General features: G+C 36.1%; 5 protein-coding genes and 2 pseudogenes across 23 annotated transcripts; 4 read left to right on the top strand and 3 right to left on the bottom strand.

Moving 5' to 3' along the window:
* The first annotated feature begins 76,008 nt into the window (after positions 1 to 76,008).
* On the top strand, positions 76,009 to 88,392 carry LOC147409880 (CELLULOSE SYNTHASE INTERACTIVE 3). Its single transcript, XM_086431980.1, has 7 exons — positions 76,009 to 76,489; positions 76,840 to 76,940; positions 77,204 to 80,279; positions 81,177 to 83,721; positions 86,037 to 86,491; positions 86,887 to 87,003; positions 87,673 to 88,392. The coding sequence occupies exons 2-7, from the start codon at positions 76,873 to 76,875 to the stop codon at positions 87,832 to 87,834; spliced, it is 6,423 nt and encodes a 2,140-aa protein (XP_086288106.1). The 5' UTR covers positions 76,009 to 76,489; positions 76,840 to 76,872; the 3' UTR covers positions 87,835 to 88,392.
* Positions 88,393 to 111,366: 22,974 nt separating this feature from the next.
* Positions 111,367 to 191,910, top strand: LOC147409879 (kinesin-like protein KIN-7C, mitochondrial). The gene is given in 27 exon segments (XM_086432025.1): positions 111,367 to 111,830; positions 111,905 to 112,002; positions 114,579 to 114,668; positions 116,200 to 116,252; positions 128,824 to 128,889; positions 128,975 to 129,028; positions 129,727 to 129,786; positions 138,447 to 138,525; positions 138,917 to 138,984; positions 140,043 to 140,105; positions 140,272 to 140,376; positions 146,752 to 146,856; positions 146,960 to 147,067; positions 147,150 to 147,314; positions 148,066 to 148,161; positions 148,975 to 149,145; positions 164,339 to 164,504; positions 164,507 to 164,571; positions 170,892 to 171,032; positions 171,121 to 171,151; positions 171,154 to 171,245; positions 171,779 to 171,829; positions 171,934 to 171,981; positions 172,067 to 172,357; positions 172,758 to 173,396; positions 174,703 to 174,792; positions 191,575 to 191,910. Coding segments are annotated over 27 exon segments (3,303 nt in total). The 5' UTR covers positions 111,367 to 111,567; the 3' UTR covers positions 191,620 to 191,910.
* Positions 191,748 to 196,472, bottom strand: LOC147409878 (aspartic proteinase Asp1-like). The gene is made up of 9 exons (XM_086431979.1): positions 195,986 to 196,472; positions 194,741 to 194,858; positions 194,434 to 194,663; positions 193,719 to 193,949; positions 193,493 to 193,631; positions 192,787 to 192,984; positions 192,630 to 192,702; positions 192,117 to 192,204; positions 191,748 to 192,017 (listed from the first exon to the last, which is right to left on the bottom strand). Exons 1-9 carry the CDS (start codon positions 196,174 to 196,176, stop codon positions 191,948 to 191,950), a joined length of 1,338 nt encoding a protein of 445 aa, XP_086288105.1. The 5' UTR covers positions 196,177 to 196,472; the 3' UTR covers positions 191,748 to 191,947.
* Positions 196,473 to 210,910: 14,438 nt separating this feature from the next.
* On the bottom strand, positions 210,911 to 264,732 carry LOC147409876 (putative methionine--tRNA ligase). 13 transcript variants are annotated; one of them, XM_086431973.1, is made up of 9 exons: positions 264,158 to 264,732; positions 221,460 to 221,582; positions 219,624 to 219,801; positions 215,910 to 216,000; positions 215,362 to 215,700; positions 214,159 to 214,243; positions 213,308 to 213,351; positions 212,168 to 212,274; positions 210,913 to 211,836 (listed from the first exon to the last, which is right to left on the bottom strand). In XM_086431973.1, exons 1-4 carry the CDS (start codon positions 264,422 to 264,424, stop codon positions 215,915 to 215,917), a joined length of 654 nt encoding a protein of 217 aa, XP_086288099.1. In that variant the 5' UTR covers positions 264,425 to 264,732; the 3' UTR covers positions 210,913 to 211,836; positions 212,168 to 212,274; positions 213,308 to 213,351; positions 214,159 to 214,243; positions 215,362 to 215,700; positions 215,910 to 215,914. The 13 variants fall into 13 exon arrangements, 11 of the variants coding, with proteins under 11 accessions (XP_086288097.1, XP_086288099.1, XP_086288095.1 ...); XM_086431970.1 differs by having other exon boundaries at positions 210,915 to 211,836; positions 214,374 to 215,700; XM_086431971.1 differs by having other exon boundaries at positions 210,911 to 211,836; positions 213,308 to 214,243.
* LOC147409877 (DNA (cytosine-5)-methyltransferase CMT2-like) lies at positions 249,418 to 256,820 on the bottom strand. Of its 6 annotated transcripts, XM_086431964.1 has the most exons (8): positions 256,454 to 256,820; positions 255,899 to 256,064; positions 255,726 to 255,766; positions 254,117 to 254,315; positions 253,037 to 253,181; positions 251,626 to 251,669; positions 249,795 to 249,866; positions 249,418 to 249,680 (listed from the first exon to the last, which is right to left on the bottom strand). In XM_086431964.1, exons 4-8 carry the CDS (start codon positions 254,182 to 254,184, stop codon positions 249,587 to 249,589), a joined length of 423 nt encoding a protein of 140 aa, XP_086288090.1. In that variant the 5' UTR covers positions 254,185 to 254,315; positions 255,726 to 255,766; positions 255,899 to 256,064; positions 256,454 to 256,820; the 3' UTR covers positions 249,418 to 249,586. The 6 variants fall into 6 exon arrangements, 5 of the variants coding, with proteins under 5 accessions (XP_086288090.1, XP_086288089.1, XP_086288087.1 ...); XR_015175442.1 differs by lacking the exons at positions 255,726 to 255,766; positions 255,899 to 256,064 and adding an exon at positions 251,209 to 251,294; XM_086431963.1 differs by lacking the exon at positions 255,899 to 256,064.
* A 3,914-nt stretch (positions 264,733 to 268,646) lies between the features above and the next one.
* LOC147409874 (tyrosine--tRNA ligase, chloroplastic/mitochondrial-like) lies at positions 268,647 to 273,661 on the top strand (annotated as a pseudogene). The gene is made up of 2 exons (XR_015175441.1): positions 268,647 to 271,691; positions 273,072 to 273,661. The product of XR_015175441.1 is annotated as a tyrosine--tRNA ligase, chloroplastic/mitochondrial-like (transcript).
* Positions 271,296 to 273,281, top strand: LOC147409875 (putative polyamine oxidase 4 pseudogene; annotated as a pseudogene).
* Positions 273,662 to 288,358: the final 14,697 nt, after the last annotated feature.

The following is a 288,358-nucleotide window of genomic DNA, read 5'->3' as shown; positions in this document are numbered from 1 at the left end:
GAATGCATTGTATTATCCTAGTCAAACTTTGGTGGGAGCAGAGTTAAACTACTTGCCTATTGAAAATGCCTCGACACATTTTTACTAAAATGGTAAAAAAAATGTCTGATAAATGGATAATTGGGGGATTTTCTGAGAGTTGAGAGTCGCCATCTATTTTAGGTCTAGGACCACAGATAACTCCAAAAAAAGATCGGGTCAGCCCACGAGCAAGAGACTAGAGTAAGAGGTCAGATTATGGGTTTCAGGAGGTGTTAAGCACCGAATCCGCCCGATCGAGAGGGCCAGTCGATACTACGATCCAAGAAAACTCTTAGGTCAAATAAGGAAAACTAGGCTCCAATCATTATCATTATTTTATATAATTGGCTAAATAATCCCTAAGGCAAGGATCCCTTCAAATACCACATAATTCCTTGAATTCCGCACTCAAGGAGAAAATAAAATTTTTGAAAAGGCCTAAATTATGTCTAATGCTCTAAGGTTTACATGGAGATTTTAAAAAAATGAAATTCAACTTAAAATGCCACATACATTAATATTTTTCAAATAGGTCAAAATTCCCATATGCAATAAACATTTACCAAAAAGGTCAAACATTACCATATGCACAAACAATTACTCAAAAGGTCAAACATTACTATGATTGGTGAAATTCCAATTGGTACGAATCCATAACATGCATAGATAAATTTTAAGTTGGTAAAAATCCCACATGCATAAATAAGTTTCAAATTGGGAAAAAATTCTTACATGGATGAATAGTTTCCTAATTAGTCAAACTTCATTACCTACACAAATTATTTTCAAATCGCCAAAAAATCACACATGCATAAATAATTTTCAACTTAGCAAGTACCATAACACGTGGTAAATAGTTTTCAATTCAATAGAATTCTTCACATGCATAAATACTTTCCTAATTAATCAAAATTCATCACGAGAATGAGTTTCCAAGATAATAACATCACTAATTTAAGCAAAGAAGTTTACCACGTAAAATAAACCAATCTTGATCGGAAAATTACATAATCTATTATGAAAACAAATAATTAAAAAAAAAAAAGAAAGTAAAATAGGAGAATGAAAACAACAATTATCGAACCTAGTCGATTTTCAAAAGACTACACATGCATGGATATTGGTTAAAAGTAACTAGCCCCACAAATTATGATATGATCACGATTCAAAAAAATAAGTCCAAGAATGAAAAAAAAAATTAGAAATCGTATGGAAAAAATGAAAAAAGGAAAAATGAATGAAATAATCCCAACGTATATAAAAAGTAAAGAAAAAAAATAAAACCTTTCCTTGCTTGGTGAAGGTGTTGTTGTGGAATATTTTCTTCAAAAGTCCTTTCAACATGAATTCTTTGAAGGCTCGAAGTAGGTGGAAACGTGACTTTATTACACCCTTTCAATGAAAGCCTTATTAATATCAAATGAGAAGAAGAACTTTGCATTTTTATGGGCCCTTTCAAAATTGTCGTTGTGTTTTAAGAAATGAGGATGATTATGAATCCGAGAATGGTTGAAAAGGGAGAGTCCGAGATGAGTGGTGAAAGAAAGTGGGCTGAGGTTTGTACACAATGTTGAGAATAATAAGTAGTGAGTGTTGTGTTGAGTCATGAATGAGAGAGTATTCAATTATGTTAAGGAGTCGTGGGGTAGAGGGAGTACTGGGTGTGAATAGTTTAATGGAGAAAAAAATGATCGTTATAGGACAAGTGTTAATGGTGACAGATGGGTAGTTCGGCTAAGAGCTAGGGGTGAGGGCAGAAAGGACGTGAATAGCGAAGAGAAGAGATAGAGTAGGGAAGAAACAAAAAAATGACTGAGAAGTGGAAGGCTCAGCTTGAAAAAGATGAAGAAAAAGGCATTAATGGGACTGAGATGAATGGGGGATGTTGAGAAAAGAGAGGAGAGTGAAGAATGGTTACTGCTTGTTTGAGACATTGAGATGAAAAGGAGAGTGAAAACGGGCTGTTGTTGCGTGCCAATCATTATGAGAGATCCCCCCTTGTTGTCGTGTATGAGTTATGGGAGTGAGTTATGGACTGTTGTAAGGAAAAGGGAGAAAATAAAAGATGGCTCTTTTTTTCCTTTTTTTCAGACGTGAGATGGGGTTGTAAGCTTATACAAGTTTATAGTTGCTTCTCTTTCCAATTTCTCTCATTATTTTCTTGATTTTCTTTCTCTTTTTAATTTTCTTAACAGAACTATTGAGGACGAAAGAAGTAATTTGTATGTATAGGGAATGATCCCACGCTTCTCGACCCATGGCACATTGGTGGGTGATTCGTCGATTAATTCAAACTCTTTTTATTATTAATCAATTTTAAATTTAAGTTGGATTGATGATTAATTTATAATTTTTTATTTTGATTGGTCGATTATTTTAAGATTTCAAATGGATTGGGTAAATTAATATTTAATTTTTTTATTTTGATTGGTCGATTAAGTTAAGATTTCAAATGGATTGGTAAATTAATTAATTTTCAATTTTGATTGACCGATGAATTGAGTAAATTAATTTTTTATTTTTTATTTTGTTTGGTCGATTAAGTTAGGATTTTAATTTGATTAGTTAACTAAGTTTAATTTTTGATTTTTTATTTAATGTAAATTTTAAATTTTCCTAACCGTGCGGTTTCTAAATTTTTTTGATGTGCATAAATTTATTTTCGATCGCGTTTTCCTAAGAATTAAGGTCTCTAGGTAAAAGTCGAACACCAAAGGGTATTTTGGTCATTTTGTAATTTTTTTGTAAAATTCTCTATTTTTATCAATTTTAGTCTTCTTAGACTTGAAATCACATTATGATACTAATGAAGATATTTTTGAGACTTTTCAGAGAGTGGGACCCACGAGGGGTATTTTTATTATTTTATTAATTTATGTGAATTTTGGCATGAAATCTTTTTTTGTCCTAATATAATTATTTTTAAGTCTCAAGGTCGCATTTTCCTAATGTTGTGAGGTCTCTAGATTATTAAAATGTATGGCAAACCTAAGCGTGCATAATTTCAACGTTGAGCATGCTAAGGAAAGATGAGAGGAAAAACTAGAAGGATTGAGAGGGAAACAAAAAGAGTTGGAAAAAGTCTTTTCATAAATTTTTGCTATTTTTCGTATTTTGCACTCATCATTAGGAATCTATAGTAATCGGGTGTCGAATTATTGAATGGGCAGATGCAAAAATGGGCTATCTACAGATTCCCTTCTTTGGCAGAGGGTGGATGAAAGCTAGTTGGCAAATCTACCTTTTTAGATAATACGATATCCAAATGCTAAAGCTAATGACATTTCATTTTGTAACTTAATTCGGCAATTCGTCGGAACATCCAGATTTCTGAGGGTAAAACTCTCCCCAAGCTCAAAGGTGTCAAATCCTTGAGCGTAAGCTCTCCCTGACAAACGCAATGAATGTGCACGTGTGTGCGATAGTGTGATGTTTTTGAGCATTTATTATCAAATCCTCGAGTATAAACTCTTCTTCATTAAACAAGTATCAGGTCTTAGAGATCTTCTCTCACTGAAGATAATGAATCAAATTGAAGTGCAATGAAAGCAAGTACATGATATTGAATTTAGATTTTTCTAAAATTATGGTAAGGTTGAACTACAAGATAATTGGAGTCATAGTATTATTAGACTCAATTTCTAGCATTTGAAAAGTTGGAGACTAGTTTCTCGGACTCGAGTTTATAGGAGCTACATTTCTTAGGTAGGAATTTGCAAGAACTTATTAAATCCTACTTGAACTCCCATTTTAAGGTTCAAAAACTTGGAGTCTCGTTTCTCGGATTCAAACTTACTAGAGGGCCATGCTTCTTGGGTTGAGATTTGTAGAAACTTATTAAATTCCTACTTCAACTCATATTCTACGGTTCAAAAAATCAGTCTCATTTCTCAGACTCGAACTTGCAAGAACTTACTGGAGCCACACTTCTCGAACTTGGGTTTGCAAAAACATATTAAAATCCTACTTGAACTCAAATTCTAATGTTAAAAAAGTTGGAATCTTGTTTTTCGGACTCCAACTTATTGGATCCACGCTTTTCAAGATTGAGTTTGTAGAAACTATAGATACACAGGCTTCGAAACCTTTGGGGAGGTTTTGAGCTCATCTATACAGGTTTAAGAGTCGCCACCATTCATTTAAAATGTAAATGGACATTATAAAGTTTTTATAAAATTCTGTTTTGTTGACTTGTAGTGACTCACATATCCAAAAAATAAAAGGAAACGGTCTCCCTAAAAATATAAGGTAGGGAGGTTCGGTTGAGGGACAATAAAGGTGTTAGGCACCTTGTCCCTCCCATCCTAGGATGGTTACCAATATATGATCAAATGTTGTGATTAGGAAACTTCTTTTTGGGTTTTGAAAATAAAGAAAATTATAGAGAAAAGTTAAGAAAAATTAACTATAGTTTAACTCTAGAAAATGAACAAATAAAAATATTGAGCAAGCCAAAAATAAAAGAAAATGCTTGTTGAAAATTTTTTATGAGCCTAAGATTTTGATCAGAATCTACATGGATTTCACTTTCTCATATTCAAAAGTTCTTTTAAAGAGATATGTGCTCATTTGGGAGCATTTTTTTGTTGGTTTAGCCTTTAGGTATCCATGAATTGGACACCACCATGGGAAGACTAGGGACCTTATGCATGAGATTTTGTCCATTTTGAATTATATTTGTTAGTTCTAAGGGTTAAATATAGGTTCATAGGGACCTACACTCTTACTTGTATCCATTTTAAGAGTGAGTGTATGTAAAGTGTATGTATGTGATGGACTTATCAAGAGAAGATTACCTCCAAAGAAAGTTTACTCTCTAGCTATATTTCTATCAAAGGAAGCAAGATAAATCTCTATTTTATGCATTGAAATTTATAAGTAAAGTAAAGAATACCTAATCTAAGAATTTAAAACTTGCTAAAATGTAAATAAACAATTATTCTAATGATATTGAGAGCTTATTGAGGGCTTATAGGAAAATATTACCTCTAGGAGGCTTAGAAAGGTGATCACACAAAAAATAAAAAATTAGAACTTGGCCCCACCTTGGTCTCTTATTCTTCTTAGTTTGTTTCTATAGGGGTTTTAAGAGAATAAGAAGGCTTAAAGAGGTTTGGGAAATTCTAGACAAAATTTTAGACCAATTGAACTTCTCTTTCCCTTTTGCCTTGGATGGGATTTCTTGGGAATAAACTTGTCCTAAATCATAAGATTCTTAATATTTTCAATAAAATCTCTAAAAAAATCCCAAATTACTTTTCCTCTCCGTAGAGTTGATGGTCTTTTACTTACCTATAGGTCTTACCAATCATGATAATCAAGAGGATAGGATTGTAAAATGTCATTTTTTTAGAGAATTCTTTGAATAAGGTAAACTAGTCATTGGTCATTGGTTTTGGGTCAAATCTAAGAAAATTAAGCTAGATGGTATGTAAATATGTTTTTGGATTTTCAACATTAAGGTCATCTAGCCTAACTATTCCTATAACAATCTAAGGTTAAGAATGTCTTTTTTCACAAATTCTAGAGAATTATTTGAGTTTGACAAAATTGTAAAAATCCATTGAACTTGGTCTAATTACATTGACCCTTTTTAGATTGAGGATGAACTTGGAGGACATAAGTGTAATCTACCTTGTTTTAATTCTAAGAATATAAGGTTAAAGTAGTAATTACATTTATGTGGAAACCAATTTGATCAAGGGGTCTTTGTTGAAAGAGTATGAAAATTACAAGACTGTGATGATGGGTTTATTGAAGAATTAAAATATGGGTAAAAAAGTAAAATAGAGGGACTTTCTTGGGGGAAAATTCATTAAGAAGTAACATAAAGGTAATTATCTCTAACCAAATTCGAACACACATGATTTTGTAACAGAATTGACATTGGGTGACCTAAGGCCTGAGCAAAAATGATGCCTAGTGTAGACACCTCATTTTTGTACTCGATTGATTAATCAATTCGTCAACCCGATTAAGACAGTTCTCAATGATAGATGAATATTCTAAAGTTTTTAGTTATTACTAGATGAGTTTCCAAAATTCGGATAAGATATTTCAAGTAAGTAAACTTTAGAAACCACCCTACGCTAGGAAAATATGACCAAAACATACAAATTATCATTTTGAGACAAAAAAAGTTTTATGAGACAAATCATCAAAAAACGAATAAATTATCAAAATACCCCTAACACCAAAATATCCTCACATAAAGTAATAAACTATTCGTCAATTTTCACAAAATTTAATAAAATTATCAAAATACCCCCCACAGGATCCACGATCAATTCATAACAATAACCCATAAATGACACAAACCATTATTTTCATTCAGTTCCATTCAAAAAATTGATTTCGAAGCATTCCAAAACGTTAAAAAAAATGACATCACAACTCAAAAGTCCTCTTTGAGGGTAAAATGATAATTTTTCACTCTTAAAATTTGAAAATCTGAAATTAATAATTAAAATATTAATTAATGTAAAGTGCAATCTTAATAAATCAAATTAAAATTTTGAGCAAATAAATTCAATTAATTAAGCCAATGGACCAAATTTTAAGTGGTGACCTATTTATTCAAGTAGGGGTCGACCTAATATTTAATAAAGAACCCTCCACTAGGGATTTCAAAGAATTTAGAATAATTTAATAAAGAATCCTCTATTGGGGGTTTTCCAAATTTTAAAAATTCTTATTCTACATAAGTCAAAAAATAAAACCTAATTAAAAATTAATTAAAATCTTATCTAAACAATTTAATAGATTAGTTAGAGATAGACCTTATCTCTAAGAAACCTAATCAAACCCTAATCTTATCAGCAAAACTTTTTAAAAAGTAGCCCCCACCACCTAATTTTGTAGGTCAAGAAAAAACCTAGAAAAGGAAGGTAAAAAACTCTTTTAATACATCCCAAAACCTTAAATCTGAAGCCCAATGTTCCCCCTCGCCTTAGTTTTAAATATAAATGTGGTGTCCCGTCAAACGCTAACACAAATCCCAAGGTCACCTCGAAATTCAGACATGGCTCCCCCCTATTTATATTAGCGTACCACGGAACTCGAAAGCATCGCAATCTAATGTACCACAAATTCTGACTATATATAAAGATAACACGAAAATAACAGCGGAAGATTGAAAATATCTAACACATGAGTATATCAGAGCGCGAAAGTTTACAATATACAGGATTACAAAAAGAAACTTTTACTTAAACGTGAATCTAATTACTCAACCCCAAAACTATATACATCTCTTGGGACGAACAGACTCCTAGTGGATGTCGTCTCAATTGCTCACCGAATAACGGATCCTGGTTATCGGTATGACCCACCAAATCACCTTCACTCTACGGCTCTACGAATATTCTCCAGCTACAAGCTCTGAAACTAAAAAAACTGGAAGTAAAGGATGAGTAACGATGGTTACCCAGTAAGTCCACAACCAATTCCTACTAATAACCTCCCCTAAATATGATCGAGTAAGCATGTTGAATAGTTTAACATATGCAGAGTTTTACAAGAGAAAATACAATTAACTAGTACATATAGCCAGGAATGAGCAGTTAAACAGTTTAAAAGTTTACATCACATCAATCATCAGTTCTCATTATATATTTTCATTTTTATACAAATCTAAGTAACAACATTGGAACAATAGACATACTTTTCAGTTTATAACTCAAAATAAAGCAATAGGTACATAATACATAATGAAGGAGCAGTAGAAATAGAGAGTTGGGATTCATGACTGGATCGCTCCCAGTCGGGACATGATATTCCTCAATAAAATCGTAGTTCTTGATTTTGTGGCTGGTCGCTGTTTACCACGCTTGCAAGACCATTTATCCGGTTCAGACTGGTCGTTTGATGTGACCGTAAGTAATGGGTCTCTTTTCGATGTGTCAGAACGTTTGACTACTACTAAATTGTTAGTGATCACTGACTAATCATCTTCGTCTATGCCTATCAGGCGTGCATGTGATCTTAAAGTAAATACTCCATTCATATACGACCACCTTTACAATACAAGTTCACTGGTAAAGATAGAAGGGAATGGACCCAGATTCTGGTTGTGACTCCACTCTCATACGCGTCCCATACCACGTATGAGCTTGGTGGTCCCTACTGTATATCCCAAGATAGTACACCACTCTGGATGACATGATGCACTATCTCTTCAAGCATTCACAGACTCTTTAACAGCTCACAAAATAGCTACATATATATATATATATATATATATATATATATATATATATATATCATTTTTATTTAAAAACAAATGAGAAATTAACATAACAGGGTTGGGAGTGGATATCCAATTTCCTACCATTCAATTTTGGCCACTCGGCCTAAAATAAACAACAGTACTCGGAACCTCTGCGCCAACATAAATTTAAATAAATATGCAACCCTGTCATTTATCCCTAGATATCCCTTCACCAATCTACATACAACATACAACGTAAAATGCCGACATCACCCCTCGGTGTGATTCTGACATTTTACCGATTCATCCATTTTTCATTCTACTGTGTTTTTACTTCTCGACTTTTCAAACCAAGTATTTATTTTTCAAGCTTGCAAATACATTTGGATCATTCGATCGAAAGACTATCCAATTTTCATTAAAACGAGGTCCCAATAGGTATGCGAAGGCAAACTGTCAAAACTGAAAAAGTTGATGAAAATTTGGCTAAGTGTCGAAAACTTGATTTTTCATAGTTGTCAAAATTGAAAATGGGTTTTTGTAAATGAAGGCCCTCGAAAAAATGAGAAGGGCCATGTAATTTTGTAACCTAATTGAAAGCAATGCAAAAGATATCACACGAATACTTGAAATATTTCCGTCATGACGAAAATTTATTTATTTTTTTCGCGTCTCATTTAAAAGAGTTACAGGGTCCATAAGTAGTCGTTTTGGCATGTTAAAAGCATGAGGAATCCAAAAACAATATCAGAAAAAAATTTGGGTAACTTTTAGTTTCACGGTGGCTCACGGTTGCACCGTGACTGTTCACTGTGGAACCGTTAGAACGCTGAAAACTTCGAATTTTTTCATTTTTTTCTTTATTTCTTTGTGTTTTTCACTCATTTTCGATTCTAATAATCCACCCACAGATCCAATAATTAAATCATGATAAAAGACATCAAAGACATTAGTTCTAACATGAATTTGAAGCAATTACAACAATATTTTACCATTTTTAAAATACAAAATAAGTTTCGAAACATCCCTAAATGCAATTTTTCTGAAATCTATGGTTATTAATAAGAATCGAGAGTCCCTTACTCTTATGGTTGTTGAACATGATAAGATAATTTGGAAATCAAGGGTTGGCGGTCCAAAACTTTGAATTTGGTTGAACTTGAGTGTCGAACGAATCAGGTTGGTTGCGAAACCCTCGATAGAAGTGTTCTTCCTCCACTTACAACGGTAGACGACCCTCCTTCTAAATGAGTGAGTTTCTAAGTGGATAGAATCAAAATCCCTTTACTGATTTTTAGTGAGAACCCAAGAAAAGGAAAAGGAAATGGAGGTTGGATGGGGTGAGCACGTGGAGCTCGACACTATCGACGACTTTGCCTTCTTCGTTGAGGTTCAACTTGGACTTGCTTGCGATAGATCTTGATGGAAAGGGTTGAAACCCTAGGTTTGGAAGATTGGCTGATTTGAAATCTTTAGATAAAAGAGGAAGAAATGAAATAAAAGAAAGTTATTTTTCTTTTAAATAAGGACTGGGGGCATTTTTGACATTTTCTACTTATTTCTATTTTCGATGAAATCCTGACCATTCAAACTCAGAAAATAACATGTGAGTATTCCATTTCAAAAAAAAATTCGTTATGGACCTAACGGTGAAGTCAAATTTTCCTGATTCTCGTTCTAACAAAATTTCACTGTTTTAGGTCCCACTTAACTCGAAATTCGAGGATTTTATACTTTTTCATCCAAACTCGAATTCGAACTTTCTTACAGGCTAAAGTATATATTTCAACTTCTTTAAATCCAATGGTGGAGTCGATTTTCGTTAAAAATGATCGAAATAATATCCGAGTGTTGTACTCTAATTTCCTTCTTCGGTATTTTTCTCAAAATATCACCATTTGACTTCTTCGAGATACGAGTTAAAAATCTGGGGTATTACATTCTCCCCCCCTTAGTAAAAATTTTGTCCTCGAAATTAAAATTGTACCTTATCAACGTTGTTATCATTGTACTAATACGACATGTATAACAAACGATACTTATCTTCAATTATCGTCTGCCCTTGGTTCTAAGCTAATCTCATTTTCAATTCCGAAAACTGAGGTCACCTATTTTCCATCAACCCAATATATCCATCAATTAATCACTCCAATTCAAGCTCATACTCCAATTAATCCATCATTTGTATAATCATAAGGCAACAATTAATTCACATTATACCAATTCCTCACCAACCTCTATCAATAATCCTTTCACATCTTTTCTATCATTTATCTTTGTTTTTCCCACCAACGACGTCATCTATTATACGTACTTGTACTTACAATGAAAATTACTCCTCAATACGCAATCTTACTACAAACACACCACTACCATAATGCAAGTATTTACCAACAATAACTTCGCAATTCGTATCAAAACCTTTATTCATAGTAAACCAATATATCTACATTCGACTCAATATTCCATTCTCTGCTTACCGTGATATCTTCTCAAAGCCTTTGTCATGATCTTCATGATTTAAAACCTTAATCAAGAGGGTAAATCCTACATCAAATAAATTATTTCGCAAACTGACCACGTGTGAAAGATTTGGCAAATACTTCTTCAACATGGACACGTGGAACACGTGATGAACCTGCTCAAGATCTACTCACCTACTTCAAACAGTCCAATAAACTGCAAGTCATACGCTTTCTTTCTCTACTCCCAAATTCACAGTATCGACTAGTTACTGTTTAAATATCATTGTAATGTCAAATAATCCTTATTCATAAAATTTTATTTTGCCTAAATCATACATAATTTCACTTATCATCCAATATTGCTATTACAATAATTAGCCTTTACAAATCTCACAACTATCTCTCATGATTTTCAATTCACAACCAATATTGTTATTTTACCTTCTTCATCTATTTCCTCACAATTCCATTAAGTCACCATAAATGTAACTTTGTCACAAAAACATTCTTTTTCGCATCTTACATTGACCCACGTCCTAACTTATACTCTATTAAGTCTCTTTTTTTTTTTTTGCATACTACATGCCCTTTCGAAATCGTATGCTACCTTTTCCAAATTTCATCAATTCTTCCACTTAAATCATATATCAATTGTTACACATACACAATCACATTACTTGTTTTGCAAATAGTCTTCATCTTCTCACACTCTTCAACCCTCCTAACATCTAAAACATACTTATTAATTAACAAAACACACGTTACGATCCACCCCTTATTATATCCGTCTTGTTCTGAAAGCTGCCTTCTCTATCTAACTCTTACCTATTGGAATTCTATATCTTTAGCAATATTTTTTTTGAACTTATACTATCTTCAAATCCAACACACTTCCCCATTCATAAATTTATTTTTTACATCTCCTAATGAAACGCATCTTTCACACATCAAGTTTACCTCCAAATACTCGTTCATTTGTGTCACATACAAAATTTTAATTTTTTATTGAATACCTTTATTCTATAGGTTCCTACTTAATCTCTCAAAAACCTCATTCTTTCTTCACAAGGTATCATTTTAAACATCACTTACTCACACATACTTTTAGCCTTTATTCACACAACCTCAACCATATTATTTTCATGTTATAATTACATTTATCCCCACAACGCACATTTTCACTCATGATACTCCTTTCCTACCCTACTCTACTATGCCTATCTCATCAACATTTTTTGTCCCAAAGTACTCAACAACTTTTTGACAATCATAATCTTCTAATGGCGTAGTATTTTTATCACTCGGTCTGTCTCAGTAATTTCTAACTCTAGTAAGGGTGTAAAATCTTAGCAAAAGTATATAATCTAAAGGAATCAGTATTGAATAGAAATTCAATTTCTAACATTATAATTAGAAATTATACCTTCCAGAATTTCGTTAGAGACAGGTACTTCCTTTTGGGTCACAACCTTTGCTTGCGACTGTGATAGATGGCACTCTCTCCTGATATATCCCCCTTGACCACACGCAAAATATGTTAACGATTTTGTATTCACAAATTTCTGTGGAGTGGGCTGTTGGTAAACTGGAGTCTGTAATCTCTGGACTTGCCTCGTTGGTTCTCTTGGCCCTACTAACCTCGCTGGAATTCCAACCGCTCTATGACTCAGTGATGAGGGAACCCCACAACTCGGTGGTAGAGTAGCTTTATACTGTGGGTAAACTGATCCTAGGGTGATTGGCCTCAAATACATCGGCCTAAGTAAAACTTACATAAGGTAAAACCCTGGGGAAGCAATTGAGTGTGAAAAAGTAAGCTCAAACATGCGAATAAAGCATAATGATAAATTTTATGCTAAATTAGATAACGGGTCAGTAGTTGAATGTGCAATGCAAACAGTACAAAAAGTAAAATTCATATTGAAAACAAATTACCAGTTGGCTTAAAACAAAGTATTCATTAATATCAAGGAGAGTAAAAGAGAAGTCCCAAAGATGGGATAGTACAAAAAATAGCAACTAAAATAGAATATAGTTGAAACCAATGAGCAGATCTTCATTCGATAGCAAATGACTAGTTGGCAAAAGATGAAATCTTAGCAGTAGGATTTGGAAGGTCGACTGCCTTGTCTTGATCTACATTGATAATGGGGACAAAAGGCAAGTCACTGGCCTGAGCAGGTGAACCGGTCACTCAGGCATGGTCCAATTCTATGGTATGCCCAACCTCTATGAGCTCACTAGGGACTTGGTCCAGGACAGCAACCGGGTTCCCTTTCTCATCTAGTTAGAAGAGTACGGCTCACCCATAGTCACCAGACCAGCTAAACATCTCTTTAATAGAAAGACCAGTAAGACCGTCATCCTCTTAGTCTTCTTCATCCTCTTCCTTCTCATATTGAAGTCGGGCAACCTCAAAGCTTTCATGATAAGTCTTAGAAGAAGCTTCATCTGCCAACCAAGAATATTAGGTCTGTAGTTGTCCTAGTAGTCTCTTGGTCTTAGCCTAATTTTTCTTGGCTTGAGCTGCCCTAGCCATCTCAGTACTTACCCTCAGGGAGCCTAGCTCAAGCTCTTTCTATTGTACCTTTTCTTGGAGATCTGCCAACTCTGTGTCTTTCCTCTGTACTCTCTCATTTTACTTGGCCAATTCAAGTTGAAGAACACCCTGGAGATCTGTCAGTTTCTTATTGGCAGCCTCCAAGTCTAAGTTTCCTTGGAAAATTGGGCCAAATTAGCCTCCATCTCCTCTCTAGCCTCTTGAAAAAATTGGTTGTAGGAGGCCAACTCAGCTTAAGCAAAGAAATTTTCTTTTCATGCTCCCTAGTCAAAGTAGCCGCCTAGTCCTCAGCCTCACGCCATTTCAGAAAAGCCAAGGTTAATAAAGCAATGGCCTGCAAAAAGAATAAAACAATTAAGTAAGCAAGACATAAAGATTAAATAGCAAAGTGGGAAGAGTAGAGAACTACCTGATAAAGGTTATGGAAAAACTGATAAAAGCCTAGATTAGCATTGGCCCGATTTGCAACATCCCAATCCTTGGGAGAAATGGAGTAGAGAGAGTAGAGAAGCAGCAATGATTGTGTTTCTCATCCCATAGCTCTTATTGTAATGTGGAAATGGGGCCGAAAGTCATTATTATCATTTCCATCCTGAAAGAAGGCCCCGCGACCCCTCCAAGAGAATGCAGTTTCTTCTAGAGGAGTATTGAGGTGATTAAGACCCTCTTTCTCAAACTCTTCACGAGGGGAAAGACTCATCAAACTTTTTTTGATCAGCCTATGCCTTTTGCGCAATTAAAATTCAGAGACAGGGCTATGTTCCCTGATGGTGTCCAAGCTCTACACCACCTGAGTCTGAATCTCCTCAAAAAGATCAGTAGGAACAGTAGCTGCCACAGCAACAGTAGAGGTAGAAGCTGGGTCATCTTACTTCCCACATACCAGTGTCAGCTGATCTGTTTCTCTAGTGGGGGTGGAGCCACAAGGGGCCAGATTTTTTTTCTTCTTCTTCTTTTTATCCTAGTCAAAGGGAGGAGTAGCCCTGACGGCAGTAGAGAATGAGAAAAGAAACTTCTAGAGGTCAATGTTCATGGCATCGGAGGACCTTGAGGGGAGGAAAAGGGAGATCTTCTAAGATCGACTCAGCCTGATCAAAGGAAGCCCGTCGTCCAGGAAACCAACCAAGAACGGAATGGGAAAGATAGATCTGATCTCCATCCACTACCTCCTCAACAGCTCTGATTTTGAGGCCTACTACCACTAGTCTTCTATCTTTGGATGCTCTGTGCTGCTCTTTCCTAGCCTCAATAGTAGAAAGGGTAGAAAAATTTATGGAGAGAAAAAAAAGCAAAGCTAAAATCAAATTGAGCTGCAGACAGAATCGAAGATTGAGACATAGCCAAATATCGAAAAAATAGTCTTACCCTAGAAGGTCTAAGGAACTCTAGATCCCTCACGAGGAGTGTCAAAGGTGAACTCCCAGTTCCTGGAGAAAATCAGGAGGTCCTTGTACTACCCTTTGTCAGTATTGTGGAGAGATAAAGCTAGTGCAACTGCTGTACTCTTTGAGGACAATGAGTAATACCCAGGGCGTTGGGAAATAGCTTTCAAATTGTACTTGGAGATGAAGTCAATAGGGGTTATACCCATCTTCTCCACTATCTCCACCAGACGGTAAAAGTTACCTGATGTTTGGCCTAGGGTGCAGTTTACCTTACTCAACACCTCCCTGAGGAAGGGAGAGAGAGGAAAACTAAGGCCAGCTTTAATATGGCAGGCATAGACCATAATCTCCTCCTGACGACATTTGCTAGAGTCCTTGGGGTCCTTGCAGAACCAAATAGACACAAAAATAGGGATATAAAGCCCCCTTCGAAATTGGGTCATGTTAGTAGTCATTGAGAAATCAATTTTGCAGAAAAGAAAAAAAGATTACCTCGACCTGAAAGAGGTAAAAAGGGCGACAAAGTAAAAAGAAAAAGAGAGAAATAGCTTTTTGTAAAATACAGGGAGATAAGATCAGAGAGAGCAATAGCGCAGTAAGAAGGAAAATAAGCACTAAGTCTCCTACTTATAAGAGAACATAAAGGAGTACATATGCTTGGGAGGATAGCTTAATCCAACATAAACGTCACAGTTTGGGAGGTAGTGCTGATAATAGTGGGACATGTGAACGGACACAGATAAAAGACGATTCATCTTAGCCATCAGAAATGATTTAAATCGACATTACATTAAATTCTTCGACTCATTAAGAGTAAAGGTAATTATAGATAATCAAGCCAGCCAATGAGAAAGAGGTTACATGTCTCGAGAAGACGGCAAGACTTCGTGTCTTCTCGAGAGGGGATAATTATAGAGGGAAATAACCGATCAATTATCATGACCGTACACATGTCCAAGCCGGTTGAGTGGTACCAAGAGTAGATCAGCATGCGGGCGCTACCCATCAGTAAGGCCGGTCAACGTAGAGAGCACCTAAGCTTGTTAGAAAGATGGCACATCACTGAATAAAACCTGGCTTGCTAAGCAGGGCAGGGCAGGCCTGGTCCAAGAATACATGTAATCCTAATATGTGCACGTCTAGCCAAGAAATCTCAGAAGAAATCTTCCCAGTATAATATATCCAATCTAGAAGATCCCCATTTCATTTTGGGATCCAAATAATCAGGTGATTTCCTAGGATCACCCTTCGTGAGAAGGGGAAACCTTGATTCGCAAGAAAGATCCAAAAATAGCACATTAGCACAGAGAAAATAATTTTTTGGTAGATTGAAGGTCTAACCAATTTTATTAGATTGTTTCTCTGCTTCTTTAATTTGAGCGTCAGAGAGTTTTTGGTAGGTACCATACCGGCATAAAAATGGAGGAGACAAGACTGACTTCGAACCTGTGAGGCAAAGTCCATCAGCACTATTCATCGGATTTGACCACACACATATGTATTCTATAGTTTGCTTGAATCCTCTTGGGATTAAGGGGATTAAAGATAAAAGACATTAAACTTCAAGGGGTGTTATGGAGATGGAAGACAATATATATAGTTGAAGGGGTATACTTTGAAAGGAAGATGATAAAGTTGAAGTTGTCCTCGAAATACATTTTTTATGCAGGAATAAAGATTGAGACAAAGATGAACAACCATCTTGTTTTATTATATACTAGAGGATGACCATATGGCAGGTCATCATCTTTGGGTTTAGAGGGTAAAAGAAAAAAGACAACAAAGTTGTAGTTGTGTCATTGGAAAATGGTAGAAGAGTAAAGGCAAGAAAATTGAAGTGACATTATTGAAAACGGGGTAAAAGAGAAAAGGAAATAAAGTTGAAGAGGTATTCTTGGAAGGAGAGGGGAGAAAAAGCGAATAAAATTAGGATTATTATTTAAGATGCATACGAAATTGAATCTGAACTACTCTTTATGGGGCATAAATATCAAGGGAAGGCAACTATTGTGTTTTATTATCTATATATGAGCCGAGTTCAAGAACCAAAGTTGTAGATAAAGTGTTTTGTCTTATGTGGACTAAGAGTTTCGGAATAGGCTAATTTTTATGAGGATGGTCTCTATAGTGAGGGGATCATCCTCATAAACAATCAGCCCAATTTGAAATTTCTAACCCCAATTTACAAGGTGAAGAATCATGGATAGTCAATTTTTTTACTATTAGTTTGTAAGCCATTTTTCACGGAGTTAGAAGTTTTGGAATGGGCTGGTTTTTTGTGAGGATGATTTCCTCACCATCGAGATCAAATCTTCATAAAAAATCATCCCATTTCGAAACTTTTTAGTCAAATAGGACAAAATTTTGTCGACAAGTTTGGCTACTAAACAGTTTCCTATATATATATGTGTGTGTGTGTGTGTGTGTGTGTGTGTGTGTGTGTGTGTGTACTAGAGTTCACTCGTGGCTACGGCACAAGCATCATCTTTGGGGGTTAAGAGGATAAAAATGAAAACTAATAAAATTAAAGGGGTGAAGAAAGAAGACAATAAAGTAGGGCCCACACAAAAGGATGGATAGGAGATTTGTCCCCATAATGTACCAAACAGTGGACTATACAGTAGTTTTATTACTGTTATTATTATTATTATTATATATTGGTGTAGTTCATGGGACATAAGTAAAAACATATGTAAAAACAAGCATTTTTCACAATATAGGTTAGAAGATTTTGATTGAACTGATTTTTTGTGAGGATGATCTCACAAAAAAATCAGCCCAATATGAAACTTCTAAATCCATCAAAAGTGGTTTACAAATTATTGGTTAAAAATCGACAATCCACATTCTAAATCACTTTTGATGGGGTTAGAATGTCCGGAATGGACTGAATTTTTGTGACAATGATCTTCTCATCATAAGATCATCCTCAAGTTCGTAAACAAACTTCTAAACAAAGTGTTTTATCTTATATGGGCTAAAAGTTTCAGAATAGCCTGATTATTCTTTTTTTTTTTTTTAGGATGATCCCTATGGTGAGGAAATCATCCTCACAAAAAATTAGCTCATTTTGAAATTTCAAACCCTAGTTTATAACTTGAAGAAGCATGGACTGTCAATGTTAGTTTGTAACCACTTTTCATGGGGTTAAAAATTTCGGTCATATAAGACAAAACTTTGTCTAGGATGTTGTCTACAACTTTGTCTATCGAACGTTGTCCATATATATATATATATGGGTCAGGATCAAGGGACATATGAAAAAACATATGTAAAACAATGTAACATTAATAAATTTTCAAAATATGGGTTAGAAGTTTCGGATTGAGCTGATTTTTTGTGAGGATGATCTATATGATGGGAAGATCATCCGAAAAAGAAAAAAAAATCAGTCCAATCTAAAACTTCAAACCCCATTAAAAGTGATTTAGAATGTGGACCGTTGATTTTTGTCAATTTTTGTCAATAATTTGTAAATCACTTTTGATGGATTTAGAAGTTTTAGATTGAGCTAATTTTTTGTGAGGATGATCTTCTCATCATAGTGACCATCCTCACAAAGAATCAGCTCAATCCAAAACCTCTAACCCATATTTTGAAAAACTATTGTTTTTACATATGCCCCTTGAACCGCCCCCTATATATATATATATATATATATATATATATATATATATATATATATAGGGGTCGGGTTCCACAAATAACATTGTAGACAACGTGTTTTGACCCATATGGGCTTTAAGTTTCAGAATGGACTAATTTTTTGTGATGATGATCTCTATAGTGAGGGGATCATCCTAAAAGTAATCAACCCATTCCGAAATCTCTAACCATTGAAGAATCGTAGATCGTTCATTTTTTACCATTAATTTGTAGCCACCTTTCATAGGGTTAGAAGTCTAGAATCAACTAATTTTTTGTGATGATGATCTCCTCACTATAGAGATCATCCTCACAAAAAATCAGCTCATTCCAAAACCTTTTTTCAATATAGGACAAAACATTGTCTTGAACGTTGCCTATAGAACATTATCCTCTCTCTCTCTCTCTCTCTCTCTCTCTCTTCATTTGGTCCATGTGGATTACCACATTGGCCCAACTGACACCTCAACTCTTTAGGTTTTATGGTTTAGGTTAGATTTTAAATATATATACTAGAGGACATGTGTGACACATGCACGTGGTCCTTACATGTTGAATATTTATCACGCATTGAAAATTTAATATAAATATTTGCTGGTCCAATTGGACTTGCGCGTGTTCCTTTTACAATTTTCCACTGGTGGACCTACATACCAAAAGAAAATACTCAATGGCCCCACAACAATGCTTCTAGTACTAAATTGTGAAAACTTCATGTATCAAGCCTCCACAAAAAAAATTAACCAATTTAAAACAGAAAAAATATTAGACCATCATATTTTCCATTATAGATAATTCAAGGGAACGCTAATTGGACAATTCTGATTTCACTTTACATATAAAGTATTGATCACATGATGAAGTGTCCTAAAAGAATGGCCCATAGGAGGACATGTAGATCTAGAGTGTGAGGATTAGAATCCATTTGAACTTACATCTTTTCAATTCGGATTACCAACTATCTCAAACATATTAAAAAAAGGATCAAAGAAGCTCATGAAATAGCAGAAAATATATATATCATGCAAGAAATTCAATTAAGGGTAGTTGAAATCCAAAATCATAAAGAAACTAGTTAAAAGTTCGCCTAATTGATCAAGTTTTTCTTCGAATATGGTTCAATCACTAAATCAAGTTGTCTCAATGAGTTGATATGGTCTACTGTGGACAGAATACCATTGGAAAGGCCAACCGCCCCAATTTATCTATAGTATTTATAGTTAGTTTTCCCACATCTCTCTCTCTCTGCCTCGCAATGGGTTTATACAATTAAGTAGTTTGGTCTATTTATTATTCGAAGAAAAAAAAAATAGGCTTATCGAGTTACTGAACTCATTAACAACAGGCTTACCAAATATATATGGGGGCGACAAAATTCATGACAATGATTTTTTTTAAACCACTTGTGATGGATTAGAAGTTTTGGAATGGGCTGCTTTTTGGTGAGGATGATCTCTGTGGTCAAGAGATCGTCCTGACCAAAAATCAGCCCATTCCAAAATTTCTAACCCCAATTTAAAAGTTAAAAGAATCATAGACTGTCCATTTTTGTGTAAATCACTTTTGATGGGGTTAGAAGTTTCAGAGTGAGCCGAGTTTTGATGAGGATGATCTATATGGTTTGGAGATCACCCTTACAAAAACTCAGCCCATTCCGAAACTTCTAACCCATATAAGACAAAAACCATTGAAATAGATTTTGTCACAATTATTATCCCATGATATATAGAAATCTTAAGAATGCAATCTACCACATCCAAAATACTATCTGCCCAGGTCCTTCTCTTGTCAAGTCTGCTTAGTCTCCGAGATAATTTCATTCCTCCAACACCATAACCCTCTAGATTGCATGGCCATGGCATAGATAAGATTTGAAAATTGACATGATCAAAGCATTTAAAAGTGGACGGCTATTGAATTCCCATTGTCAAAGATGATTAATGGCAAATTTTTCTTTAATTCTTAAAATTTTCTAATCTACATCCCACAGCATCCGATTTTCTTAAAAACAAGAGAAATAACAAATAGGGAAGGTAGAAGAAAAAAATGAGCATAAGGGGTCAAACCCACGTTTTACCACCACTACATTATACAAGGAGGGTAAGGCAACTAATAGAACTGCTATAGAAAATGTCACCAAGTCACATTCTCTCCATGAGCAAAACCCAAACCCAGACACCGTTCCTATAACCAACCCATGTGATAATCCAAGTGGTTGAGGACATTCCCCACTAATAACCAATCCAACCATCCAAATTCCCTAAAACCACCCTCCACATATTCTAAAATTTTGAACCAACTCCACAATAAAGATATTACTATAGAGGTGATTTTTTTTATTACCTCGAAATCTCAATCCCTGTGGTGTAATGTACTGCAACTTCTAGAAATCATCCCTTCTCCTTGTTCCACAGAGTCTTCGATGCCTAAGTTAGATTCTATGAAATTCTTAGAAAAGATTAGTATATAGAATTTTTGTACCTTTGATGTGGGGATCCATCCCTATTTATAGAATTACCAACCTTATCTCTTTTTTAGGGATAAGAATCGTGTAGGATCCTATCTCCAAGAGTCCCCTTTAGTTCTATCACTCAAATCCTAAAATCCTAGGGATTAGAGTCCTTTTTATTCTCAGAATTACATTCTCACAAGCCATATATTCCCGCTGAATAACCAAGCGACTGCTTAGGTATGGTCAGAAGAAAGACAACAATGAATTTTAAATGACACGTGGCGTTACTTCATAAGTCAAAGAATTTATCCCTCCACAATGCCCTCTCTTGGAAGGTCAGGAGTACTTGGAAGATCAGGAGTATCCTAGCCTTCTGAGAACTCATAATGTATTACCAATAAGCAGTTAATTCTCGATTTTCATTCTTTGAAACAACATGAGTTAATTTGATTTCATGTACCCAATGCACGCATTAAATAACCAACCAACATGTCTTGCCCTAGTGGTATGCAGCCTTAAGCCGTTGTTACTTTATGAGGATGCATTTATTGCCTTCGTTTGACTTCTCCAATGGTAAGTTTCTTCCATGTGGCGCTTCCTTATTGGTTGGCTTTGGGGCCTATGGCATTCGGTCACCTCGTTCTTTGGGTGCAATGACGGAAGAGACAACCCATCATGTGCTCTTTATCTAAGGTAACCCTGACCGTAGGATGGTTTACACATCTCGATGATGTCTTCTCCATAAATGCCCTTTCCTTTTTTTCTCATTTTCACTTTTCTTAATTTACTTATCGAACCATTACTGGTTCGCTTTCTCAGGCCTTCCTTCGTTCAATTTCTCTGTCAACTTTTCGGACAAAGCTTCGTTCATCTCTCCTTTTCTTTTCCCTTATTTTAGGTACCCTTCTCGGCTTTTTTCCTTTCCTCATTGGTTTAGCCATTTTAGTTACATTTTCTCTTGTAAAAAATCGTAAAAAATTATGAGTAAAAAACCCTATGTCCTTACGAGGCCTTCTATGGAAGACTTCCAAGCTACGTTCTCTGTTCTAGAGTTTGTAGCTATGGAATGGTGCGACTCTCCAATTTTTTATGAAACCTGGGAAAAATATACAACCATCGCTTTCTGGGGTCAGTTCAAGGCTTGCCTCAGGGTTCCCCTATCCCACCTGACCCAAGAGGTCCTAAACTTCTACCAAAATGCTCCTTGGCAGATGACGGGGAACTTCTACCGTCTTATCTTCATGATCGAGCTGATGAACCCCCGTCTCCTTGGGGGTCAAAAGCTCAGTCTTATTGACATTCGGACCCAATATAAGCTCTCAAATGCCCCCAAGCAGCTTAAGTTCTTTTATTTGTTGAAGAGGCAAAAAGTACTGCTCCAACTACCCAAGACTGACAAGGAGTGGTTATTTTACCCAGTCAGGCTCATAGGCTCGCGGGAATATGCAGAGGGACAGTCTGTACCTACCCTTAAAACCCATTACTTCCATTGGACGGGTAGGATATATGTATATTTTTATTTTGCTTTATTTTGATATTCTCTTTTAGTTGTTTGGCTAACCGTTTGTCTTTCTTGGCTTCTGTGGATGTGAAAGATGAGAATCCTCCACTCGCTCCCGCCATTGAGTCTATTCTCAAGGACAAGATATTCAGGAAGAACCTTACTTCTCTTTCTCCTACTCTACCCCTTACCACTAGCCTTCATCCAGGAGAGGGCCCTTCCCGTCCTTCACAGACCACCGCTCTTTCCTCCACCGTCTTTTCTTCTATATACCTCGGACCTTCTAACTCTGAGTCCAAAGAAGAAATTCTTCTCAGTTCATCACCCAAAACCCTCAGCACGTAAGCGCGCTCAACCTTACTAAAAGTACCCCTACCTCCCATCTCTATCCTGCCCCCTTTCAATTCTTCTTCCAACGTCCCTTCGTCCTGAATGAGCTCCCAATCGGAGAACGGCGACCTGGCTGACCAGGTTACTTGAGTCAGCTCTAATTAGCAAAGCAAATGGCTAAAGAGGGCTTCCTTCTCCAGGGATCAGGACGTTTCCTTGACCCCTTTTAAAAAGGCCTGTGAAGCCGAGGGATTTCTTCCTCAAGAGGTCCTTCTTAAGAGAAGATTCTCACCGTGAGGATTCTCTTGGGAGTTTCGACTCTAGCCAACCCCAAAGTTGCCTAGGGGCTGATAAAGGGAAGCCTCTTCCCCACAATCACGGAGGCGACCATTGACCTTCTCGAGAAAGACCTTGTATCCTTCATCGATGAGCTTTATGGCCATCTAGATGAGGTATTCTCTTCTCCCGTTCCTTTTTTTTAAGGATTCTTTATTTTATCTTTTTTATCTACTAACTTGATGTTGTTCTTCCAAGCTCAACATAGGATGTTTGCTCTCGCTAGGGGGAGATCGGATACATTTTGAAGTTCTCACTCCACTCATTCTTGCTTAGAAGCAAAGGATAAGGAGGTCTCTAACCTCAAGGTTCGGGTGAGGGATTATAGGAGATGTTCAAGACCTTACAAGACCAACTAACTTAGAAATCCTTGGTTTTCAAAACCGATTAGACCGATTGAAGAAGGAATTAGAGGAGAATGATGAGTTGAAGAATAAGGCTCTTGAAAAGTAGAAAGTTGACCTCCAACGTTAGTTGAACGAGAACATGAAAGAATAGGAGGAGGCCCTGGAAAAGGAAATGAGGCTCATAGCCCAACTCGAGGGCCACTATCCTCGAGCTTCAAAAAGCTCCTCCCCAGGTTGTATCCCCGATCCGTTTCGATCCTCCTCTCCTAGTGCCCTCTGATGCCATTCCAATTATCCCGCCATTTGATCCTTCCAATCTTAAAGTTTGTGCTAGTTGACCCTATAGAGGTATAAGGTTTCTTGTAGAAAAAAATTTCTTATATAACTTTTTCTTAATATATCAATGAATATTTCCTTTTGCCATCTTCCTGTTGTCTTTATATTTACCTAACCTTAAGTCATTTTATTTAACTTTATAAAATTTGGGGAACCGACCTTACTATCTTATGTAATTCTCACCCCACTCTCTTCACAAAGTGAAGTTCGATTCATGTAGAACCGACCTTTTTGCCTTAGATAATTTTCACTTCACTCTCCTCACAAAGTAAAGTTCAGTTCATATAGAACCGACATTTTTGCCTTAGATAATTTTCACTTCACTCTCCTGATAGAGTGAAGCTCAGTTCATATAGAATCGACCTTTTTACCTTAAATAATTTTCACTTCATTCACCTCATGAAACAGAACCCAGTTCATAAAAAACCAACCCTTTTGCCTTAACTAATTTTCACTTTGTTCACCTCATTGAACATAGCTCGATTCATTAAGAATCGACCCTCTAAATTTATAAATATTCACCCTACAGAGTAAACCTCAACTCTTGAGGAATTGGACTTATACAAAAATTTGGAAATCACGTTAAGAAAGAATAAAAGACTTTATAAACTAGCTTGAATCGGGGCCTTCCCTTCAAAAACCCTTGCAAAATCTTAATAAATTGTACTTGACTAAAAGAAAGAAAATGAAATAAAACTACTGCTCTTTATTGATATAAATTCTACTTGACCAAAAGCAAATAAAAAGAATACCTGAACTATTATTCTCTACTGATAATACCTCTTCAAATTAAAAGCATTCCATGGCGATTCAATTGAATTCCCAACCATTATCTTTAAATGATATGCCCCAACTTTCTCGAGGTTGTCGATAATGTAGGGCCCTTCCCAATTTTCTCCAAATTTTCTATTGCTTAGAGCTCATGTTATCTGGAAAACCTTCCTTAGCACGAAGTCTCTTGGTTTGAATATTCTTTTGTGCATCTTCATATCATGATACCTTTTTAACTCATAATGGTATCGTTTGAGTCGTTCCACCACCTTCTTCTTCGTCTCATCCATCTAATCAAGGTTTCGAGCTATGAGTTTTTTGTTGGTAATGTTTCTAGCCAGCCTTGTTCTGTTTGTTGAAACTTGTACCTCCATTGGGATTACTATGTCCGTTCCATGCATTAGAACAAACGAAGATATACTCGTACCCCTCCGTGCCGTAGTTCAATAGACCCATAATACGTTATGTAGCTCATCCACCCACCTTCTTTTTTTTCTAGTCCAACTTCTTCTTCAAGTTATCCAGAATAATTTTGTTTGATGCTTTGGCTTGCTCGTTTCCATATGGGTAACCTTGGTATGAAATTCAGCCTTTGAATTCCATATTCCTGATAGTATGCCATAATATGGCTTCTTTTGAACTACTTCCCGTTGTCAGTCACCATGACATAGGGTATTCTGAACCTATTTATGATCTACTCCCACAAGAAATTGACCATGTCTTCTTCTTTGACTTGGGCCAGTAACACGGCCTCTATCCATTTGGTGAAATAATTAGTTCCAACGAGGAGGAATTCCCTCTTTCTACTAGCTCGAGGAAATGGTCCCAAAATGTCCAGCCCCCAGATAACGAAAGGCCATGAATTATTGAATGGGTGCAGCTTCTCTGACAATTGATAATAATTCCAACATGTTTCTAAAACTTGTCACATCTCTAAACGTATCTCTTTCCATCCTCTTGCATGTATGACTAGTATTACCCTTGGGTTATTATTTTGTGGGCCAATGACCTTCCTCCCGCATGGTTTTTGTACACCCCTTCGTTTATCTCTCCCATAATTAGCCTTGTTTCTTCTATGTCTAAGCATTTTAAGTACGGGCCCCCGTAAGACATCCAAGAGAGTTCTCCATTTATCATTAGGTACTAACCCACTTTCCTTCTTAACTTCCAAGCTTCCTTATTTCTTAAAAGAACTCATGACTTAAGGTAATATCCTATCTCATCCTTCCAGCTTGGTCTCCCGCCTACTTGCATGCAATATTTCACTTTTCGATCTCCATACTTGGTATGTTCTGAAATTTGACTGGTATGGACTGAACTTTTGTCTCCTCGAGCATTAATGCAACAAATGCTAGCAAATCGACATGACCATTGTCATCTCTGGATATCCTTGTCATTTTTACCTTTTTTAACTACACCATCTACTTCCGGACGGGATCCACATATTTAACCATTCTCTTATCTTTTGCTTGGTATTCTCCCCTGATTATTCCACCACCAACTAGGAATTGATATAAATTTGAAGTTCTTGGATCTTTAAATCTCGAACTATCTTTGACCCTTCAAGCACTGCTTCGTATTCTACTTCGTTGTTGGAAGCTCGGAACCCCAACTGTACCACTTTTTCTAATCTGTCATTGCTCAGAGTTACCAACACCATTCTGATTCTCGATCCTACAAAGTTAGCTGATCCGTCAATAAATAGCTTCTATCCAAGTTTCGGGCTCATGGGGTCAAGTCAATCTTTCTCCGGTGGCTCGACATCTTCTTCATCTTTCCAATACAGGTCTTCTAGTGGAAAATCAACTAGGAAATCTATTAGTACCTATTCCTTCTAAGTATTCCTTGGTTCAAAAGTCAAATCGAACTCTCCTAGGATAACCGCCCACTTAACGATTCGTCTAGACTTCTCCAGCCTGTAAAAGATTTCCCTGAGTGGGTAATATATGATGACCTAGACTTTGTGGGCTTGGAAATACGGCCTTAACTTATGTTAGCTTCTGCACTTGCTTTACGCTATTTAAGAAGAAATTTTTGACAGTGCCCTTATCTTATCTAGGTTTGCCTCTATTCCTCTCTTCGTCACCATGTAATTGAGAAACTTTCCTAACGAGATGCCAAACGTACATTTTCTTAGATTGAGGCTCATTCTGTACTCTGTCAGCTAACTAAACGTTTTCCCCATGTGATCAAGATGATCCTCAGAATGTCTCCCCCAGCATATTGTCTATGTATACTTCCATTATATCATCGAACTTATATTTGAATATCCTGGTCACCAGTTTCTAGTATGTAGCTCATGCGTTTTTCAGGCCAAAAGACATTATTTTATAGTAAAAGATGCCTTATTTCGTAATAAATACCATTTTTCCTTATCTTCAGGAGCGAACTGAATCTGGTTGTACCCTAAGTATTCCTCCATGAATGAGAACATCTTATAAATAGATGTATCATCTATCAATTGGCCTATCCTCGAGAAAGGAAGTCCGTCCTTTGGGCAAGTCTTATTGAGATTGGTGAAGTCAATGCATATCCTTACTAGACTATCTTTTTTGGGTACTGCAACTATGTTTGGATCCAAGTCAGGAACTGCACCTCTTGAATGAATCCAGCTTCCAATAACATGGTTACCTCTTCATTGATAGCTTGCCTTAGCCTTGGGCCTAACCTTCAAAGTCTCTATTGTACAGGCTGGATCATCTTCTTCTTTTCCTCCTCACCCAATCCTAACCCTTCAAAGTTCTTATATGCACCCTTCTCCCCTAAATCAATTTCCTCCACCTCTTCTATCACTGACACCCTCTATGTCAATGGTTTTTTCTGGAATTGTTATTGTTCCTAACCTTTGAATGGGTCGGGCTTCATTTCTTTGATTTGGTCTTCGTGCTCTTTTTTTCTTTTTACTTTTTATTACATTGGGAAAATTGTTATGAGTCGCTACTTAATCTCATCTTATCTCCATAGGTCCCTCTCTGGTCAAGAAACGTATACTTGATGGTAAATTGAAGGTACAACCTTCATTGTGTGTATCTACCTTCTCCCCAGTATGGCGTTGTATGACAAATTAACCTCAATTACCAAAAATATGGTCATTATCACCTTATGCTATGCCGCCACGAGTAGAGTAACCTCCCTAGTAGGTGACACCAAGCTTCTTTTAAACCCGTACCTCATCTCTACCTATTTTAACACCCCAAGAACTCATATCCTCATAGTTGTTGATAAGAAGATAATATCCACCACACTTCCAACATCGATAAGATTTCTTTCTAGATACACCATTCCCACCACCAGTGTAACTACTAGGACGTCATTGTGCAGACTTTTCACCCTTCTATGTCCTTCTACGTAAACACCGTCATTTTATTCACCAAGACTGATTCATGTACTCGTGCCACAACTGCCTTCTCTATGATTTGGTAGACCTCCTTCTTAGGTCGTAACTTCCTGACCTTGGTTTAATGCAAGACTCCAATGACCCTATCAAACCCAAACTCCCCAATTATGGTATTAATAACCCTTTGACCTCTTTACTTCTGTACTGGTAATTTCTTTGGAAACGGAGGTGGGGGATCTTATTGAAAATGCACTCGACCTGCGTGTGTGGATTTGATTTTTTTTTTCTTTTTGGGAATCGCTACCTAGTTTTATGGTCTAGGAACCAAAAATTGACTTTAAATAGATAAGGAACACAAAACTACGACTAGATTATGGGTACGAGGATCAGGTTACAAAATAAAAATGGCCTAAATCTAAAATAAAAATAAAAAATTACCTTTTTCTTTTACTTGAGTGATTACGACGATAGTTTCCTCAGAAACTAATTGTAAGCATTCCTTATGTAAATCTTCTCGTTTTATCTTTATTTTTATATCTATTTCCGATCTTCAATATGAGACCTTCTTTTTCTATATCTAGATGTTTTTATGGCTTTTGTGATATTTTTGAGGGTTTCTAAAAGTTTTTAGGTTGAAAATTAGGGCTTAAGAGTTAGGTGTTGACTTGGGACTCCAGATTTAAGATTTTTGGAAGGTTTTGGAGAGTTTTTAACCTTGATTTTCTAGGGCTTCTCAAGACTTACTAAATTAGATGGTGAAAGCTCATTTTTAAAGAGTTTTGTGATAAGATTAAGGTTTGATTAGGTATCTTAGTTATAAGGTATATCTCTAACTAATCTGTTAAATGGTTTAGATTAGTTTTCAATTAGGTTTTATTTGAATTTTAAATTTTAAATTTTTTGACTTATGTACAATGAGTCTTTTTTTAATTTTAGAGGACCCCCTAATGGAAGGTTCTTTATTAAATTATTCTAAACTTTTTGGGATCTTCAGTGGAGGGTTTTTTATTAAATATCAGGTAGGCCCAACTTAAATAAATGGGACACCAATTGAAATTTGGCCCAGGGTTTTATTAATTGAATTTATTTGTTCAAAAATTTTAATTTGATTTATTAAGTTTTCTTTTTTACGTTAATTAATATTTTAATTATTAGTTTCAGATATTTTATTTTTAGGGGTGAAAATTTATAGTTTTGCCCTCATATAGGATTTTTAGTTGGGATGTCATTTTTGACATTTTGGAATGTTTCAAAATCAATTTTTCGTAAAAAATTCAATGAAAATATTGGTTTGTGTCACGTGTGTCACATATGGGTTTTTGGTGTAAAATGATCATGGATCCTATGAGGGATATTGTAGACATTCCATTTTCGCATTAGCCTGATTAATTAACTCGTCAACCCGATTGCGACGGTTTCCAATGATGGATGAATATTCCAATGTTTTTTATTTGTTACTAGGTATCTCAAGCAAACAAAACTTTAGAAATCACGCTATGCTAGGAAAATATGACTCACAACGTAGAAATCATCATTTTTCATATAAAAAGAAGCTTTATGATAAAAATCACTAAAAAATGATCAAATTACCAAAATACCCCTAACATCAAAACATCCTTAGAGCCCACAGTATGCTTAGAAAAACCCTTTCAAACACATAAAATAATAAACTGAAACCAAATAAATCATTTGGCCAATTTTCATTAAATTTGACAAAATTACGAAAATGCCCCTCATAAAGGTTGACAATCATTTCACGTCAAAAAATTCATAAGTGATACAAACTGATAATCTCATCAAATTTCTTACGAAAAATTAATTCCACAACATTTCAAAACATCAAAAAATGACTTTTCAATGCAAAAGTCCTCTTTATGGGCAAAATGGTAATTTTTCGATTTTAACAATTTTAAATTTTGAAATTAATAAATAAAACATTAATTAATGTAAATTAAAACCTTAAAATTAATTTAAAAATCTAAACCAAGAAAATTAATCAATCAAGCCCTCAGGCAAAATTATTGATGGTTGCCTACTTATTTAAGTGGAGCCCCCTTGATATTTATTAAAAGACCCTTCCATCTGGGAGTCCAAATAATTAAAGATATAATTAGGGGGTTCTCCACAAAACTTAAAAATATATTCTTTCATTGTACGCAAGATTAAAAAATCGAATTTAAAAGACCAAGTCAATCTCATAAGACTTAAGTCAAAACCCTAATTAAGACCCTAATCTAAAGAAATCTAATCAGTCAAAAAAGACATAAGTCAAAACCCGAATTCACCTTATCTAAAAGGAGACCTAGTCAAACTCTAATTCTTCCAAAAACTCTATAAATATAGAGCCTTCACAACATAATTTCGTAGGTCAAAATAAACCCTAGAAAAAGTAGGTTAAAAGATCTCCTATCCTTCCCCAAACCCTAATTTTGAAGCCCTAACCCCCTACCTATCATGCAAACCCTAGTTTTTTGCTTTAAAAACACCCAAAAACCATTCAAAAACACTCAGAAACCCTCTCAAAAAATACTCAGATGTAAGAAGAAGACACTTCAACTTGGAGATCTAAAGCAGATCCAGTGACAAAGGAAAAACAAAGAAACTCGTACAAGGACACTCCCCGCTAGTACTGAGGGGACAAATCGTTGCGATCATCTAAGTATATTTTTTTTACTTTTTTATTTATTTTATTTATTTTAGATCTTTTAGCAATGTAATTTTTTTTTTTAAATAGTAGAAATCGACATTTACCGAGTGGGATTGGTGCCTAACACCTTCCAATCCCGTAACGTGATCCCCGGACATGTTCTATTTGTAGATTAGTATTTTATCTATTAGAGTCAATATTTAGTTCCTAAACCATAATAACTAGGTGGCAACTCCCAAACCTCAAAAATCAAAACCGGATCCGCACACCCCACGGATCGAAGGCACTTTCAGCTATTTTTGTAATTTTTTAAAATTTTATGAAAATTGGCTAAATAGCTTATTTGATTTTTAATTTGTTATTTTATGTGTTCGAAAGGATTTTTCTAAGAGTAATGTAACCTCTAGAGATGTTCTGGTGTCAGAGGTATTTTTGTAATTTAATCATTTTTTGTGATTTTTCACCAAAATTATATTTGGAAGGTGACACCCTAAGCTGATACCAAGAGACTGCTGGGGCAACTGCAGGCCCAATACTCTTGGTTGGCAGTGGAAACTTCTTCTAAGGTTTATCATGAAGGCTTTGAGACTGCTCGACTTCAATATGAAGAGGAGGATGAAGAAGATAAAGAGGATGAAGGCCCCATTAATCCTCCTATCAAGGAGGTTTTCAGCTAGTCTAGTGACTATGGACGAGCCCCACCCTTTCAACTAGATGAAGAAGGAAACCCATGTTAGTACCTCATTTTGTCAATCCCAAGTTAGTCGAATGTTGTCGAGTTATAACCATTGAAAAATATTGCTCAAGACGCATGAAGACACAGTGTCACGCAGTACGCTAAGGACCAATCTTTCATGTGCCAAAACCAATCAAAGACATTAGACATCATTGGAATCACTTTCATACCCGTGGAGCTTTAGAACAAGTCATTATTGGAACATCTCTTGAGTGTTCAAAACTCAACCCAAATCTAGCTCAATTTCCAAAGAAATTGAGACTATCAGCAGGAATGGAAGTTCTACCGTCAGGACAGACTGAAACTTAGTCTATCGATGGTAGAAACACAAGTTTGTCGGTCTTACTAACAGAATGGTCATCGGTTCTTCTAATGACAAATTATCAGTGCCACTGATATCCACCAATAAAACAAACTGGAATTCAGCTTGTCAGTGGCAAAAGCATGGTTCTACCGGTTCTACCGACAAAATACTCATCAGTCCCACCAATGACAATTAGAGGTCCCACCAACAGTGTTGCCGACAATACTCAATGATAATATTTTTAACTGTTGAGTTTGGTCGGTGCTACCGATAGGAAGCCGTTGAAATGCAATTACTATAAATTAAAAGCTCTTGACTTCGTTGCTCTGGATCAACAATTGCTTAACTAAGCTCAAGCTCATAAGTAAACATCAAGAGGCTTAATAAAGGAAGGAGATTTTTCGGGTAAAGTCAAAATCATGTTGAAATCGCCTCGACCCACGTGACCCGCTAAATAGCGGATAGGGGTCCGATTATGTATCTCGGGGATTTTTAAAGAATAGGGGAAGTCACCTAGTTTAGGTCTAGGAACTATAGATAAATCCAAATTGGATCGGGTTGGTCTACGAGTAATAGGTAAGGGGTTAGATTACAGGTTTCGGAAGGTGTTAAGCACCGAATCCGCCTAATCAAGATGATCAGTCTTTACTACGATCTAAAAATATCATATGGTCAACATTCAAATACTAAAGGTCAAATTAGGGTTCAATCATTATCAAATTACATCGGATTTACTAAACGAATCTTATAACTAAAATAACTACATGGATTCTCGAATTTTGCATGATGGAACCCCACGATTTAGAAAGGCTTACGTGGCACCAAAAATTAATAAATCAATTTGATTACATTTTGAAGAGTATGAAATCAATTTTCAATGTCATGTACACAAAATTAGTTAATTGGCTCATTAACAATATTTTATCAAAGAAATTCGATTTCGAATCGTTACATGTATTAAATTAGTGAGTTAACCCACATATTTCTAATCAAAGAATTTTGATTTTTTTTTTAATTGTCACGTGTATTACAATCAGTGAGTCGACTCGTTGATTTTTATTGAGAAAATCTATTTAAAATTTTTCGTGTACACAAAATTAGTGAGTTGACTCACGTGCCTATTTTATAGAAAATTTCGATTTTAAATTTATGATGTACCAAAAATTAGTGAGTCAACTCACAAATTTGATCAAGGAAATTTTGACTTTCCAAAATCGTCACATGCGCCAAAATCATTGATTTAACTCACATATTCATTTTATAGAAAACAAATCGATTCAAATTTCTAATGTACCTAAAATCAGTAAGTAGACTCAATAATTTTGATTTTCCAAAATCGTCACGTGCGCCAAAATCATTGATTTAACTCACATATCCATTTTATAGAAAATAAAAATCGATTCAAATTTCTAATGTACCCAAAATTAGTGAGTAAACTCAATAATTTTAATCAAGAAAATTTTGATTTTTCGAAATTGTCATGTGCGTCAAAATCATTGAATTAACTCACATATCCATTTTATAGAAAACAAATCGATTCAAATTTCTAATGTACCCAAAATCAGTGAGTAGACTCAATAATTTTAATCAAGAAAATTTTGATTTTTCAAAATCGCCACGTGCGTCAAAATCATTGAATTAACTCACATATCCATTTTATAGAAAAAAATCGATTCAAATTTCTAATGTATCAAAATCAGTAAGTCAACTTACAATTTTGATCAAAGAAATTTTGATTTTTCAAAATCGTACATGCGTCAAAATCATTGATTTAACTCACATATCCATTTTATAGAGAAAAAAATTAATTCAAATTTTTAATGTACCCAAAATCAGTGAGTAGACTCAATAATTTAGATCAAGAAATTTTGATTTTCTAAAATCGTCACGTGCGCTAAAATCATTGATTTAACTCACATATCCATTTTATAGAAAATAAAAATCGATTCAAATTTCTAATATACCCAAAATCAGTGAGTAGACTCAATAATTTTGATCAAGAAAATTTTAATTTTTTAAAATCGTCACGTGCACCAAAATCATTGAATTAACTCACATTTTCATTTTATAGAAAACAAATCGATTCAAATTTCTAATGTACCCAAAATCAATAATCAACTCAATAATTTTGATCAAGGAAATTTTGATTTTTAAAATCATCACGTATAGCAAAATCATTGAGTTAGCCAATACATTTCGCAAAATTAACGAATTGATTCATTAATATTACAAAATGAGGAAATCGATCCGATAATATTAATAATCAATTGGTTAATCTATCAATATTTCAGAAACTTTAAAAAATTATCATTAGTGCCACGTACACCTCAAAAATCAACGAATACATTCAGGTTCATAAAAAATTATGAAATCAAGAATAAATAAATAAATAAATTACCTTTGTCGAATGATTTTGGATACTTGGATTCCTTCAATAAAAATTCAAAATAACTTATAAGTTGTGTCATGATCTTGTGAGTTTGATGTGTGAATCTTTCTCCAAAATCGATTTTTTTTTATTTGAATAGTTGAAAAAAAGGATGTAGTGAAGAAAAAGAAAAATAGAGAGAGTGAAAGAAAGAAGATGATTGGGGGGGTATCTTCTATTTTTGAATTATTTTTTTTAAAAGGACGAAAAAATGTTAATAGAAGAAGATGATTGTTGCAGTTTTTTTTCTTTTTAAAATGGAGAAGAAAAAGGAGTGGGATTGTCATCTAATGTGGGAGAGAGGAGTTAAGGACGTTAATGGAGAAGAAGGTGTGACTTTTTTTTTTTAAGAAGAAAGAAAAATGTTGTATGTTTAATGGTGAAAAAAATGTTGCTACTTTTTTTAAAGAATAGCCTCAAAAATATTTTTTTTCCTCTTCAATGGTTCATTTGATCCTCATTTATGGTGGTTCTACCATCAAACATGAGAGAGGAAGAGATGGTGGAGGACATGGGTACTTATGAGAAGTTGGAGAGAGGGAGATGGAGGACATGGGGAAGAGAGAGTTGGAGAAGAAAATGTGTGTACACGTTTTTTTCTCTCTCTTTTATTCTTTTTTATTTTTGGAGAATGAGGGATGGTGATCCCACGCTACTCGCCTTAATGATCTCATAGACCATTAAATTGATTGGTCGATTGGAACTCGATTTTAATTCAATCGGATTTTGTGGACACCCCATTTTTGCATCCGCCTGACTTGGCGATCCGTCACCCGGTTGCTGTGGATTCCTAATGATGAGCGCGAAGAACTTGAAAATTCATGAGAAGTCTCCTTCTAATTCCTTCTGCCTTCTAATTTTATTCTATTCTTTCTCCTTGCCACACGACATAGAATTACGCACGCTTAGGATCGCTACACCATACGCTCAACTTAGCAAGTACGTACACTTAGGCTCGCTACACATTTGGACAACTTAGAGACCTCGCTACGCTAGGAAAACATGACCTCGAAACTTAGAAATAATCACGTTGCGATTGAAAGAAACTTCACGCCAAAATTCACCCAAATGGATAAAAATTGAAGAAAATGACGAAAATGCCCCTCATGAATTTCGGACCTCCAAAAAGTCTCGAAAGTACCTTTATTAGAATAGGATTTTGAGTCTGACGGTACCCAAATCGATGAAATTGGAGAAATTTATGAAAAAATTGAAAAATAGCCAAAATGCCCCTCGACCTCCAAACCCAACTTAGAGATCTCGATCCTTAGGAAAATGTAATAAAAATTAAAATCAAATTAAAATTAAACAATTGAAACTTAAAATTTAATTTAAAATTAAATAATTAAAATCTAATCCAAAATTAAAAAAATTAAAACTTAAAATTAAACAATTAAAATATAATTCAAAATTAAAAAAAATTAAAATTTAAAATTAAACAATTAAGATCTAAAAAAATTGAAACTTAAAATTTAATTCAAAATTAAATAATTAAAATCGGATTCCAAATTTAAACAATTAATTTGAAAACTTTAAACCAAAATTTAATCAACCCATCAACATAAATAAAAATCCAAGCAATCGATAATATTTAAATCAAGCTCCAATTAACCAATCCGAATTAAAATCTTAATTTAATCAACCAATCAAGATCGAAAAGTGAAACACAATTAATCTATTAAATTAAAATCAAACCAAAATTAAAACTTATGACTCAATCCATCAACCAAAATTACAAATCAAAATTCAATCAACAATGATCCACCAATGTGCCACGTATTGCGAAGCGTGAGATCATGGTCCCATTCTTTCTAAACTTTAAAAGAGAGATATTCTCTCTATTGGTTCGGTCAAAGAAGAAGCAAATAAAATAAAAAAAAAGAAAAGAAATTAAATGTAAACATAAAAAAGGAAAGAGAGAGAAAGAATTGAAAAATAAAGAATAGAAATTTATCTTAATATAAAGGCCATGTTCTCTAAAAGAAAAAGGAGGAGGAGAAGCTGATATTTTGAAAGGAAGAAGAGGGCTGACGTTTTTTTGGACAGCAATTAAGGAAATAATAGAGAGAAAAAATAAGGAAAAAGGAGAAATAAAAAAGAGAGAAAAGGGATTCCACTGACTTCATCTTCTCCAATCACCATAGCCCATTGCTACCCTTTCTTCTTCCCAAAAAAAATCAGCAAACCACTGTTCAGAACAGCCCCTATCATCACCTCACACAACCATTGAAATCAGCCCCCGACCTTCACATTCTATTCTTCATTTTATCCCTTCTTCAACCCCAAACGGCCTCCACCTACAACCTTCATTACAACACCCAAGTCCCCTCTTGAATGCCTCTATTTCAGCCCCATTAACAGCCCCAAACACGCTCTCTCCCAGCCCTCTTCTTCTTCGTCATAACGGCCTCCATTAACAGCCACCACACTCTCTTCAACCATATACAGCAGCCCTTATTCTCACTTCTCTCTCAGCCGAACTCTCACGGTCCATTCCTTCTCATCTTCAACCTGCAGCAACACGACCAACCATTGATTACAGCACCCTTGCTGCCCTCTCTTCTCCTCCATTAGCAACCCCTCTGTCCCATTCAACCATGCACGACACCCCCATCACATGCCCCTCTCCTACTGTTAATCGTTGCTGTCCCATTCACCATTAAAACACTCATCTCATATAGCCATTGAAACCAATCTTCAGACCTTCCTGTTACCCACGTTAAAGCCAACCTCTTATCATATTTCCCATTCGGCCATGCAGTTTTCTTAAACTCACCTTCGATTTCTATTCTCTCCTCTTGAAGCACCTACAGCAGTCACCTCTATCCGTTCCCTGCACTCCCCACATCAGCCCAGAATTATCGTTGTTGAAGCTCTCATCCGTGGATTTTGAAGCAATATTCACACAACCGAGTCGTTGTTCAAATACTCTGAAGGAATCCCACGGAACTCGACCCTTGCAAGTGGTAAGTTCGATTTTTCTTTGTCTCTTCTTACGGCTATATAATCGTTATTCTATGTGTGGGTTCCATTCTGAGTCTTAATTTGTGAATTCCCACGAGTCAACTTGTTGTTTCTTCTTATGCACTTAGAAGTTTCAAAATTATTTTTTTATCAAAGGGATACGGGTCGACTCGCTATTTTTCTGTGTGCCTACAAGTTTCAAAATTGAATTTTTTTTATCAAAGTAATATGGGGGGCTAACTCACTGATTTTTGTATGCATGAGAGTGTCAAAATCGGATTTTGATAACATTGGTATATGAGTTAACTCGCTGATCTGTGTGCACTAGAAGTTTAGGATTGATATTTTTATTAACTTGCCATGCTAGTTAACTCACTGATTTGTGTGCTCATATGGGTTTAATATCGATGTTCTTTTTGATAATGGATACTGAGTTGACTCGCTGACTTGTGTGCATTAGAAGTTTAGGATTGACATTTTTATTAACTTGCCATGCTAGTTAATTCACTGATTTGCACGTGGGCATAGAGGTTCAAAATCACTCTTTTTAATAATATTGCCGCGTGAGTTAACTCACTGATTTGCACGTGGGCATAGAGGTTCAAAATCAATCTTTTTAATAATATTGACACGTGAGCCAATTCACTGATTTTTAGTGTACATAGGAATTTCAAAATCGGATTTTTTTGACGGAATGGACGTATGAGTTGACTCACTGATTTTGGTGGACATTGGGGTGTGAAAACTTATTTTACTTTTCAAAATGTCGTTAATGGGTCGATTCGCCGATTTATGTTCACGTGAAAAAAATGGATTCTTGAAAATTCACAACTTGCTAATTTTGGGATTTGTGGATTTTTCCTTGATTTGGTGATTTTCCTAAGATCAGGATTTTCTATTTTTGGAAAGTTGATGTTTGTAAATTGCTAATTTGGGAAACCCAATTTTTAATAATTCTCTAATTTGGAAAACTCCTTTTTCAAATTTCTAATTTTGAACTCTCAATTTAGGAAGTTTCTAATTTCTAATTTGGAAATTTCGTAAGTTCCCAAATTAGAAGTTTCACATTCTCAGTTTTCTACTTTAAAGAGTTTTCACAAATTCCTAGTTTGGTCGATTTGGAAAATCTTCACATATTTGGATTTGTAATTGGAATATCTTGCCACGTGAGAGTTGAAACATGATCTGAAATTTAGGCTTTTTCAAATATTTTCACTTTGATGCGGAATTCAAGAATCATATGATAATTGGGGGATATTGACCTTGAGATTCGTTTAGCACACTCAATATAATTTGATGATGATGGTGATGATGATTGGACCATAATCTTGACTTTAGTCTCTACCCGTTGACCGTAGGATAGTTTGGATCGTAGTAGAGACCGATCATCTTGATCGGACGGGTTCGGTGCCTAACACCTTCCGAAACCCGTAATCTGACCCCTTACCCATTTATCTGATCTGTGGACCGACCCGATCCGTTTTGGAGTTATTTTTGGTTCCTAGACCTAAACTAGGTGGCGACTCCTTACCTTTCAAAATCCCCAATTTACCAATTGGACCCCTACCCACAAATTTGGTGGAAAACGGGTCGAGGCGATTTCAGATTTGGATTTCAATTTGATTGAGTAGATTTTATTTTTTAGTTGATTGATTTAATTTTGAATTCGATTGGTCAATTTTAGTATTGAATTTAGTTGATCAATTTTAATTGTCGATTGGATTTTAATTTCAATGTTAATCGATGGATTGGATTTTGATTTAAAAGTTTGATGGATTTTAATTTTCACTTTGCTTAATCGATTGGATTTTAATTTGACTTTTGTTTGATTATGATCTGATTTTGAATTTTTTTTAATTTGATTTTGAATTTCAATTTGATTTTAAAATTTGATTTGGTTGATTCAATTTTAATTTTATTTTGATTGGTTGATCAATTTGATGATTCTAATGATTTTCAATTTGATTTTTAATTTAATTTTGAATTGAATTTAGATTGGTTTTGTCAATATTTTAATTGGATATTTAAGTTTGATGTTTAAATTTTAATTTTGATTTTGTATTTTAATTAGTTTCTTGATTAAATTTTAGTTTAATTTTTATTTTGTATTTTAATTGAAATTTAATTTGATTTTTGATTTTAAATTGTTGTTAAATTTTGAATTTTAATTTAATCTTGGTTAAATTTTAGTTTAATTTTCAATTTGAATTTTATTTTGATTTTTGGTTAAAATTTGATTTGAATTTTAAATTGGTTCCTATGGTTGAATTTTAGTTTGATTTTCGATTTGAATTTTATTTTCCTAGAAATAAAAGTCTTTATGTTAGAGTTAGATATTCATGGGCATTTTGGTCATTTTTATGATTTTTTCATTATTTTTCTTGAATTTTTTTATTTTCATAAATTTGGGTCATGTTAGACTCGCAATCACATTTTGAGTGCAATGGAGGTACTTTCGAGATTTTTCGGAAGTTCGAAATTTATGAAAGGTATTTTCTTCATTTTGGTGATTTTTACAGATTTTCCTTGACTTTTTATGTTTTCATCAATTTGGGTTCCGTTAGACTCGAAATCACATTCTGAGTGCAATGGAGGTACTTCCGAGACTTTTCGGAGGTCTAAAATTTATGAGGGGCATTTTCCTCATTTTGATGATTTTTAAGAATTTCTCTATTTTCATTGATTTTGGTCCCGTTAGATTCGAAATCACATTCTGAGTGCATTGAAGGTACTTCCGAGATTTTTTGGGGGTCCAAAATTTATAAGGGACATTTTGATGATTTTTTACAGATTTTTACGAATTTCAACATGAGGTTTCTATCAGTCCCTGTGTGGTTATTTCTAAGTCTCAAGATTGTAATTTCTTAGTGTAGCGTGGTCTCTAATTTATCGCATTGTGTAGTGAACCTATGCGTACGTGTTTGTAAGTCGAACGTAAGATGTAGCGATCCTAAGCGTGCGTAACTTTCTATGTTGAATCGTGACGAGTAGGGGGAATGAAAAGACTAGAAACGAAAGGAATCAAACAGTACTCATGAGCCTTCGAGTTATTTTATACTCATCATTAGGAATCCATAATAACCAGGTGACGAATTGTCGAATTAGGCAGATGTAAAAATAGGGTGTCTACACATGTACATCATGTGGATTCATCCAAGTTGATCAAGCTTCACTACCTTTATCTTCCTTACAACCACACATGAACATTTAGTTAAACAAGGAGCGATAGAAGAAGAAAGAAGTGAATAACCAAGGACCAACAAACTCACCACATCCACCATCATTGTGAGTTCATCATTGTTTGTTTTTAATTTCAAAAACACTGTAACAATTTTCTTGATTTTTGTCTTCAAAATCAAGCACTTGGCTGAGTCGCGGACTCAAGTTAAGTGAAAAAGGTTGCTAAGTTCCTGAAGCATAAAACTCAAACGTTTTGAGTGGATGTGGTTCACTCGATCTTAAGGTTGTAAAATTAGCCTAGAGAAAATTCTATGTATGATTTAAGGTGAACCATAAACCTCTGTTTTACTAAACACCAAAGAACCAACGATTGGGTTCTCTTGGGAGTGGACGTAGGCACAATTGCTGAACCATTATAAATTGCTTGTCTTGTGCACCTACCTAATTTCCTCAACTCTATGCGAATTTGAATGTATGTCATGATTAAACACTGAATGCTTAATCCCTTATTCCATGAATGACTTGGTGAATGCTCTGATCAGATTTTGCATAATTACCTATATTGCAAATTGAAGACTTAGTTCACAAATTGGGTAATAGTGAATTGACATATCAAATGAACTCATTGAAAATTCAGCTACATCTAAGTACTCTCATTTAAAAGAATTTGTAAATTGTCCTATTCACCCCCCTCTAGGACTAGACATGGTCAAAGCTGGTAATTTCAACCCCGTTGCTATCTTGGACCGAGTCCTTGGTGAACTTATGAAGGCTAGGCGCACCATAGATTTGGACCAAGCCAGAGCGACTGGTTCTTCTACTCAGGCCAGTAATCTACCTCTTGACCTGCCTCTTGCCCTTATTATTGATGTTGATCAAGTGAGGTAGTCGACCTTCCAAATCCTATTGCTGAAACTTCACCTTCTGCCAGCAACTATCTGCCATCGAATGAAGATATGCTCCTTAGTTTCAACTTTATCTTGTTTTTGCTGCTATTTTTTATACTATCCAATCTTTGGAACTTTTCTTGTATTCTTCTTGCTAGTAATGAATAATTTGCTTTTAAGCCAATTGCTACTTTGCTTTTAACATGAACCTTACTTTTTCACATTGTTTGCACTGCACACCTAACAGTTGAATTGCTTTTTAACTTAGCATAAATTTCAACATCATGTTTTACTTAAAGACTTTGACAGATATGTTCATTTACATTGTTTTCATTGCACATTAAGCAATCTACTATTCTACCTTCAATGTGAATTTTACTTTTCCATATTGCATGCGCTGCACACTTAATCTACTGAACTACTTATATTTGACTTCAATATGAACTTTACTTTTTTGCACTGCATACTCAATCTGTTGAACTGCTTATATTTGTCTTCAATGTGAACTTTACTTTTCCGCACTACTTACATTTCACACTCAATCTACTGAACTGCTTATATTTACTACTTGTTGCTTAAACTACTTATATTTACTACCTCTTGCTTGAACTGCTTATATTTGCTACCTCTTCCCCCTAGGTTCTACCTTACATAAATTTTACTTAGGTGGAACCTTTTCTTAAATAACCACATAAAATTTTGGGAAAGTACCTTTGAGTTACTGTCCTTCAAGAAAGCTTTAACTCAATTTTACTCATTTGCTCTTGAAACAACTATTCTACAATACTTTTATTTTTCTAGGGCACACTGCAATCATTCAACAATCTTTGCTCTAATTGTTGCCAAGGTCGTCCTTTCAGATTTTCAACCTTGCGAGCTTACCTTAATTTTTGCCTAAGCCGCCCTTTTTGGGTTTTCAACTTAGCAAATTTTTTTTTCTTCTTCCCTTCTGAACTTCTGGAGTTGCTATCTGATCATGCTTTGCTATCTTCCTTAACTTCTCGCACGGTACTTAGGAGGACTTTCATGGGTAAGCTTAGGACTGGGTATAAAAAGAAAGGAATCTTGAGGCTCAAAAACCCAAATGCCCCTTGTGTGGCATTTCATTTAAACTTTTTTCTTGAATTTTCTTCCCCATTTTGGATGATATTTCTTTCTCTTTTGAATTTTTATTTTTTGATTTTTTTTTATTTTTTGTGTGGGGAAATAGATTTTTTTATTTTGATGTGGTCGGGCCTGAAATAACTTCTCAGGTTGCCTAGGTACCCCAGAATTTTGGGATCAGACCAAGACGTAGTTCAAATTTCCCTCCCCTAGGTTAGGTGATCGGGCTGAGAAAGAAAAAGGCATAATTTTTTTTGAAAAGGCTGCGAAGAGGTTGAGAAAAGATATGTTGAACAGGGTAACTGGGTAATATGATGATTGATTCGGTCAAAGATGGCCTCCTTAAATGTAGTACCGTTTGATTTGGTCAAGGTTGGTTGGTTCTGGTAATTCAATTCCATCATGATCTTGAAGTCTGACGACTTTTCTAGACAGTATTTCCTTAATGAATGAATTTCTCCAATTGGGTTCAAACTTTTTCCTATAATCGAGAAGAAGTGTTCAATTTTCTTTGAAGTCTGATAGTTAAATCCTTGACTTGTAAATGATGAGCTTTGACCTTTTTATCAAATGCTTGACTTGTAAATGATGAGCTTTGACCTTTTTGCACGGGTAACTCTTCTTAGATAAGCTTGCACATGGTACAGGGCTTTAACTCGTTTTCTTCGATCAAGTTTAATTCTTCATACTGCTGACGAACCCAATCTGTTTCTAACAAATGATTTTCTAACAAGACCCTGAGAGACGAAATTTCCATTTCAACTGGCAAGACTGCTTCCATACTATATACTAAGGAGTAGGGAGTAGTATCAGTAGAGGATCGAATTGAAGTTCGATATGTCCATAGCGTGAATGATAATTTTTCTGACCAATCTCGATGTGATTGACACATTTTCCTGATGATAGTTTTGAGACTCTTACTAATTGCTTCAACCGTTCCATTGATCTGAAGACGGTAGGGGGATGATTTGTGTTTCTGGATCTTCAACTTTGAACACAGAGTAATGATTTACGACCCATTATCAGAAATCAGTTCAAAAGGTATCCCAATATCGATGGATAATGTGTGATTTGCAACTCAAGATGTAGTGAGGATAGCACTGATACATTTTATAATATCTTCTTTGATTCCATTGATATAGACGAGTATTTATTTCATGTTGAACAACACCCAAGCTTGTACCTAACATACCCTCATATGATCACACGAACAAGTCTTTTGAAATTTCTGAGAGAATTCATTATCCCCTTGTGTTCCTCTAGAGATAAGATGGCTTCTATTTGAATCTCTTTAGAAATTTATTTCCGTTCCGAGGTCAATGACCTTTGCTTTCTTGAGCCCGACTCTTATCTTCTTGTCTTTGAAGCTAGATTATTAGTTAATTCGTTAATGCGCTCGAGATATTCAAAATTTTCTTTTGTACGATCAATTCAGAAGGGGCGACAGACACCTCTATAAACTCGACGAACTAACTTGACTCAATAAGAAAGAGTAGACTCAATTTAAGGAAGACATGACCTTGTTGAAAAAAAGGACTCGAGCTAACCCAAATGACTCACGAAAACTCAAGACAAGTACCCACACGAGTTTGATTAGGACTGAGGACTGAGATATTGCTTACAACCGGTAGGATTGAAGCACTATAATCTTCAAAGAACAACTGGATGATGTTGAGAAATTTTGAGGTCATTTCTGACTGTTGACTTGATATTGACGTTTACTCTAACTGACCGGATTTACAACCCTAGCTAGACAATGGACGATTGAGCTTAGATACAATGATAACCCTTAAACCTCTTTGAAGGTGAATTTAACCAATTTCAATGTCACCCCCGTGATAACATTTTAAATGAACCCTAAGATTTTATTGAATTTTGTGCACCAATTCATTAAAAAATTCGTCCATTCAATGATTATTCAGAAGAAAAATAATTATGTTGCACTCTTGAAAAATATTGGAAAATAATATTTTTATTTCACAAATCTGATTATTTTTTGCAATATTTTTTGGTAGTTTTCCAAGGTCCATAAAAACTTTTCATGCAAAAATAGATCTTTTGCAAATTATTTTTCATTCTTTTTCTTTTCTTTTGGAAAACATTTTCTTCTGGAAAATATTTTTTCTCTGAAAAATAGTTTTTTCTTTGGAAAGTATCTTCTCTTGGAAAATCTTATTTTTATGGAAAATATTTTTTGGAAAACGTTTTTTCTTAGAAAATATTTTTTTTAGAGAATAACACTTTTTTGGAAAACACTTCTTTTGGAAAATATTTTCTTTTGGAAAATATTTTCTTGTAAACTATTTTTCTTCTTTGAAAATTTGATTTCTATTTCGATTTAAATGGCCCGGTCCATCAGGATTGTTGGATCGAGTTGGGCTGGGTCATTTGCAAGAGATGGATTTTTTATTGGGTCGGTGGACCCATTTTTATTTTCAAAAACAACATTTTTTTATCCTTGAGAACAATCATATACTCTGATCTCATCATTCACATACATCCATTTCATCATTCACACGCATTCTGATCTCATCATTCACAACAATCACAAGGTCTCATAATATTCCATTCACTGAACAACCCGGGAACACTCACGATAAGTTCGAGTCGTGACCTACTAAGAAGGTTTCTAAACTCTAAGCTTACTACGTGCAATGCATTTTTATCTGGCCACCCTTGCCCAAGCACACCTATATACCTTTCGATACGTGGTGACTTGGTTTGATATACCGTGTAGGTGATAATCTAAAACCTCAATTCACTTCTCTGAAGTCAAAAATAGCCAGTTTGATCTCCATTTGAGAGGTGGCGCACAATGCTGAGCAAGGGCCCACTTAAATACCTCTCGTCTAGAATAGACGTAGTCTATCCCCCTCGTTCAATAGGGTACAGCGGGGCAAGATCTTGCTTAGGCACCGGTTTTGACCAAGAAGTGCAATTGATATACTTAGACTATCTTTTATACCTACGGGTACGAGTCAAGAGTTGTAGCTTTCATAAATGGTTTGGCATCCCACGAGGGGACCGACCACGTACTAGTACTACGTTGGCAATCGGGACATGTGACTGTGTGACTTACAATAGGTCAAAGGCTCATGTCGATCCAGCCTGGGTGCATCAGCATACTTCTCAGAATCACCTGATCAGATGGTATTGATGCCCCCAGTTTGATATACCCTAAGGTACGTGACTGGATTTGTGGGTTTCATGAATGACATCGCATCTCCGAAGAGATCGGGCCACGCACTAGTGCCACGTTGGCTAAATGGGACGTGTAAGTGAGTAAAACAGTAAACGTGCATGTGGTGTGTGCAAAACAGGGTGGGGTGTGCCCGGGACCTTTTTCAAACAAATGGGCCCATGGATCCAATCAAACCAATCATACATTTAATCAAAATCAAAATCATTCAAATCATATGAATATTCAATTAAGATCACATTATTCCCAGCACATAAGCACATTAACATTACGATCAACATCAATCATGTATTTCAAGCAAGATCATGGTAAATTAATCATTAAAAATGGCATATGATAATGATCAAACAAACATTGCAATAAGCATAATTTTTATAATTTTTAAGGTCCAATCAATGATCACTTTTGGGTGATCCAAAATAAATTGAGATTCCAATAGGTGTTACATTGATGATAGAATGACAATGGTTGAGATGAGCTCACTCTCAAGAACATTAATTGTGCCAATATTAGATAAATTCAGATTTTCTGTGAATTAGGAAAATACAATCTGAACTTGCATCGATGATATCTAAGGCTCCCGATAACGAAATCGAGTGAACTCAAGTTTTAAATTAATCTAATCGATGAGATCTACATTTTATTAATAGGTGTCCAGACTTAGTTCTCACCAAAATATTCTGTAAAAACGTTTTAACGTTGCTGTCCCAACTTTCATTCAGAAATAATTCCAGATTTACAGATTAAACTTGCATCGATGATATCTAAGGCTTCCGATAACGAAATTGAGTGAACTCAAATTCTAAATTAATCTACTCGATGAGATCTACGTTTTATTAAGAGGTTCCCAGACTTAATTCTCACTAGAATGTTCTGTAAAAAAGTTTTAACGTTGCTGTCCCAACTTTCATTCAGAAATAATTCCAGATTTACAGATTGAACTTGCATCGATGATATCTAAGGCTTCCGATAACGAAATTGAGTGAACTCAAATTCTAAATTAATCTACTCGACGAGATATATGTTTTATTAAGAGGTTTCCAGACTTAATTCTCACTAAAATGTTCTGTAAAAAAGTTTTAACGTTGCTGTCACAACTTTCATTCAGAAATAATTCCAGATTTACAGATTGAACTTGCATCGATGATATCTAAGGCTTCCGATAACGAAATTGAGTGAACTCAAATTCTAAATTAATCTAATCGACGAGATCTATGTTTTATTAAAGGTTCCCAGACTTAATTCTCACTAAAATGTTCTGTAAAAAAGTTTTAACGTTGCTGTCCCAACTTTCATTCAGAAATAATTCCAGATTTACAGATTGAACTTGCATCGATGATATCTAAGGCTTCCGATAACGAAATTGAGTGAACTCAGATTTTAAATTAATCTACTTGATGAGATCTATGTTTTATTAATAGGCTCCCAGACTTAATTCTCACTAAAATATTCTCTAAAAGTATTTTAATATTTCTGTCCAACCTTCATCATTCCATCATTTTCATAGGTCAATTTGAATCTTTCATTATTTAGGGGTCATCAAAAAGTGATCCTTAATTGGAGAAAAAAATATGCAATACCCAAAATCATCTACAATCAAGATAAAAAATAAATAAATAAATAAAATAAATCCAAGTAAATAAAAAAAAAAACTAGGTCATCTTGGCAATGCTCCCATACTTGGGGTTTTTCAAGTTTGATCCTCAATAGTCCCCAGTGGAGTCGCCACTGAAAGCGCCCTCAATCCGTGGGGTGCGCGGATCCGCTTTTAACCTTTGAGGTTTGGGAGTCGCCACCTAGTTATTACGGTCTAGGAACCAAATTGACCCTACAATGGATAAAAGAACTAATCTACTATAGAAATCTGAATCCGGGGATCATGTGACGGGGTTGGAAGGTATTAGGCACCAACCCCGCCCGGCCAATGCCGGTCTCTACTTATCCCAATACATCTACATTGCTAATGACAAACCTAGATTAAAAATAAATAAAAAAAATTTACCTTTTGATCTGCAAAATTGTTATTCCCTCAAATCTGGTAAGAATGGCTCCTTGTACCGTATTCCTTACTTCGTTCTATATCCGGATCTGATTCTTGATCTCCGAGGTAAGGTATCCCCTTCTTGGATCTGGGTACTTCGAATTTGTTGTAGATTTTTGAGATGTTTTCGAGAGGTTTTTGGGTGTTTTTTGGGCTAAAATCGGAGTAGAGGTGATAGGGAAGGAGTTGGGACTCCAAAATTAGGGTTTTGGGGAGGCTATGGAGGCTTCTTTACCTACTTTTTCTAGGGTTTTTTCTTTGATACGAAAATAGGGTGTGAGCACCTCTATTTATAGATGTTTTTAGGGGTTGATTTGGATAGAGTTAGTGTTTAATTAGAGATCTTATAATTAGAGTTGTGTTTTAGTTAAAATTATTTTAGGTAGAATTGTGTTTTAATTAGAATTGTTTTAGGTAGAATTGTGTTTTAATTCAAATTGTTTTAGGTAGAATTATTTTTTAGTTAGAACTCTATTAGATAGAGTTATTATTTAATTAGATCTCTATTATGACTTTTGGTCTTATTTGATTGACTTTTAATGTTTTGACTTTAGTCTTAATTGATTGACTTTTAATATCTTGACTTCAGTCTTGCTTAATTGACTTTAATTTTGACTTCAGTCTTACTTGATCGACTTTAATACCTTGACCTTAGTCTTTCTTGATTTACTTTGATTTTTGGAGAACCCTTTTCCATTATTTCTTTAATTCTTTGGACCCCCAAATGGAGGGGTCCTTAAAGAAATATCCCACGAACCCTCAACAATTTTGCCTGAGAGCCCGATTGATCGATTTTTTAGGTTCAAATTTTTAAATTAATTTCATTAATGTTTAAATTTAATTATTTAATGTTTTATTTATTAATTTCGAATTTTTTAATTATGAAAATTATGAAATTACCGTTTTGCCCCCTGAGAGGACTTTTCACGTTTTAAGTTGGTTTTTAATGTTCTAGGATGTTTTAGAATCGATTTTTCGTAAGGAATTTAATGAAAATATTGGTTTGTGTCATTTATGAAAATTTTTATGTGAAATGATTGTGAACTTTATGAGGGGCATTTTCGTAATTTTGTCAAATTCTGTTAAAATTGGTGAAATGATCTATTTGATTTTAATTTGTTATTTTATGTGTTCGAGAGAGTTTTCCTAAGCGTAACGTAGGCTCTAGGGTTGTTTTGATGTCAGGGGTATTTTGGTAATTTGATCAATTTTTAGTGATTTTTATCGTAAAGCTTCTTTTTGGTCTGCAAGATGATGATTTCTATGTTTCTGGGGTTGTGTTTTCCTAGCGTAGCGTGGTTTCTAAGGTTTTGTCAGTTCGAGATACCTCATCCGGATTTCTGAAACACATCTGGTAACAAAATAAAGCAACGGAATACACATCCATCATTGGGAATCCTTGCGATCGGGTTGACAAGTTGATTAATCAGGCGGATGCAAAAATGGGGTGTCTACACTCTTCACTCTGTTTGTTAAGACAGAAGAGAGTTATGAGGATCAGAATTTTGGAAAAGCCTACATAGTAGGGTCTCGATCAATTTCTTACTCTGCCAATTAAGGTAGAGAAGACCCATGTAGGCCCAGACCCAGGTGGGCTCCATCTTTAGTGTTATTGTACTTGTGGTAGAGTAGGACCTCGACCAACTTCTTACTCTGCCAATTAAGGTAGAAAAGACCCACGTAGGCCCTGATCCAGGTGGGATCCATCTTCAGTGCTCTTGAACTAGTGACAGAATAGGATCCCGACCAACTTCTTACCCTACCAATTAAAGCAAAGAAGACCCACGTAAGTTCATACCTAGGTGGGGTCCACTTTTAATATTATGTTATTCCGGTCAAAGTTGGACGTCGACCAGCTTTTTACCCTGCCAATTAAGGCAGAGAAGACCCATGTAGGCCCAGACCCAAGTTGGGTCTATCTTTAAGTGTTATTTTACTCTCGTCAAAGTAGGGGCCCAACCAGTTTCTTACCCTACCAATTAAGGTAGAGAGGACCCACGTAAGATTGGATCCAGGTGAGATCTATATTTAAGTATTAAATCCGCTCGTAAGCTACTAGCAATTAAAAAGGATTTATTTATTGATAGTAACTTTTCAAGTTACATGTATTCCATGATCTAGATAGCTCTTGACCAATCATTGTAATCAAGTAATAGACTCATTTCAGGCCTACTCTTGCTACTATGTATGGCCCTTCCTAGTTAGGACCTAGCTTTCTACTGTTCTACTCTTTTGTATTCTAGAATACTCTATGCAGCACTAGGTCTCCTTCTCTGAACTGCCTGTGGAGGACTTTCTTATTGAAGTAGTTTTACAACTTCTTATGCTAGCTCTCTATTCTTATCAGTGTTGCTTCTCATTTATCTTCCAAGAAATCTAGTTTTGCAATTATCTACTGGTTGTTATGTTCAGCCTGCACCACTCTTGATCTTATTATGGGAAAGTTATTTTCTGTTAAAATTACTGCCTCCATACCATAGGCCATAGTGAATGGAGACATCCCTATGGAGGTTCTGGTAGTTGTCCTATAGGCCCATAGTATACCATGAAAGATCGTTGTCCACTTTCCATTTGCTTCTCCCGGATTCTTCTTTAGTGTGTTTATTAGAATTTTGTTGGTAGCTTCAGCCTATCCGTTGTCCTACGAATACTGTGGCATGGAAAATAACTACGTTATCCCATGCTCTCTACAAAAATATTTGATATGATCTCCTACAAATTTTCTCCCATCGTTTGAGACTATAGTATGTAATAGACCAAATCTACAGATTATGTTCTCCCATAGGAATTTTTAGACTTCCTACTTACGCATTCTGGTTAGAGGGAGTGTTTATGTCCACTTGGTGAAGTAATCTATTACCACCAACAAGAAAGTTAGGTTACTTGGTGCCCTGGGTAATGAGCCTACTAGATCAATTCCCCATTGTACAAACGGCCAAAGGCTTATGAGAGAATTGAATTGTACAGCTGGCTGTAGGATTATTCTCCCATGTCTTTGGCATTTTTCGCAATACTTGACATGTAGAGTTACATCCTTCTATAAATATAGCCAGAAATACCCTTAAAAGAATATTTTGAGGGCCAAAGGCCTTGCCCTTGAATGATTCCCGCAATCTCCTTCGTGGATCTCGTTCAATACGTCATTTACCTCATCTAGCATTAGGCGACGTAGGAGTATCCCTCATACTGATTTTCTATACAGAATCCCATCCAGGATGGTGTATCTCTCTGCCCTGCACTTTACTCATCTGGCCTCCTTTGGATCGTCGAGCAACACTCCTATCTGTAGGAAGGTGAGAATCGGGATCATCCATCCTTGATCTCCTACTATAGCTAACACACTGATCAATTCTGACATGTCTATCGTAGGACTTTCCTGGTAGCCCAATGGAAATTATCTCTTGTCTAGTCCTGTCAGCATTGAGACTATGAAGGCTAGGGCATCTGCATTCCTATTATCTGTCCACAATATGTGTTTTACTCTAATTTTTTCAGCTCGTAGTATGGCAGATCTGATTTTCTCCAAATAGAGTTGCATCCTGGGATCTCGTGCTTCAAACATCCCATTGACGTGGTTAACTACTAACTATGAATCACTATAAACTATAGCCTCAGTTACCCCTAGCCCTATTAACGAATTGAGGCCAAATAGCATTGTCTCGTTTTCTACTTCATTGTTTGATGCTTTGAATCCTAGTTTGACCGTCTTCTCTATCCTAGAATCATCAAGAGTGATTAGCACCACTCATATCCCTAATCTTTCCAAATTTGAAGATCCATCCACATAAACTTTTCACCTTGGATGGTTGTTCACTTTTTGCCCTTCTTCAACATGTTCCAGCTCTTTTACCAGTAGATCTGCTCTTTATTCCACTGGGAAGTCTGCTAAGAAATCTACAACTATTTACCCTTTTAGCGAAGCTTTGGACTTGTATTCATGTCCAAACTTTACTAGTTGTACAGTCCATTTTGCCATTTTGCCCGATCCTTCCGTCTTTCTTAACACATATTTCAAAATGTACTTTATTATAACCTGTACTCGGTGCGCCTAGAAGTACAGTCTTAGGCACAAAATTGTATAGATTAAAGCTAATCCCATCTTTTCTAATCTGGAATAGCATCTTTCTGCATCGGTGAAGGTTTTACTCAAGAAGTAGATAGGCAGTTTTGCCACTGTCCCAACCTTGACCAAGATTGAACTGAATGCGCATTTTGAAATAGCTAGGTATAATCCTAGCTCATCTCCTACCTCTAGTTTGGAGAGTATAGGTGGTCTATCCAGATATTTTTTTTAGCTCTGTGAAGGCTTGCTCACACTCTTCTATCCACTCAAACCTGGTATTCTTTTGCAATAGTTGGTACAATGGCTTGTATTTATCTGAAGACTTGAAAATGAATCAATTAAGGGTTATTACTCTTCCTACTAACTTCTGGACTTGTTTTTACTTTTTTGGGGAGGGAATCTCTAGTAGTGCTCTGATATGGTCTGAGTTATCTTCTATACCTCTTTTCGTGACCAGGTAGCCCAAGAACTTTCTCGAAATTAACACAAAAGTATACTTCTTTAGATTGAATTTCATCCCAACCTTTCTCACTCGAAAAAAGACCTTTTCTAAATCAGTAACATGATCTTCCTTCTTACTCTTCACCAGCAGGTCATCAATATAGACTTTTGTAGTCTTCCCTAACAGATCCCTGAAGAGTTCTGTTACCAGCCTTTGATAAGTTGCCCCTGCATTTTTCAACTCGAAGAGCATAACTTTGTAGTAGTAGAACCCTTGCTCAGTGATGAAGGTTGTCTTCTCTTGATCTACGGGATTAAGATGAATCTGATTGTAATCAGAATAGCCATCCATGAAGGACAAAATTTTATGGCTCAAAGTCGCATACACCAACTGATTTATCCTTGGCATAGGAAAGTTATCCTTAGGACAAGCCTTATTCAGATTTGTAAAGTCAATACAGACTCTAACTTTTCCATTATTCTTCGGTACTACTACAATACTTGCTATCCACTCAGGGAACTACACCTCCCTGATAAAGCCTACTTTAATTAGCTTGCTCACCTCTTAGTTTACCGCTTCTATGAACAACGACGCTAATCTCCTTGGCTTTTACTTTACTGGCTTGATAGCCGATTCCACATTCAAGTGATGACAAATCACTTCTGGGTTGATCCCTAGCATCTCTTCTATGGACCAGACAAAAATATCTCAGTTCCTCTTCAGGTAGTCTGTAAGCTCTCTCAGCTCTTCTAATGCCAATTCTACTCCTACCCCGATCTACCTACCTTCCCCGACATCCACCATCTGGATGTTCTCTAGGCATGGGGATTTTTCAGGCTTGGTTTTCCCCCATTGTAACTACTATTGCTGGACATTATCTTTGGGGAGTTCTTCCTTATCAAGCGATACACCTGGGTAGTCATCTAATCCCCTCATATATCCCATATCCCTCATAATATTGGGAACCTTATATGTAGAGGGAATGGCCCTCATCTAATGTGGTTACCATCTGCCCAGGATGTCATTGTATGGGGAACTTGCTTCGACGGCCATAAACCTAGTCACCAAGGTCGCCGGTCTTGCCTACATGAGTAAGACCATCTCTTCCCATGGTTGGCTTGTTCTCCCATCAAACCCAATCAAAAGTGCTCCTATTGGGGTAAGTACATTTATGCTAAAACCCATCTTCAAAAAGGTCGAAGCATACAAAATGTTGACAAAGCTGCCATTGTCAATCAACACCTTCTTTAAAGTAAATGTGTTTACTTGGAGGGTTACCACCAATGAATTATAATGGAACCTTACTACCCCTCCAGATCCCTATCCATGAAAGCCATGGTCTGCTCTCCATGGGACTCTATTTTTCTGTAGGCCAGCTTCTAGTTGTATAGACGTAAGCAAAATGCTCTGCTCGTCGCTTTTTGGATTTTTCGTCAGTTCTGCTCAGGCCTGACCTTATGCTCTTCTATTTTAGGACAACATGTATCACTGCTGCTCTTCCATCCTACCCTTCAATAGGTAGATGATCAAGCCTCTGATTCCTGTCTCAGGGTGGATTCTCCCTCTATTTTCTAGGCAGGTCTCTCAGTCTTCCTTGCTCTGTCAACTTCTGTAGAAACCTTCTCAAGGCCTCGCACTTGTTGGTGGTATGCGCCTGTACCTTGTGATATTCATAGTATCTCTCATATCGATTTATCTGATCTTGAGAAAGTAGTGTTGGCCACTAAAAATAAGACTTATTCATGATGAGTGGTAAAATTTCCCTAGGAGGCATAGAAAAATATGTCCCCTCTCTCCTCCATTCTTTGTCATGCTCAAACGGTCTCTTTTTGCTTTCCTATTGTAGTTGATGCTGCTTGTTGGGCTACACCACAATGTGTATTACTTTGTTCTTTTCGATCGAATTTTGGGGATCATCTTTCAAGTGAATATATTTTTTTTGCTCTTTGAAATAGCTCATTTAATATTTCTAGCCTCTTCTTCATAAGAGACCTATTCAATCCTGAGCTATATGGCAAAGGGTTTCTGAATGCCACTACTGTCGTTCTCTCATTGCAACTGTCTAGGGACATCGCTTCTTCCATAAATCTTCTTGTAAACTCTCCAAGTCTTTCCAAAGACAGCATTCTCATGCTGAGCAGAGTGTCTACGTCTCCACCACTCTTTCTATTGCCAATGTAACGTGTTACAAAGGCAATACAAAGCTTCTTGAAAGAAGCTACTGATCCACATGGCAACTTGTGGAACTATGTTAACGTATTTCACTATAGAATAGAAGGGAACATCCTGCACATCAATCCTTCATTTTCTTTCAAAAAAGTGAGCATTTATCAAAAGTGGAATGGATGCTCCACTCGATCTTTCGTCCCAGAATAAGGGGTGAAACGTGGTGGCATAAACTTCTTCAGAATTTCTCCAACCAAGATCTCCCTTGTAAAAGAAGACTTCTAAATTTTTTTGACAACTTGCGTTGTCGATGTGCCAATATCAACACTCGTCATTGTCTCATTCTCTTTCTTGATCAACTCTCTAATCTCCTTTCAAGTCAGACCCATTGTAAGCTCTGCTCGAGTAATTGCAATAACAACTTTTGTCTTCCATTCTCCCGTTGGGATCAATGGTTGAGTACTTCTTTCTGCGTTCAAAGCATGATCATCTTCAGTATGAGGCTGAGGATCTCTCGGTGGAAGATCTTGTCTCGTTGACTACTGATGTAGAAACATGATTTTCGATTTCTAAAGATCACTTCTACGAAGGTTTGGAATTGCCACCATTCATTTTTTTGGAAAAGGGTGTGATGATTCCCGATGTACATTTTTAGAGAAAACGTCATTTTTGGCGTTTAGTGACTTTCATATGGATAAGATAGTAATTCACCTAAGATCGAGATAAACGATTCAATTAGAAAAAGGGAAAGGTGTTAAGCACCCCTTTCTCTCTACCAAGTGGTGGTAACCACAAAATAATTCGATCATTTTCAGATAAAATGAAATAAATAAATAAAAAGAAAAGTGTCGTGTATTTGATGACTTGTACCCTAAGAAGGGATTTATTATCGACTTGGATTAGAGGGATCATCTCATTAAAAGAGATGATCCTTACAGAATTTAGCCTCGGGAACAATACATATTTTTTTTGGAAAAGTGTTGGCTAATGATTACGGGTCCATTCTCATGGGTTGAGAAGGTCCCAAATACTGATTGCCTTAAAATAATTTGAAGGATTAAAATGATTTTATTTTGAAAATGGTTACAACCCCTATACTTTCAACCGAATCAGAGTCCAATCTACCAGAGATAAAAGAGAGGGAACATCACATCTTAAAAGTTTTCTAAAAGAAAAATAAAAAAGTGAAGAGGAAAATTAATAAGGGAAAGAAAGGGGATACAATACTTCTTTTGACCCACCTTGAGGCCTTAGCTTGATCCTTATTTCCTTCCTTCCTTCCTTCTTCTTCTTCTATGTTTTCTTCTTCTTTGAGTCCTTAGTAAATTGTGATATTATATTTTTGTTAGAGTATGTAAAGTGAAAGGAGTAAAGAAGAGATGAGTAGAACGTTGAGAAAATTAATTTTTTTTTTACTTAGACTTGGTATCCATTTTGGAATGTGAGGGGGGTATTTATAGGTGTTGAGGATTACTTTTGAGGGTATAATGGGATAAAAAAAATAAAAGAGTAGAGAATGACATGGGATTTGAAGGTGAGGGGTATGAAATTTAGAGTTGGGATGAGGGTATTTCTGTAATGAGGGTAAATGGATAGTTTTTTATCTAAATGATTTGAATCCTCCCCAACCCATTTAGGAGGAGTGTTTGGTGAAGTGAAATGATGGGGGATTTGGTTGAAAGAATGGGATTGAGTGTTAGTTAGGATAAGAAGGTATGATGTTTAATTAAAAAGATGGGTAGTGTAAGGAGTTAGGTGTTTAAGTTTTTAGGAAGGTGAAGGAGATTGTGACAAGTGTAAAAAGAGTATGGAGATAGAGTATTTATGTGAGTTGACTGGAAGGAGGGTGAATGATGAAGGGAGGTGTGAGTTGGGATGTGGGTTGGTGGTTGTATTAGAGAAAATTGATAAATTAGGTTTATGACATGGAGTGGAGGGTACGGGTTGTGATGTGGGTTGGTGATTGTGTTAGAGAAAAATGATGGATTAGGTTTATGACATAGAGTTTGGGGTATGTGTTGTGATGTGGGTTAGTATTTGTGTTAGATAAAGGTGAAGGGTTAAGTTTGGTAAAATGATTTTTTAGGAGGTGAATTGTGGTGTAAATAAGTGTCAATTTGATGATCAAAAATTAATTGGTTGATGTGGATAATGGTTTGTGGGTAATAGTTTGTGGATTATGGATGTGGATTTAAATTGGTTTGGGCTTTGGTGTGTTAGACTTGGGTTTTTGGAAAGATTTTAGATTATTGAAATTGGTTAGGATTTATTTTAGGATAGAATTTTGAGGGTTGGTGAGTTTTAGAATTTGGGTAATATGGAATTAAGTTTAGACTAAGTTGGGTGAGGTGAGGAATAATTTTTGAGGAATTGATAGTATGTGGGCCTTAAGCGGGCTTGGAGTATTTTATATCCCAAGAATGGAACGATGAAAGATAGGGAAGGTAGGGGTACACCAAGTTTTTTTTGTGGATCTATTAGACCTTTAGGGGGTCTTAAGGACCCTTAAATCAATAAAAATGCCATGTTTTTATGATTTGGGCTTTTTAGGCCCGTTGGCAAATCTTATTGAAAAAGTATATATTTTTTGGTCCTTTCGAATGGGGGATAATTCAAATTGAGGTGTCTACAGTTGATTCTCAAGACACTGACTCAGGTTTCGATTCCGTTCAACTAAGTCATCCATCTTCTTTTACATCTCTTCCTATTGGATACTTATGGCCTCTAGTATTGTCAAAAATTGTGCATCAGTGGCTGCTGCTACAGTTAGGGTGCATTGACTTCAATGGTTCATGTGGATCTCACCATTGTTTCAATTGAAATCTATATACTATTGGTTTTCCCACAGACGACACATATTTTGTGTGGTCAAAATCCAGTTAAACATTATTGATGAACTCAGCCTCACGGATCCGAAGTCACTCATGTCACCTTCCTCCTCGTGTTGGCGTAGTATCTGTCAAAAACTCTCCAACGCTCAAGTTAGAGAAACAGAGAAATAGTCTAAAGAATCGGTTAGACCTCCAATCCGCCAAAAGATCATTTCTTATGTGTTAATCATGTTATTTATGGATCATTGCTGCTAATCAGGCTTTTCCCCTTTCACGAGTGGTGATCCTGGAGAATTCCCTGATTTCGTAGATCCACCAACGGAACAGGGATCTTCTAGATTGGATATACTATACTATGGAGATATCCTCTGAGATCTCTAGGCTTGATGTGTGCATATCAAAATTACGGGTATTTTATGACCAGGTCTGCCATGTTTGGTAGACCAGGTTCCATTTAGTATGGTGCTGCCCTTCTAGTCGGACTAGGGAGATCTTTGCTTTGACCTACCCTGCATGCTAATCTGCACATAGTACCACTCAATCGACCTAGACACATGTACGGCTTAGATAATTGCGCGGTTATTTCCCTCTATAATAAGCATAAATAATTACCAAATTAGTCAATATTTATTCCATTATAAGTATAAACAACTATCAAACTGGTCATTATTTAACCCTAAGAAAGAATAATTACTAAGTGAATTCCATTTCACTATGAGTATGAATAATCCCAAAATTAGTTCAAATTTTACTAGGTGCACAAAGGAAATCTTCGGATAATTCAGGCTTCGTCATATTAGAAGGAATTAACAAAATGGTGTCCTAAGCATAAACTACCAAGAGAATGTATTCATTTGATTTGGACATAAAAATTTCACTATGCCAATCAAAAAATTATTCATGCATGATTAAGTAAACATCAATAAAAAATAATCAATCCCATAAAATTATGATATGATCACAAGCCCAAACAAGCAATCCCAAAGTCCAAAACATGATGAACAAAATTTTATATGAAATCGCGAAAATATATGATGAATGAAAATTTTAACAAGACATAAAAACATAAGAAAAGCGAAGCTTACCTTGATTCGTGATGGTGTGTTATGGTTTTATTCATTCAAAATTTGGGAGTTCTTAAGAGATTGATGAGAGAGTAGGATCGAGTAAGTGATGGAATGAATCGAATGGACTATGAGAGATGATCGAAAAAGTGCCAAAATCATGAATGAACAGGGTGTTTGGGCTACTGCAATCGCAAGGTTTTGAGGGAGTTCGGGGTTGTTTGTAGAGGATAAAGAAGGGTGGTTTGGGGTTGTTAATAGAGGATGAAAAATAGTGGTTTGGGACTACTGTTAGCGGAAGAAAAAGGTGGTTTGGGGCTATTTATAAAAGTCAATAAAGGAAGGTGTGGGAGTTGTTTGTAGAGATTGAATGAGATGTTTGGGACTGCTGTTAAAGGTCGAAAAAAATGGTTTCATGAGCTATTTGTAAAGGGTGAGGGCATGTGGTTTGGAGCTACTATTAGTATAAATCGAATGAGAGGTTTGGGGCAATTGTTAAAAGTTGAAAAAAATAGTTTTGTGGGTTTTTTATAAAGGTCGAAGGAGTATGGTTTGTGACTATTATTATAGGACAAAGAATGATGGTTTGAGGCTGTTGTTAGTGGTCGAAAGTGTGTGGTTTGATGAGGGTGATGGGGTCTTGTTCGAAGAAAAAGGAATAGAGGGAGAAGGTGATTGTGGGGGCTGTAATGGCTAGGGAGAAAGAAGGTGAGTTCCTTCCACTCCCTTCTTTTTTCTCTTTTTTCTTCTCTTCTTTTGTTACTTTTCTACTCTCCCTACTATTGTATATCCCCTCTGTTCTATCATCTACACTCTTGAGTATCAGAAGAGAAAAGTCTACCTAAAGGGAGAAGATGTTAGCCCTTTTATAAGGTTTTTATTTTCTTTTTTCGTATTTTCTTTTTTCCTTTTCTTGTTCTTCTCTTTTTTTAAGTTACCTATTTAGGTATTTTTCTTAGCCGGACCATTGGGAAGGATTCACCACATTTTGGTGTAAATTAGAAGGGGGGTAATGATCCCACGCTCCTCATTGGTTATGATTTGTTTTATATTTGATCAATTTTTAATTGGTTAAAACTAAGTCGATTCCATAGGTTAAAATTAAGTTCTTGATTGGTTAATTATTTGAAACTTATCATGATTGATTATTTGGTGATTAATAATCGACAATTTGATTAATGGACAATTTGAGATCGATCGAAAATTAGATTTTATTCATTGATTGGATAGCTTATTTTCTCTATTTGCGAATAATTTATTTTTCTTTGGTTTAAAGAAATATTATTTACACCCTACTTCATTTAATCTTAGCCATTCACTGCACATTTTAAATTGGGGTGCAATAAGTAAAATTTTAAATTTTTATCGGCAAAGGTCCAATGCTCGATTCCTTGATTAATATTATAATTATAATTTTATTTTCTCATCATGATCGATTGATGTCATTCCATGTAATGAAAATCATCATTTTTATATAGTGATTTGTGCCATTTAATATCAAAAAAAAATTTGTCATGTGAGAAAATTCGTCTTACTAAGCACAAACTCTAGATTTTTTCAATGTGCGTGAATATTATCAGAAGTTTATTTTTAGTCATGTTTTCCTAGGAATCAATATTTCTAAACACAAGAGAGGAATGTCAAGAGGTATTTTGGTCATTTTTGTAATTTTTCATAAATTTCTCTCTTTTCACAGATTTTATTCTCGTCAAACTTGAAATCACATTCTGAGCACAACAATTGTACTTTCAAGACATTTCAGAAGTGTGGGACTCTCGAGGGGTATTTTCATAATTTTATTAATTTTTTGAATTTGGGCAAGCAATTTCGTTCAGTCGCAATGTGATTCTTTCTAAGTTTAAATCTCACATTCTCCTAAGGTTTCTAGGTTATCGAAATGCATGACAAACCTAAGTGTATGTACTTGCTAAACCAAATGTAGGATTTGAGGATCTTAAGCATGCGTAATTCTATGTCACGCATTTCGAGAAAAGAGAAAATGGAATCCTTAGGATTGGGAAAAGATAAAAGTGGTAGATGATCTCTCACAAGCATTCGACTTTTTTGTATATTCTACGCTCATCATTAGAAATCCACAACAATCGGATAACGAATTGTCGGATCAGGTAGATACATAATGGGGTGCTATAGTAACATAAATGAAGATAAGAAATGTATTGGAATGCTACACAAAATGCTTCTAATTAGAATCATCTTTTCCCCTTTAGACAAGTATCTAGCTTTCCACAGACTAAGCCTCTTTCTCACCTTCTTAATTAGGACCTCCTGTAGACACCCCATTTTTGCACTCATCTTATTAATCAATTCGTCAACCCGATCACAACGGTTCCCAATGATGGATGATTATTCCAACGCTTTATTTTGTTACCAGATATGTTTCAGAAATTTGGATAAGGTATCTCGAACTGACAAAATTGTAGAAACCACGTTACGTTAAGAAAATATAACCCCAGAAACATAGAAATCATCATCTTCCAGACAAAAAGAAGCTTTACGATAAAAATCATTAAAAAATGATCAAATTACCAAAATACCCATAACCTTAAAATATCTCTAGAGCCTACATTACACTTAGGAAAACCCCTTTCGAACACATAAAACAACAAATCGAAACTAAATAAATTATTTTGTAAATTTTCATAGAATTTGACAAAATTACGAAAATGCCCCTCATAAAGTTCACGCCATTTCGCACAAAAATTTTCATAAATGACACAAACCAATGTTTCCATTGAATTCCTTATGAAAAATCAATTTTAAAACATCTTGGAACATAAAAAATCGACTTAAAATGCAAAAAGTCCTATTTGGGGGTAAAACGGTAATTTCATAATTTTCATAATTAAAATTTTCGAAATTTATAAATAAAATATTAAATAATTAAAGTGAAACATTAGAAAATTTAATTTAAAAATTTAAACTAAAAAAATCGATCAGTCAAACTCTCAGGCAAAATTGTTGAGGGTTGCCAAGATATTTCTTCAAAAACCCCTCCATTTAGGGGTCCAAAGAATTAAAGATATAATAGAGGGGGGTTCTCCAAAAATTAAAGTCAATCAAGTAAGACTAAAGTCAATCAAGTAAGATCAAAGTCAAGATATTAAAGTCAATCAAGTAAAGCTAAAGTCAAAATCTTAAAGTCAATCAAATAAGACCAAAAGTCAAAATCCTAATAGAGTTCTAATTAAATAATAACTCTATTTAATAGAATTCTAACTAAAATATAACTCTACCTACAACATTTCTAATTAAAATACAACTCTATCTAAAATAATTCTAATTAAAATATAACTTTAACTAAAAGAATTATAATTAAACACTAATTCTATTTTAACCAACCCTTAAAAAAATCTATAAATAGGGGTCCTCACACCCTATTTTCGTATCAAATCATAAACCTTAAGAGAAGTAGGTCAAAAGCGGATCCGCGTCCCCCGCGGATCAAGGGTGGTTTCAGTGGCGACTCCACTGGGGACCATTGAGGATCAGACTTAAAAAGCCCCAAGTGTGGGATGCATTGCCAGTAGGACCTTTTTTTTTATTTGATTTATTTATTTGTTTATTTTATTTTTTTATCCTTCTTTTTGGCTTAATTATGGATCATTTGTTTGGATTCCGAATACTTTATTTTTGGCACATTTTCATGGTTCAACATTCGGAATGACCCTAAATAATGCAGGATGCCAACAGGATATTAGTGTGGAAAAAATAGTTGTTGAACCATTCTCATTATTTGGTTTATTTTATATTTTTGGGTCGTATTATCCTTTCTTGGCATTATTTGGATTGATTTTAGGTATGTCATTTTGGAGTATCTCTTTTTATGATTCAATGTCATTTTGGGATGACCCTAAATAATGAAATATTTAAATTGACTTATAAATTGAGGATGAAATCATGGTGATTGGGATGAAAGTCATGGATTTTACCTATTTTTTTTATATATAAAAAAATTTTGGATGAAATTTTTTAGCACGTAGTATGCATGGGTGGCAAGTTGAGAAGATAAATTATTTGTAAAGTGATGTGCTAAGAAATAAAGAAAATTGTTTTTTTAAAGTTGTTGGTGATGAAGAGGGGATTCAAAGAAAAAAATTGCAAAAAAAAAAAAAACATAAAAAAAAAAACAGCACATCGAACTGGTGTGCCATTAGCAAAAACGGGATTTATTATTTTTCTATCTTCTTCTCCATGGAGAAAAGAAGAAAACAGGAAAATAAAATGAGATAAAGATCTCTCTCTCTCTCTCTCTCTAAGAGAATAAGAACAAGTCCACGTTGAGGAATTGGGGGGAACAATCGAATCTTGTGATGAGGGAACCGTTGTTGCCTCTGCAAAACAAGATACCATTGCTGAGGATTCAGGAATACAAAACCAATGGAGACGGAAAGATCTTTTCAAATCTAACTCTCCAACGTTCTTAGCTTTCTCTGATCTGAAACATCTCCAGAGGAGCCGAAGAAGATGTTGGAAGAGATCGATACAGAAGGAGATTGATTCATAGATCTGAAAGAATTCGCAGATTTCCATATTGAAGGATCTAAACGGTGGAGAAAAGCCTAACCCAAGAAAGTATATTTGCTGATATACGGTATCTCTTCTCTTTTCTCTTTAATCTGATATGGTTTCATTTTGTCAAACTTGGAAGATTTGATAGCATGAACGTCATGCCACTTTACTTGGAACAAGAATGGACAGCAATGATCTTTAATAGTTGTTACAGACATTTTAAAAAGGGAGGGTCCACTGATCATTTAAATCTGGTCCATCACTTAGTGGAATCACATGGATCCGAGTCTGATTTGAAAGACAATTTGACGCCTAGAAAAATCTGCATTAGTTTCCAAAAGATCACAGTTGATCTTTAATAATTTCCTCAACGCATTAGTGGCTTCAAGCGCTTCCACGAGCATTGGTTGCTGGGTTTGTGAAGCCTGACATAGAATTTTAGAAAAAAGGGAGATGTTGCTGGCAGCAACATAAATAAAAAAAAAATTGATGAGTGTGTGTTTTGCTGGTAGCATATTGGTTGGGTTGACAGCAACCAAAGTGGCGTTGTGTTAACACAAAAAAAAAAAAAACAAAAAAAAAAAGAGAGAGTGAGCAACAGTGAAAAAAAAAACTTTGGTTGGAACTAATTTTAGGAGCCATGCTATCATGACTCATTTAGTAAGATAGTAAATCTTACTAGGTGTCATTAGGTCCACTTGGAATATCAAATTAGAAATCTGACGCGGTAACCTTTTAGATTTCTTGAAAAAACTTAGATTTTAAAAACAAAATTGATCTTAATCTTCGATGTTGAAAGTGGATGGCTATGATCTCCCAATTTGAAAATCGAAATCCAACGGTGAAAGTTGATCATTTTTCAAAATTCTTAGAATTTTATCCTTTATAATTGTATATTTCATAGAATTTTGATTCTAAACTGTGGATTTTGATAAAATTTCTTAGCCACCCATTTTCAAAACTTGGATCCAAGTATTATTTTTTAAAATTGAATTTTATTCTCATAACCAAATTTTTTCCATCAAATTTAAAAAGGCTATGGCAATAAATTACTGATGGGATGACCATGTAGGCTTAGTAACCCTTAATTAATTTTGAAATATCTTTGGGTTGGTCAAATTATTATTAAAAAAAAAAAAAAAAATTCGATTTTTTGTACTTATCTCAATGATTGATATTGTTTTTGTACTATCCTGATTGATTGATTATCATTCTCTTTTACATTTCCTTAATTGATTGCCTATTTGATGTGCCATTATCCTGATTGATATATACCTTGATGTGCATGTCTTGATGTGGATCTCGATGCTATGGATTTTATGTAATGCCCATGTTATGATCGGTTTGATTAGACCCATGGGCCCATTTGTTTGAAAAAGGCCCGGGCACACCCCACCCTGTTTTGCACACACTACATGCACGTTTACTGTTTTGCACGCTTGCACGTCCCATATAGCCAACGTGGCATTAGTGCGTAGCCCAGTCTCTTCAGAGATGCGATGTCATTCATGAAAATCACAACTCCAGTTACGTACCTTAGGGTATATCAAACTGGGGCATCAGTACCATCTGACAGGTGACTCTGATACGTATCTCGGGGATTTTTAAAAGAATAGGGAGTCGCCACCTAGTTTAGGTCTAGGAACCAAAATTAACTCCAAATGGATATGAGTCGGTCCGTGGATCAGAGAGATGGGTAAGGGGTCAGGTTACGGATTTTGGAAGGTGTTAGGCACCAAACTCGCCTGATCAAGATGATCAGTCTCTACTGCGATCCAAAAATATCCTACGGTCAACATTCAAAGACTAAAAGTCAAACTAGGGTCCAATCATCATCAAATTGCATCGGATTTACTAAACAAATCCTACGGTTAAAATAATTACATGATTTAATGAGGCATACATGACACCAAAAATTAATGGATCAATTCGATCATACTTTGAATAATAGAAAATTGATTTTCAATGCCACGTACATGAAATTAATGAATTGACTCATTGATGATATTTATCAAAGAAATTTGATTTCTAAGTCGTCACGTGCATTAAATTCAGTGGGTTAACTCGCAAATTTTGAGTTGCCACATGTATTAAATTGGTGAGTTAACCACGTGCTTAATTTTAAAATAAAATCGATTCAAATTTTCAATGTCCCAAAAATCAACGAGTCGACTCGCAATTTGTTAATCAAAAGAAACCTAATTTTTTGAAAAGAAATTCGATTCGCATTCTCAATGTCTCCAAAATCAGCGAGTCGACTCGCAATTTTTATATCATAATAATTTTTTTTTTCGAATCGCCACGTGTATTAAATTGGTGATTTAACCCACGTGCCTAATTTTTAAAAATTCGATCAAAATTCTCAATGTCCCCAAAATCAGCGAGTCGACTCGTAATTTGTTAACTAAAAGAATCCTAATTTTTTTGGAATCGCCACATGTATTAAATCGGTGATTTAACCCGCATGCACAATTTCTAAAAAAAATCGAACCAAATTTCCAATGTACCAAAAATCAGCGAGTTGACTTGCAATTTGTTAATCAAAATAATCTTTGATTATTTTTTAAAATCGCCACATGTGTTAAATATGTGATTTAACCCACGTGCACAATTTCTAAAAAAAATCGAACCAAATTTCCAATGTACCAAAAAGCAGCGAGTCGACTCGCAATTTGTTAATCAAAATAATCTTTGATTATTTTTTAAAATCGCCACATGTATTAAATATGTGATTTAACCCACGTGCCTAATTTGAAAATAAAACCAATTCAAATTTTCGATGTCCTCCAAAATCAGCGAGTTGACTCGTAATTTTTATTTTGAAAATCGATTTTTTATTTTTATGTTTAGTGTACACCATTAATTTTTATTGAGTCGATTAAAATCAACATTTATGAGTTGACCTAACAACATCAAAAAGTGACGAATCAACCCGATAAATATTAACATCCAATGAGTCGGTCCATCAACTTGGTATACGTGAATTGATTCAATCGATCTATTAATCAAAAAATATGGGTGAATTGATACGCTAATAATTCAGAAACTCGAAAATTGTCATTAGTGCCACGTGTACCCCAAAAATCAATGAATTAGTTTATATTCATACGAAATCAAGGACTAATAAAAATAAATAAACAAATAAATAAAAGTAAAATAAAATAAAATGAAATAAAAATAAATAAAAAATTTACCTTTGCCGAATAATTTCGGATGCGTGGATTCTTTCAAAAGAACTTGAAATGGCAAGTGAATAATGCCGTACGGGTCGCTGTGGTTGCGAGTTATACAAAAATAAAAAATGAGGCGATGTGGCTACAGCTATGACCGCTATTATGGTTGTTGGGACTTGGTGAAGAGTGAGGAGAGTAAAGAGAGTGAGAGAGGGGCATCCAAAATTAGAGAGAGTGAGAGAGACGTGGGAGAAGAGGGCGTGTGATGGTGCGTATGCTGTAATGGAGATGATTTAATGGTAGAGAACTTGGCTGATTTTTGATGGAGAAGGAGGTAATGGCAAGGAAGTGGGCTGGCTCTTTTTATGGAGAAGAAGAGGGTGTAATCAAGAGAGAAATGGGCTGTTTTTTATGGTGAAGAGAGAAGGAAATAATGGATATTAATGGCTGCTATCAAAGTGGAAAGTTGCTGTTTTTTTTTATGAAGAGTGTTGGCTGAGCTTTTATGGAGAAGAGGATGAATGGTTGTTGTCCAACGTGAACATGGGAGAGAGAGAGAGAGAGTAACGTGGGTTAGAAGGCATAGTTAGAGAGAGGGAGATGTGGCTGGATAGACGAAGAAGAAGATGTTGCAGATTTTAATGGAGAAGATGTTGGTTGTTGGGGAAGGTGTTTAATGGCAAAGACATAGGCTATTGGAGATGGAGAGTGGCTGGAAAACGTTGGGGCAGCATAGAAGAAAATGGATTAGTTTATCGTTGCTGTAAAAAATCCGAAAAATGAGTATGTATGTTGCAGGTTTAATGGAAGCCAAAAAACGTTTTTTTTGTTTTTTATCAATGGCAGCAAACCAGAAAACTCCCCCTCCTTTTGTTCTCCTTCCCCTCTTTTATAATGGTTTCTCTATGAAACATGGGTGTGTGTGTGTGAGAGAAAGAAAGAGAGAGTTGGAGAAAGAGTGGGGAAGAAAGTGGGTGTTGTGTGGGTGGTCCAAAACGTGGTTGGAGAAGATGGAGAAGGAGGAGTTGAAGACATGGGGGAGAAGAAGGCGTTGGGGAAGAAGAGGAAAAACGTGTTTTTTTTATTTATTTATTTTTTCCTTTTGTTATTTATTTATTTATTTATTTTTTAAAAGAATGAGAGAGGGGGTTCCTACGCTACTCGTACTACGGTAATTCTCCACCAATGAGTCGTGATTGGTTAATGAATTGATTTTGTTTCCAATTAATTGATTTCGAAATTTTTTTTATTTTAGTCGATGTTTTGATTTGAAATTTAATTTGATGTTTTAAATTACATTTGAATTTGTACTTGATTTTAAATTTTGAATTTCGATTAGAATTTAATTTGAATAATTTGGTCGTTGGTTGATTTGATTTTGATTTTTGATTGATTGATCGTTCGATTTTATTTTTACATTTTAATTAGTTGGGTGATTCGATTTTTAATTTGAGTTTTAATTGTTTAATTTGAATTTAATTTTTTTTAATTTAAATTTTGAACGGATTGATTAATTTGCGTTTTCATTTGAAATTTAAATTGATTTCAATTTTTAATTGGTCGGTTTGATTGGATTTCGATTTAAATGTGATCGAAAGGATTTTAATTTGTTAATTACATTTTTGGTTGGTTGATTTGGTTGATTGATTTAAAATTTTCATTCAATTTTGCATTTTAATTGGTTGAGTGATTTTTAACTTGATTTTCAATTTGATTTTGATTTTGATTTTGTATTTTAATCGGTTTCTTAAAAATGTAATTTTTATTTTGGTATTGAATTTTAATTTGATTTTACGATTTTAAATTAATTTTATATTTTGAATTTTATTTTAATTTTATTTCGGTTTAATTTTTTTATTTGAATTTTATTTTCCTAGGGATCAAGGTCTCTATGTTAGAGTTAGATGTTAAGGGGCGTTTTGGTCATTTTTATGATTTTTGACTATTTTTCTTGAATTTCTCTATTTTCATCGATTTGGGTTCCGTTAGACTCGAAATCACGTTCTGAGTGCAATGGAGGTACTTTCGAGACTTTTCGGACATCTGAAATTTATGAGGGGTATTTTCGTCATTTTGATGATTTTTTACAAATTTTTACCAATTTCTCTGTTTTCATCGATTTGAGTCCCGTTAGACTCGAAATCACGTTCTGAGTGCAATGGGGGTACTTTTGAGACTTTTCGGACATCAAAAATTTATGCAGGGTATTTTCGTCATTTTGGTGATTTTTACAGATTTTTAGGAATTTCTGCGTGAGATTTCTTTCAGGCCCTGTGTGTTTATTTCTAAATCTCAAATCCATATTTTTCTAGCGTAGTGAGGTCTCTAAGTTATCGAACTGTGTAGCGAACTTATGCGTACGTACTTGCTAAGTCGGGTGTAAGATGTAGCGATCCTAAGCGTACATAAATTTCTAGGTTAAGTCGTGACGAGTAGGGAGGATGAAAAGAAACTAGAAACAGAAGGAATTAAGCAGTACTCACAAGCCTTCAAGTTCTTTTAAATTCATCATTAGGAATCCACCAAAATTGGGTGACGAATTGTCGAATTAGACAGATGCAATAATAGGGTGTCTACAGTACCCTACTGTATAAGGGGGATAGACTATGTTTATTCTAGACGAGAGGCATTTAAGTGGGCCCTTGCTCAGTATCGTGCGCCACCTCTCAACCGGGGATCAAACTGACTATTTTTGACTTCAGAGAAGTGAGTTGAAGTTTTAGATAATCACCTATACGGTATATCAAACCAAGTCACCACGTACCGTCTGATTGAGTACGCTCGAGAGGTATATAAGTGTACTTGGGCAAGAGTGGCCAGATAAAAATGCATTGCACGTAGTAAGCTTAGAGTCTAGAAACCTTCCTTATAGGTCACGACTCGAACTTATCATGGGTGTTCCCGGGTGGTTCATTGAATGAGACCTTGTGAGTGATGAATATATGTGAATGATGAGATCAGAATGTATGGTTGTCTTCAAGGATTAAAATTTTTGTTTTACCTGATTAAAATGGGTGCACCGACCCAATAAAAATCCATTTTAAACTTGGCAATAATTCATAATGACCCAGTTCATCTTGATCCAACGATCATTATGGGCCGATCCATTTGAATCAAAATGGAATCCAAAGTAAAATATTTTCCAAAAGAGAAATGCTTTCCAAAAGTAAAATATTTTCCAGAAGAATAAGATTTTCCAAAAGAAAATGTTTTTCCAAAAAAAAGAAAAGGAAGAAAAATATTTTTCAAAAAAAAAATGATTGCATGAAAAATTATTGAAATGTGTTTGTGAAAATTATTATTCAATAAAAACATTATTTTTCAATAATAAAATTATTTTCGTTCTGAATAATCATTGAATGGATGAATTGTTTAATAGATTGGTGCACAGAATTCAATAAAATCTCAGGATTCATTAAAATGTTATCAAGGGGGTAACACTGAAATTGGTTAAATTCACCTTCAATGAGGTTTAAGGGTTATCATTGTACCAAAGCTCAATCGTCCATCGTCTAGCTAGGGTTACTAGTCCGGTCAGTTGGAACGAACGTCAACACCAAATCAATCCTTTAGAATATCTCAACATTTTCCAGTTGTTCCCTGAAGATCACAGTGTCTCAACCCTGTCGGTTGCAAGCAATGTCTCAGTCCTCAGTCCTAATCAAGTCTGGTGTGGGTAGTTGTCTTGAGTTTTCATGAGTCATTTGGGTTAGTTCGAGTCCTTTTTTTCAACAAGATCATGTCTTCTTTAAATTGAGTCTACTCTTTTCCTATTGAGTCGAGTTAGTTTATCAAATTTATAGAGGTGTCTGTCGCGCCATCTGAATTTTATTGGATAAAGGAAATTTCTGAATACCTCGATCGCATTAACAAATTAACTACTAATCTGGCTTCAAAGATAGATTTCTTTCCTGAGCAAGAAAGATAAGGGTCGAGCTCAACAACTTTCAATCAGAAAGTAAATGTTATTTACCTCAAAACAGAAAATAATTCCTAAAGAGATTCAAATAGAAACCATCCTCTCCCTAGAGGAACACAAGGGGATAATGAGTTTTCTCAAAAATTTCAAAAGACTTGTTCACGTGGGCTTATGAGGATATGTTAGGTGCAAGCTTGGGTGTTGTTCAACATGGAATAGATACTCGCCCGATGAGATGAAAATATTGATAGAGATGTTATAAAATGTATCAGTACTACCCTCACTACATCTTGAGTTGCAAATCACATATTATCAGTCAATATGGGGGTACCTTTTGAACTAATCTCTGATGATGGGTCATACTTCAAAGTCAAGGATTACTCTATGTTCAAAGTTTAAAGATCCGACATCACAAATCATCCCCCTATCGTCCTCAAATTAATGGAGCGGTTGAGGCAGCTAGTAAGAGTCTCAAGATAATCATCGTGAAAATGTGTCAATCGCACCAAGATTGGTTAGAGAAGCTATCATTCACATTTTGGATGTATCGTACTTCAATACAGTTTTTCATATGGAAGTAATCTTACCAGTGAAAATGGAAATCCCATATCTCAAGGTCTTGATGGAAAGTCAATTGTTAAAAACAGACTAGGTATGTCATGGGTACGAAGAACTAAACTTAATTGAAGAAAAACAGCTTAGAGTTATGTACCACGTGCAAACTTATCAAAGAAAAGTCAACGCAGATAAGGAAGTCAAAGTTGTTACCTACAAGCTAGGGATTTAACCATCAGACTTCACACAAAAAATTGAGCACCCCTCATCGATCATAGGAGGAAGTCTAAACTTAAATGGAGAGATTCATTCATTAGTAAGGGAAACACTGCCTTGGAAAGCCATCAAACTTCAAAATTGAGCACCCCTCCTCGCCTAGAGGGAAGTTCAAACCAAATTGGGGAGGTCCATTCATCATCAAGGAAATATTACCAGGAAAAGCTGTCAGGCTTCAAGATAATGATGGAATCGAATTACCAGAACCGACCAACCTTGACCAAATCAAACGGTACTACATTTAAGGAGGCTATCTTTGGTCGAATCAATCCTCATATTACCCAGTTACCCAGTTCAACATATCCTTTCTCAACCCCTTTGCAGTCTTTTCAAAAAGAAAAATTATGTCTTTTTCTTTCTCAGCCCGATCACCTAACCTAGGGGAGGGAAGATTTGAAATATGTCTTGGTCTGATCCCAAAATTCTGGGGTACGTAGGCAACCTGAGAAGTTACTTCAAGCCCGACCACATCAAAATAAAAAAATAGATTCCCCGACAAAGAAAAAATTTAAAAAGAAAAAAAATTCAAAAGAAAGAGAAATATCATCAAAAATGGGGAAGAAAATTCAAGGAAAATGAAAACAATTTAAAAGAAATGCCACATAAAGGGCATTTGGATTTTTGAGCCTCAAAATTCTTTTCTTTTTATACCTAGTCTTAAGCATACCCATAAAAGTCCTCCTAAGTATTGTGCGAAAAAGTCAAGGAAGATAGCAAAACATGATCAGACAGTAACTCCAGAAGTGAAGTCTCATAAGATGAAAACCCGGAAAAGGCTGAAAAGGACGACTTAGACAAAAATTAAGGGAAACTCGCAAGGTTGAAAATCTAAAAGGACGACCTTGGCAACAATCAGAGCAAAGAAAAGAGAAAAAATTGTAAGCTCGCTAGATCGAAAACCTAAAAAGGTGATCTAGGCAAAAATTAGAGCATGCTCGCTAAATTGAAAACTTGAAAAGGCAATCTAGGCAAAACTTAGAGCAATCAAAAAATAAAAGAAAATCTCAGTTGAGTTGAGAAGCTGAAAAGACAGTCTGAGTAGAAATATTAGAAGTCCGAATGATCAAGTTTCAATACCCAGTTTGAACTAAATATAAACGCAGTGGATACAAGTATCTCGTCTATGATTGATCTGAAGAGTTTCATGTCCCTTAGTGAACCGATAGGGAGAAAAAACAAATTCTATGATTAATTTCAGAAAGAAATATTTTGTTCCAATTTCTTTGAGCCTGACTTAAAATCTTCAATATAAAAAGGCAAAATTAAAAGTTAAACCTTTATTGCGCTTGCGGTAATCAAGGATTTCAAACTTTAATAACAAGGGCACTTCCTTTTTTAAAGAGAACAGTTTCCCCCCTTGCACTAGGGGCATTTGTTTTCAAATTATGTTCAATTATCCCCAGTGTAATATTCCCTGTCAAACTAGGGGCATTTTGGTTCTGAAGCCAAGTCAATTTCAACCCCAAAGGATAAGGTTAACTTTGAATTAAAGGTTACCCTTTTGATAGGAATTTTGAAAACTCTTCAGATTCAAAGAGAGTTAAAATGTTTACTGGACCTTCATAAAATTTAATTTTCATTTAAAAATAAAAAAATCAAATGCGAGGTTAATCCCCTGTTTGTTCCCTCAAAGCTTAGTTTATTACTTTTTCACTCAGAGTAGGTAGAGTAGAACTTTCCAAAAAAAAAATAAAAAAATTAGTTCATTACTCTTTCATTCCGAGTAGGTAGAGTAAAACTTCCGAAAAAAAAATTAGTTCATTACTCTTTCAGCCTGAGCAGGTAGAGTAGAACTTCCCAGAAAAATTAGTTCATTACTCTTTCACTCCAAGTAGGTAGAGTAGGACTCCCAAAAAAATTAGTTCATTACTCTTTCACCCTAGGCAGGTAGAGTAGAACTTCCCAAAAAAATTAGTTCATTACTCTTTCGCTCCGAGTAGGTAGAGTAGAACTTCCCAAAAAAATTAGTTCATTGCTCTTTCGCTCCGAGTAGGTAGAGTAGGACTCCCAAAAAAATTAGTTCATTACTCTTTCACCCTAGGCAGGTAGAGTAGGACTCCCAAAAAAATTAGTTCATTACTCTTTCACTCCGAGTAGGTAGAGTAGAACTTTCCAAAAAAATTAGTTCATTACTCTTTCACCCTGGGCAGGTAGAGTAGGACTCCCAAAAAAATTATTTCATTACTCTTTCACTCCGAGTAGGTAAAGTAGAACTTCCCAAAAAAAATAGTTAATTACTCTTTCACCCTGGGCAGGTAGAGTAGAACTTCCCAAAAAAATTAGTTTATTACTCTTTCACTCCGAGTAGGTAAAGTACTCTTTCACTCCGAGTAGGTAAAGTACTCTTTCACCTGGGCAGGTAGAGTAGGACTTTCAAAAAATTAGTTTATTACTCTTTTACCTAGGGTAGGTAGAGTAAGACAATCAAATTTTGCTCAGATTATGCTAAGTTTTTTTTTCCTCAATTTTACTCAGTTTCACATAGTATACACACCTACACTTGCACTTTTTAGTCAGGGAGAATTCTCTAAAATTCAAGGATCTGACACTATCAGTGAGAGTTCTCGCTCGATGACCTGACAACCTTTTAGTTTGGGGAGAGTTTTACGCTCAAGGATCTGAACGCCTCGACGAATTGCTAAATCAGGCTACAAAATGAACTGTTACTAGCTTTGACATTCGGATATCGCACTATCTACCAAAATAGATTTTCTATCTAGTTTGCTTCAACCCTCTGTCAAATAGGGGCATCTGTAGACATCCCATTTTTGCACTCACCTGATTAATCAACTCGTCAACCCGATCGCAACGGTTCCCAATGATGGATGATTATTCCAACATTTTATTTTGTTACCAGATATGTTTCAGAAATCCGGATGAGGTATCTCGAACTGACAAAATTGTAGAAACCATGCTACGTTAAGAAAATATGACCCTAGAAACATAGAAATTATCATCTTGCAGACAAAAAGAAGCTTTACGATAAAAATCATTAAAAAATGATCAAAATACCCCTAACCTTAAAATATCCTTAGAGCCTACATTACGCTTAAGAAAATCCTTTCGAACACATAAAACAACAAATCAGAACTAAATAAATTATTTCGTCAATTTTCACAGAATTTGACAAAATTATGAAAATGCCCCCTCATAAAGTTCACAACTATTTCGCACAAAAAATTTCATAAATGACACAAATCAATGTTTCCATTGAATTCCTTATGAAAAATCGATTCTAAAACATTCTGGAACATAAAAAATTGACTTAAAACGAGAAAAGTCCTCTCCGGGGGCAAAACGATAATTTCACAATTTTCATAATTAAAATTTTTAAAATTAATAAATAAAATATTAAATAATTAAAGTGAAACATTAGAAAATTTAATTTAAAATTTTAAACTAAAAAAATCGATCAATCAGACTCTCAGGCAAAATTGTTGAGGGTTGTCAAGATATCTCTTCAAAGATCCCTCCATTTGGGGATCCAAAGAATTAAAGATATAATAGAGGGGGGTTCTCCAAAAATTAAAGTCAATCAAGTAAGACTAAAGTCAAAATTAAAGTCAATCAAGTAAGACCAGAGTTAAGATATTAAAGTCAATCAAGTAAAACTAAAGTCAAAATCTTAAAGTCAATCAAATAAGACCAAAAGTCAAAATCCTAATAGAGTTCTAATTAAATAATAACTCTATTTAATAGAATTCTAACTAAAATATAAGTCTACCTAAAACATTTCTAATTAAAATACAACTCTACCTAAAATAATTCTAATTAAAATATAACTCTAACTAAAAGAATTATAATTAAACACTAATTCTATTTAAACCAACCCTTAAAAAAAATCTATAAATAGGGGTCCTCACACCCTATTTTCGTATCAAATCATAAACCTTAAGAGAAGTAGGTCAAAAGCGGATCCGCGTCCCCCGCAGATCAAGGGCGCTTTCACCTCCCAGATTGACAAAGATTTGTGTGTTGCTCTTAAAGGAAGTCCCAAGTAGGAATAAGGCAAGGATCTAACTTGACAACTCAAAAAATCTGCCCACATCTCAATATCAAGAAAATCGCCTACAACACAAAAGTCTTTCTCAAATTAATGAGAAAACCAAACCTCACCTCAAATCAATAAAGGAAACAAACCTGACTTGTATTGGCATCTAAAAATAATAATAACATGTCGTCTACAAATTGAAGGTGCAAGATTTGCGATCCATTATTAGCCACACCAAAATTAGACAACACTTCCAAAGAGGTGACTTGATGGAACATTCTACCCAAAGCCTTGACCAACATATTAAAAAGAAAAGGGGATAGCATATCACCTTGTTTAAGTCCTTTAGAGTTATAAAGTAGTTAATTGGACTCCCATTAACCAAAATAGAGAAAAAAGCTGAAGAAATACATTTTCTCATCCAATTAATCCATTTTTCTCCAAAATCCATACGATACAAAAGATACCAAAGGAATGTTCAATTAACATGATCATTGGCCTTTTGATGTCAATTTTACAAATAACCCCTCCCTGTCCGTCACTTTCCTAGAGTCTATGCACTCATTGGCCAACAAAATACCATCCAAAATTGTTTGCCTTTTATGAAAGTCCCTTGCTCCATGCCAATGATTAGAATCACTACTTTTAATCTCAAGGTAGGAATTTTCAATAAAATCTTATAGGCAAACGTAATTAGATTAATAGGTCTGAAATTTCTTAACTCCTCCGCCCTTTCTTTCTTAGGAATCAAAGTAATGATAGTTGAATTAGAACCATGATCCAAAAAACCTTCTCGTAGAAATCACTTATAACCTTGCACAAATCTTCCTTCACCACGTCCCAATAAGTTTTGTAGAAATCCATTGTAAAACCATTGGGACTTGGAACCTTATCATTGAACATGTTGTTGATTGCTTGAAGAACCCCATCCTCTCCAATCACTCTTTCAAGCCAATCCCTACTACTCTCGGAAATATTATCAAAATCAAAATTATCCAACAAAGGCCTCTCTTCGCACTCCTTCGAACAAAGATTATGATAGTAATCCACAATGGAGTTTCTAATATTCCCTTCATCCTCAAGCAATCAATCCTCCACCAAAATTTTCTCAATGAAATTCCTTCTTTAGTTAGAATAAGCAATATGATGGAATTTTTTTTTTTCATTGTTGTCACCTTCCTTCGACCACCTCACCTTAGTTTTATAGTTCATAGGCAAAAAATATACCAAGTGACAACATTAGTGTGGCCTAATATTGCTGGCAGGTATTTGTGAAGAACATATAGCATTTCCTTATATGATAAGGATACTTAGGTGTGCAGACATACATGCCACCCCATTTGTTTTTACTAATCTTTAAAGTAAATTATTATTATAATACTAAATGTGGTAGTAAATGATGGTAGATGGAAAGGAGGAGAGAAAAGGAGAAAAAGTGATAAGATTCTCTACTCCAGGGTGTTAAGTTAAATTCTTACTCCCAGTCTCTTTTGCACAACACATAGTGGTACTTTCTTTAGATCCATTAGTACTCGCACACCAAAATTTATCTTCTACACTGATTTATAGCTATTAGATACCCTGATGGATGAATTTTGCTGTGTTGGTGGGGAAAAAAATTATTGTGTCGGTGAGGTAGAATAAAAAAACAATTTGAATGCCACGTGGTACGTAATGGAAAGTGAGGAAAGTTTAAATCCAACTTTGGGGAGTACGAGATCATCAGCATCACTGAAAGAAAAGGAAGAAAAAATTGTGGGCCCGCCAACCCCGAGAAATCGGGTTGGGTTGTTTGGCTGTACAGACCAATTGGCTTATTTCCTTTTCTAAGTTTTCTTCCACACTCGCACCGAACCTGACGCCCGTTTTCTCCGACACACACACACACACACAGAGAAAGAGACCAATTGTGGGTTGCGTTCGGTTAGAGAATCTGAATTCTCTTCTCCATCTGATATGATATAATATGATCTGATCTGATTTGATCTCCACCGTACTTGTTAATGTCAGAAGAAGAATTCAGTTAATAATTATGAAGAGATCTGGATCTCCACCATTAACGTTGTTTTGCTCTGTTACTGCTGTTGTTCTTCTTGTTGTTTGATTTGAATCAGGGAGGGAGACGAGTCTAGGCTTACTGTTCTTTTTCGATTTCCCCTACTATTGTTCTTAGATGCAGAAGAGGAATTAAGACCTTTTGATTCTCTCGAGCAGAGAAGGAGGAGAAGGAGGAGGAATTGAGGGTTAATTCAAAGTAGGGATTTCTTTGGCATTTGCATTCTCTGCCAGCCCAAGTATGTCTTCTTTCTTCTTAATTTTAATTTTAATGTTTTTTTTTTTTTTTTTTTTTGTGTGATCTAATTCTGATCTCGTCGTAGTATGTTTTTTCATCTTTGTGGGAAATGGTTAGACTGGATTATGCGTGTCGGCGATGGGATGGATCTCAAATCCTGCTGTGATTATGTTTTAGGAAATTGTGATTTTTCTTTTTTTTTTTTTTGGATTTTTGGTTTTATGATTATTGGAATTTGGAAGCAATTGAGGAACTATAGTCGATCGAATTCGAAGAAATGGGGATTTTAGGATTATTTGCATTTTTTTATATTTATGATTAATTGCTTATTATTGTGTTTGATCTCCTCAGGTGGGGGCTGCGGAGAGTAGGTAATTGGTGCAAATGTCTAAATCTCCCTCACCTGAACCTCGACAATCCATCTTATCCTCATCTTCTTCTTCTCTGCTTAGGTATTTTTTTTTTTTTTCTTTCTTTTTTTGGTTCTAAATTTATGTGTTTTATCGATTGAAGGCCTAATGCTGATGCCCCATTTGGTTTTGTTTTGAGGATTAAAATATGTTTATTTGAAACATCTTCCATGCATCCTGAAATTTCCAAAGATTTTCCAACTGGGTTATCATAATGAAAATTTTTTTTTTTTTTTTTTCTTGCTTTTATGGTGTCAAATATTAAAATTTTCTGATTATTATGAGTCTCTATGTTTACTTGACAGGGAATCAAATGAAGCAGCAGGAATGGATGATCCAGAAACTACGATGGCTACAGTCGCTCATTTTGTTGAGCAGTTACATGCCAACATGTCCTCACCACATGAGAAGGAGCTTATTACAGCACGTTTGCTTGGAATTGCAAGAGCAAGAAAGGATGCAAGGACACTTATTGGCTCCCACACCCAAGCAATGCCACTCTTTATATCTGTCCTCAGAGCTGGAACACCCATTGCAAAAGTCAATGTTGCAGCAACTCTCAGCGTTCTCTGCAAAGAAGAAGATTTACGGTTAAAGGTACTTTTGGGTGGCTGCATACCCCCATTACTCTCACTTCTCAAGTCTGAATCGTCGTCAGAGGCAAGAAAAGCTGCCGCAGAAGCAATATTTGAAGTTTCATCTGGTGGGCTATCAGAAGATCACGTGGGTATGAAAATATTCGTTACTGAAGGTGTGGTCCCCACTCTGTGGGATCAATTGAATCCAAAGATCAAGCAAGATAAAGTGGTGGAGGGTTTCGTGACGGGGGCTTTGAGGAACCTTTGTGGTGACAAAAATGGATATTGGAGGGCCACACTCGAGGCGGGAGGAGTAGATATTATTGTTGGGCTTCTTTCTTCAGATAATGTTGCAGCTCAATCTAACGCAGCATCTCTCTTGGCACGGTTGATGTTGGCTTTTAGTGATAGCATTCCCAAAGTTATAGATTCCGGAGCTGTCAAAGCTTTGCTTCGTTTAGTTGGTCGGGAAAACGATACTTCGGTTCGTGCCAGTGCTGCCGATGCTTTGGAAGCTCTTTCATCAAAGTCAGCAAGTGCTAAGAAAGCAATAGTGGATGTAGATGGCATACCCATACTCATTGGGGCAGTTGTAGCTCCTTCAAAAGAGTGTATGCAGGGCGGTGAATGTGGTCAGGCCCTACAAGGTCATGCTATACGTGCTCTAGCAAACATTTGCAGTGGAATGTCGGCTCTAATTCTTTATCTCGGAGAATTATCCCAATCACCCCGTTTGGCTGCCCCCGTTGCCGATATAATCGGAGCCCTTGCTTACTCATTGATGGTTTTTGAAGAAGAACCATTTGATGCGACAACACAAATAGAAGATATTCTATTAATGCTTTTAAAGCCTCGAGATAATAAGCTAGTTCAGGAACGTGTTCTCGAGGCTCTGGCAAGCCTATATGGCAATAACTACCTCTCGAGATGGCTAAGTCATGCAGATGCAAAGAGGGTTCTCATTGGGCTGATAACTATGGCTTCTGCTGATGTGCAGGAATATCTGATAATCTCATTAACAAGCTTATGTTGTGATGATGGTGTTGGTATTTGGGAGGCACTTGGGAGAAGAGAGGGTATTCAGTTGTTGATATCTTTGTTGGGTTTAGCTAGTGAGCAACATCAGGAGTATGCTGTTGAGTTGTTGGCAATTTTGACTGACCAAGTTGATGACAGTAAGTGGGCTATTACTGCTGCGGGCGGTATTCCTCCTCTAGTGCAGTTATTAGAGATGGGGTCTCAAAAAGCAAGGGAAGACGCAGCACACGTGCTTTGGAATTTATGTTGTCATAGTGAAGATATCCGTGCATGTGTTGAAAGCGCCGGAGCAGTTCCAGCTTTCCTTTGGCTTCTAAAAAGTGGTGGGCCGAAAGGACAAGAAGCTTCTGCAATGGCACTTACGAAGCTTGTTCAGTCAGCTGACTCTTCCACTATTAATCAATTGTTGGCTTTGCTCTTGGGAGATGTTCCGAGCTCAAAGGCCCATATCATTAGAGTGCTGGGTCATGTACTTACTATAGCATCCCAAAAAGACCTTGTACAGAAGGGAACTCCCGCCAATAAAGGCCTCAAATCACTTGTACAGGTTCTCAACTCCTCGAATGAGGAAACTCAAGAATATGCCGCTTCTGTCCTAGCTGATATATTCAGTACTAGACAAGATATTTGTGATAGCCTTGCAACAGATGAAATTGTTCTTCCTTGTATGAAGCTTCTGACTAGCAAAACTCAAGTTATTGCTACACAGTCGGCTCGGGCCTTGGGTGCACTGTCTCGTCCAACTAACTCCAAGGCTAATAACATGGCTATAAACAAGAAGTCTTACATTGCTGAAGGGGATGTCAAGCCACTAATTAAGTTAGCAAAAACATCTTCCATTGATGCTGCAGAGACTGCAGTGGCTGCATTAGCAAATCTTCTTTGCGATCCTCAAATAGCTGCAGAAGCTCTAGCGGAAGACATTGTCTCGGCTTTGACAAGAGTATTGGGTGAAGGGACGATGGAAGGTAAGAAAAATGCCTCACGTGCTCTTCACCATTTATTGAACAATTTTTCAGTTGGGGACGTGCTTACCGGAAATGCTCAGTGTCGTTTCACGGTTCTTGCACTCGCTGATTCCTTATCTTCAATGGACATGGATGGGACTGATTCTACTGAAGCCCTAGAAGTTATTGCACTGTTGGCTAGGACAAAACAGAGTGTTAACTTCACATATCCTCCATGGTCCGCCCTTGCTGAAGTTCCCTCAAGTTTAGAACCATTAATCCGATGCTTAGCTGAAGGAATTCCTCCAGCACAAGACAAGGCAATTGAAATACTGTCTAGGTTATGTAGCGATCAACCTGTTGTACTAGGTGATTTGTTGGTTGGAAAACCAAGGTGCATTGCTTCGTTAGCTAATAGAATAATGAGTGCACCTAGTTTGGAAGTGAGAGTTGGTGGGGCTGCACTACTCATTTGTGCTTCAAAAGAGCACAAACAGCAGTCCATGGATGCACTTGACGCATCGGGATTTTTAAAGCCCCTCATTTATGCTCTGGTAGATATGATGAAACGGAATTCTAGCTGTTCATCGGTCGAAATTGAAGTAAGAACCCCTAGAGGGTACTCAGAAAGGACAATATTCCAAGAAGGTGATGACTTTGAGGTTCCTGATCCAGCCACTGTTTTGGGGGGGACAGTTGCCTTGTGGTTGTTGTCAATAATTTCTTCGTTTCATGCAAAGAACAGACTCACTGTCATGGAAGCTGGTGGAGTAGAGGCTCTTTCTGATAAGCTTGCCAGTTACACCACCAATCCACAGGTATGACTTTGATCTGGTTTCCTCCTTGGCCTTGCTTATCATTAGAGCACATCTTTTATACATTACCTTTTATGTTGTGCATGCCAGTAAAAACTTGTTCTTGGTCTGAAGTTTCACAATATTCTATTTTCATTTATAAGTGATAAGTTTATTATAATAACAAAAAAGTTAGTATGCTAAATGTGTAGTTCCACTTAACTGAGTGAAATTTCCTATTTCCATACTTGTAATTCCATAAAAAATCCCAGACCATACCATATTTCAATACTTTTTAGCATAGCAAACAAGGAGAGGAAGTAGATTGGGATACCAGATGGGGTGCTTTTGATCAAAATCACTTTTCCTCTCTTCTATATATATCTTGGTTTCCATATTCCAAATTTTTTCCCTACATGCTTAATTACTAGATCCCAAATGGACTTCTAGGCATGGACAATTCATTGTACAGTTGGATTATCTAAAATGCTATCCACGTGATCCCTACAGGCTGATTAGACCATGAAAATACCATTCTGGCAATTACCTTTGGCATTTCTGCAACACTAGGTTATAACATTTTTTGTTCATTTTATTGAGTAAGTTGGTCTTAATCATGAGAATTCAAAGATTTAATGCAATCAGAGCAAGTCACTGAGATTTTAATGTTCAAATATATACATGCACACATTTATATACGAAGTCAAGGCTAGATTCATACTTCTTCAAACATTTAACTATATGCATGAACATTAGTAAACATTTTGATGCACTCCTAGTCCTGCAATTATTTTCAACTTCGTTCAACAATGGTGTCGAACTGTATCATACCTTTGCATACTTTTGTCAGTCACAAATGAAGATCAATAGCAATTTGTGATTTTGTTTTCTAATAGTTATTTGTCGGATTTATGTTGACAGGCGGAATTTGAGGATACAGAGGGTATATGGATTAGTTCCCTGCTTTTAGCTATTCTATTCCAAGATGCTAATGTTGTTCTATCACCTGCCACGATGCGTATCATACCTTCACTTGCTCTTTTGCTCAGATCTGATGAAGTTATTGACCGCTACAATGCTGCACAAGCAATGGCTAGTCTTGTTTGTCGTGGAAATAAGGGAATACATCTTGCAATTGCGAATTCTGGTGCAGTTGCAGGGCTAATTACTCTAATCGGTTATATAGAATCCGATATGCCAAATCTTGTTGCCTTATCTGAAGAATTTTCGTTGGTACGAAACCCCGATCAAGTTGTTCTGGAGCAGTTATTTGAAATTGAAGATATAAAAGTCGGCTCTACTGCACGCAAGTCTATACCTCTTTTAGTGGACCTTTTGAGACCAATTCCAGATAGGCCAGGTGCCCCTCCAATTGCCGTTCGCCTTTTGACCCACATTGCAGATGGAAATGATGTGAACAAACTTGCTATGGCAGAAGCTGGAGCTCTGGATGCTTTAACCAAATACCTATCTTTGAGTCCTCAAGACTCAACTGAGACCACTATAGCTGAATTATTGAGAATCTTATTTAGCAATCCTGATTTGCTTCGCCATGAAGCAACACTTAGTTCCTTGAATCAACTCATAGCTGTCTTGCGTTTGGGATCAAGAAATGCTAGGTTCAATGCTGCTAGGGCTCTCCACGAACTTTTTGATGCTGAAAACATCAGAGATTCTGAGTTAGCAAGGCAAGCCATTCAGCCATTAGTCGACATGCTTAGTGCAGGATCAGAAAGAGAGCAACAAGCAGCTCTCATTGCCCTTATCAAGTTAATCTCTGGAAATGCTTCGAATGCATCATCATTAACTGATGTGGAAGGCAATCCACTTGAAAGCCTTTATAAAATATTGTCATCCACTTTGTCATTGGAACTGAAGAGAAATGCTGCTCAACTTTGTTTCTTTCTCTTTGGTAACTCAAAGGTGCGAGCAATGGAAATGGCCTCCGAATGTATACAACCCCTAATATCTCTAATGCAGTCAGATACAATTTTGGCAGTAGAATCCGGTGCATGTGCTTTTGACAGGCTGTTGGATGATGAACAACAAGTGGAACTCGCAGCAGCATACGATATTGTTGATCTTCTTGTTGGATTGGTTTCTGGGTCGAACCATCAACTTACGGAGGCTAGCATTAGCACTCTAATAAAGTTGGGGAAAGATCGTACTCAATTGAAGCTCGATATGGTCAAAGCTGGGATTATCGATATTTGTCTTGAGTTACTCCCCGATGCACCGGGCTCCTTATGCTCCTCGATTGCTGAGTTGTTTCGAATCTTAACGAATAGTAGCGGGATTGCAAGAAGCTCTGCTGCTGCAAGAATGGTAGAACCTCTTTTCTTGGCTTTACTCCATCCAGATTTTAGTTTATGGGGACAACACAGTGCCTTGCAAGCACTTGTAAATATTCTCGAGAAGCCACAGAGCCTTGCAACGCTGAAACTCACTCCTAGCCAAGTCATCGAACCTCTGATTTCGTTTTTAGAGTCCCCTTCTCAAGCTATTCAGCAACTTGGTACCGAATTGTTGTCACATCTTCTAGCACAAGAGCATTTCCAGCAAGATATTACGACACAAAATGCAGTCGTACCTCTTGTACAGCTCGCTGGAATTGGAATCCTCAACTTACAACAGACAGCGATAAAGGCGTTGGAGAGTATATCTACGAGTTGGCCAAAGGCAGTTGCTGATGCTGGGGGTATTTTTGAGCTCTCTAAGGTTATTATTCAGGACGATCCTCAACCGCATCATGCATTGTGGGAATCAGCTTCATTGGTTCTCTCAAATGTATTGCGTTTCAATGCAGAGTACTATTTCAAAGTTCCATTAGTGGTCCTTGTGCGAATGCTACACTCAACATCGGAGAGTACTATTACGGTAGCTCTAAATGCGTTGATTGTTCAAGAGAGGAGCGATGCTTCCAGTGCTGAACTCATGGCTGAGGCTGGTGCAATAGATGCACTGTTAGACCTTCTAAGATCCCATCAATGTGAAGAAGCATCTGGAAGACTACTTGAGGCTTTATTTAACCATGTGAGGGTACGAGAAATGAAGGTTTCCAAGTATGCTATAGCTCCGCTATCACAATATTTATTGGATCCTCAAACAAGATCACAGCCTGGAAGGCTTCTTGCAGCTCTTGCACTTGGTGACCTCTTCCAACATGAGGGACTTGCTAGGGCCAGGGATTCTGTATCTGCGTGCCGTGCACTTGTAAGCTTGCTTGAGGACCAGCCAACTGAAGACATGAAAATGGTTGCAATATGTGCTTTGCAGAACTTGGTTATGCACAGTAGGACTAATAGGAGAGCTGTAGCAGAAGCAGGTGGCATACTCGTAATTCAGGAACTACTACTGTCTATAAATTCTGAAGTTGCTGGGCAGGCAGCATTGCTTATTAAATTCTTGTTCTCCAATCACACGCTTCAAGAGTACGTATCAAATGAGCTCATCAGGTCTCTCACAGGTAACTCATTGTTCTTTTTTTTAGGTAAATGCAATTAATATTAAGCTTGGTCGAGATGACCGAAAAGAAGTACAAGATGATCAAAGAAACAAAACCCAAAACACCTATTACAATCTACAAACCCAGTCCCACCTCCATGAAGTCATCAAAGAATACACCTTTGAACTCCACAAAATCTTTACACCAAGAAAATAAAAAACCTTTTATTGATACTAAAAGTTCCACCCATTGTTCTATTGTAGATTTAGTTCCTGCCTTTTGCTTTACAACCACGCATTGAAACCAGCCACTTGTAAGTTGTAACTTCAGTGAACCTTTAGATGGTTTGTTTTGGCAATCAGGGAAAATATTTCAAGTTTGGATAATTCCATTAGTTTTGTTGAATCCTTCTGTCACTAACCGAGTTCTTCAACTGATCAACTCTTACATGATACATTTTCCTTCAATTTTACAATGTGCAGTAACTTGTATCCAATAATGTGCCTTCTTTTAGAAAAGAAATATGCACACTTTTTAGGGTGCCCATCTCATTTTAATATCAATAGAAGCATTTTTGTCAGAAGAGGCCAAAGCCAAGAACTTTGCTGTAGATATTTAAAGACGAGAATATTAGAGTAAACCAAATACCAATTCCTCCCATCTTAATACGAAGTTCTCATATTGAATCCCTTAGTTCTCATGATAATGAAACTCCAAAAGAATTGAGTCCTTTATACATAACACTATCAAGTTTTCATTGCTTGCAACAATATGATTATTCCTTTCCTTCCAAAACACCCAACACATTGAAAAAAAGGGAGCATTTCCCAACACACTTCCCCTTGATGAAAATTCCTCAATATGCTACCTTATGCATATCTCAATCATAGATTTGGGGTAATCCAACGTTTTCTAAACGTCCTTCCGACCCTCTTCTTTAGATATTGCAATGGAGAAGCAAGGGATTTATTAATTCCCCATTGGACTTAAATAAAAGACACTTGTTGGTCATAGAACATCTTCCACTAATGATATGGCCCACTGTTAGGATTTTGTTGAATCTTGTCATCCTGTTACGATCTCTCTTCTCTGCCTTCAAAGCAAAAATAGTCTCCAAGTTTTGGACTTTCCAATGTGATTAGCTACACTTTCCAATTCCTAGTCATTTAGATTTCTCCTTAAGATCCAAATTCCAAGAACTTCTGTCAAAATTAAAGCCTTAAACAATCTTTCACTAGAGCTCTGTTTTTGTTTTTTTGTTTTTTTATCGTTTTTTTATCGTTTTTCTGTAGAAGAGCTATATTGTTTTTACACATAGCATCAATTGAAGGGTACTTCATGCGAAATAGAAAATTACCATACCTATGATCTTCCCAAAAAACACACCAAATCACATGAGCCCACTTTAGAATGACAACTTGCATTATATAATCGCTAGTTCCTTGAGATCCCTTTCTACACTTGTACTCCATAAGAAGGAGCAATACTCCCATTCCGTCCATCATTCAGGCTTCCAAATCATCCACCAATCACCCCATCTCCTTAAGCTGTCCCTTTCCTTGCCAAACCTCTATCATTTATCCAAGAGAACCATATTCATGTCCTTAAAATGTCTACTACCAAGACAACCCTCATATTATAATAATTCTTAAACCACCATTATGAGGTTGAGTCCTACTAAGTTCTTTTTCAGTGGTGAAAACTGTAGAGGCAAATTCGAGTCTCACCTCAAGTTACTCTGCTCTGCTGCTCCGAAATAGTGCTCCTCACTCCTCCATAATGGCACCAGTGTGATACCTGCCAATAATCCTCTGACGAACAAGTTAGAGTTGCAGAAAGGATTAACAGACATTATCTCAAATCGATAGGGGGCCAAAAAGATCCCTTAGCTTTTGGTCCTCCCTCGAATATATAGGATCACTTCGGAATTAGGGTTCCCCTTCATTCAGTATTTGATCATGGTAAATCCTAGGATCAAAGGGATCCTAAACCAAATTGGAATCTTCCTTCATGTGTCCCTGGATCCTTGGGATTTCTCCCAGGATCTCGAAGCTTGAAGCGTGAGGCATGGGATTGCTTGAATATACTGGTCTGCTCTGCGGGCAGACTTCTATCATTGTCCTGCCCTTCATACGGGCAGGACTGAATCATTGAACTGTTCCGAGTACCTCTTACTTTTCACAGTCGCTTCTCTACCTTCCAGCTCATGCTTTCATCAGAACACATGTAGGATCCTGATGAAATACCAATTTTACCCTCTACAACAACTATACATTTTGTCCATCTTTTGTGCATAAGTGTATTAATTAAGTTTCTGGCATTGTCTTGTCATGCAGCTGCACTGGAGAAAGGGTTGTGGTCCGCAGCAAAAATGAATGAAGAGGTCTTGAGAACCATAAATGTGATATTCTCCAATTTCTCTAAGCTTCATATTTCTGAAGCAGCTACATTGTGCATTCCACCTTTGATTGGAGCACTCAAATCTGGAACTGATGCTGCTCAGGAATCGGTATTGGATACCTTATGCTTACTAAAACATTCATGGTCAACCATGCCCATAGATATTGCTAAAGCTCAAGCCATGATTGCTGCCGAAGCCATTCCTCAGCTTCAAATGCTAATGAAAACCTGTCCACCTAGTTTTCATGATAGAGCAGACAGCCTGTTACATTGCTTACCAGGGTGTTTGACTGTCACTATTAAACGTGGTAACAACTTGAAGCAAACAATGGGGAGCACGAATGCCTTCTGTCGGTTGACAATAGGAAATGGTCCTTCACGGCAGACCAAGGTACTTTTCTTTAGGGTATTTTAGAAACACCCCGCTGTTAAATTGGTGATATTACATTTACCCCCTTGACTAATGTTTTTTCTTGATGATTTAACAGTGAAATTTTAATTTTTTTTCCAAATTTTGATTTAGTAATTTAAGTATTTGAAGAGCATTCTGGAAAAAATTAAAAATTCACTATTAAATCATCAACCTAATCTTGCATTTTGCAAGACAGTGAACCTAATATCACCAATTTAACAGGGGGGTATTTCTAAAATACCATTTTCTTTGTTTCTTTTCTATTCTATAAGAAAAGCTTAAGTTATAGTTATGAGGGGCTCCACTATTCTAGTTAATCTAAATCTTCTAAGCATTTTGGTTAGGTTTGATATTTTTTTTTTTATCTTTATTAGGTAGTGAGCCACAACACATGTCCGGAATGGAAAGAAGGGTTCACATGGGCATTTGATGTACCTCCAAAGGGGCAAAAACTTCACATCCTCTGCAAAAGCAAAAATACATTTGGAAAGGTATGTAGATCTCCTTGTAGATGTTTTTAGTGGATAATTTAGACTTACCCTCCAGGTTTTGGTGAATATTTGAGATACCCCTATGCATTTTCCCATTGATGACATTCCCCCTCCTCTTTTGGCTGTAGTCGAAGTGATTAAACGTATGGCCAAAACACACTCATTTTCAACTTCTTTCCCAAAAATCCTTCATCGAAAACTTGGGTTTTGGTGATATGATCCTCACTTGTTCTCTGCACAATTTGGTTAATTACTCAATTTTATCTAATGCTTCATCTTCTAAATCAATGAGAAAAACAAATATGAAGTTTTTAACATAGATAGATAACCATGTTGAAAAAAATGGAGAGTTTTATGAAGATGATGGATTTTTTTGGTGAAAACTTCGAGTTTTTGGGAGAAAAATCAAGGATTTCAAATAGATGGAAGACAATGGAATTCTATTTTGGGGGAAATCCAGGCTTTTTGGTAAGAGGTTGAAGAGGGTGGTATCTACCATTCAAAATGGGTTATGTCAACAGTTTGGAAATGCCCAGTGTGGTATCTCAAATATTCACCAAATCTAGTTGGATGTGTGTCTGAATTACCTTCTGTAGTTTCTTGCTCCAACCCCCAACGTGGAGGGAGGGTTCTGTTCTTACAATGTTAAATGTGATGTGGGTGTTGCAGTCAACTCTTGGGAGAGTAACCATCCAAATAGATAAAGTTGTAACCGAAGGAGCATACAGTGGGCTTTTCAGCCTCAACCACGACAACAACAAAGATGGTTCTTCTCGAACACTTGAAATCGAGATCAGCTGGACCAACAGAATCTCGAACGAGAGCATGTGAATGAGTGAGTAGTCAATATATTTCCACGTACATAATTTGTACACAAATTGACCAGTCCATCCCAATGTGTTGGTCGATTGGTTCTCTTGCTTGTAAGTAGTATTTTCTTTTGAGGTTCAGTTTTGTAGCTGTGAAAGATTATGCTTCAGAGATGAAATGTAAAAATGTTCATTAAGTTTGCAGAGGTGGTCGGTCGCCTTCAGATTTCAACAATGTAGAAGATTAGAGATGGATGATGGTGGAGGAAATGTCAGGGCTGTAAAAGTTTGTTGTACAGGTGAGGCTATAGGTGCTAGTGAATCAACATCTTTAGAAGAAAAAAATGAAAATGAGTCCTGAGGAATTGTAGAACTGAGCTTTTCTAAGTTACATGGCAATGCAATATGTATTGCCATCTCTACAATTATAACGAGATTCAGTTGTTTGTTATGGATCCTCGGTTTTTTCCTTCTTTCCTTTCTTTTTTTCTTGGAAAGAACTTCTCCCTATATTAAGAGATATGACCATGTTTTTATTTTTATTTTTTGAAGTGTAAAGTCGTCCACCTTTTCTTTTGTATATTCTAAAAATTGTCTGAGCTTCATTCCAAGAAGTAATGATTTTTTTTTCGAAGATTTTTCAGGAGTTGTGAACACATTGAATTATATTCTTGGTAAGAGGGTTTTATGGGAATGATGATGAATTGGCAAATTGGTTTGCAGTAAGGATGACTTGAGAATTAGCCGGCAGACCTAACTGTTGCATTTTTATTACAAAAAATCACCATTGGAGTTCTGACGACTCACCCAACCTTATACTTCATGAAGTTTGTTACTTGGGCAAACCTTTTTGAGTGGGATCACGACATTTTAAAAAGATTAAATACCGATTATATTCTTTATTCTTAAAGTAAGCTGTTCTTTGCACCCCAATTTCTTAAATTATTTATCACAACTCAAATAAAAATTAGAACATTTTTCAAACCTTACAAATTTTTTACTCAAATTATAATTGGTTTTAAGAATTAAGTTGTAAGGGTATTGGTAATTTAGTAAAGCCCCATTTGAAATAGGTGATATTAGTATTCCTCCTAAAATGCAAGATGAGGTTTACCCTTTGATTTTTGTTGACCTGGTCAAATTATTAACAAAAAATACCCTTATATTTTGAAATTACGAAAATGAGCAACTTGACTCTGTTCAAATTGTTGGAATTTAGAGGGTTGAATTAGAAAACCCTTTAATATTCATGTAATTGCAACCATATGGTAAATCAATTAACCATAGGGTATTTACATCCCATGTTTGCTTTTTGCTTTTTGCTTTTTACTTTATGCTTTATGCTTTTTACTTTATTGCTTTATGTTTAGTTGAATGTTTGATTTTGCCTTGAGAAATATTAGTCCCACATCGACTAGGAGAAGAATTGATTTGCAATTCTTAAGTAGTTGTGCTTCTAATAGCTTTAAAGTTGATAGAAGTAGTGGGCGGGCTCACGCGTGCACACGGGGGTCCAAGAGGAAAACCCATGGTTCTAATTGGAATTTGGATCCACCGGTCCGAAAACCTTAATGCGTGCACGCAGGGGGGGTGCAAATTCTCGGATTTACACCTCACGTGGGTGCGTGCATAGGCCCGTTTTTGCTTTAATTTTCAAGGTCCGTTTTTATTTAAATTTAAATTGAACCAGTGTGTCTATTCTGAACCAGCACAATGTGCCTGTTCGGAACCAGTTTGACTGTTCTAAACAGTCACTTTCTCTTTTATTTATATCAATTGTTTAGTCGATTTAAACTACTTGATTTTCTCTGTTATTATGTATTTTCGAATTATCAGTAAATTATTATTTCGTTGTGAGAGCACACAACATCGTCGAGTTCGAAGTTACGTTCCAATTTAGAGTACCCTTTTGGATACGTGGGTTGTTGAATCCTGCAGAACGAACGCCTACAGACTGTGGTACCGTAGCAGGGGCGAATTTCGTTTTAGGACAGTGCTTTGTGCACGCCTCAACCATTTCTTTTTAGGTAATATTTTCTTTTACATTCAATTTCGAAATATAAGGTTTGTTCTAACTTCTTCTCACTTTGCCATAAAAGAAATCAGTATTCAGAAATAACACAAATGAGAATAATCTTGAAATTCCTAATCATGTCCAACTAATTTCTTATCGATTTAAATTTAAATTTTGTTAGTTTGAAGCTAAATCTCGACTCAATTTCATACTTTTCAATCTAATATCAACGATGTTCTTCCGATTTCATCATTTTCATCTCATCCCAAAGCATGTTTTGACCCAAAGCTTAGAATATAAAAAAATCGAGAGAAAATATGAAATAATAAAGAAAATGAAATTAGTAATATCCTCTCCTATAAATATATATATTAGTTTTACCCCCCGCGCAGTAAAGAACACAAACAAGATTTTTTCTTGGAAACTCAAGACTTAAGGAAAAAATGATAAAAAGAGGTTTAAGAAATAGAACCCTAATACTCTTGAAAACATTCCAACAATAACAAATACAAATTCTAGCTAGTAAGATATGATAAAATTCTATCTTCATCTTCATCTTTTTTAAGAAAATAAAGTTGGGATTTTTTTAAATCCAATAGTGTGAAATATTTCAATCCAACGCTTAAGATTTGATTATATTTTTTTTTCAAGTAAAGCAATGGCATTTTGATAATTTAAATGCTATAAGAATATTTTGGGTATTCATACCGTAGATGTCAATTGAACAAACGTTGGTAATTGTTTGATCAGGTTAACAAAAGTCCAGAGGGTAGACCTCATCTTGCATTTCATAATGGTAACCCTAATTTTGCCTATTTCGTAAGGGGGTGTTACTAAAATATCTTATAAAATATTTTTCAAATGTTTGAGTAATTAACGATTAAAACACACCATTCAAGCATTTCAAAGCTTTGGTACGAATTATTATCTCAACATTACAAAATATTATAACACATGTTCAAACAAATTATTTAGTTGTTTACAATTATGGTTAGGCTCATATGTAGTCTTAAACCCAAAAAATGGATTTAACAAAATGAGAAAGCTTCTATTGGCACTCCAACTTTTACTTATTTTCAATCGTTTAGTTATTTTCTTTATTTTTAATTTTGGTGAAATGATTAAAAGTTGAGGTGCCAAAACAACTAGCTTTTACTTTTTTATTTTTAAATATGCGAGGTTTACCGGGCATGGTTGGTACTTCCCTCCTAATAGTGACACATGGCATCAAAAAAATAAGATGAGATTTTTGTTTTTTATTTCAGTCGTACCATAAGTTAAGGGTATTATGAAAATTTTATATTTTAAATATGAGTGATTTTCCAGGCTGACCTATTTGTTACAATTTTATCACTAAAACTCCCTTGCTTTATCAAGTTTGTTACCACAAACCTTACTTTATGAATTAGACTAGCAAGACTAATTTTGTAAGATTTCAAATTTTACTAAGGGTTGTTGGGCTGACATGGATTATCAAATGGGCAATCCAACACACAACCTTCTGTATTTCATGGAAAAACTCATATTCAAAAAACCAAATTAAAAAAATATTTTTTTTTTGAGCTTGATCGAAGATGTTGAAAATGGAGGGCTAGTGAAGTCTCAAATTTAAAACTAAAATTCAAAGGTGAAAGTAAATTTTTTTAGAATATTTATTTTCAAAATTCTTGGACTTTTTTCCTTTATCACTTTGTCACATCAAATCATGTTTTTGGATGTCAAAAATTGATCTGGTTCAATGCTCTCTGAGGTTTGCGGAGTAACACATTAACAGTCTCAATTTGAATTTTATGACGTGGATCACACTCCAAGGTTTGCTCAGTAACAAACATGATAAAGTAATACAGCTTCAACTTGGGTGGGCTAACCGAACTCAACTCGTGCTCAACCCGATTGATGGGCGAACCTAGGTTGGATTATATGGAAAATGAGTTGAGCCTAGGCTAGGAAATCTGAACCCAAATTGAATTCGGATTGAGGCTCTAAGCAATCCAACTCAAATATTTTTATTTATTTAAAATAAGATGTTAGTTTTCTCTTCCTAAATATATTTGTAAAACTAATGAAAAAAAAAATTTATTAAGTTTTCTTCCTACATTTAAATCTATTGTTATATATGTTATCACTTAAAAGGAAATATTTCCATTGAGGTAATCTTTTAATAAAATTTTATAAGTCTTGTGTTATAAGTACTATCCCATAGATAATTGATATGTACTTATCAACTTATTTGTCTTTTTTTTTTTTTTTTAGGAATGATATTGACATTAAGAACTAAGGAGTGTAGGAAGCATCATGGAGATTTTTATTTTTTTTTATTTTAAGTTTTTTATTTTATCTTAGTAGTGTGGCTTGTCGACAATTATTAGTTATCAATGTGAGATTCGATTTAATATGATTTGCTAAATATTATTTAAATGATGGATTTGGAGGTTGTGTGTAGTGTGTCAATGGGTCGATTCTGGTTCTTATGAAAATTAGAACCATAACCACTATAATTTTTTGGTTCTAATTTCGATTTTAAAGTGAGTGGAATCGAAACTAGATGCCCAAAAATCACGAGAAATTAGACTTGCTCAATAAGTCCAACCAGTCCAAAATTACCTAACTTGGGCTAACTCAATGTAATACCCCAAATTTTTAATTCATATCTCGAGAAAAATCAAATAGTAAAATTTTGAGAAAATTTTGAAAGTGGGACTTAGGGTAAAACATTTGGATTTTGTTATGTTCACTTTTAGTGAAATCTAACTTCACCGTTGGATTCAAAATAGTCGGCAAACATACTTTAGCTTGTAAGCACGCTCAAATTCGAGCTCGAACGGAAGAGTTATAAATCCTCGATTTTTGTATTAGACAGGGCAAAAAATATAAATTTTTATTAGAACAAGAATTAAAAGAATTCGATAGCACCATTAGGTCCGCAATGAAAAATTATGAAAAATAGAGTATTCACTCGTCAGTTTTCGATCTCGAAAAGTTGAATTATCATAAAAATGAAAACACCTTTAAAAAAATATCAGTTTTGTCCCGCAATTACTTTATATAAATGATTTATATTTTTCTTCTATTGTTTATTGTCTTTTCCAAGCGTAAAAATCTAGCAAACAAAGACGACTCAAAAACCTTGATTTTTCAACCACTTTGAATCGGATTTTCGTTGTGTTCGAAACCCCGTTAACCGTCGACGAAGAAAGGAAAGTTGTCCGCATCATCGAACACTACAAATCCACCTAATAAATTTCTCTCTCTCTTTCTCTTCTCATTCTCTACTTTTTATATATAAAAAATAGTCGAACCATAAAGTGAGTTTCAACCCCTTCAACCCAAGATTTTGTCGACTTAAAGTCCAAATCGTTCTCCGACGAAGAAAGAAAAAAAGACGTCATCGTCGAAATCGTCAAAACCATCAGATTCTTTTCAAAATCAATCGTATCCAAGTCTGGTTTGCCTGGATTCCTGTGCCATTTGCCTCGAATTTTTGCTGCGTTACTTGCTTCTAATGACAAAAAATAGGTAGGGGGTGTATAATTTTTACTAGTAATCGTAGATTTCAAAGATGCATTTAGGATTTTTATAAAATTTGTGATTTTATTTTAAAACTTAGAATTTTCTTATTTTATTTCAATTTCATAAGAAATATATGTGTTTGATGTATTTTAAACATATTTTATAACAACTTATATGTGAGTGGGACATTTTATCAAAGAACAGACGAAAATTTTTAAAAAAAATCAATTTTTGTGCAATCTACCGAAAGCTATCAGCAGTACTGGAGGTGCCACAGCCAAATGCCGCAAAAACCCTATGGTTTCGCCAGTTCGATTATGTACCACTACCATGACCCTGTTTTAATCCAAATTTTGTAGTTTTTTTATTTAAATGATAAGAGAAATTTTAAAAGTTGAAAAATGATTTGATATTAAATGAATTACATTGATTTGATAAATATCAGAAAAAAGAATTGCGTTTTCGAAAAAGTTCGAAAAAAAGGGGAAGAAGGGATGAAACGATTCAATGTCAAAATCACACTAGAGGAGTGATATCTACATTTTCATTATTGTGATATGTGTGGATTGATAAACGGATATCCAAGGATAATTTACTTTCTATTGTCAAAAGGTAATTTGCAAGTTTATTTACTTTCTATTAATGCGAGGTGCAGTTTAAAATTTGTGCAAAAGTGCACCGTACTATACAGTTATTTCATATAGTCCTGGTGGGCCCAATTGCATGTTAGAAAACTAGATATCCATTCTCAACACTGTGATGTTGATTTCTTATATATATTGTAAAAGGAAATAATTATGTATCAATCTTAGCCATACACGTGTCCAAGCCAGTCAGGGGGTACCTAACACAGACCAGTTGATAAGGCACTGCCCAGCAAGCAGGGTAGGTCAGAACAGAGATCTCCTTAGTCTAGTTTGCTTGTTAATTTTAGTTGTTCCTTTCTTTACGCATGTTTATACTTCTCTTTTGTATATTTTCTTGACATATCTTCACTCTTCAGTCTTTTATTTTCTTTTATAGTTTTGTGGCTTCAATTCAATGGATGGATTGTGGGTTGAATAATACCCCACATTTTTCTTCAAAAAAAAAAATATTACCACACAAGTGATATCAGTTTTACATCTCCTTTCCCCTATTGGGAGGATTAGAAACTTAGTTTGATGTTACCTTGTGTGATAACATCTCATCCATCATAAGGTATAGTGCTGCCCAATTTTTCCCTGTTAGTTCCTTTATCAATATTCTATTTTAGACCTATTAATACAAACTTATTGCTTAGAAATCATATATGACTTATTATTAGGATACTAGTATTGTCTTTTAATCATTACCATGGTCTTCATTTTATCTCTTAATCATTATCATGGCTTACTCAATAACTTTGGAATGTTTGGATTATTGATTTAGGCCATCTTTGCACAATATATATGTTACTATTTTGTTTAACAACCAATTATTTTCAAAATATCAATGTTGTTATTTTATAGAACAACTCATATTCAAAATAAATAATAAGTAAATAAATGAGTAACAACCATTTCGATTTTGATCCAATGCGTTGAAAATGGAAGATCACTATTTACCATGTCTAAAATTAAAATTCAATAATATTATTTTCAAAGTTCTTAAAAAATTTTCTTTTACATCCAAGTAGCATCAAAACAAGTTTTTTATGCCACAAGGTGATACAATCAGAAAACATTACTTAATAACTTAGCAAGGAAAGTGTTTTTTCTCATGATTTACAACTGTAAATTAACTGATCCAAGTTCAACACAAGACTTTCTAAAATATGGGTATTTTAAATTACACAAAATCAAAAAAATAAAAACCAAAAAATAAAAAAAGCATACTCATAGAAAGAAATCAATTGGTCTCATTCTCAATGAATTTAAAGAGTTCCCAAGAAAATCCACTTCATGAACCCAAAACGAGGAGATTTGATGAAACAAAGAGAGACCAGTTGAATTCTTTTTGTAACCATCACTCTTTTTTATTTCATCTGGGGATATTTTCAATAATCATCACTCTCTTTTATTTTATATGGGAGATGGTTAGATTGTAAATATATATAAGGTGGTGTTTGGAGGCCCTAAAAAAAGCCAAACATTTTTTCAATGTATGGGTTAGAAGTTTTGAAACAAGCTGATCTTTTGTGAAGATGATTTCTATGATGAAGAGAACATCCTCACCAAAAATCAGCCCATTCCGAAACTTCTAACCCCATTAAAAATGGTTTACAAAAAACAGACAGTCCACAATTCTTTAACTTGTAAACTAGGGTTAGAAGTCTTGGAATGAGCTAATTTTTGGTGAGGGTGATCTCTTCACCATAAAAATCTTCCTTACAAAAAATCAGCCCATTTCGAAACTTGTAACCCTTATTATGAAAAGTGTTTGGCAAAATGTTGGTTCTCATGATGACATTTGTGGGTCGTATTAATCAGGCAAGTGACATGTGGCAATCTCGAGGAATTGTAATCAATTCATCGAATCGTGTGATAAGCCAACTGACCAATCTTAGGATCGAGCTTTTGAGATTACGTTAGGGCGCAGGTCGAGGGGAAGCTTCTGCAATTGATAGATTAGGTGTAACTACTCCTACAATTGAGAGATTAGATGTAACTACCTCCACGAAAATCAAGGCAGATCACGAAGCAGGTGCAACCACTCCAATGAGAATCACGGAGTAGAGCCAGGGAGATCTATGAGCGAAAAATTCTATAAATATAAGGTGGCAACACACCCAAAAGGTTAGAAAAAATTCTCCCAAAGAGTATTCTATTAGATCGATACTAAAATTCTAATATGGGCATCGGAGTGGTTTTGTTGGAGGCCCTCCCTCGAGCTTAGGAATCATCTATGAAGATCAGGAGGTAGAGTGAAAATCTGCATCTACAATTTGACGTTGTTTGTGGGAACGTTTTAAGGAGAAAAACAACCAACATGGTGAGAACAAGAGGTGAAGGAGGTGGAAAGCCATCAACCCCCTTACCAATGAACCCACCTCTAGCACCGTAAAATCCCATGCTTGTGCTGCATCATTTGCTAATGAAGATGAGAGAAGAAATGCGTAGGGAATTAAAAAGCAAAACGACGAGATCACAGTAATAAGAAGAGAAAATGAGGAACTCAAGCAAAGACTAGGTAAGGGAACTAAGACAATAGGAGGTCTAGAAGGGGGAGGCAGTCAAAGATACCCACCTTGTGTGGTGGAACAAATCGAAAGTGGTTGCATAATGAACTTGATGCTAATAAGAACACAATAGGGAAGCTTTGATGCTCGAAACCCAATGACAAAGGGAGAAGTGGAAGAAATGCTGAGAAAGAAAAATGAGAAACTCGTTCGAGAAAAGGATCCGGGACAAAGAGCTTTGAATGCAATTCAGGAACTTAGAAGGACACCATTTTCACTAGCAGTAATGGGATCTGACCCCCCGAAGGCATTCCATCCACCAAAATTCGAAGCGTATGACTAAAAGAGGGATCCAATGGACCATATCATCCATTATAGGAGTCAAATGGTCTTGTATCAAAATGACAATTCATTACTCTACAAACTTTTCTTGTCAACTCTGAGGCAAAGAGTTTTGTCATGGTTCCAAGGGTTGCCTGCTGGATCAATAACAAATTTTTTTGAGATGGAAGAGACGTTTGTCTGATAGTTCATCCACTTACGTAAAAAGAAAGTCAAATTAAACACGTTTTTTAACCTATGGCAAGAGGTTAGCGAGATTATATGGTCTTTCGAGACTCATTTTTGGACAAAAACACAAGTTGTAGCGACAATCATCCCTACAACTCGGTTGCATGAGTCACTGATCAAGTTTGACCCCTCGTGACTTGAAAATCTCTATGCGAAAGTTGAAAAATACATCCTAGTAGAGGAATCGTTGAAAGAAATGGGGCAAATAACACAGACAGTCGTTGTCAGTACAACAAATCCTAAGGCCCCAAAAATCGTAGTCGAGCCAGGCGATGGGTGTAACAAGAAGAGACGTCGAGACTAGAGAGAGAAATCGAGGTAGAAGAGGAGATGAGTGTACATATCGCTCAATGAGAAACTATCAATGATATTGAGACACATCTACAACAACCCTAACTTCATGCAACCACCTCGTGATTACCAAGGAAAGCTAAAAAAAACCATACTGCAAGTACCACAAAGCAGAAAACCACTCGACCCAAGATTGTATAGATTGTAACATATCATACAAGATATGATCGAGGATGGAAAACGTAGTAGATATGTGGCAACCACTACCAAGGAAAGATGAGTAGATCAAAGGGAAGAGAATCATAAACCACGACCTTAACTACCTAAGAAAGAGAGAGACAACATGAACCTGAGAAGCGCAGGGTAGTGCACACAATCTCAGGGATATATGAATCAGAAAGGTAGTCAGAGCGAACGACCAGAGCGATGATAAGGAAGATATGCCATGAGTTCAACGTCAACCAAGTGTCATCGAGGGTCGACGAAGCATGGAGGTTGTGTGAAATCTCAAAGGAAACATACAATACTGTTCACTGAAGATGACCTCCGAGGTTAGCTACACCTCATCAAGACGCACTCGTAATAGCATTACCAATTGGAAGTGTAGACCTTAGGAGAATTTTGGTGGATGCCAGTAGCGTAGTGGACATCCTCTTCTAATGAGCAGTGAAAAAGATGGGGATTTCAAAAAGCCTTGAGCCAACTCAGTCCACTGTGTTCGGATTCAACAGAGTCCTGACTGCCTCAATCAGAGAAATCACCCTTCCAGTAGCAACATGATATAGGGTTGTTATGACGAGATTCATAGTGATCGACGCAGATTCAACATAAACGTCATTCTCAGAAGGATATGGATACATGAGATGAAGGTCGTACCATCGACCTACCATTAGGTAATATGATTTCGGAGCAAGAAATGGATGATGAAAATTAGAGGAAACCAATAAATGTCTTAGAGGAATTTCACAATGGCACTCAAATCTGAGAAACATGATGGGACCACGCCTCAGAAGAAGAAGAAAGAATCATTAGTCAAAGTCGAGCAGTTATAACAATTATAGAAAGAATCGTAAAAAGAATAGGTAGCATCGATCAAGGAAATAAAACAAATTGATCTCAGCACCGACGGAGAGCAGTTGATTAACATCCAGACGTCACTATCAAAGGAAGAACGGAACATGTTGGTGCAATTTCTGAAGGCTAACAAAGATGTTTTTGCATGGTCTTTCAAAGATATGTCGGGGATAGATCCCCTCATCATGTGCCATCAATTAAAAGTTGATGAAACATTTTGGCCAATTCGATAGAAATCGAGGAGGTTGTCCCCACGCCTAAGGTAGGGGATAAATGAGGAGCTCAGCAAACTCTTGAAAGCAGGGTTCATCAGAGAAGTTGAGTATCCCGAGTGGATAGCGAATATAATGGTAATGCCAAAAAAGGACGGAAAGGTTAGGATATGCATCGGCTTCACCAATCTTAACAAAGCCTGCCTAAAAGATAGCTTCCCCTTGTCGAGAATCGATAGGCTGGTCAATTCTACCACGGGACACAAAAGGATGTCGTTCATGGATGCATACTTAGGAGATAACTAGATCCCCCTGTCAGTGGAAGACCAGGAAAAGACGTCTTTCATAACTGAGCAAGGGTTGTTCTACTACAAAGTCTTGCCTTTCGGATTAAAAAATGCAGGGGCAACCTATTAGAGACTGGTAACTAGAATGTTCAAGGATATGATCAGGAAGATGGTAGATGTGCACATCGATGATCTGCTAGTAAAAAGTAAACAAGTAGGAAACCACCTAAGAAACATCGGGGAGACGTTTGAGCGCTTGATAAGATATCCAATAAGATTGAACCCGAAAAAGTGTGCATTTCGAGGCGACTTCTAGAAAATTCCTCGGACATATCGTTATAAAGAAATTGATTGAGGCAAACCCAGACTAGATACGGTCTTTAATCGAGATGCCGAGTCTAAAGAACCTAAAGAAGGTACAGACTTTAGTCGGAAAGATAGCAGCCCTGAACAGGTTCATCTCTCGAGTCTTGGATAGATGTCGTCCATTGTTTAGCCTATTAAAGAAAGGAAAAGGGTTCGAGTGAAATTAAGAATGCGAGACTGCCTTCCACAGCCTGAAGAAGTACCTAGGACAACCACTCATACTCAACACTCCAGAAGAATAGGAGGAGTTAGGGATTTATTTGGCAGCCACAACATTATCCATAAGCTCGGTATTATTCAAGGTGGACCTTGGACGAGAGTATCCTATCTATTATATCAGTAAAACACTCGACCCATCAGAGGTCAAATACACAAAAATAGATAAGGTCGACCTATCCTTAGTATACTCAACCTAGAAACTCCGACCATACTTTTTGTCTCTTCGAATCTGAGTAGTAGCCGACCACTCTTTAAAAGACATGATAGATAGGTCGAATAAATCCAAAATAATTCTAAGATGGGTAATAACTCTCGAAGAACATGACTTGCAGTTCAAAAGACGAACAACGCTATAAGGACAAGTGTTAGTAGATTTTCCAATCAAGGATCCCGATTAGGAAGAGGAAGAGGATGAAATAGTAGAAGAAATTGATGCATGGAGCAGTCAATCAGGGTGAAGAATGTAGTGTATTGGTAACCCCCAGCAATGACAAGCTCGAGAAAGTATTGAAGCTCGGGTACAGGGCTTCAAATAATGATGTGGATAAGAAAGCATCACAAATAAGCTCAAAATAGCAAAAGACTTCAAGAGCACAGACTTCTGGTGTTTATGGACTCACAACTAGTTGCAAAACAATGCAGTGGAGAGTACGAGGCTAAGGATGAGCAGATGGCAAGATATTTGGCGACAATAAAAAGAGAGCTTAACGGGTTTACTGAAGTAAAAATAAAAAAGAATTTTAAGGAATGAAAATAAACATGTTGACTCGCTGGCATTTATTGCTTCAATGCTCGAAGATTTGGAATCTCGAGCAATATCCGTGGAATATCAGTAAAAGGCAAACATCGACTGTTAATTAAAGAAATGTATGCAGATTGACCAAACACTGGGTTGGATGCACGACTACGTAGAATACCTCCAATCAAGAATCTTCCCTAGGGATAAGAAAAAAGTTAGGAACCTCCTCTATAAAATCAAAAGGTATACGCTAGTCGACGAAAAATTGTATAGAATGTCGTTTGGGGGACCACTCTTGAAATGCTTGAATAAAGAAGAGTCTGAGCAAGTAATGACAAAGATACAAAGAGTACTGACGAATAAGGCAGTAACCCAGGAATATTTCTAGCCAATGATGCAAAAAGATTGTAAAAGGTACGTCAAAACGTGTGACAAATGCCAATAATATGCTCATCTGAACCTCCGACTCTAATGAGTTTCATCCGATGTCAGCTTATCTAGGGAATGGATATCGTTAGAACCTTACTTTGGGGGAAAGGGGGTAACACGTTCATACTGGCGACAACGGACTACTTTATCGAGTGTGTAGACATGGGATTTCGTCATTACGATGACCACATCTACAATGGTTTGGAGTCGCTACCATTCATTTTTGGTAAGTGGGTGTGAATGGTCACCCGATGTGCATTTTTTTTAGAAAATGTGACATTTTTGATATTTGGTGACTCTCGATGGATAAAGATAAATCAACCCTTGAGATTCAGGTAAGCGACTCGGTTGGAGAAAAAGGAAGGTGTTAGGCACCCTTTTCTCCCCACTAAATAGTGGTAACCTCAACTCAACTCGGTCGTTTTGATTAAAAAAATTAGAAAAACGATGTGCCACGTGTTGTGCATTTGTACCCTAGATAGGGGTTCATTTTCGACTTGATCATAGGGTCATTCCATTGATGGAAATGACCCTTATAGACCTTTAGCCTTGGGGTCCATTCATCCTAAAAAATAAAATGAAGGGGAGAGGGTGTAGAAGAGAGAGGGGGGGGATTGCCTTGAACCCACCATGTATCTTCTTTCTTCTTTTCTTCTTCTTGAGTCCTTAGTATTTTATGAAAAAACGATTCTTGTATGGTTGAAGGAGTAGAGAAAAGATGATGAGAGAGATGAGTGGAGTATAATATTTTTTTTTGTATATGAGACTTGAAAATGATTGGTGATGGTTGTTAGTAGTGAGAGTTGGAGATAATTTGGTAGTGAAAGTTGGGGGGGATAATTTTTGTGGTGAAAGTTGGGAGCCATTTTTGGGAAGAGGCGGAGGGTATTTATAGATGTTGAGGAGTTATTTTAGGGATATAATGGGGTGAAGTGAAGAAAAAGGGTAGAATGGTTATGAGTTTGAGAGAGAAATGGGTGTAATTTAGAGGAGATTGGAGGGTATTTAAGGAAGGGGGTTAAATGGGTGAGTTTTGACCCAAATGGTTTGGATCCTACCCAACCCATTTGGGTGGAGTGTTTGGTGAGGTGAGTTTAAGATGGTGGTTGAGATTAAATGGTATTTGGTTTAAGAGAATGGAGGATTTAAAGAGGGTGGTTGATGATATTTTGGGAGGGTGAGGGAGATGATGCCATGTGTCAAAGTGGTTGGAAATGAAGGGTTGAGATAAGTTGATGGGAGAGGTTGAGTGTTTGACTTGAGAGGATGGTGTAGGTTTAGGTTGTAGATGTGGGTTTTGTAGGGAATGATGAGGGTAGATTAGGGGAGGTATATGTTAGGGGTGTGGGTAGATGTGTTTGATTTGAGAGAAAAGGTGATGGGTTGATGTGTGGGTAGATGAGATTTAAAACAAATTAATGGGGTAGGTAGTTGGGTGAGGGAGGTGAGATGGGGTGATGACATGTGTCATCTTTTGATGATAAAAGAGTGATTGGTTGATGTGGATTGTGGTTTATGGGTTCGGGTTGTGGGTTGGATAATGAATTGGATATGGTTAATGATTTGTGGGCTTTGTAGTGTTGGGCTTGGGTTTTAGAAATGGTGTTGGGTTTTAGGGATTGGTTGAGGCGGAGCGGTGGTAGTAGAGGAGGGGTAGGCATCCCAAGTCTCACATTTTTAATTTTTTTAGATTTTTGCAATCATTAGTTTGATCAAAAATGCCACGTGTTGGCGAATCGGGCTTTTTAGGGCCGTTGGTGAAATTTATCGAAAATTTGGCGTTTTTGATTTTGGAAGCGGAGCGGTGAATATTGGGAAAGCGTAAGGTAGGCCGAGTCCTTTTGGTGGGCCTCCTAAACCATTGAGAGGTCTTAGGGGCCTCGGTTTGGTAAAAATGTCACTTTTCAATGACTTGGGCCTTTAAGGCCCGTTGGCCCATTTATTTGGAAAATCGATATTTTTGGGCCCTTTCGAGAAGTGGCCCGTTCAAATTGAGGTGTCTACAGCTGCCCTTCTTTGCAGGAATTGCGTGCAAAGAACTGCAAAGAATAGACTAAACCCCTATTTGTACGGGCCAGAAAAATTCTGTAAAAAACACGATATCGAATTATCGATTGTATTGAAGATTTTTGTGGAAAATGGCTACTCAAGCACGGGGTCTGACAGAGTTTTGCCTTATTCATTGATCTCGATGGCGCGGAGCTCGTGTGAGATTTTTGATTTGATGAAAATTTAATGAGTTTTTGAAATCCGACTATTTCTTCGATCGTGTTTTGACAAATCGGAGTTGAGTGCAACTCGAAAGGTTTTTGAAATTCTTTTGATTTATTTATTTATTTATTTATTCATTTCCTCTTTATTGCCTTCCTTTGTTGATCTTGCTATGTTTCTATCATAAGCTAACCCTCTCAATTCGCATTGTCCCTTGATACCTTTGATCCTTTCAATGGTGCAAGCACTGAGGTTGTTAGCAGTCGCCACAAATCCAAGAGAAAGTTTTGCAGTTGGAGCACAGTTGACCAAGATCTGGAATGCGACAGTCCATAGGGATCCAACTTTAGTAATTCTACCTCTATTTACTGTTAGCTCATCGGGGAGTATAGCAAAACCAGGGGGAATGAGTGCTACACAGTCTGGGTCTCCCCCATTTAGAACCACGTTCATTGCAACAATATCCACAGGAGCATAGATTAAAAAAGCCCGTTGCATTGGTGCTACTCTCTTGTAATATCAACATGTTATTCTGACTGGAATTTGGAGTATTAACTCGCGATAGAGAAACACAGTTACCAGGGTCTTTACCATTAGCAATATGCGTCATTTCTTGAACAACACCGCCATTAGAAAGAATGTCCCACTCACTTCTAAAGTTCTCATCGCGAAGGAAATTGAAAACTCCCTTTGGTGGGACTGGAAGCCGGAAAGAAGTAGCTGCACTTAGCACAATACCAGGAGGCCTGCCGGGATCATCTATGTTTTTTCCAATCATGGCCCTTACATCTTCAGCGCCACTTCCCGATAATGTTGTCCCTGTGTGAGCAGTAGAAGCACTTACACCAGAACAAAAACTCATCACCATTTTCTCAGCTAACTTCAACATACTCTTTCGCCCTTCTTGACTTGTGATCACACCAACATCTCCAGCGGGCATGTTACTAGCCATAACACTTGCAAGGCGTTCACATTGTCGATCTAGGGTAGCAACCCAACGCTTTGCGCCAAACCCAAGGCTGGAGTTAACCAGTGTTTTATATATACTATGAACTGCTTTATCATCCACTTCTACGTGTTCGACCCATATAACCTTGCAGTAACCATTTGAAATTTCTTGGATTTAAACAACCTGATGGCCTTCTTCGACATCTCGATATCGACTAGGACGCAAATGATCCAAGGAAACATCGACCACCACCCAACTTCCCTCAGCATGTTGTTTACAATACCTTACAAAGAAACTCTCTCGAGTCAGAACAAGAGGTGAAGGGACTTGAAATTCTATTGTCATCACTTGAAGAGCTCCATTATAGTTTTCTGCTAGCCTGTTGATACGACCTCAAGAGTTGTTGCTTTTGAAATAATGTTAGAAAACACAGTGGACCACTGATTCACATCCATAAGGATCTCAACAAGGTTAATGTGATTCATGATAACAACGGCCGTTTCTCGAGAAGCTTCTGATTTCAATCCAAATGGTTTTGGCCCAACTCCCCTCGGGAATGTTTGTATGTACTCATCTTCACTTAGAATCTCATAAGCATCGTTAAGGCCACGCATCCATAAGGGTTTTTCCTAGTTAGGTCATTCTTATAAACTCTTCCATTGCTGCAACTGTAAGTTCGATGATCAATGGTTTATCTACCTCAGTAGGCCCGGAGAGTGATCTTAGGAGGGGCTTGCTTGCGGTCCCTTCTTCGATGCCTTCGCGTCTTGTCTAGTGAGCCGTGATGATGAGTCAGGCTGAAAAATTGATGATGAGTCGGGCTGTCCGGATCCGTGCTTTGTAGGAACGCCTTGACTCATTTTTTCATGATGCTTGATTGATTTCTTTTTATTACAAAATGTTGAAAGATTAATGCAAAGAAAATAGGTTTTGTACTTACTTGGCCTCAGGTGTATCTAATGCTTTGAAAACTTGAAGTTTGAATAAGTCCTAGAATCTTCATCATCGGCCAAAATAGTAGTTTTTTCTTTTTTGAAAATTTATGAAATATCTTTATCAAATGAGTACGATAAATTCAAAGTTTGTAAAACCTTTGGTTGCGACGATCTTGGTATTTTTGCCAATCACAGAGGATATAAACGTCAATTACTCTTTTGATTCCTTTAGAGTCATTCCCAGTGCCATGGTATTGGAAGACTATTTTGGGTCTCGGGATTTTGGAAAGATTTTGCCGTTCACAGTTTATACTCTTGCGGGCCAAGAGTTTTTTTTTTTTTGTTAACCTTTATTGCCCCTGATGCCAATTACGGTTTTCATCAGACCCGGTTTCCACATTTTTACGCATCGACGTCCTTTTTGGGATTTTCATCGTGCTGGTGGCTCTGATTCTTTTACTCATAGCGCCCTTTCAGGTTTTCACTATGCCCTTTCAGACCATGCTTGTATTTTTCTAGATTTTTCATTACAATTCTTCTCGGAGTCTCTGTGTCTTAGTGGCTTGGTGACTTAAGTTGAGCTGCAAGATCGACGACTCTACTCTTGTAGTGGCACTTTTTCTTGAGTAATAGATCTAGATTCCCCTCTCGAGCTTGCTGACGACTATTCGTGGTTCGACAACTCAAGTTGAGCCGCGAGATCGACTACTCTACACTTCGAGTACTCTTTTTTTTCGAACATCCGATCTGGATTCCCCTCTCAAGTCTTCCAACGACTAATAAGACTTTGAGGTCCGGACCAAGTTGCAAGATCATTGGTGCCATCACTGTCATTATGTTGCCTTAGAACATTTCCTGATTAAAAAGGACTTTAAGTAGGACAAAACGTTGGCTTAGGCTTATGGTAGTGGAAGGTTACAAAAAGGTTAAGGTCTGGGTCTTAGTGGAATAAACATGGGGTGCGTCTATTTTTATTTCGGAAAAGTGATCTATGTCTCCTCCCAGCGTCTCTCGAACTTGTTTAGGCTGGAGATTTGGGTCGAGCCAAGATCAAGTGTTCGAGTTTTTGACTTTCTTGATTTTTTTGTATTTTTAGCCGTTCACAGTTTATCCTCATGCGGGCCAGGAGTACTTTTGATGCTTTTGATTTTTCTATTTTTTTTATCTTTTTTTTTTTTTTGTAGTTGTTGACTTGCCCCAGTCTCAGGTTAAGAAATGAACGTGATGACTCAAAAGGGTTGACTAGGGTGTGATGGTTTGTTTGGGATAACAAAAATGGCCTTTCGTCATCTCAGGGTCAGGTCTTAGGCGTAATATTTCTTAACAGTGTCAGCATTAATCGATTGCGGGAAGACTTGTCCGTCCATTTCTGTGCTAGGGTTTGTACTTTAGTCTTATGAGATTGACTTGATTAGTTTAGATTAGGGTTTTGATTTAGGGTTTTGACCTTAGTCTTATGAGATTGACTTGATTAGTTTAGATTAGGGTTTTGATTTAGGATTTTGACCTTAGTCTTATAAGATTGACTTTAATACATGACTCTAGTCTTACTTAATTGACTTTAATTTTGACTTTAGCCTTATTTGATTGACTTTAATATCTTGACTTTAGTCTTGTTTGATTGACTTTAAATTTTTGGATAACCCCCCGCTATTATATCTTTGATTCTTTGGACCCCCAAATGGAGGGGTCCTTAAAGAAATATCTTGCGAACCATCAACAATTTTTCTTGAAAGCCTGATTGATCAATTTTTTGATTTAAATTTTATAATTAATTTTATTAATGTTTCACTTTACATTATTTAATGATTTATTTATTAATTTCAAAATTTTTAATTATTAAAATTATGAAATTACCATTTTGCCCTCGGAGAGGATGTTTTACGTTTTAAGTCGTTTTTCAATGTTCCAGGATGTTTTGAAATCAATTTTTCGTAAGGAATTCAATGGGAATGTTGGTTTTTGTCATTTATGAAATTTTTTGTGTGAAATGGTCGTGAATTTTATGAGGGGTATTTTTGTAATTTTGTCAAATTTTGTGAAAATTGGCGAAATAATTTATTTGGTTTCGATTTGTCGTTTTATGTATTTGAACGGATTTTCCTAAGCGTAATGTAGGCTCTAAGGTTGTTTTGATGTTAGGGGTATTTTGATCATTTGGTCATTTTTAGTGATTTTTATCGTGAAGTTTCTTTTTGGTTTGCAGGATGATGATTTCTATGTTTCTGGGGTAGTATTTTCCTAGCGTAGCGTAGTTTCTAAGTTTTGTCAGTTCGAGTTACCTCATCCGGATTTCTGAAACATATGTGGTAACAAAATAAAGCATTGGAATAGACATCCATCATTGGGAACCTTTGCGATCGGGTTGACGACTTGATTAATCAGGCGGATGCAAAAATGGGGTGTCTACAGGTACCATCAACAACTGAAGAGATCTTACGATTGGAGAGTATGGAAGAAGGAGTTCAAGGTCGGGGATATGGTACTACAGAAGGTATTTTCCAACATGAGAGAGCTTAACAGTGGAAAGCTCAGAATAAATTAGGAATAGCCGTACATCGTCCACAAAGTAAGAGAAGTGGGGGTATATTATTTAAAAATGGTACCAGGAGATGTAATCACAGCACCGTGGAATGCCTTCAATCTCAAGAAATACTATGAATAAATTATCTTTTATCCTAACTCTATTAAATTCTGTTATCCTTTAAAAACCTTGGCTTTTCACTGATGTCGAGCCCAACTAAGGAGTTGGTATAGCAAAAAGCCTTGGCCCTTCATTGGTGTCGAGCCCAATTGAGGAGTTGGTATAACGAAAAGCCTTGGCCCTTCACTGGTGTTGAGCCCAACTAAGGAGTTGGTATAGTGAAAAGCCTTGACCCTTCGCTAGTGCTGAGCTCAACTAAGGAGTTGGTATAGCTAAAAGATTTGGCCCTTCATAGGTGTTGAGACCGATCTAGGACTTCATTTGGTGATTTTGTTATATATCTGGGTATTAGGTCATTTCGTGAACCAAGCCCGATCCGAGACGTCAAATAGCATTTCTAAAATTTGGCTTACCACGGAAATAGGACCTGACCATTTAGGGTTACACATCTACCTATTTTTCTAAGTCTCGGATCATTCTGGGATCTGAGCCTAATTTGGAATTTAATCGGATCAAATTTAACTATTAACGTAACTCCAAAACTTCTTAGTATGGGGATCTTAACGCTCAGTTATTAAAGAGAAGTTAAAAATGTTATCCACAGAAATAAAAGCCAAAATTTATTTCATTACAAAAAGATCTATTACATCCAATCGATTACATGATCTTCTCTTTACACATCATTAAGGGGGAAATCGACATCATCGAGAGTGTTTTGGGTGTTTTTAGGGACTTCAGGAAGGATAGGGTCATCCTTCAGAGGCAGTTCAGTTTTCTTCAGTTTTGCCTTTAACTTGTTATAAGCCTTATCCCACGTCGACTCTGATGCGTCGAGCTGGGCTTGAAGGGCAGCGAGTTGATCCTCAAGTGCTTTTTCCTTCTTCGCCTCCTTAACCTCGAGTTTCTCCTTGACTAAAGTAATTTCTCCTTCAGTCAAAGAAAGAGCCTCCCTCGTCCATTCAAGCTTAGACCTCGTAGCGTCCAGGTCCCCTTGGATCTTAAAAGTGTGTAACGTGGCTGCATCCCTCACTTTGTAACTTTTTAACGGTCGCCTCGACAGTATCTCGATCCGTAAGCATTGCGTTTTTAGAGTGTCCGAGTTTAGCTACGCCATGTTGAACCTGGAATGAGATTAAAGGTTGTAAGTCAGCAAATGGTATAGGAAAAATGGGTAAGGAAAACAAAAATGCTTACCCTGGCCAAAGTTCAGAACAACTCGTAGAATAATAGACTAGGAACCTCTGTAAAATGTTTGTTTGTCATTGCCATGTCCCTTGGAAGACATGCTGATTCAAACATTGCCCGTGCAATCCTAGAGTTGGATAATGCGGAGTCTTCATCTGTGACTGGGTGGTCGACCACAGTTGGTGAGGTAATCCAAGGGGTACCTGCAAGGTCTTTTCTCCTCTACCCCGACCTAGTGGTAGAGGTCAAAGCTTGTGATGGATCAATAGGGACCAAAGGTGGAGCTGTGGGGGTCAGAGTTGGAGCTCGAGTAGGTTCTACAACTTGAGATTTGGTAGGCAGGGGGTCGGTACCCCTCATCAACCTCTTCAAAAGAGGTTGCATGTCCTTTTCGTCCTCCTCCACGAGATGGGAGGAGGATGGCACCTCCATTACCTCGTTGTCCAAGATGTCAAAGTCGAAAGTAAGCATCAGTTGGTTCGACTTGAGGAACATATCTTTGTCATCCGTAGGTCGACGAGCAGAGATGAACCTCCTCACTTGTTCACCTTCCACTTGAGAGTCGATCGGTATAAGAAACTTGGTGACTCGATGATATAACTCCAGGTTGGAGAGGATAGGGGTTATGACTACCGAGTCACCAATGCCTTTGTCCTTACCTAGACCTACAGTCATGAGAAGCGAAAAGTTAGTCATCGACAACAGAAAGAAGAATGATAAAGTTCGGAGTTAGGAAACTTACCAAGTTCGTTGAATGAGTTGAACACTAGAGAAGGAAGCTCGTCCCCAACTGCACTCTCCCACTGTCCGGTCCATTTGATCGAGAACAAGAACCATTCCTTGTCCGAGTCGGGAAGCTCGAACAAGGATTGCTTACCTTTTATCTTGGTTAAGTAAAAGTCACCCTATTTTTTAGGGCACCTCTTCAGGGCAAATTGGGCCTTTATATCGAGGAGTCCGAGCTAGAGACCATTTTCCAGCCAAGCATTCATTTGCTTTATGGAATAGATTAAGCGATAAAAGTTATCGCTCATTTGGCTTGGGGCTTTCTGGTAAAAGTTTAAAACCTCCCTAGTTAACCTACTAAGAGGAACTCGGAGAAAAACCTTAAGTTGTCCTTAGTAAACCATTATGGCGCCTTGGGGATAGCTTTGAGATGACGAGGGCTTGTCCATGAAAGACATGCCCACGTCATTAGGGATAGCGTATGTATCCCTAATCTCATTCTCAGCTAAGAGAGCGCATGTAGGGGAATAAGTCTTCCCCTTACCCATGGAAAAGAGAGGAAAGTGAAAAAGAAACAAATTTTTGAGGAGAGAGTTGGGGTCTTGTTCTCTAACCTTGGAAAAGAGCACTGGAGAGGGGAGCCTAGTTGAAGAACTTGCAGGTGCCAAACCAAAGAGAGCGCATAAGCAAAAGGCAAAAACGTTAGGAAAAGGGCAGAAAGTGAGAAGTAAATATTGAAAAATGAGAAGAAAGAGGTATTTATAGGCATGTGGAACCTCGAGATATGTAGTAGGGTGGAAAGCCAAGATGCCCTTGAGAAATGAGACAAGAATGAATAGGACGACACATTGATTGGTGTAAGGAACGAGGTAAAAGGTACGAACGCGTGTGTGAGGCCGACTAATACTAATGCGCCGTGTAATAAAGTTGTCGAGAGCATGAGTTAAGAAAGAAACAATGGCAAATGCCATCGTAGAAGTTCGAACGGTCGGAACTCAATATGAATGACATTAATAAAAAACCTACCCATCTAACGCCCAACAAGAGTCAACATGTGTCAAACATTAGTTATTTAGTCTCGGGGTCTCGGGTAAAAACCCAAAACCTAGAGAACGGGTATTGTGGGTGGTATTTCTCGGGAAAGTGACATGTGGCAATATTAAGGAATCGTAATCGATTCACTGAATCGTATGATAAGCCAACCGACAAACGTTAGGATCGACCTTTCGAGGTTACATTAGTGCACAGGTTGGGGGGAAACTCCTGCAACTGAGAGATTAGGTATAATTGCTCCTGCAAATGAGAGATTAGGTGTAATTGTTCCTACAACTGAGAGATTAGGTGTAATTGCCTTCGTGGAAATTGAGGCAGATCACGGAGCAGGTGTAACCACTTTGGCAAGAATCATAGAGAAGAGCCAGGGAGATGCATGAGCGAAAAACTCTATAAATACAAGGTGGCAACACACCCAAAAGGTTAGAAAAAATTCCCCCCAGAGAGCACCCTATTAGATAAGCACTAAAATTCGAACTTGGGCGTTGAAGTGGTTTTGTTGCAGGCCCTCCCTCGAGCTTAGGAAGTATTTGTGAAGATCGCGAGGTAGAGCGAAAATCTGCATCTACAACATTGTTGGGGCTAAAAAATTTGCAAATTATTTATGATCTTTGAATTCAATGAAAGTTTTAATCTTGAAGAGCCGTATAATTCATGTATTAAACACATATTTACTAATTATGATCCGACCCAATATGAGGATTCAATCTTGATGATTGCACCCAAAAGTCACTTTTTTTATTTTTTGAAGATTAAGGCAGGGCTTGGCATACCTGTGACAAAAAAAAAAAAATAAAGGAATCACAATCTATCATAACTATGCCCAGACGCACCCTTACAAACAATGTCCATAAGATGACTTGGGAGATCCTTGTGCTCGAAGTGAATTCTACCCACAGAAAGGAGGAATGAAACTAAGAAATCCATTGCTTAGTTGCATTATGTGAACAAAAACTAAAGTCAATTCTTTGGAAGAGAACAACCTTTGACTTGATGGCTTTAATCAACCTATCTTCTCTCTAAAGGGTGGAAGAAGAAGGATACATAAGTAATTTCACATTCATTAACAAATAACAACAGAAGCACAGTGTGGAGACACATTTGAAAGAACCAATACGGGAAAAAAGCCTGTTTTGGAGGGACCAAAAAGCACAAGACGGCTCTGCCCGGCATGTGATCGCCACCTCTTTCTCTTCTTCACAATGTCGGGGACCACTGCAAGGTCTCAGAGACCGTCCACTAGTATCTCTCCATTCCGGCATAGAAAACCTCCGGCGGTGGCGATGCCGGTTTCGAAAACGGGAGGTCGGCCAACAACTCCGTCAACCGGGTCTAGGGTTCCGTCGAAGCTCTCAGCATCTCAAATGAACTCGACAAGTACTTCGAACCCGACTACTTCGGATCAGGCTGATTCCAACAAAGCCAAGGAGAATGTCACCGTTACAGTTAGATTTCGCCCTCTCAGGTTCTTATTCTCTCTCTCTCTCTCGTTCAAAAATTTGTTTGTTGGGTTTTAAAAATGGTTGTTTGATTGATCAGTCCACGAGAGATTAACAAAGGTGACGAGATAGCATGGTATGCGGACGGAGATTACACGGTTCGAAATGAATACAATTCTTCCATCGGTTATGGCTTTGGTTAGTCGCAAGTTTCCATCCCATTTTCTTTTTTTCCTTTTTGTAGTAATTAATGGTATCTAGTTGTTAGTACATTGCAATTGTTTTAGATTCTCTTTTAATTCGTTTTATGCAATTTAGTGTTCTTACTATTTCTTGACGTTTCTTTGGTTAATTTCTGTTGATTCTGATTTCTGAATTGTGCTTATGTAAAATTCATTTTACCTGCCATGTGAACAAATGGTAATTCTAAAGTTTAGAATTTACAGGCCCTATTTGTAATATAGAATGTTATTTAATCTTGAATAACTTATTATTATTAGAAAGATTCTATTGCCACGCCAACTTTTTCTATGCCACTCCAATTCATATGTAAAACGCCAAGAATTAGCACGCATCTTGGGGTGGAATTAGCAAAAGTTGGTGTGGCAATAGAAGTTCTCTATTATTAGTATATTATTTTATTGTTGTTGTTTTTAAGAATGAAACAAAAAAAAAGTAAAGAAAAAAAAGTTTATCTATTTATTTATTATTATTTTTTTGATAGATAAGATAGAAAGATACATAAACCGACCTGTTGAGATGATCCACCCCGAACAAAAAAAAAAAATGAAAAAAATAAAAAAAACAACAAAGTACGCTACAAACAATATCCCAACGGATCAAAAAATCCTCATAGAAAAGCCTTTTGAACTCTTTGAATCTTTTGCACCAAAAGAATATCAACCCAAGGACTGATAGAATCAACTCTTGAGTCGTTTGCATCTTCCCTTGAAAGGTTCTAACATTTCTTTTTTTCCATATGCTCCAAAAGATTGCAAAAGGGGTTAAGCTCCAAATCAACTTCTTCGAATGTCGAAAACTTAAATCCAATTGAAGCCATTCCTTGAGGACGCCTCTAATTGAATACGGGACACCAAACCACTCCAAACAAGGATAAAAAAATGAGCCACACCTCCTTTGTGACCTCACAATGAACAAGCAAATGGTTAGTAGATTTCTCGTTTGCCAAACACATACAATACCTATTCCGCCCACAAAAACCTCTTCTTCTTAGAATATCATGGGTTTGTATCCTTTCCCACATAGCTGCCCAAGAAAAAAGAAAAACTATCTTTGAATGCACCCTTGGGCCCTAGATTGCTATATGTGGAAAAGAGGGGTCCCCCCTACTATTGAGGTCTTTATAGAAATCTCTAATTGAGAACTGTCCTTTGCTATTAGGGGCCCACAATCTCGCATCTTCATCATGAATACCTCCAGACACAAAATCAAGATGACCCATCAACTCTGAGACCTCCGTCACCTCCCAATCATTCAATCATCCAACTATCTCCTTAAACCCAAGTCCCACGCTATTGTCCCAAGATGCATCACACAAAAGCTTGCCACATGAAGGTTCTTCTTCAAATATAAGGCGTATAACACAGGAAACCTCTCCCTCAAAGAGACTCCCCCACCTCAAATGACCTCCCAAAACTTTACTTTATCCCCTTTCCCTACCTTGAAAGTGACCATTTTCTTGAATTGTGGCAAGACTTAAAATACCTTTCCACACCGTGCAATTATACGGATTTTTAACTTCACCACTTGCCCAACCCATCGGGTCCTTCCCAAACTTAGCCATAATCACCTTCTGCCACAGCCCTTCCGGTTCCACTCCGAATCTCCAAAGCCACTTTCTGAAAACCTAAACAATGAAACATAACGATATTTAAATTTGGGAGGGTGGAGAACATACGCTGTTGAGCAATTCACTTTTGAATTTTTCTTGAGGTTGGCTCATCAATCTTGAAGTATCTGTTTATAAAATTTCTAACAAATGTTCTTAGCGTCTTCTCTAGTCTAGCTACAACTAGGTTTCCAGAAATAGTGGTTAAAGCCTTTTGAAAGGATTATTAATCTTTTGGGCCCTTTTGTGTGAAAGAATGATTCTTCTAAACATGACTTGAAGTCCTTGTCTTGGGGTTCACTTTTATACAGTGAAAAAGAACTAAGATTTCAGCTAGGCAATGCAAGACAAATTGAGATTATGGCGTGAAAACCAAGACAAAACCCCTTTATCTAGTTCCTGTCACCTCTAATATGAAAATGTCTCGAGAGACTCATTTCAGGATGAATGGAAACTTTGAGCCATGCTTTTATAGATTCCCATGCTGTCTTGGTTGTATGGATGTGCATGAAGATTGTGGAATTCTCTGAAATTAATCAGGCTTGAGAGTTGGATAGAAGTCTTTCTACCATTCTTTCCCCATTTTTGAGATAGTAATAAATGAACTTTTTGTCTAGTAATTGGTAAAATTAGCACCTTCTGCGTGTCGAGAACCTTTTTCTTTCTGAAGCATTCTTCTTGTCACTTTTTCTTCTTAAATGAATTCAATTACTTGGGAAAGAAAAATAATGTTTGCTTTATTCCTTGGCCCTATGGAAATCTCTCCATATCAGATTAGTATAATTATACAAAACTCTCTCCTTATACTTTTAAGAGTGAGAACTCTTTAGATTTTGATTCTTAACTTTTCTTTCTTCCCCCCAGGGAGTAACTATATTAGTTGTTCAAAAGTGAAAAAATGCCGCATTTCTTTTTTTCTTTGCAGATAGAGTATTTGGGCCAGCAACAACTACTCGCCATGTTTATGATGTTGCCGCTCAACAAGTTGTAAGTGGTGCCATGGAAGGAATTAACGGTAACTTTTTTTTTCTTTATTGAAAGTCTCTAATGATTTTTCAAGTTCAATGAACAGGATTCAAACGACTGTGAAACCTTGGGTAGATTTTATGATTTGCAGCTAGATTTATGAAGAATGACCTAAACAATACTTTTAAGTTTTAATAGAGATGCACAAGTTGTGCACCCAGTTTTTTCTGGGTTATTCTACTCTTCATCACCAGGCCCAAGTTTCTCATGGGCCAACCCATTTTCATCATTTTAGAACCTGTTGCAGTTTTTCAACACGCCCAAAGTTTTGCTCATGAAGAATTTTGGAATATTCAAAAAAGGATTACAAAATTTATGAAATTTATTCTGTTTCTGTATTTTTCAGTATTTCTCAACCTTACCTTTTATCGATAAAAAACTAACATTTGTAGTCAATTACGTAATATCTATAACAAATTCTCGTTTACTGTTTTTAATAAATTTTACTGTTAGGGTTTAGTAGTTGGAGTCTTGAAGGATTTTATTGTGTAGTTGACAAGTTTTGTTTGTGATTTTAATAGTTGCTGGATTAATAAGTGCTAGTGGATGAAGAGCTTATTTGTTTTACTTGCTGTTTTGTTTAAGGACATGCCTTTATAAATAGCTGTGATTTCCTTATTTTCTAGGAATGAAAGTAATTTTTATTGGCTCGTCTGTTAGTTTCTGTGTGGTGAGGCTCCATAAGAGTAAGTAAGTTAAATGGTATTACCCATTTTATTTCTCTACATTGATAACCCCAATCCCCAAATTGGTATTACCCATTTTGGGTCCCAATAAAGCCTTACAAAATCAGTCTTATAGTCTTCCAACCTGGTTAAAAATCATCCCACCATAAACCATAATTCTATTCTTATTTTTCTGCCCATTAAACCCTAAATTGAAGCATCTTTCAACCCTTGTTTGAATCCAATGGAAACCTATTGTGTCCTGTGTCAATATTGTATTAGGGCTGTTGTGCATCAACCATTCCACTGCCACAAATTCACATTCTCTATGAATTGTACTACATGCTTCCCAAAAATAGTCAGTATTCCATCTGGTATTTGAGATGGTAACGAAAAGATCATATTACTTATAGAAGAAAGTGAGTATGTTAGCAAAGTAGCTTTCTAGAAAGAAACTTTTCCGCATTCTCAATTTGGATAATAGATGTGGATGACTATGAATTAAGGAACATACTAGAAGACCTTATTTTTTTTTTTTTTTTCCAGAATTGCATGTTAATCTGTTTCCTTTTTCTGCTTGTTTTCCCCATAATCAGACCTTAAAGATTTTATTTTGTTGTTCAAGGTAATAAGCTTCTACAAGTCTTCCGTTTAACACTTAAAAGCTTGGAAAATTGAATCTTATCCTCCTATGCTACTTTTTCAACCCCATCCAATTGTAGTCTTGACCTTTAAATTTGTTGTTGCCCTGTATAATGCTTGCTAAAACAATACTAATTGTGGTAGTAATTTGTTACTTTACATATGACTTGGTCCTTCGTTAATGATGACATTTTTTTTTAAAACTTTTTGCAGGCACAGTATTTGCATACGGTGTTACTAGTAGTGGAAAGACTCATACAATGCATGTTAGTTGCACCCTTCATTATTTGTTCAATTATCTCAATTTGAATGGACTTATGCAACATAAGTGTAAAAAGAACTAGAAACTATTGTAGAAGAATATGCTTGTCCACTCCAGAGGTGAAATAATGAGGAAAAACATAATTTTGCAACGGGCAAGGAATCCCTATCTAGTATTGCAAGCCAAGGCAGAAAATGAATAAAGTTGATTCTGAAAAACCTAGTAAATTAACATATAGATCCTTTTGACTTGGTGAAATTGAAACTCCAAAGGATCAAAATGAGGAAAAGGAGCTTCAATGTTGAAACTGTAGACGTAGCACCTACTGTTCACTTATACGTCTCTCATGCAACACTAAAGCTTCTGTCTTCCTTTATAGTTTTGAGGATATGTTAATATTTCATTGTTGTGTGGTTTCAAATTCTAATCTAAACTCATTTTCTTTTACCAGTTTCTATTGATCAGATGTTTGCAAGGATAATGCCCTCATAGACTTTTGGATACTTTTTAAAATGTCCTATGATGTGTTTCACATAGATATTTCATGTTTGACATGTTATCTTTTTTAGTTTTTTGTACATCAATGCTGTTCCTGCATTCTTTTCTGCCTAATGCCATATCTTCCACCAATTCAAGAGTCTTTGAATATTCTCTAGTTCCACTACATGTCCTTTTGGGATTTCCTCTTGCTCTCTTATAACCTGAAACTTGCATTTTCCTTCTAACTGGTGCTTTTTGCGGTCTTTTTTGTACATGATCAAACCATCTTAGTTGACTTTCTCCTTATTTATCACCTGTTGGGCTACGATATTTTCTGGACCGTGCTCATTTCTAATTGTATCATTTATAGTTGTTCAAACTGTAGACATAGCACCCACCGTTCACTTATGCGTCTCTCATGCAACACTAAAGCTTCTATCTTCCTTTACAGTTTTGAGGATATGTTAATATTTCATTGTTGTGTGGTTTCAAATTCTAATCTAAACTCATTTTCTTTTACCAGTTTCTATTGATCAGATGTTCATTTTGCAAGGATAATGCCCTCATAGACTTTTGGATACTTTTTAAAATGTTCTATGTTGTTTCACATAGATATTTCTTGTTTGACATGTTATCTTTTTTAGTTTTTTGTACATCAATACTGTTCCTGGATTCTTTTCTGTCTAATGCCATATCTTCCACCAATTCAAGAGTCTTTGAATATTCTCTAGTTCCACTACATGTCTTTTTGGGATTTCCTCTCGCTCTCCTATAACCTGAAACTTGCATTTTCCTTCTAACTGGTGCCTTTTTCGGTCTTTTTCGTACATGACCAAACCATCTTAATTGACTTTCTCCTTATTTATCACCTGTTGGGTTACGATATTTTTTGGATCGTGCTCATTTCTAGTTGTATCGTTTATAGTTGTTCCACTAATTCATTTCAACATCTTCATCTCTACTGTGTTTAATATATAAATGTGTTATTCTTGATTGCTTAACGTTCATCGTATCAAGGAATTAGAAGAATTGTAGATGTGAATCTGTCAAGTTCTCAATGAGAACTTGCCAAGGTATTTATATTAATCAAGGTGAATGGACATAAATATTTTTAAATAGAAGAATAGAATATTAGAAAACTAAACTAAAGTAAAGACATAAGGAAATTGCATATTTCCCAGTACTCCCCCTTAAGTTGGAGCAAATATATCAACTAAGCTCAGCTTGACAATATGAGTATTAGTGACAAAAGGACTAACAAACTTTGTAAGCATATCGGCAAGCTGATCTAAAGAAGATACAAATACTGTCTGAAGAGCACCAGATCGAACTTTCTCCTTGAGAAAGTGAACATCAACCTCTATACTTTGTTCTTTCGTTAAGGATATAGTCAGAATCAAGCATAATAGTGGACTTGTTGTCGCAAAGCAGTGTGGAGGAATCAAAAACAAAAAATCTCAGCTCTGTCCTCAAAGATCGAAGCTAAATAAGCTCACATATACCAAGGGCCATAGCTTGATACTCAGCTTTAGTAGAAGAACGAGAAACTACACTCTGTTTCTTACTTTTCCATTAGATCAGGTTATCATCATGGAAAGTATAGAAATCAGAGGTAGACCTTCTATCTGTAATAGAACCAACATAATTAACATTAGTGAAACGAGACAAATGTGTTGAGTAGTTGATGAGTAAAAGAGTTCAAGTAGCGAAGAATACGATGAACGACTTCAAAATGAAAAGTGCGCAGAGCACACTAATCGTAAAAGTCAAATCTGGTCTGGTGTTAGTAAGATAAATCAGACGGCCTACGGGCTACGGGTTTCTGATTAGAAGGATCAGATAATAAATTACTAGATTCAACATGAAGACGATGATTCTAATCCATAAGAGAGGAAGTAGGACAACAACCAAACATATCAGTATCCTGAAGAAGATCTAGTGTGTATTTGTTTTGAGATAGTGAAATACTACGGCAAGAGCGGGCCACTTTTAACCCTAAGAAGTACTTAAAAAGAGTCCTTAATTTCAAAAACATGACCCAATATCATTTTTACCCTATCAATCCACTGGGTTTCATCCCCAATAAGGATAATATCATTCACATAAACCAGAGCAATATTACAATCAACAATGACCATTCAATCTCGATGAAGAAAGCATGTAGGTTCTGAGTGGCATCTAGAGAATCTCATAGACAATGACTTTAGAAAAACACTAAAATCAGGCTCGCGGCCCATACAAAGATTTGAGAAGGCGACATACCTTCCCAAAATACTCAACTTGAACACGAAATCCAAGAGGGGGGTCCATATAGATAACCTCAGATAGATCATCATTCAGAAAGACATTCTTCACATCTCGTTGGTGAAGAGGTCATGAGTGACATGCAACCAAAGAAATAAAGAGGCGAACAGTAGAAAGTTTAGCTACAGGGGCAAATGTAACACCAAAATCCTTCCTTGGAATCTGTGTAAATCCCTTAGCAACTAGATGGGTTTTGTATCGATTAATGGTGCCATCTGCGAGATACTTAACAATGAAGACCTACTTACAATCAACAATCCGCTCCCCAGAGGGAATGAAAACAAGTCCCAAGTATGATTTTTTGCAAAACATCCATCTTAGTAGTCATGGCTGCACTCCAATGAGGGTCTCGAATAGAAATAGTGGCAGTAAGGAAGGCTTGATAGAGGGAGAGAGTCCCTGATAAGAAGCAAATTGGGAAATAGGGTGACCAGTAACACATCTTCGCCTACTTTTGTGAAAGGCAATAGGTAAGTCAGTCAAAAATAAAAAGGGATGAGAGATATTATACCTGAATCCAAGGAGGTTGGCAAGGTTAGAGAGAGGCGAGGGCCACGAGGGTAAACATGGAGCGTTGACGAAGATGGAAAGAAGATCGGAGAAGGCTACTCACTATAGGAGAAGGGTCTTGCTAAGGAAAAGAGTCCTGAAAAAAAAAAGTGAATATTAAAAAAAAAAAAAAAAAAAAAAAAAGAGTCCTACAAAGAAGATATGTCACGAAAGTAGGGAATATTTAAAAAAAAAGTGATATCAAGAGAATGCATGACATGATGAGAAGTGGGATCATAACAGTGATACCCTTTTGACATAGAGGAGTAACCCAATAAAACACATTGAATGACTTTTTTCACTCCCCAAAATGCCAACACAAATTTCGATGACTCCTCAGTTAGAATCTTGAGGTGTGAGGTAAACAAACGCACAACCTGATAGAACAACCATAAGCAATAATACTTATGGAAAAGGAAAAACACGTAGCGGAACAACAATTGACTAACATCTATATAAGATTCTAGAGTAAGCGGAAGTAATCGTCAAACACTGATATGTAATACCCCGAATTCTAATTAGTATCTCGAGAAAATAAAATAGTGAAATTTAGAGAAATTCTAATGAGAGACTTACGGTAAAATACTCAAATTTTGTTTTGTCCATCTTTAACGAAATTTGACTTTGTCATTGGATTTAAAATGATCGAAAAATATACTTTACCCTGTAAGCACGTTCGAATTTGAGTTCGGACGGAAAAGTTACAAAATCCTCGAGTTTCGCTTTATATATTTATCAAATAGGTAAATGACACTTTAGAGAAATAATTTGAGGAATCCGATCATACCATTAGATTTGTATCGAAAAATAACCCGAAATAGAGTATAAGATTATCCAAATCGGCATTCGGGAAAAACAACTCCCGAAATGACGCTTACGTCCCATTTAAGTTACAAATATCTGAATTCTATTAGAAAAATCTGGTTTCTTCTTATTCTCCTCTCCAAACAAAACTCATCCTTTTTCCTTAAAATTTGCAATTCAGATCTATATCGAACTAGAACGATTCAAGCTTTGCAGTAAGAAGGAAAGTCGTGCACGTAGTCAAGGACTACGCATGGACGCAAAGAAATTCAATTTTTGCCAGAGGAAAAATTTGGAGATTGGCCGGAAGCGATCTTAAACTCCGTTCAACCGTCGAATATAGCTCAAAGTAGGTTGCCTTCCCCTCTACTTTCTAGTTATGCAATAATTTCATAGAAAATCCATGTGATCTTCGATAGATCGATTATTTCATCACATTTATACATATTTGAACGTATTGGATCATGTTTGTATGGTTATTTTTGATTTATTTTAATTCATTTGATTTATTTGATGTATTTTATGGGTAGTATAAGGTTTGTATCGATTTTTGTCAAGTTTCGACAAAAAAATCAACAATTCGGAAAAAAAAAAAAAAAAAAATCTAAATGTTGAGCTTAGTTCTAATTTTTATTTGTTTTGCTTCCATATAGTATGTATACCCATTTCCTACTTTTATTTCATTAAAAACATTGAAGTAATTTCTAATTACTTTAAGTTTTTTTTTTATGAAGTTAAGGTTTTACCCTCCATTTCAAAATGTTGGGAATGGTTTTAAGATCCAAATCTCATCGCATCAAAATGTGATTTTTGATTTAAAAAACAAAACGTAAAATTCGACGTTTTCTCCCGATTTTCAAAACACGATATCTTAAGCATTCTTTTGAATTAAGTAATAAAATTTTTATGATGTTTCTCATGTTGTCGAGGGCTTTTCAATTTCGACAACTTTGAAAAGTCATTTTTTTAACACTAGCCAAATTTTCATAGATTTCTAGCTTTTACGTTTTATGGTTTCAATACGTTTTTCGAGCCTTTTTACTCAATCAAAACCATCAAATGGAATTGGTTGATGCTCTATGGATTTCAAACAAGTTTAAAGGCGAAGATACTTTGATAGATATGCAGGAAGTTAGATGATTGATTGATGGATGGGTAAAGAGAGCATATGTTCTCGACTGATTGTTGGGACAGTGCTTTCAGTTCTACGTAGTGGTCATGCAACGTAAAATGTGATAGATAGATAGATGGATGGGATGATTGATAGATGGAAAAGACATATGGTTGTCACTGGAGAGCACTACCAAGATCTTGTTTGTATTTTCGATACAAAGAAATTAGTATATAGTATACAAAAATAAACTATTTTGTTTACCAGAAAAGGTTCGTAAAAAATCCATAAAGAGTGATGCGTTGCTGTGCATCTGGAAGCAGTGAGTTAATCTAGGATAGCGCTAGATGTCATATGCTCTTCGGTAGTATGGGATACCTTAGAGCATATTACAGCTTATGAGATCCGGGAATTTCTCCTACTTATTTCCTGGGGAACGTTGTGTGTAAAGGCGGTCTCTGTATAGTGTAGAGGTAGACGGGATTCACATGCATTGTCTCTTGATAGGCTTCGACGCGAGGGGTCCCTGAGCTAGTTAGTGATCACTTTTAGTCTGTAGTCATCAAACGGTTGATCTCACTGTTAGTTGAACTCAGTATTGGGTTCTTAGTCAACGGCCAGTCTGAACCGGATAAATAGTCATCCAACTGTGGTATGGTAGACCGGCTACAAAATCAGATTATAACGATGGGATTCCACGTCGGATTGGAAGTCTGGAATAACGAATTACCATAGCCAAGGCGGTTATATCGGCGTGTTCCTCTGCTCTCTTATCGACTACACCACCGTGTTATTATGTATTTTTTCCTTATTTTGTGATGTTTGATAGATATTTTTATTTGAAAGATGCATAGGTTACTTTAAATGATAGAAATGATACATTGAAATTATTATAATTGTTTATTGAGTATGCTTAGACATTTCTCGTATGTTACAATATGAAAAACTTGCATTATTTAATTGTTCAAATGATTACTCATACATGTATGATTCGCTATTAGACGATGTTCATCCTGCTGAGTAACATTCCCCCGTTACTCACTCTATCATTCTCTTTCAGATTATTCAGCTATTGAGGAGCCGTTCTTTGAGGAGTCTTTTGAGGAAGTCCTTGAGGAGGGTCAGATTGATGTCTTGCCACCACTGTGTCTTTGAGGATTAGTAGAGGATCCTAGCGGTTTTTGTTTGTAGATAAGAAACATGTTAGTTTAAAATTTTTTGTAACCTGATATATTATGAGATTGAAGATCTTGACTTATATCAATGTTTGTCGATTTCTTCCGCTTACTTTCTCGTATAGATGTAAGTCAAATGTTTATTCCGCTGCGTATATTTTCTTTTCCATAAGTATTATTACTTGTGAATGTTCTAATAGGTTGTGTGTTTGGTTACCTCACACCTCGAGATTCTGACTGATGAATCATAGGGATTCGTGTTGGGATTTTGGGGCGTGACAGATATGAGTCAAAATCCTCAATCTCATAATACATCATACTACAAAAATTCCTAAACTAACATGTTTCTTATCTATAAGCAAAAACCGTTAAGATCCCCTACTAATCCTTAAAGAGATGACGGCGGCAAGACTTCAATCTGATCTTCCTCAGGGATCTCAATGAACGGCTCCTCAAAAGTTGAAAAATCTGTAAGGGGAAGGATATGGTGAGTAACAAGAGAATGTTACTCAGTAAAATGAACGTTGTTCTAACAACAAGTCATACATGCACGAGTAATCATCTGAACAGTTAAATAATATATGTTTTTCATAATGTAACATGCGATAAATGTCTAAGCATACTCAGTAAACAGTTATAATAATTTCAATCTATCATTTAAAGTAACCTATGCATCTTTCAAATAAAAACATCTATCAAACATTACAAAATAAAGAAAAGATACATAATAAGAATACGACGATGTAGTCGATAAGAGAGTAAATGAACACGCTGATATAACCGCATCGGCTATGGTAATTCGTTATTCTAGACTTCCAATCCGACGTGGAATCCCATAGTTATAATATGCTTTTGTGGTCGATTTAGCATACCACAGTTGGATGACCATTTATCCAACTCAGACTCGCTGTTGATCAAGAACCCAATACTGAGTTCAACTAACGGTGAGGTCCACCGTTTGACGACTACAGATTAACAGTAATCACTAACTAGCCCAGGATACCCTTCGCGTCGAAACCTATCAAGAGGCAATGCATGTGAACCCCACCTACCTCTACACTATACAGAGGCCGCCTTTATACACAACGTTTCCTAAGAAATAAGTAGGAGAAATTCTCGGATCTCATAAGCTGTAATATGCTCTAAGGTATCCCATACTACTGAAGAGTATATGACATCTAACGTTATCCTAGATTGACTCGCCGGTTCTGGATACACAGCAACGCGTTACTCTTTATGGGTTTTTTACAAACATTTTCTGGTAAACAAAATAATTTGTTTTGTATATAGTATATCGTTTCTTTTAATAAAAAATACAAACAAGGTCTAGTTGTGCTCTCTAGTGACAACCATTTGTCATTTTCATCCATCAACCATTTCATCCATCTATCTTTCTATCACGTTTTACGTGGTATGGCCACTACGTAGAATTGGAGGCACTGTCCCATCAATCAGTCGAGAACATACGTTCTCTCTATTCATCCATTAATCAAATCGATCAATCTATCATCTAACTTCCTACATATCTAACAAAGTATTTTCACTTTTAAATTGATTCGAGATCCATCGAGCATCAATCAATTCCATTCTATGGTTTTGGTTGAGTAGAAAGACTTGAAAAAAATACGATAAAATCATAAGACGTAAAAATTGAAAAATTGTGAAAATTTGGCTTAGTGTTAGAAAAAGTGATTTTTTTCAAAGTTGTCGAAACTCGACCCAAACATTATACTATTAATAAAACGCTTAAAATACATCGAATGAGTTAAAATCAATAAAAAATAACCATGCAAACATGATCCAATACGTTCAAATATGTATAAATGTAATGAAACAATCGATCTATCAAATATCGCATAGATTTTTTATGAAATTATCACATAACTAGAAGGTAGAAGGAAAGACAACTTACTTCAGGCTATTCTCTACGGTTCAATGGAGTCTAAGGATTACCTCCGACTGATCTCAAAGATTTTCCTTTGACGAAAATCAACGTTTCTAGCGTCCACGCGTAACCCTTGACGAGAGGAACAACTTTCCTTCTTACGGCAAAGCTTGGATTGTTCTCGTTTGACGTAGATCAAATTTTGCAAATCTCGAGGGAAAAGGGTTGAGTTTTGTTTGGAGAGGAGAATAAGAAAAATCAGATTTTTTTAATTAGGGACTGATATTTATAACTTAAGTTGGGACATACGTGTCATTTCGGGAATTGTTTTTCCTGAATGTCGATTTGGACATTCTTATGCTCTATTTCGGGTGATTTTTCGACACGTATCTAATGGTATGATCGGATTCCTCAAATTATATCTATAAAGTGTCGTTTACCAATTTGGTAATCACTTAATGCGAAACTCGAGGATTTAGTAATTTTTTCGATCGATTTCTGATTAAGTCTTGCTTACAGGCTAAAGTATGTTTTTTGACTCTTTTGAATCTATTGGTGAAGTTAATTTTTCCCAAATATTGGAAATTAAGGATCAATACTTTGAATCAACATAAACTTAAAATTCTTTCCTCGAGATACATATTAAGATTTTCAGGTCACATTACAACTTTATCATCTAATTTCGTGCGATAAAGGGTCTTATCCTGAACAAAACAAGTGCACCCAAAGACTCTAGGTGTAATAGGAAAGAGAGTACTATCAGGGCAAAGAATATGAAGAGGCACTTATTCCCCTAAGGTGTGACTTAGAACACGGTTAAGAAGGAAAGCCACAGTGAGGACCGCCATGGTCCAATATAACTTATGAACATGCATTCTTCGAAAAAGGCAGCGGACAATATTCATAAGATGGAGGTTCTTGCGTTCTGCCACCCCGTTCTACTCAAGAATGTAGGGACAAGTCAATTGATGAAGCATACCATGCTCATGAAGGTGAAAGTGAACCCCATCAGAAATATATTCACCTCCATTATCAGATCGAAGGGCTTTTACAGTGATGTTGTATTGGTTTGTATCATTTTAAGAAAGTTAATAAAAATAGGAAGGACTTCAAATCGAGATCGCATAAAATAGACCCAAGTACAATGAAAATAGTCATTTATAAATGTAACATAATACCGATGACCAGTAAAAACAGTAACAGGGGAAGGCCCCTATACATCAGAATGAACTAAATCAAACATAATATTAACTTGATGCATGCGAGGAATATATGAACAATGATTGGAAAGCTCACACACAGTGTATTGAAATTTATGTCTACTACAAGAATTTTTTAAAGCTGGAAATAAATAAGTGCTGAAAATTAACATGTTCTAAGCGAGCAACCCATAAATCTAAAGTTTGAGAAGAAAAATTACGACTCCCAGAGGTAGGTAGCACAGATACCGAAGTTGTAGTATGTGAAGATCCAAACAGGTACAACCCATTCCTCTCATACCCCTTATAAAAAATCTTCCTCGAAGTCATGTCTTGAAAAGTACAGTGAGTAGGAAAAAAGGTTACTGAGTAATTTAGAGATTTGGTAATACTACTCACAGACAAGATTAAGAGATATGTGAGGAACAGGAAGCACATAGTCAAGAGAAATACTAGATGATAAAGGGATGATACTCTTGTTGTGTATAGGTGTATGGGACCCCCATCAGCAAGGCAAACTCCCTATGATTAGCAGGAAAAATAGATGAAGTAAAATGGTCAGACTTACCGGTCATGTGATCAGAGGCACCATAATCAATAATCTATGTCAGGGGAACTGGACTAGACTGGGTGACGTGAAATATAGAAGATATAGCTGGAGGCATAGTAATTGAGGCCACAATCAAAGATGAGAAAGTATGAGCACAGATCTGATCATGAACAATAGTGGCAATTTAGGTTTGAACCTACTATAAATCAACAGTGCCAAGAGTGACAGTGGTGGGAACAAGTGAGGAATTCACAGTGGCAGCACGGTGTGCAGAATGCCCCAACGAAGGAGTGACAGTAGAGTTCAACAAATCAGAATAGAGCGGAAAGCATCGGGCCTTCTCATGGTCCGTCTTCCTACAATGATCGCAAATAAAATAATTCTTTCTACCATGACTACGGCCCCTTCGGCCACGACGAGTATTAACAATGCCTAAAAACCATCCAGATTTGCCTCTATTTCCCAAATAAAGTCTCACAAGCTGAGACCAAGACTAATGCGATGTCATATCTCTCAACAACAAATGTATAAAAAAATAGGTGACCAATAATCAAATGTAGGAAGACTACAATGTGAGGAAAAAATTGTGAAGGATCAAATTGACATACACTTAAGGTGCGAGAACCAAGAGATTATTAGAACTTTGCAGAAAAGAAAGAAATTGATGCAAAAAACTTGAACTCACAACATCTTCAAATCAAAATGAATACTGGAAGTCTTCCTCAAAGTCGAAGAGCAAATCATATGGCTGAAGATTTGGCTTGAAGGGAGGTCTCTCTTGCTGACCAACCAACTACTCCAAAAGACCAATCTATTGGAGAAGGGGTGAACTATGAATATAAGAGGGTCATGGGGCTTAATTGGGGTCTGACACACCCGATAGTGGAGGAAAATATACACTTAACACTTCCCCTCACCCATAAGGGTGGAAGGATTCAAAACCATGATCTATACGAACCTAGCTCTCTAATACCATGTTAGCCAACCAACTACTCCAAAAGACCGATCTATTGGTGAGGGGGTGAACTTTGAATATAAGAAGGTCACGGGGCTTAACTGGGGTATGACACACTCGAGAGTGGAGGAAAATATACACTCAATATTGGGAAATATGCCTTTTCCTTAAGTCTTTACTTCAGTTTTCTAGTTTTCTATTCTTCTATGTAAGGACATCTATGTCCATTTACCTTGATTAATATAAATACCTTGGCAAGTTCTTATTGAGAACTTGACAGATTCACATTCAACAATTCTTCTTGGTATCAGAGCTGGTTGAGGACCCATCGACAGCTCCTCTTTCTTGTTCTCTTCGATTTTTCTATCCTTGGAGTTAACCGCCGTCGCCACTCCTCACTTCTCTTCTCTCTTCTCCTCAACTCTTTAGATTATTGAGACCTAAACCCTAGTAGCAGTTTCGTTGGGAGCTCTCCCATTAGGGATTATTTGGGTCGATATCTCCTAATCGCATGTTGCGATAGGGATTTTTTTTTTCTGGTTTGATAGGGTCATTGATCCCCTGCAATTCTTTTTCTGCCTGCCCCATCTTTCTTTGCTGGGTTGCAACAAGGTCCACAAGGATTGCCATGATAGGGCTGCTGGCTGTGCGACAGAACTGCTGTGGTTCTGCCTTGCGATAGGGTTACTGGCTGTGTGACATGTTCGAAGCAGTGCTGCTGCTGTATTTCTGCCTTGCGATAGGGCTGCTGGTTGCCCCTGCTCTATGTGACAAAATTCCTGACTGGGCTATGTGATAGGGCTGCCCCTTTTTTGTGCGATTGGACTTCTGTTTGGACTGTGAAATAATTGAACTAAGTGTGGGTTTTTATGTTCATTGTGGTCAGCCTAGAAATGGAAATATTTGGTAGAAATGTTTTGATTTGTGTGGAAATTAATATAATGAGGGAATTTGTAAAAATGTAGCAGAAAAAACAGAAATTTTGATAGACATGAAAACACATAAGTTATCAAACTGCAATAACAGTCATATGGAGCGGAAATGAATATCAATAGCAATCCACTACATGTTAGTGTATGTATTTGAGAACTTTATGACAAAAAACAATCATATATTATACATGAAATGAGAATTATCATGTCATGTTAATTGATACACCTTTTTATGTGTGTGACATACTTAAATGATCGAACAATTCAGAAATACATTCATGCATGTTCATATACTTTATTAAAATATATAAATAAATTACTAATGTATCAACTAATTAGAACATGGACGATTGTATATGCATATTAATATGCTTACAATACATCAAAACAAGATGATGTATGTATACCTAAATAATCATATCATTTCTACATATGAATAGATATTTTATGTAATTACAAGTCTTTTTATAATTCTTATTGTTTTTATAAATTTATAAATATTAAAAAAAATTCTTCATTTGAATTTTGTTGTTTGTCCAAATATGTTGACCAAATATTGCTATTTTGATCAGATAATATTGTTTCTATTCATGCTAGTTGCTAGAATTTTTTTTGTTCTATTTTATCGTAGGGAGAGCAGAAGTCACCTGGAATTATTCCATTGGCAGTAAAGGACGTGTTCGGCATTATACAAGAGGTTGTGGAAATAGTTTGATCATCAATTGATAATTTTTCATGAATGTCCTTGTTATGTTACTAACATTGGTCATTATATGCCTCAGACACCTGGGCGGGAATTCCTTCTTCGAGTTTCATATCTAGAAATATACAATGAGGTGAGCATCCATCCTAGTTTTGCTTTTTTTTTTTTGGTGCTATTAAACAAGGTTCAAAGTTTCATTCCATTTACCAAATCAGATAGACACTTATTTTTTTTTATTCGTTTGCTATTCTACCTTTAACTTTTTAGAAAAAAGGATACCATGTGATTATCCAGGTACATAAATCACACAGGTCGAAAGAAAGAACAGATAGATAAAAAAAATAAAAATCCAATTGTCTATTTAGGTAGGGTGGAGATCACATTTTCTCCCATTTGAGAGAGGTGGAATAGATCTAGTGGGTATTTTTCATTTCTGGAAGATGGAAGTTTGTAACATTTTCCTCTTATATTGCTTGGCATAGAAATGATTGAAACCTTCCTGGAATTTTACAGATTAACCATGCTGAAGCAAAAATATCTAAATTGTGGGAGTCCTAATGTATCCTTTTGTTCCTATATAGAAGAATAAGGGAAAATGTTAAATTGCTCACCCACTTAAAAACAAACTCCCTTGTCTGGGTTCACTCTTTTTATCCTACTGATTGAAGAACCTACACTGAGACAAGTATGAAGCAGTAGTTTGCAATTTTTCCTTCTTGTTTTTTTTCTGTCAAAATCTATGTACTTGCTAGACTTAACTTTTTTCTCTGCACCTTTAGAATCATTCGCTAATGTGCTATTTTTTAATCTTGAATGTTTCTGTCTTTCCAGGTTATAAATGACTTACTTGATCCAATAGGGCAGAACCTACGGATACGAGAAGATGCTCAGGTATTTCTGTTAATGTTAGGGAGTTTGGCATGATAAATGTAATACTAGGTCTCCTAGAGCTTCATCCCTTTGATCAAAGGTGAACCATTATATGTATTGGCGTAAATCCTTGTTGTGCTTCTGTTGTCTGTGTTGAATTCTTATATTATAACCAGTAGAATATTATTTAGAGAAGATAAGAAGAAAATGAACATGGGGAGAAGCTGATAGAAAATGAGATGAACCTAGTTGGTTCAGTCTCCTCCGTGGGCCAAAAGGACCAAAAAGAATGATATATTTAACAAACAATTAGAGATATCGACCGGGTACCAAAAACAATGAAATAAAATAAAAGATATGACTTCTTCAATTAATCGGATTCTAAACTCGATCGATTGACTATGATTTCCAACACTCCCCTTCAAGCTGGTGTGAAGATATCTATCATTCCCAGCTTAGCTATCAACATGTGCAGGAACCCTTTATTAACTCTCTAAGTACATTTGCAACCTGCTCTGGGGAATTAAGAAAAGGAGGACAAATCAGTCCCTGTTGAAGCTTTTCTTTGATGAAGTGTCGATCCACCGTAATGTGCTAGGTCTTATTATATTGAACTAGATTATGGACATGCTAATGGTGGTTTTATTGGGACAATAAAGACTAATTAATATCTGAACCATAACACCTAACTCTAAGTATAATCTTCAACCAGAGAAGTTCACATATACTCGATGTACCGTAGCTCGAAGTCAACCCCAACACTAGATCTTGGTTTGTTTCTTTCTTTGCCAAGAAACTAGATTACCTCCTACAAACATACAATATCAAGAGGTTTTGTCAATCAGTGATTGATCCTACCCAATCTACGTCATTGTGGACCTCAACTCTGAGGTGACCATATATGCAATGTTGCATAAGGTGAACAAGGGATCCTGTAAGGAACATCAATACCCTCTATTTAACCTCGAGAAGAGTTGAGGGTGTCTCGCTTAGATAGGTTCCTTATCTCCGGGGATTAGGAGGACAAATTTGAACCCGCTTCTTAGTCTTTTTACCCGAATCCAGCGTCGGACCATACTCCTATTCTTCTTGAAGCGGGAAGTTAAATTCAACGGTTGAGACCCTTTATATTCGAAAACATGTGGTTGTTGCATGAGGATTTCAAGCAAAAGGTTGATGAATGGTGGAATGAGCTGGCTTTAATAGGTGATCCAGGGCCGGTCTTTAGGAGGAAACTTTTTTTTTTTTTTTTGATCGATAATCTTTAGGAGGAAACTCAAAGCTATCAAGGAAAAAGTTGGAATGTGGAGGTTTTTGGGAAAGTTGACTTAAAGAAGAAAGCCATCTTAGAGGAAATCAACGTTCTAGATAAGAAAGAAAAGGGTCTAAGTTTGTCGTTAGAGGAGAAAATAAAAAAGGACAAATCTTCAAGCAGAATTCCAAAAGGTTTCCTTGTGGGAGGAAGTGAGTTGGAAACAAAAATCAAAGGTGAAATGGCTTAAAAACAAGAACACCAAGTTTTTCCATAAAATAGCCAATGTTCGTAGGAAGATCAATGACATTAGGAGAGTGGCCATAGATGCGGTTGAAGGGGAGGAGAGGATTAGGGAAGGCATTGTAGAATTTTATAGAAAGCTTTACAAAGAAGATCATTTGGTTCACTTGTTCCCGGAGCTATTGGATTTTGATGTTATCTCTAGGGATCAACAAGAATGGCTTTGAGAGGCCGATAGAGGGAGACGAGGTATGGAGAGTGGTGTCGGATTTAAGTGGGGATAAAGCACCATGGCCGGATGATTTTTCAATTGCCTTTTATAAAGGTTGTTGGGAAACGATTGGTGTTAATCTGTTAAAAGTGGTGAGGGACCTTCAAGAAAGAAATTTCTTGGATTTTGGGTTAAACAATACTTTTGTGGTCTTGATTCTAAAAAAGGAAGGTGTACTGGACATGGGAGATTTCTAGCCTATTAGTCTAGTCAGCTCTACATTCAAAATCATCTCAAAGGTTTTGGCGTCCAGGAGAGGTGATAGGTGAGATCATAGGGTTGGAACATGAGGCGTTTGTGAAAGGAAGACAAATTTTGGATGGGTTAGTGGTTGCTAATGAGTGTATTGATTCAAGGCTGAGAGATGGTAACCCAGGCTTGGTTTGAAAAATTGACTTCCATAAGGCTTACGATCACGTGAATTGGAACTTTTTGCAGTATTTGTTAATCAGAATAGGATTTGGGGAAAGATGGACAGGTTTGATTATGACATGTTTCGTCTGCGTCCTTCTCCATCCTAGTGAATCTTGCAGGTCACTTTAGAAACTCGAGAGGGTTAAGACAAGGAACCCGTGGTCTCCATTTCTATTTGTGATTGTGGCAGAAGCCTTGGGTAGGTTAGTCAAGAGGGCGACATGTCTTGGGAAGTTGATAGGTTTTAGGGTTAAAGTAGGAGTCCCTCCGGTAACTCACCTTCAGTTGCAAATGATACCCTGGTCTTTTTAGGGGCTTCTATCTATCAATTCAAATTTTGTAGAGGTCTCCTGTGTTGTTTTGAGGCGATTTCAAGGTTTAGAATTAACTTTAGAAAAAGCAAACTCTTAGGTGTTGCCTCTTAAAATCAATTTACGGGATTAAGCAATCTCCCCATGCTTGGTTTCAGCGATTTAACACTGTTGTTTTGGCTATAAGCTTTTCTAGGTGTCACCCAGATCATACGTGTTTTACCCACACTGGTTTGGATGGTCGTCGAACTATCCTACTTGTATATGTGGATGACATTATCAATACTGGTGACGATTCTTGATGCAGGATCGTGAGGGAAGAAAGGGAAAATATGGGGTTTAGGGAAATTTGGTTGGGGCTTGGGTTAAGAATTGGGGATTTCGTTAAGGATTTGGACGACAATAGGAAAATGGTTTCCAAAACACAAAGTTTTCCAATTACACATTTTGAAACTATGATTAGGGGGTATTGGATTTTCTACATTTTGAAATTACTATTAAGTGAAGGTGTAGGATATTTGGATTAGGTTTGGAAAAGAGATTAATGAAGTAAGGGTTAAAGAAAGTGACGAAGGATTAAGGGTAGAATAAGATCGGGTTTGTGAAAGTGCCCTCGATCCGCGGGGTGCGCGGATCCGCTTTTGACCCTTGAGGTTTGGGAGTCGCCACTTAGTTATTAAGGTCTAGGAACCAAACTGACTCTAAAAAAAGGCAAACTAATCTACGAAAGAAAAAAAAAAAAGAGTCCGGGGATCAAGTTACGGGGTTGGAAGGTGTTAGGCACCAACCCCGCCCGGCCAAAGCCGGTCTCTACTAACTTCCAAAATAAGTTACATTGCTAAAACAAAACCTAGATAATAAAAAAAATAAAAATAAAAGAGTTATACCTTTCCGATAGCAAAGACTTTGTTCCCTCAGATCTGACAAAAGTTGCTCCTTGTACCGTACTCCCTTGTTTCGTTCTGTCTCCGGATTTGATTTCGGATCTCCGAGGTAAGGTATCTCATTTTTTTGATCCGGACTCTTCGAGTTTATGATGGATTTTGAAGTGTTTTTGGAGGGCTTTTGGGTGTTCTTTAGGCTAAAATCGAAGGAGGGATGTTAGGTATGGAGTTGGGGCTCCAAAACTAGGGTTTATGGGAGGCTAAGGGGGCTTTTAGATCTACTTCTCTTAGGGTTTATGATTTGATACAAAAATAGGGTGTGAGCACCTCTATTTATAAATTTTTTTAGGGGTTGATTTTGATAGAGTTAGTGTTTAATTAGAGTTCTTTTAGTTAGAGTTGTATTTTAGTTAAAATTGTTTTAGGTAGAATTGTATTTTAATTAGAATTGTTTTAGGTAGAGTTGTATTTTAGTTAGAACTCTATTAAATAGAGTTATTATTTAATTAGAACTCTATTAGGGTTTTTGACTTTTGGTCTTATTTGATTGACTTTTAATATTTTGACTTTAGTCTTAATTGATTGACTTTTAATATCTTGACTTTAGTCTTGCTTAATTGACTTTAATTTTGACTTTAGTCTTACTTGATTGAATTTAATACCTTGACTTTAGTCTTGCTTGATTGGCTTTAAATTTTTGGAGAACCCTCCTCTATTATATTTTTAATTCTTTGGATCCCCAAATGGAGGGGTCCTTAAAGAAATATCTCACGAACCCTCAACAATTTTTCATGAGAGTCCGATTGTTCGATTTTTTTAGTTCAAAATTTTAAATTAATTTCATTAATGTTTCACTTTAATTATTTAATGTTTTATTTATTAATTTAGAAAATTTTAATTATGAAAATTGTGAAATTACCGTTTTTCCCCCGGAGAGGACTTTTCACGTTTTAAGTCGGTTTTTAATGTTATAGGATGCTTTAGAATCGATTTTTCGTAGGGAACTCAATGGAAATATTAGTTTGTGTCATTTATGAAATTTTTTGTGTGAAATGGTCATGAATTTTATGAGGGGCATTTTCGTAATTTTGTTAAATTCTGTTAAAATTGGAGAAATGATTTATTTGGTTTCGATTTGTTGTTTTATGTGTTTGAATGAGTTTTTCTAATCATAACGTAGGCTTTAGGGTTGTTTTGATGTTAGGGGTATTTTGGTTATTTTTAGTGATTTTTATCGTGAAGCTTCTTTTTGGTCTGCAAGATGATGATTTCTATGTTTTTGGGGTCGTATTTTCCTAGCGTAGCGTGGTTTTTAAGGTTTTGTTAGTTCGAGATACCTCATCCGGATTTCTGAAATACATCTAGTAACAAAACAAAACAATGGAAATAACATCCATCATTGAGAATCATTGCAATCGGGTTGACGAGTTGATTAATCAGGCGGATGCAAAAATGGGGTGTCTACAGTTTGTAGGTTTTAGGAATCAAGAATCAAGAATCAAGAACCAAGATCAAGAATAAAGAATAAAGAATAAAGAATCGAGAATCAATAATCAAGAAATCAAGAAAACATAGTTTATGGATTGGTTTCTTGAAAGGATTAAATGTTTTTTGATCTCTCACAAATAATAATAAATAAAAAAGTAGAAAAGATGGATTGAAGAAGAGATAGAGGATAAGAAGAAAATTAAAGAAAGAAAAATGATATTTACTTTGGAATCACCCAATGATTTCCATGATATCAACCATGTTGAGTGCACCAACATTCAAAAGAAAACATAAACTTTTTGTTTATTCCATTCATTCTCTGTTAATAAACCCTAATACATTCTAGAAAAAGGGAAATCGACCAAGAGTCCTAATAAAATTAAAATACCTAATTTTCGTAACTTTTTCTCCTAAAGTTTCAACCCTAATAAATTTAAATAAAACACATCCTAAAGTTACTAAACTACCCCACAATATTATACTAAGATCATGGGCCAATAAAACATGAAAATAAATCCAAAAATATAAAAATAAAGCTTTAAAACTACTCAAAACTAAAAAAACAACTAATTTAAAATAATCTTGAATGATAAAATGATAAATCTAGACCGAATTTAGTGAAAACCTAAACAATTACAAATTTTGCATCAGAAGCCTTAACCAGTGACGTGATTTGTGTTTCGCATTATTCTTCTCTGGTTGGAGAAAACTTGTTCTCGAGTTTTAAAACGCTTCAGAATGATCATGAAAATTTGTGGTTTATCCCTTTTGGCTAAGATTTGTCCTCGTGTCTTGATGTTTTGTTAAACCAATAATTTCGAATTACGATCTTCTATCTTGATAAAATCTTCATTGTACCCATTTGAGATGATTAAGTCGGTTTGAGATAGTGATGAAACAACTGCATCATGAACAAAAAGTGTAGATGCTATCTCCAAAAGATCTTCCTTAGGCTCTTTTGACATATTTTCCACTTCATGATCTTGTTCCTATGTTGATTCCAGAGTTGTAGGCATACCATCTTCTAAAGCTAATGTCTAATCTGTCTTTTTTTCAACCTGCTCTTGGACTGATGGTATCATAGCAGTTGATTTCCACAGTGATATCTTGAGTAGATATCGTTTGTATGAAGCAACAAGTAGAATACTCAATCCGCATCAAAAGTAATCCGTTCACGTGAGATCCAACCATGTCCTAGCACGATATGACATTCCTCTAAATGAATTAATTTACACTCAACACTATTGATGAACTTTCCTTGACAAAATTGAATATTGAAATCTCCATCATAATACCTACAAAATTTCTTATATAAACATTTTGTAAGATCTTCTCAACTAAACTTGTTGAAATCAGGTTCTCTTCATAATCATTACTATGCAATACCTTGAATGACTTATTAGAAGGTAAGACAAATCTAGTTTTGACTTCCAATATCATCTTTATCTATTCCATCTTTAGTTCTGATACCAATTTGATAAAGGACGATGGGGAAGAAAGAGAAAATAAGGGGGTTTAGGCAAATCTGATTGGGGATTGGGTTAAGGATTAAGGGTAGAATAAAATGGGGTTTGTAGGTTTTAAGAATCAAGAATCAATAAAACGTAGTTTATGGATTGGTTTCTTAAAAGGATTAAAAGTTTCTTGATCTCTCACAAATAATAATAAATAAAAATGTAAAAAAGATGGATTGAAGAAGAGATAGAGGATAAGAAGAAGATTAAAGAAAGAAAAATGATATTTACCTTGCAATCACCCTGATGATTTCCATGGCATCAACCATGTTGAATGCACCAACATTCAAAAGAAAGCAGAAACTTCTTATTTATTCCATTTATTCTCCGTCAATAAACCCTCATACAATCTATAAATAAGGAAAATCAACCAAGAGTCCTAATAAAATTAAAATACCTAATTTTCATAACTTTCTCTCTTAAATTTTCAACCCTAATAAATTTAAATAAAACACATCCTTAAGTTACCAAACTGCCTTTAAATATTATACTAAGATCATGGGCCAATAAAACATGAAAATAAGCCCAAAAAATAAAAATAAAGCCCTAAAATTACTCAAAACTAAAAAAATAACTAATTTGAAATAATCTTGAATGATAAAACGATAAATCTAGACTCAATTAAGTGAAAACCTGAACAATTATAAATTTAGCATCGGACCATTAACTTGATTTGTGTTTCTCATTAATTCTACTTGCATTACCTATGTAAAAACGGAATTGGGTCGTGCCTTCGATGCAAAGGATTTGGATTATCTTCGATTCTTCTTAGGCATTGAGGTTGCTCGCTTAAATTGAGGTCTATCCCTCTTTCAACGAAAATATGTTCTCGACTTGCTTCAAGATATTGGTATGCTTAGATGCAGGTCTGGTCATTCTCCTATGGACCCAAACCACACTCTTAACTCCAGCGAAGATGACCATCTTCCAGATCCTTCAATGTATCAAGTGGTGGGTTGTTTCATATACTTGACGAATACGAAACCAGATCTTACCTTTGCTGTCAGTGTCATCAACCAATTTATGCAGTATCCACGGGTTCCCCATTTGGATGTTGTACATCGAATTCTACGGTATATCAAGTCTTCTCCTAGACGAGGGCTTTTATACTCAGATGTTGGTCATTCTCACATTAGTTATTATATTGATGCTGACTGGGCTGGTTCCCCTATTGATCGGCGTTCCATATCTGGTTATTATACCTTGTCTTGGAGGTAATCTTGTAGTATGGAAAAGCAAGAAGCAACTTGTTGTATCTCACTCTAGTGCTGAGTAGGAGTATCAAGCTATGCTTCATGGTATGTGTGAGCTCTTATGGTTGAAAACCTTTCTTACTAAGCTTTGATTTCCTCCTTCATACCCAATGCCTCTTGATTGTGACAATCAAGTGGCTATTCACCTTGCATTTGTCTCTGTTCTCCATGAACGGACAAAACACATTGAGGTCGATATTCACTTCATTCACGAGAAACTTCAATCTGGGATTATCTCCATGCCTCATGTTTCTTCTTCTGAACAATTAGCGGATATCTTCACTAAGGCACTGGGTCCTTCCCTTCTTCAGGCAACCTTGGTTAAGCTGGGCTTGATTGACGCTCCAGCTTGAGGGGGAGTATTGGGTTGTATGTGTGGTGTGTATGTAGTTTAGTTGGTGTGTATGATATAAAGGGTATTTATGTAACTTCCTTATTCTTTTAACATAAAGGCTAGTGGGTCTCTTTCTCTCACAACTAAGCCATTTACAATCTGAGAATACAATTCAAGACAATTTTGATAGAAGCTATCTATAGTGTGGAAATGGGTCTCAACTTGTGGGAATGTAGTTTACTTTTCAGAGTACTTATGCATTCCTGAGAAAGCTCATGGTTGCAAGGTATGAGTTCCACTGTGTAGTCCGATGGAAGAAGGATAGAATTCTAGTATGTGTTATGTACTGTAACTGTTTTGTTTCTACTCTGAAAACTGGTTCAATTTGTCCAAAGAAATTAAAGGACGGAACATGGTGAGAAGATCTATGTTTTTTATTAAATACTCAGTTGATTTCCTTGTGTAGTTTTTAAAACTTTTATAGCTATAAGTCTGTTACTTTTGCATTGTTTATTTTTACCTAATAATCATTTACAAGGCTTAGTTTTCAGGATGATTCTTGACTTGGACAAGGATAAATTTCTATTGTATTTCACTCACTCTATATATCTCCTCTTTTTTGCATTGCATGTCAAGTTCAACCCAAACCCTTTGCTAAGATTTCTCAGATACTTCATTTCTTTCATGTTATTTGAATTTGGTGTTTATGTTGGGCAGGGAACTTATGTTGAGGGAATTAAGGAAGAAGTTGTTCTCTCCCCTGCTCATGCCCTTTCCTTGATAGCATCTGGTGAAGGTACTTAAACTGCGATGTGATTTGCTTATCAAAAGAAATTAATATAATATATATATATGTGCTCGTATTTTAATGGTGGAATGATAATTTTTCTATGTGAAAGTGTTCTTTCATTTATCTTGATAAATGTATTTCATATTGTTTAGCTCAGTAGCCTTTTATATATTTGTTTGCTTCATTTGTTTGGTATGCTTATTTTATTTGTATGTCAACCATGTCATACACTTTTGTTTTGAAAATGCTGTTTGCCTTAATAGTTATTCTCCCATTAAATATCATTATTTCAATAGCATTGATGTTTTCTTTTATTTCATTCTCGCACTGTCAAGTTCTGTCTTGCTTGAGCAGCTGAAATCTTATTAACCTACTTGTGCTTTTGATGTTGTTGCAGAGCACAGACATGTGGGTTCTAATAATTTCAATTTACTTAGCAGTCGGAGCCACACTATTTTCACTTTGGTAATTATTCTTGTGTCCATTTAATTTAATATAAGTTTAAAAAATGTCTCACCTCATGTATGCTTGATGAGTCTCACCTCATGTATGCTTGATGATGAGAAGATTCTGATTACTCATTTCCCATATGCCACTATCATTTCATAATTTTATTCTAGGATGGAACTTAGCAAAAGCAATTCTCAATTTACTGTTACAGCCTGTAAAATAAACTACATCTGGGATCAGAAAATATTTTAATTCTCAAATTTGTACTCGCATTACTTTCTCAAGCATAAATGATGTGATGGATCAATAGAATCGGCAAAATTAATGGTGAAAGTTCATTAACACGTCAGTGATTTTCGGTGGACACAACAATTCCTCTCTGTCTGTCTGTCTGTCTCTCTCTCTCTCCTGAACTCACACCAGGCCTTTGCACTTTTTAAAATCAAAATGTAAATGGTGGGGTCTTAAGCTGACTCAATTTGATTCTTTATGTAGAACTTTCTTACAACCCCTACTTATCACTAAAACTCCCTTGTAGTCCCCTACTAAATTAATCTAAGTTAAGGCTGTATTTTGAAATAAATTTTTATTTAAATCCTTCAATTTTTAAATTTTTTTTTCTTCATTAGTCAGACTGATCATTTCTGTGCATTGTGAAATTTCAAATTTCTTTCCCCAAATCCCAATATTTTAACCTCAACTTCTCTAATATTCTAAATTATGAATTTTCTCTATTACAAGATTTTAAATTTTAAATTTAAACTTTCAGATTATTCATGATTAATTATTTTAAGTTCTAATTTACACATTTAAACGTAGTTAAACATATTAACAAAAACATTAATACTCCATGTCTACAGATTAATTTTCTTAAAAGGGTGAAAATCTGTCTTTATCAAAATTTTCTCTTGTTAAACTCTTATATCCCAAGTCTTAGTAACCAAAAAATTTGTAAATTATGATATTTTCCCTGATTGGGTGTTCTTGGAAATCTTTTATGCTTATTTTTATTTCACTGTTATACTTCTCATGTTTATAGACCAGAAATAAGAACTGATGACTATTTATGTCAGACCATTGAAAGCAGCCCACGTGGCGAAAATCAAGGGGAGGAAGATGTGACCTTGTCCCAACTGGTAATGTTGCTTATGCAAACTATTTTATTTTATTTATTTATTTATATGTGCAGCATTTCCGTAAAGTAGGCACTTCAGTTGTATGATGGCTTTTAACATACTGTTAGGTTGCTTTTATGGCAATGATGTAGATGGCCCTTTTCGTTAACTCAACTTTCCTTCCCAGAACTTAATTGATCTTGCAGGGTCTGAAAGTTCTAAAACTGAAACGACTGGATTGCGACGAAAAGAAGGTTCATACATAAATAAAAGCTTACTAACTCTTGGAACTGTAAGATATTACTATTTTTATTCTGTCTTTATGTTTCTTCCATAGGCAATTTGTGACTGCTAGATTTATATCTAAACAAGTTAATCATCATTACAAAAGGGGTGCAATCATCTTCTTCATTTTAAAAAATATTTATTGATTTTTAATTTTCCAAGCACACATTTTTGCTAAATAATATTTTTTTTAAAATTTTTTTAATTGTAAATTAGATCTCACGGGCTTTGGGAAGCAAATTCCTAATGTACATTGTATTCGTATGTACATCACTTCTTACAAGGGTATTTGCTATGCTTTAATATCTCACGCCCAGGATCTATCATGAAGTCATGGGGATCAGTGATAGGTTTTGGGGCATGACAAGTCCTCATCTAATTGTGAACAAGAAAAGAGTTTCGATTAATGAGTTAAAAATTGTTTGGATCTCCCCATCATCGAAATTCTTTCTAAATCGAAAATCCCAAGACACCTCCTCCCTAGTCTGAACCTTGAAATGTTTTATTGGACGCCTCTTTTTAGATGACACGGAATATAGTTCTGGGAATTGGACTAGCAAGGAGCCTGCATCAGATCAAAGATTCTCCCAAAATTGAACCTAATCCTTTCCAGCTACCTTACATGTTAGTCTTTTCTAGATTGCTTGGAGGATCTTAACAATTCCTTTCCACACATGGCATAAAAAAAGGGGAGTCTAACTTCCCCACTGTCCCAACCGTTGAAATTCACCTTGTACTTGTCCGACCACCAATCTCCAAGGACTTCCTAGCTGATGACCATATCTCCAAAGCCATTGCCCAACAGAGTCTAACCCATCTACCCAAATTTATGAAGTCCAAGGTCATCTTCCTTAGACACTAGTTTAAAATCCTCAATTACCCCCCTTAGAGTGCATCTTGCTTTTTTAGGATCCTAACCTTCTTCCTACTCTCAAATCTCAATGGCTGAATCCCAAATGGAAAAACTTCTATATGATGCACCTAGAGTAATACTCTATCACGCCCCAAATTCAACTATATGTTGACTTGGCAACATGACTAGGGGATACTCGACCCGTCCCAAACTCGAAACTTGAGCATAAACCTCAAAACTATGCAAGGGAGAGATCTACTAACACCTAAAGCTTATTGGTCTAGATACCACGCCTTGGGACTCCTGTGATTCCCGAGGTATGGGTCGAGAGTTGAGGTAACTCAAAGACCTTTCTACCTAAAGAAATTTCAATTTACATAGCAATAGAAATAATTAATTATTCTACAAGCTAATAATTTGTAACACCAGAATTTTATCTAAAGCATAGGTGATACTAGCATATATATATGTTTAGTGACAGAAGATATCATAGCTATAACAAAAGAGTAGTTCATAAGGTATAACAAAATTAAGAAATCAAGTACGTCCCGAAGGACAATATACATAAATAAACAAAAGACATCCCAACATCTAATAAAAGACCTATTGTCGGGGAAAATAGATCGTAGCAACAGCAAACCGATGGCTCTTCATCGCATGACCTTTGAATCAGGGTCTGGCTTGTAGTACGGTTCTGTTCTAGCTCCTAGTATGGCTCCTCCTCAACGTACTCTCCCACCAGGAAGGTGTCTTCTATAGGGAAACCTGAAAGATGGAAAAAATGGTATGAACAACAAACTCACCCACCACGTACCGACTAACCCTAAGCTAGTCACCCAGGGGTGAGAAAACAATCTAGTTTCTAAGTTGTGTCCTTAAAAATATGGTGTGTGAAATGAATTTTATTTATGATAACCATGATGCATAAATCGAGAATTATATCTAACTATGTTTAAATACATCTACTATATGTTATTTACTAATAGAAGAAAGCAAGTAAATCTCATGATAGTCGCATATCTAAAGCATTGCAATGATAATCAATTAATTTTAGTTTAGTTATAGTTATATAATAACATAATAAATATGCATACAACATCATATTACAATATAGTGAGGGTATTTCTAGTGGGTCTAAGCTTGCGACTAATCTTCCCATCAAAGTCGGCCTGCCCAATTGTGTAGGACTCTACTATGTACCGGCGTAGAACGGAACCGAGGTCCCATTAATTTACCGAAGAGGGATCCTAACATCGTTGGCTTTTTAACATGGGTTGGGCGTCTTCACCTAACTTGATTTTCCGGTCTGGTGTGGTAACCATTGGCTCCCATGGAGAGTATGAGGTTGTTCGCAATATGCCATCTTTTGCGGCCCAGGTTGCCGTTTGACAATAGGGTCAATGCCCAACTAAACCTAATGGCAGTCAACCATTCGACGACTACAGTAGGATGGATCCTTGTCTAAACCAGGTGTGAATCTCGCGTTTAATGCCTATCAGGGGTACGTGCAATCTTAAATCCCTCTAGCTACTGACCTCAACCTTTTTACAATCAAAATCAAGGTTTATCAGAAAAAGATATAACCAGTACTTCCTAGACTTCGTTGGTAGCAACTGTCTCCAAGGTGTCCCATATCACCAGGGAGCAAGTCAAATCCATCGATATCTTAGGTAATTCCTCATTTCTAGAAGAGCGAAGGGATTACTCGCAAGGTAGTTTCACGGTCATTTTCCAGCTCACCAATTATACTTAAATAATATAAGTATGTGTTTTATTTGCAATAAATCCTGAAGAAATTGGTGAGATGTTAAATCATTGGTATAATAACCAATTATACTTAAATAATATAAGTATGTTTTTTATTTGCAATAAATCCTTAAGAAATTGGTGAGATGTTAAATCATCGGTATAATAATTGTTTTAATTTTGATTTGTTAAAAAGAAAATCAAAACACGAAAATAAAACATTACAACTCGTCCCATGGATACCCAGAAATTGCCCGTCAATTCCAATGTCGTGTTTCATCTCGATGTACTCACTAAATAAGTCATCCATAATCATAAACAATGTATTATCCATATCCCAAATTGATTGTCTACCATATCACTCTTAAACTACACCACCGGATATCCATGTGACGAGTACACATCACAATAGTCATCTATACATACTTAGTAAATGCACATATTTATATTATAGATAATTTTGAAAATAGAAGAGGTTTCTTCATTTCCAAAACAAAAACATTTGCTAAGAAAATGAGATATTTTTAAGTTACTAAACATGATATCTCATAGTAAACATAAGAGGTTTTTCAGTTATAAATTATAAATTTCTTATGGTAAATAAGAAACATTACTACGATTTACAAAACAAAATCTTTTATGAGTGAGATGAGATGGTTCTAGATTATAAATCAATGTTACAAAACATAAATTTTCTTGATAAAAATGAGGTATATGTATGATGTAAAACAGAAATATTTGAGAGTTTTTTAGGTAATAAAACATAAGCATTTCATGGTAAAATGATGTATATTTATACAGCAAAGCAGAAATATTGAGAACTTTGTAGATAATAAAACATACGCACTTCATATTAACATTTCATGATAACAATGATATACTTCCATATTATAAAATAGAAACATTACATGAACAACATAAGAGTTTTCTATGTTATAAAACAGAAATATTACATAACAATTATGAGAGGTAGGTTGTAAGATTTCTAGTGATGTTCTTTCTTCGAATAATTATGTTCGTAGGGTCTAACAAGATGGTGAAAACAGTCCATAATTTAGTAATTTAGAAGTATATAAACATTTAAAGATGAAATTTTCTTCTCTAATCATTCATATCAAATAACCAAGTCATGTATAATTAAGCCAAAAAAATCATTTTATATATGATAAGTGAAATATAAAACACACTATCTTTTCCTCCTATGTCAAATAAGTTGAATGAAGCTGATTTTGAAAATTATTAGTTTTAAAATCAGCAATACAAGTATTTTAAAAAACATGTCGGGTGGCTACCTAGGGTGAGAAGGAACATAGCTTCTCAAACCGCAAGCACAACTCGCAAAAACCCTATTCCTCGGTTTCGGTTCTGTGCTTCGGCTCCGCCACCTTGAGTTATTTTGAGGTTGAAATACAAAAAGACTTCATTAAGTATGAATGTCTATAGTTCATATTCTAGCTAAAGTTTCCTTTACTAATATATCTTACCTAAGATTGTATGTGTTCCTCTTCAAGAATGCTTGAAGGTGGACTCTCCTAGAAGAGTTGAGGTTATAATTTCTTAGTGAAAGGAGAACCTAATAAGCAAGAATGATGGCTAAAGGAAAATGAAAAAGATAGAAGAATCTGTAGTAGTGAGAAACCACTTACCTTAGTAAGTATTAAATGAAGACTTCTTCTCAAATGCCAAGTTAGGTGACATAAGAAGGTTGCTGATTTTTCTTTTCAAGAATCCTTTATAACTTCTTAACAGTGTTGAGAGAAGAGCTTTAGAAGAGGAATATACACTAGACTTGAGTTATGGAGATTTGTGGAGGTAATTGAGGGGGATGGGAGGTCTCTAGAGATGCTTAGGCAATTGAGAATGCATGAAAGAGTAGAGACATAGAGATTTACCTAATTTTTAGAACTATGAATTGAGGTGGCAATATGAAGCCATATGGACAAGTTGAAAAAAAGTGCTTGCATAGGATCATATAGATTGGGCTGAGATTTAGTCATGGGTGGAGATAAACTAACTAGGATCAAGTTAGTTAACTAAGATTAGTTAGAATTTCACCTTAGTTAAGGGGTGGTTGGAGTTGGTTAAAGTTTAAAACAACCATGGTCAAGTTAAGTTCTAACTAGGAGTAATGCATGGGGGTTAACTAGACACTTGTCTCTTAGTTAAAGATATGGTGTCTTTGAGTGAAAATCTGATGTGGCAACTATGATGAGGTGGGTAGAAATGAGAGGGTTCAATTTTTAAGTGATAAGTGTGATTGGATGCATGGTAGGTGGGTTGGACACATGGCAACCAAGTCTTACATGTAAAACCATATGCAATAAATTGCAACAATGATGTTGCTGATGTAAGCCATCAGTTTGAGGTGACTAGGAACATATTTTTTTTATTGTATGTTACATCTAGTAATATACAAAGTTACCCCCGATGGACGAGATTTCAGATCATTCTTTCGGACTCGTTTTGAGTCTGATTTTGGCGATCCAATAGTCAATTCTTATCTATTCAATGAGATTTACGCAATGGTGTAGTTCGATCTCATCGATGGTACTCTGATCAAGTATCATCTTACAAGCAATTATGCGAATCTCGAGGCAATGCCTCAAGGTTCGATTTACATGATTTAATAGTCTATCTTGCTTGATTTATCTATATCTTTCTATTTGTCATACCCGATTAGATCTGATTTTTTTTTCATGTATCTCGAGGTAATTTCTTGAGATTCGTTTCAACTTCGATCTAGGTGATCTTATAATCCATCCTATGTAGTTTTATTTATTTTTCTTTATTTTTGAGGGGTAATCCTTGGTGATGTTTGTTGGCTTGGTTAATACCTTGGTTAACCTTTAATCCTTATCTAATCCTAGTGCGTATCTCAAGGAATTATTGAAAGAGATAGTTATGATTGTATAATCATTCCTTTTGAGATTAATAGTTGTATAACCAATAAAGTAACATTAAACAGTTAAATTACAAGTTCTTTTTTTTGCTTGTCACTAGACGGGTCTCGACATGTGCTTCAAGAAAATTCTTGATAACTAAAATAAAAAATCTGAAAATGACCCGCCCTATCTAGATGAGTGTCGTTTGGGGTTATCACATGCTCATATACTCACTTGACACCACAAAATCTAGCAATAATCTGAATAGTCTCTTGATCAGTCTTGAAGACAATACTCTTTTGCATATTGTTTTTTGGTCGGGGTTGTTTGGTGTCGTTTGTGGATCAAATCTTTCCTTACCCTGTTTATGTAAACCACCTGTGTTTCCTCCCACACTTGACATTCTCCCCCTTCTTTATTGAAATTTAGGAAAATCATCTTGTAGTTGGAAGTAATCTTTTACACATTTGTTGTTGATCTGTTCTAGTTGAGAGTTTGTGCTTGTGTTTTGGTGGCTTTGGTGCTAGTGCTAGCTGGAAATTCAGTTGTTTACCCTTATTTCTGTCTTGTGTGGCTTACAATTTTTTATTTTTTTTGGGTGTGTGTCTGTGTTGGGGGGGGGGGGGGGGGATTGTTGTTATCAATCCCCAATGATCATCCAGATCCATTTTGATCCCCAGGAATGATCCACATTAGTTGAATATTTTAAAAGGGACAATGCTGAATTACTACAATACAGAATTCCTATCCTGGTATTACTATTACATAAAAGTGTTTGACCAGAGATATCAGATTCTAGTATTTGTATGTGTATGCAGACTGGTGCCTCTGGTGGCTAATTGAGTTATCTGTATCCTAGTTCTACCTCAAGTAGGGATTTAGAAACTGTTCCTCCCTGCAGGTGATTTCTAAACTGACAGATGGAAAAGCTACACATATTCCCTATCGAGATTCCAAACTCACACGTTTGTTGCAGTCCTCGCTTAGTGGTCATGGAAGGGTTTCCGTAAGTTAATTTCATTGAATTTAATTCTTTAACAAATCATTTTAAGTCTATGTTGTTTCGTTTTCTTTAAACCCAGTCTTTCTTCTTTCAACCCCTTCTGTAGCTTATTTGCACCGTGACCCCTGCTTCTAGCAATAGTGAAGAGACACACAATACACTCAAGTTTGCACATCGAAGTAAACATGTGGAAATTAAAGCTTCTCAAAATAAGGTGAATTTTGTAAATATTTATGTATATTTGCATTTTGACCAAGGCCCATTGCATTAGCTATATAACCTTTTTCCATTTTTAGATTATGGACGAGAAGTCTCTTATAAAAAAATATCAGAGGGAAATTTCTAGCTTAAAGCAGGAGCTTCAACAGTTAAAGGAAGGGATAATAGAGAAGCCATATCTTATTGCATCTAACCAAGAAGATCTTTTTAATCTTAAGCTTCAGGTTCGTGCTTTCAAATATGCTATATAAAAATAATTATTAAAACATTCACTTGTTTGATTGTTTTGAATCCTAGTGATAATTTTTTTTTATACTTCATAAAAACCCTAATGATAAATTTTAAGTCTTTACTCTTTACAGTAGTGTTACATCTTTGTATTTGCTAGTATTGAACCGTGGTCATTCCTTGTGTTACCTACACTAGTTGTGTAATATCTTGTCTACGAAAGTGTCATCCAGTTTTTTGGGAGGCCACTCCCTTCTAGATCCAGTGACACTGTTTTGGAGGCCACTCCCTTCTAGAGCCAAAGCCCCATCAGGCCAAATTTTGAGTACAGCATGTCCCAATCCTTCTGTTCACCGTGGGCCAAACAAAATAAGATGAGTTCGGATATGTTATTCTCCATTTGGGCATCAAAACCTTGTGTCCAATCACCACCTATGATTATTTAATGTCTTGATTATAAGGCATAGGAGTGGGACAAAGACCAATTACAAGGTCCATTTAGAAGGATCATGGAAGTTGAAGGTTCTTATGAAGACCCAAAGGAATTGAAGTTTTGAGAGTGAATTTATACACTCTTGAATTAACAGAAGATGTGGCTTTAGATGGATAGGAATGGATAATCCCCAAAATTTTGGGATGAGGCTTGATGATGATATGTTTTTAATTATTTCCAACTAACAAATATTCATCAGCGCTTTATTGTCTTCACTCCCCCTCCCCACCTTTTTTGATCAATAATATGACATGCCATCATCAAATTGACTGACAAAGTTAATCTTGGTTTCTTCTAAAAGTACAATATCATCAAGTATCCCTGAAAAGCCAGGTCATAGAAGAAGGCACTCCTTTGGGGAAGACGAGGTGCTTTAATTATATCTATTTATAAAGTAACTTGATATTTTGTATCTATGTTGCATTAAATCTTCTAAAACATGTCACATTTTGGCTTTGTACAAAATCTTGTGTGGCACTTCTATGTTTTCCTCTTTCCTTATTGAAAGACTAGAGTTTGCTCATGCTTACGGCACAATCATCCTCTTCGGGGTTAAGGGGGTAAAAGAGGAAAAAAAATAAAGTGGGAGGGGTATTATTAGAATATTTTGAGGTTAAGGGGGTAAAAGATGAAAAATAATAAGGTGGGTTCAAAGGGTAAAAGAGAAAATATAGTAAACTTAGAGGGGTAAAGAGGAAAAGTAATGAAGTTGGCCCCACAAAAGTTGTAGTTGGATGTGACATTTGTTCCCCAAAAAATTGTAGCTGAGGGACATTTATTCCCCCCAAAACTGAAGCAAAGGTGTGTCCTACAGTTGTGTTTTATTGTATAGATGTTAATTATCATTTAACATATTCTAATCATGAATTCACCTTTTCTGATCGACATTTTCTTTGTATCAGATATGTATTGTATGTGATACATAACATAAGATATCCCATCGCATGATTCATTGTTTTATCTTGTGCACATATTTACTTAGTTCTAAATGTTGTAAAATATAGTCAATGCCAAATCAGACGATTATGTCGTGTGTCACACCTGCAGAAGTATCTATGGAACATAGTTACTGAATATTTTTGAATGCCAACGTATATGATATATAGTTTTTTTTTTTCTTGAGATTGGTTGCCTATCTTTCCTTATATTTTGTAGTGACCAAACTAACATTGTTGATGCAGCTAGCATATTTGCCAGATAGAAAACGAGATTACATTCTTGATGATGATGCTGGTAGCCTTGATTCAGAGTTTTCTGCAGAAGGAAGGTGTGATATCACTAATCTAGATGAATTTGTTAAAGATGACCGGAAGAACAGGAGACGTGGAATGCTTAACTGGTTTAAACTGCGAGTGAGTTTCTTTACTTCTTTCCCCCGTTTTTTTTTGAGAAATTTTAGTTGACACCCACACTCATCTATCCATGTTAGTCCAACATACAAATGTTAACTTTGACTGCTCCCAAAGTAATAACAAAAGGGATGGACTGCCCCTGCTGGTTGACTTGGAAGGAGAAGAATCAACAGTGGTCGAGAATAAAGGAAAGGATGTGCAAGATGTGGTTTTGGAGGCCATGGCTTTGTTATTTTTTGTTTGGTGTAAAAGGTTTAAAGAGTTTAGGGGCATTTTCTTCGAAGACTTTTTAGTGGATGGGAGAGGGTTTGTATATATATGGGGTAATCTTTTTCCTCCTTTTTCGGTGGGTTGCTTGCCTTTTGGTAGGTTTGTATTTCTTTCTTTCGGCTGGTCCACTCGACCTCCGTTTTTGATTAATGAAATTATCTTTACTTATAAAATAAAAATAAAAATATCAAAGTTCATTCTGGAAAGGAAGAACTTTATAAGGTTCTTAATGCAAATGATGAACTATTGTATTAAAGGCTTGGCAAAGGGACTGTATACGTTCTCAAGAAAATGGATTTGGAGAGATAAGGAGGTCATGGGTTGAATCTTATGTCAATAGGTAGAAATTTTCTGTTCATATTGATAGGGCCCCCAATTGAAAATTTCAGCAAGTCAGTCATATAATGGAACACACTTTCACTTTTCCGTTTCATAGGAGGAACTCACCATCATACACCTTCCACTTCAATTGGTATAATTGTTTTCCTTTAATGTGTAGATGCCTAAGGAAGGTCTTGTATGTGAGTTTCTTACGATACCTTTGGATAGGTAAGGTATGTCCATTCAGTTCCACCTTAACCGGTGGGTTGCTTGCCTTTTGGTAGGTTTGTATTTTTCTTTCGGCTGGTCCACTCGACCTCCGTTTTTGATTAATGAAATTATCTTTACTTATAAATGCAAATGATGAAGTATCATTATAAGGCTGGCAAAGGGAAGAACTGTATAAGGTTCGTTCAAAGTAAAATGGATTTGGAGAGATGTTAAGGAGGTCATGGGTTTGATCAATAGGAGAAATAGTCAAGAAAATTTTCTGTTCATATTGATAGGGCCCCCAATTGAAAATTTCAGCAAGTCAGTCATATAATGGAACACACTTTCACTTTTCCGTTCATAGGAGGAACTCACCATCATACACCTTCCACTTCAATTGGTATAATTGTTTTCCTTTAATGTGTAGATGCCTAAGGAAGGTCTTGTATGTGAGTTTCTTACGATACCTTTGGATAGGTAAGGTATGTCCATTCAGTTCCACCTTAACCGAACTGAATTTTGGGTTTGGTTTTGGTTTTGTTAAAACCAAGAACAAATGGCACCTTCATCTTACAACATCCTTACCCTATAGAGAAGGGGAGATAGAGGATATGTTGGATGAACATGTGACCAGACATGGAGGACCTCAGAAGTATCTTATCAAGTGAAAAAACTGACTAGAGTCAGATTGCACATGGACTGTACAAAAGATCAATTATAGAGAGCAGCTGCAAGACTACAAGGCATGATCTTGATTCGTTGGAGCAGACATTGATTTTGCCAGAGGCAAAATTTTTTTAGTCAGGGAGAATTGATGAGACATCTAAGTAGCGGATTAGAGTGTTGGTGCATGGAAGAACTTTTTTAGTGGGCTAGCTAGTGTTTATTTAGTCTTGAGTTTTCTTTTATGTTTTATCAGTTATTGGACCCTACCTTTTTGGTATTTTAGTTATTAGTGTGTGGGCTAGTTATATGTGGGGGAAAGGTGTGTTTATTTTGTTATTTATAGTGTTATTGGGCCGTATGGGGAAGCAGTACATCGCATTATAGGTGTTGTAGGAAAACCTAGATTTTTTTCAATTCTAGGTTTGTTCTACTTTAGGAAGGGCGGTGGAAAGGCTAATTAGGCGGTGAAGGAGAAAGAAAAATCATAGAAAAACGGTTTCGAGCCCAAAAACTTTTATGACTATTTTAAAAGGTTTCACAAGGCCAATTTGATATGTGAAATATGGAATTTTGCAATTATGATGTTTTGCAATAGGGTGTCCTAATTAGGTTTAGGGGTATGAAATAGGATTGGGTTTGCTAGAGGGAATGTTTGAAGATTGTAGATTGGGTTGTAGTTTTCAAATATGAGGTTTGAAAGAGTTTGGATAGTTTTTTTTTTTTTTTCCAATTATTATATATTTGGGTGGTTGATATCTCACAAATAAACAAAAAAAAAAGGTGTAAAAAAGGGATTGAAGAAGAATTTTAAAGAGAAAAACATCATATAGATTTACCTTTGAATCACAACAAGAGTTCTTGGCATCACGCCAAGATGGTCTCACACTATATCCAATCGAGAAACCTCAATATGGAAGTTGTAAAATTTCTTTTTATTCCATAGACTGTTTAAAGTCAATTACAATTGCCATATGTATAGGTTCTCACATATTAGATTCAAAACCTTAATCCTAATATGATTTAACATTGATGCTTTTGACCTTGAGATGCAAAATCGTGTAAACTTGATACGCTATCAATATTTTGGCCATAACTTTTTCAAAACACATTGGATTCGCAAAATCTTGGGCTCTTTTAATAGGTAATCTAATAGCTTTTCAAATGACTCGAAAATCAATCAAATACGACAAGTTTTGACCTTAAAATAATACCTAAAGAAAAATGACGTGAATAATACTTAGACTTGAATCAAATTTCTAAAATAACCTAAAAGAATTGAAAAAACTCTTATATCCCTAAAATCCGTCCACATTTTTATGGGCTATAAAATCTATTAAATGACGACCAATGATATCTGATGTCCCCATCAATGTTGGACCATGACTACAAATTGCAATTTTCCATCTTGGCAAAGCCTCCAGTGTACCCGTTTGAGATGATTAGGTTGATGTGTGAGTTAGTGAACAACTACTTAATGGACAAAAGTTGTTGATGTTGCCTCCAAAAGATCTTCCCTGGATTCCTTTGACGTATGTTATCCATTTCATGATCTTGTACCTATACTGGTTCTAGAACTATAGGCACACTATCTTTGGAAATTGATATCTCATCTGCCTTTTTGTCAACTTGCTCTTGGATTGATGGTACAATAGTTCACTCCCATGAAGATACCTTGAGTAGATATCGTCTACCTTAAGTGATGCATAGAAGATTCTGCTCCACATCAAGATAGCCTATACATGTGACGTGGGACCCAAGCTCATCCCAATACAGTATGACATTCCTTTAAAGGGACTACTTTGCACTCAACACCATCTGTAAACTTTCACTGATGGAATTGAATGATGAAACCATCACGATATCCTCAATAACTCTTATCTTCAATATTTTGCAAGATCTTCTAAGTAAGATTTGTGGAGATCAAGTTTTCCTCAGACTCATCACTATACAATTCCCTTGAATGAATTCCTTGAAGGTAAGAAAAATCTGGTCTTAACTACCAATACCATATGTAGCCTTTACTCTATTCCAATTTCCAAGTTTAGCTCTAATACCAAAATTAATCTTGGACAACCTATTTTTATTGATTCTAGGTTTGTTCTACTTTAAGAAGGATGGTGGAAATACTAATTAGATGGTGAAGTAGAAAAACATTATAAAAAGCATTTTTAAGAAGAGGTTTCAAGCCCAAATGTTTTATTAACTATTGTGAAAGATTTCACAAGGCCAATTGGATATAAGAAATACAAAGTTTTGCAATTAGGATATTTTGCAACAAGGCATCGTAATTAGGTTTAGGGGTATGATATAGGGTTAGCTTTGTTAGAAGAAATGTTTGAAGGTTGTAGATTTTAGATATGAGTTTTGAATGGGTTTGTATAGGATAGATTTGGGTGGTTCCTTGTGAATCAAGAAGGTTTTGGATAGGTTGATCTGTCACACAAAAAAACAAAAAAAAAAAAACTGTAGAGAATAGTTGGCTATAATGGATTGAAGAAGAAGATTCAAGAAAAAAGATGATAGATTTACCTTGGAATCATACTAAGGGTCCTTGGCATCACACCAACATGACCTCACACCATATCCAATCACTGGAGAAACCTCAAAAAAAAAAAAAAAAAAAAATAGTGGTGTAAATTTTATTTATTTATTCCATAAATTGTTTAAAATTAATTACAATAACCATATATACATAGGGTCTTACAAATTAGACTCAAAATCTTCTTTTTTGATAAGTGAATTTATTAATAAGAGGACAAGAAGTCCTCAAGGAAACAACAAGAAAAACAGGGCAAAGCAAAGCAAAAACAACTACTCCCTAATTACATTCTTCCATCTAAACACGAAGTCTTCAAAGGACAATCCTTTAAAATCAAAGAATTGCTTGCACCAATGAAATAACCACCCAAGAATACTAAAAATTATCTCTTGAAGAGTGCTTTCCTTCCCATTGAACGAGTGCATGTTCCTTTCTTTCCACAAACCCCAACAGATGGTAAAAGGTAGAAAATTCAAAATGATTCTAGACCTGCCAAAAATGGAAAGGTGCCTCCAACCAATCAATAAAGAAGAAACGGAAGAAGGATGACATCACCAAACATTAAACAAAGAGAGAAAATAAGACTAAACACTAAAAACGACATTGCAATGGATGGGGCAATGATCCATAGACTCCCCGTTCTCTTTACACAGATGACAATAATTAACCAACACGAAACCTTTGCGTTTAAGGTCAATTGTGAGAAGTTTATTTAAGATCACTGACCACATGAAAAAAGACACTTTTGAGGGCACCTTAGACCTCCAAATGATTGAGGAAGGAAAATAAATCTCTTGATTACCTTCAAGCAAGTCATTAAACGACTTGACAGAGAAATGACCATCACTACTACCTTTCCAAATCTGGCTATCCTCCCTATCCAACGAAGGACCCGTGGAAGCTAACATCTCCATGATAGAGATCGCATTCTTGATTTTCTAATCATTCAAGCTCTTTCTGAGACCAAGATCCCAAGGCTTTTCCCTCTCGTTATGAACCTAAAAAGTAGAGACAAACATTCTTTACCTCGTGAATAAATCATACAAACTTGGGAATAAAATTTATAAAGGAGTCTCTGTACACTGGCTGTCCTCCCAAAAATGAATGTGATTACCTCTGCCCACTTTACACTTAATATGCTCGCCCGACACCCCTCTTGATTTTGCAATGCCTTTCCACACACCACATCCAAAAGGAAGCTTAGTCAGCGTACTAGACCAACCTAAATGCTCATCCCCAAACTTGGCCGCAATAATTTTCCTCTATAAAGCTTCTCTTTCAATGTTGAAATGTCAACACCATTTCCCCAATAAAGCTCTATTCATGGATTTGAACCTTTTAATATTGAGATCACCCAATCTCCTAGGCTTACAAATAAGTTTCCAATTAGCAAGATGAACTTTTCTATTACCCACATTGTCGTTCCACAAAAAATCTCTCGAGATGCAATTCGATTTTCCTAGGCATAGAGAGCAAAGATAAAAAATGGTTTCAAATGCTTGATAAAGTGCTCCTAATCAAAGTTAACTTCCCCCCCTTCGACAAATACTTAGCTTTCCACGATCCTAGCCTTTTCCTCACTCTCTTTATCAAATCGTTCCAAGCATACGTAGAACCATACGCCGCACCTAAATAGGAACTAGGAAGCTTACTTAGTTGACACCTCACGAATTTTGCCCAAGCCTCAATATTAGGAACTTCACCCATTGCATACATCTTCGTCTTCCTCAAATTAATAGGCAGATCTGACGCAACCTCAAACCAACATAAGTGGCCCTTAAGGAAACACACCTAGCTAATCGTAGCGTCAAGAAAGACTAGAGTGTCATCGGCAATTTGAAGGTGAGAGACTTTCAAGCCCAACTCAGAAATGCCAAAACCTAACAACGTATCCAACGAAGTGACACGAACAAACATCCCCCCCAAAGCTTCAACCATTAGATTAAACATGAAATAAGAAAGAAGATCACCCTATCTTAAACCTCTAGAGCATTTGAAATAACCAGTTGGGTTACCGTTCACTAAAATAGAGAAAGAAGCTGTGGACATGCACTTCCTCATCTAACTAATCCACTTTGCACCGAATCCCATGTGGTTCAAAAGGTACCAAAGAAAGTTCCAATTTACATGATCAGAAGCCTTTTCAATGTCCACTTTACAAGCCAGACCTGCTTTGTCCGAACTTTTCCTGGAATCAATACACTCTAGGGATAACCATTTCCAGTCTCAAAGCAAGGACTTTGGCTAAAATCTTGTAAGTTGACATTAGTAGACTAATGGGCCTAAAGTTCCTCAACCTTTCCGCTTCCTCTTTCTTGGGAAAGACTTATAAATGCTGTATTAGACCCATGATCCAAAAAAGCTTAATCGAAAAAGTCACTTATGGCTAAGAACAAATCTCCCTTCACAACGTCCCAACACCTTGCGGTGCAAATCCCATATAAAACTCATACCCTATAGTATTTTTGACATAACTTTCTGAAAACATATTGAATTCCTAAAATCTTTGACTCCTTGGATAGGCAACTAAATGGCTTTTAAAATGACATGAAAATCAACCCAATGCGACAAGTTTTCATCCCTCAACATAAGACCTCAAGAGAAACGACGTGAATAGTACTTGGACACAAATCAAATTTCTAAAATATCCTAAAACAAATAAAAAGACAACTCTTATATGCCTAAAATCCGTTTAACCCATTAGTGGACTACAAAATATTCTAAAGAATGACCCATGATATCTGATGTCCACATCAATAGGGCTGGATTGCTACCCAACAATTTGGTTTATTTCGTTTTGAGTCATTATGGTAGGAGCTTTCATAAAAACATGATGTTATATTTTATTTTTGGGAGATTGAATAAAAAATTTACTTGTTTTCATAGTTTCCAGTTATTTGATATTTGTTTGATGACAACATTTGGTGTGATTCCAAGCAGCTGGTGTGATTACAAGGTACTATCCTCATTTGTATTCTTCTTCATCCTTCCCTCTTTATTTTCTATCTTCCCTTCAACCCTAGGTCTCACTGAATCACCACAATAGTTCTACAACTTGTTCAAACTAGGTTTAACCCTAGGTATAGCCCAACCAATCCCCATTTTCCACCTTATACACCAATCGAGCCCCTTCTACAAATCCTATACCCTAGCCAAACACCTTTTACAAATTCATACCCCAACCAAAATCCTTTTATAACCTTTTACACCCAGCCAAACTTCATCTGACCCTAAAACAACCTAATTCATTGAACCCTAATCCCTTTAATCACCCCAAACCTTAACCCAACTCTAAAACCTATCGTTGATCTGTCGCTAGGTCTCCTAATCCCAATCTAAACCACCTATCAACCCAAACCAATCACTTATCCGTTAACCAACATTTATTGCCTTAGTTTATGTAAATAATATAGTTTATCAAACAAAAGGCTAGAAATTGTTGATATATATATATATTACTTGTAAGCTTATTTGTGATAACGATTAAATTCTTTCCATTGAACAAACTTGAGCCCAAGCTAGTTATCAAATTTTTTTTTTGATCAATAAAGATAATTTTAAAAAAGAGAAAACTAGGGGGTCGAGGTGACCAACCCAGAACAAGGGAATCAAGTGGAAAAGAAAACAACACACAAAAGGTGTAAAGAAGACAACAAAATCTGAGCAACAAGTTACTCTCTCGGCATCGAACAAATCCTATCCAACCGCACAACGAAATCTTCAAAGAAAATCCCCTTGAACTCTTTATAGAGCTTGCTCCAAGAATACATGAACTCCCAAATAGAAATGATAAGACCTTCCAACGTAGCAACTGTCCCTTCAAAGATACATCTGTTGCGTCCTTTCCAAATGCCCCAACAAATTGCAAATGGAGCCAAGAACCACAGAATCCGTTTAGAAGCGAAAAAAGAACCTCCCCACACTAACCAAGTTTCCAAAATCGACTTAACTGAACGAGGAAAACAACTTACCAAGCCGAACAACGACAAGAAATGCGACCATATGTGATGTGCCACCCTGCAATGAATGAATAAATGATCCACTGTTTCATTCTGGGATCGACACATGCAACATTGATTTGGAGAAATGAAGCCTCTTCTAATAAGCTGATCCAAAGTAGCTAGTCTCCCTAAAGACGCCAACCAAAGGAAAACTGATATCTGCGGAGGAATCTTACCACCCCAGACTAGAGAATGTGGAAATGACACAATACTCCTTGGGGCAATGTCAACATACAGAGATTTAATTGCGAACGTCCCGTCCCGAGTTCCTCCCCACAACCTATTATCTTCCGAAGGGTTCTACTCGTAGCTATTATCCACCAAAGAAATAAGCCTCCCTAGCATATCCACCTCCCAATCATTAAAGGTTCTTCTAAACCCAAAGTCCTAATTAAGCACATCATTAACAGTGCTCTTGAAAGTCTAGATCAATTGATTCTTTTTTAAGGATACTTTGTAAAGATTAGGAAATGAGTCCTTAAGGGGTGCACTTCCGCACCACCAATCCTCCCAAAATCTAACCTTAATCTCAGTCCCAACCTCAACCTAATAATGCACTTTTCTCTTAATTAAAGGAAGTCTTTTGAGGATGCCCTTCCACACACCGCAACCCGAGGCACCTCTCACCGGGCCACTCTCCCAATCAATCCCATTGGTCCCATATTTATCCACAATCACTTTCCTCCAAAGACTTTCTCCCTCCTCCCCGAACCTCCAAAGCTACTTCCCCAACAGAGCCGAATTCATAAGACCAAATTTGCAAATACCCAAACCCCCATTCTTCTTAGGCAAACAAAACTTGTTCCAACTCACCCAATGATATTTTCTCAAGCTGCCTTTGCCATGCCACAAAAAATCACGACAAATTCTTTCTATTTTCACTTCCACATGCCTAGGCATGGAAAACAAAGAGAGTGTAGATGGGAATACTAGCCAAAGCACTTTTAATAAGGGTAACCTTGCCACCTTTCGATAACAGCTTCGCTTTCCAGGTGCTAAGTCTCTTTCTCATTCTTTCGATCACTGGCTCCCAAATGTCTTTGCTAGTGTATCCCATCCCCATCGGGAGCCCCAACTATGTAGATGGAAGGACCCTTTTCTAGAACCCGATTGATGCCGTTGCTACCTCCAAACCTTCTACCTCACTTACCGCATATACTTTGCACTTGCGAAGATTAACCGGAATACCTGAGATTGCCTCGAAACACCCAAGAATACCACTTAAGAAGTTTAACTGTCTCGGTTGGTAATCCAAAAAAATCAAGGTATGGTCTGCAAACTGTACGTGGGACACCACATGTCCTCCCACCTTGGTAGAATAACCAGATATCTCCCCCTCAGCCACCACCTTGGATAGCATCCTACCCAAGGCCTCCATGACTATCAAAAACAAAAAAGGTGACAGCGGATCTCCTTGACGAAGATCCCTTGAACTTCTAAAGTACCCATTTGAAGATCCATTCACCAAGATCGAAAACGTAGAAGTTGAAATGCACTTCATGACCCATCTAACCCACTTTTCGTCGAACCCCATCCTCAACAGATACTTCACCAGATTCCATTTGACATGATCATAGGCTTTCTCTAGATCAACTTTACAAACTAACCTTGGAATTTTCGCTTTTTCCTCGAGTCAATGCATTCATTCGTTATAAGGACCCCATCCAAGATTTATCTCCCTGATACAAAAGCTCCTTGAGCCGGACCAATGATATTACTTAGCACTGTCTTGAGCCTAGTAGCCAAAACCTTCGAAATGATTTTATAAATTGAGCTTACCAGGCTTATCGGTTTAAGGTCCGTGATATCTTCCGTACCCAACACCTTGGGTATAAGAGTGATAAAAGTACAATTAGAACCCAAATCTAAATAGCTTTCCCTATAGAAATCCTTTGTAGTCGCCATCATGTCATCTCTCACTATCTCTCAACATGCTTTGAAGAAACCTAAAGAAAACCCATCCGGCCTCGGTGCCTTATCACTAGCCAAACCACACACCACTCCCCAGACCTCATCTACATCAAATGGTCTTTCGAGCCACCTCTGTTGGTTTAGGGAAATGCTATCAAACTGTAAAGAATTTAAAGTCGGCCTATCCACAAACTCTTCTGAGTACAGATTCTTGTAGAATTGCACCACCCCCTCGGACACCTCCTCTTCACCTACCTTCCAAGAATCATTCACTTTCAGCTTTGAGATAAAGTTAACCTGAGTATTAAAATTCGCCATGCGATGGAAAAAAGATGTATTTCTGTCGCCTTCCTTAAGCCACCGCACTCTCGACTTTTGTTTCTAACATATTTCCTCCATGGCAGCTGTTCTTTGAGATTTAACTTAAGATCTACTCGTCTTAGTCGTTCCTTGTCGCCCAAACCTCCTCTCTCCTCTTTGGCTTCAATCTCTTGCAACTCTAGCAACGCAACACTTTTCCTATCATGCACAGACCCAAATGTTTCTTTATTCCAGATTTTCAACTTTTCTTTGATAGCCTTCAGCTTTAACCTCAAATTTTTTCCTGGTCTACCATCAAACGAGAGTTCACTCCACCAGATACTAATCATCTCCCCAAATCCTTGATGCTCCAACTACATGTTCTCAAAACGAAAAGGCGTAGGCCGATTCCTAGACACCCTTGCCAATAGCGAAATAGGACAATGATTTGACACAGATTTGGCCATTTGTCTTGAGTATGTCTGCCGAAATGTTCTACCCACTCCTACGAAACAAGAAAACGGTCTAATCTGCTAAGCGTAAGATTTTTCTGATTATTAGACCATGTGAACCTTCCCCCACACAGCGACAAATCAATTAACGCATTCCGGTCAATAAACTCTGAGAATTTGCACATCTTCGACGTGACTCTTGACCCCCCACTTTTTTCGAACGAAAATCAAATGACATTAAAGTCTCCCCCCAACACCCACAGTTTATCCCAACGGCCCTGATGTCATCTAATTCTTTCCAAAAGTGACTTCTCTCTCTCTCTCTCTAAAGTTGGACCATACACCCCTGAAAACACCCATGTAAAATCCTCTCCAATCAACCTGCATAAAACTGACACCGAAAACTCCCCGATGAGGTTATCCTCCACCACCACCACCTTCCTATTCCACAAAACAATGATGACACCCGATGCCCCCCAAGAAGGGAGAGCACACCACCCAACTGCTCGAATCCCCCAAATCTCCCTGACCACCCTGTCATCCACTATATCTAGCTTAGATTCTTGCAGGACCACTAAATTTGACTTATGATGATGAAGGAAAGCTTTGATTGCTGCTCTTTTCAAGGCTGCGTTCAGCCCCCTGACGTTCCAATACAAGATCCTAATCGACATTTAAATCGACTAAGCGCCTCCCGGCTCTCCTCCCGTTTTTTCCTGTAAGTGGAAAATCTTGCACCGATCTCTTCAGTTGGATAATTTCCCTCATCAGTCTTTTATTTCTTTCCTTTACCATAGTATCGCAGCACGATAAGTGTCTCGTGATCTTCAACCTGGAAAATTCATACTAAAATCGATCTCTTGGCATCATCCCCCCTTCCCCACTGTACGAGGGCCCAGCCCCCGAAAGAGGCCAATGTCCCACCACCTTCTGCATACAACACTCCACCCCCTTGCTAGTTTTCAGTGCTACATTAACAAGCAATTGAGACACACCACCTTCATTCCTGATGGACATACCTACTTTCAATCCGGTTTCCAACAGATTCGCCAAAATCTGTTCTGTTAAGTTCCTTAATCTCGTTTGATACTCTTTGCTGTCAAACCCCGACTTTGACGTTAGTAACTTTGTATGAGTATCCCTATGTCCTTGCATTAATCCAGAAACTGTCATCTCCTTATCAGACCCGTCGAAAAGCCCTTTATCCCCTCCCAACTGTTTATTGCACCACTGCTTTTTTGACCAATTATAAATTTACCCCTTCTACAAGATGGGATCTTACTACCCATGCATCTTGCCCCACTGAAATCTCTCAGATAGGACGAGGAAATACTAATCCAAGGGGTCCATGCTTTTCCTAAGTTTTCCGCCACAACAATAAAAAAGTTCCCCTTGACCCAATACCCACGCCCCACCTCCCAGCCGAAAGATGAACCTTGAGTTGCTCCTTTGCTGCTTCTACTCTAGAGCTTGTTGTAACCTCCAAGGAAAAGGGGTAAGGCGAAACACACTGATCCCAAACCTTTCCTTGTCGGCCACCCAGATTGCAACCTTTGAATAGCCCGTCTCCTACCATTGAAGCCAAATCACCGCATCTCTGATTATTCCTACCCATAACTCCTTCGTCTAGACAATCCTGCCCAACCTCTCTTATCTCACTCCCAAGAAATCCCTGTATCTTGCTCTCCGAACTTGGAATTATTACAGTATTAGAAGTCCTCCCATTCTTAGGCCCCGTTACGCTGTCCCGAGAAATTTCGCTATTCTAATCCATCACGATCTCCGTCGAATATGACCCAAATGAAAAAGGCGATAGACCTGCTGTCACTGTTCGCCTATAGCTGAACCTCCTCTTGTAAGCTCTGTTTCGATGGAAAAGAAGATGGACCTTAACTCTCAGCCCAACCGACCTCGACTTCCCTTTGGGCTTGCACTTTCCATTCTTATTTAGGTCCGCCCGACTAGATACTGAGCTTTTAACCCACGACTCATTGTTGTCCAGCCCTAAATTGTCACAATGGGCTCGGTGTTTAGCCCAATTAATTGCCCTATTGTTCCACCATGGATATCGTCACCTAGCCCAACCTAATTGGATTCTGCAGCATCACCTAAGGCCACACTACCCACCCCAACAACACCCTCACAATGGGCTACACTAAACAACAACCCATCCTCTTACTGGACGCCTGAGTCCATAGACCCCAAGTCCTGAAAATTTGGGCTCACAACACTCCACTGCCCCAACCTTACGTAACCATTTCCTATATTTCAAATTTGCTGCTACTTTAGCCAGTAGCTAAACCATACGAAGCTGGTCCTTCTCCCATCGACGTGGTTTCTATCGATTACCACACTTGCCACGTGTTACATTGCATGGACTCAGCCTGTCTGTCAAGACCTGAGATAGCTTCTTCCTCACGCAACCTTCCCTTGGAGTCGTTAGATCCAGGCCTGAAATAATATCTCCAGGGCCTTTCTTCTGTCCCGCCTCTTCCTCCGCCTAGTTACCTTTCTCGTTGGAAAATCCAGCTCCGTTTACTGCACCACACTCGCACACCACTGAGGAATTTGACACCCCTGCCTTTTTCCTCTCGTCTTCTTCGCCTTCTTCCTCGACCCCCAACGAGTATTTGAATCCTTCGAACCAAAGGTCAAGACTACGTGGCATTCTCCATGGAGAAAACCCTAACCTTCAATCTCACACAATCCAACCTCGCACGTCGGAGCGTAGTCGACTCCACATCCAAGAGACCTCCCAGATGGGCTCCGATCTTTCTGTAAACATGATTATTCCATAAATGAAAAGGTAAACCCCTAACTTGAATCCAAGACCCCCCATTTTCCAATCCAGCATTAGGATGTTGCAGCCCGCGAACCAGGGTCTTATGTGGAAAGAAGTATCACCCACGACAATCATTCTTCTAGAGTTCACCCTCATAAACTCTGACTTGCTTCCCAGCATCAAAATAGATGTGGAGGCTTCCCAGGTTAACAACTTTACCGCCGTTGGCTGCTTTAGATCTCGCTTGATGTTTGAAAGAAGACCTTCCCAGTCTACCTTCACAGAGTCGGTTTTACAGATATAGGCCCATCTCCACTTTTCGAAAGCTCTGCCAATTTGGGGTTTGCTCTTACCCCTAAAACAGGAACCCGCCTCCACTTCTGAACATGGAGCCTTAAGTTTATCTACCTGGGATTATGTGCAACCTCAGCCCATGATTTACCTGACCCCTTACTTTCCACCGGAGCTTTCATTCCCTCCTCTGGATCTACCAACATTCTTAGAGAGAGCCCTACTTCACCCCAGCCCTTTCCTCCTATGCCTTCCGGGTACATGAGTGCCGTCGAATGAATCTTATCTGAAAATTGTTGAAGCTTCATGAACCTTCCATATGCATTCTGGTCCCCCTGAATATAAAAAATTCTACCTTCCTTGGCGAACTTAGCCCATAGATTCTTCGAAGAACCTCTCACACCGTCTAGATGGGAAGCTACCCCTAATGCTTCATCTTCTTTAAGCTGAATAACTGACTCGAATCTTCTCCCTTCTCCTTTATCTCAACACCTCTACCGTTCTGAATCCGTACCTCTTTGATCTCGAACATCTTACGTTCCACCTTGAGCTGTCTCATTGCCACCCACCGAATCATGACCTAAGCTTGGAATCTGTCATGGACAGAATTTTGTTCAAATAGTTGTAATGCCTTGATAACAGACTCGGCACAACTATTGCTTAAAGTCAACTGCTTCTTCCATGCATGTAGCTCTCTTTGCATCTCACTGGGGCTAGTTATCAAAATCCATGAATGGGATCAATTCCTAATTTCAATTGGTAACCTACAAATCATTATTTGAGGTTTGGTATTGCATAATTGTAATTGGCCTAGAATTTTAATCAATTGCTAGACTTTCTATCTTGATTTATGGTGGATTAGTGTTGGTTTATAATTTATGCTGCCTTTGATAATTTACTGTTGGTATATTCATCATATTAGGTTAATTTTCCCAATTTTGCATCAACTTAGTTTGTGTGATGGACTTTGGAAAAGGGGAGGTCAAACTCTATTTCAATATCTTAACTTTCCAGGATCACACTAAAATGGAGTGTTGAAGTTTGAAGGAGATACATTGAATGCAAATGAGTGGAAGTTCCTTAGAGAGCTACACGTGCAATTGACAAGGTTAGGAGTCAGAGATTTGTTTGTCAACTGAAAAATGTGAATGAGCTTAATGACTTTGTGTAAATAGATCATTCCCATGAATAGCAAATTCTACTCCCTAATTTTGTGTATCATTATAGTATTGTATACAACTCTACACCTTTGTATTGATGATAAAGAATCAAATTATTTTACGTTCTTTAGCTTGAAATGGGTAATTTGTTTACATAATATTCTTGTAATGAAGCTTGATTTTTTTTTTCCTTCCATGCTGGCGTTGCGCTCTTTTTGGACAATTTAATTGATATCTTTTCTCCGCTCGAAATATGTTGATCTTTAATATTCAATGTTATTTTTGCACAGAAGCCAGAGCTCCTTGCGGTATCAACTTCTGCTGATAGTGAGAGCTCTGTGAGCGGGTCACCCGTATCTAGTTCACAGTCATCACGGCATAAAATTTTATTATCAGACATGAAGGAGGGGCGAAGAAAATCAGTAAGTATAAGGGCTGATGATCTTGCAATTGAATCATTCCAGAAAGAACCCAAGCAGGTGACTTGTTTAGTGCAACTACCAGAGGACGTCGTTTACCGCCGGTGAGAGAGAACTTTTAGATACTAATAATTTTTTCCTTTATACTGATATAAATTAACATTTATTTTTTTTTCTCTCCAAATTAATATCATGAAATTAGGCTGCATTCTCTTTCATTTCATTTGCTACCTTATTCAGTTATATATTTTGCGTGAAGTGCATTTGGTCTTTGAGATTTATCCATAGTGTAGTTGGTCATGAAAACTAATGTTATTCAGTTAAAATTGTCAATGTTGTACTCAAGGTTTGAAGTCTTGTTTGTTCCATTGTTTCGTTTAAAAAAAAAAAACCAAAATGAAACACAATAGAACCAATATTCTAAAAGATTTATTTTAAATCATTAGATTTCAGTTTTTATTTATAAATTTATTTATTTATAAATAAATATAGAATTTTGCACTTTCGTTATTGGAAACTGAAACAGAGTTAGAATTTCTAACATACTGACTCTCTGCAATGAACACTTCGAGATTGTTTCCCAAGTTTTTATCACTCTTTTGGAGGTAGAGCCCTTCATTTTCCTTAGCATTGCCAATCGTCCTCATTGAATCCAAGTCCTGAAATTTACAATGAGTGGGAAAGAATTTAGCAACACAATTCATATCTCTAGTAATTTTGCTAATGGATAAAAGGTTACAAGTCAGATTAGGAACCAACAACTCCGAATTTAAAACTAGAGTCTTTGAGATGCTAATTGACCCAATACTAGTCATAGTAGCTAGGGAACCATCTGCTATTCTCACTTTGTATTTTTCAGAATACGGGTTGCATTTTTGGAATAAAAAAGCATCCCCAGTCATGTGATCAGATGCTCTAGAGTCAATAATCCATGAAGTTAGATTCTCGGTTTTGGCTCCTAGAGCACTTAGGAATGTACCTTTTTGTGCTACTGAACCTGTGCTGATGATTAGTGCTGTCGGGCTTGACTAAAGTTGGTTGAAAATCTTCTGCAACATCTCAATCTGTTCTTTGCTGAATGGTGCAATTTCGGTTGTTGGTTGGTCATCTGTAATGGTTGCAAAACCATGGTCTTTTTTGTCCTGAGATGGTTTATTTGGTTTCCAGTAGGCGGGCTTCCCATGAATTTTCCAGCAAGTCTCTTTGGTATGTCCAGCCTTGTGACAGCGATCACACCGATGCCTGCCTTTTGCAAGTTTGATTGTCACTAGTTGGATTTATTCCATGAGTTGCAAAAGCCTAACTTTCTGGAATATTTGCAGCGTTTGGAGTGCTTTGATTTCCCCTCATGATCTTCCTGTTTTCTTCTCAACGCACCTCTGAAAAGCTTCTCGGATTGAGGGCGAAGGCCTCATCCCAAACACTCTCCTCCTGATTTCATCAAGGTTTTTGTTTAGACCAAGTAAGAATTTTGAGATTCTTCTTCTCGACTATTTTCCTGTAATTGGCCGCATATCCCGTGCAATCATAGTCAAGTTCTTCGAAGACATCCAATTGTTGCCAAAAACGGGTAAGAGTATTATAGTATTGGGTGACGGAGAGATCACCTTGCCGCAAATCATGGAAGCTACTTTTAATCTCCAGTAGTTTTGTCGTATTGTCGTTGTCGAAGTACGTTTCCTTCGCTGCATCCTAGACTTCTTTTGCGGTTCCATAGAACATGAAATTCTGCCCAATTTCATTGTCCATGGTATTAATCAATCACGACATTACCATGTTATTTTCAGATCTCCAGGTTCAGAATTTTGGGTCTTCCTTTCGTGGGGGTACAACAGCGCCTGTGAGGTAGTTATCTTTTCCTTTCTCTAATACGAACATCATCACCAATTGATCCCATTGAAGGTAATGTCCATTCAGTTTGTGTCCAGTTATTGGAAACGTGAGACTTTTAGATCCGCCATGACCGATGTGAGAAATCTGTTGAGGGCCGAAAGAGGTGTCGGAGGTGCTACTCTTATTAGTGGCCATCCTGTATTTGACCGTCATCGGAATTCTTGGAGATTCAGAGGTTGCTCTAATACCATATAGAAAATATGAGAGAAAATTCTTCTCACATTGTTGTTTTTAGATAGGCAAGGTTACAAAAATAAATATGAGAGGATACCAACACAATTAGGTAACTCAACTCCTTGATTCTAGGGAGTAGAAATAGAAACCAATTAAGCCATAAATATTGGAGATTTGGATATTAATTATCGTCCTTCTTTATTTGGAAACTAACAAAATCTGCTAAATATGGAAATGCAATACGAGATTTCCTCTGATTGCACATTCTAAATCCCACAACTAATCACCTTCATTTTTTTTTTTAGTCTGCAATTTTTCCAAACATTGTTAACTTGCTGCCACCATAAATTAACACCACTTATTTGGCTATTTTGCATTAAAATTGAGCTTAGAAATTTGTTTTGAACATCTAACTGAAACCTTAGGCTAGAGGAGGACTTGTCTTCCATTGGAACCTATTATTAGTACTTGAATAGCTATTGTGGGATTGTGACGAACCTTATGACTATTTTGATTATCGCTTGGATTCTCTTGCATATTCATGAATGTATGAGCTAATGATTTATATTTGCATTGTTTATCTTAATTCAGTCTGATCTCAGATTTATCATCATAGGGTAAGATTTATTGTCTTGCGTTAGATCCCCTTGAATTTACAAAAAATCATAGTGTTTGCGATTGGAAGAGTAGATATATTGATTTACTCGGGGCTTCGTTGGGGTGCCAAGCGGGTTGTTTTCCTTCATCATATTTAGGTCTTCATTTGGGCGCGACTTCTTCTAGTAAGGCTATTTGGGATACTGTATTGGAAAGAATGGGATGAAGGTTCTCTACTTGGAAATCACAATACTTGTCGGGGGGGGGGGGGGGGAGTTAACTCTTTTGAAGAGCACCTTGGTTGGCATCCCAATTTACTATTTATCTCTCCTTACAATGCCAATTGTAGTGGACAAATGGTTGAGTAAGTTGTTTAGGAACTTTCTTTGGCATGATAAAGAGGGAAGTAAGAAGTTTCATTTGATTAACTGGAAGTGTGTGCGCCTCCCAAAGAAGGTTGGGGGGTATGGGTGAGGAACTTAAAGAAAATGAATCAAGCTCTCCTAGGCAAGTGGTTGTGGAGATTTGGAACCAATCGGGATAGCCTTGGAGGTCAGTCATTGCAGAGAAGTTTGATAAAGGGCCTTCGAGTTGGGTTAGTGGGTGTTCGCGACAGTCTTTTAGTTGTGGAGTTTGGAAAGGCATCCTACACATTCTTCATCTGTTCAAGGTTCTCGTCAGTTTTAAGCTTGGAAATTGGTTGAGAGTGAGGTTTTGGGAGGATCGTTGGTGTGGGTTGGCGCCTTTAAGGATCAATTCCCAAGTCTTTTTGAGCTATCTATGGAAAAGGGAGCAGTTTTCTTTTTTCGTGTCTAGGCTGGGCTCAAGTGTGATGTGGGATTTTGGGTTTAGAAGAAATTTTTATGATTGGGAATTGGATTTGTTGGCTATTTTTATCTTTGCTGTAGATTTTGTGGCTATCTCTTTCTTGGAGGAGGATTCGTGCATATGGGATCCGAGAAAGAGGGGAATGTGTTCTATCAAGTCCTTTTATTGCAAGTTGGTAGGTTTGCAAGTTCAATGCTTCCCTATGGTGGAGGTGCGGGCTTGAAAGTCCCTTCAAAAGTGGTTTTCTTTGTGTGGGTTTCCTCTTTGGGGATTTTTTTTTTTTTAAACTTTGGACAATGTTATGAAGAGAGGAGTTATCTCGGTTAATTTCTGGTCCTTTGTAAGGAGGATGGCGAGTCTATGGATCATATCCTTCTCCATTGCAAGGTGGCTTTAGAGATTTGGTCACGCTTCTTGGGTTTCTTTGGCATTTCTTGGTGTGCCCCGAAGTCCTTTCGGGATTTAGTAGTTGAATGGTTAGTCATTGGAGTGGGTTTTTTGGCCTTCAAGAGTAAACTTTGGAGTTTGACGCCTTGCACGATTTGTTAGGAGATATGGAAAGAGAGAGAACTTTGGACTTTTGAGGGAAAGGAATCCTCCCTGCAAGGAGTTTTATTCTCAACTTTGGGGTCTATTTTTCTTTGGAATAGGGTGTTCAAGAGTCAAATAGGGTCTTCTTTGAAGATTTTGTAATGAAGTGGGGCTGCGTGTGCAGCATTGGGATGTAATTTGGGTGTATCTGTCGTTTTTCTTTTTCAGTTTTTGTATAGTTTTATGGTCATCTGAACTGTGTTTATTTCAATAAAGATCTTTGGCTTATAAAAAAAAAAAATATTTTTTTATTTTTTATGTTTCTAATTTACAAGTCCTGTTTTTGAGGGATTTATAACATTTGGGAAATTCAAATAACTTTGTAAAAATAAATTTGAATGTAAAAATGATTTGTTTATTGAAGCCAGAAAGCATTGGCTAAGATATAGGTCATCTAATATATCAAACACAGTATTCATTTATACACAATCATGGACATTTAGAGCAAGACTTAGATGAATAAAAAACTGGGCACACAACATCCACTATAAATACATCGTTGTTCTAATGCATTTACAGCTCCAAAATTTTATTGCTTTCAACTATAAAATAAATAGTAAAAACAGTTTTGATTGAGGCCTTCAATCAGTATCTTGAAATTGGAAGTAAACCTTAAATTTGGTTTCAATCTACTCTACCAATAAAAAAGAACAGCTTTTTGCAAGTTTAAGCATGTCAATATATCCATTTGTGATCCAGTTCTTTCCCTATGCCTGCCAACTTAACTCTTTAGGTAATTTTTTTTATATAGGTAAAGTGAACACTTTAGGTGCGTAGTCATATGTTTTTTCTATGTTAATTGAAACATATGCATATCATCCCTCCCTTTTTTGTGCTTTTCCATCATTTCTGTTAGCAGACAAATTGCCTCGGTGGTTCATATCCATGGTATAAAACTAAATTGGTTCTTATATTTATTTTTTTGTCTGAATCTTAGGCCCATCATTGTTTCCCATAATTTTTCATTATGTGTCCTATAAGTTTGATTCCTAAATATATATATATTTTTTTGCATGCCTCCTTTAATCTTATATAGGAGTACTATGATATTTTTTTTCTCCTTTTATTCAACTGTCTTTTAGTCATCAAAATATTGTGAGATAACTTTGTTAGCCTGGACAATCCAATACTTCTCATGCATTTCATATTTCTATAGGAATACCACCTGGTCCTAAATGCCAGTGAGTAATTTTTTATAATTGAAACAATGTCCCGGTTAATTCATTCCCTTAAAATATTTTAAACTTTACCTAATTCTAATGCATCATGCATGCTGATGCCTCTAACCAGTAAAAGAATATTTTAATTGTTATGGGGTTTCTTTTGACGAAATGATGTGCCATAGGAATCCAAGAATAGGATGTCCTGCGTAGTGATCAAGAAAAGACAAATACCATTCCGTGCTATTATTTACTAAAGAAAAATAGCCTTAAAAACTGTATAGTTAGTACTTTTCTCATCTACTTTTGGTTGTTGTTAAGGAGGATTTTATCAGCTTTATTTTCCTCATTATGATTTTGTCACCCCCTTTTCTGGTGATAATTGAATTTCCTCACAACTGATCAATTGCCTGATCGAACCATTAGACTAGAACTTCATGATTGGGGCATATTTCCTCTGCATTTACTGTTTGGCTTAGGGTTACCCAATTCGTTGTTGAGGTACCAAACCGCGAAACAGTTCGAATCGAACCAGTTCACGGTACAATTCGTTATAGGTTCATGAAATGCAGCGAATCAACCGAATTTCTGAATTTTGCTTTAATTTTTTTACACCCTCTCTACATGTTGATAATATTTAGATATCCCCCTAAATTTTCAAATTGATAGCATACTCCTTTGACCTTGGTCTTTATTAATAAATTGATGAAAAATGACTAAATCCCCTCATCTTCAACCTGTAAATATAAAAAACTTGATTTATTCTTTCAAAAATCTGCCATCTTCATTCTCTTTTTCATTTCAAATACCCTCATCTCTGTCTACCCCTACAAACTGGGTTCATTCTCAAGTAGAGAACCATGAGCCGCGTGTTGAGTTTAGTCCCACACCGAACACAAATTGCCTTGTCTCTCTCCTTATAAACTCCTGGGCCTCTCCACTCATTGCCAATTGGTTTTGAATTGGACCCCAAAATTTATCACCGCAAACCCAAATTCGAACTAAGTGAACCAACGAATCAGGTAACATAGGTTTGGCCAATCATTTCCTTGAATATGACAACATACGTGGGCTGGATGACTTGAACCTGGCAATAAATTTCAGTAAATTTGACGGTATCCAACATACAAATACAAAAGATGTATACGTGACGATTAATCAGTGAGTGACTTATTTGGCAGACTGGAACCACTATTACAGATCAAGTGGATTTGCTCCGTGAGCAGATGAAAATGCTAGCCGGGGAAGTAGCATTGTGCACTAGTTCTTTGAAAAGAGTGTCGGAACAAGCAATCAGCAACCCTCAAGATTCACATATTCAGGCATATGAGCTACCACTTAAATTTCTTCACAAGTAAAGCTATGTCTGAATGATAGGATATTTGTTGATGACTATGTTTGTTATGATAGGAACAAATGCTGAAGCTCAAGGATGAAATCAGTGAAAAAAGCTTCAAATGCGTGTACTTGAACAACGGATGATTGGTTCAATTGATACTAATCGACATACATCAAATAACAATGAAATGTCTCAGGTAAGGAGTTCAATGTCTGGTGGAACTGGTAGTTCTCAACCTTTTATAAGGAACACATTTTTTTTAGAAAATAAAATTTTCAGATAACAGAAAGTTTCAGTGATTGTGTAGATGGTGTTATTTATATTTGCCCTTTTATACTACTTAAGAGTCATTTTTTTAGAGATTCTATTGCCACACCAACTCTTGCTAATGCCACCCCAATTCATATTTAAATCACCAAAGAAGTAGCATACATCTTGGGGTGGCATTAGTAAAAGTTGGTGAGACAATAGAAACTCTTTTTTTTTAATATTTGCCTTTAGTACTTCATGCTTGGACGTTCTTTTCAATGTTCAAGACGTTAGTATCGATTGCAAAATGAAGTCTTGAGTAAACGAAAAACTTTTCTCATGTCGGAGTCTGCTTGGGGCAGTCACCATGTGAGTTTTGAACAATTATATTATTACTGTGAGCCGTGGCTAATAATTTACTCTCTTTATGTTATCACTCTCTTGAATCCAGTCTCTAATAAATAAATTATGCTCCTGCAGGCTTTGTCAAAGCTTGCTACTCAATTAAATGAAAAAACTTTTGAACTTGAGGTTTGTTAATCATATTTACTTGGTTGTTTCGCATTATTTGATCAAAGATTAAAAGTTAATAATATTTTATTTTTGTTCACTTTTTTATGGTATGTGTTCTAAAGATTAGGTCAGCGGATAATAGAATCCTTCAAGAGCAGCTGCAGATGAAGGTGAAGTTCTACCAAGGTTGTTTGTTTCTCTTTCCTGCAGACTCATAGATAGAATATACTGACAATATTTTTCGATTTGTGTTAGATATCTGAGAATGCTGAGATGCAGGAAACTATTCTTTTGCTTCGGCAACAAATGGATTCTTTAGTAGATAAAAGCTCTATCCTTGCAGACAATGCTACTGAACCCAGGAACCGTTCTGTTGAGCCATCTGAAGAAAATGATAGATGGAAGGATGGTATTGGTTTGTGCGAAAAACCTTATGTTGATGGAAATACACCCACAAGTGTTATGAGCTTGAATGGAATATTCTCACAAGAAGACTCCAAAGGATGTAATTGTGACCTGCCTTTGAATTCTCAAGTTCTTATGCAAGTTAGTTGCTTAACTTTCCTTGTTGACCTTGTTTGCAGTAGTAACTCATCAAGTTATTAATTTTTTTTTTTTGATAAGTTAAATTTCATTGAAAAGAAAACGGGGTCGAGGTGAAAAAGAAAAAAACCCTTAGTTCGACTCCAAATTACAAATAAAGTCCCAACGAACAATAAAATCCTCAAAAAAAGTCCCCTTAAACTCCTTGAACGCCTTCCCCCAGAAAAACAGCAAGCCCAAGAGGATAAGATTAAATGTTGTAATTGAAGCTCCCTCCCTTCGAAAGTGCATCTATTAATTTTCTTTTTGATATCTAATAATCAGTGTAGATAGATTGGCGGGTTACATGGTTTTTTATTGAATGTTGGCAACATGTGTATTTATTGTATTGGTCCTGATTTAGGCTGCTGAGATAGAGAAACTGAAGCAAGAGAAGGTGAGACTTACTGACGAAAAGGGTGGACTTGAAATTCACAGGCAACAGTTGGCAGAAGAAGCCTCTTATGCCAAGGAGTTGGCTGCAGCTGCAGCAGTTGAGCTTAGAAATTTGGCTGAAGAAGTAACCAAACTTTCATATGAAAATGCAAAGTTGGTTTCAGAGAAAGAATCATCAGCTCATTGCATAGCTAATTGTTGCCAAAGGCACCCCTCATTTCATGGGAAGAAGGACCAGAGGGAAGCTTCTTTGGAGGCGGAGTTATCTAAGAGAGATCAAAGAGAAGGTGAGCTTCAAAAAAGACTGGAAGAAGCAAAACGGCGTGAAGAAGAATTAGAAAATGAGCTGGCTAACATGTGGATGGTTGTTGCAAAGATGAGGAAGACTGGTTGTTCTGAGGAATCTTCACTTGTTGAGAGGGTGCATTCTTCCGATATAGTAAGAGATGGCTTTCCTTTGCATGATCTTCACTTAAGTAAAATGTTTAAAGCTGATGAAATTTGTGAGAACATGGATGAATTGACTACATTGGAAGAAGCAAGAGTTTGCTACGAACAAGAAAAGAGAAAGTGCAAAGAACTGGAGAGAATTATTTCCAGATTGAAGGTACACACTTTTGAGTCATGCCTGTAACTGTCTGCTGCTTTCACTATCTTCATATGTTTGTGTTATTTCTTCTTTCTTATTTATTTATTTATTTATTTTATGGAAAACAAGATTCTTTTGGAGCATCACATCATCTACAAAAAAAGATTCTCGATTAATGTTGTTTTACTCCAAAGAAAGAAAACACACAATATATATAGAGTTAGTATATACTTCTTGTTCTTACTCCTTGTGGGCATCACATGGATTTCATGTCGAGTGCATACATTAGTTCTCCATATTCTGGTGATCTTCCTCGCAAAAAATCAATTTGTTTTGACATTCCTAACCTCATAAATTTTTTTTACTAGAAATTGAAAAATCTGGTTTGAAATCAGCAATGATGATAGTCTTGATGAGGATGACTTACGATATGGTTGGATCATCCAACACGAGTTTCATGTGGCCCCTAGAAACCAGAGTACAAATATTGGAATCGACTCACATACATAATACATGAATTTTGTGCAGATCTGTGGGAGCTACATGGAGATGAGTCAAGGGATGGTTTTTGGTAAAGATGATCTCATGATCATGGAGGTCATCCTTGCCAAGAAACAGCCTTCAACTCATCTCTATGTAGGGCATGCAGATCTGGGTAAAAAGCCTTGTATAATATATACATTATACAAGGCTTTTTACAAAGCTTTGCATGCCCTACATAGAGATGAGTTGAAGGCTGTTTTGTTGGTAAAGATGATCTCATGATCATGGAGATCATCCTTGCCAATAAAGAAACAGCCTTCAACTCATCTCTATGTAGGGCATGTAGAGCTGGGTAAAAAGCCTTGATATTTTAAATATAGGATCAGGATTAAAAGCCAACTAAGTGGCCAACGTGTTTCGTCCTATATGGGTTAGAAGTCTCGGAATGGGCTGATTTTTTTGTGAGGATGATCTCTATGGTGAGGAGCTCATCCTCACAAAAAATGAGCCCATTCCAAAATTTCTAACCCCAGTTTACAAGTTGAAGAATCGTGGACCGTCAATTTTTTTGTAAATCACTTTTGATGGGGTTAGAAGTTTTGGAATCAGCTGATTTTTTTGTGGGGATGATCTCCTCACCATAGAGATCATCCTCACAAAAACTATCCCATTTTGAGACTTCTAACGCATATAGGACAAAACACGTTGGCCAAACCAAACAATTGAAAAAAAAACAGACATATTGCATCACAGCCATGAGGTTGTTGGTTTGATCTTAGCTTACCTTAAGTAAAACGATTAAAGAACAAATTAAAACACATGTTCTTCCTGTTTGTGTCAGGGTGAAGATCTTTTTGGCGTAGAAACCAATGTTCTTGATGAACTGCAGGACCTTCATGTTGAGGCAATAACCAAGATCTGCCATGCAAAGGTGATATTTTTTTGTTCATCGCTTTCTTATGTGCGTATTGTTAACATCTTTTTATTTTTCTTCCCTTGCTTGTTTGCATTGGTTATTCTTTTTGATGGTATATAGTTGGTTATGCCTCTAGAAGGGTGATTAAAGTCCCTCTAATCATGTTATATTGTCTATAATCTATATGTATTTACATGGTTTTCTTTACACGAAATACATGAAATCTTTTGTTTGACAAAAATTTAGTGGGCATGGTTGCACCAAATCATTAAAAGCACTCCGCTTGAGCAAAGACAATTTCAAAGTAAGCCAAAGTAGTTTTCCCTTCTATTAATTGCCAGCTGAATCAATTCATCCCTTCTATAAAAAAGACTAACTCAAAGAAGTGGAGGGATTAAACAGAGCTGGCTAAAAGCAGTTTCTGTTTTGTGCGTGAAAGTTTGATTTTCAAAATACATAAAATAATGCAGAATGTTAGATATATCGGGCATGTGTAATTTGATTTGTTTTCTAGTTTTATGTATATACCACGGTTCATAGTGAGAGAGTCAAGTTTGACTCCCCCCACTTTTTCCATTTTTCTCTTCTTTAAACCCTAATCCGATCTTCTACATGGTATCAAAGCTTCTCTAGTGATCAAATTTTGGTTCTCTCTTTGCTTCTGCATTTTTTTCTTCTTTTTCTCTTTTAGTATAAATCAAAATTTTTTTATCTAGTTTTTACCTATTATCCTTGTAGTGGTTAAAATCCTCTGTTAGGAGGATTTTGTCTTTGTGGGTGGAAAATATCCCTAATTTGATCATATATCAAGGGATTTTCGTAAGTTATTAGTGGTTGGTTGTGGTGCGGTGTGGTGGTTATGTTTCAGATTGTGTTTCTGACCTTCAAGGTACCCTGCGATTTCATCTTGAGAGGTATTAGAGATTTGCAATTTTATCTGGAAAAGGATTTTGGTGCTTTGCTATTTTATCTGGAGAAGTTTTAGGACATGCGACTTCATTGGGATAGATTTCTCTCTATTTTTTAGAGGTTTGTCGCAAATCTTGGCTATAAGGAATTTGTGTCATGGAGATTTTCCACTAATAGAAATTCGTTCATGAAACTATCCGAAAACAAATTAATTTTGTGCAGGAAGTAGTGAAAATTGTAAAGCAATTTTATTGATTCTTGGGCAGTCAGTTGTTTCATCATGGATCAAAAGACTATCTTGGGTAAATCTACTAATTTGGTTAAACTCAAATGATTTCTATAGGCTTAAATGGAAGTAACTGCGTACAGTGGTTGAAGGCCGTGGATATATTTTTGAATGCCAAGGGTAAGACATCTCATCTAACAAAAGCGAAGTCTAATTCTCTTAATGAAGAAGCCATTGAGGAATGGGAACAAGAAGATTCTTAGATTGTTATTTGGTAGTTGAATAGTATGGAGCCGCACATCAGTGTTAATTTTATGTTTTTGAATACTGTGAAGGAGATTTGGGAACTAGTGAGGCAAATGTATTCGGGATCTAACAATATAACACAAATTTATGAGATCACTCAACAATATTTTTCCTTACAACAGGATGATAAAACTCTAGATCAGATCTTCGCTTCATTAATGCGTATGCGTGAAGAACTAAATCAATATCAATCTATTTCCAATGTATACTTCAAATACAGTAGTAAAGAGAGGATATGAATGTTATTCGTCTTCTTTCATTCCTCCAATCAGAGTATGTTGCTGTAAAGTCTTAGATTTTAGGAAGTCTTGATCTTTCTTCCTTGACAAATGTTTTCTCTAGGGTAAAGAAAACCATTCTATCAGATAGTGTCTAATCTATGAGTGATCGCTTTGCTTTAGTTACTCTTAGCAATTGTGGTAGTCGTAGGGGACATGGTGGTGATCATAGAGGTAGAGGTGGCAGTAGAGATTTAGGGAAGATGTGGAGGTCGTGGAACCCGAAAATGTACCCATTGTGGTAAGGATGGCCACACTATTGACTTTTATTGGGATCTTCATGACCACGACATTAGATTAGTTGATTGGTCATTCTAAAAAGTTGGTGGGTTAGGAACTTCATAACCCAAACCTAGTCTTTCTTTGTCCTTAGTATTTTGTGTTCCTAAATTTCTGTTTAGTCTTCTTTCTGTTAGTCAACTTACAAAGAAATTGGATTGTTCAGTGATGTTTTTCCCTCTTAATTTGTGTTTCAGGATCTAAAGACGAATACGATGATGGTGGCGGGCGTGAAGTAAATGGTTTGTATTTTCTTGACAATGCTTCAGTCCTAGTTTCTCTTCATTCATCTTCTAGCACCTTTCAATGGCATTGTCAACTTGGTCATCCTTCTCCTTGCGTTCTACGGAGTCTAGTTCTTACTTTAAATAAAGACTTCACACTTAATTGTGAAGCGTGTCAATTTAGCAAACACCACCTAGTGTCTTTTCAACTTAATGAGTCATAAAGAGTCCAATCATTTTCGTTTAATGTTGTATGGGGTCCTTCCCCCACTACTTATTTAGGCTTTAAATATTTAGTTATTTTTGTGGATGACTATTCAAGGTTGACTTGGTTATTTTTAACAAAGGATCGTTCCAAGTTGTTTAATATATTTTAGTGGTTTCATGTGGAAATTCAAACCCAATTTGATATTTTTTTATGCATTTTACGTTATGATAATGCAAAAGAATTTTTTCTTGGTTATACCCTCAACCAAATGCGGTAGTTGATTGTAAAAACCACTACTTTCTTGAGGTTGCTCGTGCCTTAATGTTTCAGATGAAGGTTCCCAAAGATTATTGGAACAAGGCTATGCTTATTGGCTATTGCTGTCCTTAATGGTTATTTTCCATATCAAATCTTATTTCCTGATCGTCCTATTTTTCATCTTCTTCGTGTTATTAACTGTTTGTTTTGTTCATCATTTTAGTCCTGGTCGTGACAAGTTAGATCTCAAGAGTTTTAAATGTGTGTTTCTTGGGTACTCTCGTACCCAAAAGGGTAATTGGCCTTATACTCCCAAATTACCAATCCTTTTGTTTGTGTTAATGTTGCATTTTTCGAGTATACTCCATATTTCTCTACTGGGTCATCTGTTGATGCTACATTAGAGAGTATTCCTTTACATATTCTTGTTCCTATTTCTGAACTCAGTCCTCCACAACTTCGAGTTTATCATAGGAGGATTACTAATATACCACCAGCACCAACTTTTTTGTCGTTTGAAGATCCATCTCTACCTCATGTACCGGTACCTCATTCCGTTTAAGTAATGTATGTTTCTTTATCTTCTAGTGAATTACCAATCCATATTCGCAACTGTACTCGTTCTTGTGTTATTAGACACCCTATCTCTAATTTTGTTTCTTATACTTCATTGTTTTCTTTTATCTCCATTGTCTCTTCTGTGTTTATTCTTGGTCTGGTTGATGAGATGGTGCTCTACATCATAATGATACTTGGTCTCTTGTTTATCTTCCTCCTAGGAAGCATGTTGTTTGTTGGAGGTGGGTTTATGTTATTAAATTTCATTCTGATGGCACAATTGATAGATTGAAAGTTCGGTTAGTTGCTAAGGGATACACACAAACTTATGGGGTTGACTATGTTGAGACTCTCTCCAATTGCGAAAATTACTGCAGTTCGAGTGTTGATTGCATTAGCTGCTATGTCTGGTTGACCCTTGTATCAGTTAGATGTTAAATGTTTCTTACTACATGGTGATTTACATGGAGCAACCACTTGGGTTTGTTACTTAGGCGAAGACTGGGAAAGTGTTTAAGCTTTAGAAATCACTATATGGTTTGAAGCAATCTCCACGAGCATGGTCTGGTAAGTTCAGTGATGCAGTTCTTGCATTTTGGATGATGTGGTGTCAGACAGATCATTCAGTTTTCCATCAGAAAATTGAAAAGGGGTATGTGTTGCTGATAGTCTATGATGATGACATTGTTTTGACTGGTAATGATGCCGATGGGATACATAGGTTGAAGTCTTATCTTCAACAATAATTCATACCAAAGACTTGGGAAAATTGAGGTATTTTCTAGGTATTGAGGTAGCTCGTTCAAGTCATGGTATTAGTCTTTCTCAAAGGAAGTATGTGCTAGATTTGTTAAAAGAGGCAGGGTTACTTGGGTCCAAACCCGTGAGTACCCTCATGGACCAGAAGTTGAAACTTACAGCTGAACAAGGACATGTGTTTGATGATCCCAGCAGATATAGGAGGTTAGTTGGAAAGTTTAATTACCTAACCATCATAAGATCAGACATCTCACATACTTTTAGCATTGTGAGTCAGTTTATGGAAATACCTAGGATGCCTCACTGGGTAGCTGTTCAGCGCATTATGAGGTACCTAAAGGGATCTCCAGGACGCGGTTTGTTGTACAAGCCTAATGGTTACTCAGATTGAGAGATATACAGATGCCTATTGGGCTAGTTCTCCCTTAGACAGGAGGTCTTCCATAGGTTATTGTACCTTTATAGGATATAATCTTGTATCATGGAAAAGCAAGAAGCAAACAGTGGTGGTCAGAACAAGTACAAAAGTTGAATATAGAGCCATGTCTTATATTTTTTGTGAACTTATTTGGTTGAGACATTTTTTCCAGAAGATTGGTTTCACAGTCCTCTGAGTCTTCTATGCGATAACTAGGCAGTCATGCATATAGCTTCTGATCCTATGTTTCACGAACAAATGAAGCGTATCGAGATGGACTATCATTTTGTTTGTAAGAATCTTTTGATCCTGTAATTGCTAGAACGTATGTCAAGCCTGAAGATCAACTTTGTTGATTTGTTTACTAAGTCGTTTGGAAGTGATAGAGTTACTTTTATGTGTAAAAAACTGGGATTATATGATATATATTCTCTATCTTGAGGGGGAGTGTTAGATATATCGGTATTTCATATATGTGTCATGAGGGCATGTGTAATTTCTTTTGTTTTCTAGTTTTATATATATATATATGCCATGGTTCATAGTAAGAGAGTCAAGTTCGATTGCTCTCACTTTCTCCATTCTTTTCTTTTCTTTTCTAAACCCTAATATGATCTTCTACACAGAAAAATAATATTTAGTTCCTCCAAATCACCACCTGGTAATAAGGATTTATCAAGAACAAAAGCAATATAGTTTTACCTCTTTCTGTATGGATTGCATTGAGCACAAGATAGAATCAGGTTTAGCCTCATTAATGTCATTATTTTTTATTGAAAATCTACTAATGCTAGATATGCAAAGTAAATTATTTGCATCTATGCTCCAATAGTTCAAAATATCACAAAGAGCTACATTCCATGCAGTCTTTTCAATTAAGTCCTCCACTATAGGATATCCCTCAAAAGCCTGGAATAAATTTATTTGGGAAATACTTTGTAATAATTTTCTACTAATTCTATTGGACATAGAAAGTATTTTCTATTGGTTTTTTTTTTTTTTTTTGGAAAATACACTCATATCTTTGAAAATTTTGCTACAAATCTTTTATCCAATGTTGCTAACCATATTTTTGTGTGTTACTGAAACAAGAAATTTATGAACTGTATATTTAATCAACATATGGTCCAAATTACAATTAATTGCACTCCCCCTAGGGAGTTGAAGCATGGATGTCAAACATTTCCCAACTTGGACATACTAGCAAAATGAACGGTTTGGACAAGGCTTTGATCAAACATCCCAACTTGGAGGGAGATTTCTATTTTTGGTCTAATCCTATGTCTACGGTTTTGTGTTGTGGATGTTTTGGGACACTTGCAAACAACCCTACATCATTCTACATCAATGGGTTGTGGTTCTTTATCATTATAAAGGACCAAATATTTTATTTTTCTACATCTGAATTTTGAATATCCATCATCCAAGCCTTGCCCCAACACGAATTCTTTCTGCCTTTCATTATATCCAAGACCATATCCTCTATTATTGCTCAAAAGCTAATTGTATTTATTAGCTTGATCGGTGCCTTTTTCAATCCTCCCCTCGTTTCTTAACCATGACAGTCTCTTGAATGGCCTTTTTTGTGCATGACTGAATGTCTTCAAATGAGTACGTCAAGCTCTTGTGGTATCATGTCATGGATGATGACAATGACATCCTCCCAGTTCATGAATATCATACAAATGCAACATTGTAATAGTGTTATGGTGCATACCTTGAACACAAATTTGGAAGCAATGACATTGTTACTAGATAACTATAGTAATTAGTAAACAACATGTTGCATGCATAGTCAATGGCAATCGATAAGAGTGTTGAGGAACGCACCAATACAACGGCCTCGACTATGACACATCGATATTCCAAACTACTCTCAGTGTTGAATCCCACTGTTCTTATCTAATTTTGTGGCTGGTCGTTGTTACTACATTTGGGTGACCATTTATCCGGCTCAAATTGGTTGTTGACCAAGGTTCAAATACTTGAATCATTTTTTTTGTAAATATAAATTTATAAAGAAGAAAGGAAAAAAACAAATACAACTGGCGGTCAGGATGACCAATGGAAAGAAGGCAAAAAGCTAATTGTTACAAAGTGACTCCCATCTAAAAACGAAGTCCTCAAAAAATACACCCATACTCCGGACATAGCTTGCACAAAAGATATAGCAGCACCAGAACATGTAAAACCAAATAATGAAAATAAGTAGCCACCTCTTTAAAGATTCTCCTGCTCCTTTCCAACCAGTCCCCAAGTAGTAGTGAATGGAAGAAACCCCCAAAGAATTTTCCCTCACCATGAACATAGAACAGTCCAAACTTTGGAATATAGATAACAATGAGTAAGGAAGTACATTGAAAACTTTGAATATCCCCAAAAAATGTAACCGATGGAGTGCGGAACATGACAATGCATCCAAATATGATCCACACTCTCGCCATTCGAATTACAGAGATAACAAAAGTTTGGAGTCACAAAACCGTGATTAATTAAATGATCAAGGGTGGGTAATTTGTCAAGAGTTGCTAGCCAAGTGAAAAAAAATGCACTTTTGAGGGGGCCTTCAAACCCAAAATGAATTTGAAAAGGAAATGCAAAGAAGAATTGTAAGAGTTGACATACCTGTGGCGAACAAACTAACAAAGAAGTTTAAACCTTTAGTACGAGTCCACTTCCTCTCATCATCTTTTGTCGTCACCCAATGAATATGCTCAAGCTGAGTCTTTAAATCTTGTAGGTCTTGCAATTCCCAATCATTAAAATCCCTCCATATACTTGAACCAATTACATTGGTCATTCGTTTGATGACTACAGACTTTAAGTTATCACTTAGAAACCTAGCAGAGATTCATCACGTCTAAGCCTATCAGACAATATACATTGTGAGTTTTGACTATCTCTACACTATACAAAGACCGCCTTTACACAGATGTTAGCCAGGAAAGAATGGGAGACATTCTTGGATCTCATGTTATACTACTCTCTAAGGTAATCTCATACTACCAAAGAGAATAAAACATCAAGTGTTATCCTAGATTGACCCACTACTGGAAATATAACAATGATTACTCTTTCTAGGTTTTCTATGACTCTTTACTGGTAAAAAAAAGTAAGTTTCTTAGGTGCTCTAAACCTAATGGAGTAGTCCAAATGTCTCTAAAGTTCTATCAAAATCTTGCTATGTGATTGGTCCAATAGTGTGTGACTAAATTCCTTGAGATGCACATAATCATTTAAACATTCACCTCAAGATACGTAATGGATTATGAAAGAATTATGGACCATGATGAAATGAGGAAATTGTAATGCCAATTATAAATAATCTTATAATCTATTAAATGATAAAATAGGATATAAAATTTAGATTGAAATATTTAAAAATATAAAAACTATGCATAAATCTTGATTTTTGTAATGCATATGTGTTTGCACATGCCACCTTGTACTTTGGTTGTAGACTTTGCTACTACAATTGGGTTAAGTTGGATACATGACTATGACCGATGGAATATGACGTAGTGGAAGTGTGTGAATCAATAGATTTGATAGGTTGTGTTCAATGAAACACTTAAATCAATTTGAATCAATAGATTTAATTGATAAATAAGCAATAACTTGAATGAAAATAAAGATAAAGTTAAAAAGTAATTAAGAGACATGATAATTGAATTGATTGATTATTTAATCTTCATTTTCAGCTTTGGAGCTCTTTATATAAATAACTTCATCAAAACAACTTAGAAACATTCTAAAATATTAAAAAGTAGCTTTTGTAACTTATCTATAATATGATAGAAACCTTTTATACCTATTATAACTCAATTTGGACACTTCTAAGCACTTTTAATAATAGCCTAAAAAATAAAAATATAAATTAGAAACTAAACAAAGTTGAAATAGAAACTAGCCTAACAACTTCTAATTAATTTAAAAATAAAGACGTGTGGCAAAAATCAAAATTAGATTGAGTATGGACCAATCGGGTCAACCCGAACCAGACTGGTCAAACTCGAGTTGACTAGGTTTAATCGAGTCAACTCAGTCAGAAAATTTCAATCTTCCTCATGTAGATGTCCTACATCAGGCCCCCTATCTTTGAAAAATACACTTCCTCGAGTTTTTATTGAAGCCTTTTTTTTCATGTTTTCCCTTCATCTCTCACTCTATTCCATTTCCAGTGATATTCGTTCTTCAGACTTTTTTAGAGAATTTAATTGACCATAGCATATCATTAGGTAAATCCATCACATAAGCATTATTGCTTTTCTTCTTCAACATACGAAGGGGTCCAATTTTCTTCAATTTGGTTTTATTGTAAGTTTTGGCAGGAAAGGGATGTTTACTAAGATAAACCATGATCAAGTCTCATTTTTCATAGCTCTTGAATCTTGCTTATTGACATCGGCTTTGTAGTTGTCGGTAGAAGTTTCAAGGTTCTTCACTTGTTCCTTTAATATGTCATGCTCTTTTGGATAGATTGACGTAGCGGAAGCGTGTGTATCAATAGATTCAATAGATTGTGTTCAATGGAGCATTCAAAATCAATTTGAATCAATAGATTCAATTGATAAACAAGCAATAGCTTGAAATAAAATGAAGCATAAAGCTAAAAAATAATTAAAATAGAAAAGATAATTGAATTGATTATTGATTAATTATTAATTTTCGGATTTGGAACTCCTTATATAGATAACTCCATCATAACAACTTGTATCCTACTAAAATGCTAAAAATTAATATTCCTAATCTATCTATAACATAATACTAACTTTCTAATCCTATTAGAACTCAAATTGGAGACTTCTAAGTACTTCTAATTATAGTCTAAATAATAAAAACGAATTTAAAACAAATTAAAAACTAACAAGGAATTGTACTCCTAACATAACTATGAAATAAAAATTCTACAAGGAGTAGAAATAAAAATCCTACTAGAAATAGAAATCTAATAAAATTAGAAAACTACAGAGTTATAGATGTCCTACATCAGGGATCCTATAATGGAGTAGATTTGGGAGACTTGCATCAGGCATCAAATTGATGTGGTGTTGTATATTCTTTATCGGATGCAATGAATCCGACATTTTCGAAGGAAGAACATGAGAAAATTTCTCAATGAGGGGTTGCACTTGATGAGGAACTTGAGTAGGAAGGTCTCGATTAGAAGGTTGCACTGCCACTAGGAACACTTGGCTTGTTTCCTTTAAATCATCATTAATGTTAGCCGAAATAAAACATGTTCTCTCCTCCTTGACTGGTTGGGCAACCCTGGGCTTTGCATGGGAAGGGTGTAAGTTCACTTTAACACCATTATACGTGAAAGAATAGGTGTTGGCTTTGCCTTGGTAGGCGACATCATTATCATGAAGGTAAGGCCTTCCCAAGAGTATGTGACCTGCTCTCATTGGGATGATGTCACAAATAACCTTATCCTTATATTACTCAATGCTAAAAGAAAGAGAGCATTGGCTTGTCACATTCTTCTTTCACTAATCGTCCATCCAACCTATAGAATAAGGTTTAGGGTGTTGCATAATAGGTAGCTTGAGTGCATCAACCATGTGGCTTAAAATTATATTTTTCGAACTTCCACTATCTATAATCAATTGGCACACTTGCCTTGTACCTTACATGTAATTAGGAAAAGACTATGTCAAGTTGAAGGATCAACATGTTGTATTAACAATAAGTTGTGAATAATACAACTGCGATGTTCAAATTCATCCTCATCATAAGCCTCAAAGATGTCGGCCTCAACCTTATCATCTTCGAATTCCTTGAACCATCTAATTGATCATTGGTTCCACAAGATTGGTGTTCTTCAACCATGTTAAAATAGGTAGGCTCTCAAACGAGGCTCTGATACCACTTGACGTAGCGAGAGCGTGTGAATCAATAGAGTCGATTGGTTGTGTTCAATGGAACACTCAAAATCAATTTGAATCAATACTTTCAATTGAGAAACAAGCAATAACTTGAAAGAAAATAAAGCATATAGCTAAAAAGTAATTAAGAGAAAAAAGATAATTGAATTGATTGATTATTTCTTCTTAATTTTCGGATTTGGAGCTCCTTATATAGATAACTTCATAATTACAGCTTAGAAACATTCTAAAATATTATAAAATAGTTTTCCTAACCTATTTATAATATGATAGAAACTTTTTAAACCTATTATAACTCAATTTGGACACTTTTAAGCACTTATAATAGTAGCCTAAAGAATAAAAACGAAATTAGAACAAAAATAGAAACAAGAAAACAAATTGAAACCTAAACAAATTAGAAACTAAACAAAATAGAAACTTCCTAAAGTTGAAAAAAAAACTAACCTAACAACTTCTAAATAACTTAAAACTAAACCAAACTAAACTAAAGACATGTGACAAAATCAAAATTAGATTATGGACCCAATCAGGTCAACCCAAACCAGACTGGTAAAACCGGGGTTGACCAGGTTTGACTGAGTCAACTCGTCAGAAAATTTCGATCCTCATGTAGATGTCCTACATCAGAATACTATTTCACTGTATGACATTTTATTTTGGGACCTTTTCTAGTTACCTGTGTAACAACTAATTTGTGGTTGGTTTTCAATATGTAGTGTGCAAATCACATCTTATAGGTGGATCAAGCTTTCCTCGCAACCAACATTTCAACAGATGAAAGAAATTAGTTTATGCTCCTTCTGGTTAGTCATAATTCTTTTCAGCTTCTTTTAGATAATTGACATTTATCATGATGCTCTTCATAGTATTGAACATTATTGTGAGTTCTACAAAAACATACTACAATACATCATTATAGAGTAGCATTATTAGGTGGTACCATTTTCTAGTCAGTTCCACTGAACATGCTACGATATGTTGTGATAGAGTAGCATTACCAGGTGGTAACATTTTCTAGCATACTCCATTGATATCGTTGGGAGCCAATTGGAACATTGAAAGCCAATTGGAAAGTTGCTATTTCAAGAAAGTTACTTTTCAAAAAAATTATTATTTTAATTTTTTTTTTTTTTTTTCATTTATTTTACTTATTAAGTTGTAAACACAAGAGTTAAAGAACATTAGTTTGTTTTAATTAGGATACAAGATGGATAAGTTTAGGTAGTTTAAGTTCAGGTTTAAAGTTCTTTAGTGATTGGAAATTATGTGGTGTGATATCATTGAAATCCTTGGTGTGATTCCAAGGTAAATCTATTATTCTTTTTCTCCTCCCAATACATAACATTTAAACCCTCCCTCTAGCGAACCTAACCCTATTTCATGCCCCTAAACCCTATAACGATGCCCTATTGCAAACTTTGTGTTTACCATTTTCCAATTAATCACTTAAACCTAAATATTTCACTGTTTTAACCATTCAATCTTCTTATTCATCAAATTTCCATTTTCCCCACTCTTCCTAAATTAGAAGAAACCTAAAATCGATGAAACCTAGGTTGTCTTGCATCAAAGCTGCAATATAGTTTGTTAAAAAATGTTGCAACTTGATAATAAAGATAAATTACATAGTGTTATTCATGTATATTTTTTTTGTTCACCTAATTTTTTTTTTAAAGTATAAATTTATTTAGAAAGGAAAAAATACAAAAGGTGGTCGAGATGACCCACCAAAAGAAAACAACTAATAGTCACATAAGGAGTCTCATATGTTGAGTTTAGTCCCACATTGGACACTCATTGCCTTATCTCTCTCCTTATAAAATCTTGGGCCTTTCTACTCATTGCCAATGGGTTTTGAGTTGGACCCCCAAGCTTATCATGGTATCAGAGCAAGCTTTTTTCACCTCCACGTCATCTAGTTCATATCTCCATGTGCTTTGGCCCAGTTCAGCCCACATGTGCGGGGGTGTATTGAGTTTAGTCCCACATCGGACACTCATTGCCATGTCTCTCTCCTTATAAGCTCCTAGGACTCTCCACTCATTGCCAATTGGTTGAGTTGTACCCTCAAACTTATCACCATCTGAAAACAAACTCCTCGAAGAAAACACCTTTGAATTTTGGGCATAGTTTACAGGAAAAAAAAAAACAATAAACCAAGAATTTTGAGTACCACGTCTTGAAAAGAAGAGGTCACTCCTTTGAAAATTCTTCCATTCCTCTCCAACCAAAGCCCCCAAGTAATGGCAAAAGGAAGGAATATCCACAGTGTTTTCTTTCTCCCTGAGAAATGAAAGGTCCCAACTTTGAAAAAAAGGCAACAGGGAACTCGGGACCACCCAATTGAACTTGAATAAGTTAAGGAAATGAGACCCAACTGAGATAGAAAATTTACAATGATTTAGAATGTGATCCACCGACTCATTGCTCGAGTTACAAAGGAAGCAATAGTTTGGGGTCACAAAGCCCCTATTGATAAGGAGATCGAAGGTGGGTAATTTGCCTAAAATGGCTAGCCAAGTGAAAAAACGCACCTCAGAGGGAGCCTTCGATCCCCAAATGAACATAACAGGAAAATTATCGATCGGATTTGAGATAGCTAACAACCCTGACGCAAAGGAACGAATTAGTGCGGGTCCACTCCCTCACGTCTTCTTCTATGCAATCCCATCTTGAGTGATCAAGGAGAGTCGTAAGGTCTAACAAGTCCTGAAGTTCCCAATCATTAAAATCCTTCGTGAAGCCCAAGTCCCAAACATGCTTATTTCCTTCGAGGTTCAAGAAAGTAACCACTCTTAACTCTTTCTTAGAGGCTAGGTTGTAAAGATGAGGGAATTTATGGCAAAGAGCCCAATCACCACACCATCAATCCTCCTAGAATCTTACCCTATCCCCCTTTCCCACCTTGAATTTCACCGATTTTCTGAAATCTTGCCCCACTTTCATAATACCTCTCCACACACTGCAGCCATATGAAGCCTTGACCTCCTCACTCTCCCAACCATTTGTCTTTTCCCAGTCCTTAGCCTTAATGAACCTTCACAAAACTTGAATTTTCACTTCCATACCGCTACTACCACTTCCCTAACAAGGCCCTATTGGCGACTCTAAACTCCTAATCCCCAAACCCCCCATTCTTCATCATCTCATAGATCACCTTCCAATTTACAAAAGGAATCTTTTTCTCCCCATTTCTATCATTCCATAAAAAATCCCTCACTATCTTTTCTAACTTCTCCTCCACACTCTTGGGGATGGAAAACAAAGAGGTAATAAACTGGGATGCTCAACCTCTTTTCCATACACTCTATAACTGAATCGCAAATTGCCTTACTCTTGTACTTTGCACCCAAAGGTAAACCCAAATACGAGGTCGATAGAGTCTCCTTTGACAATCAAACAAAGCAGCCCATCTATTCACTCCCACCTCACCTCCAACTCTGAATAACTTACTCTTCCTAAAATTGATCCTTAACCTGGACACCGCTCAAAACAACACAACACACCCCTCAAGTACCTCACTTGGTCCTCTAATGCGACTAGGAAAAGTATCGTATCATCTGAAGTCACATTTCATCACCCCATCAATCCAATCTCCCCAAAACCCATGCGATGCATCAACAATCTCAAGAATGCCCAATTCACATAGTCATAAGCTTTGTGTATATCAATTTTGCAGACTAATCCTGGTTTGCCTAAGCGTCTCCTAGAATCTATGCACTCGTTTGCTATGAGAATTCCATCTAAGATTTGTCTACCTTTCACAAAAGCGCCTTGTTCCAAGCCAATTAAGCAATCAATTGTTGTCTTTAGTTTGTTGGCCAACACCTTTGAAAATAACTTGTAAACTGACCCCAAAAGGCTAATTGGTCTGAAATCTTCTATATCCTTTACCCCGGCTTCTTCATCAAAGCAATGAAAGAACTATTCAAACACTAATCCAAGTACTTCCTCTCCTAGAGCTCCCTTATCACCCCGATAAAGTCCTCTTTAATTGTTTCCCAACACCTTTTGTAAAAAGCCATGATGAACCCATCTGGACTGGGAGCCTTTTCTCCACTCATTGAACCTAAAGCAGCCATCACCTCTTCCTCATCAATGCTTCTTTCTAGCCAGTCTCTTTACTCTAAGGATATGAATCTCAGCTCCAGAAGGTCAGGAGTGGGTCTAAATGTTTGGTCTTCCTCAAAAAGCACCCTATAGAACTCCATTATCCCCTTTCTAATCCTATCCTCTCCCTCAATGATCTCTCCATTTATTGTTACCCTCTTAATGTGGTTGAAACTACTAGAATTCGCTATCGTAAGGAAAATTTTTGTATTGTTATCCCCTTCCTTTAACGACTTCACTCTCGATTTTTGTTTCTAGGAAACCTATTTCGTCAAAGCCACCTTTTGAAACTCTGCCCTCAAGTTATTTTGTTTTAAAATGTCTTCCCCCGAAAGCCCCATACTTTCGTCTTTTTGGACCAGCAATCCAATCTCCTTGAGGAGACCAGCCCAAGAACATACAACAAACCAACACAAACTAAACCATTGGAATGTTACACATCCACTCCCATTTGACTAAGAAATCTTCAAAAAAAAAAAAAAAATTACCCCTTTGAATTCCTTACAAGGCTCCCCCACCCCGCTTCAAAAGATAAAAATAAAAGATGAACACAAAAAATAAAAAAGACCAAGAACTTGAAGCTACTTATTCTCTTGCTCTAATTATGTTAACAAATAGGGCTCTCTCAGTAGGCTTGGTTTTTTTTTTAATTCTTCCTCATTTGGCGGGGTGTGTTGTTGAAGTGATGCAACAACTTGGGTTTCAAGTCAGATCATTCTATAGTTGCACTCATCAAGTGCCAGATAATACATTGACCTGTTTGTGAAAGAAAGTTGTTTTTAAGCCCTTCAATTTCAGCACACCCCCCCCCCCCCCCCCCCCCTTTTTTTCTTTTTTGCAATATTTGGGTACCTCATTTTATTCTGGATATGTCTTAGATTTGTTTAATCCCAAAAATGAAGATTATGCCAGCCTATGGCTGTGAAGTTGGAAAGCTGGGATGCTAATGAACATTTCATAAATTCAGAAATACATCGATTTTGTAACCCATCATATAAGATTAAGTAGGGTGTGCACTCAAATGAAGTGGAAAATAATGCTCTTTTAGTTGGATAGGTGATTTTCCATTCTTCCTTATATTGCATGTTTGTTGTTGAAGGTGACTTGAGCGATGCCACAGCTTGAATTTCAAGTCAGGTGGCTGTGGAGAATTGGCTAATATCATCTAGTATATAGGAGGATCTTAGTGTTAATTCGGATGCGTAGTATAGTGGCAATCTTCTAAGTGCCAATCAATACATTGACTTACTAGTGAAAACGAGGTTAACTTATCTTTTGCAATATATGGGTGACTTATCTAATCTTTTGCTGGTTATGGTTAATAGTTCTTGGATTTGTTCAATTCAAAAATAAATATGAAGATGGAAAGCAGTTATACGAAGAAAATCTTAAATACATAGGGCCTTATGCACACTATTCAGCCCTCCCGGAAATGAAGAATCGAATGGGGCCTTTTCTGGCCGTTCAAGATTATCAATCTCAATTCAAGTGATTAGTCAATTGTATGCTTTAACTATCCGAAATCTTCTTGATTGGGTGTTTCGTATCAGGCTTAAAAAACATTTGGCATGGTGTGAAGATGTTCCAACCAATAAAACTTGTGTAGGTCTTCCAACTGGCGTTGCTTCATGAGGAATCAACTACGGACAATCGACGATTCAACCTCCCGCTTTCTTTTATAAGCAACTATTAAAATTGGCATTGACTTGTAAAAAAACATGGACTCCTAGGAAAATGAATGAATAACGAAAAAAGGTTATACTTCAATTGTGATAAGAAATACATTTCTTGTCATCATTGGAAGGCTCAATTAGCTCTCTCTGAAGGCTTTGAGAAGGAAGAAAACAAGATCACAATCCAAGTAGAAGACCTCAATCCTTGGGGCTAGTGTTGAGTCGTCAGCTCTTAGTTGAATTAACCCTTGAGGATGATAGTTAATTTTTAGTTCTACTAAGAAAAGGTACATACGATGAGCAAAGTTTGCATGGTCACTTTATTTAGAGGGACTTCCCACCCCATTCAAACTTGCCCTTATTAAACATTCTTTTGGGTCTTGCCTTGGGATGATTAATCTCACCTCCTAAATGGCAGGAAAATCTTACTCAAAAATAAAATCTCAGCCTTATTCACTGAATCCAGTTGTTTCTCCAATTTGTCACTTTGACCAACTTGTTACATTTGACCCTTTTTTTTTTCAAAAAAATAAAGAAAAAAGAGGGAAACTATCATCATTGTCATTCTTTTATGGGGTGTTGGAAAATTACAAACCATATTATGTTGCTCTGGTGAATTGTACACATCTATCTGTTCATTCAAGTATCAAACTTCCTTTTTTCTTACTTTAATGTGCCTTACTTTTGATAAATTTTACAGGTAATCAAATGTAGAAGATCCTCACGCAGGTGGGATGCCCCGTAACAAAATCCGCATGTATCCCAATCAATCAATTTATCTGAACTTTTTGTTTTTGGTTTTCTTTTTCCGAAGGAAATTTACATTTTCCTCCTTGTTCTGTGTGTAATCTATCTTCAAATGACAGGTCAAAAGCACAGTTAAACATTTCTTTCTTATTAAGTAACAAACATTTCTATTCTATTAACAGTGCCTTGTTTGTGAACAATTTATACAATGTATGCCTTTACAAATGTTTGTTTGTATTACAACATAAAGTTGGAAGAAAATGTATCTTCACCTATCTTTTATTCTAAACCCTGAGCTTTGACTGCTATGCATCATCTTTTGTAAGTTAGTATTCTGTTAATATGCCCATGCTGGCTGCATAGGGCTGAGAAAAGCCATAATCATCACGATCCAAACTGTCAAACAAACAAGAAAAAAAGAGTTGGATGAGGAGAATGTCATCTCTGCACATCCGCATAGAAGGAACAAATTCAAAAGAGGTTTATATTCCAGACTTTGTAAGCCTATTGCAATCTGTAGGGATCCATCCGATCTGCTGCTTCTCATTGTCATAAATTACCATTTTATCTTGAAGTGAGATATCTGTGAACATTGAGAGAGGTGGAAACGACAAAGGGCAGTTAAATTAAAAGAGTAAATTACCATTTCGTGAGCCAAATTTGATGAAGTTACAATTCTGGCTAACTGTTCATTTTAATTCCCAAAACATGAACATGTGAAATCGCAGGTTTTTCAACTGAGTCTCTCAGGTTTAAAGTGATAATCTCGCTGGTTTATACTTTATATTGTGATGATCTCATTACACTGAGATTGTGGTAAATCTGCAAGATTGTGACTTTAAACTGTGAGATTTTCACGTCCAGGTCTTGATAATTAAAATGAATAGTGATCTGGAATTGGAATTTAGTCAAAAGTTGATCAGGTTTTCATAAAAATTCCAAATTAAAATATGGAAGTAGAGCCCTTGCTTGCACCTGTCAGGCTATGGCACTATAATGTTCATTTACCTCCAATGATGTTTAGATTTTCGAGTCCAATTTCTGTACCGTTCAGTATACCCAAGCAAGCATTTTTATGCGACTGTTAAGAAAGAGAAACTATTAGAAGTTTGATTCTTAGGGGTGTTTCTCATGTTTTATTAGAACGTTTATTAGAGGTGCTTACTGATATAATCAGATAAGCTTCCGCGGGTATTTCCAGCTGAGCTTTCTTCCCGTTGTTGGCAAAGCTCAATATTACAGACTTGAAGTATTTCTTGACATCGCTAATGGATTTGAATGGTTTTGTGCCTTTCCAGCAGATTGGAAGTGTTTCATCATCAACGGCTTCTTTTAGTGGTTTGCCAGATAGATCCTTCCTCACCTGAAAGCACAGCACAGAGTTATCAAAAATATAAAATAGATAAAAGAGTTTGAGTAGCCTTACTTAGTAACGATTTCACCCTTACTAGGGGGTCCTTTGGCTCATTTTGTGGCATCCAAAAACAAGATTTGACGCTTCAGGATTGCAGAGGACAAAATTCTATGAATTTTGAAAAAAGAAAATTCCCCCAAAAACTTATTTTTCACCGTTGAATTTTAATTTTAAATTATGGAGTCAGGTAGAAGTTCAGTAGCTACATTTTCAAAGCCTTGGATCAAGTCCAAAAGAAAATGTTTTTTGATTTTTTTTTTTTTTTTTGTTTATCTAAGTTTTTCTATGAAATCTATAGGGCTGTGGTAATTCATTTGATCAAAATGAACCTTAGTAAGGCTTAAAATATTACTATGTTAGTAAGGAAAATGTTTCTCAAATAGAAGATACATGATGAGAGCAGAACAGAGAAGAGCTTAAAGGGGACTAGGGATCCCACTCCTTGTTTTCAACTCACTGAAGAAATGAAAGCTTGGTAAGCCTGTGAATTGAAGTAAGTGTAGGAGCTCCCACTGTCGAAAATTATAATAAGATCCTTAACACCTGTCGATTGCTTTCCAAAAATGAGTTGTGCAAGCCCAGGCGAGTAGTGTTTGCTGATATACAATGCAGTATAAGAAGCTTGGCATGATGAAATACATAGAAATTGTATTGTATTATGAGGAAGGAAGGGGTTTGCTTACTGCAAGGAACTAGTAGTCATTGGTGTCCAAACTACTCCTGTGGATGGTACAAGATCGTTTCCAAAGAAGAGAAAACCTCCACCTCGGCTGCTGAAACAGTGCCCAATAACATTTTGAATCAGACCCAGATTTCGGAGTTGAGACACAATGCTGGATTTCCCATTCCCAAGGCCGAGTACTCCATCAGTAGGAGATACGGTCTCACTAGAAATCTGGTTGTCATATCCGCATCTGTAGACAGGAATTCAGAAACATTATGATCTCAACCATGTAAAATTAGAGAGCTGCTATTGGCACCCCAATTAAAGACACTCTTCAAATATTTTAAGAGTCATGATGAATGCACACGGTTGATGTGGCAAGGGCACAGAACCATAGATCTTTTTCTATGCCCTTGCAATGTCAACCGCGTGCATTCATCATTATTCATATTTTAATGGTTTGGCTCAAATTACAATCTCAACATTATAACACTCATTCAAACAATTTGAGTAATTGTTTAGAATTATGATTCGGCTCATATAAAATCCTAAACCCAAAAAATAGAAATTTAGCATAAAAAGAAAATAAGAGAATTACTATTGGCACCCCAACTTCTACTTATTCTCAACCATTCAATTATTTAATTTGTTTTTAATTGGGGTGTAATAAGTCAAAGTTGGGGTGGCAATAGAAGCACTCTAAAATTATTGAGTTATTCAGCAAGGGAGCATACCCGAAAGCCAAACGAGGTCTAAGGAGGGATCCGTTGGAGAAACGGAGGGGAAAGACATCCCTAATAAGGACACCAAGCGACGAAGCGTGATCAGCATACTCGACCTCATAGTCACATTGTTCATGTGGTTTGTTACATTTGTAGTTATTAGAGGAATGGAGGGAGGCACAGATTGGGTCCGTACAAAAGACGAGATTGTTCTTGTTAGGTTGATACAGAGGATGAGGAACCTACCGAGAGAGAGAGAGAGATTAGAAGACGATATGACTGTTTGAAAAAATATGGTAAATTTATTTACATATTTTACCTTAGAGCAGCTGACACAAGGGGCATCACATTGGAGCCAAGTGAGGTCGCTGCCTGTGTCGATATCAAGGTAGTAGGGCTTGGGTGGGTTTCCTAGGTTGAGATCAACATAGTAATACCTGTAAAACCACAAAAAAAGAAAGACAATATACCATTTTTACTATCGATGTGCAAACAAGGATTATTACTCATTCTATGAATGAAACTAGGGGTGTCAATGGATAGTCAAAAATTTGAATCCGATTTGAATTCGAAAAATCAGATATTATTCGAAATTTTCGGATATCGGATTCGAATTCAGATAGTTTTATATATTCGAATCCTTATCAGATACAGATTTGGAGATTAACATTTTGAATCTAATAATATCCGATTCGAAATAATATATAATATATAATATTTTATTTGATTTATTTTTTATATAAATAATATAATATATATTATTTTATTTGATTTATTTATTATGTACATAGTATAATATATAATAGGTTTTTTAAATAATAAAAAATCAATTGGATAAGAAAAAATTATGTTTTTTTTTTTAATATACAAATTATTCAAATTCTAATCGGATATTATCCGATATCCGCTAAGATAATCGGATTCAAATTCAGATAGAGTTTTAGAACCTCTGTCAGATTCGAATTCGAATTCGGATATTAGATAAAAATTTCGGATTTGGATTCAGATATTGCTATATCCGAACCAATAAGCATTCATTGACAGCCCTAAATGAAACTCAAAGCAACTTTTCCATGAATTTGAAGAAACTGCAAAAGAATAAACAATTAAATTGTTGGATTGATTAATTAATTCAGGCAAATAGGGTTCTTTAAATTTTCAACCCCAACAATATGTGATAGCTCTTCCAACACATGTATCACTACTTTCACTATAATTATTAAAAGAAACCCCAACAATATGTGATAGCTTTGTCAACACATGTATCACTACTTTGACCATAATTATTAAAGAAACCCTAACAATATGTGATAGCTCTCAACACATGTATCACTACTTTCACTATAATTATTAAGGAAATTTCCTGAAAATAAACTCCTAGGAAACTCAAATTAGAAAAATCCCCATATTGCCTTAGGGAATCAAATGCTGGAATTGCGGAAAACATGAATGAATTAGAAATCAACAAGACCTTATCTTACCCCCACAAATTATTGTTATTTTAAATATATATATATAAAATAAAATAAAAACACGATAGGAAAGGAAATTGGATGATAGTTACCCCTCGGGATACACATTTCCATGAATTTGGAACACAGCAGAGGATCCTCTGATGCGAGTTGATGATGATGTAGTTGTAGTTGTAGATTGCTTCTTCCTCTTATTCTGATTTTCAGCAGCGGAGCAACCTCTAAACAACGTCAAAGATAATATCAAAGCTAAGAACATCAACGACGCTACTTTCTTCTCCATCTCTCCCTTTCTCTCTGTCTGTCTTTTTTTTTTTTTTTTTTGAATTATTAGCTCTGCGTTATATCAGAGCTAAGAAAATGAAAATTGGTTGTAGATGTTCTTCTTCTTGGAGGGTCAGGGTCCCAGCAAGAAAACAATAATCCAATCTTTTGTTTCTCTAAAATAGACTACGATGTGTTCGACGAAAGGGGGCAAAGAGAGAGAGAGAGAGAGAGATTCAGAACGCGTTTTCTGATTTTCTTTCAATTCCCAATAAGAGAAATTTGTTCCACTTGCGAGATTGGATCTTTTAGTTTGGTGCTTTGCTTGCTTTATATTAAATATGAGAGAGAGAGAGAGAGAGAGAGAACGGGTGAGGGCCCACCTTTGAATTTGTTTGTTTTAGAAAGGCTATATATCTGATCTTTCAATCATGCTAACTCACTCGGTGTTCTACCATTGGAATTCCGACAGAACCCTGTGTTGTTGTGAAATTTTTTTTAATGAAAATAAATGAAAGTAATTTAAAATTCTTTTCTATAGAGAGAGTTAATGAACAAATCTACTATATCATAGTAGCCCTTTTAAAAGAAAAAAAATCACTCAAAGGAATGGGAAATAAAGATACCAAAATAAATAAAAGATATTAAAAATTACTTTTTTTTTTTTAATAAGTTCTATCCATATAGAATTAAGAGAAGTAAATCTGTCCAATCAAATTAAATCAGGACACCAATTTGATAAATTTTTTATCCAACATTTTTTTTTTTTTTTTAGGGGGGGGGGGGGGGGGGGTACATTATTGAGTTTATTGGTAGGTACAATCAAACCCTATTAACAAATGGAGCAAATCAAAATCCAACGTAAGAGTTGTAATGGGTCCTGAAATGAAGAAAAAGAAAGAGCGTCCCCTTCCCTTTCTCACAACTTTTGTTTATAACATAAATAATCTAATTAACATTTGACATAATGAAATGAATAATAGTTGAAATATGAGATTATTTAGGAATGCAGATAGAGAAGAATGAATCGAATCCCTTTAACCCATAAATGATGGTAAAGTGGGTATTTATTTTTAACTTGTGAGTTAAGGCATGAACTAAAGAATAATTAATTTGGATTCATTCACGCATTCATCTTCCTTTCCTGATTGATTGGGTTTGCAAAGCTTTCGTCTTTGTAATTACATCAAACTTCTTTATTCCTTTCCTCTTCCTTAGTTTGGAATAAGAATGATTATTATGCCTTGGAGAATTCAAAACAACATCTTTTTTCCACATGGTTTAGTGAATATTTATGATGCCTCCAAACTGATTAACTGATGACGTGACTCTTTATAGTTTCAACTTTCAAACCGATGGCATGATCCTTTGACCCTTTCTACCAAAGGGCTAGCAATGCTTCCAATAATATTCGCTTACCTTACTCATTCGATCTGAATTATACGGCTACTTTTTCATTTTTTTATCTGATTAAGAATTCAGATAAAATCACCTATGGTTATTGTATAAGTTTTTCTTTTTTTTTTTTGATCAAACGAGCAATAGGTCTACTTATGGTTGTTTACTTGAATATCAAATAATCATTGATCTGAATGTATTTCAATGTTTGAGAGGTTGGCTAGGTTTCCAGAGACATTATAAATATAGAATCGTTTTCTACTTATTTGGAGATGCATATATGAAACCATTAGATCTGAAAGTTAATTTATGGAGAAATTTTTTGAAGTTACAATAAAACTAAAATTCTTTTTACTGGTTGTTCGTGATGTAAGATGCATAGTAGCTTATAGCTCGTTATGGTCTTCCGAACAAATAATTATAAATCCCATAACTTGATAGGACAAGTAAGGGTCGATCCACAAGTAGAAAAATTCATAGTAAAATCTAACTTAACTTTTCTATCTAACTTTCTAAAAAGGTTTTTGAAAAGAAATTTTTTAACAAAATTAAAATCTAAAAAAAAATTGAGAATTAGAAAAACTTTAGATTGAAGAGTATCTAAGAAAACCGAATCATCCAAGTTATAGTATTTAAAACCAATTTATTTTCAAGTTCGTTTTATGACTCAAATCAAGAAATCGGCAAAGGTTCTTGATTCGGATTATTTAACATAAACAATCCAGTTAGGTAAAATCTTAAATTAGCCAAGATTTCCTTCATTTTAACAATTTTTTCGTCTAATGATTTTACATCATAGTGAGCATTTGATATAATGGGTTCTCCCTAATAGGAACAGATCACGTTAAGATGAAGGATAAGGATAAGTAAATTAATTATACTTAAGTAACAAAACTTTCAAGAGAAACCTATTTAAACGGTTGAAGTTTACCTTATCGAGATCTTCTAGATCGATTATACTTACCTACAAAGATCTCTTCCGAGATCTCCGAGATTGACGTGTACGCAACAGTTTTATAGTTTTCCTATGACCTGGCATGTCCTGTTTGACAAGCCTGGTTTGACTTATTGCTATGCTGCCTTGCCAGCCAAGCTAGGGAGATCCCTGCTCTAGCCTGCCTTGCCTGCAGGGCTATGCCCTGTATACTATTTTGCGTCTGGTACCACTTAGTCGATTCGGACACGTGTACAGCTTAGATTAACATGAAATTATTTTCCTCTACAATTACCCTTTCTCGAGGAGGCACAGGGTCTCTTCATCTCCTCGAGACACAATTTATTTTTCGATTAGCTTCTTTGATCTTTCATAATTGAATCTGCTATTTTCGAATCGGCGCATTCAATGCGACATCGCTTCGAATTTTTTCTGACGGCCTAGATGGATTATTCTTCATTCGTGTCCTTCTACGTGTCCTGATGCCTTTTCGCACTACCCTAATCTCGCGATGCTTCAACTGGGCTCAAGCTATCCTTTCAAACATACGTGCTCCTTCGTCTTTTCTTATAAATAGGGGACTTAGTGCATTATTCACTCATTATCGTGCTAAAACTCTATAAACTCGTCTCTGTGTTTTTCTATGGAAAGCCTCTCTATTTCTCTTTCTACTTCGCTACTACAATTACCTCTTTTACACCGAGGTAATCTTTTCTCTCTCTGTTCAATTCCTTCTTCATACTTAGTTTTTCAATGACTGTCACTGTGTCCCAACTTCGACGAAGCTTGTATATTCCCGCCTCTGTACACATTCGAGTTGGCGGAGACTCTGATGCCCCTAGTGAATGCCGCTAAGGCAAAATCCTTGTCTTTGCCGGTCAAATTAAGGTTGGCCTTACTTTCCCTCTCTCTACCTTCCTTAGAAAGGTACTAAGTAGGATAAACCGGGCCCCTAGCCAAATGTCTGGGAACTTCTACCGTCTGGTAGAGACTGCTGAGAAGATGGGCATTACCCCCAACAACTTCCTTTCCCGGTACAATCTAAAGGTCATCCCTCAACAGCCAAGATATTACTCGTTGTCCTCCAAGAGTACAACGGTGGCACTGATTCCCTCTCTCCCTACCTCTAATAAAGGGTGGTATAAAGACCCTCTATTCATCTCTGGAGACTAGGAATTTACCCCTGACACCCCTCACGAGGGATTCAAAGTCCCTCGGACCTTCCAAGGTAATACTATCTTGAGATTGCTGGCTGTGTTCTACTTCTCACCCTATTCACGATTTACTTTGCTTTCTTAACGACTTCTTTGCTTCTTTCACAAATTCTTCTGCACTGGTGGCTGAGGAGGCTAAGAAGGAACAACGCAGAGCGTCCGAAAATCGGAAGCTAGTGGTAGTGGACCTCCAAACCAGGGTTGCAGAGAGGGCGGTAGTGGAAGATCTCCTAGGTGACGCTCCTTGGCCACCTACACGACGAGCTCGCTCTGGTCGAGCTAGGTGTACAATGGAAGATCTTGATTCCACCCCGCCTCTACTTCCACTCGGCCTCCTCCACGATGATGGGATCCTAGTGATTCGGTTCCTTCTTCTTCGGGTGAGCAGGGTTTGAAACGTTTAATCCATTCTGGTTTAGATTCTCCCACTTCTAGGATTCTGCTAGGGTCCTCCTACGTGATGAACATCAATCTCTCGGAGTTCCAGCTGTCATGTTCCCCTGCCATCAAGGTTGTTCCTCCCACTGTCCCAAACTAAGAGGTGGAAAAAGAAAAGGAGTCAGATTTCTCATGGTTCTAGCATTTTTGGAGAGGTTGGCCAGTTGGTTGTGGTGCCTGGGGAGCATGCTGCCCTTACTTCTGCCTCTACTTCTGTTTCTACTATGGCTGCTACTAATTCTACTACTAGTATGCAGTTGTTTCTATTGAGCTTCCTGCGGAGACTCATATGCAGGCAAGACAAAGTTTTGCCATCCCCAAGGAGAACAGCCCTGCTCCTGACCTTCAATCCCAGAAGAGGCGTCGATTGGTCAAGAAAAGCTTGAAAAGTCCCTCTCCTCTAGAGGAGTCTAACCATGAGGGCCCTACACTTCACAAGACTCATCTGGAGGCAACCTCTTTTGCCTGGATAGGTCGTGGGGCTTTTCTCCGGGATGGGATTGAAATCAACATTTTTCGGTCTCCTTGCCACGTATACAATAAAGGTTGCAGGGTAAAAGACCCTGTAACCGTTGTTTCCCTACTTTCTCAATCTATCTCTCCTATGGACTGAGATATTGTTCACTAGGCTAACGCTGACCTGGGCTGTAGTCGTTTTGCCCACGGTCTTCACCAGGTAACTTCTGTTCTTTCTGATTTGCTGTCTGTTTCATAACTTTTATGCCCTAAGATTCTTCTCTTGTTTCGTAAGCTTATGTTTATGGGGCTCAAGCCTTCCTGAAGTGGCGTGAGGCTGAGAACCAGGCAACTATCCTGGCCAGAGAGTAGGGAAATAAAATAATTGCGCTTCAAGCTAAGTTGGCCTCTTTTAGCCAATTTTCTCGGGAGGCTAAAGAGGAGATGGAGGCTAATCTGGCCCAATTCTCCAAGACCAACCTAGCCCTATAGACCTTTAATAGGAAACTGATAGACCTTCAGGGTGTTCTTCAACTGGAGCTGGCCAACTACAAAAAAATAGTGCAATGGAGAGACGTAGAGCTAGTGGAACTCTAAGAGAAAGTGCAACAATAGGAGCTCGAACTGAGATCTCTGAGAATAAGTGTTGATTCAGCCAGGGCTGCTCAGGCTAAGGAGGATGAGGCTGAAACTAGGAAGCTTATGAGAAAACTACAAGCCCAGTGCTCTCGACTAGTAGATGAGGCTTCTACAAAAGCCTACCACGAGGGCTTTGAGGCTGCTTGGCTTTAATATGAAGAAGATGAGGAAGGGGATGATGAAGAGGACATGAATGATGCTCCTTTGGTATTTCCTATTAGGAATGTTCCCTGAACCAGATTCCTTGGGCGTACTCCCCCCTTCTAGTTGGATAAGGAAGAAAACCCCATTGCTATCCTTGATCAGACTCTTGGCGATCTTTTGGAGGTTGATGCTACATTAAAATTAAATCTTTCTCCAATCATGGATTCTTCAGCTCAAGTCAGCAGTCCACCACCTACTCTCCTTTTCAACCAGCCATCTGTTCTTGACGAAGATCAGAGTGAAGCTACTGACCCTTCAAGTATTACTACTGAAGCTGATCTTCCAGTTGCTGCCCCTCAAACTTCTTCCCCGGCTCATCAGTTTCCCCTACTAATTAACAAATTGTTCTCGGCTATTAAGCTACTGCTCTTTGTATCATCCCAACTTTGAGATCTCTCCTCTGTACTTTTCCTTTTACTATTAGTAGAAAAATTTTGCATTTACACATTTGTTGTCACATTTGCAATTCTTTCTTAACTTTTCCCTTACCACTTTTATGCTGCACACACACATTCTACTATTCTACTTTCTAACTTAGCATACTTCTATACTTTACCCTTCTTTTTCTATTGTTGCTCTGCTCACACTGGCTAGACTGCTCACTGCGTACTACTTACGCATACACTGTTATTCTACTTTCACAATCAGCTCATTCTTACTTTCTATTTTTGTAACCAGTTGATTCTGCATTAATAATCGGCTCATTCTTTTGCACTCCCACATTTTCCCCCCATGTTCTACCTAAAGTGAGTTTTACTTTAGGTAGAACCTATACTGGGCTAACTCTGCAAACAATTACACGAGTTATTGTCCTTGAAGAAGGCTCTGACTCTACTCAAACTTTTGACTATATCATTCGGCAAACTTTTCGGCTAGTGAACTCGTAATAGAGTAGGACCCTGACAAGTTTCTTACTCTGCCAGCGAGGGCAGATAAGACCCACGTAAGTCTAGATCCTGACTGGATCCACATAGTACTTTTGTTACTTATACCAAAGTTGGGTCCCGACCAGTTTCTTGCTCTGCTAATGAAAGTAGAGAAGACCTACGTAGGCCCGGATCTCGATTGGATCCCACTTAATTCTCTTAAAACTCGTGAGTAGGACCCTGAACAATATCTTATTCTACCAACAAAGGCAGAGAAGACCCATGTAAGCTCGGACCCCGATAGAATCCATAGTGTTTTTGTTACTCGTGTCAGAGTTGAGCCTCGACCAGCTTCTTGCTCTGTCAATAAAGGTAGAGAAGACCCACGTAGGCATGGATCCCGACTAAATCCCTATCTTCAGCTAATCCCTACACAAAGATTTAAAACAACTAAGGCAACACATTTATTGATAATATCTTTTCAAATTACATGCATTCCATAGTCTAGGCAGTTCCTGATCGGACATTATGACTAAGTAATAGACTCCCTTTTGGCCCACTTTCGTCACTTTATATGGCCCTTCCCAATTTTTGCCCAACTTGCCACTATTCTGTTCTTCCATGTTTTAGAATACACGTCGCAGTACTAAGTTTCCTTCTTGAAACTGTCGGGGGCAGACCCTCTTGTTGAAGTAGCCTTGTAATCTTTTGTGATAATGTTCTAACTTGACTAGCGTTGCATCTCGTTTTTCGTCCAATAGGTCTATTTCTACAATTAATTGTTGGTCATTTCTTTTAGTTTGCACTACTCTGGACCTCACTGTGGGGAAACTATTTTCTGTAAGGATTTTCGCTTCCACTCCGTAGGCCATAATGAATGGTGACATCCTTGTAAAGGTTCTGGCAATTGTCTTGTAATCCCATAAGACCCCGTGCAAAACCGCTGTCCACCTGCATTTTGCCTCCCCTAACCTCTTTTTCAAAGTGTTTATCAACACCTTATTTGTAGCCTCAGCTTGGCCATTACCCTAGGGGTATTGTGTCGTGAAAAATAATTGCTTTATCCCATACTGATTATAGAATTTTCTGATCTATTCTTCAGTAAATTGACTTCCATTATCGGAAACTATGGTGTGTAGCAAGCCAAACCTGCAAATGATGCTTACCCAAAGAAACTTTTAGACTTTTTACTGTCGGATTCTGGCTAAAGAGAGCACTTTTGCCCACTTTGTGAAATAGTCCGTTGCTACCAGCAAGAAAGTCAGATTGCCTAGCGCCCTAGGTAATAGGCCTACTAAATCGATCCCCTACTGCGTAAAGGGTCATGGGTTGACAAGCGAGTTGAGTTGTACTGCTGGTTGCCGGATTATATTCTCATGTATTTGGCAACTATCACAGTGTTTGACGTGAATAATGCATCTTTCTACAGATAGGGCCAAAAATAATCTTGTGAAAGTGCCTTATGCGCCAGAGATCACATCCCTGAATGATTTCCACAGTCTCCTTCATGGATTTCGTTTAATACCCCTTTTACTTCTTCTAGGAGCAAACAACGGAGGAGTAGCCCTCCCACAGACTTCCTGTACAGAATCCCATCTAGGATAATGTATCTCTCTGCTTGGCTCCTAACCCGCCTGGCCTCCTTCGAATCATTAGGCAGCTCTCCCTGCTGCAGGAAGGCTAGGATTGGATTCATCCAACCTTGGTTCCTTACAACTACTACCATACTGGCCAACTCGAGCTCATCTATTGTTAGACGTTCCTGATAGCCTAATGGTAACTCCCTCCTATCTTGCTTAGCCAGCATCAAGGCGATGTAGGCTAAAGCATCTGCATGTTTATTATCTGTCCGGGGTATGTGTTCTACTTTTACTCCTCATGCACGATGCATAGCAAATCTAATTTTCTTTAGGTATAGCTGCAACTTGGGATCTTGAGCTTCGAACATCCCATTGATGTGATTTACCACTAATTGAGAGTCACTGTAGACTGTAGCTTCGGACACCCCCAGTCCCGTTAAAGATTCTAAGCCGAGCAACATCATCTCATACTCTGCTTCATTGTTTGACGTTCTGAACCCCAATCGTACCACCTTTTCCATTCTCGTCCCATTTGGGGTAACCAACACTATTATGATATCCAATCCTTCAAAGTTAGATGACCCATCCACATAGGCCCTCCATCCTGGACTACCCTGCAACTCGTGCTCGCCATCCACTTGTTCCAACTCTTTTACCAGTAGATCAGTTTTCTCTTCCACTAGGAAGTCTGCCAAGCAATCAGTTGCCGCTTGGCCCTTCAATGAGATTCTAGGTTTGAATTCAAGTCCAAACTTTACTAACTGTACTGCCTATTTAGCCATTCTGTCTGACCCTTCCACTTTTTCTAATATGAATTTTAAGAAAAACTCGGTGATGACTAGCACCCGATGTACCTGGAAGTACGGTCGCAGGCATAGCGTCATATAGACTAAGGCTAACCCTAACTTCTCGAGTCTGGAGTAGCGCATTTCTACATCTGTGAAGGTCTTACTCAGAAAGTAGATGGGCTGCTCTATCGTTGCCTCGGTCCTAACCAAGACTGAGTTGAGCGCATGCTCCAAAGTGGCCAAATACAATCCCAACTCTTCCCCCACTTCTAACTTTGAGAGTATAGGTGGTTTGTCGAGATATCTCTTCAATTTCGAAAAAGCTCGCTCGCATTTGTTTGTCCAGTCAAGCCTGGAGTTCTTCTGTAGTAACTGGTACAAAGGTATGCACTTATCAGAAGACCTAGCGATAAAACAGTTTAAGGCAGCTACTCTCCCTGCAAGTTTTTAGACTTGCTTCTGAGTCCTTGGGGAAGGCATTTCCAATAACGCTCTGATCTTATCTGGATTAGCTTCAATCCCTTCTTCGTGACTAGGTAACCTAGGAATTTCCCTGAAGTTAATGCGAAGGTGCACTTCTTTGGGTTGAGCTTCATCCCCATTTTTCTTACTTGGGCAAAGACTTCCTCCAGATCACTGACATGGTCTTTCCTCCTTTTATTTTTGACCAGCAGGTCATTTATGTACACCTCTGCTGTTCTGCCCAACAAGTCTCTGAATAACTCCATTACCAACTGCTAATACGTAGCTCCCGCATTCTTTAGGCCAAAGACATTACTTTATAATAGTAAAGCCCCTACTCTGTAATGAATGCTATCTTCTCTTGATCTTTTAGGCTGAGTTGGATCTGATTGTACCTAGAGTAGCTATCCATAAAGGACAGCCTCTCGTGACCAAAAGTCGCATCTACCAGCTGGTCTATCCGTGGCATTGAGAAATTATCTTTGGGATAAGCCTTGTTTAATTTTATGAAGTCTATGCAGACTTTAACCTTCCCATTTTTCTTAGGCACTGCCATAATATTCGTTATCTACTCTGGGAACTACAATCCCTTATGAACCCAATCCTGATCAACCTGCTCATTTCTTCATTCACCACCTCCCTGAATCGTGGCGCTAGCGTCCTTGATTTTTTGCTTGATTGGCCTGAAGGTTGGCTCTACATTCAGGTGGTGACAAATTACTTCCAGGCTGGTCCCTGACATCTCTTCGATGGACCAAGCGAAGACATCCCTATTTTTTCTCAAACATTCTGCTAACTCCTTCAATTCATCCGGTTCTAACTCTGCCCCTACTCCTATTTGCTTTTCTTCTCCTATATCCACCATCTGAATACTTTCCACTAAACTTGGCCTCCCCCCACTGTAATTTCTATTGTTGTACCTTAGCCTCAGATGGCTCTTCCCTACCCAATGTGCATACTTGAGCTACCACTTGGTTGCCTCGCACATCACACATTTCCTGTAGCATGAGGAATCAGAGGACCTGGTAGTATGTAGATGGAACTGCTTGTATATCATATGTCTATCATCTCCCCATAATAGCATTGTATGGTGAACTCGCCTCAACAATTACGAACCTGGTCATCAAAGTTATCAGCCCCACCTAGACTGGTAACATTATTTCCCCCCAAAACTGATTGAATTTTCCATCAAACCTGATCAACGACGCTCTCGTTGGGGAGAGCACCTTCCTACTAAGACCCATCTTTAAGAAGGCTAAAGCATACAAGATATCTATTGAGCTTCCATTGTCAATCAACACCCTCTTGAACGTGAAGGTACCTACTCGGAGTAACTAGTGCATCGTAATGGGGTCTCGCTACCCCTTCCAAGTCTTTCTCAGTAAACGCCATCGTTATAAAGAAGTAAGCCAGATGCTCAGCTCTTCTTATTTTTGTCCTTTCACTGGTTCTATCATGTCTCGACTTTATGATTTCCTCTCTAAAAACAACATGTATCATCGCTGCCCTTCCCTCCTACTCTTCAACAGGTGGCTAGTCAAGCCTGTGGTTCCTGTCTCGGGACAGGTCTTCTCTTTGTCTTCTGGGCAGGTCTCTCAACTTGTCCTACTCTACCAACCTCTACAGGAATCTTCTTAACTTTTTTCATCTATTAGTGGTGTGCTCCCACACCTTATGATACTCAAAATATCTCTCATTTCTATTAATCTTATATCGAGGAAGATGAACAGGCCATTCAAAATACGGTTCATGTGTGATGAGAGGCAAGATCTCGCTGGGTGGCACAACAAAATATTTCATCCCTATTCCTCTCTCCCCTTCTTTCTCAAGCGGCCTTTTCCTGTCCTGATGTTATGGCTAATGTTGTTTACTAGGCTTTTCTACAGCATGTATAACCTTATTCTTTCCTGTTGAATTATGAGGATCATCTTCTAAGTGGATGTACTTTTCCTCTCTTTCAAATAGTTCGCTTAGAGTTTCCAGCTTCTTCTTCACTAGGGACATATACAACCCTGATCCAGAAGGTAAAAAAATTTTGAACATCACTATGACCGTTCTCTCATCACAACTTTCTAAAGACATCGCTTCCTCTTTGAATTTCCTTGTGAATTCTCTGAGGCTCTCCCCAGATCCCAATCTCATGTTAAGCAATGCATCGATGTTTCTTTCACTCTTTCTATTACCAATGTATCGTGCTACAAAGGCAGTGCAGAGTTCCTCGAATGAGGTGATGGATCCATACGACAACTTATGGAACCAAGCCAGTGTGTTCCCCTGCAAACTTGAGGGGAACGATCTATACATCAAACCTTTCTTCTTCTCCTACAACGTAAGCATTTGCTAGAAGCGGAAAAGATGCTCTACCAGATCCTTCGTCCCTGAGAAAGGGGTGAAACGCGACAATACAAATTTCTCTGGGATCTCTTCAGCTAGAATTTATGTCGTAAAGGGAGACTTCTGAATCCCCCAAACGGCTTGCGATGTTGCCGTGCCTACGTCAGCATTCTTCATAATTTATTTCTCCTTCTTGATCAGATCTCTAACCTCCTCTCTGGTCAAGCCCATTACAAGCTCAGCTTGAGTGGTCGCGATAGCAACCTCTATTTTGCCTTCTCCCGTAAGAATCAACAACGATGTACTCCCTTCCGTACTAAAAGCATGATCATCTTTGCTTGCAGACGAAGAATCTCTCGGTAAACTATCATGTCTCATCGGTTGTTGGTTGTCGAGGCGTTGGTTCAAGATCCGATTCTGCTTAACCAAATCATCCATCTTTTTCTGCATCTCCTCTTGTTGTTTCCTCATGGCATCCAATATTGCCAAAAGTTGTGCAACTGCAGTTGGAACCTCTAGTGGAGGCGCATTGACTTCGTTTGTTCTTGTGGATTTCACTATTGTTTCAACTAAAATCAATCTATTTCTGGTGTTCCCACGGACGACGTCAGTTCTGTGTAGTCAAAATTCGATGAACGGCTACGATGAATCCAATTGCACTGATCTTAAATCGTTCCTAGCACCTCCATTCTCGTGGCGGCATGGTACCTGCCAAAATCACTCCGACGCTTAAGTTAGAGAAGCAGAGGAATAGTTTTTCTTACTAGTTAGACTCTAATCTCCTCTAAAAAGATCCCCCTCAATAGTGTTTATTGTGCTATTTATCCCCCCTAACTGCCCATAGGGTTTCCTCTTCTATAGGCCATAATCATGGGATTTCTACTAACTCTGCGTTGTTTACCTAATCGAAATTTTCTGGATCGATTGTATTTACCTGCAGAGTTCTCTTTTGGGGTCTCCGAGATTGACATGCACGCAACGATCTTACAATTTTCCTATGACCTAGCCTGCCCTGCTTGACAGGCCTGGTTTAACTTATTGTTATGCTGCCCTGCCAGCCAGGCTAGGAAGATCCCTACTTTGACCTGCCCTACTTGCAAGGCTACGCCCAGTATAATGTTCTGTACCTAGTACCACTTAGCCGATTCAGACACATGTACGGCCTAGATTAACATGCAATTATTTCCCTCTACAAGCTTTAATCGGGTTTTGGTGGAATTTTAATTCACATTGATCGATTATACTTTAATTTGAACTTAAATTTGATTTTGGTTTAATTTGAATTTGAATTTTAAGTCGATTTTGAATTTTAATTGTTTGGATAGATTTTAATGTTGATTGTGATTTTCAATTGGTTGTTTAAATTTTAATTTAACTTTGATTAGGGATGTAACTTAATTCGGTTCAAACCGAGAACCCAACCAATTTGTGAATTTTGGATTGGGTTGATTCGATTTTAACTAAATGCGGTTTGGTTTCAGGTTAAAGAAAATAAGAACCGATAAGTTTGGTTCGATTTTCGGTTAAGGGTTAATAAATTACTGAACCACACCGAAACCGATACTATTTATAAAAATAAAATGTAATTTTTTTTCTAACCAAACCCCTATCGTCTCTCTCTTCGTCTCTCGTCTCTACAGTAGCGACTACAACCTGCAGCTATCACCGACTACAACTGTCTATTTCTCTCTCTCTCTCTTTCGTCGTCTCTACAGTTGTGACGGTAAGACCTGCAACTGGCTGCCACCGGCTCATCTCCCTCTCTCTCTCTCTCTGTCTCTCTCTCTCTCCCTCTGCGGCCAGTGACATATGACTTGCGATGTTGTGTCATGGAATAGTATTAATTCTCGGTATTTACAGAATGATTTTTGTGAAAAACATAGGAGGTGTTTGGGAAAATGTGGAAGAGTAATTTTGGTACTCCGAATGAGGATCTTCGATTGGGTAGGAGTATTCATGGGATTTATTATGGGAAATTATTTTGTTTTAGATGTCCTTTTAGGTTCTTCATTGATAGATTTTTATTCAAAATGTGGTCAAACAAATGATGCTCGTCAAGTGTTTGATAGAATGACTGAAAGAAACGTCGTGTGTTGGACTTCTATAATTGTTGGTTAGGTTTGTTTAAAGAAGTAATAGGGTTGTTCAGGGAGATGCGGCATGAAAGCAGATAAAGCTACTGTGGCATGTGTTGTTTCATCCTGTGGGCACTTGCTTGCGGTAGATTAGGGAAAGAGGTTAGTATTTCTAACCCATGGAACCGAATCGAACCCGAACCAATTCTGGTTCACATATAATGGAACTGACTAAGGTCGGTTCGGTTCTGATTTTACTCTAAATCCAACCAACCCGAACCAAATTGCACCCCTAACTTTGATTAGTCAAGAGTTTTTCCAATTTGTTTAAATTTGTTTATTATGTTTTCTTAGGAATCAAGCTCTTTAAGTAAGATCGGACATTAAGGGGTGTTTCGGTTATTTTTGTTATTTTTCATAAATTTTTTCATTTTTATTGATTTGGGTCCCGTTAGACTCGAAATTATATAATGAATGTAATGAAGGTACTTTCGAGATTTTTCGGAGATTAGAAATTTATAAGGGTATTTTTATCATTTTGTTGATTTTTACAAATTTTGGGTATTGTAAACAATGTCACAGATAATATCAAAGCTAAGAGCATCAACGCCGCTACTTTCATCTCTTTCTCTCTATCTTTCTATTATAAGCTCTGCTTTGTATCAGAGCTAGGAAAATGAAAATCGGTTGTAGTTATTCTTCTTCTTGGGGGGTCCCAGCAACAAAATGATAATCCAATCTTTTGTTTCTCTAAAATAGACTACAATGTGTTCGACGAAAGGGGGCAAAGAGAGAGAGAGAGAGAGAGAGAGAGATGTCGGATTTAGAACGCGTTTTCTAATTTTCTTTCAATTCCCAATAAGAGAAATTTGTTCCACTTGCGAGATTGGGTCTTTTAATTTGATAGTTTGTTTGTTTTATATTAAATATGAGAGAGAGGGAGAGAGAGAGAGAACAGGTGAGGGCCCACCTTGAATTTGTTTGTTTTAGAAAAGCTATATCTGGCATTTTAATCATGCTAACTCACTGAGTGTTCTACCATTAGAATTCTGACAGAACTCGTTGTTGTTGTGAATTTTTTTTTTAATGAAAATAAATGAAGTAATTTAAGATTCTTTTCTATAGAGAGTTAAGGTATCTTTAGTCACACTTTTGAACTTTGAAGCTAATTTCTATTTTCTGAAATCTGATTTTAGAAAAGTTATTTGTTTGTCATTTTTAAAAGCTTTTGATTACAGATAGAATTTTAAAACATAATGGTCGTTTTGACAATACACTACAGTAAAACAGGGCTATAGCGACGGCCACTACCGTCTCTATAGGTAAAAATTATCGCAAATACTTATAATGACAGCCACCCTGATTGTTGATATTCGTCGCTAAAACCTCCGATGCTATATTTATTATAGACAGCCAACAATTGCAGAAACTGTCGTTATATATAGGACTTATAGCGATAGCCACTTTTGGTTGTCGTTATAAGAACTTTTGCAAAAAAATTGATTTTACACATGGCCCCCTCACATGTTGCTGAATATTGGAGATACCAATATTGGAGACTCACAATCACGAATCTCAAGAATGAATAACCTTCCAAAACCCTCTCTTTGCTTAATACTATGCCTATTGTAAAATTTGAAGGTAACAAATATAAAACCCAATGAATCAGACGGTGAGATGATGAAAATCTTCAAATGAGAGATTAGCCTCGGCGAGGAGAAGCCCATCGCACTTGATTGCCAACCTTATGTTTGAGCTTGGGACTAGTAGACGGCATGCAGCTTTATCACCTCTGAAATTTAATCACACTTTCAATCGCTTTAACCAACGGCCAAGAATTTTTAGTTCAATTAATCTCTGTTATAATCATGATCGATGCCTGGATTGGGCAATAACTTATAGTAGTGAATGTGCAGAGCCAAGTATGGGCCGTTATTGAACTTCAAGAATCCATGAAGTACACTCTTGGAGAAGTTGAAATTTTGTCGGATAGCTATATTTAGGAAGACCAGCATTTTACTGCGGAACTCGAACATATCTTCTTTGCACTTGAATGAGCCACCACATGTGCATTGTTCAGCTAAATGGGCAACTTTCACTTGGTTGCATTTGAGGCACACAAGGTCTTGTAGTGGTAGAGGCGTTTTCTTTGACGAACTATTTGAAAAAGAGCATTCTTCACTACCCGACGATCATAAAGGCTGCCACTTTGCGGCATGGCACAATGCTACTCTTTGGCAAGTAAAGTCGAGTCACGGTATAAATCTAGGTCCTTGCAGTCATTGCAATAGCTGCAAACAGAATTACGTGGTTTAATTAATTTTTTGAAAGGTTAGCAATTCAACCCGAAAAAAAAGGACTTGATTGACTAAGGTAGAAGGAAGTTGGCTTTGGTTTAGAAGAAAGAGTTGGAGTGCACTTGAACAGAGTTCAACAACTACCACCAGTCCACCCAACTCACCAACCCAATGTCTTTGTCCCCAAACACCACCAATCCAACAGGATTAGTAATGAAATTATAATAAATCTACACTTTGTTCTATTTTTTATATTATTAATATCAACTTTCTTTTTCCTTCAATTGATCAAAGACAATATAGAAATTTCCCAAGAATCTTTTACCTGCAAATTACATTTGGTAAGGTGAAAGATAGGCAAGGATTGCAAAACTCCGATTCTAGATCAAACTCCCTCACACAAACATATTTTAACAGATTCTTCCTCATTACCTGTTGAATAGAGAATGCAAATGGAACTATCAGTCCTTGAGACACTAGATCTCACAGAAATGAAGTTATAGCATGATCTGACCGTTTATCCTAAATATTGGGGTCAACAACATGAATCCAATTCCACTCTGTTCTAAGCCAAAACTTTGGTCAGGCAATGTACTTCCTTTTCTTACTACTATTTGTGGCATGTTTGGCCTCTTGCCCTTTCCATAGCCCTAAATTTGCTCCAAATCTACTCACTAGTGTCATCGGTATTCTTTGTACATGCCCAAACAATATCAAATGAATTTAATTTATTTTCTCTCCTATTTGAATTTTATGTGATCAATGAGCACCAACTGAACTGAAAGGAAAATTTTACTAGACAAAAATTAGACCAGCCATGCTTCATGTATAGAATGACCAAATAGAGACAGATAAGAGATAAGACTAAGAAAGAATAACTCCTTATTCCATATTCCCATATGGACAATCTAGCTGTGTGCATTTATATATATATAGTTATGTTTTGTAGCTGAGTGCTTGAGGCAAGGCACTGCATTAACCAAAGTTGTGACATGCAAACCTCATTTTACCAATATATATTTCAAAACTAATCGTGGGTATCACGTCTCTTAGAAATAATATGCAATCCAATACAATAAAATGCCATTATACAAGAAAGCAGTTGTGAGACTATCACATTCAACAACCCTTTATAATTCCAAAATAATGTTCTTTTCAAGACAAATAAGCAATGTCTTCCCTTATTGCCCCATTGGTTGATATATTCATGGACATAGACTCAACATTCTTTCCAGATCAGTTTAGTGGTCAGTTTTTCTGCAATGTAAAACTGGGTCTTGGCCCCCTAAATCTGCTCTTATCACCAATTTGAATTTTCCATGAAAAGAAATAAGACAACGATATGCCATGCTCCATTTCCTTGGTAGTTTGTAGCATATAAAAGCAAATCAATCAACAATACCACAACTAATGCAGATAAAAGGTAATTGTAATTTGTGGACCCTTAGGTAAATATTCCTAGTACCTTTGAATGGGAATAGACTTCTTCAATGCTATTACATCCTTATTCTGCAAACAAGTACATGAAAGTGTTCAACAAGACAAGCAGTGACATTGAAACATGCAAATACTAATAGAAATACACAATGTTGGTGAAGACAACATCATGATTATTTCTACTATAAAAAGATTTATAACACAATTAGATAACTTGGATATGTACCAACATCTGTTCCTTGGCCTCTGCAAGAAGGATAAGAGAATAAAACACTCTCTACAAATAACTCAAAAGAACATAGGACTTTATATAACACCAGTGAAAGTCATGGACTAAGAAATGCACAATGTGAGGTAATAATAATTGGTTTCTAACAAACGATGTTTGAGGTTCTCCATTAGACATATGGCTTAGATGAGAGAAATGTTTGACTGACATCCAATGTTTGACTGACATACGGCTTAGATGAGATAAATGTCCTAGTGGTTTAGCAGAAAGATGAGAGCAATGGTATATCCGCCCAACAGTTCATGGACCCCGATCATATAAAGGAGCCAAACATATATACAGTACAACTTCACAGAAATTCAAACAATGGATAGATGACAATTTGTCAAATTAACAATAAGCCAAAGGTATCCCAATCTGGACTTATATATATATATATATTATCAGATCTTATTCATAGCCTCCATTGCCTTACTTGCACCTTTCATGCCAGAAGCAACCGAAGTGTTGGCATATAGTGTTTGCAAAGGAAAATAAGAAAAGCTAAGAGAACAAACATGCCCCAGAAGAAACAATTTCACCAAGAATAAAATGAAAGCAAAAAACAATCGAGGGATTTTATAGATGCGCCTATGTGTGAGTCGCTACACCTCGCATTTGAGCTCGACTACCCTGTAAATTAGCAATTTGTTGTCTTAGCCTAAAAAGCTGATGTGCAAGAATTTTTGTTGCAACCTGCAAATGAGAAAATGAAATAAAATTACAGTAGCTAAATATTCATCTAAAGTTTTATAAATAAAACTGGTGATTCAAGCCTTCATAGAATTCAGAACATTCTTAGGGAATAAGTATTTGAATAACCTACATCGTTCCCTGTTTTTGCAGTCTTCTTTATCTCCGCAACAAGCTTCTTTTCTTGTCATAGAGGTGGCTCAAGGTAAATTAAACACAAACTTTTAACTCTTTAGAGGTACATATAGATCGGCTAGAAATCAAATAAAATCTGAAAATTCTTAACATACTTCTAATTGCAATGCACAATTTCCTTCTCAATACTTGAAACAAGATAAAAGGTCAACAAGAACAACTAGTGTGAGTATAAATAGTAAATACTGTTGAAAGCTAATCCTTTAGACCTCCAAATTCTCGGTTCTTTGATGCATAACTAAAAAAACATAATTAAAAAATGATAAGAGTAACAATAGAAGTAGTAGAGAGTGTCAACCAATGTTTAGAATTTTTTAAATTCTAAAAAATCCTAACTAAAGTAGCTCCCCTTTTTATTGTTACTCAATAGGCACTCCATCTATGAGAATTGGCACCCTACATGGAATTCCCCATCAAAAGCCCAGGAGTAACCTATACTTAAAAGTAAGTAGTAACTTATACTTATATACAAAAGATATTATTGCTTACTTTTGCTATTGAAATAGAGAAAATAAAATCTTCACAAACTTCAATCCAGAGAAAACTAAATAAAGAAGAAAATGTCATGTACAAAACAAAATTTCTATATTATGGTGTAAAATCACATCATTCATACAAACCCGATTCCCCGAAGTTCTAGAAATTTGTTCTTGTTCCTGAAGGGCCTCTTCAACACTTTGCACGCACCGTAGCTTTGGCATTCTCAATTTCAACACGAGCAAACAATGGAGGCACATAGTGGACCCAATTGAGTATTTAAGAGAAGATTTGGATATTTTATTTTCAATTGCTTAAAACACATGTAAAGTTCCTAGTAGTAGCAGTAAATGAATCAAACAACGACGATAAAATTCTTGCTCACTAATTCAAAATCATATCCTTAGAAACATAGGATTTCGTTTTAAAAGTATACATAGCATACTAACCTGGATCTTTAGCAATGAAATGCAATACTCGATTAATAAAATTGCCCAAGTTATTGAGCAACTCGCTGTTATGTTTTGCTTGCAAGTCTACCCATGTAAATAATGTGTTTGATACCAAGTTGCACAAATCCATAAGTATTTGCAAGTGTAGAGATATAGAAAGAATTAAGTAAAACCTAACTAGTACTAAGAATTGAGATAATCAAATGGAGCTTGCAGCAATATAACTCATCTCCAGACGATTTGTTAGCAAGTAATATCTCCATACTTCTGGAGGAATCTTTGAATCTTTAGCATCGTTACCAAAAATTCTTACACCCTTACTTTTGGAGAACTTTCCTACAAAATCCATGCAACAAAAAAAAGAGTTCACAACATTTTACTGATAAAAAACTAAAGAAAAAGAAAAAAGTTCACAACATTCAAGAACCAAAACACCATATTATAATGAAAAAGAAAAAAAATATGTGGCATTATTCAGCTGATACATAAAATGTTGATCAAATTTGCACACTGACAACACCACAAACATAAAGCTTAGCACACACCTGCTTCATAGTTCAAATAATCTGTAACACTGATAGTCTTCATAAATGTCCAGTTTTCGCCAGTGCCAATAAGTGTCAAAGGAAATATTACCTACAATTAGAGAAATAACATGAATCCTTCATTCCTAAGGCCTAAGAGTAACCATAATCACAGAAAATTTATTACAGGCCTACACTAAGTTAACTACAGTTATAGATGCAAATTCATTTGCAAAGAGCTGTGAAACACAAAACAGGGTTGTAAGAGTGACAAAGAGTCCCTTGGAGGGAGGGCCCTTCACTTGATCTAATAACCATGAGTCTTTGGCGATGTCCATACTTGATAGATTCCTGGTGTCAAGCTACAATTTGTTAATTGCCCCCATCCCTTTCTAATTTGAAAACAAATGGCTTCTCCATGAAAAATTCAAAGATCGGATGATTGGTTGAAAGCTCCAGAAGAAAAGTTGGTGTGAAAAAGGGAGATTTTAGGTAAAGTTGATGGAATGAACTATTGGCTTCTCCCAATTGTGTGCTTGTTATCTAACAAAAGTATCACCATACAGTTGGGTAATGCATCCTCATCATCATAAGTCATCAAGAGTTTGAAAAGTAAAGGAGATGAAGCATACGTACAGTGTGGAATGGTACATTATCCTTGGAGAGGTTTATAACTTTTATCACCCTATAGCTCAAGGTGTTGTTGAAGGCATCCTGTCCAAGTAAGTACCTCTAGGATGATGTGTATTTAAAAATTCTACCCATGAAATCTAATTATACTTTTTTTTGTTCCCATGCATTTTTCTGTTACAACAACAGAAACTACAACGGTAATTTTAACCAAAGCTCAAACAACTCAAACATCAACCAATTTAATAATTCATCAAAAAGAAGTAAACCATAATTCAGTTAGGAAAAAAATTTAAAAGACTAAGGAAGTCAAGGAATACATACATGATCATAGCAAACTATTACATTTCTCATTTAAATTTATTTTTCCTACAAAATTAGCACAAAAATCTTTTACAAAATGAAAATTATTTCAAACTTATTCCGTCCACCCATTACATACAAGCTTAGTTAATCTAAACTTAAAGCAAATAAAAAAATTAATATAGATCTGAGAGTCAACTTGATAATCTAAGCGAGTTCTCAGATTTGATAAGCAGAATTGGGGAATGGTGGTCACCTGAAATCTGATTTCATCCAATTGAATATTAATTAGCTATAAAAATGAGAAATTAGGGTTTTGGTTTGAAACTGAACAAAAAATTGAATTAAAATTTTAGAAATTGGGATCTTGGTTTGAAATCAAACCAAAATTTGAATCAACGCAATAGAAATTAGGAATATACAGAAAAATCAATAAAATATGTAGAAAAATCTAGGGTTTAGGAATCGATTAGAGAGAAAAATTAACAAAATTGGTAGGAAAACATACCTTAATTTTGGAGGCCGAGATCATATCGGATCTGTTTAGATTGAACCTTCACGCATTTGAGAGATCAGATAGAGAGATCGACAGTGACAGATCTGTCGAGTATGAGATGAGAGAGAGACAGAGGCTTCGTTTTCGAGAGAGAAAGAGTGATTGATTTCAAGTTTCAGACGAGAGAGAGAGAAAGTTTGATTTTGAAAGAGTCTAATTTTGCACTTCGTTTTCGAGAGAGACAGTGACTGATTTCGAGTTTCAAACGAGAAAGAGTCTGATTTCGAGTTTTAGACAAGAGAGTTTGATTTCGAGAGAAAGTCTGATTTCGCACTTCGTTTTCGAGGGAGAGTGATTGATTTCGAGTTTCAGACAAAAGAAAGTCTGATTTTGAGTTTCAAAAAAGAGATAGCGAGAGTGAGTCAGTGAGATCGGAGTAAGGAGATCCAAAATAAAGACTCTATAGTGACGATCAAACTTTGACCGTCACTAAAAGTTATTGCTGTAGATGATTTTTTCTATAGTGATATTATCATTTTGTAATTTTAATAAATTATTAACCGAAAAACATACCATATTATGCATAATGAAATCATCTACACATTTAATTTCGATTTTTAATAAATCAAACACCCCAAAAGTATTATTTTCAAATTGAATTCATACTTGAGAAATTATATTCCAACAAAATAATACTCAAACAATAAACAATTACTTCTTCATCATCCATAAAGTAGATAATTTTATTCCTAGAATAAACACTAGTCTTCTATGGTTTTAAAAAGCGTCCAAGACCAAGACGACTACCCTAATAATCTCAATCATTTTTTTTAAACACCAAAATTAGCAAAACCTAAACTTCATACGATTAAAAAAATCCTAGAAAATTTTAAATTACCAGCATATGATCAAACTTACATATATGAAATATATAATATTAAAAGAAAAAGACACTATAGTAAAATAGGGATATAGTGACGGTTGTCTACCATCGTTAGAGGGGAAAAACCGTCGCAAATACATATACCAACAGCCACCCTAACCATCGACGATCATCGCTAAAACCTCCATCGTTATATGTCTTATCGACGACCAACTATTCATAAAATTGTCGGTATATATGGGACTAATAGCGACAACCGCTATTGGCTGTCACTATAGGGTATTTTTTAATAAAATAATATTAGGCATTTAGCTACGGTTGCCGACCGTCACTATAGGGTATTAAAAAAAAAAATTATTAGGTCTTTAGCTACAGTCACGGCCGTCGTTATAAGAACTTTTGAAAAAAAAAAATTTTGATTTTACACCTACCCCCCTCACATGTTGTTGAATATTGGAAATACCCTTATGTTTTGAAATTGATGACCTAAACCCCAATTACCGACATGAAAAGACCCAAATGCCCCTCATCTTCAACTTTCATAAATCTAATTGCCAATCCAAATTCTAGTCTACAATTTGAAACTCTTACAATAAGCATTCCAAATGCCATACTCTAAGAAAACATAATTGACACGACAATAGTTGGGCTAAGATTGTTTTGCTGGTATATTATGACACTACTTACATATAACACAACCTCCCTTCTTCATTATCAAATTGCAAGTTCGTCTATTTTGATTTGTAGCATATAAATAAGAAACAATCGGTAGTGTGCCTCCCTCAAATCTACAATACTTCTTAGTTGTTCAACAATTCTTGCAAAAAAAACCAAACCACGCTTATGGTTATCTTTCTCTGTGGACAAGAAATCCCATTAATGTCTCACAGTGATGATGCATTTCTTAAGATCTTGCATGTCTTTTTCTTATTTAATTTTCTCACTGTGTATAAAAGGGCCATTCCAACGATAAACACAGATAAAGTTGAGAAAAGATCCATAACATCTGAAGGGACCCTTTTACCTTTGAGATGATATGGTTGTGACACTATTGGAATACAAGGACTTGCTTTGGATATGCTGCAGTTGCACCAATATGAGGTTACTAGGCATATCTTAATAATTTGTTCCTTTAATGTAAGTTGTACAGGAACTATCTTGAGTGCATTTTGATTGATATGTAGGTTATAGTATTGTAAAATAAGGCATTTTTAAGACTAGACAATGATAATGCTGATTAATTAGTTCCAACTTATTACAACTTAAAAACCAAGCAGATGCAAGTATCCATACTAACATAAGTGTGAATAACAATTCTCCCTAAACTATAATTCAAATAAATATGGCATCACAGACTAGAAAAAGTAAAATTTTGATGCAAATTAATTTATTTAGAGCAAGAAAAGTAATTTGGATGGGCTACCTCTACATAAGGCATGCACTTGAATAGTTGCTTTTTGTAATGTGATAAAATGCTTTCTAGCAATATATGTTCGTATTTTCTGCTGAATACATTTGGTTGCATTGCTAAGAACCCCTTCTCTCTGTGCAACTAAATCTGCCATTTGACCAACCCTAAAGAAAACCTTTGTTTTGCCAATCTGCAAACCATTCGGTGATCATTTCAATAAGTAAAAGCATTTGCATTGACAAAATGTAACTAGATATATGAGAATTCATCAAAAAGAAAGAGAGAAAAGGTTGTGCATGGAACATACATACAAACAACATTAATACGACTAAAAAATAGAAAATTTTAATCTCAAACATAAAAATTATGAATACTCAAAAATGGGTACTTCAAACAAAAGCCATGTTGGATGGGCATCACTAAAAATAAATAATGGCAGAAAAACAATTAATTCAGTACTGCAATAGCGTAGAAAATAATGTGAAGGAATCAAAGCATATGGTATTACCTGAATTGGACGGCCGACCTAAATTTGAATCATTATTATTAGAATCATAGGTTAAATTATCATATGGTTTTAGAATGTACTGGCCAATACAAACAATTATTTGAATCCTCCTATGTGAAACCTATTTAGGATCAAATTTTCAATGAATGTTTTGTCTGTGTTGGTTTGTCTCGAAATGTTCTGGAAATGTCCCAGAATATTTCAATAGAAACATTCCAAGACAAACCAAAACATAATGAAACCAAATCAAAAGTGAGGATCACTTTCTTTGTGACCCTCCTAATTAGAGTTTCCAACCAAAATTGAACCATGAATTCTATGAGTAACATGTCAATAATAATGCTTGAGCGAACAAAACAATATGCAAGTTCATTGCACCCTACTAAAAAAATCGATGATAATGCTTCAATTTTTTCCCACTCAGTAAGTACCCACAATAAATAGTAATGATATTAGTTTGCACACCTGCATTATTAACCAAGAATGAAACTCAGACCAATTACAAAAAGTTGTTTCGCCTAGGGACAAAAGCTCGGATCACCTCAGCGATCAGCGCATGACACAATAGACACTTACCAAAGGAATAGAAGAAAAACATTAAGCACATTCAATCACATTTTAGGAGTCATAGTTTGATTTCCAAATTCCCACCTTCTAAAAAGAATCGTGTTCACACATTTCATGCAAGAGAGATCCCTAGAGGCAACTTGCTGCAGCAGAGTCTGGTTGCGGCGGGAAGTAAATAGGGATCAGCTAGGGCATCTTGGCATGGGTTTTGTTGAGTATATATTTTCCTCCACTCGGGAGTATCATCCCCGGTTAAGCCTCGTAACCCTCTTATATTCATAGTTCTCCAATTCTCAAAAAGATTGGTCTTTCAAAGTAGTTGGTTGGTAAACATGGTATCAGAGTGCTAGGTTCGTATAGGTCACGGGTTCAATTCTTTTCACCCTTATGGGTGAGGGGGAGTGTTGAGTGTATATTGTCCTCCTCTTATATTCATAGTTCTCCCCCTCTCTAACATATAAGTCTTTTGGAGTCGTTGGTTGTTGATTAACAAGTTTATACATAAATGAATGCTTTCAGCAATCCCTAATTTTCCAAGATAAGATTGGATGATGATGATGATGTTACTAGGATTGTGTCGAGAACAAAATGTGTTAATGAGCTAATGATATATATAAAAAAATGGCTCAAATGCACACAAAATAGCACCAAAATTTGTTTCTCGAACGCATGGTTTCCTTTTGCAAGGAGGTGAAAACCTTCCAACAAACAAGCAAAGCTATCTTAGGTATAAACTATGATATAAGAAATCAGAAACATGAACTGGTCCTCACCTTAAACTCCTCAAGTGTAAAGTTACTTAGGCAAACTCCCCACCAAGGTTCAATTACAAAATCTACAGGTTGTGTAGGTAGTAATTCTTTTGCAATTGACTTGTTCAGCTTCCACATAATTTTCTGCATAGCTCCAACAGAGTACATAGTAGTCAGAATAAGAAAAATACAATCCACCTCAATGCAGTAACTATATGTGACTCAGATGAAATATTCATCACAGTAGATGATTCAGTTCAAATGAAATCCTATTAAAATAGAATTAGGCTCATTTGGGACACCATTGCTTTCGATCGAAGTGCTTCTGTAAAATAACTTCTCTTTGAATCATTAATAAGAATTATGAAATTGGACCTTTAGGGACTATTTATGCCATAGGGAATTTGGTTAAAACAACTTAAGGGGACATTTTGGTAATTATATATTGGACAATTTGGTAATTATAAATTCATCTTAGGAGAAGCAATTAAGTTGCAATAATAGTGAAGTACTAAAAAATGGAAATAGAAGTACAAATGCAATAGGAAGCTACACATGGTATATAGGTTTGTTGCCGAAGTAAAAAGAAGAATTTCACACACACCATTCTAGCAATGGCCACCACAAGAGCACCTCTATCTACAAGTCCAGTACTAGTTGTGGCCACAACAGATAACATTGGGCTTATTGTAGGCAGCATGACATAGCATATATTCGGAAAAGATCATTTTTAATATTTTCCATATCCCAAATTTTGATCACAAATTCGTCACCAACAGCCAAGAATTGATTCTTAGTTGTATCAAATTGCACAACACCTGAAGAACGTTTTCTGAATCCTTGGTAGGTCCTTTTCACAGCCCCTTCACTTTCATTCCATTCAACAATTTAGGACTCCCCATCTTTACTGGTCCCACATGAAAATAAAACTTGAACCGTCAGCGTTATAAGCCATTGTCGTGCACCAGTGGCCAGGAGCGTCGTAATCAACCCTAGATCCCACATTGTCATATAGCCATGCTTTTATCTTTCCATCTAGTGTTGTTGAGAAGATAAACTGTGACATGAAAACATAAACATGACTTTAAGAGAAGACCTTTTTGAGTGATTGAAGGCAGATTTGATATGTAATAGAGCAATTCTCTCTTGTTCTAAGCATCCCAAACACCCTAATCCTTCAAACTTAACCAATAATATTACTCACAAAACCCACAAACACAACATCATAGAAGGAGGCCTTATCCTACTACTGTCCATGGTATATAAAAAACAATGCTTGATTGGTTTTAAACTGAAAATCTAACTAAACCCAACATCCCTTTTTATAATGTTTTTTTCCTTGCTTACACAGTGCTGATGTGGCAGTGGACAGAAAACCTTTGATTTAAGTTTATTTGCTATAATCTCAAAGAAAAAAATAATCTATGGTTATTCTATAAAAGTGTGTCAACTTGCCATAATATGGATAATTAAGGGAATTTATTTGATCCGAATATCTGTTTTGCTATTATTATTGAAAATAGAGTGTCTCAAGATGATTGAACTCCGAAATTTTCATCGTTTTGATCACAAAGGGAAGTGTTAAAATAGGTTGGTTGGTCATACCAAAACAAAATGAAGGTACCTATAACAAAAAAACAAAAAACAAAAATTCTAATACACATTAGGGATATTAGTAGACTACAATTAAAAAAGTTCTCCTGAAATACTGGATGAAACCACAAATAGAGGAAAGGACTTAAAATTAGACAACGCAGAGAATGGGGAAGAGGAATGGAATTAAAAAATTTACTAATAGGAAATATGTTAATATCCAAAAATTATAGAACTACAAAAGGATAAATTGGTGGCACCAAAGGTGAATCAAATGCAATATGAGATATTAGAACTCTGGTTTTGAAGCAGAATAAGAAGCAGAGGTGAGATTTTGAAGTAGAAGTGGCACCTCGGGTAAGACCATTCCTATATCTTCAAAATCAGTTTCTAATACTAGCATGATTATAACATATTAGTAGCCACCAACAGTAGATTTGAGAGTTTTAGGGTTACGGTTTTTGTCGAGAAGAAGAAAAGAGATGAAGAGAGTTATTTTATTCTCTCTCACTCATACATATATTAACATCATAAGAGTATTACTAATAACAAAAGAACCCTTGGAAGATTGGAAATAACAAAGAAACCCTTATAAAAATGTCTACACTCCCCCTCAAGTTTGTGCATATAGATTTTTCATGCCCAACTTGTTAACAATGCTATGAAAATGTAAACTACCCATGTGACGCCCCACCAAACGCTAACACAAATCCCGAGGTCAAACCTCAAAGTTTAAATAGTTTCCTCTTCTTATGTTAGCGTTTCACAGAACTCAAAAGCAAAAAAAAAAAAAAAAAACTGATAAGCCAATAACCAATAAATCCTGTATATAACAATATACCAAAATATACAAGATGCGGAAGATAGTAAACTACGAATATCTTAGAATTTGATCAGACTTGCACAAAAATGTGGAAATATACAAGATTATAAAAATTTTCTCACTTTAACATAGACCTATCACTCGATCTCAAAAAGAACATATTCCTCTCCTAGGACGAACAGACTCTTAGTAAAAGTAGTCATGATGCTCACCGAGTAATGGACTCTGGTTGTCAGTAAGACCCACCAGATAATCCTCACTAGACGGCTCTACCATTGCCTCTTCGACTGTAGGCTCTAAAGCTAAAAAAATAGGAAGTAAAGGGTGAGTAACAATAGTTACCCAATAAGTCCACAAACAACTCCTACTAATAACCTCACCTAACATGTACGAATAAGCATACTAAAACATTTCAATACATGCAAGTTTTACTATTAAAACTACAGTTAACTGGTACGTATAGCCAGGAATGAGCAACTAAATAGTTTTAAAGATTCACATGATAGCAATCATCAGTACTCACTATACCTTTTCATTTTGTTATACAACTATGAATTATCACATTGAAATAACAAACATGTTTTGCAATATATAATTCAAAATATAACAACAAATACATAATACAAATTGGTGGAGTAGTGGAATTAGAGAGTTGGATTCACGACTGGATCGCTCACAGTCGGGACATGATGTTACAACATAAATCTGACTTTTAGTTCTTGATTTTGTGGTCGATCGCTATTCTTACCACACTGGTGATCATTTATCCTGCTCAAGCGGACCGTTTGACGTGACCGTAAGCAATGAGCTTCTTTTCGATGTGTCAGAACGTTCAACTACTACTAAATTGTTAGTGATCACTAACTAATCATCTTCGTCTATACCTATCAGGTGTGCATGTGATTCATAAAGTAAACACTCCATTTATATACGACCATCTTTACAATACATGTTCACTGGTAAAGATAGAAGGGAATGGACCCAGATTTCAGTTGTGACTCCACTCTCATATGCATCCCATACCACGGATGAACTTGGTGGACCCTATCGTACATCCTAAGATAGTACACCACTTCGGATGATATGATGCACTATCCCTCAGCCATTCACAGACTCTTTAACAGCTCACAAAATAGCTATATATATATATCATGTTTATTTCAATCAAAAGAGAAATTAAAAAAATAGGGCTGAGAATGGATATCTAGTTTCCTACCATGCAACTGTGGCCACCCGGCCTAAAATAAAAAATAGTATTCGAAGTCTCTACGCCAACATAAATTTCAATAAACATGCAACCCTTTCATTATCCTTGGATATCCCTTCACCAACCTACACATAACATACAATCTAAAATGCTGACATCACTCCTCGGTGTGATTCTAACATTTTTTCGATTCATCCCTTTCCCATTCTACCGTGTTTCTACATCTCGATTTTTCAAACTAAATATTTCTTTTTTCAAGCTTGCAAATTCACTTTAATCATTCGATCGAAAAACTATCCAACTTTCATTAAAACAGGGTCCCAATAGGTATGCAAAGGCAAACTGCCAAAATTGGAAAAGTTGATGAAAATTTGGCTAAGTGTCGGAAATTTGATTTTCCAAAGTTATCGAAATTGAAAATGGGTGTTTGTAAATGAAGGCCCTCGACAACATGAGAAGGGCCATGTAATTTTGTAATCTAATTCAAAGTAATGCAAAAGATATCACACGAATTCTTGAAACATTCTCGTCGTGATGAAATTTTATTTATTTTTTTTTCGACTCATTTGAAGGAGTTACGGGGCCCATAACTAATCGTTTTAGCATGTTAAAAGCATGAGGAATCCAAAAAAAAAATCAAAAAAAAAAATTTCGGGCAACTTTTGATTTTCACGGTGGCACCGTGACTAGAGCATGGTGGCACCGTGAATGTTCACGGTGGAACTGTCAGAATACTGAAAATTCACAAATTTTTTCATTTTTTTCTTCGTTTATTCAAGTTTTTCACTCGTTTTCGATTCTAATAACCCACCCACGGATCCAATATTCAAATCATGATAAAATACATCAAATACCTTAGTTCTAATCATGAATTTGAAACAATTACAACAATGTTATACAATTTTCAAAACACAAAATAAATTTTAAAACATCCCTAAATGCAATTTTCTCGAAATCTACGACTACTAATAAGAGTTGAGAGTCCCCTACTTGGTTCGTGGTTGTCAATGGTGATGAACCAATACCAAGGGTCAATGTTCGACGGCTCGAAGTTCCGAAAGTGGTTGAACTCGGATGCTAACGGTGTGGTTGGTCGTAAAACCCTCTTTGAAGGTGTTCTTCCCCTTTCCAATGACAATGGACGACTCTTCCTTGATTTGGATGAGACTCTCTAGTGGGTATAAATGAACCTACTTGCTGATTTTGGTTAGAGGACAAGAGAAATAAAGGAAAATGAAGGTTAAACGGGTTGGAAGTGTGGAGTTCGTCGATGTCGACGACTTTCTCTCCTTCGTCGATGATCAACTCAGACTCGCTTACGATAGATCTTGATGGGAAGGGTTGAAACCCTAGGTTTGGATAATGGGTTGATTCTTTGTGAGTTGGAGAGGAGAAAGTGAATAAAAGAATGAGTTGGTTCTTTTTATAATAAAAGTTGAGGGCATTTTTGTATTTTTCCTTCGTTTCTATTTTCGACAAAATCTCGACCATTCGAACTCGAAGAATGACATATGAGTATTCCATTTCAAATAATTTTTCATTGTGGATCTCATGGTACCGTCGAATTTTTCTGATTCTTTCTCTATAAAAAATCTACTATTTTTTATCCAACTTAACACGAAATTCCAGGATTTTATAACTTTCTCATTCGAACTCGAATTTGAACATTCTTATATGCTAAAGTATATATTTCGATCATTTTGAACCTAATGGCGAAGTCGAAATTCGTTAAAAATGATCAAACTAAAATTCGAGTATTCTACCCTAAGTCTTTCTTTTAGAATTTTATCGAAATTTACCAGTAGATTTCCTCGAGATACAATTTAAAAACTCGGGGTGTTACATTCTCTAGCTAATAAAAATTTCATTCTTGAAATTTAAATCATACCTTATTCTCTGAATAGTTCCGGATAATTAGCCTGCATCTCAACTTCTTTTTCCCATGTGACTTTTTCTACGTTATGGTGCCTCCACAATACCTTGACTAGAGGGATAGATTTTGATCTGAGTTGTTTTACTCTCCTGTCTAGTATCTGTACTACACCTTCCTCGTAGGATACGTCTTCATCTACCTCTAAATCTGAGAACCTCATCTGATCCTTTCGAGCAATCTAGGTCGATCAGGTTCCTAGCTCTCAGCTCATATTCTCCCACATCTTCATCTACTTTCTAGATCTCCTTAATTCGTGTTATCAACTCATTTTCAATTCTCAATGTACCCAGATATATGTGCGGTCTAAACTTCTCCCTTGGAGTTTCAAATATTGTTTCTGCAGCCAGTTCAAGCAATTGCCATTATTTCACCATCATATGAGCTACAATATTTTTACTCAACGCGACTGCAACCACATTGGCTTTCCCCAGGTGGTACTCAAGGGTAAAGTCGTAGTCCTTGAGGTACTCCATCCAACGTCGTTGTCTCATATTCAGTTTTCGCTGTAAGAATATGTACTTGAGGCTCTTATGATCAGAAAATACTTCAAACTTCTCCCCGTATAGATATTGTCTCCAAATTCGTAGTGCAAACACTATAGCGGCTAACTCAAGATCATGGATCGGATAATTCTTCTCATGATTCAACTTCCTAGATGCGTATGCCACTACTTTCCCAAATTGCATCAATACGGCTCCCAAACCAATCCCAGAAGCATCAGTAAAGATCGTCAAGCCTTCACCCGGAATCGGAGATACTAAAATTGGAACAGTTGTCAATTTTTTCTTCAATTCTTGAAATATAGTCTCGCACTTGTCATCCCACTCAAGCTGGACATTTTCCTACGTCAATCTCGTCAACGATGTTGCAAGAGTAGAAAATCCTTCAATAAACCTTATATAGTAGTCAGCCATCCCAAGAAAACATCTAATATCTATCACCGTCTTAGGCTATTTCCACGTTAATACGGCTTCAACCTTGGAGGGGTCTACTGCCATCCCTTCATTAGACACCACGTGTCCTATGAATTTCACCTTCTGGAGTCAGAATTCACATTTGCTGAACTTGGCATATAGCATATGCCCACGTAAAATCTGTAATGTGATTCTGAGGTATCTTTCATGATCCTCCTTCGATTTAGAGTAAATTAGGATGTCATCTATGAACACAATGACAAACTTGTCAAGGTGCTCCCAAAATACTTGGTGCATTAGGTCCATGAATGCTGCCGGTACATTCGTCAGACCGAAAGGCATCACTAGATACTCAAAGTGTCCTAGCCTGGTCTGAAATGCAGTCTTGGAAATATCCGCCTCCTGAATCCTCAACTGGTGGTACTCAAATCGCAAATCGATCTTCTAGAAGTATTGGTGAAAGCTCCCTCGATCCGCGGGGTACGCGGATCCACTTTTGACCTTTGAGGTTTGGAAGTTGCTACCTAGTTATTACAGTCTATGAACCGAACTTTGACTCTAAAAAGTAAATAAACTAATCTACGAAAGAAAAATACGGGTCCGGGGATCACGTTATGGGGTTGGAAGGTGTTAGGCACCAACCCCGCCCGACAAACGTCGGTCTCTACTAATTCCCAAATAAAACTACATTGCTAACAAGACCTAAATAATAATAAAAAAATAAAAATACTCACATTTTTTTAACGCAACGATTTTGTTCCCTCAGATCTGATAGAATAACTCCTCGTATAGTATTCCTCGCTTTGTTCTATCTCCGGATCTGATCTCTAAGCTCCAAGGCAAGGTATCTTTTTCTTAGATCTGGATTCTTCGGATTTGTTTATGGATTTCTGGGTGTTTTTGAAGGGCTTCTAGGTGTTTTTTGAGCTAAAGTTGAGGTAGGGGTGTTAGGTAAGGAGTTAGGACTTCAAAATTAGGGTTTATGGGAGGCTAGGGAAGCTTTTTGACTTACTTCTCTTATGATTTATTTTTGGATACCAAAATAGTGTGTGGAGGCTCCTATTTATAAACTTTTTTGGGTAGAGTTAGTGTTTAATTAGGTTTCCTTTAAGGTTTTAACTTTAGTCTTATGAGATTGACTTAGTCTTGTTAGGGTTTTAATTAGGGTTTTGACTTAAGTCTTATGAGATTGACTTGATTAGAATTTTAATTAGGGTTTTGACTTAAGTCTTATGAGATTGACTTGATTTAATTAGGGTTTTGACTTTTAGTCTCATTTGATTGACTTTAATTTTTTTTACTTGAGTCTTACTTGATTGACTTTAGTCGTACTTGATTGACTTTAATTTTTTTGGAGAACCCCTCTTTATTATATCTTTAATTCTTTGGGCCCCTAGATGGAGGGGTCCTTTAATAAATATCTAGGCAACCATCAACAATTTTGCCTGATCCTGATTGATCGATTTTTTGGTTCAAAATTTTAAATTAATTTTATTAATGTTTCACTTTACATTATTTAAAGTTTTATTTTTTAATTTCAAAATTTTAAAATTTTTTAATTGAAAAATTATCGTTTTGCCCCTAAGAGAACTTTCTCGTTTCAAGTCGGTTTTCGATGTTCCAGGATGTTTTGGAATCGATTTTTCATAAGGAATTCAATGGAAATATTGGTTTGTGTCATTTATGAAAATTTTTGTGCGAAATGGTTGTGAACTTTATGAGGGGCATTTTCGTAATTTTGTCAAATTTTGTGAAAATTGGCGAAATGATTTATTTGGTTTCGATTTGTTGTTTTATGTGTTTGAATGAGTTTTTCTAAGCGTAACATAGGCTCTAGGGATGTTTTAAGGTTAGGGGTATTTTGGTAATTTGGTCATTTTTTAAGTAATTTTTATCGTGAAGTTTTTTTTTTGTCTGAAAAATGATGATTTCTAAGCTTTTGGGGTTATATTTTCCTAGCGTAGCGTGATTTCTATTGTTTTATCAGTTCGAGATACCTCATCCAGATTTCTGAAACATTTCTAGTAACAAATAAAGCATTAGAATAAACATCCATCATTGGGAACCGTTGCGATCGGGTTGACGAGTTGATTAATCAGGCAAATTCGAAAATTGGGTGTCTACAGATGCCCCTCTTTGGCAGAGGGTTGAAGCAAACTAGATAGCAAATCTATTTTGATAGATAGTACGATACCCGAATGCCAAAGCTAGTGACAATTCATTTTGCAACCTGATTTAGCAATTCGTTAGGAAGTTCGGATCCTTGAGGGTAAAACTCTTCCCGAACTAAAAAGGTTGTCAGGTCCTTGAGCGAGAGCTCTCACTGACAGTGTCAAATCCTTGAATTTTAGAAAATTCTCCCTGACAAAAATGTGCAAGGGTGTGCACTATGAAATCTGAGATAAATCTCAAAGGGTCTGAGCAAAATCCGAGTAAAACTGAGTAAAATCTGAGCAAAACATAAAATCTAGGAAAACCAGAGAAAAAAATTGACTTTAAACAAAACTTGAAAAAAATTTGAGGTTTGAGAAAAATCTGAGCAAAAGTTGAGAAAAAGTTGAATGTTATACTCAACCTGCCCAGGGTGAAAGAGTAATGAACTAATTTTTTTGGGAAGTTCTACTCTACCTACTCGGAGTGGAAGAGTAATGAACTAAGATTTTTGGGAGTCCTACTCTACCTGCCCAGGGTGAAAGAGTAATGAACTAATTTTTTTGGGAAGTTCTACTCTACCTACTCGGAGTAAAAGAGTAATAAACTAATTTTTGGGAGTCCTACTCTACCTGCCCAGGGTGAAAGAGTAATAAACTAATTTTTTTGGGAAGTTCTACTCTACCTACTCGGAGTGAAAGAGTAATGAACTAAGCTTTTTGGGAGTCCTACTCTACCTGCCTAGAGTAAAAGAGTAATTAACTAATTTTTTGGGCAAGTTTTACTCTACCTGCTCGAGGTGAAAGAGTTATGAACTAATTTTTTTTTTGAAGTTCTACTCTACCTACTCAAAGTGAAAGAGTAAAGAACTAAGCTTTTTGGGAGTCCTACTCTACCTGCCCAAGGTAAAAGAGTAATGAACTAATTTTTTTGGGAAGTTCTACTCTACCTACTCGGAGTGAAAGAGTAATGAACTAATTTTTTGGGAGTCCTACTCTACTTGCCCAGGGTGAAAGAGTAATGAACTAATTTTTTTGGGAAGTTCTACTCTACCTACTCAGAGTGAAAGAGTAATGAACTAAGTTTTTTGGGAGTCCTACTCTACCTTTTCAGAGTGAAAGAATAATGAACTAATTTCTTTTTTTGGAAGTTCTACTCTACGTACTTGGAGTGAAAGAGTAATAAACTAAGCTTTTTGGGAGTCCTACTCTACCTGCCCAGGGTGAAAGAGTAATGAAATTTTTTTTTTTTGGGAAGTTCTACTCTACCTACTCGAAGTGAAAGAGTAATGAACTAAGGTTTTTGGGAGTCTTACTCTACCTGCCCAGGGTGAAAGAGTAATGAACTAATTTTTTTGGAATAAATGGTGAATTTACATCGCATTTGATTTTTTTTTAAATAAAAAATTAGATTTTACGAAGGTCTGGTAAACATTTTAACTCTCTTTGAATATTGAGGTTGAAATTGACCAGGCTTCAAAGCCAAAATGCCCTTAATTTGACAGGGAACATTGCACTAGGGATAATTGAACATAATTTGAAAACGAATGCCCCTAGTGTAAGGGGGGAAACTGTACTCTTTGGAAAAAGATAGTACCCTTGATATGAAAGTTTGAAATCCTTGATTACCGTAAGCGCAATAAATGTTTAACTTTTAATTTTGACTTTTTATATTGAAGATTTTGAGTCAGGTTCAACGAAATTGAAACAAAATATTTCTTTATGAAATTCATCATAGAATTTGTTCTTTCTCCCCGTCGGTTCGTTTAGGGACATGAAACTCTTCAGATCAATCGTAGATGAGATACTTGTATCCAGTGAGTCTATATTTGGTTCAAACTGGGTATTGAAACTTGATCATTCGGACTTCTGATATTTCGGTTCAGACCACCTTTTCAGCTTCTCAACTCAACGGAGATTTTATTTTTTTGTTACTCTAAGTTTTGCCTAGATTGCCTTTTTCGATTTTCAATCTAGTGAGCTTGCTCTAGCTTTTGCCTAGATCGCCTTTTTTAAGTTTTCGATCTGGTAAGCTTATAATTTTTTCTCTTTTTTTTGTTCTGATTGTTGCCAAGGTCGTCCTTTCAGATTTTCAACCTTGCGAGCTTGCCCTAATTTTTGCCTAAGTTGCCATCTCAACCTAGCAGGCTTCATTTTACTTTTTCTTCCATTTTGAACTTCTGGAGTTACTGTCTGATCATGTTTTGCTATCTTCCTTGATTTTTTCGTACAATACTTAGGAAGACTTTTATGGGTAGGCTTAGGACTAGGCATAAAAAAAAAGGAATTTTGAGGTTCAAAAACCCAAATGCCCCTTGTGTGGCATTTCCTTTTAAATTGTTTTCTTTTTTCCTTGAATTTTCTTCCCCATTTTGGATGATATTTCTTTTTCTTTTGAATTTTTTTTTTAGATTTTTTCTTTGTAGGGGAATCTATTTTTTTATTTTGATGTGGTCGGGCCTGAAGTAACTTCTCAGATTGCCTACGTACCCCAGAATTTTAGGATCAGACCAAGACGTAGTTCGAATTTTTCCCTCCCTTAGGTTGGGTAATCAGGCTGAGAAATAAAAAGGCATAATTTTTTTTTAAAAGACTGCAAAGGGCTGAGGAAGGAGATATTGAATTGGGTAGCAGGAAAATTGATTTGGCCAAAGATGGCCTCCTTAAATGTAGTACCGCTTGATCTGGTCAAGGTTGGTTGACTCTAGTAGTTCAATTCTATCATGATCTTGAAATCTGACAGTTTTTTCAAGAATATTTTCTAAATGAATGAATCTCTCCAATTGAGTTCAAACTTTTTCCTATAATCGAGGAGGAGTGCTTAATTTTCTTTGAAGTCTGATGGTTAAATCCTGAACTTGTAACTGGTGAACTTTAACCTTCTTGTTAAACATGCGAGCGATTCTTCTTTGATAAGTTTGCACGTGGTGCAAAACTCTAAATTATTTTTCTTCAACCAAGTTTAGCTCTTCGTACCCAATAACGAGCCTAGTCTATTTTTAGCAATTGACTTTCCATCAAGACCTTGAGATACATGATTTCCCTTTCAACTGGTAAGACTGTTTCCATATCATATACTAGAGAGTAGGGAATAGTTCCCGTGGAATACTGTATTTGAAGTACGACACCCCTATAGTGTGAATGGTAGCTTTTCTGACCAATCTTGGTGCGATTGACACATTTTAACGATGATTATCTTGAGACACTTACTAGCTGCTTCAACCGTTCTATTAATCTGAGGATGGTAGGGGGATGATTTGTGATGCCGGATCTTGAACTTTGAACACAGAGTAAGCTTTGAAGTACGACACATTATCAGAGATCAATTCAAAAGGTACCCCCATATCAACTAATAATATGTGATTTGTAACTCAAGATGCAGTGAGGATAGCACCGATACATTTTATAACATCTCTATCGATATTTTCATCTCATCGGGCGAGTATTTATTCCGTGTTGAACAACACCCAAGCTTGCACCTAACATATCCTTATCAGACCACGCGAACAAGTCTTTTGAAATTTCTGAGTAAATTTATTATCCCCTCGTGTTCCTCTAGGGATAGGATGGATTCTATTTGAATCTCTCTAGGAATTATTTTTTTTGTTCTGAGGTCAATGACATTTGCTTTCCCAATTAAAGGTTGAGCCTGACTCTTATCTTTTTTCTCAAGAAAGGAATCTATCCTTGAAGCCCAATTAGTAGTTAATTCGTTAATGCGCTCGAGGTATTCAAAAATTTTCTTTATTCAAATGGGGCGAAAGACATCATTCTAGACTTAGCAAATGAACTCGACTCATAGAAATAAAATGGGTAGACTCAAACTAAAGAAGACATGACCTTACTGAAGAAAAGGACTCGAGCTAACCCAAATGACTCATGAAAACTCAAGACAAGTAACCACATGAGTTTGATTAGGATTGAGGACTGAGATATTACTTACAACCGGTAGGATTGAAACACTATGATCTTTAGGGAACAACTGGGCGATGTTGAGAAATTCTGAAGTCATTTTTGACTGTTGACTTGATATTTAATCAGGCAAATGCGAAAATGGGGTGTCTACAATTAGACATAATATCATCAATGCGCGGAAGGGGGTATTTATTCTTGATGATCACTTGATTTAACCTCCGATAGTCTATACATAATCAGAGTGACCCATTCTTCTTCTTGACAAACAAAATCGGTGCTCCCCAGGGTGAGGAACTCGGTCAAATGAACCCCAAGTTAGTAAGCTCATCAACTCTCAGGTTTCTACAAGGGCCATTTGGTATGGTGCAATAGAGATAGGCCCCGTGCCTGGTACCAAATCGATAGAAAACTCTATCTCATGACTTGGAGGCAAACCCGCTAATTCATCTGGAAAAACATCCCCAAATTTCTTTGACTACCTCTACCACATCCGGTGATGTCTCTAACTCTACTACACTCAAAGTTTCCAACTGGTTGTATAAAGAGTCGTCTCTTCTATACCTGGATCCTCGAACTTTGACTTTCGGATATCCTGACCTTCTAAAGACTACTGACCTCGCAAAACAATCCACATGGACATGATTTTGTATTAGCCAATCCATCCTTAATATGACATCAAAGTCACAACTATTTAATGTCATAAAGTTGGTACTCATCTCCTGATCCTCTATCATAATTATACAGTTTCAACACAATCTCTGGGCTATTTGTCGATCCCCCAATGATGTGGATAGTTTCATTACTCGGCCAGTGTCAGAAATCTCAAAGTCTTGCAACTATGCAATCTCAGTGGAAATATATGATCTAGAAGAACCGGTATCAAACAAAACTTGAATTTTAATATTGGAAATCAAAATTGTACCTTCTAGCACCTTGTCTGAAACTGGTATCTCCTCCTGAATCAAATGATACACCCTGCTCGGGGCCTAGGAATCACCTCTGACTGTGGCTATGATGAAGGGCAGTTCCTCCTGATATGTCCTGTCTGCCCGTACCCAAAGCATGCCAAAGGTCCCGTCTGTATAGGTTTCTGTAAGGCGGGTGGTCTCAGACTCTATCTGGTTGGTCCCCTTGGCCCTACTGGCCTCAGTGGAGCCCCAACTGGTCCATAACTCAACGGCGTAGGAACTTGATATTACGGATATGTGGGTCCAAAAGCACTCGGTCTCGAAAGCATCGGTCTCTTGGCCTGATCAGCTCTAGGAGGAAAAGAAGCCTGGGGTCGACTGGCCTGCCCCCTCAAAGTCTGTAGCTCTATCTCCTCTCGCTCAACCCTCTAAGCTTGACTCACTGTGCCTCGATAGCTAGTAGTCTCAATCACTAACATCCTGACCCTTAAGTAGGGTCATAGTCCTCTGAAAAATCTGTGAGCCTTCTGTAGATCGGTCAGAATGAGCTCGAGTACATATCGTGATAATCTGGTAAATCTCAGCTCGTAATCCGTAATGGATAGATTGCCTTGTACCAAACTTGAAAATTCCTAATGCGTGATCTCTCAGGCCATCTCAGATATGAATCTATCCAGGAACATCTTCTCAAAATCAGCCTACTTGAAGGGTCCCTTTCCCAAAACATTCATCTCAGAACGCCACCAATGGCTGGCATCCCCGTCAAATTGAAAGGCAGCCACCGGTACCCACTGGTCTATCGGGCACTGCATGGTGCTCAGAATCTCTCGGGTCCTCAAAACCCACTCTTCGACCTCAGCCTGGTCGAAAGAACCTCCAAACCTAGGTGGGCGTAGTCGTTGGAAGTTCTATAGCCACATCCCCGGATCTGTCTGAGTCTGGGGTGGGGGAGTTTTCGTGACTCTTAGTGGCACAACCTGTGGTCATGGCTCCTGGGGTGGAATAGGGTCGGCTTCTTGTGAAGAAGTATGGCGTTCCCTCAACTCTACCACCTCCTCGGCTAGTCTAGGCTGTGACTCGAACATCTCCTCCATAAACTTGTTCTAGGACTCAGCCATCTGTCTCATAAATGACATTAGCTGTGCTATCGGATCAAGGGTTTGATCTGATGCCTGTCCCATCTCTACTGTGTCCCGGCCTCTTCCTCTGCTTCTACCTCTGCCTCTGCCTCGTCCACTCATCTCGTTTCTGTTCATCACTAGCAAGGAATTTATTAGCATCACGCTAAATTCGTTCTTATGAAAGAATTAATCAATATCCCAAGATAGAAATATAGTAATGAACACCGTTTTCATTATTAACAGAAATACCATAGAATCTTATCTTAGTCTTATTAGGCTCTATTGACTCTAAACACAGAAGACCTTGTAATCCCACTACGGAACTACTAATGAGCTCTGATACCATCTGTGACGCCCCACCAAACGCTAACACAAATCCCGAGGTCAAACCTCAAAGTTTAGACAATTTCTTCTTCTTATGTTAGCGTTTCACGGAACTCAAAAGCAAAGAAAAATTGATAAGCCAATAACTAATAAATCCCGTATATAACAATGTACCAAAATATACAAGATGCGAAAGACAGTAAACTACGAATATCGTATAATTTTATCAGAGTTGCACGAAAAGGTAGAAATATACAGGATTATAAAAATTTCCTCACTCTAACATAGACCTAGCACTCGGCCCCAAAAAGAACATACACCTCTCCTAGGACGAACAAACTCCTAGTAGAAGTAGTCATAATACTCACCGGATAACAGACTCTGGTCGTCGGTATGACCCACTAGATAATCCTCACTAGACGGCTCTACGATTGTCTCTTCGGTTGTAGGCTCTGAAGCTAAAAAAAAATTAGGAAGTAAATGGTGAGTAACAATAGTTACCCAATAAGTTCACAAATAGCTCCTGCTAATAACCCCACCTAACATGTACGAATAAGCATACTAAAACATGTCAATACACGCAAGTTTTACTATTAAAACTATGGTTAACTCGTACGTATAGCCAAGGATGAGCAACTAAATAGTTTTAAAGATTCACATGACATCAATCATCAGTACTCACTATACCTTTTCATTTTGTCAAATAACTATGATTTATCACATTGAAATAACAAGCATACTTTGCAGTTTATAATTCAAAATATAACAATAGATACATAATACAAAATGGTGGAGTTGTGGAATTAGAGAGCTGGGATTCATGACTAGATCGCTCCTAGTTAGGACATGATGTTACAACATAAATATGACTTTTAGTTCCTGATTTTGTGGTTGGTTGCTGCTCTTACCACACTGGTGACCATTTATCCGACTCAAGCGGACCGTTTGACGTGACCGTAAGCAATGGGTCTCTTTTCGATGTGTTAGAACGTTCGACTACTACTAGATTGTTACTGATCACTGACTAATCATCTTCGTCTATGCCTATCAGGCGTACATGTGATTCCCAAAGTAAACACTTAATTCATATACAACCACTTTTACAATACACGTTCACTAGTAAAGATAGAAGAGAATGGACCCGAATTTCAGTTGTGACTCCACTCTCATATGCGTCCCATACCACGTATAAGCTTGGTGGTCCCTACCATACATCATAGGATAGTACACCACTCTGGATGATATGATGCACTATCCCTTCAAGCATTCACAGACTCTTTAACAACTCACAAAATAGCTATGTATATATATATATATTTGTTATTTCAAAACAAAAGAATAATTAAAAAACAGGGTTGAGAATGGATATCCAGTTTCCTACCAGGTGGCTACCTGGCCTAAAATAAACAACAATACTCGAAGCCTCTACGCCAACATAAATTTAAATAAACATGCAATCCTTTCATTATCCATGGATATCCCTTCACCAACCTACACATAACATACAACGTAAAATGCAGACATCACTCTTGGGTGTGATTATGACATTTTACCGATTCATCCATTTCCCATTCTATCGTGTTTCTACTTCTCGACTTTTCGAATCAAATATTTCATTTTTCAAGCTTGCAAATTCACTTTAATCATTCGATCGAAAAACTATCCAATTTTTGTTGAAACGGGATCCCAATAAGTATACGAAGGCAAAATTGCCAAAATTGGAAAAGTTGATGAAAATTTGTCTAAGTGTCGGAAACTCGATTTTCCAAAGTTGTCGAAATTGAAAAAGGATTTTTGTAAATGAAGGCTCTCGACAACATGAGAAGGACCATGTAATTTTGTAATCTAATTCAAAGTAATGCAAAAGATATCACACAAATTCTTGAAATATTCTTGTCTGATGAAAGTTTATTTATTTTTTTCCCGGCTCATTTGAAGGAGTTACAGGGCCCATAACTAGTTGTTTTAGCATGTTAAAATCATGAGGAATCCAAAAAAAAATATCAAAAAAAATTTTCGGACAACTTTTGGTTTTCACGGTGGCACCATGAATGTTCACGGTGGAACCGTCAAAATACTGAAAATTCACGAATTTTTTCATTTTTTTCTTCATTTCTTCAAGTTTTTCACTCGTTCTCAATTCTAATAACCCACCCACAGATCCAATATTCAAATCATGATAAAATACTTCAAATACCTTAGTTCTAATCATGAATTTGAAACAATTACAACATTGTTCTACAATTTTCAAAACACAAAATAAATTTTGAAATATCCCTAATTGCAATTTTCTCGAAATTTACGACTACTAATAAGAGTTGAGAGTCCCCTACTTGGTTCATGGTTGTCAATGGTGATGAACCAACACCAAGGGTCAATGTTCGGCGGCTCGAAGTTTCAAAAGTAGTTGAACTCGGGTGCTAATGGTGTAGTTGGTCATGAAACCCTCTTTGAAGGTGTTCTTCCCCTTTCCAATGACGATAAACGAATCTTCCTTGATTTGGATGAAACTCTCTAGTGGAGTTCATCGATGCCGAAAACTTTCTCTCCTTCGTTGATAATCAACCCGGACTCGCTTGCGATAGATTTTGATGGAAATGGTTGAAATCCTAGGTTTGAAGAATGGGGTGATTGTTTGTGAGTTGGAGAGGAGAAAGTGAATAAAAGAATGAGTTGGTTCTTTTTATAATAAAAGGTGAGGGCATTTTTTGTATTTTTTCCTTTGTTTCTATTTTTGACAAAATCTTGACCATTCGAACTCGAAAAATGACATATGAGTATTTCATTTCGAATAATTTTTCGTTGCAGACTTTGTGGTACCGTTGAATTCTTTTTATTCTTCCTCTATCAAAATTCACTGTTTTGGGTCCTACTTAACACAAAATTCGAAGATTTTATAACTTTCTCATCCGAATTCAAATTTGAAAGTTCTTATAGGCTAAAGTATATATTTCGATCATTTTGAACCTGATGACGAAGTCAAAATTTGTTAAAAATGAACAAACTAAAATTTGAGTATTCTACCCTAAGTCTTTCTTTTAGAATTTTATCAAAATTCACCATTAGATTTTCTCGATATACAATTTAAAAACTCGGTGTGTTACAACCCAACCCCTTAGTAAGGATGTCAGCCAACTGATCTTCAGTTTGCACGAATGGAGTACAAATGTGTCCAGACTACAACTTTTCTTTGATGAAGTGTTTATCTACCTCAATGTGTTTAGTTATATCGTGTTGAACTGGGTTCTGAGCAATATTAATGGTTGCCTTATTGTTACAATACTAACTCATCGGCCCATGAATAGGAAAATTCAATTCGATTAAGAGGATTTGAAGCCATAGAAGCTCGCACACCCCATGAGTCATAGACCTAAACTCAGCTTTTACACTGGATCTTGCAACCACTGTTTGTTTCTTACTTCTCCAAGAAACAAGATTACCCCCAACAAATGCTTAACATCTAGAGGTGGAACGACGATCTGATATTGATCCTGCCCAATCTACATCTACGTAGGCTTCAACACGCAAACTACCATGACATACATATAATAAACCTTGTCCAGGAGTGGATTTTAAGTGTCTTAGGATTTTATAAGCAACATCTAAATAAGTTGCAGTTGGTGCATGCATAAATTGGCTATCACACTAACTGCATAAACAATATTTGGGCGGGTTAAGGTGAGGTAAATAAGCCAGTCCACAAGTCTTTGATATCTCTCAACACCAATGCAAGGCTCACCATTGGACTCACGAAGCCTATGGTTTGACTCAATGGGAATATCACAAGGCTTGCAACCCATCATACCTGTCTCATGAAGGAGATCTATAACATACTTCCGCTATGAGATGAAAATACCCTTCTTTGATCTAGCAACTTCAATCCCAAAAAAGTATTTCAATTGACCCAAGTCCTTAATCTCAAACTCTTTTGCTAACTGGTATTTTATTTTTTTCATTTCATCATAGTTATTACCAGTCACTACAATGTCGTCAACATAGACTATGAGAGCAGTAATTTTCTCATTGGAATGTTTAATGAATAATGTGTGGTCAACTTGACTCTGCTTGTAATTATACTCCACCATGGCACAGTGAAACTTTTCAAACCATGCTCTAGGAGACTGTTTCAAGCCATATAACACCTTTTTTAATCTACACACTTTCCCTTCAATAGCTGGACATTTAAAACCAAGAGGAGGTATCATATATACTTCTTCTTCCAAGTCACCATGCAAAAAAGCATTTTTCACATTAAATTGTAGCAATGGCCAATCTTGATTGGCTGCAAGGGATAACAACACTCTAATAGAGTTCATTTTTGTTACCGGAACAAATGTTTCATAGTATTCAATGCCATAAGTTTGAGTATAACCTTTGGCGACAAGTCTGGCTTTATACCTAACCATTGATCCATTTACATCCCACTGGTTTCTTTCATCTAGGAAAAACAACCATATCTCAAGTATTATTCTTCTCAAAGGCCTGCATCTCCTCCTCCATTGCCTTTTTTTAACTTGGTTGAGACAAGGCATCAACAACACTATGAGGAACATATATTGAGGACAAAATAATAGCAAAAACACGATAGGAGGAGGACAAAATATCATATAAAACAAAATTAGAGATAGGATGTCGAGTACATGACCGAATACTTTTTCTAATTGCAATGGGAAGATTAGAATTATCAACTTCAGGAGCAGGGATATTACCTTTGACAGCTAGATTTGGGGAGGATTCTTAGTTGAGCTCATGAGGATTCTCTTTAGTGCCTTTGTCACGTCGAGAATACATAAGTAATTCTTTCTCTTCTTGTACAATAGGAATCTCTCCCTAGCTATTATTATTGCTAACTTGTAATTTTTTCTCTTGTATAATAGGAACCTCCCCCTGGCCATCATCACCACTGTTATGACAACTATCAACATTGTCAGAGGAAAGAAGAAGAGGACAAAACAATAACTCTTGGGGAAAAAACATTTTTCTACTTTCATTTGTCTCCCCCTGAAGAAATGTGTTCCAAGAAGAATAAAATGAGGTAGACTAAAAAAATGTTACATCCATAGATATAAAATATTTACGAGAAGGGGGATGATAACATTTATAACCTTTTTGATTAGAAGGATACCCAAGAAAGACACATTTGATGGCTTTAGTGTCAAGTTTGGTATGGCCGACTCGAGAAACATGAACAAAATACACACACCCAAAGACTTTGGGGGGAATGAGAAACACCTTATCAAGAGAAGACAAAATCTCAATGGAAATTTTAAATCCCAAGGCACGCGAAGGCATGCAATTAATAAGAAACGTAGCAGTTAAGAGAGCATCTGAGTAAAACATTTTTGGTACATTCATAATAAATAAGAAAACTTTAGTAACTTCCAATAAGTGACGATTTTTTCTCTCAGTCACGCCATTTTGTTGAGGAGTACTTACACAAGTGGTTTGGTGAATGATACCATACTCACTAAAAAATGAAGCAAGACCATCAGACATGTATTCTCCACCATTATCAGATCTAAGGACTTTAATTTTTACACAAAATTGTGTTTCAATCATTTTGTGAAAGAGTTTAAATACATAATACACATCACTTTTAGTTTTAAGTAAGTAAACCCAAGTAACACGAGAAAACTCATCCACAAATGTAACAAAATAATGAAAATCACGTAATGAGGTAACTGGGGAAGGTCCCCACGCATCAGAATGAATAAGAGAAAAATGTAAACTACTTTTGTTACCACTGGTAGGATAAGAGGTTCTACAATGTTTAGCAAATTCACACATCTCACACTAAAGATCTGACACAGAAATAGAATAAAATAATTGAGGAAACAAGCGTTTAAGCAACAAAAAGGAGGGATGGCCAAGGCGCCTATACCATTGTAATAACTTCTCAAAACGATAGCTACTCCGAACAGTAGATGAAAGCTTCTGGACTGAGGTAGCAACCCGTGATGGGGGATCCAAAAAATAAAGTCCTCCTTCCTCATGCCCTGTACCAATCATCCTCCTCGTATCCAAGTATTGGAAAACACAATGAGAAGGAAAAAAAGTGACACTACAATTTAATGATTCCGTGATATGACTCACAGAAAGGAGGTTTAAAGTAAAATTAGGGACATGAAGAACAGATGATAAGGTCATAGATGGATGAGCAATAACACTACCCTTACCAACTATAGAAGAATAAGAACCATTGACAACTTTTACTTTGTCCCTACCAGAATATATATGATAAGCTAAAAAAATGAAGACATACCAGTGATTTGATCCGATGCCCCCGAAACAATAACCCAAAAGCTGTTAAGAGTGGAAACAGATGCACTGAAGGTCAAAGTCGAAGTACCTAAGTAAGCAATCGCAGATGTGGGAAGTTGTACTAGGAGGTTCTAATTGAGCCATAAAACGCTGAAAAGCCTCAATCTCACCTCGAGAGAGGTTAGTACTATCAGATGCCGATGTTAGAGTTGGAGTAGGCTCTAATGTCTCAATGGAAGTAATAGAAAGAGCCCTTGAACCCCTTCCACTATTGTAACGACTACCTCCTCGGCCAACGACGAATAAACCTCTATGTGATGAACGATCATGAAAATCCCAACAAATATCCTTAGTATGGTGAGTACGACCATAATTATCACATTTCAACTTATCTTTATCATCAACAGTTGTCCCTGAACGACCATCGCCTCAAACACAACTATCATTGCGACCTCCTTTTTGGGACATCGAAGTTAAAGTTGTTCTCTCAAGAATGGTAGGTTGGAGCATAGCATTACGACGATATTACTCACGATGCAAATAGGAATATACTGTAGTTAATGATGGAAGAGGTTCCTTTCCTAGAATTTGAACCCTGATTTGTTCGTACTCGGAGTTTAAACCGACAAGTAACTTAAATACATGATTTTTTCAATCAACTTCTTATACGCAATAGCATCGATAGAACAATGGGCCCGAAATGTCAGATAATGATCCAACTCTTCCCATAGACGTCGGAGAGTGGAGTAATATATAGACAAGGGATTATCACCTTGCCTTATCTGCCAAATACTAAGGCGCAACTCATACACATGAGCTATGTTGCCTACTTCTGAATATGTCTCTGTAACTGCATCCCATTGAAAGCGCCCTCGATCCGCGGGGTGCGCGGATCCGCTTTTGACCCTTGAGGTTTGGGAGTCGCCACCTAGTTATTATGGTTTAGGAACCAAACTAACTCTAAAATGGATAAAAACTAATCTACTACAGAAAATCCGAATCCGGGGATCATGTTACGGGGTTGGAAGGTGTTAGGCACCAACCCCGCCCGGCCATTGCCGGTCTCTACTTATCCCAAATAAAGTTACATCGCTAATGACAAACCTAGATAAAATAAAAAATAAAAAATAAAAAACTTACCTTCGATCTGCAAAAGTGTTATTCCCTTAGATCTGGTGAGAATGGCTCCTTGTACCGTATTCCTTACTTTGTTCTGTCTCCGGATCTGATTTCTGATCTCCGAGGCAAGGTATCTCCTTCTTGGATCTGGATGCTTTGAATTTGTTGTAGATTTTTGGGGTGTTTTTGAAAGATTTCTAGGTGTTTTTTTAGGCTAAAATTGGAGTAGGGGTGTTAGGGAAGGAGTTGGGGCTCCAAAATTAGGGTTTTGGGGAGGTTGTGGAGGCTTCTTCACCTACTTCTTCTAAGGTTTTTTCTTTGATACGAAAATAGGGTGTGGAGGCTCCTATTTATAAAGTTTTTAGAAGCATTTAGGGTTTGATTAGGGTTTCTTTTAGGGTTTCAATTAGGGTTTTGACTTAGTCTTTAGGGTTTTAGGGTTTTGACTTTAGTCTTATGAGATTGACTTGATTAGTTTTAGATTAGGGTTTGGATTTAGGGTTTTGACCTTAGTCTTATGAGATTGACTTGATTAGTTTAGATTAGGATTTTGATTTAGGGTTTTGACCTTAGTCTTATGAGATTGACTCAATTAGTACCTTGACTTCAGTCTTGCTTGATTGACTTTAATTTTGACTTCAGTTTCACTTGATTGACTTTAATACCTTGACTTCAGTCTTTCTTGATTTACTTTTAATTTTTGGAGAACCCCCTTCTATTATATCTTTAATTCTTTGGACCCCCAAATGGAGGGGTCCTTAAAGAAATATCCCACGAACCCTCAACAATTTTGCCTGAGAGTCCAATTAATCGATTTTTTAGGTTCAACTTTTTTAATTAATTTCATTGACGTTTCACTTTAATTATTTAATGTTTTATTTATTAATTTTGAATTTTTTAATTATGAAAATTGTGAAATTACCATTTTGCCCTCGGAGAGGATTTTTTACGTTTTAAGTCATTTTTCAATGTTCCAGGATGTTTTGGAATCAATTTTTCGTAAGGAATTCAATGGGAATGTTGGTTTTTGTCATTTATGAAGTTTTTTGTATGAAATGATCGTGAACTTTATGAGGGGTATTTTCGTAATTTTGTCAAATTTTGTGAAAATTGGCGAAGTGGTTTACTTGGTTTCGATTTGTTGTTTTATGTGTTTGAACGGATTTTCCTAAGCGTAATGTAGGCTCTAAGGTTGTTTTGAGGTTAGGGGTATTTTGATAATTTAATCATTTTTAGTGATTTTTATCGTGAAGCTTCTTTTTTATTTGCAAGATGATGATTTCTATGTTTCTGGGGTCGTATTTTCCTAGCGTAGCGTGGTTTCTAAGTTTTGTCAGTTCGAGATACCTCATCCGGATTTCTGAAACATATCTGGTAACAAAATAAAGCATTGGAATAGACATCCATCATTGGGAACCTTTGCGATCGGGTTGACGACTTGATTAATCAGGCGGATGCAAAAATGGGGTGTCTACAGATGCCCCTCTTTGGCAGAGGGTTGAAGCAAACTAGATAGCAAATCTATTTTGGTAGAAAGTGCGATATCCGAATGCCAAAGCTAGTGACAGTTCATTTTGCAGCCTGATTTAGCAATTCGTCGGGGTGTTCGGATCCTTGAGGGTTAAACTCTCCCCGAACTAAAAGGTTGTCAGGTCCTCGAGCGAGAGCTCTCACTGATGGCGTCAGATCCTTGAATTTTAAAGAATTCTCCCTGACTAAAAGAACAAGTGTGCAAGTGTGTGCACTGTGTGAAACTGAGTAAAATCTGAGCATAAACTAAGCATAACTGAGCATAAATTGAGCATAAAAAAATTGAATGTCTTACTTTACCTACCCTGGGTGAAAGAGTAATAAACAATTTTTTTTGAAAAGTTTTACTCTACCTACTCGGGGTGAAAGAGTAATGAACTATTTTTTCTAAGAATCCTACTCTACCTACTCGGGGTGAAAGAGTAATGAATTCTTTTTCGGGAGTTCTACTCTACCTACTCGGGTTGAAAGAGTAATGAACTATTTTTTTTTGGGAGTTTTACTCTACATACTCGGGGTGAAAGAGTAATGGACTTATTTTCTGGGAGTTCTATTCTACCTACTCAAGGTGAAAGAGTAATGAACTATTTTTTCTGGGAGTCCTACTCTACATACTCGGGGTGAAAGAGTAATGGACTTATTTTCTGGGAGTTTTACTCTACCTACTCAGGGTGAAAGAGTAATGAACTATTTAAGTATAATCTGAGAAAACCCTCGATGACATCTGGCTGAGCATAGTTCGAGCAAACCCTCGGCGGCATCTGAACATAGTTCCGAGAAAGCCCTCGGCGGCATCTGAGCATAATTCCGAGAAAGCCCTCGGCGGCAACTGAGCATAATTCTAAGAAAACCCTTGGCGGCATCTGAGCATAATTCCGAGAAAACCCTCGGCGGCATCTGAGCATAATTCCAAGAAAACCCTTGGCGGTATCTGAGCATAATTCCAAGAAAGCCCTCGGCGGCAACTGAGCATAATGCAACTGAGCAAAATCCAAGATAACCCTTGGCGGCAACTGAGCAAAATCCAAGATAACCCTTGGCGGAGACTAAGCAAAATCCAAGATAACCCTTGGCGGAAACTGAGCAAAATCCAAGATAACCCTTGGCGGCAACTGAGCAAAATCCAAGATAACCCTTGGCGGAAACTGAGCAAAATCCAAGATAACCCTTGGCGGCAACTGAGCAAAATCCAAGTTAACCCTTGGCGGAGACTGAGCAAAATCCAAGATAACCCTTAGCGGCAACTGAGCAAAATCCAAGTTAACCTTTGGCGGCAACTGAGCAAAATTGGCAAAGGAATGAAGGACTTTTGGGAAAGAAACAATGAATTTGGAAAATACTGATCAGAGTGAATTGAATAAATCTGGAAGATACTGAATCTGGAAGAGAAATGATCGAATCCAGGAATGATTGGATCTGGGAATACCATATTAGTTGATCTCTGGACACAGTCAAATGTGAGATCCGAAGTGCTTTTGTTTGAACCTCAAGGATTTATCCAAAAGTTTTATGAATTTAAAACCTGAGTTTTTATTTCTTTTGAACCTCAAGAGTTTTTTGAAGAACTGTTATCAAGAGGGTAACCTTAAGTTTGAGGTTTTTAGGATTAACATTGCTCCAAAAATAAAATGTCCCTAGTTTGACAATAAACATGGCATTGAAAATAATTGAACACATCATTAAAAAATGTCCCTGGTATAAGGAGGGAAATTACATAATTTAGAGAAAAAGAAAAATGCCCTTTGTATGAAGGTTTGAAATATTTGATTACCACAAGCGCAATAAAGATCCAACTTTTAATTTTGATTAATTTAATTGAAGATTTTGAGTCAGGCTCAAAAGAATAAAATATTTCCTTTTGAGACTCATCCTAGAATTCACCATTCTCTCCATTGGTTCACTTAGGGAAGTAAGAATTTTTAGATCGATCGTAGACAAGATACTTGTGACTTCTGAATCTATGCCTGGTTTAAGCTGAGTATTGAACTTGATTATTCGGATTTCTGATGTTTCAGCTCGAACTACTCTCAGCTTGGGATTTTCTTATGTTATTTTTTGTATTGCTCTAACTTTTGCCTAGATCGCCTTTCCAGGTTTTCAATCTATCGAGCTTGCTCTAACTTTTGCCTAGATCGCCTTTTCAGGTTTTCGATCTAGCGAACTTTTTCTTTTTTCTTGGCTCTGATTGTTGCCAAAGTTGTCCTTTCAGATTTTCAACTTTGCGAGCTTGCCTTAATTTTTGCCTAAGTCGCCCTTTTTGGGTTTTCAACTTAGCAGGCTTCATCATTTTTTTTATATCTTTTTCTTTTCTTCTGAAGTTCTAGAATTACTGTCTGATCATGCTTCGCTACCCTCCTTGACTTTTTCACACAGTACTTAGGAGGACTTTTATAGGTAGGCTTGGGACTAGGTATAAAAAGAAAGGAATTTTGAGGCTCAAAAAACCCAAATGCCCCTTGTGTGGCATTTCATTTAAAATTTTTTTCTTGAACTTTCTTCCCCATTTTGGATGATATTTCTTTTGCATTTTTTTTTTTTAGATTTTTTCTTCATCAAGGAATCTATTTTTTATTTTGATGTGGTCGGGCCTGAAGTAACTTCTCAGGTTGCCTACGTACCCCAAATTTTTGGGATCAGACCAAAACGTAGTTCGGATTTTCCCTCCCCTAGGTTAGGTGATCAGGCTGAGAAAGAAAAAGGCATCATTTTATTATTTTTTTTTTTTGAAAAGGCTGCAAAGGGCTGAGAAAGGAGATAATGAACTGGGTAGCAGGAAAATTGATTCGGCCAAAGATGGCCTCCTTAAATGTAGTACCATTTGATCCGGTCAAGGTTGGTTGACTCTGGTAGTTCACTTTCATCATGATCTTGAAGTCTGACGACTTTTCCAGACAGTATTTCCTTAATGAATGAATTTCTTCAATTGGGTTCAGACTTTCTCCTATAGTCGAGGAGGAGTGTTCAATTTTCTTTGAAGTCTGATAGTTAAATCCTTGACTTGTAAATGATGAGCTTTGACCTTTTTGTCAAATACACGGGTGACTCTTCTTAGATAAGCTTGCACATGGTACAGGGCTTTAACTCGTTTTCTTCGATCAAGTTTAATTCTTCATACTGCTGACGAACCCAATCTGTTTCTAACAAATGATTTTCCAATAAGACCCTGAGAGACGAAATTTTCATTTCAACTGGCAAGACTACTTCCATGCCATACACTAAGGAGTAGGGAGTAGCTCCAGTAGAGGATCGAATTGAAGTTCGATATGTCCATAGCGTGAATGATAATTTTTCTGACCAATCTCGATGTGATTGACACATTTTCCTGATGATAGTCTTGAGACTCTTACTAACTGCTTCAACCGTTCCATTGATCTGAGGACGGTAGGGGGATGATTTGTGCTTCCGGATCTTCAACTTTAAACATAGAGTAATGATTTATGCTTTGAAGTACGACCCATTATCAGAGATCAGTTCAAAAGGTACTCCCATATTGACTGATAATATGTGATTTGAAACTCAAGATGTAGTAAGGATAGTGTTGATGCATTTTATAACATCTTCTTTGATTCCATAGATATAGACGAGTATCTATTCCGTGTTGAACAAACCCAAGCTTGCACCTAACACATCCTCATCGGATCACACGAACACTACAAAATATAAGGTATTTAGAGGCGGTTTTAAACTGCCTCCAATTTCGACTAAACCGCCTCCAATATATTTAAGGGCGGTTTAGTCAAACCGCCCACTATAGTGGCGTCGCTGATTCCTTTTAGTGGCCGACTAAGGGCGGTTTTAAAACCGCCTCTAAATAATGATTTAAGGGCGTTTTTTATATTTTTAGAGGCAGTTTTAAAACCGCCTCTAATAATAATAATTTAATGGCGGTTTAAAAACTGCCTCTAAAGAATATGATTTAAGGGCGATTCTTATATTTTAGAGGCTATTTGAAAACCGCCTCTAATAATAATAATTTAAGGGCAGTTTTAAAACCGCCTCTAAATATTGTTATTTAAGGGCGGCTTTTATATTTTAGAGGCAATTTGAAAACCGCCCCTAATAACAAATTAGTTTTAAAAAAAAACATTAGAGGCAATTCAAAACCGCCTCTAATGTTGTAAAAAAAAATAATAAAATATTCATTCCAAAATAAAACCCACAATTATATAAAGAAAAAGAACTGCTATTAACACTACAAATTTCACTTATTACTTGTTTATAAAAAAATACCACAACTTGTAAATGAATATTTTATCAAACATAAATTACAATATACCAAACATGCATCTACGAAATCGAAAAACAAATTACGCATTCATGAATATTTTCACTATAAAAAAAGAGACAACTCTATGAATTATAAACAAATGTGATATGTTTCTTGGATTTAGTGTGCACTTGAAGCCAATCATCTCTCATACTCCACCCCATCTCCATGCTCACTCTAGCAAAATAAAATGATAAAGTCATAAATCATGTGCAACCAAAACATACCTTAGAATATGTCGTTTGCAATTATCTCATGGATGGCATACAACATGAAGGGATTAAAATTAACCTTTTTCTGGATCTTTCTATCCATGGTATCCACGTCAACATAATAACCAGATTGATAAATCTGATCTCGTACCTATGAAAATATAATAGGAAAGAACATCGATATCAGTAGACTTCTGAATTGTACACATAATAAGAGTCAAAGAATATCAATTAGTATAACAATGAGACTAAGGAACTCTAGAGCATTAAATTGTTCATACTTATTGAAGCCACAACTACAATTAGCCTTTCTAAAGTTTTCAAATCATAAATTGATATTCATTACAAATAAATTATACAAGTTTAAAAAAATTATAAATAAAAGTAAACAGTTTACAGGCAAAACATGCACTGGAGGTCTTCTTACACCAGTCCAACTAGTGAATGTTATCAAGGAAAACTAATAAAGCTAAGAATACATTTTGGCTATCAATGTATGTATATATAGCCAAACTATTAAGTGACTCCTCTTAGTTGCAGTGCACATGGTTGAGATTTCTCAGACACAAGAGGGCCACTTTCCTCTATAGTTCTAGAAGTATTGCAAGCCTACACTCAACATATGCTAGGATGGCCCGGTATGTCATAACTGGTCTCTCCCTCTTAGTTTCATCTTCTGCCGAGTAAGACAAATAGAAACGAGAATGTTTATTTTCAATATCAATAAGAAAACACATCGAAAGGGCTATCGTAAAAAAGTGGACCAAATGATCTCCCATTGAAATAGTGATCCATGCCTCGAACACAATTGCAGTCAAGTTCACTAAACTTCATAGCATAATATTCTGAGATTACAAATATACCTAAAACAAAACTATAAATAGCAAGGATATGCAAGAGGAGAAAAAAATATACAAGAACTCACTTCAAGATAAACATTAGTGGCATACAAACATTAGTTTCTTTTGGAAATTTGTAATTGCAAAGAAGCGGATCTTTGGCATAATTTATAAACTTGATCAGCAACTTTTGAAAGTTCTTTCTTTTATAAGGGGGAGGGTGGGGTATGTCCATATTATGTTTAAATTTGGCATGAGAGCATGTTTATAAAATAACGCATATACATCAGGGCATTCAGTGACTTCACCCTGTAATAGGCTTGTAATATAGGTCAGAATATCTGAACAGGGGTAGTTTTAAACCTCTATTTGTTCAGAAATCATCAGAAACCATAGTAGCTTATGAATAAAAAATTATTGTACTAGTAAAAAAATATTTTTGATTTGAACTTGAAATTAGAAATAAGACACCATATCATATAAGTCCATGTGTGTGAATAATGCCTAACTGAACCCCACAAAATGCATTTATAATTTATAATTTATAATTACATATGTACATTATAAGACTATTATGTGAAGGTTCCCGTTTGGTAGTTGGGTTAAAGTCTCTGGATGTCGATACCATGACCTAGATTAAAAAACCAACTCCACTTGTTACTGAAAAGTAATCTCGCTTGCCTAGCAATAATAATAATAATAATGACTATCATGTGTAAAGTAAAATGTGTCTTTCCTACCTGCGCACACAAAATGCTTTATGTAAGTACCATAACCATAATCATGTGATTTGTATAAGTAGATTGATCAGATATGTACTTCAGCGTGAACATATGCTATTAAACTTTTCTATCAACTTTTTAATCCAAAGAAAATCCATATTTTGAAATAATAATAATGACTATCATGTGTAAAGTAAAATGTTTCATTCTTTAAAAGGTCATTGACTATCATGTGAAAAGTAAAATGTGTCTCTCCAATGTTTCCACAACATTATCTTTGAAGAATGAAACATAATCAGACAATGACCTTTTAAACATTGCAAAAGGCTCCCAGAGAGCAAGGGCTTACCTTCTAGATTTCCCTTGAGATAAACTAAAAGCAAAGTCTGGAACCTAATTAATAACCAAAGCAGAAAAAGAAACATCACATCAAGGTAAATAATAAAGGCTTATTGCAAAACCCATGAACAAACACATGAAAAAACTTATACAAGTGTGTGTGTGTGTGGGGGGGGCACATGATCCTGCACACAAACATATACATCAATTCACTTGCAAGACAAATGCACTGACACAAAGTATAAAACTGACAAAAAATTAGTCCAAAGAAGTTAAAAATGAATAGGAGATACAAGTGACTGAGAAACCTGAAACATAAATAAATTAGATGAAAAATGCAAAAATTAAAAAAAGGAACAATAAAAAAAAGAAAGAAAGAAGAAAAGAAACCACTCAAATTATGTTCAGAAAGGTGAACCCCATGTTGGTTCAATCACATTCCCCATGATTTGTGGGGCTTGCTTTAAAGGAAACAAGCTAGTCAACCATGATTAATATTGTAGGCAGGAGGGTGTTGATGTAGTGCATTTGGCATATCTGTTCTCTTTGAGACACTAATTTAATGACTATCCAATGTTATGGTCAGTTATGGATCTTCTAATCTACAATTTGATTTTTTTGCTAAAGGGTTTTTCATTCCCTCATATTTTGGTGTTCAATGTTAACCTCGCTAGCAATATCAAGCATGGTTGTAAAAATAGATCTATGAGAATGAAACGTTAGTTTTCAGCCAAACAACTGATACTATGATAATTATAAAAGATTTTTTCATAGGTATGAATATCATATTAAGAGATGGTTTGGTCATGGCAGTTTGGTGGAAAATTTAAAAACCCAAGAGGAAGATTTAAACGGATGGATCAAGGTAGTGAAAACAGATTTAAAGACACTTGAATTAACAAAATACATAGCTTTCGACATAATTGAATGGAGGAATAGGATCCATTTAGCCAATCCTAGGCATTTGGGATAAAGGCTTATGATCATGATGACATAGTGTCAACATTGCCATACTCAATTTCTGGACTCACTTTAACAGAGTACTTGTACCCAGAGAGTTGGGGGTTCGGATGGATAAAACTCCTAGATTCATACCAAAACCAAGCAACCTTAGCCGAACACATCTTGTTTCTACCATAAATGCTTTTGTATTCTTGTTGGTTTGATATCACGCAAGCTCTTGGGATCAATATAGGAGGAAGCTACTAGTGTCGTGTAGGAAGGAAACTAGAATATGCAAAGCAGTTACATTAACAGTAGCTGGGAGGGCAGCATATGGAAACAATACAAAAGCATCTACTTGTATAAATAAAATATAAGAGAAAAGAGAACAATGAATAAATAGAACAGTGCCTTCAAATTAAAGCAAGGCATAGAAAAATTGGTGATTACTACTCTTCAGTCTCAGAAAAGGATTGTACCAATTGAAGAGCATTGGAATGGGAGAATTTCGGTGGGAGCGTCATGAGTGGATGATCCCCACTCACCTTCAGCGACGCCATCCCCAAAGTATATCCTAAAGCTCTTGAAACAGGAACATCAACTGCATTGCCAATTTGATGGTATCTGCCCAAGACCAAACACCACTCCAAATATGATCATCGGCCTTTTCCATTAAATGAAGATAATTATTTGCATGTTTGTCAAATCCCATGAAGAAAGGTTGGCTAATTGAGCACTTTTATCATTTGGACTATTATGTAATTTCTAATCTTTTCAATTTATAGGGAGCAAATTTCAGGGACCTCCCTGGAGTAATTGTTGGACCTGATAATGTTGTTCAATTGGATCCAAAAATGGAGGGGTTGCTATTACCATCTGGAAAGCCATTGGTGCGAGATTTGGTGATATTTGACTTTTTAGTTTTGAATTTGGTGCACATGCCAACAATTTAGAAAATTATTATTTTCTACATAAATGAAAGAGAGGGAAAGCAAATACGAAAAACGAATGTGATGTAGTGAATAACCTGTAGTGTTGTGCATTAGAATTTCCTCTTTAATGCATAAAAAGCACTGATATCTATCTTGGTCCATAAAATGCACCATCCCCTTCATTTATCTGTACAATACAACTCCAAATAATTTCACAGGAAGTTGTTCTAGAGGAAGAGAGCGGGATAGGAAATATAGATTAAATTCCAAAAGAAAAATAATATGACTCAAAAAGGCATCCATTCTTGATGATAATTACATTTTAATAAATGCTAAAATACTTAACCCTAACAGCAATTTTATAATAAAGTGTCCATTTCTCCAATTTAGGGATCTTTTCTTTAACCAAAACAAAATTAACATCTGTAATTGCAGCAAGAATCACAACTCCTAAACATCATCACACTCCTAAATATATAATAACTCTCATATCTACCGCATCTCTAAGAGCAACAACTAGTGTTTTGTTTTTTGCTAATATTGTCAGTTCTTACTTCTAGTTACGAAGGCTCTGAATAATGAACCTTAACCTCGGGACATTCATCTCACCTTTACTATTACTTGTACCTGTGGTTGGGGATGACAAATCCTCTCCCAATGCCTTGCTTGCATGCCTGATAGTATTTTTCAGGCATTGGAAATACCTTGAGATGGTCTTGAAAGCTAACGTGGTGTAAGGTGTAGCAGTACTGAGACACGCTACAGTTTCAAAGGAGAACACTACCATTTGCATTTGTTGTTAGTAATGCTTGTACCTTCTGCAAACCTTTAGAGAGCACAGCAAGGGTGGACAGTCACCAAAACAGATTTGGAACCATGAAAATAAATTGAGATGCTACTATGATCCTCTATCTAGCTAAACATGAAATGCACAATACATGGATAAAAAATTGAAGCTTCAAACAATACTCTGCAGTTTATGACGAAGCGCTTGAGGAAATTGCTAATCTAATAGCACATATTATTGATAATAGAGTTTAGAATAGCCTTCATTAACAACAATATAAACATTCTAATATGGAAAAAAGAACAATACATTAAACATTGTGACCATATTAAGATACAGGGGATACTAGTGAATTCAATTTGGACTAGTGTGACAATTACTTTAGCTGTAGTGCTGGTTCAGCACTGAATTAAAGTTAGATAAGACTGGTTGTAGTGTCATGAGCCAGGCCACTTGATAATTGTAACAGTAATTTGGCAACACTTCATCAGTAGAGGATGACAACTATTTGGAGTTAGGATTTTGGATTTTGGCCGGGAAAAGTAACAAAAAGTAGTGGTGGATATCCTATTATCCAAAAATTCATTCCCCTTAGGTGGTCCAATTTACTTATGGATAAGTTTTTCTATGTTTTATACAAAAATAATTCAAAAAGGTGCAAGATTCCTTTTTGTGGAAATGTCTAAATGATTCTAAAGGAGGAATCAACAATACCATTTTTCAGTAACTTGAAAACTAGCTACTATTCAATGTTCCATAATTTATTCTTAGACCATTCATTCCCCAACTAATAAACACCCAACTTGTTTGCTTCACTGAGCAATAAGAAAAGTTATAAACATCTTTCACCCACACAATGTCATCAAAACCTCAAGAGGCTTGAATGATCTCCTGGCAAATGACAAACCACTCAAATTCCTTATGGATCATACTGAGGAATAACCTCGTTATATTAATTGAAAGAGTTATCTTATAGAAAACCTTGAAGTTGTGGTAGTGATTATAGTATGAAAAGATTCTAACTCATTTGCTATACAGACTGAAAAGAAAGCAGTGCTATCCTACAGTCATGCAACACCCAATTATTCATCTCTAGGCATAATTTTAACTCCTTCATACCTAGCTATGGTAGATGCCTTAATCAGTCCCACACTCACATTACTTTTACTACACAATTCCAACATTAGCTTCTTGTGTTTAATTTGCCTAGGATTCTCAATGTTCACGGTTATACACTTTTTTTTCTTAAATATTTTACCCAAATTGTTCAATAAACATTTAAGCAACATATTCATGTGTTAACACACCCTTTATTAATACTTCAGAAATACCAAAGACCAAAAATTTTGACAAATCTTGTTCTAGGATTTTTTATGTTTCATGTGAAACCAAATTGAAAAAAAAAAATTATAACGACGACTATAAATGAGACTGCCAATAAAAATGTACCTCAAGACTTTATCTTCTTAGCTATATTATTCAACTTCAACCTACGATGAGGATGCAAGGATAAAAATACCACCTTTAAAGCACTACATTTGGTTCAATAAAAAATAAACTTCTAAAATAGACATGAAAAACATAAACCAAAGCAAAGCAAAGCAAAAGCAAAGAAATCAAACCTTCTCCTTCCCGATAGAAACCTTAAAAAACATGTTTGTCGGTGCAGGAAGTTCAACTGAGATGATCTCTTCTCAATATTAAAATTTTGGAAAATGAAATTTAGTGTTCAAGGATCCGTTGCCACACCGTAATCAAAAGTACATCATTCTTTTATTAAAATCCTAGCTATAAAAATGAGAGATTAGGTTAGGTTTGAAACTAAAACAAAGATAAAATCAAAACTATATAAATTAGGATTTTGGTTTGAAATCAAACCAAAAATCGAATCAACACTATAGAAATTAGGGTTTCGATTTGAAATTCATTATCAAACCTAATAAAAGTTTCGATAACAAAAAAAAAAAAAAAAACCAAAACTTGATGAACCCTAGTACCAAAACAAACAAAGATTATATATAGAGAGAGAGAGAGAGATAGATAGAGACCAATAGTTAAAACGCACAGATCTGAAGAAATAATAAATAAATATCACTGTGTTAGATAGATAGGTCTACCACTAGAACAGATTGAGAGCTTGAAAAAAGAAAAAATGGAAAAAAGAAAAAAAAAAAAACCTGATGAAACTTCAGCTTGAACAGATCGAGAGAGGGCGCGATTTTGAGAGGGAGAGAGGGTAGATTGAAAAGAATCGCGCCAAAAGCCCCGTTGATCTGGATTTTGTGGCGTTTTTCCAATAAACGCCCTCACTGATCTGATTTGAGCGGCGTTTTTCGAAAAACGTCTCTGTTGGTCTGAAATTTGAGGCATTTTCCTTATAACCGCCGGTGTGTAAACGCCTCCAATCAGTCTCCGTTGAAGATATTCTTTGTTCTTCACGGCGTTTCTGACGAAATCGCCTCCAAAAACCCTTTCATTGCCTTATCTCGACGTTTCCACCAAACCGCCCAAAAAAAGAGCCTCTAAAAGTCCTAATTTTTGTAGTGGAACAAGTCTTTTGAAATTTCTGAGTAAATTCATTATCCCCTTGTGTTCCTCTAGGGATAGGAGGGTTTCTATTTGAATCTCTTTAGGAATTATTTTCTGTTCCGAGGTCAATAACCTTTGTTTTCTCGATTAAACGTTGAGCCTGACTCTTATCTTCTTGCTCAGGAAAGAAATCTATCCTTGAAGCTAGATTAGTAGTTAATTCGTTAATGCGCTCGAGGTATTCAGAAATTTCCTTTAGCCAATCAAATTCAAAAGGGGCGACAGACACCTCTATGACTCGACAAACTAACTCGACTCAACAGAAAAAGAGTAGACTCGATTTAAAGAAAATATGACATTGAAAAATTAGACTCGAGCTAACTCAAATAACTCATGAAAACTCAATACAACTACCCACAACGGGCTTGATTAGGACTGAGGACTGAGACATTGCTTACAAACAACAGGATTGAGGCACGATGATCTTCATGGAACAACTGTGCGATATTGAGGTCATTTCTGACTGTTGACTTGATATTGACGTTTACTCTAACTGATCGGATTTACAACCCTAGCTAGACGATGGACGATTGAGCTTAGATACAATGATAACCCTTAAACCTCTTTGAAGGTGAATTTAACCAATTTCAGTGTCACCCCCTTGATAACATTTTAAATGAACCCTGAGATTTTATTGAATTTTGTGCACCAATCCATTAAAAAATTCATCCATTCAATGATTATTCAGAAGAAAAATAATTATGTTGCACTCTTGAAAAATATTGGAAAATAATATTTTTATTTCATAAATCTGATTATTTTTTTGCAACATTTTTTTTGGTAGTTTTCCAAGGTCCATAAAAACTTTTCATGCAAAAATAGATCTTTTGCAAATTATTTTTTCTTCTTTTTCTTTTCTTTTGGAAAACATTTTCTTCTAGAAAATATTTTTTCTCTGAAAAATAGTTTTTTATTTGAAAAGTATCTTCTCTTGGAAAATATTTTTTGGAAAACGTTTTTTCTTAGAAAACATTTTTTTTAGAGAATAACACTTTTTTTGGAAAACACTTCTTTTGAAAAATATTTTTTCTGGAAAATACTTTCCCTTTGTAAACTATTTTTCTTCTTTGAAAATTTGATTTCTATTTCGATTTAAATGGCCCGGTCCATCAGGATTGTTAGATTGAGTTGGGCTGGGTCATTTGCAAGAGATGAATTTTTTATTGGGTCGGTGCACGCATTTTGATTTTCAAAAATAACATTTTTTATCCTTGAGGACAATCATACACTCTGATCTCATCATTCACATACATCCATTTCATCATTCACATGCATTCTGATCTCATCATTCACATATATTCATATCAATCACAAAGTCTCATAAGATTCCATTCAATGAACAACCCGGGAACACCCACGATAAGTTCGAGTCGTGACCTACTGGGAAGGTTTCTAGACTCTAAGCTTACTACGTGCAATGCATTTTTATTTGGCAACCCTTGCCCAAGCACACCTATATACCTTTCGATACGTGGTGACTTGGTTTGATATACCGTATAGGTGATAATCTAAAACCTCAATTCACTTCTCTGAAGTCAAAAACAGCAAGTTTGATCTCCAGTTGAGAGGTGGCGCACAATGCTGAGCAAGGGCCCACTTAAATACCTCTCGTCTAGAATAGACGTAGTCTATCCCCCTCGTACAGTAGGGTACAGCGGGGCAAGATCTGCTTAGGCACCGGTTTTGACCAAGAAGTGCAATTGATACACTTAGATTATCTTTTATACCTACGGGTACGAGTCAAGGGTTGTAGCTTTCATAAATGGTTTGGCATCCCACGAGGGGACCGACCACGTACTAGTACTACGTTGGCAATCGGGACATGTGACTGTGTGGCTCACAATAGGTCAAAGGCTCAGGTCGCTCCAGCCTGGGTGCATCAATATACCTCTCAGAATCACCTGATCAGACGGTATTGATGCCCCCAGTTTGATATACCCTAAGGTACGTGACTGGAGTTGTGGTTTTCATGAATGACGTCGCATCTCCGAAAAGACCGGGCCACGCACTAGTGCCACATTGGCTATATGGGACGTGTAAGTGGGTAAAACAGTAAACGTGCTTGTGGTGTGTGCAAAATAGGTGGGGTGTGCCCGGGGCCTTTTTCAAACACGTGGGCCCATGGGCCAGATTATGTCATCACATATGGATATCAAATGAATATTGAACAAGAAAATAATCCAAAACCCATCACATCGAAATTAAGATGAAATCAAACCCATCACAAATATATCTGTCAAGATCATGGCAAATCAATTAATGAGCATGGCATATAATAATTGATCAAACAAACATTGCAATAGGCATAACTTTTATAATTTTTAAGGTCCAATCAATGATCACTTTTGGGTGATCCAAAATAAATCAAGATTCCAATAGGTGTTACATTGATGATAGAATGACAATGGTTGAGATGAGCTCACTCTCAAGAACATTAATTGTGCCAACATTAGATAAATTCAGATTTTCTGTGAATTAAGAAAATACAATCTGAACTTGCATCGATGATATCTAAGGCTCCCGATAACGAAATCGAGTGAACTCAAGTTCTAAATTAATCTACTCGATGAGATCTACATTTTATTAATAGGTGTCCAGACTTAGTTCTCACCAGAATGTTCTGTAAAAACGTTTTAACGTTGCTGTCCCAACCTTCATTCAGAAATAATTCCAGATTTACAGATTGAACTTGCATTGATGATATCTAAGGCTTATGATAACGAAATTGAGTGAACTCAAGTTCTAAATTAATCTAATCGATGAGATCTACGTTTTATTAAGAGGTTCCCAGACTTAATTCTCACTAGAATGTTCTGTAAAAAAGTTTTAACGTTATTGTCCCAACTTTCATTCAGAAATAATTCCAGATTTACAGATTGAACTTGCATCGATGATATCTAAGGCTTCCGATAACGAAATTAAGTGAACTCAGATTCTAAATTAATCTACTCGACGAGATCTATGTTTTATTAAGAGGCTCCCAGACTTAATTTTCACTAGAATATTCTCTAAATATGTTTTAATATTTCTGTCAAACCTTCATCATTCCATCATTTTCATAGGTCAATTTGAATCTTTCATTATTTAGGGGTCATCAAAAAGTGATCCTTAATTGGAGAAAAACAAATGCAATACCCAAAATCATCTACAATCAAGATAAAAAATAAATAAACAGAAAAAATAAATAAAATAAATCCAACTAAATAATAAAAAAAACTAGGCCATTTTCGCAATGCTCCCATACTTGGGATTTTTCAAGTTTGATCCTCAATAGTCCCCAGTGGAGTCGCCACTGAAAACGCCCTCGATCCGCGGGGTGCGCGGATCCGCTTTTGACCCTTGAGGTTTGGGAGTCGCCACCTAGTTATTGTGGTCTAGGAACCAAACTGACCCTACAATGGATAAAAAAGAACTAATTTACTATAGAAATCTGAATCCGGGGATCATGTTACGGGGTTGGAAGGTGTTAGGCACCAACCCCGCCCGGCCAATGCCGGTCTCTATTTATCCCAAATAGATCTACATTGCTAATGATAAACCTAGATTAAAAAAAAATTTACCTTTGATCTGCAAAAGTGTTATTCCCTCAGATCTGGTTAGAATGGCTCTTTGTACCGTATTCCTTACTTCGTTCTATGTCCGGATCTGATTCCTGATCTCCGAGGTAAGGTATCTCCTTCTTGGATATGGGTGCTTCAAATTTGTTGTGGATTTTTGAGATATTTTTGAGAGGTTTTTGGGTGTTTTTTAGGCTAAAATCGGAGTAGGGGTGTTAGGGAAGGAGTTGGGGCTCCAAAATTAGGGTTTTGGGGAGGCTATGGAGGCTTCTTTACCTACTTTTCCTAGGATTTTTTCTTTGATCCGAAAATAGGGTGTGGAGGCTCCTATTTATAAAGTTTTTAGAAGCATTAGGGTTTGATTAGGGTTTCTTTTAGGGTTTCAATTAGGGTTTTGACTTAGTCTTTAGGGTTTTAGGGTTTTGACTTTAGTCTTATGAGATTGACTTGATTAGGGTTTTGATTTAGGGTTTTGACCTTGGTCTTATGAGATTGACTTGATTAGATTAGGGTTTTGATTTGGGGTTTTGACCTTACTCTTATGAGATTGACTCGATTAGTTTAGATTAGGGTTTTGATTTAGGGTTTTGACTTTAGTCTTATGAGATTGACTTTAATACTTGACTCTAGTCTTGCTTATTTTGACTTTGGTCTTATTTGATTGACTTTAATATCTTGACTTTAGTCTTGCTTGATTGATTTTAAATTTTTGGAGAACCCCTTTCTATTATATCTTTAATTCTTTGGACCCCCAAATGGAGGGGTCCTTAAAGAAATATCCCACGAACCCTCAACAATTTTGCCTAAGAGTCCAATTAATCGATTTTTTAGGTTCAACTTTTTAAATTAATTTCATTAATGTTTCACTTTAATTATTTAATGTTTTATTTATTAATTTCGAATTTTTTAATTATGAAAATTGTGAAATTACTGTTTTGCCCCCGGAGAGGACTTTTCAAGTTTCAAGTCGATTTTTAATGTTCTAGGATGTTTTAGAATCAGTTTTTCATAAGCAATTCAATGAGAATGTTGGTTTGTGTCATTTATGAAAATTTTTATGTGAAATTATTGTGAACTTTATGAGGGGCATTTTCGTAATTTTGTCAAATTCTGTTAAAATTGGTGAAATGATCTATTTGGTTCCGATTTGTTATTTTATGTGTTCGAGAGAGTTTTCCTAAGCGTAACGTAGGCTCTAGGGTTGTTTTGATGTCAGGGGTATTTTGGTAATTTGATCAATTTTTAGTGATTTTTATCGTAAAACTTCTTTTTGGTCTGCAAGATGATGATTTCTATGTTTCTGGAGTTGTGTTTTCCTAGCGTAGTGTGGTTTCTAAGGTTTTGTCAGTTCGAAATACCTCATCCGGATTTCTGAAACACATCTGGTAACAAAATAAAGCAACGAAATACACATCCATCATTGGGAATCCTTGCGATCGGGTTGACAAGTTGATTAATCAGGCGGATGCAAAAATGGGGTGTCTACACCCATATGTCCTTGGCAATTTACAAAAATAAGTAATTACTGCTAATATCGGGTTGCATAGAATATAGTAGCCAAGATAGAACAATAGCATTCTCTGCATCCCATCTGTTAAAGGTTGGATCTTCAGAATCAGGAATTGGTAAACTACCGGTCAAATATCCCATTTTGCCTTTTCCTTTAATGTATAATATGGTCAATTTAGACCAAGCAAGGAAATTATGGCCATCTAGCTTCACTGTAGTGATATGAAGATTAGGAGCAATACTTTGAGGATTACTCATACTCCCTTTACCATTCAAAGGCACATTCGAAGACTGACTAACCTCAGAAATTGTAAAAAAACTTTCAAAAATAACAACAAATACCTTGTGAGCACGAAATACACTCCACTAGATACCCGAAATTCATGTATACTTCACCTGATGGAGAAACACACTTATTATCCTCTTTAACAACACATGGAAAGCATTAAAATATAGAGAACAAGTCAATCCAGATAAGAAAATAACACAAGAGATCATATTTGCATAAAAAACACCATTTTCAGCAAAAAATAGAAAATGGGTCTAAAGAAAGGATCACCGAAGCTTCAATATCTGACCAATCGATCAACGGACACCACCATTAGATTCCTCATAAAAAAATGATCAAACTACTCAAGTCCAAACTCAAAAACAAGTAATCAAAATTAACAAATGGAAAGAAAATGACAGATCCTGAATTTTCGTTATTTTTGTTAATTTTTCACTAAAAACATCATAACTTTTTCAAAACAATTCCAAATCGCATGAAACTTATTCCAAAAATTCTCTAAAATCACCCTCTATTAGAAACAATTAGAAAAGATCAAAATATCCTACAAAAATAATGTCAGATGACATCAACGCGCCGATTGCTAACGTCATTAGACATAGCAAGTAAGAGAGTCTTCTTGTCTCTCTCCTTTTTCTTTAAATTTGTATCTAAGGTCCTTGTTGATCTTGAGCTTTGATACTAAGTAGATTTGCAAGTTTTAGGATTAAGATTTTTGTGGAGAAGAAGAAAAGAAATGAAGAGAGAGTTATTTTATTTTCTCTCACTCATATATATATTAACATCATAGGAGTATTACTAATAACAAAAGAACCCTTGGAAGATTGGAAATAACAAAGAAACCCTTATAAGAATTTCTACATCAACTTTATCATTTAAAATTTTAAGATGCATAAAACATCAAGATTAACACCAAGAAAATCAATATCTAATTGTTACCAAAGTATTGCTGAAAATCTAGGCAAAGATTAACACCAAGAAAATCAGTACCTAATTGTTATCAAAGTTATTGTTGAAAATCTAGGCAAAGATTAATACCAAGAAAATTATCTATCTAATAAAATCTAGTCAGGGGTCACTCGCATTCACTTAACGGGTTTCTTTTCGTCAAGTTATTGATTAGATCCATTATATCAATTCCCAATATACACAGATTACCAACTATCTTGAGATTCAAATGATGTAGGGTTTCATCCCTTTTGGATTTATTGGTCTACATCTTATATCCTTGAAACATACGAGCCATCAAATATTTTTAGAAGAGTGTTATTATATGACATATATGATAATTTTCAGGTTATAGGGAATGAAATGTTGGAAAAAAATCCAACCTTCAACTATGAGAAATCAATTGAAGAGAACAAACAAGAAAACAATAACCAAGAAATCTACCACACACACAAGCCGCACTGATTTCATTATGTTCAAAAGCCAAAAAGGAATTACAATGTTTCTCCCATAGAAAATTAGTAAAAAATACCCCTAACAAATTAGGGTTAGGAACCTACTAACAAAAAAAATATGGTTATTCGATGGTTTGAATAAGAACACTAAAATCTTAGAAACATAGACTTGAAGAGATTGGAGAGAAACAATTTTTAGAAGCCAAAGCTAACAACTAATATAACTAAAAACTATTTAACCAATACATGACAACACGAATCAATGATACCTCAGTAGAAAAACTTTGGATCATATTTGCTAAGGGCAACCAAATATGATTATCTTCAAAAAAAAGGTGTTATAATTTCATCATAAAAGCAAAAAAATTTACCACATTCCGGTGTCAAAAGCAATCTCCTTTCCGCATTCTGAAACACAACCGAATTGTCTCTCTATCCCTTTATTTTCCTAAAATATGTCCTAACCACATCATCCCATAATCATTTTGGGTCCAGAAACCCTAAGTTTGATTCATGGCACAAAATAATAATCACCTTCGATGTAAACTCTCCAATAGAAGAAATTGCAGCCAAAGAGATAGTCACGAACATATCATTCATCAAGAACAGTGGATAATCGAGGATAGAACATAGAAATACAACAAAATCTAGCGAGGCTTTGAACAAACTAGACCTCATGGCGAGTTTTGCAGTACGAACCGGACGTCTGAAACTCAACAAAATAGAAAAGAGATGCCATGCTTTCTCTCTCTCAATCTCACTAACAGTCCAATATTTAGAATCTGTGAGGTAAATTACCATGGTGTCTCTCTTAAATCGAATTCACTTCCATCGAAAATTAAAGATGGGCTGAGATCGAAATTCCTCCATGAAAATTAGAGGATTTTTAATCCAATTGGTATGATTTTGAGGTCCATAGAGAAAGATACCAATTTGAATTGGGAGCAAAAGGAGCAAATTAGGTTTTTTTGTCGACTGCAGAGTGTAGAATGAAAATTAGGTTTTTTCATAAATGTTGCAAAGAGATTTTCTAAGGACTTGGGAATGTATTTGTGCAATTTATAGAAAACTCAACTAGACTCGGGAGGTTTGTTTGTTTGTTTGAGATAGAGAGATAGAGAACTTGTTGCCAAAGATGGAAGCAAATAGCAACTGAGCTCTTCTTCCTCATCACTGGAGGAAAGATATAGCGATAGTTTAAATAAGGCCGTCATTGAAATTCTAATGCTATAGAACAAATTTCTTGTAGTGAGAGATGTCCATTAATTGATGAAAATGGTAGATCAAAGATAGTGGACGGCTACCGAACACCCAAATTTAAAAATAAAATTCAATAGTGAACAATAACTATTTTTAAATTTTTTTTTTCAAGTTCATTTAATTTTGTCCTCTAGAACTCCATTGCATCGGATTATGTTTTTGAATGTTTACAAGATGATCAAATTAAAAAGTTTTCTTTTTGTTCACTATGGGCTGAAGAGAGAAAGGGGCGTTGGCCACAAACAACATCCATTTCTCATCACCCTTATTAAATAGCACTATTTCAGATTGTGTAAATTTTCATAAAATCCTTACCTCAACACGACATGATACAACACACCTCATTGCTACCTCTAGTTATACCGCATTGGTAGGGGTGTGTTTTGTTTGGACAATCAAAATCATATTATGAAAATTGATCTCTAGAAATGAGAACTTAATTTGGTTATATTATTTTGGGATTTTGATTCAGATTGTATAATCAAGAATTTCCTTTTACACACTAAGGTCCAAAAAATTTGATAAAAATATAATATACCAAGTATAGAAACTCATCAAACAAATTCCAAAATCTCAATAAAGGTATTTTGCCTCATTTCAAATTTTAGCAAATCTTTTTATTTATTTATTATGAGATTATCCCTTTCATAACCCAAGTCAAAGGTTATTTAGAATGCAAGAATCATATTTTTAGATCTCAAACAAATGGCAATTTCGAATCGATAAGTAGTGAAAGTCTGTAGGTTGTGAGTTCGATATCCTGTACGAGCATTAATTCCTCAGGTACCACCCATGAGGGCACACCCTCACTTATCCGATACATGTGATGTGTGAGCATTGCATGTGCCCCAGGGTCTATTGACTGAGCAAAGCCCAGACACGGGCCGATCTATTGTCTATAAGGATATCTAGTTATTAAAAAAATGCTCTTCAAGACATATTTTACGAGCCATTTTTTTTTTCCATTTGCTAGGCCATTGTTATTGGTGGGTAATTAGTAGGCAAATGCGGATTTTGAATTCAGTTCACGGTATCAACACTCACTAACTTGAACCAATTTTGTTATTTATTATTGAATGAAATTTATTTCTAGAGTTTCGAAACCTTATGAGTAACGATAGATTCTATATTGTATTGGGGTTAATTTCTTTCAGAGTCTAATAAAGATACAACAGCCATCCTTAGGTGGATATCAAGGTAAGTTAATAGCGAACTAGCCTTTGTATTCTACTATTAATTTAATGGGTCCAAGCTTAGCTATAATCTTACATGGCCAACAACCCAACACAAATTCAGGTTGTGCCATATACATTCGTAGAAAACAATGAAAGGTCACTTTCTTTTACCTGGGGAAAAAGGGATTGAAGGTAAAAGGCAATAAAGTTGGCGCGTAATATTGGAAAAGGGGAGAAGAGGAAAGAGAATAAAGTTCATCCTCTTTAGGATTAAAGGGGTATTATTGAAAATGGGTGGAAGATATAATCACTACATTTGGATACGACTCCTCAAGTACTTCTAGCTCTTGCGGGAAGGTAGACAACGTTTGAATATCAGAAGCATATGTCTCTTTCTTCTTGCGTGGAAAGGTTTTTGCTCTTATGCAAAAAGCTCCAAAAACACACTCTTGTGCAAAGAGGTTTTCTATTCTTGCAAGAAAATTTGGACTCCTACTCTTTGACATAAAGCTTCTGGCTCCGGATATCCACACATGGCCAAGATAATAAGGTTGAAGGGGCATTCTTGGAAAAGAGGGAGAGAGAAGGGAATAAAGTTGTTATTCCCTAAGATTCATGGTGGGATTAAATCCCATCCCCAACTTGTGTGGGTTATAAACATTGGGATGAGAATCATTGTGATCTATTATATATTAGAGTTTGCTCGTGCGTATGACATGGTCATCCTCTATGAGGTTAAGGAGTAAAAGAGGAAAGTCAATAAAATTATAAGACTATTATTGAAAAAGGAGTAAAAGAGTAAAAGCAATAAAATTAGATGGCTAGTATTGAAAACAGGTAAAAAGAGGAAAGAAAATAAAGTTGAAGAGATATTATTGAAAAGGGATAAAAAGGCAACTTCACGAGATATGAAAAAATGAACTAAAAACTCCTAACTCTTTCCAAATAAATAAATTCTATAGATATTTACTCGACCTTGGTCTTGGTTCAAAGATTTGGACTATGGTCCTAGGGGTTTTTCAAAGACCCAAATCGACCACAAAATAAAAGTTGTACAAAACTAGAATTTAGAAAGAAAAAAATACATAGAAATATGAGGAAATGAATGAGAATTCAAACTAGATATATGCTTGTAAAAGAGGCAATATTTGTCCAATACCCACCATATTTACAACAAGAAAGGTAAAGCTTACCATCTGAAGTTTTGCAAGAATCATGGGTCCTACAGCCTATGGAAAACGTGTTATCCCTTTTGATTTCTGAAATATGAAGATTAAATTCTCTAACCGCACCAAACTCAAGGGCTAAATCTTTAGAACCCATATGAAATGATACCAAGATGACTTCACGAAACATCACGGTTATCTTGGACTAGATACTAATTTTCTCCCTAATCTCTTAACCAGAGAGAAGAAGTAGAAGTCAAAGAATTATTTACTGTTATGATGATTAGACTCATATAAAATCCTTTTTTATGTCCATGGAGAAAAAAAAAAAAAAAAAAGGAGTTTCCAGGTTGTGATCGTGTGTGACTAAGAGTCATTTTTATATTAATTAAATTAATGGAGCTGTTATTCACGCCCACAACTTTTATTTATTACACCTCAATTTCTTAACTTATCATCTCGACATTGGAACACTCATTCAAATAATTTCAATAATTATTTACTGTAATGATGATTAGACTCATATAAAATCAAAAAAAAAAAAAAAAGGAATTCCAGAAAAAAAAACCTTCTATTTACACCCCAACTTTTACTTATTCCCAATCATTAACTTATTTTTAGGATGAATTGCTATTACCTAAGTTAATTATGACAAAATTTCAAGTTGGATACATTGTTCATTTTAATTCCCGTCACATGTTTCCGTCATTTTCATAACCTATGAACACGTGAATTTATCACTTTTAATATTTACGAATTAGTAGATATATCAACGAATTCATTGATTATAAATGTGATGAATTCACTTGAAATACATGTTTTGAGAATTAAAATGAATAGTGTATCAAAATCGAAATTTGGACATAAGTTGTGCACGTTTTGAGAAAAATTCCTATTTTTTATTTATTTTTATTCGAAACGTAATAAGTAAAAATTGGGGTGCCAATATCAGTTCTAAAAAAATGGAGATCTACGGGACTCGAACTTCTAATCTAACTTTTACTTATTGTTATTATTTTAATTGAGGTGTAATAAGTAAAATTTGGTGTGCCAATAGGAGTTATTAAAAGGCATTGAAGAGGAGAGGAAACATCTTTCGATCTCTGCAACCAAAAAACAGAAACTCTTTCGTTTAAAATTGTCTGTTTCTTCCTTCTTCTTCTTCTCAACCTACGTCTCTTAGGTTTTCGAACTCTCGAAGATTTAATTTCTTAGATTTTCACGTATGAGGCTATGAGCAGGTTTGATAAGCTACGTTGTTCGTCGAATTCTAGCCATTTTGTTACCGGCCTTATGATTTTAATTCAATGGATCCCAAAGAATCGATCTGCAACAAAAATTTGGTTGATGGTTAGTAGATTTACCCTTTTTTTGAATTTTTGGGCAATGTGTTTTTGGTGGAATTGTTAATGGGTTTGATTTGCCCTTTTCTTGAAAAATCCCTAATTTTTATTTATTTTTATTTGAAATGTAATAAGTAAAAGTTGGGGTGCCAATATCAGTTCTATAAAAAAAAAAAAATGGAGTTCTACTTCTACTGGACTCCAACTTCTAGTCTTAACTTATTCTTTATTATTTTAATTGAGGTGTAATAAGTAATATTTGGTGTGCCAATAGGAGTTCTTATTATTAAAAGGCATTGAAGAAGAGAGGAAACATCTTTCGATTTCTGCAACAAAAAAACAGAAACCCTTTCTGTTTAAAAATTCCAGTACTTTTTTTTTTTTTTCCAAGAAGAATAAATAAATAGGTCGTGCTGGAATAAAATTGAGGCATCAACTCCGTTCCAAAACCCTTGATTTTTCTCACCAATATCATCCAAAATCACTTATTTTTGCATTCCTACACATACGTACAAATCAGGTCTAAAGTTACCGGATCCAAATGGATCGGAATTCGGGTCTGAACCACTGCAAGAATTCCTTAGAAATTATACACTCAAAAGGGATGGTTTGTGTGGTGTGGGGATGTACTTACTCTTCTTCTTCCCTATAAACCCTAAAACACCCACCTTTCTCCTTCATCACAACAACACTCTTATTTCGAAAAAACCCTAAAAATCCCACCTTTTCCTCCTCCAGTAGATGCATTCAATCCACTAAAAAATCCCTCGAAACCAAAATCAAGATATGGATTTTGTTCACAGACCCAATGTTGTTGATATGCTCGAGGAAAGGGGCCTCCTTGAATCGATAACCAACGAGAATCTCAGGTCAGCTTGTTCAAACTCTACTCTCAGTCCTTTGAAGGTTTACTGTGGTTTTGATCCAACAGCAGAAAGTTTACACTTAGGAAACTTACTTGGGATTATTGTGTTATCGTGGTTTCAACGATGTGGTCACAAAGCCATTGCTTTGATCGGCGGTGCAACCGCTAGAATTGGAGACCCATCAGGGAAATCTTTAGAGAGACCTGAACTAGATTTTGATACAATACAGAAGAACACAATGGGAATTTCGAATATAATTAGTACAATTTTAGGGAGATGGGATCAAGATAGAAATTTGAATGCTGGTTTGGCGAAAAACCCGATATCAAATGTGGCTTTTGCTAAAAACTCAAATTTGAATGATGTTTATGGTGATTCTTTTGTAATCTTGAATAATTTTGATTGGTGGAAGGATATTAAGTTACTGGATTTTTTAAGAAAAGTAGGGCGATTTGCGAGGATTGGTACTATGATGGCGAAGGAGAGTGTGAAGAGGAGAGTAGAATCGGAACAAGGAATGAGTTACGCCGAGTTCACGTACCAATTATTGTAGGGTTACGATTTTCTGTATTTGTTTGAGAATGAAGGAGTTAATGTTCAAATAGGGGGAAGTGATCAATGGGGCAATATAACTGCTGGGACTGAACTAATTCGAAAAATTCTTCAAGTAGAAGGAGCATCCGGCTTGACGTTTCCTCTTCTGTTGAAGAGTGATGGAACCAAGTTTGGGAAATCTGAAGATGGTGCCACTTGGTTGTCCCCTTCGATGTTATCACCTTATAAGTTTTATCAATATTTCTTCTCTATCTCGGATGTAAATGTGGTGAGATTTCTCAGATTCTTACTTTCATGAGTATGGAGGAGGTTATGGAGTTAGAGGAGGGAATGAGAAGGCCTGGATATGTGCCGAATTCAGCTCAAAGGAGGCTCGCTGAAGAAGTGACACGCTTTGTCCATGGTGAAGAGGGCCTATCCGAGGCTTTGAAAGCGACCGAAGCATTGAGACCCGGAGCTGAAACTAGGTTGGATTGGAAGACCATTGAGGGGATTGCCGAGGATGTCCGGTCTTGTTCCTTGGCTTATGATGAGGTCTTGAATGCTTCTCTAATTTATCTTTCGGTTTCTACTGGTTTGTTAGAGAGTAAGTCAGCCGCCCGTCGCCTAGTAAAGCAAGGTGGGCTTTACTTGAATAATAGTAGAGTTGATGGTGAGGGAAAGATGATTGTAAAAGGAGACATTGTTAATGGGAAAGTGCTCTTGATATCTGCTGGAAAGAAGAACAAAATGGTTGTAAGGATATTTTAATTGTTCTTTTTGGACAGTTTTTACAGATTATTTATAGATGTGAGCTTTTCGGTTGTGTAATTCTTTTAATCGTTTTTGTCTTAGTACAAGTTTCTTCAATCTATTGTCCATTATATGCCAGAAAATCTTTAAATGTGTGCTCAAATCTATGTGATTTTAGACTAATATTTAAGCTTATTTATGTGGTTTTAGATTAATATTTCTTGGTTTTGGAGATTGATTTGCTGGTCTACATTGGTATAACAATATTTTTTTATTGGGCTTTTTAGTATCTATCTATGCTTTAATGTCTCATTCAACACTGTTCTTAGGATCATCAGCAAGGTACCTGACTTGTTGGCTATACACGGGTCTTTTGGGTTTTGGTTACTATGACTGTTTTGCATCTTTGCTTATGCTTTCTTCCTTCTCATTGATGCAACACATGGCTCAGTTGGATTCCCATACGTTTTTACTGACTTGTTGGCTATACACGGGTCAAAAAGATTTCCAACTGGTGTACCTGACTTGTTGGCTATACACGGGTCAAAAAGATTTCCAACTGGAGTAATGGAGTAATGCTAACTCTAGAGGATGGAAGAAACCTTATTGCTTTTGCTACTATAATGACAGTACCCCTTGGGGTTCTCAAGGCCAATTGGATCGAGTTTGAACCAAAGCTACCCAAATGGAAGCGTGATGCAATTTTTGACCTCGGCATTGGCAATGAGAACAAGATTACCTTACGCTTCGAAACTGTGTTTTGGCCGAACATGGAATTATTAGGCATCGTTGCACCAACATCTTATGCTTGTGGCTATTTTCTCAATCTTCACAAGGCGACTGGCGACCTGGTCCTAGTCTATATGGCAGCCGGACGGTTTGCTTATGACATAGAAAAGTTATCTGATGAGGCCGCCGCTAATTTTGTGATGTTGCAGCTCAAGGAAATGTTTCCTAATGCAACATAGCCGGTAAGATCTTTGGTTTCTTACTTAACCCTAATTTTATCAGTTACACTACTTCATCATCTTTTGAAGAAAATCTTAATAATGATTCATAATGACCAAAAGCAATGTGAAACCAACACTGCTCCAAAGAGATCTCTCTTCTTTTTGGTACCCAATGGGCTATCAGTCAAGGGTGGAGGTTCTATCTTCTGTTTAAATTTTTATGGTATTTTAGAAACACCCTCTTGTTAAATTGGTGATATTAGGTTTACCCCCTTGCAAAATGCAAGATTAGGTTTACCTCTCTCGACCGTAAGTCAAAATTGCTTTTACTTGATGATTTTACAGTGAAATTTTGATTTAGTAATTTAAGTATTTTAAGAGCATTTTGAAAGAATTTTTTTCCAAAATTTCACTGTTAAATCATCAAGAAAACGCAACCTTGACTAACAGTCAAAGGGGGGGGGGGTAAACCTAATATCACCAATTTAATAAGGGGTATTTCTAAATACCCTAATCTTTATTGTGTCTTACTTTCTATTGTTGACATGGAGTAGGATTTTGTGTTTCATATAAATGCAAAACTCATGTCCATCTACTACATACATTACCCACTTAGTCGGCATCATAATCATATCATATTTATCCCAAAATGGGGGCGAAAAATGTTTTCATCGCTTTTCTTATCTATATAGAGCCTTTGAATTACACCAAAGCACTACTCATTATATTAATGGAGAAGAAAACCATGTTTAGAAACTCGAATTAGACATATATGAAAAATATATAATTTTATTAGTAATACAATTACTGCTGAGAATTTATTAATAGATATTTAAATGTAATAAAAGTACTTCTACGACTTATCCCAAATGTTAGGTCTGTAACATGAATCATACCCTTCAAAGGTGTGGGTCTTTAGATCTTTTCTAACTTTTGACTCTTCTTCTAGTTTATTCAGAGCTTTCAATTTGTTAAGGTTTCAATCTGATATTTTATAGGATCAAAACTGGATTGACCTTGTCTTGATCTGATAAGGACCTGATCCGATTATATGTTAGAAATTATATAAATATATGAAGTTTATTTAGATTTTGTTCATCAAATTAGGTTTGGTCCAATCCGGACCGGATCCTATTGTTACTGTATCAGGTTTGGATATATTATTATTGAGATCTGATACTTATCGGATAAGTTCCGGATCCAATCTTTATCAGATTGGTAGCAAATCAACCCTGATCCATTGACAGCCGTAGTACTGAATTACTTAGTCATGGAAAAAAGAATTGCTGAGGGGTTTTTTTTTTTGGTTTTTTGTTTTTTGTTTTAAATGACTGCAAACTTTGTTGTCTAAAAATCAAAATGTATTTGTTCACTAAAATCAATCCTTGAATTTGATTACAGATCCAGTATCTAGTTTCACGTTGGGGAACAGACCCGGATTCTCTCGGTTGTTACGCCTACGACTTGGTTGGCAAGTCCGCTGATTTGTATGAGAATCTTCGTGATCCTGTGGGGAATCTCTTTTTTGGAGGCGAGACTGTGAGTATGGACCACGTTGGTTCAGTGCACGGAGCGTACACAGTGGGAGTGTTGGCTGTAGAAGATTGTTGAAGATACCTTCTGGAGCAAGTAGGCAACTTGAAAATGTTTCTTTGAGGGATGAAACCATTGAAGCAATGGTTCCACTCCAAATCTCAAGGATGTGATTTTTTTTGTTTTTTTTTTCTTTGGAATAAAAATACTTTCAGATTCTTGAATACTTGGAAGGCTATGCAGAGGCATTACTTCTCATTTTATACCATAAGTTATTATTGATTATTAAGTGTTTATATTACTGTTGCGGAAAGTTTCGAAACTAGGACACCTTGGGGAAACCAAGATTATTAATTTAAATTTACATCGGTTTCTTATCTCTAGTATCAGGGTTTACATGGAAATAATGTTGGACAGTTTTAACCTCATATTAAGTTTTGAGGAGTTTTAATAGTTTATTTGTTTTTTTTTCTTTTCTTTTTTGTATTTGGCTTTGTTGTCGATATCTGTTCTATTATTCTTTGTCCTTCGATGGTTTTTGCTACCTTCACTTGTGTCATTGGATTTTTTTCAATCCCTCGTATGGATGAAATCTCTTTAATTAGAAATAATAGTAATAGTAAATTTCTAATACACATTGCCCGACTTTTGTGGTTATTATTGAAATGGACAGATAGGTTTTTGTGGTTTGTCTAAAATGATCTCTGCGTTACGACGGTAATTACATAGTGTGCTCATAATCTGTATTTATCATATACAGTAATTTTAGTTTCTAGTTTTTATTAAAAAAACAAAAGCTAATTAAAAATATGTGACCAATTAGTCACAGATCACATAATATCAATTGAATGATGCGAAAACTAGTTTAATTATACGAGGGAATTAGCTTGATTTACAAAAAGATTAATTAGGATTTTACTTATAAAAAAAAAAAAAAACAACCAATTTGGTCGAAATCAGGAATTCTAAAACAATCCAAACTATCTAAAACTAGTCAGAAACAACTTATTTTCAACCAATCTCTAAAAATTAAAAATATTGGATCGCAAACTTTTTTTTTTTTTCTTTTTTTTTTTTGGTTTAAAAACTAAAATTGCCTACAAAATTAAATAATGCATAATTAAATTTACTTAATAATTTGTGATGGTCTTATTATAATAGCTTGTAAGAAGAGCTCCACCCATCTCTCTCTCTCTCTCTCTCCCAATCTATCATTCAAAATTTCAAATGATGAAGGGGGATTTTTTTTTATCAAATTATTTTTCGAAGAAAGGGAAGACAACATTTAAGTATTTTTTACTAGAGAGAATTTTCTTTATTAAGGATGAGGCTTTTCCTTAGAGAGCTGCTATTGGCACCTCAACTTTTACTCATTACATGTCAATTAGAAATAAAGAAAATAAGTGAACGGTTGGGGTGCCAATAGAAGGAAGCTCTCTCATTTTTCGTATATGAGCCTAATCATAATTGTAAACAACTATGAAACTATTTGGATGAGTTTTATAATGTTGAGATTATAATTTGAGCCAAATCTTTGTAATGTTCGAAGATTGTGTTTTAATCTTTAATTGGGCTGTGACAAATAATTTATGGAATTGGATTGTAATAAATAGAAATTGGGGTGCCAATAGCAGCTCTCTTTCTTCATTGAAGTGAGTGTAAGTTTTTTACTCTTTTACTCGCTAACACCAAACCCAAATACCATTTATATGTTCACATTTACAATTTGAGACAATTCTCTCCAAAACTTATTTTTCGATTTTGTTACAGATACTTCCTTCTCAAATTATTTACGTTTAAATCACCAGATTACCCCTCATTTCATAGTTAAGTACAAAAATATAATTATATTGTCCAATGGTGTTGGACACAAAACGTTTAACACCATTAAAATATATAAATTTTTAAGAGACAAAAAGATGTACCTCATTCACAATTGGTAATTAAGATTCACTTGTTTTGTAGATAAAACACAAAAATGACAATTATAATGTCCAATTTGAGACGATAATAGTCAAACACAATTAATATTTCTATATCCGTATTGTAAACATCAAAAATCAAGGAAATCTATTTTGAATTTTTTTTTCTTAATAATATCACATTTTAAAACAACACTAAAGGGGACAAGTTATGTCTTACTTGATTTTACTTTTCTATATTATTGTAGCATTATATATATTTTTTAGATGGTTATAGTAAAAAATGTTACTCTTTTTTATGGTATTTTTTGTTTGTATTATTTTAGGAGTCGTTATAATCTAATGCTCTTTTTTTGTATGCTCCCTTCACAAAAACATATAAAATCATAAATATTTTTCCTTGTGTATCCTGAAGCAATGGATCTACGGTTTTGTGAGGGGAGTGTACAAAAAAGAGCGTCAGATTATCATGATTCTTACTTTAGAATCTGATTTTGACAGAAAAGAGTAAGAAACCTACCATGATTTTAGGTCTTTAAAATAAAAATGGGTATTTTTTATCATTATTTAGTATTGAGCTTTTTGAGTCCAATACCACTTGGTGCTATTATTGTTCTTTTTATTACCTAGTTAACGATTTCACTAAAAATAGGCTTTCAAGAGGGAAAAAAAAAAAAAAAAAAGATTGCAAATGAGGGAAGCCTTGTACTTTAAATATAAAAAAAAAAAAAAAATTGTGAAGGGAAAGTAACAATTAATATTGAAAAAATAAGGTTTAGAGGAAGTTGCTTCATCTTTTAGAGGATAGTGCTTGTGGTCTCCAATGGGCAATCAATCAAGGGTGGAGGTTCTGTCTTTTGTTTAAATCTTTATGATATTTTAGAAACACCTTCCTGTTAAATTAGTGATATTAGGTTTACCCCTTTGCAAAATGCAAGATTAGGTTTATCTCCCTTGATCGTAAGTCAACATTACTTTTACTTGATGATTTAATAGTGAAATTTTGATTTAGTAATTTAAGTATTTTAAGAGCATTTTGAAAGAAAATAATTCAAAATTTCACTTTTAAATCATCAAGAAAACACAACCATGACTAATGGTCAATTGGGGGGGAGGGGGGGGGGGGGGGGGGGAACCTAATATCACCAATTTAACATGGGGTATTTCTAAAATACCCTAATCTTTATTGTGTCTTATTTGCTACTATTTACATGGATTAAAATTTTGTGTTTCAAATAAATACAGAACTTATGTCCATCTACTGCATACATTACCCACTTAGTTGGCGTCATAATCATCATATTTATAAAAAAGATGGGTTCGAAAAATGTTTTCATCTCTTTTCTTATCTATATAGAGCCTTCGAGTTGCACCAAAGCACTCCTCATTATATTAAATGATAAGAAAACCATGTTTAGAAACTCGAATTAGACATATATGATAAATATATAATTTTAATAGTAATACAATTACTACTGAGGAATTATTAATAGATATTTAAATATAATAAAATTACTTCTACGCCTTATCCCAATTGTTAGGTGAGCAACATGAACCCTTCTTATCAAACAACTCCACTTAGAGAGAAACATCCATTATCAAGGTGTGGGTCTTTAGATCTTTTCATACTTTTGATTCTTCTTCTAGTCTATATCCAGAGCTTTGAACCTGCATCGAAGAAATCATGTCTAAAATATTTTAATAAATAAAGATGTTATCCCTTAAAAATATTGTACACAATATAACTGGTATGGTGCTAAATAGGGCTGCCAATGGATCGGATTAGACTTGAAATCCAATAACTGCGGGTTTGGATCAATGATTTAGATTCCGATAATGATCCAACCTGATAAGGTTTTGATTTGATATCTTGTAGGATCAAATTTGGATTGACCTTGGCCCAATCTAATAAGGACCCGATCCAATTATATGTAAGAAATTATATAAATGTATTTTTTGGACATCTAATCGGGTTTGGTGCAATCCGGACCCGATCTTATTGTTATAGTATCAAGTTTGGATATTATTATTGAGATATGATCTGATACTTATTGGATAAGTTCCAGATCCAATTTTTATCGGATTGGTAGCAAATCGACCTCGATCCATTGACAACCATAGTTCTAAGTCACTTATGTTGAAGTATGGCTCAAAATCAATTAGGCCCAATCCAAATGTATGTATTTTTGGGTCGATCCAAGGTAATTAGAGTTGGGTTTGTAACTTATGTAATTGGGCCACTTATGTGGTGCTTCTAAAAGGGTTTTTGTTTTCTTTTGTTGTAAATCTAACTTCAAGTCTAAGTCTTTTCTATAGGAGGTAGTAGAGAAAGAAAGAAACACCAGATAAAAGAGATTGAGAGGTTTGGCAAGATTGAGATCTAAGAGAAGGTGAAGCTAAGTGATGGAGGTGACTCTTTATATCGATTTGTCCCATTTTCTTCATAGTAAAATTGAACTCCAACGCTTATACCTTCATGGACATAACCTTCAGGTAGACCACGGAAGATCTTGTGTTGTAGGTATTGTATTCTTACTCTTTTATTTGTGTGCTTATTTATGTTATGTGCATTTACTACTATTAGTTGGGTTGTTCTTCATTCCCATTATCAAATAAGGTCTTGGAAGGTGTGGCAGACAAAGTATTTGGTAAAATACTCAATAGGTGTTTGATCAAATTACTAAGTGAGTTTCACAAAGTTGTTCACATACATAACAAGTAGTATAGAGCTTAAGTTATTTAGGGGATTTGCTATGATGGAACTTGGTAAAATGATGATTGAAAATTTCGGTGGGGTGGAGTTTGGGGTGAAGCCATTTGATGAAAAATCAAATTTTACATTGTGGCAAAGAAAGATAAAGAATATTCTTATTTAACAAGGGATTCATAATTACATTCGAGGTATTAAAGCGAAGCCGGAGAGCATGTCCAATGAGACATGGGAGGAGTTGGATTTAAAGGTTATTAAATCCATTGAGTTGCATGTTTTTGATGAAATCATGTACAATTTCATAAAAAAGAAAATCGCAAAAGGGACATAGAATGAGTTTGAGAAGCTTTACATGAGAAAGTCTTTGTCTAAAAAATTATTGTTTAAAGACCAACGCTAATGGCTTAAGGATGAAGGAGGGGGCAAGATATCATGGAGCACTTGAACACATTCAATCGGAGTTTTAGTGATTTGTTGAAGGTAGAAGTAAAATTTTAAGAAGACAAAGTATTGCTCTTATTGAGATCACTTCCTAATTTCTTCAAACAATTTTAGATCATACTTATGTTTGGCAAGAAAACTCTCAAGTTTGAGGAGGAGATTCAAGACCTTATCATTCACATGACCATGAACAAGTCAAGTGATAAGGAGGCTCAAGGGAAATGATTCATTGCAAAGGGTTCAAGTGAACGAGGCCGAACAAAGGAGAAAGGAAAATTTGAAGGAAAAAATTCTAGATACAAATATAAAAGTAAAAAAGAAGTGAAGTGTTACTATTGTGGGAAGAAAGGACATTACAAAAGAGTTTGTAGAAAATACAAAGCAGAGGTAAAATAAGGAAAGAAAGCCGAGTCAAGTTCCATGATAAGCATAGGATCGGAAAGTGATGGAGAGCTCTTAGTGATATCTTCAGGTAATCTCACCTCCAACTTTTGGATTTTACATCGAAAAGTGATGGAGAGCTCTTAGCGACATCTTCAAGTAATCTTATCTCCATCTTTTGGATTTTACATTCCGAGTGTACCTTCCATATGTGTTTCAAATGTGATTGGTTTGACTCCTCTAAACATCATGACGTTGGAGATGTTGTATTGGGTAATGATGTGACATGCAAAATTATTGGAATGAGTACCATGAAGATACAAATATATGATGGAGTTGTTAAAATCTTGGGAAGTGTGAGACACGTGCCGCTTAAGAGGAATTTGATATCCTTGGACACATTCTACTCAAATGGGCATACATTCTCTACAAAGGATGGAGCATTCAAGGTGTCTAAGGGAATCATGGTGATGATGAGAAGTGTGAAGCTTGCAAATAACTTCTACAACCTTTCGGGGAACATAATTCTAGGTAGAGTTACAATATCCGTAGAGAAAATTTTTATAAATGATGAAACTCAACTTTGGCACTTAAGACTTAGTCATACATGTGAAAGAGCAATGCAAGAGTACATTGACGACAATTATTGAAGAGTGTTGGGACATATAAGCTATAATTTTGCAAGTTTTGTGTGATGGAAAAATAAAGTAAGGTGTCATTCAAGGTTGCAAACAAATGGATCAAGCATAAAAGATTGCTAGACTACGTTCATTCCGATGTATGGGAGCTTGCACCTACTAAATCGAAAGGTGGGGCTCGCTACTTTGTTTCTTTCATGGATGATTTTAAAAAATATTTGGGTATACTTTATGAAGGATAAATCCGATGTCTTTGCCAAGTTTAAGGAATGGAAGACCGAAGTAGAAAATCAAATAAGGAGAAAAATATAATATTTGAGAAATGACAATGGGGGTGACTACAAAGATGGTAAGTTTTTGAAGTTTAACAAAGAAGAAGATTGTAGATGCGTGATTTTCGATTTTGAAGATCACTACTACGAAGATTTGGAGTCGCCACCATTCATATTTGTAAAACGGTGTGAATGGTCACCCCATGTACATTTTTCAGAAATTTTTTCATTTTGACGTTTAGTAACTCTTGTTCAAATAAGGTACCAATCAACTTAAGATCGGGGTAAGCGGCTCGATTAGAGAAGAGGGAAAGTGTTAGGCACCCCTTTCTTGCTACCAAGTGGTGGTAACCTCAAAATAACTCGATCATTTTGGATGAAAATGCAAATAAAAGAAAAGTGCCACATGTTGATGACATGTACCCTAAGTAGGGATTTATTTTCGACTTGATTATAGGATCATTCCATTGAAGGAAATGATCCCTATAAACAATTATCCTTACGAACTACATGTATTTTGAAAAGTGTTGGCTATGGCCATGGGTTTATTTTCATGGGTTGAGAAGGACCAGAATATCGATTGCCTCAAAATGATTTAAAAGGTTTAAAATCGATTTTATTTTGAAAATGGTTACAACCCCTATACTTTCAATCGAACTGAAGTTCGATCTACCAAAAATAGAGGAAGGGGAGCATCATATCCTAAGTTCTTCTAAAAAAAGAAAAAAAGGTGAAGGGGATAGTAGAAGAGAGCTATGGAAAGAGGAGAGAGAGGGGGGGGATATGTATTCCTTTGACCCACCTTGAAGCCTTAATGTCCTCTTTTTTCCTTTCCTTCTTCTTATTCTATGTCTTCTTCTTTGAGTCCTTAGTAAAACATGAGAGTGTATTTTTAGAAGATAATGTGAGAATATGAAATAAAGTAGAATAAAGTTTAGAGAAGATTTTTTAGTCTAAGACTTGGGTGCCCATTTTTGGAAGGTGAGGGGGGGTATTTATAGGTGTTGGGAAGTTATTTTAGGGATATAATTGGGTGAAATAATGAAAATGAATAAAATGACATGGGGTTTGAGGGTGAGAGGTGTGAAATTTGGAGTTGGGATGAGGGTATTTGTGGAATGGGGGTAAATGGATAGTTTTTTTATCCAAATGGGTAAGATCCACCACAACCCATTTGGGTTGAGTGTTTAGTGAGGTGAAATGATGTGGTGTTTGGTTGAAAGAATGGGATTGGGTGTTAGATGAGATGAAGAGTAATGGTGTTTGATTAAAATAATGGGTTGTGTAAGGAGTTAAGTATTTAAGTTTTTGGGAGGGTGAAGTAGATGATGACATGAGTCCATTTGGTATGTAGATGGAGTGTTTAGATGGATGGATTAGGTATAAGAGGTGTGGGGATAACTTATAAGAATGAGTTTGAGGGAAATGATGAGAAAAGATGTGGGTTGTGATGTGAGTAGGTGATTTTGTTAGAGAAAGGTGAGGGGTTATGTTTATGACATGGAGTGTGGGGAGTAGTATGAGTGGTGGTTTTGTTGGAAAAATGTGATGGCATAGGTTAAGTAGAATGACTTTTGAGAGATGGGTTGTAGTAAGGTCAAGTGTCCCATTTGATGATCAAAGGTTAATTGGTTGATGTGGATAATGGTTTGTGGTTTATGGATGTGAGTTTGAATTGTTGTGGGGTTTAAGATGTTGGGCTTGGGGGTTTTGTGAAGGTTTTAGATTATTTGGAAATGGTTTAGGTTTGCTTTAGGATGTGAGTTTGGAGGGTAAGTGAGTTTTAGGGTTTGGGGTGATATAGAATTAGGTTTAGGTTAAGTTAGGTAAAGTGATGAGTGATTTTTGGGGAATTGAGGGTTCGTGGGCTTTAAGCGGGTTTAGTATAATTTTGGATCTAGAAGGGGAGTGGTCAAAGATGGGGAAGGTGTGGGGTAGGCCAAGTCTCATTCTAAGTTCATTAATCCTTTTAGGAGTTTTATGAATCATTGGATTGATAAAAAATGCCACGTTTTGGTGATTTGGACTTTTTAGGCCCGTTGGCAACTTTTATTGGAAAAATTGATATTTTTGGATTTTTTCGACTAGGGGTCCGTTCAAATTGGGGTGTTTACAAAGACAACACAAGATATTTCACCATGAAGAAAATTGTCAATAAAATGACACAGTCAAGCGGATGAATATAACTCTCATCGAAATGGAGATATGCATGAAACTACATACGGGGTTGGCCAAACCATTTTGGATGGAATAAGTTAACCATACTTGCTATTTGGTTAATCAATCACCATCTAAGCTATTTGAATTTAAGTGTCCTGAAGAGGTATGGACAGAAAAAGAAGTGGGCTACTCTACATTGAAGGTACTTTGATAAAATGCATATGTTTTCATTCTTAGTGATGAGAGAAACAAGTTGCAATCAAAATCACCCGAGTGTATTTTTCTCGAATTCAAGATATGAGTGAAGGGATTCAAGCTTTGGGATCCGGTAAACAAAAAGAAAATCCTTAGCAGAGATGTGGTCTTTGATGAAGGTTCCATGGACAAAAGACAATTCAAGTAAAATGATGGTGAGAAGTTGATTGTTGGTGACAAGGTAGCTGTTACCAAAACTCCTATTAGCACGGAAAAGACTATAAGGGTAGAACATCAAATTCAATTTGAGAAGGGTATCACATCCGGGAGGGTTTATGATGAGCGTTCTAGAATAGCACAAGAAAGGAAAAAAAGAACCATCATACCACCTCAAAGGTATGGATGTTAAAATGAAGTGCACTTTGCACTAGTGGCAAGCGAGGGATATCTCACTAAGTCTGTTATAAGGGACAAGTTCGAGCATTCACTACAACAAATATGCCAATTAGAAACGATTTATAACTGTTCCTAAGCCTGTATGAAATGGTTGGTGGACCGTTTCTAATCAAAGCGTCGTTAATGAATTTAAACGGCTGGAAGCCGTTCTATATCTCAGAGTTTGGAACGGTTACAAACCGTTCAAAAACTCACCTTTTGGAACAACTTAAAACCGTTCCAAATATGCATTATATAAATAAATAAAAAATCTTAGACATCAGTTTGAAATCCGATGTCTATAAGACTGATGTCTTTAAGCATTGGTTACAAACCGATATCTAAAGTGATCATAAACTGATATCTAAACTTAAAAAAAAATTAGTTTTAATTTTTTTTTCTACTCACCTTTTACCCGCGATAAAAATAGACAGAAATAGAAAACGTTGAGGTTCTCTATCACATTAATTTATACACAAAAAAAGATACAATGAGTCATAATTTAAAAATACCCTACTCCCTATACTAACCGATATACCTGTTTTGGGTTGCATCGAATTACTAGTCATTATGAGTGACAATGCCATAGACCTAAGATCATTACTCATTAACACCGAATTACTAGTCATTAAAATAATAATAATAATAAAAATAATAATTAAATTAAAAAAAAAAGAAGCAAACAAACATATATTGGCTTAATTGGCCATCGCATTAGATACATTGAAATAGAAAAAGAATTATCTACCAAATTTATAAGCTATTAAACGATGATTTGTGACTGAAGTGGTATTCAAGTTTGGCTGTGTTCATTGTTTTGCCCATCCATACTCATTCTTCTAGTGGAATTCGCACAAGATGTTTGAAGTGATATCTCAAATTCTGTGAGGGTTATGATCAAATTAAACAATTCAATGGCTTGATTTGATACCACCAAATTTAAGGGTCTATTCTGTAAAGGAAAGCTATAACTTTACTTGATAACATAATACAAAACTATTGAAACTCTCCATGAAGCAAATTGGCCTTGGTGACAAAGACATTTGTATGCTTCCAAATTCAAAGGGAAGAGAATCTAGTACAAAAACAACTCAAACCTTCACTCTAAAGAATGTCATGAATCTTTTAATTATTTGATAAATTGAAATAATCTCAATGTGCTGTTGTTGGAAACTAGTGAATTTCCTAGCTCTTAAAAATATTGTAAACTTAGTATTATTAAATCAAGCTAAGAAGGTTACATTAAATTACTAAGGATGCTATCATAAGCCTTCATTATTAAAATTGACATATTTATTCATATAGTCTATGCCTCACAAAAATTTCTAACCAAATGTCATACAAGAGAGTCCACAAAAGGACTAAACAAACAAAATGCATAGGGGGTGGGAAGTTGAGGGACAACTAATGAATTTTTTTATTTTTTTGTAAAAACAATAAAAGTATGAAGACTTCTTATTTTAATGGGTGAAAGCGCCCTCGATCCGCGGGGTGCGCGGATCTACTTTTGACCTTTGAGGTTTGGGAGTTGCCACCTAATTATTACGGTTTAGGAACCGAACATTGACTCTAAAAGGCAAAAGAAACTAATCTACGAAAAATAAGAAACTAAGTCCGGGGATCTGTAGACACCTCATTTTTGCATCCGCCTGATTAATCAAGTCGTCAACCCGATCGCAAAGGTTCCCAATGATGGATGTCTATTTCAATGCTTTATTTTGTTACCAGATATGTTTCAGAAATCCGGATGAGGTATCTCGAACTGACAAAACTTAGAAACCACGCTACGCTAGGAAAATACGACCCCAGAAACATAGAAATCATCATCTTGCAAACCAAAAAGAAGCTTCACGATAAAAATCACTAAAAATGATTAAATTACCAAAATACCCCTAACCTCAAAATAACCTTAGAGCCTACATTACGCTTAGAAAAATCCGTTCAAAACATAAAACAAAATCGAAATGAAAAACCAAGTAAACCACTTCGCCAATTTTCACAAAATTTGACAAAATTACGAAAATACCCCTCATAAAGTTCACGATCATTTCATACAAAAAACTTCATAAATGACAAAAACCAACATTCCCATTGAATTCCTTACGAAAAATTGATTCCAAAACATCCTGGAACATTGAAAAAACGACTTAAAACGTAAAAAATCCTCTCCGAGGGCAAAACGGTAATTTCACAATTTTCATAATTAAAAAATTTGAAATTAATAAATAAAACATTAAATAATTAAAGTGAAACATCAATGAAATTAATTTAAAAAATTGAACCTAAAAAATCGATTAATTGGACTCTCAGGCAAAATTGTTGAGGGTTCGTGGGATATTTCTTTAAGGACCTCTCCATTTGGGGGTCCAAAGAATTAAAGATATAATAGAAGGGGGTTCTCCAAAAATTAAAAGTAAATCAAGCAAGACTGAAGTCAAGGTATTAAAGTCAATCAAGTGAAACTGAAGTCAAAATTAAAGTCAATCAAGCAAGACTGAAGTCAAGGTACTAATCGAGTCAATCTCATAAGACTAAGGTCAAAACTCTAAATCCAAACCCTAATCTAAAACTAATCAAGTCAATCTCATAAGACTAAAGTCAAAAACCCTAAAACCCTAAAGACTAAGTTAAAACCCTAATTGAAACCCTAAAAGAAACCCTAAATGCTTCTAAAAACATCTTTATAAATAGGAGCCTCCACACCCTATTTTCGTATCAAGAAAAACCTTAGGAAAAGTAGTAAAGATGCCTCCACAACCTCCCCAAAACCCTAATTTTGGAGCCCCAACTCCTTTCCTAACACCCCTACTCCGATTTTAGCCTAAAAAACACCTAGAAACCTTTCAAAAAACACCCCAAAAATCCATCAACAAATTCAAAGCATCCAGATCCAAGAAGGAGATACCTTGCTCGGAGATCAGAAATCAGATCCGGAGACAGAACAAAGTAGGAGTACGGTACAAAGAGCCATTCTAACCAGATCTGAGGGAATAACACTTTTGCAGATCAAAGGTAAATTTTTTTATTTTTTTTAATCTAGGTTTATCATTAGCAATGTAGATCTATTTGGGATAGTAGAGACCGGCATTGGCCGGGCGGGGTTGGTGCCTAACACCTTCCAACCCCGTAACATGATCCCCGGATTCAGATTTCTATAGTAGATTAGTTCTTTTATCCATTGTAGGGTCAAGTTGGTTCCTAGACCATAATAACTAGGTGGCGACTCCCAAACCTCAAGGGTCAAAAGCGGATCCGCGCACCCCGGATCGAGGGCGCTTTCAGTGGCGACTCCGTTGGGACTATTGAGGATTAAACTTGAAAAACCCCAAGTATGGGGCATTGCCAAGATGACCTATTTTTTTTTATTATTTAGTTGGATTTATTTTATTTATTTTTTTGTCTTGATTGTAGATGATTTTGGGTATTGCATTTTTTTTCCAATTAAGGATCACTTTTTGATGACCCCTAAATAATGAAAGATTCAAATTGACCTATGAAAATGATGGAATGATGAAGGTTGGACAGAAATATTAAAACGTTTTTTAGAGAATATTCTAGTGAGAATTAAGTCTGGGAGCCTTTAATAAAACATAGATCTCGTCGAGTAGATTAATTTAGAATCTGAGGTCACTCAATTTCGTTATCGGAAGCCTTAGATATCATCGATGCAAGTTCAATCTGTAAATCTGAAATTATTTCTGAATGAAAGTTGGGAGGGCAGAGCAACGTTAAAACTTTTTTACAGAACATTCTAGTGAGAATTAAGTCTGGGAACCTCTTAATAAAACGTAGATCTCATTGAGTAAATTAATTTAGAACTTGAGTTCACTCAATTTCGTTATCAGAAGCCTTAGATATCGTCGATCGATGCAAGTTCAATCTATAAATCTGAAATTATTTCAGAATGAAAGTTGGGACAGCCACGTTAAAACGTTTTTATAGAACATTCTGGTGAGAACTAAGTCTGGACACCTATTAATAAAATGTAGATCTCATCGAGTAGATTAATTTAAAATTTGAGTTCACTCGATTTCGTTATCGGGAGCCTTAGATATCATCGATACAAGTTCAGATTGTATTTTCCTAATTCACAGAAAATCTGAATTTATCTAATGTTGGCACAATTAATGTTCTTGAGAGTGAGTTCATCTCAACCATTGTCATTCTATCATCAATGTAACACCTATTAGAATCTCGATTTATTTTGGATCACCCAAAAGTGATCATTGATTGGACCTTAAAAATCATAAAAATTATGCCTATTGCAATGTTTGTTTGATCAATTATTATATGCCATGCTCATGAATTGATTTGCCATGATCTTGACAGATATATTTGTGATGTGTTTGATTTCATCTTAATTTCGATGTGATGGGTTTGGGATTATTTTCTTGATCAATATTCATTTGATATCCATATGTGATGACATAATCTGGCCCATGGGCCCACGTGTTGAAAAAGGCCCCGGGCACCCCCACCCTGTTTTGTACACACCACAAGCACGTTTACTGTTTTACCCATTTACACGTCCCTATATAGCAAACGTGGCACTAGTGCGTGGCCCGGTCTCTTCGGAGATGCGACGTCATTCATGAAAACCACAACTCCAGTCACGTACCTTAGGGTATATCAAACTGGGGGCATCAATACCGTCTGATCAGGTGATTCTGAAAGTATATTGATGCACCTAGGCTGGAGCGACCTGAGCCTTTGACCTATTGTGAGCCACACAGTCACATGTCCCGATTGCCAATGTAGTACTAGTACGTGATCGGTCCCCTCGTGGGATGCCCAAACCATTTATGAAAGCTACAACTCTTGACTCGTACCCATAGGTATAAAAGATAATCCAAGTATATCAATTGCACTTTTGGTCAAAACCGGTGCCCTAAGCAGCTTGCCCCCGCTGTACCCTACTGTACGAGGGGGGATAGACTACGTCTATTCTAGACGAGAGGTATTTAAGTGGGCCCTTCTCAGCATTGTGCGCCACCTCTCAACTGGAGATCAAACTGGCTATTTTTGGCTTCAGAGAAGTGAATTGAGGTTTTAGATTATCACCTATACGGTATATCAAACCAAGTCACCACGTATCGAAAGGTATATAGGTGTGCTTGGGCAAGGGTGGCCAGATAAAAATGCATTGCACGTACTAAGCTTAGAGTTTAGAAACCTTCCCAGTAGGTCACGACTCGAACTTATCGTGGGTGTTCCCGGTGGTGTTCAGTGAATGGAATCTTATGAGACTTGTGATTGTATGTAATGATGTGAATGATGAGATCAGAATGCGGTGATGATGAAATGGATGTATGTGAATGATGAGATCAGAGTATATGATTGTCCTCAAGGATAAAAAAATGTTGTTTTTGAAAATCAAAATGGGTGCACCGACCCAATAAAAAAATCCATCTCTTGCAAATGACCCAGCCCAACTCGATCCAACAATCCTGATGGACCGGGCCATTTAAATCGAAATAGAAATCAAATTTTCAAAGAAGAAAAATAGTTTACAAAGGGAAAAGTATTTTCTAGAAGAAATATATTTTCCAAAAGAAGTGTTTTCCAAAAAAGTGTTATTCTCTAAAAAAAATATTTTCTAAGAAAAAACGTTTTTCAAAAAAATATTTTCCATAAAAACAAGATTTTCCAAGAGAAGATACTTTCCAAATAAAAAACTATTTTTCAGAGAAAAAATATTTTCCAGAAGAAAATGTTTTCCAAAAGAAAAGAAAAAGAATGAAAAATTTGCAAAAGATCTATTTTTGCATGAAAAGTTTTTATGGACCTTGGAAAACTACCAAAAAATGTTGCAAAAAAATAATCAGATTTGTGAAATAAAAACATTATTTTCCAATATTTTTCAAGAGTGCAACATAATTATTTTTCTTCTGAATAATCATTACAAATGGATGAATTTTTAATGGATTGGTGCACAAAATTCAATAAAATCTCAGGGTTCATTTAAAATGTTATCAAGGGGTGACACTGAAATTGGTTAAAT

Source organism: Akebia trifoliata, chromosome 2, assembly GCF_017979445.1.
Source record: "Akebia trifoliata isolate Shusen 1 chromosome 2, ASM1797944v1, whole genome shotgun sequence".
Taxonomy (NCBI): Eukaryota; Viridiplantae; Streptophyta; class Magnoliopsida; order Ranunculales; family Lardizabalaceae; genus Akebia; species Akebia trifoliata.
Note: the sequence above shows the minus strand (reverse complement) of the source record. Positions and strands in the feature narration are given on the sequence as shown.

Excerpts from the sequence above, each read along its gene's own strand:
- LOC147409880 (XM_086431980.1), top strand. The coding sequence starts at position 76,873 with ATGTCTAAATCTCCCTCACCTGAACCTCGACAATCCATCTTATCCTCA. Across the intron at positions 76,941-77,203 it reads TCTTCTTCTTCTCTGCTTAG|GGAATCAAATGAAGCAGCAG; the intron begins GTATTTTTTTTT and ends TTTACTTGACAG. Across the intron at positions 86,492-86,886 it reads GTCCTTCACGGCAGACCAAG|GTAGTGAGCCACAACACATG; the intron begins GTACTTTTCTTT and ends TATCTTTATTAG.
- LOC147409878 (XM_086431979.1), bottom strand. The coding sequence starts at position 196,176 with ATGGAGAAGAAAGTAGCGTCGTTGATGTTCTTAGCTTTGATATTATCT. Across the intron at positions 194,859-195,985 it reads GGAAATGTGTATCCCGAGGG|GTATTACTATGTTGATCTCA; the intron begins GTAACTATCATC and ends GTGGTTTTACAG. Across the intron at positions 194,664-194,740 it reads CTTGTGTCAGCTGCTCTAAG|GTTCCTCATCCTCTGTATCA; the intron begins GTAAAATATGTA and ends CTCTCTCGGTAG.
- LOC147409877 (XM_086431964.1), bottom strand. The coding sequence starts at position 254,184 with ATGCCTGAAAAATACTATCAGGCATGCAAGCAAGGCATTGGGAGAGGA. Across the intron at positions 253,182-254,116 it reads TTTGTCATCCCCAACCACAG|ATACCATCAAATTGGCAATG; the intron begins GTACAAGTAATA and ends GGTCTTGGGCAG. Across the intron at positions 251,670-253,036 it reads ATTCCAATGCTCTTCAATTG|GTTCCAGACTTTGCTTTTAG; the intron begins GTACAATCCTTT and ends GTTATTAATTAG.
- LOC147409876 (XM_086431971.1), bottom strand. The coding sequence starts at position 264,424 with ATGGTAATTTACCTCACAGATTCTAAATATTGGACTGTTAGTGAGATT. Across the intron at positions 221,583-264,157 it reads TTGGAGAGTTTACATCGAAG|AAAATTATGTGGAAGCTGAA; the intron begins GTGATTATTATT and ends GGAGCTATGCAG. Across the intron at positions 216,001-219,623 it reads AGTGCATGCCTTATGTAGAG|GTAATATTTCCTTTGACACT; the intron begins GTAGCCCATCCA and ends CTCTAATTGTAG.